This window comes from Podarcis vaucheri, assembly GCF_965113315.1.
Source record: "Podarcis vaucheri genome assembly, chromosome: 14".
NCBI classification, from domain to species: Eukaryota; Metazoa; Chordata; class Lepidosauria; order Squamata; family Lacertidae; genus Podarcis; species Podarcis vaucheri.
Genome location: NC_138752.1, coordinates 839,079 through 1,089,357, shown reverse-complemented (window position 1 = coordinate 1,089,357; position 250,279 = coordinate 839,079). Strand labels below are relative to the sequence as shown.

The 250,279-nt window shown below is 47.6% G+C and overlaps 3 protein-coding genes across 13 annotated transcripts; 1 reads left to right on the top strand and 2 right to left on the bottom strand.

Annotated features, from left to right (window-relative positions):
* Nucleotides 1–36,560: 36,560 nt before the first annotated feature.
* On the bottom strand, nucleotides 36,561–118,768 carry PTPN9 (protein tyrosine phosphatase non-receptor type 9). Of its 2 annotated transcripts, none has more exons than XM_082198070.1 (13): nucleotides 118,642–118,768; nucleotides 97,101–97,244; nucleotides 96,222–96,311; nucleotides 93,663–93,787; nucleotides 92,312–92,417; nucleotides 81,908–82,018; nucleotides 80,370–80,698; nucleotides 79,495–79,588; nucleotides 77,261–77,330; nucleotides 74,028–74,106; nucleotides 71,708–71,858; nucleotides 68,640–68,847; nucleotides 36,561–38,388 (listed from the first exon to the last, which is right to left on the bottom strand). In XM_082198070.1, the coding sequence occupies exons 1-13, from the start codon at nucleotides 118,672–118,674 to the stop codon at nucleotides 38,174–38,176; spliced, it is 1,755 nt and encodes a 584-aa protein (XP_082054196.1). In that variant the 5' UTR covers nucleotides 118,675–118,768; the 3' UTR covers nucleotides 36,561–38,173. The 2 variants fall into 2 exon arrangements, with proteins under 2 accessions (XP_082054196.1, XP_082054197.1); XM_082198071.1 differs by lacking the exon at nucleotides 118,642–118,768 and adding an exon at nucleotides 118,446–118,585.
* Nucleotides 118,769–124,326: 5,558 nt separating this feature from the next.
* On the bottom strand, nucleotides 124,327–164,307 carry SNUPN (snurportin 1). 4 transcript variants are annotated; one of them, XM_082198109.1, is made up of 11 exons: nucleotides 164,114–164,307; nucleotides 162,135–162,297; nucleotides 161,986–162,048; nucleotides 153,243–153,389; nucleotides 148,377–148,481; nucleotides 146,800–146,896; nucleotides 144,965–145,062; nucleotides 143,963–144,040; nucleotides 139,478–139,558; nucleotides 137,958–138,046; nucleotides 124,680–124,875 (listed from the first exon to the last, which is right to left on the bottom strand). In XM_082198109.1, the coding sequence occupies exons 1-11, from the start codon at nucleotides 164,128–164,130 to the stop codon at nucleotides 124,815–124,817; spliced, it is 999 nt and encodes a 332-aa protein (XP_082054235.1). In that variant the 5' UTR covers nucleotides 164,131–164,307; the 3' UTR covers nucleotides 124,680–124,814. The 4 variants fall into 4 exon arrangements, with proteins under 4 accessions (XP_082054232.1, XP_082054233.1, XP_082054234.1 ...); XM_082198106.1 differs by lacking the exon at nucleotides 137,958–138,046 and having other exon boundaries at nucleotides 124,327–124,875; nucleotides 164,114–164,302; XM_082198107.1 differs by lacking the exons at nucleotides 137,958–138,046; nucleotides 161,986–162,048 and having other exon boundaries at nucleotides 124,327–124,875; nucleotides 164,114–164,301.
* Nucleotides 164,308–167,520: 3,213 nt separating this feature from the next.
* On the top strand, nucleotides 167,521–225,331 carry SNX33 (sorting nexin 33). 7 transcript variants are annotated; one of them, XM_082198064.1, is made up of 3 exons: nucleotides 167,521–169,897; nucleotides 206,228–206,324; nucleotides 216,887–217,971. In XM_082198064.1, exons 1-3 carry the CDS (start codon nucleotides 168,469–168,471, stop codon nucleotides 217,128–217,130), a joined length of 1,770 nt encoding a protein of 589 aa, XP_082054190.1. In that variant the 5' UTR covers nucleotides 167,521–168,468; the 3' UTR covers nucleotides 217,131–217,971. The 7 variants fall into 7 exon arrangements, with proteins under 7 accessions (XP_082054190.1, XP_082054194.1, XP_082054192.1 ...); XM_082198068.1 differs by lacking the exon at nucleotides 216,887–217,971 and adding an exon at nucleotides 212,939–216,588 and having other exon boundaries at nucleotides 206,228–206,370; XM_082198066.1 differs by lacking the exons at nucleotides 206,228–206,324; nucleotides 216,887–217,971 and adding exons at nucleotides 176,066–176,123; nucleotides 186,626–186,773.
* The last annotated feature ends 24,948 nt before the right edge of the window (nucleotides 225,332–250,279 follow it).

Below are 250,279 nucleotides of genomic sequence, written 5' to 3'. Positions count from 1 at the left end.
GAATTAGAAAAAGAAGATCTGATCGGCTTTTTGACAACAGAAATATCCAAGTTCTGGGGCCTGGCAGAAGAGAAGGATTTCAAAATTGTCACCGCCTTTAGATTGGGAAGAGTGGCTAAGAAGGACAAACCAAGAGACTGCTTGATCATTTTGAGATCCAAGCAAGAAAAAGATAATATACTTGGCCTACATTTTAAAAACTCATTGGTGATTCAGGGAAAGACAGCAGAAATCTTCAGAGATATACCAAAACAGCTGCTGGATTTAAGAACTACATATAAAGACCTGGCAAGCTTACTGAGAAACAACACAATCCCTTACAGGTGGGAATTTCCTCAAGGACTATCTTTTAATTTGAAAGGGAAGAAGATAAGAATCAGGACAGCAGAGGAGCAAGAAAAGTTCCTAAACGACCACGGGGAGGACCTCCGGAAAGGAATAGCAGGTACTTGGCCACCTCCTACGCCTGGTGCAAAACCAGATCCACTTCCAGGCATAGACGACAAGGGAGACAACCCTATTGGTTAACAAATTGATTCAGGATGTCTCTGCAGCTTTTTAGTTGGAACATTCATGGCGCAAATTCTCCCGAAAAAAGGAAAATGATTTTTCATATATTGAGGAAGGAACAATTGGACGTCATTTGCCTTCAAGAAACACACGTGACTAGGCTCCATAGGAGAGTGTTAATTAACAAGAGACTAGGCCAAGAGTTTATTTCATCAGACAAGGTAAAAAAAAAGAGGAGTAGTGATATATGCAAAGGAGAACCTAGCACCAAAGTTTGTGTTTAAAGATGAACAAGGAAGAATTTTGGCGATTGAAATACAATCACAAGGAGAAAAATTTTTGATAGTAGGAATTTATGCACCAAACGAGGGGAAATCAGAATTTTATAAGAAGCTGCATGAGACAATGCTGGACCATATTGACTACACTAACATCATTCTGATGGGAGATATGAATGGGGTTGTCTCCACATACATGGATAAGTCACAAAATCAAAACTTGACTAAAGATGGCAGACTACCAAAGACTTTCTTTGAACTTACAGACAATATGGATTTGATTGATATTTGGAGGACAAAGAACCCTCTAGGTAAAGAGGGAACATTCTTTTCTGAGGCCCACCTATCATGGACAAGAATTGACCAAATCTGGATGTCTAGAGGACTGGCACCTAAGACTAAAGAAATAGAGATCTGCCCTAAAACCTGCTCCGACCATAACGCTTTGAAAATAGATTTGAGACTTACACCACCTGGATCCTTCAGATGGAGAATGAACGACTCTTTGTTTAGAGATCAGGAGATTGTGAAGAAGGCCCAAAAAACGTTGAAAGATTACTTTGAAATAAACTTGAATACTTCGGTGGAAAAGAAAATAATCTGGGACGCGAGCAAAGCTGTTATGAGAGGGTTCCTGATACAACAGAATACTATTAAGAAAAAACTCTGGAATGGTAAAAAGGACAAGATTTTGGAGAAGATAAGAGACGGAGAGAAAAAGCTGAGAATAAATCCAAAATCAAAAGAAGTTTTAAGAGAAATAAAATTTCACCAAGCACAATATGCGAAATTGATAAATCAAGAAGTTGAATGGAAAATTAAACAGATGAAACAAAGATCATTCGAATCGGCAAATAAATGTGGGAAGCTGCTGGCATGGCAGCTAAAAAAGAGACAAAAATTGAACTTTGTTACCAATCTGGAGGTTGAAGGAGAATGTATTCAGAAACCAGAAGAAATTAGAAAGTGTTTTCAGAGATACTTTAAAAAATTGTTTACTCAAGGACCCCAAGTAGAGACTGAGATAAACAAATTTTTAAAAAGTCATGGCCTGCAAAAACTAACACAAGATAAACAAACAGCCCTGAATTACAAAATAACACAACAGGAAATTGAAAGTGCCATTCAGAATATGCAATTAGGCAAATCTCCAGGCCCAGATGGACTTACCTCCAAATATTATAAGACATTGAAGGAATATTTGGCCCAGCCACTAATGGAGGTATGTAACCAAATTATGGAAGGGAAGGGGGCACCAGAATCGTGGAAAGAGGCATTCATCACCTTGATACCAAAATTGGAATCTGAAAAGACTCAATTTAAGAACTACCGTCCCATCTCACTCCTAAACGTGGATTACACAATTTTTGCTGATATTTTGGCAAATAGACTGAAAAAAGTTTTAAACGAAGTAATTCATAAGGACCAAGCAGGCTTTCTCCCTGGTAGGCATTTGTCTGACAACACCAGGAATATTGTTGATGTTTTGGAGTTACTTCAGACAAATTTGAACACGAAAGCAGTTTTGATCTTTATAGACGCTGAGAAGGCCTTTGATAACATATCCTGGAAATTCATGAAGAAAAACTTGGAAGGGATGGGAGTGGGAAGAGCGTTTCAAAATGGGATTGAAGCAATCTATTCAGATCAAAAAGCTAAATTGATAGTAAACAATGTGGTGACAGAGGAGTTCAAAATTGAAAAAGGGACACGACAGGGGTGCCCCTTATCACCCTTGTTATTCATTTCTGTCCTGGAGGTGTTGCTGAACTTGATTAGGAAGGATCAGCGGGTGGAAGGAATACAGGTCGGAGAAAAACAATACAAACTGAAGGCTTTTGCAGATGATTTGGTTTTGACATTACAGGAGCCAGAACCTAGTACAAAAAGAGCTTTAGAACTAATTTCTGAGTTTGGTCGGGTGGCGGGATTCAAGTTGAACAAACAAAAAACCAAGGTCTTGGCAAAAAACTTGACACCCTCAGAAATAGATGGGTTCCAGAAGGAAACAGAATTAAATGTGGTTACAAAAGTGAAATACCTGGGGGTTAATTTGACTGGGAAAAATTTGAATTTGTTCAAAGATAATTATGAAAAATGTTGGTCTGAAATTAAAAAGGACTTAGAAACTTGGTCAAGATTGAAACTTTCCTTGTTGGGAAGAATTGCAGCAGTCAAGATGAATGTATTGCCAAGAATGTTGTTTCTGTTTCAAACCCTTCAGATCGTGGACAGAGTGGAGTGTTTTGGAAAGTGGCAGAGGGACATTATGAAGTTTGTTTGGCAGGGCAAAAAGCCCCGAATAAAATTTAAAATACTAACAGACATAAAGGAAAGAGGGGGATTTGCCCTGCCGGACTTAAGGTTGTACTATGAAGCTGTATCCCTCTGCTGGATGAAGGATTGGTTTTTGCTAGAAAACACTGATGTCCTAGATCTGGAAGGGTTTAACAATGCTTTTGGGTGGCATGCATATTTGTGGTACGACAAGGTAAAGTCTCATAAATTGTTCAAAAACCATATTGTCAGGAAAGCTTTATTCAGTGTCTGGACTAAATATAAGGACTTACTTGAAAATAAGACCCCGAGGTGGTTATCACCGACGGAGGCTAAGGCCATAAAACTACTTAACATGGAGAGTGGCTGGGTAAAATACTGTGAGATAATAGAAAGAGTTGGCGATACCTGGAGGTTGCAGAGTTTTGAAAAATTGAGAGGAAAGGTGCGAGACTGGTTTCACTATGCCCAAATTCTAGAGATCTTTAAAAAGGATAAAAAAATTGGTTTCCAGGTGGAAAAATCAAAATTAGAGTCAGAACTACTTGAACCTAAGACGAAAGTGCTTTCAAGAATGTATAACTTGTTGCTTAAATGGAACACCCAAGATGAGACAGTTAAATCAGCCATGATAAAATGGGCACAAGACATTGGGCACAACATTATGTTTGAAGACTGGGAAAGGTTATGGACCACCGGTATGAAATTTACGGCATGTAGTGCCTTAAAAGAAAACATTATGAAAATGATGTACAGGTGGTACATGACCCCAGTCAAACTTGCAAAGATATACCATTTGTCTGATAATAAATGTTGGAAATGTAAGGAGGCTGAAGGAACATTCTTTCACCTCTGGTGGACATGCCCGAGGGTGAAGGCCTTTTGGGAAATGATTTATAATGAGTTGAAAAAGGTATTTAAGTATACCTTCCACAAGAAACCAGAGGCCTTCCTCCTGGGCATTGTAGGCCAGAGAGTGTTAAAGAAAGATAGAACTTTCTTTTTATATGCTACTACAGCAGCAAGAATCCTTATAGCCAAATATTAGAAGGCACAGGAGCTACCCACGCTGGAAGAGTGGCATACGCAACTGATGGACTACATGGAACTAGCCGAAATGACTGGCAGAATCCGAGACCTGGGAGAAGAGGTAGTGGAAGAGGATTGGAAAAAATTTAAGGACTATCTACAAAAACATTATAAGTTATATGAATGTTGAGAATTTGCTAAGTTTTGGGAAAAACATGCTTCAGTATTGAGATTTGAAAATGATGGAAATTAAGTTATGATTGTGAAAAGTTTAAATTTTAGACTATATAATTAGATGAAAGTACAAAAACACATGAAACAAGGTATCAATTTGCTGTTTATTTTTATTGTAAAGAAAGCAGGGGATGGAAGATGTGGGGAAGTCCAGTTGATTATGAAAAAAGATTTGGAAAAGTGAATTTTCTTTTATTTAATTTCTTCTTTCTTTTTGTAAAATCGCTTTTGTTGTGTTATTGAAGATGTACTTTGACCTTGGAAAAAAGCAATAAAAAAATATTATTATTTTTTTAAAAAATCCCCCTTTGGTATGGCCAGTTTAGAGTGGAAAATTCCCTGACCAATTGTAGCAATTTCAAAGTTCCTCTAGGGGGACACAATAGCAGTTCCAGTTTGTAACAGTAAAATAACTATTCCAACTTTCGAAATTCCCCCCTTTAGTCAAAAAGAGCAACAGTTTCAAATCAAGTAAGACTTTTCAGAATCAAAGTATCCTTCTTACAGAGCTAGCTGTCAAAAAGTTACATTGTCCTTTAACAGCACGTTTCCCAATTCGGCAGTTTCAATGTCCCTTGACAGTCCGTTCCCAGGCATTAAGTGGTGGTCTTAGTTCCCTTTCTCTCTTCTTTTGTGGGCAAAAGATACCTCCACTTCTCCCTCCCCTCTCCCCGCACCACAGGGAGGGAATTCTCTTTTTGTTGATGTAGGATTTGAGTCTTTTTCAACGCAGTTTTCAGGCTCTTTGCTTTGACAGCCTTTGCTTTGATCTATTTACATAAAAGGAAGGCGGACTTCCTGTTTACACCTTCCTGCTTCGGTGCCGAATTAATCCTTTCCCCCCCCTTAAGTTCCCCGATCTTCAGACTTAACCTACTCACGGGTAGTTGTTTCTTAGCTGAATTGCCACAGGAAAAAGGTCGGCGCTCTCCGGCAACAGCTGCACGGCTTCACTCCATGGAAGCAGTTAACTCTCAGCACCGCGCCAAACTCCCCGCTTTGCTCTGGGACCCTTTCCAGGGTTCCCTCGCTGATTGGGGGGGCGCTAAGGGTGCCTGCCGAGTCCCACAGTCACAGGCTTCACCCGCCTGTGATTTTCAAGGGGGTCCCCACTTCGCCGTAGTGGCAAGACCCGATTTCCGTGGAGCTACTCCCTCAAGACTAGAGGGAATCCGCCATTGCCCATGGCGCCGCCTCCGGAAGGTTTTTATTTTCTCCATAATTTTTGGAATTGTATCTTCTGGTTTTGTAATAAATAAAAGGTTATCATCCGCAAATAATACAATTTTGTAATTATGTTTGTTGTGTTTTACACCCTTGATATGCTCATCCTGAATTATTGCTCTTGTTAATGGTTCCAGGCAGAGATTAAATAGTAATGGGGAAAGAGGACATCCTTGTCTCATTCCTCGATTTAAACTAATTAAATTTGAAATTCTTCCATTTGTCCAGAACATTGGGTTTTTATAAATCATTTTAATCCAATTACAGTATTCTATAGAGAAACCAAATTTATGTAACACAAACCCTATGAATTTATATGAATTTTTGTGAATCAAAAGAAGTGCCATGGTCAGATCACTTCCTGGTGCAACTGGACTTCTCCGCGACCCTTCCCCTATGCAGGGAGGTGGGACCAATTCGGATGGTCCGCCCCCGCCACTTAATGGATCCAAATGGTTTCCAGAGAGTGGCAGGGGATGCTTTATCCCATGTTGATGGCCTTTCAGCTGATTCCCTGGTGGCCCACTGGAATGCGGAGTTAACTATTAACTGTCTGGCTCCGAAGCGCCCTCTCTGATTGCATGGAGCCCAGACAGCCCCATGGTTTTCTTCGGAGCTGAGGGTGATGAAACAATCGCTGAGACGGCTAGAGTGTCGGTGGCAGAAAATTCATTCTGAATCAGACCGGACACAGGTTAGAGCTCAACGTCGAGCCTACCAAGTGGCGATAGCGACGGTGAAGAAGACCTTCTTCACCGCATCTATTGCATCTGCAGAAAATAGTAGCAGGAGACTCTTTCAGGTGGTCCGCAATTTAACTGAACCACCTTTACCACCGAGGCCTTGTAAAGACCCCAAGATCTCCTGCAGATAAAATCACTCATATTCGGAAGGAGCTAGACACCACCGTAGGAGCAGGGCTGGGGTGGGAGAGTGCTAAAGCTCTGTCACTGAAACCTGGTGGGATAAGTAGGCAGTATTTATACTGGTGGGATAAATAGGCATCACTGAAACCTGGTGGGATAAGTCCCACGATTGGAATGTAATAATGGGGGGATACAATCTATTTCAGAGAAACAGACCAGACAAGAAAGGAGGAGGAGTGGCGTTATATGTCAGGAATGTGTATACCTGTGAAGAGATCCAAGATTTAGAACCTCAAAGCCAAAGTGAGAGCATTTGGGTCAAAATTAAGGGAGAGAAGAATAACAGTGACCTCATTGTGGGAGTTTACTATAGATCTCCAAGCCAAACGGAGGACATAGATGATGCCTTCCTGGAACAGATGGCCAAGCATGCAAAAAGAAGGGAGATAGTAGTAATGGGGGACTTCAATTACCCGGATATTTGTTGGATGTCAAACTCAGCCAAGAGCATAAGGTCAAACAGATTCCTCACTGGCCTTGCAGACAACTTCATTGTCCAGAAAGTGGGAGAAGCAACAAGAGGAACAGCCATTTTAGATCTGGTCCTAACCAATGTTGATGACCTGGTTAGTGGGGTAGAAGTGGAAGGATCATTAGGCGCAAGTGATCATGCTCTTCTGAAGTTTACTATACAGCGGAAAGGAGCAGCCAAGCATACTAGGACTCAATTTCTTGACTTTAAGAAAGCCGACTTCATAAAACTTAGGGAAGTGCTGGGTGAGATCCCATGGACAGTAATACTAAAAGGAAAGGGAGTTCATGATGGCTGGGAGTTTGTTAAGAGGGAGATAGTAAAAGCACAACGTCAGGCAATACCAATGAGACGGAAACATGGAAGGTGCCTAAAGAAGCCAGGGTGGCTATCTAAAGAACTTTTAACTGAGTTAAGATTAAAAAAGGATGTGTACAAAAAATGGAAAAGGGGGGAAACCACCAAAGAGGAATTCAAACAAATAGCCAGCACGTGTAGACACAAAGTCAGAAAAGCTAAAGCACAGAATGAACTCAGGCTTGCTAGAGAGGTTAAAAGCAACAAAAAAAGGCTTTTATGGGTATGTTCGTAGCAAAAGGAAGAACAAAGAAACAGTGGGGTCACTCAGAGGAGAAGATGGTGAAATGCAAAGAGGGGACACAGAAAGGGCTGAACTCCTCAATGCCTTCTTTGCCTCAGTCTTCTCCGATAAAGAAAACAATGCCCGACCTGAAGAATTTGGAGCAAATGATTCAGCAAAGGAAACACAGCCCAGAATAACTAAGGAGATAGTACAAGAATACTTGGCTAGTTTAGATGTATTCAAGTCTCCAGGGCCAGATGAACTGCATCCAAGAGTATTAAAAGAACTGGCAGATGTGATCTCAGAACCACTGGCAGTCATCTGAGAATTCCTGGAGAACAGGCGAAGTCCCGGCAGACTGGAGGAGGGCAAATGTTGTCCCTATTTTCAAAAAGGGGAAAAGAGAGGACCCAAATAATTACCGCCCAGTCAGTCTGACATCAATACCAGGGAAGATTCTGGAGCAGATCATTAAGCAAACAGTCTGTGAGCACCTAGAAAGGAATGCTGTGATCACCAATAGTCAGCATGGATTTCTGAAAAATAAGTCATGTCAGACTAACCTGATCTCGTTTTTTGACAGAATTACAAGCCTGGTAGATGAAGGGAACGCAGTGGATGTAGCCTACCTTGATTTCAGCAAGGCATTTGACAAGGTGCCCCATGATATTCTTGTAAAGAAGCTGGTAAAATGCGGTCTTGACTATGCTACCACTCAGTGGATTTGTAACTGGCTGACTGACCGAACCCAAAGGGTGCTCATCAATGGTTCCTCTTCATCCTGGAGAAGAGTGTCTTGGGCCCGGTCTTATTCAACATCTTTATCAACGACTTGGATGATGGACTCAAGGGCATCCTGATCAAATTTGCAGATGACACCAAACTGGGAGGGGTGGCTAACACCCCAGAGGACAGGATCACACTTCAAAACGACCTTGACAGATTAGAGAACTGGGCAAAAACAAACAAGATGCATTTTAACAGGGAGAAATGTAAAGTATTGCACTTGGGCAAAAAAAATGAGAGGCACAAATACAAGATGGGTGACACCTGGCTTGAGAGCAGTACATGTGAAAAGGATCTAGGAGTCTTGGTTGACCACAAACTTGACATGAGCCAACAGTCTGACGCGACAGCTAAAAAAGCCAATGCAATAAAAGGATGTCACATAGAGGAGGGAGAAAGGTTGTTTTCTGCTGCTCCAGAGAAGCAGACACGGAGCAATGGATCCAAACTACAAGAAAGAAGATTCCACCTAAACATTAGGAAGAACTTCCTGACAGTAAGAGCTGTTTGACAGTGGAATTTGCTGCCAAGGAGTGTGGTGGAGTCTCCTACTTTGGAGGTCTTTAAGCAGAGGCTTGACAACCATATGTCAGGAGTGCTCTGATGGTGTTTCCTGCTTGGCAGGGGGTTGGACTCGATGGCCCTTGTGTTCTCTTCCAACTCTATGATTCTATGATTCTATTATTCTGTCTGGTTAAGTTGCATGGAATCAATTTCAATCCATTACCCCTGAGGATGTGGACAGGCTGCTTGGACGCGTGAAACCAACCACCTGTCTCCTTGATCCTTGCCCATCCTGGCTAATAAAAGCAAGCCTGGAAGGGCTGGGTGATGGGCTCTGTGGGGTGGTGAATGCCTCCCTCTGTGAGGGAACATTCCCACATCCGCTGAAAGAGGCGGTCATTAAACTGCTTCTTAAAAAAACATCTTTAGACCCGGCCAGTATGGCCAACTATCACCCAGTCTCAAATCTTCCATTCTTGGGCAAGGTGATTGAGCAGGTGGTTGCTGAACAACTCCAGGCACGCCTGGAGGATGCGGACCATTTGGATCCTTTCCAGTCGGGATTCAGGCCTCATAATGGGACTGAAACTGCCTTGGTCGCACTGGTCGATGATCTCCAGCGAGCTTGGGACAAAGGTGAGAGCTGTTTCCTAGTTCTGCTGGATCTCTCAGCAGCCTTTGATACAATCGACCATAACATCCTTCTGGACCGTCTAGAGGGGCTGGGAGCTGGGGGCACTGTTATACAGTGGTTCCGCTCCTTCCTCCTTGGCCGTGTTCAGAAAGTGGTGGGGGGGGATGAGTGTTCAGACCCCTGGCCTCTCACTTGTGGGGTGCCTCAGGGTTCCGTCCTCTCCCCCATGCTTTTTAACATCTATATGAAGCCGCTGGGAGAGATCATCAGGGGGTTTGGACTGGGTGTCCATCAATATGCAGATGATACCCAGCTCTACCTCTCTTTCAAATCAGAACCAGTGAAGGCGGTGAAGGTCCTGTTTGAGTGCCTGGAGGTGGTTGGAAGATGGATGGCAGCTAATGGATTGAGGTTGAATCCTGACAAGACAGAAGTACTGTTTTTGGGGGACAGGGGGCAGGCAGGTGTGGAGGACTCCCTGGTCCTGAATAGGGTAACTGTGCCCCTGAAGGACCAGGTGCGCAGCCTGGGAGTCATTTTGGACTCACAGCTGTCCATGGAGGCGCAGGTGAAATCTGTGTCCAGGGCAGCTGTTTACCAACTCCACCTGGTACGCAGGCTGAGACCCTACCTGCCCGCGGACTGTCTCGCCCGAGTGGTGCATGCTCTAGTTATCCCCCGCTTGGACTAATGCAATGCGCTCCACGTGGGGCTACCTTTGAAGGTGACCCAGAAACTACAATTAATCCAGAATGCGGCAGCTAGACTGGTGACTGGGGGCGGCCACCAAGACCACATAACACCGGTCTTGAAAGACCTACATTGGCTCCCAGTACGTTTTCAAGCACAATTCAAAGTGTTGGTGTTGACCTTTAAAGCCCTAAACGGCCTCGGCCCAGTATACCTGAAGGAGCTTCTGCACCCCCATCATTCTGCCCAGATGCTGAGGTCCAGCGCCGAGGGCCTTCTGGCGGTTCCCTCACTGTGAGAAGCCAAGTTACAGGGAACCAGACAGAGGGCCTTCTCGGTAGTGGCACCTGTCCTGTGGAACGTCCTCCCATCAGATGTCAAAGCGATAAACAACTACCTGACATTCAGAAGACATCTTAAGGCAGCCCTGTTCAGGGAAATTTTTAATGTGTGACATTTTAGTGTATTTTTGGTCTCTGTGGAAGCCGCCAAGAGTGGCTGGGGAAGCCCAGCCAGATGGGCGGGGTACAAATAAATTATTATTATTATTATTATTATTATTATTATTATTATTATTATTATTTCTTTCAAAAGCCTTTTCTGCATCTAATGACAATATCATAAAATCCTCTTCATCAAATCTTTGTTAATCTGATATTATCTGTAGCTTGTCTTGTTTTTATAAAACCTGATTGATTATTAGGTATCAAGTCTTGAATAACTTTTTGTAATTTTGCCGCCAATATTGCATTCAAAATCTTTGCATCAACATTCATTAGTGATATTGGTCTATAATTTGCACATTTAGTAGGGTCTTTGTTAGGTTTTGGAATAATTATTATTAAAGCTTCATGGAATGTTGTAGCAGATATACCTTTATGAGCTATTTCCTCATAGAAGTCTGGGAACTAGTAGATTTTTGAATATTTTATACCATTCTATAGGAAAACCATCTGGTCCAGGTGATTTCCCATTCCCCATTGTTTTTATTACATTCTCAATATCTGATATATTTAGGGGTGCTGATAGCATATCTTTTTTATATTCTTAAATAGTTGGTATTTTAATATCTTGAAAGAAGTTCTCCACCTCATCCTCTGATATATTTTCTGGCCCTAAATATAATTTGTTTGTAGAATTAAAAAAATTCATTTTTGATATCTATTGATGAGGTCGCTGCAATATTATTTCATTTCTTATTAAGAGTATTATTTGGTTCGCTTTCTTTTATTTTAGACAATTAGCTAGAATTTTTGTCAGTCTTTCTCCCTGTTCCCAATATATTTGTCTTAGACTTAGTAGGCTGAACTCAATCTTTTGAGCTAGTATATTATTCAGTTCTAATGTTAGTTGTTGTATTCTTTCATATGTACCCGTAGATGGGTCATTTACCATGGGGTGCCATAGTGTTTTTAAAGAAATTGTAATATTATTTTCTTTTAATCTTTGCAGCTTGGCATTGTTGGCAGAGAAGGATATTATCTTCCCTCTGATGTAAGCTTCTGATGTACCTCAGGTTACATACTGTCAGAGCTGCTACCAGGTCCCAGCTCACATAGGACCACGCCACACAGCGTCCACTTTAAAAGAGTCTTTATTGAGTTACAGGTTTCATTTCCGAACTGCAGCGTGCAGCTCTACACCTTCTGCCCTAGGTCGGCGAAGACCCATCTGAGTCCCCGCCTCTTGCACACCAGCTTAATACCCTAGCCTTGCTCCACCTCCTTCGCCTCTCCCTACGTCTCTGGGTCCTTCTGCCCCCCTGGGACTCCTCCCTTCTACTCTCCTCTGACGCTGACCCCCCTGATCCTTCCGCTTCCTTTCGGCGGGCTTTGGGACCTGGCTCACTCTCCGGGCTGCTTACTGCTCCAGCTTCCGCTGCATTTGAACTTGGCGCGCGCGCCCAACTCTCTACTTTCCTCTTGACCGTTGCCTCGCTCTCTGAGGAGGGCGTGACCACCCCTGACTCGTGCCCTCCCTCCTGCTGACGGCCTCCGGAACCCGATGCCTGGCTGCCTTCCTCCCTGCTGCTCTCAGTCTTGAGCGTGGGTCCCGACTTCCAGCTGCTGCTCTCTGAATCTCCTCTGTTCCCTTCCTCCTGGGGTGTCCCCCCGGATCCCCCCCTTGCTCTGCTCACTGGGGCTCCCTTTTGGGAGTCCTCTGACTCACTGCTTAGGCTTGGAGATCTCGGTTCGTCATCATCACTCATTCTCCCTTCGGCTTCCTCCCCCTCGCTCTCTGTTTCCACCCTTTTCTGCGTCTCTGCTTCTGAACCCCTGACATCCATCCCCCCCTCGAAGCCCCCCCTTCCCCCCTCCCCGCTGTCAGGTGTGGGTGCTGGGCGCTCCATCATCATGGGAGGGAATGCTGGATACAGGTCGCTCCCCGTGGGTGGCCGCCAACTGAAGACCTCCGAGTCTTCCCCCTCGCGGTCGTCGACGTTGACTTGTTGCTCTTCCATCTCTGTACCGCCGTGCTCGAACCCGAGGTCCTCCCCGAACACGTCCATGTCAGTCTCTGCGTCGGTCGCTCGACCTGGCCTCTCCAGCCACTTCCTGCGCCATTGCTCCTCTGGTCGATCGTCCCACCAATACGAGTTGCCTGATGCCGAACCTGCCGGTGAACCTTCTGGGGAACGGGTGCTCCGTGCGGGTTCCCCTTCTGAGTCGAATCCATGGAACGTGCTGGAAGAAAGTGTGGGTGTGAACAACCAGTCGTCGAAGAAGCTCGCTGGCATGGGTTTGTGTGGGAAGAGGGCATGAAACTCGTCCTTGAGCAGGGGTTCCTCCAAAGCGTAGTCTGGTACCCAGCTATTGGCGCTGGCCCGGGTGCCCTCTCTGGCTAAGAGGTATTCGACTCCCTCTTCCCCCCATCTGGAGTCCAAAATCTCCGTGACCTCGTTGATGTGGTCCTGGTGCTTCACCTCCCGCGTCTCCGTCCGTTCCCGGAGCGGACTTGGCGCCGTCCCTGGCTCTTGGAACCTGTGAGGTGCCTTGTAGGGAGTGAGCACCGACCTGTGGAACACCGGATGCATTCTGGAACCCTCCGGCAGCGCCAGTCGGAAGGCTACCGGGTTGATCTGCGCTTCGACTTGGTACGGACCGATCTGCTTGTGCCCCAACTTCTTCTTGGCAAGTGACCTGGTCGGCACTGCGTGGGCTGCCAACCAGACCCAGTCTCCCACTTGGATCACTTCGCCAACCCGCCTGTGCTTGTCAGCTTGCACCTTGTAGGCGTGCTTAGCTAGCTCCAGCTGCCGTCTGAGTTGATCGTGGACCGCCTGCAGCTCTGACGCGAACGCGTCCGCCGTCTGTGGTTCTCCTTCCCCCGCTCTCTCCAGTCCCGGGAAGGTTCTGGGATTCCTCCCATTGTTGGCAAAGAACGGCGTCACTCCTGTGGACACGTGCTTCGTGTTGTTGTAAGCGAACTCGGCTAGCGGCAGGTAATCCACCCACGTCGCAGGCTGTTGATTGGCATAGCATCTCAGGTACTGCTGCATGATGGCATTGACCCTCTCTGCTTGCCCGTTGGTCTGCGGGTGTCTTGCTGATGCCAGATTGACCTTGACATTTAGAAAACCCATCAGCTTCTGCCAGAAAGACGAGATGAACTGGCGTCCGCGGTCGGACAGGATAGACCGTGGCAGGCCATGCACTTTGAACACGTGATCTATGAACAGTTTGGCGGTTTGTTCCGCCGTGGCCACCTTCGCACACGGAATGAAATGTGCCATCTTGGTGAACAAGTCCACCACCACTAGCACAGCTGTCTTGCCTCTCGAGCTGGGTAAATCCGTCACAAAGTCCAGGGCCACCCTCTCCCACGGTTCAAACGGTGTTTGCAGCGGTTCTAACAGTCCCGCCGGTGGTCTGTGTACCGGCTTGGCCCTCTGGCAGGTGTCGCACCTCGCGACGTAGTCCGCGACCTCTCCTCTCAGCCTGGGCCACCAGAAGTCTCTCGCGACTAATTCCATCGTTTTCTCTGTGCCAAAGTGACCGGCCGTGGGTGCGTCGTGCAACTGTTGCAGTACCTTGGCGCGAAGGTCGTCTCCTGGTACATAGACAGCCCCTTTGCGTAGGAGCAAGCCGTCCCGCACCTGGAACTCGTCCGTGGTAGCCGTGCCTCTGAGCAGTTCCGCCATCTTGTCTTGCGCGAATGAGTCGTCCCGCAATGCACGTCGCACCGCATCCAGGTCTACTGTAGCTGAGGCACACGCCCACGCCGTCGGTGCGAAGATGTGCATGGCCGCCGCTGGCGTCACCTCTTCTAGGTATTGCGGTTTTCGGGACAGTGCATCCGCCATGATGTTGGTGTCGCCTGGGACGTACTCTATTCGGAAATTGAAGTCAGCAAAGAACTCCGCCCAACGTATCTGCCTCTGGTTCAGGAACTGAGCCGTGCGCCAGTGCTCCAGATTCTTGTGGTCCGTGCAGACCTGCACCGTGTGCTTGGCGCCGATTAGGAAGTGCCTCCACGCCTTGAAAGCTGCATGAATGGCCAGCAACTCCCTGTCCCAGATGGTGTAGTTCTGCTCCGACTTGCTGAGCTTCCTGGAGTAGAACGCTCCCGGCCGCCACACCCCCTGCGGGTCTCGCTGCAGCAGGACAGCTCCCACGGCTCTGTCTGACGCGTCTGTCTCTACCCTCAACGGTTTACTGGGGTCGATATGCAGCAGTTGCTTCTCCGATGCGAAGAGATGCTTGAGCGCTTGAAAGGACTGTTCCGCCTGCTCCGTCCAGATGAATTTCTTTTTTTTGGAGCTGAGCGTGTCCGTAATTGCTGCCGTCTGCATCGCGAACCCCTTGATAAACTTGCGATAGAAGTTGGCGAAGCCGACAAACCGCTGGACCTCCTTCCGGTTGCGCGGGCTCTTCCAATCCAATACCGCACGAACCTTGGTGCTGTCCATGGCTATCCCCTTGTCCGACAACTTGTATCCCAGGAAATCCACCTCCGTCGTGTCGAACTGGCACTTCTCCAGCTTGGCGTACAGTCTATGTTGTTGCAACCTGCTGAGCACCTCCCTCACGTCTCGGTCGTGAGCTTGCTGCGAGTCAGAGAAAATCAGGATGTCATCCAGGAAGCAGACGCATGTCTTGTAGAGGAGTCCCTCCAACACGTGATGCATAAAAGCTTGAAAACAGTGAGAGCCATTTTGTAATCCAAAGGGCATAACTCTGTATTCGTAGGTGCCCAGCGGTGTGAACATGGCCGTCTTCCACTCATCGCCCTCCCGCATGCGGATGAGATTGTACGCCCCTCGCAGGTCCAACTTGGTGAACACGCGTCCCTTGCGCACCGTCGCGAGGAGGTCGTCAATCCTGGGCATGGGGTAATCAGACGGTTTGGTCATCTGGTTCAAAAGGCGGTAGTCCACAACTAGTCTTTTTTGGGGCGTGTCTTTCTTTTTCACGAAGAAAACGGGACTGCCCCCCACTGCCTTGGACTCTCTGATGAAGCCACGCTCCAGATTATGCTCGATGAACTGTTTGAGTTCCTGCATTTCATCTTCAGACATGGAGTATAGCCGCCCCTTCGGCAGCGTCGCCCCCGGTAGGAGGTCAATCTTGCAGTCATATGGCCGGTGAGGGGGTAGCTTGTCCGCCTCCTTCTCGCAGAAGACCTCCAAAAAGCTCGCGTATTTGTGGGGGACCGCTTGCAACGTTCCCAACTGCAGTTGTGATTCCTCCTCCTCTCCCTCCCGTCGGGGCAGGATGCAGTGTTCTGCGCAATAAGAGGAGCCGAAGATCAGTTGTCTCTGGTACCAAGCCAGTGTCGGACTGTGCCTGTCCAGCCAACTCATGCCCAACACAATGGGCGTGTCCGACAGTTGGGTGACATTAAAACTGATGACTTCCCTGTGGTTGCCAAGGCGCATCACCATCGGTGGCGTCTGCTTCACCACCTGCCCCCCTAGCAACTCTCTGCCATCCACTGTGACGACTTGCAGGGGCAGAGTGGCAGGCAATAGCTGTATAGCGTGCTGCTCCACAAAGCTCTGCGCTATAAAGTCTGCGTTGCTTCCAGAATCCACAGAAAGCGGCACTTCGATAGTGACGCCGTCGGGTAGCTGGAGAGATGCTGTGAGCTGCACTACTGGTTTGGGTGGGAGGGGATCCGTGGGTTGCAATATCGCTGGGGACTGCTTCACAGATGCGTCTGGCTGGGCCCCAGTGCCTCCGTCTCCAGCCAGACATCGTCGTTTCCCTGCTGTGGTTCTCCTTGCTGCGTTGCTGCAGTCACCATTGCTGAGGCTGCAGTGTGCTTGTGGAGCCTCCGGGGACACTCCTTCGCCAAATGGCCTGGATCCTCGCAGATGTAACACTTCCTGTTCCCTCTAGGAGGCTTCGCTTTCACTGCTGCCGGTGCTAGGGCTCTGGCTGCTGACTGAGCCCTTGCACCTCCAACCTCCCTCGGTTCCCCTCCCCCTCCTGGCGGAGGTGTGGATTGCGCACGCGCTGCTTCCCTCGGAACGAAAGAGAAACTTCTCGCTGCTTCGCGCCCTCCACGTCCTTCATCTCTGCACCATGGACGTTCTTCCAGCCTCACCCCCACAGTCAGCGCCCTTTGGACCACCTCCTGCGTGCTTCGGGGCCTCTCCCCCCTTGCAATTTCATCCTTAACCGCAGAACTTAGACCCTCCCAGAAGAGGTCTCTGACAGGGGGCGAATCCCGATCCCATTCTAAAGCACTGACCAGCGCAAAAAATCGGGCGTGATACTGCCGGACGCTCGCCCTCCCTTGTTTTAGTCCATGAATCTCCCGTCTGGCAAGATCCACATCAATAGTAGACAAAAAACACGCATCCATCGCTTTGATAAAGGCATCTGCATTCTGAAGCGCCGGATCTTTATCCCTCCACAAATTGCGCAGCCAGGCTTTGGCATCCCCATGCAAATGGGACAATATGAACCCCACCTTCTCTTCCTCATCTCTAAAGTCTTTTGCCAGCAGTTGCAGTGCGCACATTACGTCTGCTCTAAAATTAGGGTACTGTTGCAAAGTCCCATCGAAGTGAGCCACAAGCCCTCCTGCTCTCCGTGCCAATCCCACGCCCTCCGGTCTGGGTCCCGGTTGCCCTTGCTTAACAAGCATTTCAAACCTGGCGTGTAGGTCTCTGTAGGCGGCTGTAGTCTCCTCCTCCCGTTTCTTGGAAGCCAATACCTCTGAGGACAACTGGGTCACTGCCTCTTGCAGCGCGGAGATCCTCTGTTCTTCCGTCATCTTGCTAACCTTTGTGAGCTTGCTTACAGACACCCCTCTTCCTCCCCTAGCGGCTTCTGCTCCCGCTGCGAGGTTTCAGGTTTCTGAAGCTTTGATGAGATGGGTCTTACTGTCAGAGCTGCTACCAGGTCCCAGCTCACATAGGACCACGCCACACAGCGTCCACTTTAAAAGAGTCTTTATTGAGTTACAGGTTTCATTTCCGAACTGCAGCGTGCAGCTCTACACCTTCTGCCCTAGGTCGGCGAAGACCCATCTGAGTCCCCGCCTCTTGCACACCAGCTTAATACCCTAGCCTTGCTCCACCTCCTTCGCCTCTCCCTACGTCTCTGGGTCCTTCTGCCCCCCTGGGACTCCTCCCTTCTACTCTCCTCTGACGCTGACCCCCCTGATCCTTCCGCTTCCTTTCGGCGGGCTTTGGGACCTGGCTCACTCTCCGGGCTGCTTACTGCTCCAGCTTCCGCTGCATTTGAACTTGGCGCGCGCGCCCAACTCTCTACTTTCCTCTTGACCGTTGCCTCGCTCTCTGAGGAGGGCGTGACCACCCCTGACTCGTGCCCTCCCTCCTGCTGACGGCCTCCGGAACCCGATGCCTGGCTGCCTTCCTCCCTGCTGCTCTCAGTCTTGAGCGTGGGTCCCGACTTCCAGCTGCTGCTCTCTGAATCTCCTCTGTTCCCTTCCTCCTGGGGTGTCCCCCCGGATCCCCCCCTTGCTCTGCTCACTGGGGCTCCCTTTTGGGAGTCCTCTGACTCACTGCTTAGGCTTGGAGATCTCGGTTCGTCATCATCACTCATTCTCCCTTCGGCTTCCTCCCCCTCGCTCTCTGTTTCCACCCTTCTCTGCGTCTCTGCTTCTGAACCCCTGACACATACGCTTCAGGTTACACACTCCGCTAACCCAGAAATAGTGCTTCAGGTTAAGAACTTTGCTTCAGGATGAGAATAGAAATTGGGCTCCGGAGGCGCGGCAGCAGCGGGAGGCCCCCATTAGCTAAAATGGTGCTTCAGGTTAAGAACAGTTTCAGGTTAAGAACGGACCTCCGGAACGAATTAAGTTCTTAACCTGAGGTACCACTGTATATCCTTCCCATTCCATCAGTCTTGACATTGAAGATTTGGAGTTATTTTTAAAATATATTTGTGTTTCTTGGATTATATTTTGAATGAAGTTCTTTTTCATTTAGTAATGATATATTAAGATACCATATCCTCATACCTTCCTGGGTTTTAGATAAATTATATTCCAATATTACCGCTGAGTGATCAGCTGTCATGGGAATATCAGTGTCACATTGGCTACTAAAGGGATGTAATGATGCTGATGTTAGAAAAAAAAATCAATTCTATGCTGGGTATTATGAATTCTTGCAAAATATGTACGGTATATGATTTTTCCTTAGGATGATGCAGTCTCCATGAATCCACTAAATTCCACTGTATCATATATTTATTAATTGTCGCTCTAACCTTTGTCCTTTTTTTCCTGGCTACTGAGGTGATATCCATCTGTGGATCTAAAAATTCATTAAAGTCTCCACCCATTATCAAGTGCTGATAGGATAGAAGGCTTAATCTCTTAAAGCAGTTGTGAATAAACTTATGGTCATCAGTGTTAAAAATTATGAAATTATGATTACCACAATATGGACTTCAAACTGGTTTTGGACATTAGATTGATATATTGCCCAGCCCTAGTTGTGTCTCCTCTTCCTTGCCTTTTCTCCAAACTAAAAAGGCCTCAAACTTTCTTCACTGGGGGGTTCACCATCCCCTTGGTCATTTCGGTGGCCCTTTTCTTAACCTTTTCCAACTCTATAGTATCCTTTTTGAGGTGAGGTGACCAGAACTGTGCACAGTACTCCAAATGTAGTCATACCATAATTGATATAATGACATTATGATATTATTGGCAGTTGTATTTTCAATTCATTTTCTAATGATTCCTAGCAGGCAATGTGCCTTTTTCACAGCTGCTGCACACTGGATCAGCATCTTCATTGAGATATCCACTGCAACCCCAAGGTCTTGTTCTGGGTCTGTCTACTCCAGTTTAGACCCCATGAGCCCCCCAAAATTAAGATTTTTTTGCTCCAACATGCATCACTTTACACTTGTTTACAATGATTTGCATTTGCCATTTTGCAGCCTCTTCACTCAAGGGTTAGGGAAGATGGGTATCTGGCCTGATGCTTAGATGAGTTCCCTTAATCTTAGTTTACAATGAATGGCAGCAGTTCTCTAGGATTTAATAGACTCATAGACCTGTAGAGTTGGGAGAGACCCAATAGGTCCCCTAGTCCCTCCCCACCTGGAGGTGCAGGCTGTACTTCTGCCTGCACCCAGATGCGTGTGTTGCAGCTCTTTGCAGAGACGGAGACAAACCAACAAAAGACATTGGGATTGCACATGGCACCCCAAGGGCACGTGGAGGTGCGGAGGGCGGCAGAGATGAGCCAGCACAACCAGAAATGGTGCTCCTCGATTGCTTCCCTGCCTTACTTCAGGAGGTTGCGGGTCTGGAGAAGGGCTTTGGGCAAACATCTCCATGCAAGCAGGAGGAAATCTACTTTGTCTGCAGAAGATCCCAGGCTCAGCCCCCTGCATCTCCATGGAAGGCAGAGACCGCCCATGCCTGAAGCCCCGGAGAGCCTCTGCCAGTCCATGTAAACAGTAGTTAAGCTCAATGGAGCAATAGCTTTATTCTGTGTGTGGCACCTTCCAATCGTTATATTTAAACCATCCCTCTATTTAGAACCACAAGAACCAGGATCTTGATTTGTTTTTATGGCAGGAGCCAAAGTTCCCAACGCAGAGGAGGATCCCAGGTTCAGGCCCCTGCCAACTGCAGGTCGGGGGGGGGGAATGGCTCCCACTGGAAACCTGGAGAGTTGCTGTTGGTCATTGTAAGCCAGGAGGGGGAACCTTCGTTGATCTCCATAACAGTTGCTGGAACCTTCAGGAGGGGAGGTTGAATCTTGTGCTTGAATCCTGCTTGCAGGTTTCCCACAGACTGCTGTGGGACCAGAAAGGCCATTGGCCTGATCCAGCAGGCGCTTTTATATCCATCTCCTCTGACTACGCTGTCTGGGGCTGATGTGGAAGGATGTCCAGCAACATCTGGGAGGGCCATAGGTTCCCTATCCCTGGTTCACATTGACTAACAGGTGGAGCAGAGGTCTGATTTAGTAAATTATTATTACATTCCTACAGCACCTTTATCTTCCAAGGATCTCAAGGTGGTGTACATAGTTCCCCTCCTTCCCATTTCATCCTCACCACAACCCAGTGAGATGGGTTAGGCTTCTAGCCTAAGGTCACCCAGTGAGCTCCATGGCTGAGTGGGGATTTCCCTCCCAGGTCCTTGTCCAACACTAGCCATCATGCCACATAGTTTCTCACGTCCACCCATATTCCTGGGTTCTAAGGCATATAGGATTGTAAAGCTAAACACTTGAATTGTGGTTGGAAATGGAAGTGTTTAATTCATTTTTTAGGAAGGTGGAGGGGGAAATCACAGGTACTGAGATCTGGGATTCCATGCCGAGTTATTGATTTCACTTCACAGGCTGGTAAGATGTGGAGGCAACTGGGAAACTCTCTGTGCTGTCAAGAGACAGACGTATTTCATCTTTTGCCATTGCTATTTCACTGCCCCCGACTTGTAGACATGGGCCAAAGAACTCTGTGGGTGTTTTGGTTTCAGTAATTATGACTGTAATTATCACCTCTTGGCAAATAGATGGGGAAGAAATGGAGGCAGTGAGAGATTTTACTTTCTTGGGCTCCATGATCAGTGCAGATGGTGACAGCAGTCACGAAATTAAAAGACGCCTGCTCCTTGGGAGAAAGGCGATGGCAAACCTAGACAACATCTTAAAAAGCAGAGACATCACCTTGCCAACAAAGGTCCGTATAGTAAAAGCCATGGTTTTCCCAGTAGTGATGTATGGAAGTGAGAGCTGGACCATAAAGAAGGCTGATCGCCGAAGAATTGATGCTTTTGAATTATGGTGCTGGAGGAGACTCTTGAGAGTCCCATGGACTGCAAGAAGATCAAACCTCTCCATTCTGAAGGAAATCAGCCCTGAGTGCTCACTGGAAGGACAGATCGTGAAGCTGAGGCTCCAATACTTTGGCCACCTCATGAGAAGAGAGGACTCCCTGGAAAAGACCCTGATGTTGGGAAAGATGGAGGGCACAAGGAGAAGGGGACGACAGAGAATGAGATGGTTGGATGGTGTTCTTGAAGCTACTAGCATGAGTTTGATCAAACTGCGGGAGGCAGTGGAGGACAGAAGTGCCTGGCGTGCTCTGGTCCATGGGGTCACGAAGAGTCGGACACGACTAAACGACTAAACAACAACAAATTATGACTGTGATGTAGAGGGAAAAAAGGGCTCCCTCTTTCCATTTTTTAGTTAGATCCATTTTTTAGACTTAGGGGAGCTAGTCTCAAACGTTTGTTGGGGGAGATCTAGGTGTTTTTTGTGTGTGGGGGAAGTTATTTGTCCTGTCTTCAAGCTTTTTATGATGGAGGACCTCTGTAGCCAACCCCAACGACACGATCTCAAGATGGAAGGGGAGGGAACAGCTGCAGTCGCCTGCGATTCCTGCGCAATGTTTGCCATCTTGCCAAAGGTTGCAGGCAGCTTTACCTGCAGCAATTGCATGTTGATTGCCCTCTTAAAAGACAAAGTCCAGCAACTGGAGGAACGTGTAGCTACGCTCCAAAGAATTAGAGAGCTGGAGCTCTTCTTGGAAGCAACAGAGCACACCGTCCCCACCAAGGAGGAGACAGGGGACTCCCCTGAGAAGGAGGCCAGTTCACCAACACAGGAGCCAGATATATGGAGAAACGTGACTCAAAGAAGTAGGAGGCCCAGGGTTCGATCTGATTGTTTAGAAGTACACAATCGCTTTGAGGTCCTCTCCCCTAGCATGGAAGACGAAGAGCAGACTCCATTTGAGGATCTCTCCCTCATTACAGTCGATCAGGTATATGAAGACGAGCAGCAAAGTCAGTCCTCAGGGAATGTGCAGGCGACCTCGGAACGGACAGCTCACGGAAGAACCCCGACCAAACCCAAGAGGAGGCGTGTAGTGGTGATAGGGGATTCCCTACTGAGGGGAACAGAAGCAGTGATCTGTGGGCCTGACAAGATGTCTCGGGAAGTGTGCTGTCTCCCCGGGGCTAAGATCCAAGATGTAACTGAACGACTGCAAGGAATCATAAAACCCACTGGCAAATGCCCCTTCCTCTTGGTTCATGTGGGAACCAATGACACTGCAAGCAATAGCCTCCAGAAGATCAAAAGAGACTACGAGGCTCTCGGCAGGAAATTGAAGCAACTAAATGCACAAATTGTCATCTCATCTGTCCTCCCAGTTGAACGACGTGGCCCAGGGAGAGAGGGGAAAATAGTGGAAGTGAACAGCTGGCTTCGCAAATGGTGTAAACAGGAACGGTTTGGATTCTTAGATCACGGACTGCAGTTTCTTGAAGATGGACTTCTGGCAAGTGATGGGCTGCACCTCACAACAGTTGGGAGAAATGTTTTTGCCAAAAATCTCAGAAACCTCATCAGGAGGGCTTTAAACTGACTAATGTGGGGGAGGGAGACAGTGCTCCTGAAGGTAGGAGTCTATCAATTAATGAAGATGATCATCCAAATGTCATAGACCAAATGGAGCAAACAGCACGCGGACCTAGTGGTGGGAGGAAAAAATCCTTAAATAAGAGACACGGGGGAATGATTAATGGACTTCAATGTCTGTACACTAATGCGCAAAGCATGGGAAATAAACAAGATGAGCTTGAGCTCTTGGCACAGCAAACTAAATATGACATAATAGGCATCACTGAAACCTGGTGGGATAAGTCCCACGATTGGAATGTAATAATGGGGGGATACAATCTATTTCAGAGAAACAGACCAGACAAGAAAGGAGGAGGAGTGGCATTATATGTCAGGGATGTGTATACCTGTGAAGTGATCCAAGATTCAGAACCTAAAAGCCAAAGTGAGAGCATTTGGGTCAAAATTAAGGGAGAGAAGAATAACAGGGACCTCATTGTGGGAGTTTACTATAGATCCCCAAGCCAAACGGAGGACATAGATGATGCCTTCCTGGAACAGATGGCCAAGCATGCAAAAGGAAGGGAGATAGTAGTAATGGGGGACTTCAATTACCCGGATATTTGTTGGACGTCAAACTCAGCCAAGAGCATAAGGTCAAACAGATTCCTCACTGGCCTTGCAGACAACTTCATTGTCCAGAAAGTGGGAGAAGCAACAAGAGGAACAGCCATTTTAGATCTGGTCCTAACCAATGTTGATGACCTGCTTAGTGGGGTAGAAGTGGAAGGATCATTAGGCGCGAGTGATCATGCTCTTCTGAAGTTTACTATACAGCGGAAAGGAGCAGCCAAGCATACTAGGACTCAATTTCTTGACTTTAAGAAAGCCGACTTCATAAAACTTAGGGAAGTGCTGGGTGAGATCCCATGGACAACAATACTAAAAGGAAAGGGAGTTCATGATGGCTGGGAGTTTGTTAAGAGGGAGATACTAAAAGCACAACGTCAGGCAATACCAATGAGACGGAAACATGGAAGGTGCCTAAAGAAGCCAGGGTGGCTATCTAAAGAACTTTTAACTGAATTAAGTTTAAAAAAGGATGTGTACAAAAAATGGAAAAGGGGGGAAACCACCAAAGAGGAATTCAAACAAATAGCCAGCACGTGTAGACACAAAGTCAGAAAAGCTAAAGCACAGAATGAACTCAGGCTTGCTAGAGAGGTTAAAAGCAACAAAAAAGGCTTTTATGGGTATGTTCGTAGCAAAAGGAAGAACAAAGAAACAATGGGGTCACTCAGAGGAGAAGATGGTGAAATGCAAAGAGGGGACACAGAAAGGGCTGAACTACTCAATGCCTTCTTTGCCTCAGTCTTCTCCGATAAAGAAAACAATGCCCAACCTGAAGAATTTGGAGCAAATGATTCAGCAAAGGAAACACAGCCCAGAATAACTAAGGAGATAGTACAAGAATATTTGGCTAGTTTAGATGTATTCAAGTCTCCAGGGCCAGATGAACTGCATCCAAGAGTATTAAAAGAACTGGCAGATGTGATCTCAGAACCACTGGCAGTCATCTTTGAGAATTCCTGGAGAACAGGCGAAGTCCCGGCAGACTGGAGGAGGGCAAATGTTGTCCCTATTTTCAAAAAGGGGAAAAGAGAGGACCCAAATAATTACCGCCCAGTCAGTCTGACATCAACACCAGGGAAGATTCTGGAGCAGATCATTAAGCAAACAGTCTGTGAGCACCTAGAAAGGAATGCTGTGATCACCAATAGTCAGCATGGATTTCTGAAAAATAAGTCATGTCAGACTAACCTGATCTCATTTTTTTGACAGAATTACAAGCCTGGTAGATGAAGGGAATGCAGTGGATGTAGCCTACCTTGATTTCAGCAAGGCATTTGACAAGGTGCCCCATGATATTCTTGTAAAGAAGCTGGTAAAATGCGGTCTTGACTATTCTACCACTCAGTGGATTTGTAACTGGCTGACTGACCAAACCCAAAGGGTGCTCATCAATGGTTCCTATTCATCCTGGAGAAGAGTGACTAGTGGGGTGCCACAGGGTTCTGTCTTGGGCCCGGTCTTATTCAACATCTTTATCAACGACTTGGATGATGGACTCAAAGGCATCCTGATCAAGTTTGCAGATGATACCTGTCAGAGCTGCTTGAAGATCCTAGCTCACAGAGGATCACGCTAGCCAGCGATCATTAAGTAAAAGTCTTTATTGAATTACAGTTTCCATTCTCACGCTGCTGCGCGCAACTCTACGTCTAGTAGCTAGATCGACGTAGCTCCGTCTGAGTCTCCGCCCCGTGCGTACCAACTTAATATCCTAGCCCTGCTCCACCTTTTCCGCCTGACTGTCCTCCTCTGGGTCCCTCTACCCCCCGGGGCTTCTTCCTTCCGGGATTCTTCTGACGCTGACCCGGACCCTCCTGCCTCCTTGCGCCGGGCTTTAGGACCTGGCTCCCTTTCCGGGCTGCTTACTGCGCCGCCTTCCTCTGCATTTGAACTTGGCGCGCGCGCCCAACCTTCCACTTTCCTCTTAACCGTTTCTTCGCTCCCCGATGGAGGTGTGGCCACTCCTGACTCATGCCCTCCCTCCTGTGATGAGCTGCCAGCGCTTGCCCCCTGGCTCCCTTCCTCTTCCCTGCTCTCTGGCGGTGACGCTGGTCCCGATTTCCAACTGCTCTCCTCTGAGTCCCCTCTGGCTCTATCTTCCTGGGGTGCCCCCCTAGACTCCCCCCTTGCCCTGGCCACTGGTGCTCCTTTCTGTGAATCCTCTGATTCACTGGAAAGACTCGGAGATCTCGGGTCGTCGTCATCACTCATCTTTTCTTCTGCCTCCTCCCCTTCGCTCTCTGTTTCCTCCCTTGCCCTTGCCTCTGCTCCTAAACCCCTGACATCCATCCCCCCCTCGAAGCCCCCCATTCCCCCCTCCCCTCCTTCCGGTGCTGGAGCTGGGGTCTGCTGTTGCAAAGGGACGAACGTCGGATATCGTTCGCTTCCCGTGGCGGGCCTCCATCTGAAGTCTCGCGGGTCTCCCTCCCTGCTCTCGTCGACGACGGTCACCTCCGCTTCCATCTCTGTGCCGCCGTGCTCGAAACCAGGGTCGTCCCCGAAAACGTCCATGTCCGTCTCTCCCTCACTTCCTCCTGGCGGCGTTGCTCGTCCTGGGCCTTCCAGCCACCTTCTGCGGAACTGCTCCTCTGGTCTATCGTCCCACCAATACGAGGGTTCTGATGCAGATCCCGAGGGTGACCCCTCCGGGGAACGGACGTCTTGTGTCGGGTCCTCGTCCGAGTCGAACCCCCGGAAAGTGCTGGCCGAAAGCGTGGGCGTGAAAAGCCAGTCGTCGAAAAAGTCTGCTGGCATAGGTCTATGTGGGAAGAGGGCATGAAACTCGTCTTTGAGTAGAGGTTCGTCCAAGGCGTAGCCCGGCACCCAGCTGTTCGCACTGGCCGGGGTGCCCTCCTTGGTGAGAAAGTATTCTACCCCCTCTTCCCCCCATCTGGAGTCCAAAATCTCCGTGACGTCATTGATGCGCTCCTTCTGTGCCACTCCCGCGTGCCCCGTTCTGTCTCTGACCGGACTCGGCGCCGTTCCGGGTTCCTGGAACCTGTGCGGTGCCTTGTAGGGAGTGATCTGTGGAACACCGGATGCATTCTGGAACCCTCCGGAAGTGCCAGTCTGAAAGCTACCGGGTTGACCTGCTCTTCGACTTGGTAGGGCCCCAGTTGTTTATGCCCTAGTTTCTTCTTGGCCAACGACCTGGCCGGCACTGCGTGGGCTGCTAACCAGACCCAGTCTCCCACGTGGAGCTCTTCGCCAACCCTTCTGTGCCTGTCCGCTTGTACCTTGTATGCGTGTTTGGCCAGCTCCAGGTGGCGCCTCAGCTGATCGTGGACTTCCTGCAGCTCCGACGCGAACGCATCTGCTGTCTGCGGCTCCCCCTCCCCCATTCTTTCCAGTCCCGGGAAGGTTCTGGGGTGCCTCCCGTTGTTGGCGAAGAACGGCGTGACCCCCGTGGACACGTGCTTCGTGTTGTTGTATGCGAACTCGGCAAGCGGCAGGTAATCCACCCACGTCGCAGGCTGTTGATTCGCATAGCATCTCAGGTACTGCTGCATGATGGCATTGACCCGCTCCGCTTGCCCGTTGGTCTGCGGGTGTCTCGCCGACGCCAGGTTGATCTTGACGTTTAGGAAGCCCATCAGCTTCTGCCAGAAATTCGAGATGAACTGCCGCCCGCGGTCGGACAGAATAGACCGTGGCAGACCGTGAACCTTGAACACGTGGTCTATGAACAGTTTGGCGGTTTGCTCCGCCGTGGCCACCTTCGCACACGGAATGAAATGGGCCATCTTGGAAAACAGGTTCACCACCACCAGCACTGCCGTCTTGCCCCTCGAGCTGGGCAGATCTGTGACAAAGTCCAGAGCCACCCTTTCCCAAGGTTCGACCGGAGTTTGCAGCGGTTCCAACAGTCCTGCCGGCGGTCTGTACACTGGTTTGGCCCTCTGGCAGGTGTCACACCTCGCCACGTAGTCTGCGACCTCCCCTCTCATTCCAGGCCACCAGAAATCCCTGGCTACCAATTCCACCGTCTTCTCCTTGCCAAAGTGCCCGGCCGTGGGCGCGTCGTGCAGCTGCTGCAGCACCTTGGCGCGAAGGTCATCTCCCGGTACGTAGATGGCCCCTTTACGGATGAGCAATCCATCTCGTAGCTGGAAACCGTCGGCCTCAGCCTTGCCCCTTTGCACCTCTGCCATCTTTGCTTGCGCGAAGGAGTCATCCTGCAACGCTCGCCGCACCGCCTCCAGGTCCACTGTGGCCGCGGCGCACGCCCATACTGTTGGTGCGAAGATGTGCATGGCGGCCGCTGGCGTTGCGTCCTCCAGATACTGTGGCTTACGGGAGAGGGCGTCCGCCATGATGTTAGTGTCCCCCGGGACATACTCTATGCGGAAGTCGAAGTTCGCAAAAAACTCAGCCCAACGTATCTGCCTCTGGTTTAGGAACTGTGCCGTGCGCCAGTGCTCCAGATTCTTGTGGTCCGTGCAAACCTGCACCGTGTGCTTGGCGCCGATCAGGAAGTGCCTCCACGCTTTGAACGCTGCATGAATGGCCAGCAACTCCCTGTCCCAGATGGTGTAGTTCTGCTCGGACTTGCTGAGCTTCCTGGAGTAAAACGCTCCCGGCCGCCACACCCCCTGCTGGTCCTTTTGCAGCAGGACCGCCCCCACGGCTCTGTCCGAGGCGTCTGTCTCCACCCTCATCGGCCTGCTGGGGTTGACGTGAAGCAGCTGCTCTTCCGACGCGAAGAGACGCTTGAGTGCCTGAAAGGACTGCTCCGCCTCCTCAGTCCAAACGAACTTCTTTTTCTTGGAGCTAAGCGTGTCTGTGATGGCCGCTGTCTGCATAGCGAAGCCCTTGATAAACTTGCGATAGAAGTTCGCAAAGCCGACAAACCTTTGGACCTCTTTCCGGTTGCGTGGACTCTTCCAATCCAATACCGCTCGAACCTTGGCGCTGTCCATGGCGAGCCCCTTGTCAGACAACTTGTAGCCCAGAAAATCCACCTCCGTCACGTCAAATTGGCACTTCTCCAGCTTGGCGTAGAGCCTATGTTGCTTTAGTCTGGTCAGCACTTCCTTGACGTGTCTGTCATGCTCCTGCTGCGATTCCGAAAAGATCAGGATGTCATCTAAGAAACAGACGCACGTCTTGTAGAGAAGTCCCGCCAACACGTGATGCATGAAAGCTTGAAAAACGTGGGAGCCATTTTGCAATCCAAAAGGCATAACTCTGTATTCGTAGGTACCCAGTGGCGTGAACATGGCCGTCTTCCACTCATCTCCCTCCCGCATGCGAATGAGGTTGTACGCCCCTCGCAGGTCTAACTTGGTGAACACTTTTCCCTTCCGCACCTTCGCCAGGAGGTCGTCTATTCGGGGCATGGGGAAGTCCGACGGCTTGGTCCCATTGTTTAAAATGCGATAGTCCACGACCAGTCTTTTTTGGGGCGTGTCTCGCTTTTTAACAAAGAATACAGGACTGCCCCCCGCTGCCTTGGACTCTCGGATGAAACCGCGCTCCAAATTATGATCTATGAACTCTTTGAGTTCCTGCAGCTCGTCCTCTGACATGGAATACAGTTTCCCTTTAGGCAGCGCCGCCCCCGGAAGCAGGTCAATTTTGCAGTCATATGGTCTGTGGGGGGGTAGCTTGTCTGCCTCCTTCTCGCAGAAAACTTCCAAAAATTCTGCATACTTGTGGGGAATCGCTTGCAGCGTGCCTAGCAGCAGCTGTGACTCCTCTTCCTCTCCTTCCTGCCGGGGCACGATGCAGTGTTCAGCACAAAAGGAAGAGCCGAAGATCAGCTGCCTCTGGTACCAAGCCAGCGTTGGGCTGTGCTTGTCCAGCCAACTCATTCCCAATACAATGGGCGTGTCCGATAGTTGAGTGACATTGAAGCTGATGACTTCTTTGTGATTCCCAAGTCGCATCGCCATTGGCGGCGTCTGCTTCACCACTTGCCCCCCTAGCAACTCCCTGCCATCCACCGTGACAACCTGCAGGGGCAGTGTGGCCGGCAGCAACTGTATAGCGTGCTTGTCGACAAACTCCTGCCCTATAAAGTCCGCGTTGCTGCCCGAGTCGATAGTAATTGGCACGTCCTTGGTGATTCCATTGGGCAGCTGGAGAGATGCGGTGAGCCTCACCACTGGTTTGGGCGGGAGGGGGTTCACGGGCTGTAAAATCTCTGGGGACTGCGTCACTAACACGTCTGGCTGGGCCCCAGGGCCTCTTCCTCCAGCCAGACTGCTTCGTTTCCCTGCTGTGGTCCTCCTTGCTGCGTTGCTGCAGTCACCATTGCTGAGGCTGCAGTGAGCTTGTGGAGCCTCTGGGGACACTCTTTCGCCATATGCCCTGGCTCCTCACAGACGTAACACTTCCTGTTCCCTCTAGGAGGCTTCGCTTTCACTGCTGCCGGTGCTAGGGCTCTGGTTGCTGACTGAGCCCTTGCACCTCCAACCTCCATAGGTTCGGCTCCTCCTCCTGGCGGAGGCGTGGATTGCGCCCGCGCTGCTTCTCTGGGAAGGAAGGAGGGGCCCCTGGCTGGTTCGCGCCCTCCACGCCCTTCGTCCCTGCTCCACGGACGTTCTTCCAGCCTCACCCCCACTGCCAGTGCCCTCTGAACGACCTCCTGGGTGGTTCGGGGTCTCTCCCCCCTCGCGATCTCATCTTTAATCGAGCTGTGCAGCCCCTCCCAAAAGAGGTCTCTTACCGGGGCCGAATCTCTGTCCCATTCCAGGGCACTGACCAAGGCGAAAAAGCGGGCATGGTACTGTCTGACGCTGGCCCTCCCTTGTCTTAGTCCATGCACCTCCTTCCGGGCAAGATCCACGTCAATACTTGATAAAAAACACCCATCCATCGCTTTAATAAAGGCATCTGCATTCTGGAGCGCCGGATCCTTATCTCTCCATAAATTGCGTAGCCATGCTTTAGCATCCCCATGCAAATGGGACATGATGAATCCCACTTTCTCTTGCTCATCTCTAAAGTCTTTATGCAGCAGTTGCCGTGCGCACAGTACGTCTGCTCTAAAGTTGGGATACTGTTGCAGGTTCCCATCGAAGTGAGAGACCAGCCCGCCTGTTCGTCTCGCCAACCCAATTCCCTCCTGCCGGGGTGTCTGCTTCGTCAGCACGTCTAACCTGACCTGGAGATCCCTGCAGGCGGCAGCTGCCTCCTCCTCTCTCTTCCTGGATGCGAGAGCCTCGGCATTCAGTTGTGCCACTGCTTTTCTGAGTTCCTCTATCTGCTGCTCAGCCGTCATGTCGTCTGCTGTTCGTGAGCTCACTAGTAGGCACCTGTTTCTCTCCCCTCCTCGGGGCTGTAGATGCCCACAATTTGGAGACGGAGCTTACTGTCAGAGCTGCTTGAAGATCCTAGCTCACAGAGGATCACGCTAGCCAGCGATCATTAAGTAAAAGTCTTTATTGAATTACAGTTTCCATTCTCACGCTGCTGCGCGCAACTCTACGTCTAGTAGCTAGATCGACGTAGCTCCGTCTGAGTCTCCGCCCCGTGCGCACCAACTTAATATCCTAGCCCTGCTCCACCTTTTCCGCCTGACTGTCCTCCTCTGGGTCCCTCTACCCCCCGGGGCTTCTTCCTTCCGGGATTCTTCTGACGCTGACCCGGACCCTCCTGCCTCCTTGCGCCGGGCTTTAGGACCTGGCTCCCTTTCCGGGCTGCTTACTGCGCCGCCTTCCTCTGCATTTGAACTTGGCGCGCGCGCCCAACCTTCCACTTTCCTCTTAACCGTTTCTTCGCTCCCCGATGGAGGTGTGGCCACTCCTGACTCATGCCCTCCCTCCTGTGGTGAGCTGCCAGCGCTTGCCCCCTGGCTCCCTTCCTCTTCCCTGCTCTCTGGCGGTGACGCTGGTCCCGATTTCCAACTGCTCTCCTCTGAGTCCCCTCTGGCTCTATCTTCCTGGGGTGCCCCCCTAGACTCCCCCCTTGCCCTGGCCACTGGTGCTCCTTTCTGTGAATCCTCTGATTCACTGGAAAGACTCGGAGATCTCGGGTCGTCGTCATCACTCATCTTTTCTTCTGCCTCCTCCCCTTCGCTCTCTGTTTCCTCCCTTGCCCTTGCCTCTGCTCCTAAACCCCTGACAATACCAAACTGAGAGGGGTGGCTAACACCCCAGAGGACAGGATACACTTCAAAACGACCTTTACAGATTAGAGAACTGGGCAAAAATAAACAAGATGAATTTTAACAGGGAGAAATGTAAAGTATTGCACTCGGGCAAAAAAAATGAGAGGCACAAATACAAGATGGGTGACACCTGGCTTGAGAGCAGTACATGTGAAAAGGATCTAGGAGTCTTGGTTGACCACAAACTTGACATGAGCCAACAGTGTGACGCGGCAGCTAAAAAAGCCAATGCAATTCTGGGCTGCATCAATAGGAGTATAGCATCTAGATCAAGGGAAGTAATAGTGCCACTGTATTCTGCTCTGGTCAGACCACACCTGGAGTACTGTGTCCAGTTCTGGGCACCACAATTCAAGAAGGACACTGACAAACTGGAACGTGTCCAGAGGAGGGCAACCAAAATGGTCAAAGGCCTGGAAACAATGCCTTATGAGGAACGGCTAAGGGAGCTGGGCATGTTTAGCCTGGAGAAGAGGAGGTTAAGGGGTGATATGATAGCCATGTTCAAATATATAAAAGGATGTCACATAGAGGAGGGAGAAAGGTTGTTTTCTGCTGCTCCGGAGAAGCGGACACGGAGCAATGGATCCAAACTACAAGAAAGAAGATTCCACCTAAACATTAGGAAGAACTTCCTGACAGTAAGAGCTGTTCGACAGTGGAATTTGCTGCCAAGGAGTGTGGTGGAGTCTCCTACTTTGGAGGTCTTTAAGCAGAGGCTTGACAACCATATGTCAGGAGTGCTCTGATGGTGTTTCCTGCTTGGCAGGGGGTTGGACTCGATGGCCCTTGTGGTCTCTTCCAACTCTATGATTCTATGATTCTATGATTCCTTGCAACAAAGGCAGCAACTAAATATTGGACAAATATAACAATCCTTAATGGAGTTCAGTCAAAGGTGCTGCCAAAGACATGTAGGTCACAGGATTTGCACGAAGCAGAAGAGTGAGTCACTTTATTGCCAACAAAATGCCTGCAATTTTGAGCTGAGCTTTAACCACCCAATTACCTTGATTTCTTTCTTTTTCTTAAAAGAAAGAAAATATAATCAAGTAAAGAATAGGAGAAACCAGAATCAATGATCCTCTTTCCACTCCAGGTGGAGACCAAAACAGCAGCAAAGGTGGTATCTAGTAGGTCTCAATAAATGAGATAAATTGCTTATGTTTAAAGGGCTTTTTGTTGTGGTGCGATGGGTGGGGTGAAATGCCAGTTTGTGAAGGACTTAAAGAAAAGAAGCTGAACTGATACTAGCTACTGCCAAGTAACTCTTGCATGAGAGGAATTTATCTGTTATAAATTTTGGAAAGTTGTTTCTGTATTTGCTATACATTTGGACTCCTCTTAGCTTTTGTAACCCAATTTTACCTGCTCCCAAAGAGCAGGTTTTTGTATTTTGCTTGGGTACAATTGGATGCCATTTTAAGAAAGCCGACTTCATAAAACTTAGGGAAGTGCTGGGTGAGATCCCATGGACAGCAATACTAAAAGGAAAGGGAGTTCATGATGACTGGGAGTTTGTTAAGAGGGAGATAGTAAAAGCACAACGTCAGGCAATACCAATGAGACGGAAACATGGAAGGTGCCTAAAGAAGCCAGGGTGGCTATCTAAAGAACTTTTAACTGAGTTAAGATTAAAAAAGGATGTGTACAAAAAATGGAAAAGGGGGGAAACCACCAAAGAGGAATTCAAACAAATAGCCAGCACGTGTAGACACAAAGTCAGAAAAGCTAAAGCACAGAATGAACTCAGGCTTGCTAGAGAGGTTAAAAGCAACAAAAAAGGCTTTTATGGGTATGTCCGTAGCAAAAGGAAGAACAAAGAAACAGTGGGGTCACTCAGAGGAGAAGATGGTGAAATGCAAACAGGGGACACAGAAAGGGCTGAACTCCTCAATGCCTTCTTTGCCTCAGTCTTCTCCGATAAAGAAAACAATGCCCGACCTGAAGAATTTGGAGCAAATGATTCAGCAAAGGAAACACAGCCCAGAATAACTAAGGAGATAGTACAATAATATTTGGCTAGTTTAGCTGTATTCAAGTCTCCAGGGCCAGATGAACTGCATCCAAGAGTATTAAAAGAACTGGCAGATGTGATCTCAGAACCACTGGCAGTCATCTTTGAGAATTCCTGGAGAACAGGCGAAGTCCCGGCAGACTGGAGGAGGGCAAATGTTGTCCCTATTTTCAAAAAGGGGAAAAGAGAGGACCCAAATAATTACCGCCCAGTCAGTCTGACATCAACACCAGGGAAGATTCTGGAGCAGATCATTAAGCAAACAGTCTATGAGCACCTAGAAAGGAATGCTGTGATCATAGAATCATAGAGTTGGAAGAGACCACTAGGGCCATCGAGTCCAACCCCCTGCCAAGCAGGAGACGATAGTCAGCATGGATTTCTGAAAAATAAGTCATGTCAGACTAACCTGATCTCGTTTTTTGACAGAATTACAAGCCTGGTAGATGAAGGGAACGCAGTGGATGTAGCCTACCTTGATTTCAGCAAGGCATTTGACAAGGTGCCCCATGATATTCTTGTAAAGAAGCTGGTAAAATGTGGTCTTGACTATGCTACCACTCAGTGGATTTGTAACTGGCTGACTGACCGAACCCAAAGGGTGCTCATCAATGGTTCCTCTTCATCCTGGAGAAGAGTGTCTTGGGCCCGGTCTTTTTCAACATCTTTATCAACGACTTGGATGATGGACTCAAGGGCATCCTGATCAAATTTGCAGATGACACCAAACTGGGAGGGGTGGCTAACACCCCAGAGGACAGGATCACACTTCAAAACGACCTTGACAGATTAGAGAACTCGGCCAAAACAAACAAGATGAGCTTTAACAGGGAGAAATGCAAAGTATTGCACTTGGGCAAAAAAAATGAGAGGCACAAATACAAGATGGGTGACACCTGGCTTGAGAGCAGTACATGTGAAAAGGATCTAGGAGTCTTGGTTGACCACAAACTTGACATGAGCCAACAGTGTGACGCGGCAGCTAAAAAAGCCAATGCAATTCTGGGCTGCATCAATAGGAGTATAGCATCTAGATCAAGGGAAGTAATAGTGCCACTGTATTCTGCTCTGGTCAGACCACACCTGGAGTACTGTGTCCAGTTCTGGGCACCACAATTCAAGAAGGACACTGACAAACTGGAACGTGTCCAGAGGAGGGCAACCAAAATGGTCAAAGGCCTGGAAACGATGCCTTATGAGGAACGGCTAAGGGAGCTGGGCATGTTTAGCCTGGAGAAGAGGAGGTTAAGGGGTGATATGATAGCCATGTTCAAATATATAAAAGGATGTCACATAGAGGATGGAGAAAGGTTGTTTTCTGCTGCTCCAGAGAAGCGGACGCGGAGCAATGGATCCAAACTACAAGAAAGAAGATTCCACCTAAACATTAGGAAGAACTTCCTGACAGTAAGAGCTGTTCGACAGTGGAATTTGCTGCCAAGGAGTGTGGTGGAGTCTCCTACTTTGGAGGTCTTTAAGCAGAGGCTTGACAACCATATGTCAGGAGTGCTCTGATGGTGTTTCCTGCTTGGCAGGGGGTTGGACTCGATGGCCCTTGTGGTCTCTTCCAACTCTAGGATTCTATGATTCTATGATTTTAATCAATATGGCAGACTGAACTTTCCAAAAGCACGGATTTCAAAAGTGCAATGATTTTGTTTGGCTTCTTAGAAAGCCCAAGCACTGCTGGCAGAGCATTTCCTTTGCATGTAACAGGTTCCAGGTTCAATCTCCAGCAACCGCAGAAAGGGCTGGGAGAGATCCCTTCGGACATCCTAGAAAACTTCTGCCATGGTTTGACTCCTATAAACAGCTTCCCACTTTCCCATCTTCTGTGAGCTGCTTGGAGCACAGTGGGTTTGTAGGAAATGAGGTATGTAAATGATCTGACTGCTTCTTGGCCTTTCAGCTAGGATCATGCAAAAACATTATCTATGCTAATTCATCGGTTCTTACCAGATCCAATACAAATCCAATACAGCCTGGTTTTGAGGACTATATATTAACTGGATTTTTGGAACTCGGAGATGGAATAGGGGCTTCCTCCATCTGCTCCACGCATCAATCCAGTACAGTGGTACCTTGGGTTAAGAACTTAATTCGTTCTGGAGATCCGTTCTTAACCTGAAACTGTCCTCAACCTGAAGCATCACTTTAGCTAATGTGGCCTCCTGCTGCCGCCAAACCGCCGGAGCACGATTTCTGTTCTCATCCTGAAGCAAAGTTCTTAACCCGAGGTACTATTTCTGGGTTATTGGAGTCTGTAACCTGAAGCGTCTGTAACCTGAAGCGTCTGTAACCCGAGGTACCACTGTATTGCAGTACGCCTCCAAGAATGGCTCACCAAAAATAAACAAATCAACTATTTTTGAGAGATGTTCAGTGCAAAACTGAAATTGGGAAAGAAACCACGACAGTTTAAGCTGGTACCAGAAACTGACCCACACCAGGAATCTCCCAGTCATTCACATGCTTTAACTGAGGGCCAAGTAATTTTTTCCAGCTTGAGGAGCACACACTCTCATCAGTTTTTGGAAAGCTGTATGCCAGGCTGGGTGGGGCCAGAGGCAAAGGGGGTGGAGCAAACAGATGCAACTCGGAACTTGCTATGGGAGCCAGGCCAAAGCCCTAGAGGCGTCTCCAACTCTCCGCACCCTGCTTCATACAGGAAAGCAGGAAGCATTATCACAGCTCAAGGGCCTGTTCCTGTCAGGCCAAACCAGCGCCGGAAGTATGAGAATGGAGGGGGCCTGGGGAAGAGTCCTAACAGGCAGACTGTCTGGCCCCTGGGGCTTGACTTTCACCACCTCTGCTTTAAACCAACGCAACAAATGAGACGGCAGTGAAAGTGTGGGTTGTAGGTATATTTATTTGCAAATACAAGAGAGAGAGAGAGAGAGGGAGGGAGGGAGAGAAAGAAATCGCCATACAATAGCAAATAGGAACATTTACAGTTATCTCCAATTCGGACTTGATCAGGTTAATGTTAAATACAAAACTGAGAAAGAGAGGGAGAGAAAGAAAGAAAAAGGGATTGTAAAAAATAAAAAATATGTGCATTCAAAAGAGCTTATTCCAGTATAAAGTTACTGAGGGCAGCTCAGATGCCACCCTCCTCCTCTCCAAGCAGAAATTGGGGTGGAGGGCGGCTGTCAGCCTGCTTTAAGGAAACACGAGCTCCCAGTCTTGTCACTGGCAGGCTGCGCAAGGAGAAAGAACTGGATGTAGAGAGCAAGAATTCCCCCACTTAAACAAAATTGGCTTTCAAGGTTTTGTCGGAAAGGAGGGGCTGTGGAAGAGAACAGATCTGAGGCCCGATATCAAGTCTCCTTCCTCTACCTCCCTTCTCCCAGATGTTTGGGGGTTAAGCCCCACTTATTTGGCCACTCACATCCACACTGTCCCCTGCTGAGTCCTTCGTACCAACAACTGCCTAGCATTCCTGGCTAGCAGCAAAACTGCAAGTGGGTTCCACATGCCCCGCCCCACATCGCAGGAAAAGAGACCCACAGATCTGCACCCCAGCTAATAACCTTTTCTGCAGGCTTAAGATACAATCACAGGCAAGAAAGGTGAAGGCAGGGGAGAAGAATGCCACTGGGATGTGGCACGGAGGATCCTTGCAGGTTAAGGGTGCATCCTGCTGTGGCAACATCACATGGACACACACACACACCAGGCACTGCGGCATTTGTGTGATACGACATCACAACTTGCACGCAACCTGTACGCCTCTGCACAACAGGTGTGCCCTTGCAAGTGTGTGTATGTTGAAGCTACATCAGTGGGTGAACTGGGATGGCACAGTGGGCAAGACCAACCTTGGGCAGACAAGAACCATGAACATAATTCATAAGACTGACGCTGCCACTTAATACAAAGGTCCCTGTAAGATATTAAGACTCTGTATCGTATTTATGCAAAGAGAATACTGGCTACATCTTTGAACGAGGAGTGTGTATTAAGTACATACAGAGAAGGAAACACCTAGATTCAGTGGTGGGCAAGACGGAAATCTTCTTCTATCCTGGCCTTGGATATAACTGGAAAGGGTCCCCTTCTGCATCAGAACCAGGAAAGCAGCACCCCCTCTGTCTCCAGAAGGTGGAGGACACTGACATGGCAAGGAGTTCCATCTTCTCCCTGTTTGCCTCCAGTGGCACGTCAGGACCAGAAGTTTGGTTTGTTCTTTTTTTAATAAGGCACAGTTCAATCAAGGGTGCTAGTCTTGGAGAATGCAAGCCTTCAGAGCCCATGGCTACTAGTTGCGACTTGAGCTAGCCAGCTAGTCAAACAGAAAGTTTCTGATAGCCTCAGCGGCAGAAAAATTGGCTCAAATCAGTGTTCTGGGCAAAGCTGCATCTGAAGATGCTGACAAATCTGGTTTGGTCAAGAGGGAGGAAGGGAGGAAACAGGGTTTGGCCTGGTCCCTGCTGCTCTGTGGCCGCTGGGCCAGGATTCCTATTAGCTCTTCTCCTTCCCTGCCCAGGCGTAGGAGGAAGGGAGCAGGTTCTCTCTCTGCGCATGCTCAATGATGGCCAAGTAGCAGAAGTAGTACTGCTCAGGGGTCTGGATGCTGAAAGCTCGCTGCGTCCTCATCCGCACCACTGTCTGTTGCACGTTCAGCGTGCCCACGTCCTGCAGTTGAGACAGGCAGATGTCCAGAGCGCAGAAGGTACCTGGGGGAAGAAGATCACCGTAAGCCATACCCAAGCCAGGACACCTTGGACACTCCACACCCACCTTCCCCCACATCCTGGGGCCCTTGAGGTGTTGTTGGACTCCAGCTTCCCCCAGCCTCAGTCAGCATGGACCAATGGTCAGGGAGGGTGGGAGGGTAGTCCTGCAACACATAATGGCCCTGCTCTGCCTCCACAGCTGGTGGCTCTGAATACCAGTTGCTGGAAGCTGCAGGAGGAGAAATGGCTCCTTTGCTTGGGTCCTGCTTGCCAGTTTCCCTCGGGCATCTGGTTGGCCACTGCGAGACCAGGATGCTGGACTGGACGGGCCAGTAGCCAGGGACCACATCCAGCACGCTCTTCTTTTTATGTTCTTAACACCGGGAGGGCCACAGGTTCCCCACGTTTTGGTTCCCCACCCATGTTCTCCAAACCCTATGACTGATTTCAGCCAAATGTTCATTCATTCATTGTGGGTTTTATCCAATGAAGTGCTAATTTAAAGTAACAAAGGTATACTTGTTCTGCAGCCGAAACGTTTTGCACCAGCAGAACACTGTGAGGACCCACAAGATAGTATAAAAGAAGCATTACAAAAAATTGAGGAATTTGGAGAGGTGGCAGGCTTTAAGGTAAATAAAAATAAAACAAAAATGCTGGTTAAAAATCTAATTAAGGAAGAAACGAAAGATCTAGAACAAAAAAGTGGAAATTATGGTGGTGAAAAAAGTGAAATATCTGGGAGTGTGGATTACGGCAAAAAACCTAAACTTATATAAAGATAATTATGAAGTTACATGGAGAAAAATAAAGAAAGATCTAGAAATATGGGGGAGGATGAAATTCTCCTTTTTAGGGAGGATAGCAGTGGTTAAAATGAACGTTTTAACGAGGATGTTGTTCTTATTTCAAACCCTTCCAGTGATTAAAGGTTTAAAACAATGCAAAGAATGGCAGAGAACCCTGATGAAATTCATCTGGCAGGGGAAAAGACCAAGGATTAAAATGAAAATATTAACTGATAAAAAGGAAAGAGGAGGTTTTGCTCTCCCAGATTTGAGTTTATATTATGAAGCAGCGTGCCTACTTTGGCTAAAAGATTGGATAAAATTGGAGAATAGAGATCTATTGGATTTAGAAGGTTTTAATAATTGGTACGGGTGGCACGCATATCTCTGGTACGAGAAGGTGAAAGTCCATAGGGCTTTCTTAAATCATATTTTCAGGGGACCAATATATCAGGTCTGGGAAAGAAATAAGAACCTTCTTGAAAGAAAAACACCATGGTGGATCTCACCGGTAGAGGCCTTAACAATAAAAAAAACCAACATGGAAGGGAAGACTTGGTAAGAAAATCAGAACAAGGGCTTAAACTGAAACCTTATGAGGAAATAAAGGATCAATTCACCGGCTGGTTACAATATCATCAGGTGAATGATATGCTAAAGCAAGACAAAAGAAAAATGGGCTTTGAGGATAAGAAATCAAAATTTAATATAGAAATAATAGAAGGTAAAACCAAAACATTGTCTAAATTATGTGACATATTACTGGAATGGCATACAAAAGACGAGGAAGTCAAAGAGGCAATGATTAAATGGGCAACTGACTTCGGCTATAACATCGAGTTTGAAAAGTGGTTGGAATTGTGGAATAGAGATATTAAATTTACGGCCTGTACGAGTCTGAGAGAAAATGTATGGAAAATGCTCTATAGATGGTATCTTACGCCGGCAAAATTGGCTAAAATCTATAGATTAGAAAATAAGACATGCTGGAAATGTGGTGAAGTGGAGGGAGACCTCTACCATATGTGGTGGCTATGCAACAAGGTGAAGGATTTTTGGGAAGCAATTTATAATGAACTTAAAAAAGTTCTTAAATATACTTTTCCCAAAAGACCTGAGGCCTTTTTGCTGGGAATTATGAGTAAGGAAATAAAAAATGAAGATAAAAAAATATTTCTCTACGCCACCACAGCTGCAAGAATTATGCTGGCACAAAATTGGAAAACAGAAACCATACCGAGCGTAAGTGACTGGCAGGTCAAAATGATTAACTATGCCGAGCTAGATAGATTAACAGGCAGATTACGAGACCAAGATGACCAGAAATTTCAGAAAAATTGGAGTAAATTTTGGAAATATATTGGAACGGATATATAGGAGGAACTGGCGGTATTAGAATAACTTTATCAGCTAATAAACATAAACTTTAATAAACTAAATACGCAATTAGGGATATATTTGATACTTACCAAAAGGCTGAAGGGAAGTCAAAGGCTAAGTAGAGCCAAATGTTTATACTGTGTTTTTTTTTGTATGATTTTAGGCTTACCTTGTGTATAGCATGAAAATAGGATGAATAATTTATGTTAAAATGTTTATTTTTGTATTTGTTTGTCTTATTTTTGTATTTGTTTGTCTTATTTTTTTTTTCTTTGACAAATTCTGAATAAAAATTTACTGGCAAAAAAAAAAAAGAACACTGTGATGCAAGAGAAAGATCAAGCAGTTTGCTGCCACGTTTGCCCTGCAACAGAAGCAACAGAAGGAACAGTCTACTGTCCAATGAGCTTCTGCGAATGCAGCTGCTGAACTGGATTCCTCCACTGCGCAAAACTGAAACTCGTCCATCCACTAGTGCAAGAGCCCTTGCGCTCATGGACAGAAAACTCTGGATATAGTCCACTGTCCTGAAAAATATCACACGTATACACAAATAGGAATAAGGAAGCCCTAGCTGCCTCACAAATTTCTTTTTGTCTGATTATTATTATTAATTATTATTATTTATTGAATTTCTATACCCGGAGGACTCAGGGCGGTTCACATAAAAAGATCACAGTATATAAAATAAAAAATAAAAGCAATAACCCAATAAAAACCCTGAAAAAAGCCACTACTGAGAAATCCCCATTCTTGTGTTGCCGCCCTCCAAACCTCTTGAGGGGGCGCACAAAGAAGGGCCTCAGAAGATGACCACGGGGTCCGGGAAGGTTCATATGGAAAGAGGTGGTTCACGAAAATTAGAATATTGTGGAAAAGTTCATTTATTTCAGTAATTCAACTTAAAAGGTGAAACTAATATATGAGATAGACTCATGACATATAAAGCGAGATATGTCAAACCTTTATTTGTTATAATTGTGATGATTATGGGATACAGCTGATAAAAACCCCAAATTAACAATCTCAGAAAATTAGAATATTGTGAAAAGGTGCAGTAGCTATTCAATCCATAACATCTGCAATAGGTTCAGTAGGAAGCACAATCATGGGGAAGGCTGCTGACCTGACAGTTGTGCAGAAAGCCATCATTGAGACCCTCCGTAAGGAAGGAAAGCCTCAAAAGGTGATTGCAGAAGAAGTTGGATGTTTCCAAAGTGTTGTATCAAAGCACATCAATGTAAAGTTATGCAGAAGGGGAAAGTGTGGAAGAAAAAGCTGCACAACAGCAGGGATGACCGCAGCCTGGAGAGGATTGTCAGGAAAAGACCATTCAAATGTGTTGGAGACTTTCGCAAGGAGTGGACTGAGGCTGGAGTTAGTGCATCAAGAGCCACCACACACAGACGTATCCTGGAGATGGGCTTCAAATGTTGTATTCCTCTTGTCAAGCTGCTCCTGAACAAGAAACAACGTCAGAAGAATCTTGCCTAGGCTAAAGAAAGAAAAAAAAGAACTAGTCTGTTGCTCAGTGGTCCCAAGTCCTCTTTTCTGATGAGAGCAACTTTTGCATCTCATTTGGAAACCAAGGACCCAGAGTCTGGAGGAAGAATGGGGAGGCACACAATGCCAGATGCTTGAAGTCCAGTGTGAAGTTTCCAATGCCAAATGCTTGAAGTCCAGTGTGAAGTGTTGATTTGGGGAGACATGCCATCAGCTGGTGTTGGTCCACTGTGCTTCATTAAGTCCAGGGTCAACGCAGCTGTCTACCAGGAGATTTTGGAGCACTTCATGCTTCCTTCCGCAGACGAGCTTTATGGGGATGCTGCTTTCTTTTTCCAGAATAACTTTGTCACCTGCCCACACTGTCAAAAGTACCAAAACCTGGTTCAATGCCCATGGGATTACTGTGCTTGATTGGCCAGCAAACTCACCTGATCTGAACTCCATAGAGAATCTATGGGGCATTGCCAAGAGAAAGATGAGAGACATGAGACCGAGCAATGCAGAAGAGCTGAAGGCTGCTATTGAAGCTTCCTGGTCTTCCATAACACCTCAGCAGTGCCACAGGCTGATAGCATCCATGCCATGCCGCATTGAGGCAGTAATTGATGCAAAAGGGCCCAAACCAAGTACTGAGTACATATGCATGCTTCTACTTTTCAGAAGTCCAATATTGCTCTATTTGCAATCCTTGTTTTGCTGATTTCATTTAATATTCTAATTTTCTGAGATTGTTAATTTGGGGTTTTCATCAGCTGTACACCATGATTATCACAATTATAACAAATAAAGGCTTGACATATCTTCCTTTGCATGTCACGAGTCTATCTCATATATTAGTTTCACCTTTTAAGTTGAATTACTGGAATAAATAAACTTTTCCACGATATTCTAATTTTCTGAGTTTCACCTGTATTGCGGTCCTGAGCCGTTTAAGGCTTTATAGGTCAAAACAAGGACTTCTGGTTGACTGCACAGTTATGGCAGTCGAGACCTCTTTCGGCTGAAAGAGCCCTTGCGCTTTGAAGTTGGGGAGACCGTGAGAGCGTCGCGGTTCCCCGAAAAAAAACCTCAGATCGGGCGTTCTGAGGACCTGGTGTTCCAGCGGGTGCACTTTAGCGACTCCCCTGCTCCCCGGTAAGCTCATTAGAGCCCCAAGAGTGAGCGGGGTGGGAGACACAGCCCAGCAGAAACGAGTGCTTCCTTCAAAGCAGCGAAGCTCTGAGACTGGCTAGCTTGAGTGGCCAATTCCTTCATTAAAAAAGAGACTGAAAGTTGGAACTGTAAGTACTTAAAAACTTGATTTGGAAAATTGGGAAGAAAAGGGAGACTTAAAAACGGGGGTCGGTCCCCTTTGTGGAACAAAGTAAAAATTGGTGCGCTAAGACCAAAGCCTAAAAGGAAAGAAAAACATTTAAAACTCTGCAAGCAATTTAGCCCCACCCCCAGAGGAAAGGGGGCTTTGGATAATTTGTGCTATTTTGGAAATCTATTAATAAGTCTGAGATATCCTCTTTCGGTACCGGACCACCCAGGAGGGAAGTCTAGTCTCCATTGTGACGTCACAATGGAAGTGGAAACATTCAATCCCCATCTCTACTGAGTTGGTTATAAACTTTCCTGCGATGCCTGGCAATATTTTAAAGTGGATAAAAAGTGTCTTCGGATTCCCTCAGAGCAAGGGGAGCCTTGGAAAATTTTCTCTTTGCCATTTTTGTCGTTGGGATTTAATGAGTTTTAAAGATTAAGGAAGCTGCTCCTGATCTGGCTGCAGTGGGATTGGTGGAGGGAACTTGTTTTTCTACCTTATTGTACCAGACTGTGTGACTGACCTTGACATTCTTTAGCTATGAGTTCAGAAAGAGAAAGGCTGAGACATGGTTCTAAAGCAGCACCACAATTTGAGGAGTCGGTGATGTCAATGTTAAATGATATTAAAGAAGGATTAGATCGTAACACAGCTTCTGTAAATAAGTTGGGGAAATAGATTGAACATTTAAGTATCAACATGAAAGATGTGAAAGATGAGATAAACACACATGATGCAAGGTTGACACAGCTGGAGAATGTTAGAGTGCAGGATCTGGAACGCTTGCAGTACGAAAATGCAAATTCAATCGCTTTTCTCCAATTGAGTGCGAAAGAATCACATCTGAGATTGAGAGGGGTCCCTTTTCTGGAAGAAGATAAACTCAGAGAATCTTTGATAGGATTTCTTGTGGATTTCTGGGATCTGAAAAAAGAGGAAGTGGAAGATTGGGTAGAGAAAGCTTACAGATTTGGCCCTAAAAAAGAGACCAAAACAGCTTACGATAGTATTGTGGTCTTTAAGACCAAGGAACAAAGAGAGATCATTTTGGGACATCATTATAAAAAAGGCCTTAAAATTCCTGACAAATCGGTGGTGCTCTTTAAAGAAATTCCACAGCAATTTTTGAACCTGAGATCTCAGTACAGGGACCTGACTGACAGAAAGAACATCTTTTTTAGGTGGGAATTTCCAGAGGGGCTATCTTTAAAATTTGAAGGAAGACAGCAGAAGATAAAGACTCTTGAGGAGGACAGATTTATGCAAAAGCACTTGGTAGAACTTGGATTACAAACCTCACAGCCGCTGGGAGGAGAGGCAGCATCTCCGTAAGTAGACAATATGGCATTGAGAATCTATTCATGGAACGTAAATGGCTTGAACTTACCCCGAAAAAGGGGGGGAAATTACCATATTTTGGAAAAACAAAATTTGGATATAATTTGCTTACAGGAAACCCACATTACAAGACTACATAGAAAAAGTCTAATAAATAAAAGATTGGGCCAAGAATTTATTTCTTCTGACAAAGTTAAAAAAAGAGGAATGGTTTTCTACATTAAGGGAAAATGGAATCCAAAATTTGCTTTTAAAGATGAGGAAGGAAGAAACATAGCAGTTGAAATTACAGCACAAGGCGAGAAATATTTGTTATTAGGAATCTATGCACCTAGTGATGGCAAAGTGGAATTTTTTAAGAACTTGGAAACATAGATTATAAACTTGGAAACATAGATTATAAAATTATATTGATGGGGGACTTGAATGGAGTTGCATCTACTTTGATGGATAGAACTCAGAGATCAAAGGCTACGAATTCTGGCAGACTACCTAAGACTTTTTTTGACCTAACTGAAAAATTTGATTTGTCAGATATATAGAGAATAAAATCCAATGGAAATAGACTTTACTTTTTTCTTTTTCTCCAAAAAGAAATTAAAGCTTTACAGGTTCAATATTCACAGTTAGTAAATCAAGAAATTGAATGGAAGATAAGAAGGATGAGACAAAGAAATTTTGAATCTGCAAATAAATGTGGGAAATTATTAGACTGGCAATTAAAGAAGACACAAAAACAAAGTACTATTACAAACATTGTAACAGAAGGAAAATCTATAGAGAACCCTGCAGACATTAGAAAATGCTTTTATAAATATTATAAACAACTGTATAAAAAGGATAAAGAGGATATGGGAAAAATTGAGCAATTTATAAAGATTAATGGTTTGCAGCAGATTCTGGAGGATAAAAAGAACCTACTAAAAGGTTTAATTACAAATCAGGAAATGGAACAGGCAATAAATTCAATGCAACTTGGCAAGATACCAGGACCTGATGGTCTATCAGCGAAATATTATAAGACACTGAAAGGCTGGCTCATCCAAACTCTGGTAGAAGTATCTAATTCGATTCTGCAAGGGGGCAAAGCACCTGAAACCTGGAAGGAAGCTTATATTACTCTGATTCCTAAACAGGGTCAAGATAGATCCAATGTTAAAAACTACAGACCAATCTCCTTACTCAATGTGGATTACAATTTTTTTGCAAATATATTGGCCAACAGGCTAAAGAAGGTTTCATCTAAGTACATTCACAAAGACCAGGCAAGATTTCTGCCTGGAAGACATATGAAAGATAACATTAGAAATTATGTGGATATTTTGGAAAAGTTAGACGCAAGAAAGAGTTGTAAAGCAATGTTAATGTTTATTGATGCAGAGAAAGCCTTTGACAATGTATCTTGGAGTTTTATGTTACATTATTTAGAGAGTATGGGGATAGGCCATGATTTTTTAAATGGTATTAAAGATACCATTTTTTAAATGGTATCTAGAACAAAGAGCCAAAATTATTGTAAATAATGTGGTTTCAGAGGAAATTAGAATTGAGAAGGGAACCAGGCAAGGGTGCCCACTTTCCCCACTGCTGTTTATTTCAGTCCCGGAGGTCCTGCTAAGTATGATTAGAAAGGATGAACAAGTCAAAGGTATCACAATAGGTTCGAAACAATACAAATTAAAAGCCTTTGCTGATGATCTAGTATTGACATAATAAGATCCAGACTCCAGTGCAGTTAAAGCACTGGAGCTGATGCAAGAGTTTGGTCTGGTAGCAGGATTTAAATTAAACAAGAGCAAAACCAAAGTAATAGAGAAAAATCTGGATAATGAGGAAATAAAATTATTACAAGAAAAAACGGGCCTAGATTTTGTGAAAAAAGTTAAATATTTGGGGGTGAACCTGTCCAGGAAAAATCTGAATTTATACAAAGATAATTATGAGAAATTATGGTATGAAATTAAAAGAGATTTGGCGATATGGTCAAATTTAAAACTGTCATTAATGGGCCGGATTTCTGTGATTAAGATGAATGTGCTGCCAAAGATGCTTTTTTAGTTTCAAGCCCTCCCAATTATAGATAATGTGAAATGTTTTAAAGAATGGCAGAAAGCATTATCTAGATTTATGTGGCAGGGGAAGAAACCCAGAATTAAAGAGACTTCCGGGTTAGCGCCATCGGCAATGGCGGAGTTCCTCTGACCGGGAGGAACCCGCTCTGTGAAAATCGGGTCTTGCCGCCGCGGCGAAGGCGGAGACCCTTTAAAAATCCCAGGCGGAGGAAGCCTGGGAATGTGGGATTCAGTGGACACCAGGAGCGCCTCCCCTACTCGCAGGGAAACCCCTTTTCGGGGATCCGAAGTGACATGGGGTAAGCGGCACGGTGATTTGAATCAACTGCTACTTTTACGGAGTGAAGCCGCACAGCCGTTGCCGGAGAGCGCTGACTTTTTCCTGTGGACAGTTGGACTCTAAACAAGTACCCGTGGGTAAAACGGAAAATTGGATTAAGAAACATTTTAACTTGGCACCAAAGCAGGAAGGTTCTAAACAGGAAGTCCGCCTTCCGCTTTTTGTAAATAGACTGAAGCAAAAATTTGCAAGCTAAAGTCTGGAAAGTCGCATATAAAGAACTAAATTTCCTTCAGTTATAACCATCAAAACCCCTTTTGGAAGCAGGAGAAAAGGGGGGAATTTTGATTGTTCAAGCCTGCAGGAGAGAGAGTAAAGAAAGATAAATTTCCACCGTCTCAAACCTGGGAACGGGGTGCCAGAGACAGAAATTCTTGGGGAAGTTCATTGACTGGAACGTCTTTTGACAGATAGTTAAAAAAAAGAGAGAAACAAACTGATTTCAATGTTGCCTTTTGCAATCAAAAGATACAAAATATATGAAAAATGAAAGTAATTTTCTTTTGTTGGACCTGTTTACAAAAGATGGATACAAATAGAAATTGTCTCCTCTAGAGGGAGCTTGTTAAATTGTTGCTGGAGTCGATCTGGGGATTTTACAGCTGCAAGATTAGGATCGTGAGACCAGACTCTGGCCTTGAAGAAAAATGTGTTTAGAAGAAGTTTGGTGTTTGCTTTTTGCAAGACAAGCGCTTTGTTGGAGCAGATGCATGAGAAGATGGATGGGCGAATACCCATATAGAAACCATCCAGGAACCAACTCAGTAACCTGTTTTGACAGGGCAGGGCAGCAGTTGAAGAAGGGCAGAGCAGTTTGATCCATCTTTTAGATTTAGGGGAGCTAGTCTCAAACGTTTGTTGGGGGAGACCTAGGGTTTTTTTTGTGGGGGGAGTTATTTGTCTCGTCTTCACACTTTTTATGATGGAGGACCGCTGTAGCTACCCCCAACGACACGTTCTCAAGATGGAGGGGGAGGGAACAGCTGCAGTCGCCTGCGGTTCCTGTGCAATGTTTGCCATATTACCAAAGGTTGTAGGCAGCTTTACCTGCAGCAATTGCATGTTGATTGCCCTCTTAAAAGACAAAGTCCAGCAACTGGAGGAACGTGTAGCTACGCTCCAAAGAATTAGAGCGCTGGAGCTCTTCTTGGAAGCAACAGAGCACACCGTCTCCACCAAGGAGACAGGGGACTCCCCTGAGAAGGAGGCTAGTTCACCAACACAGGAGCCAGATATATGGAGAAACGTGACTCAAAGAAGTAGGAGGCCCAGGGTTCGCTCTGATTGTTTAGAAATACACAATCGCTTTGAGGGCCTCTCCCCTAGCATGGAAGACGAAGAGCAGACTCCATTTGAGGATCTCGCCCTCATTACAGTCGATCAGGTATATGAAGATGAGCAGCAAAGTCAGTCCTCAGGGAATGTGCAGGCGACCTTGGAACGGACAGCTCATGGAAGAACCCCGACCAAACCTAAGAGGAGGCGTGTAGTGGTGATAGGGGATTCCCTACTGAGGGGAACAGAAGCAGTGATCTGTGGGCCTGACAAGATGTCTCGGGAAGTGTGCTGTCTCCCCGGGGCTAAGATCCAAGATGTAACTGAACGACTGCAAGGAATCATAAAACCCACTGGCAAATGCCCCTTCCTCTTGGTTCATGTGGGAACCAATGACACTGCAAGCAATAGCCTCCAGAAGATCAAAAGAGGCTACGAGGCTCTCGGCAGGAAATTGAAGCAACTAAATGCACAAATTGTCATCTCATCTGTCCTCCCAGTTGAACAACGTGGCCCAGGGAGCGAGGGGAAAATAGTGGAAGTGAACAGCTGGCTTCGCAAATGGTGTAAACAGGAATGGTTTGGATTCTTAGATCACAGACTGCAGTTTCTTGAAGATGGACTTCGGGCAAGCGATGGGCTGCACCTCACAACGGTTGGGAGAAATGTTTTTGCCAAAAATCTCAGAAACCTCATCAGGATGGCTTTAAACTGACTAATGTGGGGGAGGGAGACAGTGCTCCTGAAGGTATAGAATCATAGAATCATAGAATCATAGAGTTGGAAGAGACCACAAGGGCCATCGAGTCCAACCCCCTGCCAAGCAGGAAACACCATCAGAGCACTCCTGACATATGGTTGTCAAGCCTCTGCTTAAAGACCTCCAAAGTAGGAGACTCCACCACACTCCTTGGCAGCAAATTCCACTGTCGAACAGCTCTTACTGTCAGGAAGTTCTTCCGAATGTTTAGGTGGAATCTTCTTTCTTGTAGTTTGGATCCATTGCTCCGTGTCCGCTTCTCTGGAGCAGCAGAAAACAACCTTTCTCCCTCCTCTATGTGACATCCTTTTATATATTTGAACATGGCTATCATATCACCCCTTAACCTCCTCTTCTCCAGGCTAAACATGCCCAGCTCCCTTAGCCGTTCCTCATAAGGCATCGTTTCCAGGCCTTTGACCATTTTGGTTGCCCTCCTCTGGACACGTTCCAGTTTGTCAGTGTCCTTCTTGAATTGTGGTGCCCAGAACTGGACACAGTACTCCAGGTGTGGTCTGACCAGAGCAGAATACAGTGGCACTATTACTTCCCTTGATCTAGATGCTATACTCCTATTGATGCAGCCCAGAATTGCATTGGTTTTTTTAGCTGCCGCGTCACACTGTTGGCTCATGTCAAGTTTGTGGTCAACCAAGACTCCTAGATCCTTTTCACATGTACTGCTCTCAAGCCAGGTGTCACCCATCTTGTATTTGTGCCTCTCATTTTTTTTGCCCAAGTGCAATACTTTACATTTCTCCCTGTTAAAATTCATCTTGTTTGTTTTGGCCCAGTTCTCTAATCTGTCAAGGTCGTTTTGAAGTGTGATCCTGTCCTCTGGGGTGTTAGCCACCCCTCCCAGTTTGGTGTCATCTGCAAATTTGATCAGGATGCCCTTGAGTCCATCATCCAAGTCGTTGATAAAGATGTTGAATAAGACCGGGCCCAAGACAGAACCCTGTGGCACCCCACTAGTCACTCTTCTCCAGGATGAAGAGGAACCATTGATGAGCACCCTTTGGGTTCGGTCAGTCAGCCAGTTACAAATCCACTGAGTGGTAGCATAGTCAAGACCGCATTTTACCAGCTTCTTTACAAGAATATCATGGGGCACCTTGTCAAATGCCTTGCTGAAATCAAGGTAGGCTACATCCACTGCGTTCCCTTCATCTACCAGGCTTGTAATTCTGTCAAAAAACGAGATCAGGTTAGTCTGACATGACTTATTTTTCAGAAATCCATGCTGACTATTGGTGATCACAGCATTCCTTTCTAGGTGCTCACAGACTGTTTGCTTAATGATCTGTTCCAGAATCTTCCCTGGTATTGATGTCAGACTGACTGGGCGGTAATTATTTGGGTCCTCTCTTTTCCCCTTTTTGAAAATAGGGACAACATTTGCCCTCCTCCAGTCTGCCGGGACTTCGCCTGTTCTCCAGGAATTCTCAAAGATGACTGCCAGTGGTTCTGAGATCACATCTGCCAGTTCTTTTAATACTCTTGGATGCAGTTCATCTGGCCCTGGAGACTTGAATACATCTAAACTAGCCAAATATTCTTGTACTATCTCCTTAGTTATTCTGGGCTGTGTTTCCTTTGCTGAATCATTTGCTCCAAATTCTTCAGGTCGGGCATTGTTTTCTTTATCGGAGAAGACTAAGGCAAAGAAGGCATTGAGGAGTTCAGCCCTTTCTGTGTCCCCTGTTTGCATTTCACCATCTTCTCCTCTGAGTGACCCCACTGTTTCTTTGTTCTTCCTTTTGCTACGAACATACCCATAAAAGCCTTTTTTGTTGCTTTTAACCTCTCTAGCAAGCCTGAGTTCATTCTGTGCTTTAGCTTTTCTGACTTTGTGTCTACACGTGCTGGCTATTTGTTTGAATTCCTCTTTGGTGGTTTCCCCCCTTTTCCATTTTTTGTACACATCCTTTTTTAATCTTAATTCAGTTAAAAGTTCTTTAGATAGCCACCCTGGCTTATTTAGGCACCTTCCACGTTTCCGTCTCATTGGTATTGCCTGACGTTGTGCTTTTACTATCTCCCTCTTAACAAACTCCCAGCCATCATGAACTCCCTTTCCTTTTAGTATTGCTGTCCATGGGATCTCACCCAGCACTTCCCTAAGTTTTATGAAGTCGGCTTTCTTAAAGTCAAGAAATTGAGTCCTAGTATGCTTGGCTGCTCCTTTCCGCTGTATAGTAAACTTCAGAAGAGCATGATCACTCGCGCCTAATGATCCTTCCACATCTACCCCACTAACCAGGTCATCAACATTGGTTAGGACCAGATCTAAAATGGCTGTTCCTCTTGTTGCTTCTCCCACTTTCTGGACAATGAAGTTGTCTGCAAGGCCAGTGAGGAATCTGTTTGACCTTATGCTCTTGGCTGAGTTTGACGTCCAACAAATATCCGGGTAATTGAAGTCCCCCATTACTACTATCTCCCTTCCTTTTGCATGCTTGGCCATCTGTTCCAGGAAGGCATCATCTATGTCCTCCGTTTGGCTTGGGGATCTATAGTAAACTCCCACAATGAGGTCTCTGTTATTCTTCTCTCCCTTAATTTTGACCCAAATGCTCTCACTTTGGCTTTGAGGTTCTAAATCTTGGATCTCTTCACAGGTATACACATCCCTGACATATAACGCCACTCCTCCTCCTTTCTTGTCTGGTCTGTTTCTCTGAAATAGATTGTATCCCCCCATTATTACATTCCAATCGTGGGACTTATCCCACCAGGTTTCAGTGATGCCTATTATGTCATATTTAGTTTGCTGTACCAAGAGCTCAAGCTCATCTTGTTTATTTCCCATGCTTTGCGCATTAGTGTAGAGACATTGAAGTCCATTAATCATTCCCCCGTGTCTCTTATTTAAGGATTTTTTCCTCCCACCACTAGGTCCGCTAGGTAGGAGTCTATCAATTGATGAAGATGATCATCCAAATGTCATAGACCAAATGGAGCAAACATCACGCAGACCTAGCGGTGGGAGGAAAAAATCCTTAAATAAGAGACACGGGGGAATGATTAATGGACTTCAATGTCTGTACACTAATGCGCAAAGCATGGGAAATAAACAAGATGAGCTTGAGCTCTTGGTACAGCAAACTAAATATGACATAATAGGCATCACTGAAACCTGGTGGGATAAGTCCCACGATTGGAATGTAATAATGGAGGGATACAATCTATTTCAGAGAAACAGACCAGACAAGAAAGGAGGAGGAGTGGCGTTATATGTCAGGGATGTGTATACCTGTGATCCAAGATTTAGAACCTCAAAGCCAAAGTGAGAGCATTTGGGTCAAAATTAAGGGAGAGAAGAATAACAGTGACCTCATTGTGGGAGTTTACTATCCCCAAGCCAAACGGAGGACATAGATCATGCCTTCCTGGAACAGATGGCCAAGCATGCAAAAAGAAGGGAGATAGTAGTAATGGGGGACTTCAATTACCCGGATATTTGTTGGATGTCAAACTCAGCCAAGAGCATAAGGTCAAACAGATTCCTCACTGGCCTTGCAGACAACTTCATTGTCCAGAAAGTGGGAGAAGCAACAAGAGGAACAGCCATTTTAGATCTGGTCCTAACCAATGTAGATGACCTGGTTAGTGGGGTAGAAGTGGAAGGATCATTAGGCGCGAGTGATCATGCTCTTCTGAAGTTTACTATACAGCGGAAAGGAGCAGCCAAGCATACTAGGACTCAATTTCTTGACTTTAAGAAAGCCGACTTCATAAAACTTAGGGAAGTGCTGGGTGAGATCCCATGGACAGTAATACTAAAAGGAAAGGGAGTTCATGATGGCTGGGAGTTTGTTAAGAGGGAGATAGTAAAAGCACAACGTCAGGCAATACCAATGAGACGGAAACATGGAAGGTGCCTAAAGAAGCCAGGGTGGCTATCTAAAGAACTTTTAACTAAGATTAAAAAAGGATGTGTACAAAAAATGGAAAAGGGGGGAAACCACCAAAGAGGAATTCAAACAAATAGCCAGCACGTGTAGACACAAAGTCAGAAAAGCTAAAGCACAGAATGAACTCAGGCTTGCTAGAGAGGTTAAAAGCAACAAAAAAGGCTTTTATGGGTATGTTCGTAGCAAAAGGAAGAACAAAGAAACAGTGGGGTCACTCAGAGGAGAAGATGGTGAAATGCAAAGAGGGGACACAGAAAGGGCTGAACTCCTCAATGCCTTCTTTGCCTCAGTCTTCTCCGATAAAGAAAACAATGCCCGACCTGAAGAATTTGGAGCAAATGATTCAGCAAAGGAAACACAGCCCAGAATAACTAAGGAGATAGTACAAGAATACTTGGCTAGTTTAGATGTATTCAAGTCTCCAGGGCCAGATGAACTGCATCCAAGAGTATTAAAAGAACTGGCAGATGTGATCTCAGAACCACTGGCAGTCATCTTTGAGAATTCCTGGAGAACAGGCGAAGTCCCGGCAGACTGGAGGAGGGCAGATGTTGTCCCTATTTTCAAAAAGGGGAAAAGAGAGGACCCAAATAATTACCGCCCAGTCAGTCTGACATCAATACCAGGGAAGATTCTGGAGCAGATCATTAAGCAAACAGTCTGTGAGCACCTAGAAAGGAATGCTGTGATCACCAATAGTCAGCATGGATTTCTGAAAAATAAGTCATGTCAGACTAACCTGATCTCGTTTTTTGACAGAATTACAAGCCTGGTAGATGAAGGGAACGCAGTGGATGTAGCCTACCTTGATTTCAGCAAGGCATTTGACAAGGTGCCCCATGATATTCTTGTAAAGAAGCTGGTAAAATGTGGTCTTGACTATGCTACCACTCAGTGGATTTGTAACTGGCTGACTGACCGAACCCAAAGGGTGCTTATCAATGGTTCCACTTTATCCTGGAGAAGAGTGACTAGTGGGGTGCCACAGGGTTCTGTCTTGGGCCCGGTCTTATTCAACATCTTTATCAACGACTTGGATGATGGACTCAAGGGCATCCTGATCAAATTTGCAGATGACACCAAACTGGGAGGGGTGGCTAACACCCCAGAGGACAGGATCACACTTCAAAACAACCTTGACAGATTAGAGAACTGGGCCAAAACAAACAAGATGCATTTTAACAGGGAGAAATGTAAAGTATTGCACTTGGGCAAAAAAAATGAGAGGCACAAATACAAGATGGGGGACACCTGGCTTGAGAGCAGTACATGTGAAAAGGATCTAGGAGTCTTGGTTGACCACAAACTTGACATGAGCCAACAGTGTGACGCGGCAGCTAAAAAAGCCAATGCAATTCTGGGCTGCATCAATAGGAGTATAGCATCTAGATCAAGGGAAGTAATAGGGCCACTGTATTCTGCTCTGGTCAGACCTCACCTGGAGTACTGTGTCCAGTTCTGGGCACCACAATTCAAGAAGGACACTGACAAACTGGAACGTGTCCAGAGGAGGGCAACCAAAATGGTCAAAGGCCTGGAAACGATGCCTTATGAGGAACGGCTAAGGGAGCTGGGCATGTTTAGCCTGGAGAAGAGGAGGTTAAGGGGTGATATGATAGCCATGTTCAAATATATAAAAGGATGTCACATAGAGGAGGGAGAAAGGTTGTTTTCTGCTGCTCCAGAGAAGCGGACACAGAGCAATGGATCCAAACTACAAGAAAGACGATTCCACCTAAACATTAGGAAGAACCTCCTGACAGTAAGAGCTGTTCGACAGTGGAATTTGCTGCCAAGGAGTGTGGTGGAGTCTCCTACTTTGGAGGTCTTTAAGCAGAGGCTTGGCAGGGGGTTGGACTAAAACCAGGAGTTTTTGGACCTTGCAAAGCTACCACTGGAATTGGATAAACCAGTAGTAGTAGACCAAGAACAAGAATCGGGAGCAGTTGGAGGAGAAGCATAATAACCTTACAATGTCTCTGCAGGTATTAAGTTGGAATATTCAAGGCTTGAACTCCCCCGATAAGAGGAAAAAAATCTTTCACTTATTGAAAAAGGAAAAATTGGACTTGATATGTTTGCAAGAAACCCATGTGATCAGAACACATAGGAAAGTATTAATTAAGAAAAGATTAGGACAAGAATTCATTTCATCAGACAAAGTCAAAAAGAGAGGAGTGGTGATTTACGCAAAAGAAAGTTTATCACCCAAATTTGTTTTTAAGGATGACCAAGGAAGATTTGTGGCTATTGAAATACAATATCAAGGTGAGAAATTCTTGATAGTAGGGATATATGCACCAAATGAGGGGAAATCAGAATTTTATAAGAAACTGCATGAGACACTGTTGGACTTTATGGACTTAATTGACATTTGGAGAACTAAGAACCCCCTAGGTAGAGAGGGGACATTTTATTCTGAGGCCCAAAAGACTTGGACAAGGATTGACCAAATCTGGATAACTAGAGGAATGGCTCCTAAGATTCAAAAAGTGGAAATTTGCCCCAAAACTTGCTCCGACCATAATCCTGTGAAAATGGAAATGAAACCAACATTGACTGGTTCCTTCAGATGGAGGATGAATGACGCCTTGTTTAGAGATCCAGAAATTACCAAGAAGGCCCAAAAAATTATAAAATACTATTTTGAGATAAATTTGAAGACCACAGTGGAAAAAAGAACAATCTGGGACGCAAGCAAAGCCGTGATGAGAGGGTTTTTTATTCAGCAAAATGCAATAAAAAGGAGAACTCAAAATGAGAAAAAAGAGAAGATTTTGGAAAAAATAAGAGAAGGAGAGAAGAAACTTAGAGCTAAACCAAAATCACAAGAGATTTTGAGAGAAATTAATTTATACAAAGTACAATATATGAAAATGATAAATCAGGACATTGAATGGAAAGTTAACCAGATGAGACAAAATACCTTCGAATCAGCTAACAAATGTGGAAAGTTGCTAGCATGGCAGTTGAAGAAGAGACAAAAATTAAATACGGTCACCAATCTTGAAGTGGAAAGAATATTCAGAATCCACAGGAGATCAGGATCTGCTTCCAGAGATATTTTAAACAACTCTACACACAAGGGCCACAGTTCGAGTCGAAAATTGACCAATTTCTGAAGATTAATGGATTACAAAAAATTTCTCAAGAAAATAAAACATTATTGAACTACAAAATAACTGAACAAGAGGTGGAAGGCGCCATTCAGAATATGCAACTGGGCAAATCTCCAGGGCCTGATGGATTGACCTCCAAGTACTACAGAATTTTGAAAGACTATTTAATTCAACCACTAAAGGAGGTTTGTAATGAAATTATGGAGGGGAAAAAGGTGCCAGAGACGTGGAAAGAAGCTTATATCACACTTATACCGAAGACTGAGTCTGAAAAGACACAATTTAAGAATTACCGCCCCATATCCCTACTTAATGTGGATTACAAAATCTTTGCAGATATATTGGCTAGAAGATTGAAAAAAGTTTTGGCAGAGGTGATTCATAAAGATCAGGCTGGCTTTCTCCCTGGAATACATCTATCGGATAATACGAGGAATATAATTAACATTTTGGAAAAGTTGCAGGTGAACATTAACACAAAAGCAGTTTTGATCTTTGTAGATGCGGAGAAGGCCTTTGACAATATTTCCTGGAGTTTTATGAAGAAAAATCTTCAGGGGATGGGGGTGGGACAAAACTTTGAAAATGGTATAGGGGCGATATATTCTGAGCAAAAAGCTAAATTGATAGTAAATAATGTGGTTACAGAAGAGTTTAAAATAGAGAAAGGGACACGACAAATTTGTCCAATTTCCCCATTGCTTTTCATTTCGGTCCTGGAGGTTTTGCTAAATATGATTAGAAGGGACCAATTGATTCAAGGTATTCAGGTCGGAGTTAAACAATACAAACTTAAAGCTTTTGCAGATGATCTCATTTTGACATTACAGGAGCCGATATCTAGTACTAAGAGGGCCTTGGAAGTGATTCAGGATTTTGGTCAAGTGGCAGGTTTTAAACTGAATAAACTGAAAACTAAGGTTTTGGAGAAAAATTTGATGCCGATAGAGAAAGAAAGAGACAGATTTAACATTAGTAAAGAAGGTAAAATACTTGGGGGTTAACATGACATCCAAGAATGTGAACTTATTTAAAGACAACTATGAGAAATGCTGGTCAGAGGTGAAAAAATATCTAGAAATCTTGACGAATTTGAAGCTTTCCTTGCTGGGTCATATTGCTGTTATTAAGATGAATGTATTGCCGAGAATGTTATTTTTATTCCAATCATTGCAAATCATTGATAAGATGGACTGTTTCAAGAGGTGGCAAAGAGATATATCTAGATTTGTTTGGCAGGGCAAAAAGCCCAGAATAAAATTTAAGATTCTTACTGATGCTAAAGACAGAGAGGGGTTTGCCCTGCCAGACTTTAAACTTTATTATGAGTCAGCAGCCTTTTGCTGGCTGAAGGAATGGCTACTTCTTGAGAACACAGACGTTTTGGACCTTGAAGGGTATGATAACATATTTGGGTGGCATGCATATTTATGGTATGGCAAGGTAAAAGCGGGTGACGCGGGTGGCGCTTGTGACGCGGGTGGCGCTGTGGGCTAAAGCCTCAGCGCCTAGGGCTTGCCGATCGAAAGGTCGGCGGTTCGAATCCCCGCGGCGGGGTGCGCTCCCGCTGCTCGGTCCCAGCGCCTGCCAACCTAGCAGTTCGAAAGCACCTCCGGGGGCAAGTAGATAAATAGGTACCGCTTACCAGCGGGAAGGTAAACGGCGTTCCGTGTGCGGCTCTGGCTCGCCAGAGCAGCGTTGTCACGCTGGCCACGTGACCCGGAAGTGTCTCCGGACAGCGCTGGCCCCCGGCCTCTAGATGTGAGATGGGCGCACAAACCCCACAGTCTGTCAAGACTGGCCCGTTCGGGCAGGGGTACCTTTACCTTTAAGGTAAAAGCACATAAGGCATTTAAAAACCATATTGTCAGGAAAGCATTGTTTAATGTCTGGATAAGGTACAAAGACTTTTTGGAGAGTAAAACTCCAAGGTGGCTATCACCTATGGAAGCGAAAGCTTTGAAAAAACTCAACATGCAGGCTAAATGGCCAAAATATTGGGAAATTTTAGAACAGGAAGGTGACAAATTGAAATTGCAGAGTTATGACAAACTTAAAGAGAAAGTGCGAGATTGGTTACACAACTTGGATAAAAAGATTGGTTTTCAGGTGGAAAAATCAAAGTTAGAAACAGAATTGTTAGAACCCAATGCTAAGACACTTTCAAGAATGTACAATTTGCTGTTGAAATGGAATACTGAGGAAGAAACGGTAAAATCTGCAATGATAAAATGGGCACAAGATATAGGACATAACATCATGTTTGCTGACTGGGAGAAGTTATGGACCACTGGGATTAAATTTACGGCATGTAATGCCCTAAGAGAGAATATTATGAAAATGTACAGGTGGTACATGACCCCAGTCAAGCTCTCAAAAATATATCACTTGCTCGATAACAAATGTTGGAAATGTAAAGAAATTGAAGGTTCATTCTTTCACCTTTGGTGGATGTGCCCAAGGATTAAGGCTTTCTGGGAAATGATATATAATGAACTGAAAAAGGTATTTAAATATACTTTCCCAAAGAAACCAGAGGCCTTCCTCCTAGGCATTGTTGGCCAATTGGTGTTAAAGAAGGATAGAACTTTTTTTATGTATGCTACAGCAGCAGCAAGAATTCTCATCGCAAAGCATTGGAAGACACAAGACCTACCCACCTTGGAAGAATGGCAGATGCAACTAATAGACTATATGGAGATGGCGGAAATGACTGGCAGAATCCGAGACCAGGGAGAAGAGTCGATGGAAGAAGATTGGAGGAAATTTAAAATTTATTTGCAGAAACATTGTAAAATTTTTGAATGCTGATGACATTGAAATGAATTGAAGGGGCTCAAGCAACAAGGTAAAAAGTATGAGGGGATTAATAATAGATAAACTAATAGATTATGAATTTGCTGAACCAAATTTAAAAGGGATACAAAAATGGGAGACGTGAGGAAGTCACGAAAATAAGGTAACTAAAGTGGAGAGATTAAGAAAGAGAGAAATTTTGTTTCTCTTTTATATGTTTTTTCTTTTTTCTCTTTTTTGTGTTTAATGTTTGTATTTTTGTATTTTGTATTTTTGTGCTCTTGTATTTTGTATCTGTTTGGCATTTGTTTTTTGTTTTTTTCTAAATTTTTCTATTGATAAAACCTAATAAAATATTATATAAAAAAAGAAAGAAACCATATGACCAAATTGAAACTGAGTTAACGGGATGGCTACAATATCATCAGATTAATAATCTACTAAGTGAGGATAAAAGGAGAAATGGGTTTGAGGATAAAAAGTCGAAATTCCAAGTTTAACTAATAGAGTGTAAAGGAAAATTGTTATCTAGCATGTATGACTTACTGCTTGAATGGTACACAAAAGATGAAGAGGTTAAAGAATCGATGATAAAATGGGCGATGGATATTGGGCACAATATTGAGCTGGAAGCATGTGTAAAATTATGGAATGTTGATTTGAGATTTACAGGATGTATGGCTTTAAAGGAGAATGTATTAAAAATGGTGTATAGATGGCATTTGACGCCAATAATATTAGCTAAAATGTATAGGAAAAGAGACAGAAAATGTTGGAAATCTAGGGAAATAGACGGAGATTACTTTCATATGTGGTGGACTTGTGGCAAGGAGTTCTGGGAGTTAATCTATAATGAACTTAAAAAGATATTTAAGTATACTTTTCCTAAAAGACCAGAGGCATTTTTGCTAGGTCTGGTGGGAAAAGAAATTAAAAGAAAAGATCAGAACTTGTTCATGTATGCCACAGCCGCTGCAAGAACTTTACTGGCCCAAAGATGGAAAATACAAGATTTACCAGCCATCCAGAAGTGGCAGGTGAAGATGATAGATTTTGCGGAACTTGCCAAATTGACAGGGACCAAGAGGACCAGAGATACAATAACAATTGGAATAAATTTACTGAATATATAAAGGAGAACAACGAAAATATTAAGACACTAGCAGGACTGGAATAACACCTCCAATGTAAAACAGTAGAGTTATGACAATATTATAAGCAAAAAGTATGCGATGTATATACCAGCGGTCGGGAGGGAAGTCAGGACTCGGCAGAGTCAAAGGGATTATAATGTGACAATAAGGATTGTTGGAAAAAGAATTACATGTTGAAAAAAAACATAAAAAAAATGAAAAAACACACACCATGTAATTAGGAAATCGCTGTATAATGTTTGGAAAAAAATATAAAGATCTCTTAGAAAGAAAGACTCCCAGATGGCTTTCACTAATGGAGGCAAAGGCCCAGAAAAAACTAAATATGGATACCAAATGGTTGAGATATTATGATTTATTATTGGAAGAAGGAAGTTACAAATTAAGACCATTTGATCAAGTTAAAGATAAGTTAAACTGGTTACATTACACCAGTCTACAACAAATTTGTTGTCTGCGTTTTTTCAGTTGATTTAGGAAAAATCTGATGCGCTGAATCCAAAAATCACATTGGTTTTGCTCAATCAGGTCAAGTTTTTGAGCTATGGCCACATGTCTTTTTTTACGTTTTTGTTCACATGTACGCTTGTGTGGAGCATTTTAGAAGAAGTTGGTGGGGGTAAAATGCCATGTCGAATTATTGTTTTGATTGGAAATGATTATTTTAATGACAAGAAGTATTCAGGTCTGATAGTTCTGGGTGATTATGTCAAAAAGGGATCAGTTTGAAGTCATAAAACCTCGAAATCTTCTGTAAATTGGTGCATAAAGTTGGGGGATCAAAACTAAGTTAATGGGGCAGCCGCCCCACGAAGTATCCTGATCTTCAATCAGCACGTCGTCCTGTAGCTCATTGTGATGAAATTCCAGTGCCTATCTTCGGAGAACTTCCTGACATTAGTGACGAAGATGCCTCCAGTGTTGAAGGACATGAAGAAGAAGAAGTGGTTCTTGAAGATGATGCTCCACATCCATTTTCCCAGAAGGAGTTGGATGATCTAGTCGCGACCTCAGCTTGTCGAAGGACTCTGCCAAACTGTTGGCATCCAGATTGAAGGAAAAAAACCTCCTCTCTGACAGTGCTCGCATCAGCTTCTTCCGCAACAGGCATCAAGAGTACCTCCGTTTTTTCTCGGAAGAGAAGGACTTGGTGTACTGTGCAGATATTGCGCAGCTTCTGCTCAAGCTTGGAGTGCCACAGTACGAACCCAAAGATTGGAGACTGTTCATTGACAGCAGCAAGCGATCACTGAAATGTGTTCTGCTACACAACGGCAACCATTTTGCCTCTATACCCCTGGCTCACTCGACTACACTGAAGGAGAACTATGAAGCGGTGAAGTATGTGCTGGAGAAAATTGGTTATGATCAGCATAAGTGGTTTATTTGTGTTGACCTGAAGATGGTGAACTTTTTGTTGGGACAACAGTCTGGCTTCACCAAGTACCCATGTTTTCTGTGCATGTGGGATAGCAGGGACCGTGCTCAGCCTTACACGAAGAAGGACTGGCCTGTGCGGGAGGAATTGGTGCCTTGCAAAGAAAGGAACGTCATCAACGACCCTCTGGTGGACAGAGACAGAATACTCTTCCCACCGCTGCACATCAAGCTCGGCTTAATCAAGCAGTTCACCAAGGCTCTGGACAAGGATGGTGACTGCTTCACTTACTTGTGCCAGGCTTTTCCAGGATTGACCATGGAGAAGTTGAAAGCTGGCATCTTTGACGGTCCTCAGATCCGTCAGCTCTTCAGAGATCCAGAGTTTGGAAACTCAGTGAACGAACTGGAACTGGAAGCGTGGAAGGCATTTGTTCTGGTAGTGAAGAGCTGACTTCTTGGCAACAATAAGGGCAGAAACTACGCAGAACTTGTCAACAACATGCTGACTGCTTTCAGAAACCTGGGCTACAACATTAGCGTCAAGATGCACTACCTATTTTCACACATGGACCGGTTTCCTGAGAACCTGAGTTCAATGAGTGACGAGCAGGGGGAGAGATTCCATCAGGACATGAAAGAGATGGAGACCAGGTATCAGGGTCGCTGGGACGCAGTCATGACGGCTGACTACTGTTGGACTCTGAAGAGAGACCTCCCTGCCGCTGAGCATTCCAGGAGTTCCAAGAAACGGAAGTTCAAGCCCTGAAGTTTGAAAAATGGTGAAGCAACATGCAATTTACTTGTACTTACCTTTATCAATTCCCACCATTCAGTTTACAGTAAACCTGACATGATGGAGAGAAACGGATGCCATTTCCTGATTCAGCAGTGCAAAAATACCCTAAATCAGTTGTAGAAATCTAGACAACATTCAAAAAGTAAAAAATTGTTGCCCAGTGATCACCAGATTAATGAATTGTATAAATGGGATAAGAAAAAAGGTTTTGCTCCAATCTAAGTTGGAGATGGAGTTGTTGGATACTAAAATTTACTAAAAAAATTATCTAAAATGTATAAGTTATTGTTGGAGTGGCATACAAAAGATGAACAAGTTAAATCTGTGATGATAGATTGGGCAAGAGATGTAGGACATAGCCCTTTTAAAAGGGCTAAGGAAATATTGAAAGAATTCTATGAAATAAATGAAAATCAGGATAAGGATAAAAAAATGATTTGGGAAGCGAGTAAAGCCTATATGCAGGGTATGTAATACAACAAATGGGAAGGATAAGGAGAAATAAAGATACTAATATTATGGAAATAAATAAATAAGAGAGAAAGAAAAAGATTTAGTGAAAACCCCCAAAAATGAAGATATCCTCCAACAAATAAAGAACTTACACGCCCACCTATTGAATTTAATAAATAGAGAAATTGAGAAAAAAATTACATGGACAAAACAAAGATATTTTGAACGGGCAAATAAACTGGGTAGGATGCTGGCATGGTTTATTAAGGAAAGACGGGTAGAAAGAGTAATAAATAGAATTATTTACGAAGAAAAAGAAATTATTGACCCAAAACAAATCAAAGAAAGATTTATAAAATATTTAAAAAATTATATAAAGTAGAATTGAAAGAGGAAAAGAAAATCCAAAAATACCTATTAGAAAACAGATTACCAGATATAGAAGAAGAAGAATATGCAATTTTAAATTCAAATATTGAACTTGAAGAGATTAAAAAAGTGATTAAAAATATGAAGGATGGGAAATCGCCAGGACCAGATGGAATTTCAGTAACATATTATAAAAAATTAGAGGAAATAATAACACCCAAATTACAATTAAATTTTAGACAAAGGAGAAATACCCAGTTCGTGGCAAGAAGCAGTGATAACCCTTATCCCAAAGCAAGGTACGGATTTGAGACTTATAAAAACCTACAGGCCAATATCTTTATTGAATATACACTATAAAATATTTACTAGAGTTCTTGCAAATAGAATGAAAACTCTGCTAAAAAGGATAATTAAAAAAGATCAGGCAGAATTTTTGCCAGCCAGACAAATAAAGGACAACACTAGAATAATTATAGACCTAATAGAATATGCCGAAATGAATCAAAGTAAAGAAATTTCAATGCTTTTGGTAGACGCTGAAAAGGCATTTGACAGTGTCTCTTGGAAATTTATGATTAAAACCTGTGAAAGTTTAAATTTAGGTAAAAGAATTATGAATGGAATTCAAGCAATTTACAAAAAACAAAGAGCCAAATTAATCCTAAACAACGAAATTACAGAAGAATTCGACATCGAGAGAGGGACACGACAGGGATGTCCTTTATCCCCACTCCTATTTATAACAATATTAGAAACCCTATTAATAGCTCTGAGAAAGGATGAAGAAATAAAGGGTATATGTCTTGGTACACAGTGTTACAAAATAAGAGCATTTGCAGAAAATGTGATTATTACAACCGAAACACCAAAAGAAAGTATAAAAAAGCATTAGAAAGAATGAAAGAATTTGGCGAAGTAGCAGGATTCAAATTGAACTAAGATAAATCGAAATTGATAACAAAAAATATAGGCGAGAAAGGGAATAAAGGAATTAGAGGAAACAACAGGACTAAAAATAGAAAATAAAGTGAATTACTTAGGGATATGGATTACAAATAAAAATACAAATTCATTTAAGTATAATTATATCAAAAAATGGAAAGAAATTAAAGGAAGTATGGATAAATGGGGAAAACTAAAATTATCATTAGGAGGAAGAATATCTATGATTAAAATGATGATACTCCCCAAAATTCTATTTTTATTTCAAACGATTCCAGTTGTAATAGGAAGTAAATATTTTATAAGCTGGCAAAGAGATCTTGCAAATTTTATATGGCAGAGGAAAAAGGCAAGGATAAAATTAGAAGTAATGATGGGCCCAAAGGAAAGTGGAGGATTCGCAGTGCCAGATTTAAGAAAGTATTTCGAGGCAGCGTGTTGGTGTTGGATAAAAATATGGATATTATTAAAAGATAATGAAGTCCTAACACTAGAGGGTTGGGACAAAATATACGGCCTGCATGGCTATTTATTTTATGACAAAAAAGAACAACATAAAAAAATTACAAATCACATAGTAAGAAAGGCTCTATTGGATGTCTGGGAAAGAACAAAAGGAAAAATTATTGAGAAAACTCCCCAATGGGTTTCACCAGTGGAGGCAACTACAACATTAAAGAGTAATGCAAAAGAGACTTGGCCAACATATAGGGAAATATTAGAAGATGCAGACAGAAATATTAAATTAAAAACTTATGAACAATTACAAACATTTGGAATAAATTGGTTACAATATTATCAATTAAAAGCAACATATGAAAAAGACATAAAAGGGGGGGATTTGAAAATAAAACCTCAAAATTAGAAAAGGAAATATTGCAAAACGATCAAAAAATACTTGCAAAAATGTATAGATTATTAATGAAAACCACCTCAGAACAAGAGACGAAAGGGGAAAACATATTAAAGTGGGAACACGATTTGGGATATGAGATAGATCTGGAAAGATGGAAAACTTTTTGGGAGAAAAACATAAATTTTACTGCGTGTGATTCATTAAGGGAGAATTTCAGAAAAATTCACCACAGATGGTACCTAACCCCTGACAGATTGCCAAAAATAAATAAAAGGAACAACGACAAATGCTGGAAATGTAACAGAACAAAAGGTACGTTATACCACATGTGGTGGACTTGCCCAAAGATTAAAACCTTTTGGGACATGATCCACGATGAAATAAAAAAATTGATAAGGACATCACACACAAAAAAGGCAGAGGCATATCTACTAGGAATTATAAATAAAGATATCCCAAAAGATTGTTGTTGTTTAGTCATTTAGTCGTGTCCGACTCTTCGTGACCCCATGGACTAGAGCACGCCAGGCACTTCTGTCTTCCACTGTCTCTCGAAGTTTGGTCATACTCATGCTGGTAGCTTCGAGATCATAGGACGAGTGGCAATGATCTTCGTTTTTTTGATGTTGAGCTTCAGACCATATTTTGCACTCTCCTCTTTCACCCTCATTAAAAGGTTCTTTAATTCCTCTTCACTTTCTGCCATCAAGGTTGTGTCATCTGCATATCTGAGGTTGTTGATATTTCTTCCGGCAATCTTAATTCCGGCTTGGGATTCATCCAGCCCAGCCTTTCGCATGATGAATTCTGCATATAAGTTAAATAAGCAGGGAGACAATATACAGCCTTGTCGTACTCCTTTCCCAATTTTGAACCAATCAGTTGTTCCATATCCAGTTCTAACTGTAGCTTCTTGTCCCACATAGAGATTTCGCAGGAGACAGATGAGGTGATCAGGCACTCCCATTTCTTTAAGAACTTGCCATAGTTTGCTGTGGTCAACACAGTCAAAGGCTTTTGCATAGTCAATGAAGCAGAAGTAGATGTCTTTCTGGAACTCTCTAGCTTTCTCCATAATCCAGCGCATGTTTGCAATTTGGTCTCTGGTTCCTCTGCCTCTTCGAAATCCAGCTTGCAATTCTGGGAGTTCTCGGTCCACATACTGCTTGAGCCTTCCTTGTAGAATTTTAAGCATAACCTTGCTAGCGTGTGATAAAACTAACTTATTTCTATACGCGACAACAGCGGCAAGAATTTTGATTGCTAGCTATTGGAAAGAAGACAGCATCCCAACAAAAAGAGAATGGTTGGGGAAACTTTGCGAGTACCTGGAACTAGAAAAACTGACGGATATAATAAGGAGAAAATCCAAAACTATGGTTATGAAGCAATGGGAGTTCTTAAATGATTATTTACAAAACCAGGGCTCGACTACAAAAGTCTGGTTGTGTTTAGAATAATCTTGTGCGTAATATAAAAAAATACAAAGTGAGACATTAAGGAAATCCAAAGGGAAAATATGAGGAACAGAGGATCTGACGAACGGATTATTAAAAACGCGTGAGGCAAACGGTGGAAGTCTCTTTAAAAAAACACTTTATTTAAGGTAGATAAGGACAAGATGAAATTATACAATTGAATATAAATATAGATGGGAAATGGCTATGTATAGTGAATACTTATCTACTTTTAAAAATTTTCACTTATGATTTTTTTTTTCTTTCTTTTTTTCTTTTTTTCTGATATCTTATCTTTCATTTCACTCCTTTATTGTGAATAGCATTTTGTAGAGGTATAAATAACTGTAAATATGAAAAGAGACAAAGTATTCTCTATTTTTTTCCCTTGGTTATATGTATTTTCTTTTTCTTTTGTATTTTCTTTTGTTGGAAATATGTATGTTTTCTAATTTGTACTTAATAAATAAATATATATAAAAAAGAAGAGATGTAGGACATAATACAATGTTTGAGGATTGGGAAAGATTGTGGAAGAAAGGAGTCAAGTTCACTGCATGTACTGTGTTAAAGGAAAATATAATGAAAATGATGTACAGATAGTATTTGACTCTTGTAAAATTAGCAAAGATATATCATAACTGTGATAATCTATGCTGGAAATGTAAAGAAAAGGAAGAAACCTTTTATCATATGTGGTGGACCTGTCCCTTCTGGGAAAAGATTTATAATGAATTGAAAAAAATGTTGAAATATACATTTACTAAGAAACCAGAGGCCTTTCTTATTGGAATAACAGGTTTGGAATTGCCCAAGAAAGATGTTAAATTATTTTTGTATGCTACAGCTGCTGCTCGAATTTTACTAGCCAAAAAGTGGAAAATGCAAGATTTACCAACGGTGGAAGAATGGCAGATGAAGATGATGGATTTTTCAGAGCTAGCTGACCTGACCGGAAGAGTCCACGACCAGAAGGAGGAGGAGTACCAGGAAGATTAAATTAGTTAAATATGTTAAGTTAAATTAACTGGAAACAGCTTGCAGATATTTAATTGGCTTAGGATTCTATTTAAGTGATGAATTAATATGTTTAATTTCACTTTGAATTGGGCCTGGACACTAATCGGTAGCCAGTGCAGTCAGACGAGGATCGGTGTAATATGCTCAAACCGTCTTGCTCCAGTGAGCAACCTGGCTGCTGAATTCTGCCCTAGCTGAAGTTTCTGAACCGTCTTCAGAGGCAGCCCTACGTACAACACACTGCAGTAATTTAACCTTCAGATTACCAGAGTGTAGAGAACAGTAGTTATGCTCTCCCTGTCCAGATAGGGACGTAGATGGGCCACCAGCCAAAGCTGATGGAAGGCACTCTGGGCCACTGAGGCTACCTGAGCCTTGAGCGACAGCAAAGATCCCGGAGGACCCCCAGGCTATGAACCTGCTCCTTCAGAGGAAACATAACCCCATCAAGAGCAGGCGACCTCCCACCCATCTGGTCTAGGGAACCCCCCCACCAACAGAGCCTCAGTCGTATCTGGATTGGGCTTCTGTTTCTTGGCTCTCATCCAGTCCACTACCAAGACTGGGCCAGCACTTCCACATCTAAAAACAGCCACACAGCCTTAAGATTAATCTCCAGGTTGCTGGAGGAACAGTACCCGCTGCCGTCAAATGCCTGGGTGAACAGGAATGCTTTGAAATCCTGGCTGAATGTTAATAAGGAAAAAGCTGGGACACACCGTGCCTGGGAAAGCCTCATTCCACAAATGAGGAGCCACCACTGAAAAGGCCCCATCACTGGTCAACGCCAACCACTCACTAAGGCTGAAGGCAGATGTCTTTCTCCGCCTTTCCATTAAAAAAAGATAAAGCTAAAGGACCCCTGACAAGTCAAGTCCAGTCACAGACGACTCTGGGGTTGTGACACTCATCTCGCTTTATAGGCCAAGGGAGCTGCGTTTGTCCGTAGACAGTTTTTCCAGGTCATGTGGCCAGCATGACTAAGCCACTTCTGGCAAACCAGAGCAGCTCATGGAAACGCCGTTTACCTTCCCGCCGGAGTAGTACCTATTTATCTTCTTGCACTTTGATGTGCTTTCGAACAGTTAGATGGGCAACGGGAGCTCACCCTGTTACAGGGATTCGAATCATCGACCTTCTGATCAGCAAGCCCAAGAGGCTCAGTGGTTTAAACCACAGCGCCACCCGCGTCCACTGAAAGCTTCTTTGTTTTGGCATCCTTACCTGTCCTGCCAATGCCAGCACTGCAATGCACCACAATAGGTGGCCCACCAGGATGGCCTTTGTAGCGTGGTCCCAAGGCACTGACAGCCACCCTCTGCTGATGTTTGACAGCCCCCAGGAAGTCGATGAGAGTTGCTGCTGAGGTCGGGACACCATAGTCAGGCCAGCTCACATACTGGAAGTGGGTCACCAGTCGCCTCTCGCGGCTCTGCAGAGGGAAGAATGGCGGAAAGGGGAGAAAGGAATGGACCCCGCTCTTGCCTGTCCCTTCTCTTATGTCACCCCCTTTACCTGGACATGCCCCCCCCCATTTCTCACCCCTCTTCTCCTCAGCTCAGCAGTGACTGCTTCCTGGAAGGGTCACAGTTACTTCACAGGTTGACATAAGCAACAGGCCCCAACTGTATACCCATAATGGGAACCCCAAGTAAATATATTTGAAAGTGTTTGTTTGTTTGTTTATTATTTATTTTAATGCATTCCTATCCCACCTTTTCCTCCAAGGAGTTCAAGGTGGCATACATGGTTCTCCCTCTCCTCATTTAACCCCCACAAGAACCCTATGGGGCAGGTTAGGCTGAAAGTGAGTGACTGGCCCAAGATCACCCAGTGAGATTAATTGGAGATCGGGGATTTGAACCTGCGTCTTCCAGGTCTTAGAGCAGCACTCTAACTGCTAAGTCACACTGACTCTCTATGGAGACAATGGCTGCTGAGCAATCAGGGCTCTATTAAATGTTCTCTGTGCACTCAGGCAAAGGCTCTTGTGCTGGCTGACTAAGGAGTTGCAATGTTGCACAACGGATTACCGTTTTTTTCGCACCATAGGACGCACTTTTTCCCTCCTAAAAAGCAAGGGAAAATGTGTGTGCGTCCTATGGAGCGAATGCAGGGGGGGACGCAGACGGGAAAAGCCCCCAAGAGCCGCACACAAGCTCCGTGCGCTCTTGCGGGCTTTTCCACAGGAGGGAGAAGGGACTGACTGGCCGCATCAGTCCCTTCTCCCCCCTCCCAGGAAAGCCAGGAGAAGCCGTGCAGCCCTTTTAAAGTGCGCGCGGCTTCTGCCGGTTTTGCGGGAGGTGGGGGAATTCCCCCACCTCCCAGAAAAGCCAGGAAAGCCCTGCGCAGCGTCTCCCGGCAAGGAGACACTGCGCAGGGCTAAAGGGGAAGGCAAAACAGCGAGCGGGATCCATCCCGCTCGCTGCCTTGCCTTCTCCCATAGCTGCGCGCAGCCCCTCCGCAAGGAGACGCTGCGCGGGGCTAAAGGGGAAGGCAGAACAGCGAGCAGGATCCATCCCGCTTGCTGCCTTGCCTTCTCCCATAGCCCCGTGCAGCCTCTCCGCAAGGAGACGCTGCGCGGGGCTAAAGGGGAAGGCAAAACAGCGAGCGGGATCCATCCCGCTTGCTGCCTTGCCTTCTCCCATAGCCCCGTGCAGCCTCTCCTTGCGGAGACGCTGCGCGGGGCTAAAGGGGAAGGCAAAACAGCGAGCGGGATCCATCCCGCTCGCTGCCTTGCCTTCTCCCATAGCTGCGCGCAGCCCCTCCGCAAGGAGACGCTGCGCGGGGCTAAAGGGGAAGGCAGAACAGCGAGCAGGATCCATCCCGCTTGCTGCCTTGCCTTCTCCCATAGCCCCGTGCAGCCTCTCCTTGCGGAGACGCTGCGCGGGGCTAAAGGGGAAGGCAAAACAGCGAGCGGGATCCATCCCGCTCGCTGCCTTGCCTTCTCCCATAGCTGCGCGCAGCCCCTCCGCAAGGAGAGGCTGCACGGGGCTATGGCTTCTTTAGCCCTGCGCAGCGTCTCCCGGCAAGGAGAGGCTGCATGGGGCTAAAGGGGAAGCCAAAACTTGGCTTGCTCCATAGCTGCGCGCAACCCCTCCGGCAGGGAGAGGTTGTGCGCACCCTGTACGCTGCTCTTTGGGGCTGGGGGGGAAAAAGGATTTTTTTCTGGATTCCCCCCCCTAAAAACTGGGTGCGCCCTATGGTCCGGTGCGCCCTATGGTGCGAAAAATACGGTAATCAAATGCAAGAGCTGCACTGGGGAAAACTATTTTGTGCAACAGATTGCACAATCTGTTGTGCCACAAAGTTGTCAGCAAGCCACTTACACATTGTCTTGTGAAACAACGTTCCACTGGCAAGTATGCACTATTGCCACATGAATTTAACTCAACACTAAAGAGGGGATGAGTGCCGCACCCCATAGTCAAATTCGACTGGACTTAACTGTCCAGGGGTCCTTTACCTTAACTTTACATTGGCTACAGCCCAAAGAAACACAAAATGTAACTATCAAGATTTCCAGACACTGGAGACTCAGTTCTGCATAGCTTCTGGTCACTACAGAAAAGGCAGAATCAAAGGTGCAAAATAAGTGAAAGCACCTGACTTTTCAGTATTTATTCAGAATGCAGAAGCTGGCCTTCCTTGCTGCTGAATTCAGGCTAATTTGGCCCAGAATTCTGAGAGGCCTTGCATAAAGTGCGTATGCTGTGCCCTCGGCCTCCCAGTGACACTTGCGAGTAGGCCCAACACTTGACTGTCCACAAGGTGTTTTACTCTGCTTTATCAATAGGAATATTCTCCAGCTGGATACACTGCAGATTCACTGATCAACATATCTAATGTTCACAATGTCCAACATGAATCAGACATTACACACATTGTCCATTTATAGAGTTCCCTGTGTCTGTATTAGGAACACAAACATTCTCAGGATAGTCCGTCCAGGATTCCAGGCAGGGAGGAGTCTCTCCCAACCCTGCCTGGAGTGATCGAACCTGGGAGCTCTGCCACTCAGCTATGGCCCTTCTCACCAGGGGCAAGTTGCTCCCCAGCAGCCCGCCTTGGTGCTAGCACAACCAACCTGCCTTGCCTTGTGGGGCTCTTCCTCAGGACCAGAACACAATACTGCCTTAGGCAGTGTTTCTCAAACTTGGGTCTCCAGCTGTTGTTGTACTACCAGGGATGACCCTGACCACTGGTGCTGCTAGCTAGGGATCATGGGAGTTGTAGTGTAACAATAGCTGAAGACTCAAGTTTGAGAAATACTTAGAGAAATTTGTGGTTACCTCAAAGTTGTAGATCTCCAGAATGGTTTTCTTGTAATGGTTGAGGTTCTCTATTCCCAGATTGGTGACGGTCAGGTTTCCATAGCAAGTCTGGATGTCTTTCTCCAATGGCCAGTATTGGCCACACTTCCGTCTGCCTCCTTCTTCCAGCCTTGAACACAAGAAAGGGAAGTTGAAGAGCTAACCAATTTAATCAGAAGCCCACACTGAAGAAAGACTCCATGTTTCCTGTGAATGACATCTGCATATCTACCAGGCCAAGTTCAAGCAGTTTGCAGAGGGTCCCTTCCAACTTTACAGTTCAAGGATTTGATGGTTCTATGAAATTTGTGTGTGTGCTTTTGAGTAATCCTGGTGTATATTTTGCTCTAGGAGGCTTAGTTTGGTCATAATTGAGTGTACACTTCTAGAGTTAATGCTAAATACATTGCTTCTGGTCAAGGAGCCACCATGAACATTTCTGTCTTGGGCTTTTTAGCCTTGTCTACCCATGTCCTAGGGACGCGGGTGGCGCTGTGGGTTAAAGCCTCAGCGCCTAGGGCTTGCCGATCGAAAGGTCGGCGGTTCGAATCCCCGCGGCGGGGTGCGCTCCCGCTGCTCGGTCCCAGCGCCTGCCAACCTAGCAGTTCGAAAGCACCCCCGGGGGCAAGTAGATAAATAGGTACCGCTTACCAGCGGGAAGGTAAACGGCGTTCCGTGTGCGGCTCTGGCTCGCCAGAGCAGCGTTGTCACGCTGGCCACGTGACCCGGAAGTGTCTTCGGACAGCGCTGGCCCCCGGCCAATAGATGTGAGATGGGCGCACAAACCCCAGAGTCTGTCAAGACTGGCCCGTTCGGGCAGGGGTACCTTTACCTTTACCTTTACCCATATCCTATGGTGCTGTGGGTTAAACCACAGAGCCTAGGACTTGCCGATCAGAAGGTCAGCGGTTCGAATCCCCACGACGGGGTGAGCTCCTGTTGCTCGGTCCCTGCTCCTGCCCACCTAGCAGCTCAAAAGCACGTCAAAGTGCAAGTAGATAAATAGGTACTGCTCCAGCGTTTCTGTGCACTGCTCTGGTTTGCCAGAAGTGGCTTAGTCATGCTGGCCACATGACCCAGAAGCTGTACGCTGGCTCCCTTGGCCAGTAAAGCGAGATGAGCGCCGCAACCCCAGAGTCGGCCACGACTGGACCTAATGGTCAGGGGTCCCCTTTACCTTTACCTACCCATGTCCTATCTGAAGGCAAAGGGGCACATTGGTTGCCAGATGTGAATTTTTTTCAGCTCTCCCACCCATTACTTAGTTTATTGTAGATTTTGATTCCTGAATGTTTTAAAGCATCTGTCAGGGGTTCAGGAGAAGAGGCAAGGGCAAGGGAGGAAACAGAGAGCGAGGGGGAGGAGGCAGAAGAAAGGATGAGTGATGACGACGACCCGAGATCTCCGAGTCTTTCCAGTGAATCAGAAGATTCACAGAAAGGAGCACCAGTGGCCAGGGCAAGGGGGGAGCCTAGGGGAACACCCCAGGAGGAAAGGGCCAGAGGGAGCTCAGAGGGGAGCAGTTGGAAATCAGGACCAGCGTCACCAACAGAGAGCAGGGGAGAGGAAGGGCGTCAGGTATCAAGCGCTGGCAGCTCACAACAGGAGGGAGGGCACGAGTCAGGAGTGGCCACACCTCCATCGGGGAGCGAAGAAACGGTCAGACGGAAAGTGGAAGGTTGGGCGCGCACGCCAAGTTCAAATGCACAGGAAGGTGGCGCAGTAAGCAGCCCGGAAAGGGAGCCAGGTCCTAAAGCCCGGCGCAAGGAGGCAGGAGGGTCCGGGGGGTCAGCGTCAGAAGAGTCCCGGAAGGAAGAGACCCCGGGGGGCAGAGGGACCCAGAGAAGAACAGTCAGGCGGAAAAGGTGGAGTAAGGCTAGGATATTAAGTTGGTGCACAAGGGGCGGAGACTCAGACGGAGCTTCGCCGGTCTAACCCATAAGACGTAGAGTTGCACGCAGCAGCTGGAGAATGGAAACTGTAACTCAATAAAGACTTTTACAAAGTGATTGCTGGCTAGCGTGATCCTCCGTGAGCTAGGATCTGGAAGCAGCTCTGACAGCATCCTTTTTTACTGATGACTTTATTGTTTTTTCTCTTTGTAAACCGCTCTGAGGATTTTCTTTCTTTTTTTTTAACAATCAAGCCATGTATAAACTTCATGAAATAAATAAGTGGGCACCTGAACCTCTGAGCCCACAAATGGCAGGTGGTCAGTTAGTGGGGCACCTGTGCCTCTCCCAGTTCCAAGGCAGAGTGCAGGTGCAGAAAGAAGGTGTGGCTCTGCCTGAACACTCACCTCGTAGTCATGACTATCACCAGCACATTTTGCTCCCACACCATGCGCCAGAAGTCACCATATGTGTTCTCTAACGGCCCTGAAGAGAAGCAGCAGCACACACAGACAGACACAAATTAAGAAGGGAAAGGAACTGAAGGCCTCCTATTTCTCCCCCGAGGAGTTCCAGGGGATGCAGATGTTCTCTCTCCCCTCATTCATCTTCCCAGCAGCCCTGTGAGGTAGACGAGGCTGAGAGAAGATGGCTGACCCAAGGTCTTCTGCCAGGCTCCATGGTTGTGTGGGGATGCAAACCATGGTTTCCCAGGTCCCATCTAAAGCCACTAGACCTCATTTAAAGGTTGAACGTAAGGATTCATTCTCCCTGGCATTTCCCTTTCAAAGGACTCTCAGCTCATGAAGCTTTGCTGACAGCCAGAGAGCCCTGGACTGGGCGGAACAACAGCCTGGCTTGCTAAAACCCAGCTTCAGACAACTCCTCAACCCATGGTTAACTTGCTAAATGCATTCCCACCAAATAAGTACCGTAAAATGTGGTGAGAAAACTGCGCAACAGTCATCGTCTTGGGGGGCTTTTCCAAAGTATTGCAAGAAGCCCATGGGCAAAAGGGTGCCCTGCTGGAATCCTTGAACTCCAGCTCCCATCACCCCCAGTCCACATGACCTATGATGGGATGATGGGCATTGTAGTCCAGCAACATCTGGAGGCCCGCAGCTTTCCCAACCTCTGGTTCAAGCCTATTGGCCAAGAGAGCTAAAACTGAAGCTCTCACCTTGGGAGGTCCTGGATGGTGATGAGAGAGGAGGGACCTGTGGCCCTCCAAAGGTCACTGGACGACAGCTCTCATCATCCCTGACCGCTGGCCATGTTGGTTTGGTGCTAATGGGAGTTGGAAGTGTTGAATGGTTTATTTAAATATTAAGGTTCATTATTGTTTCACAAGATGTGTATCTCTTTAAAGGCCAGAGTAAATATCATGACCTAGTTTTATAGCTGTGAAGAAGTATAGCAGGTGCTGTTAAGTTGTGTTAATTAAGCTGTGTCGGCAGTTGGGTATAGTATATAAAGAGGAGCATGTACCTCTCTCACTACCCTGGTGAATGGGTCATACTTATAGATTTAATGTAAGAGGAGTTTTTGTTTTTGTAATTAAAGCCAAGCAAAATATATTTTTGCGTTTCTTCATTGTTTCCTGAACGTGTGGTCTCCCCAGCACACTTTCTGCAGTGCAATTAATCTGCTAAATATGCAACAGGAAGTTCAACCACATCTGGAGGGCCACATGTTCCCTACCTCTGCACTGAGATGCTGGGGGCACAGCTAGCTCCATTAAGGAGCTGGACAGGGGAGTGGTGGGCTGGGTAGTGCTGCCTGTCCTGGAATACCAGTTCCTGGGGATCCCAAGCACACGAGGAAGTGCTGGATCAGCTCCAGGCCCCATCTATCCCAGCACCCTGTTCTCCCAGAATCCTCTGGGAAACCTGCAAGCAGGATTGGCGCACAAGAGCAGCCCTCTCCCCCTCCTGAGGTTTCCAGCAACTGGATCCAAAAACATTGTTCCCTCTGGCCAGGGCAGCAGAGCAGAGCACCTCTTCCATGAATTTGTCCAACCCCCTTTTGAAGCCAGCTGGCGAGGGGGTCATCACTGCCTTCTGCAGCAGTAAGTTCCCACAGGTTACCTATGCAGCACTGTATGAAGAAGGACTTTCTTTTACCTGTCCTTAATTTTCTAACATGGGGCGCGGGTGGCGCTGTGGGTAAAAGCCTCAGCGCCTAGGGCTTGCCGATCGAAAGGTCGGCGGTTCGAATCCTCGCGGCGGGGTGCGCTCCCGTCGTTCGGTCCCAGCGCCTGCCAACCTAGCAGTTCGAAAGCACCCCCGGGTGCAAGTAGATAAATAGGTACCGCTTACCAGCGGGAAGGTAAACGGCGTTACGTGTGCTGCGCTGGCTCGCCAGATGCAGCTTTGTCACGCTGGCCACGTGACCCGGAAGTGTCTCCGGACAGCGCTGGCCCCCGGCCTATAGATGTGAGATGGGCGCACAAACCCCAGAGTCTGTCAAGACTGGCCCGTTCGGGCAGGGGTACCTTTACCTTTACCTTTAATTTTCTAACATTCAGATTCCTTGGTTGTCTATGAGTGTTACGAGAGAGGAGAGGGGGGAAATTCTCTGTTCACTTTCTCTATGCCATGCCTCATTTTATAAGCTTCTCTCGCAACACCTCTTACTGGCCTTTCTTCTAAACTAAGAAGTCCCAAATGCTGCCAGCTTTCCCCCTGGTGGAGTCACTGCATCTCATGATCCTTTCACTTGCCCTCTTCTGCATGTCTCCAAACTCCACAATATCCATTTTTAGGTGGTGTGACCAGAACAGTACACAGCAAAGCTCTGAACACCTTGGAGTGGGGGGCAGAACTCACTGGAAAGGCACCCTGGGAAGGTGCAGAGAGGCCTCACCTCAGAAGGGATATTGTAGGGGTGGAAAAGGTTCAGCAAAGGGCCACCAAAAAGATCAAGGAGAATGGAGAAATCCCTTTGAGAAGAAAGATTACATCTGGGACATTTTAGTTCAGGAAAAATTCTGAGCAAGGTATACAATGGCAGGTGCATAAGGTTATGCATGAGGAAAGCAGAAAAATAGTTTATTTATCCTAATGTTAGAACTTGGAGGCAGCCAAGGAAGCTGAACGATGGAAGCAGAGTGCCAAACCATGGAATTCCATGAAATGATGTTGGATTATTGTTTATCTCTTCAAAAATCCTATAAATAAAATTAATAATAAAAAGGAATTCGCTCTCACAGGAGGCCGTGATGGCCCCCAACTTGGGTGGTTTTAAAAGGCGATCAGACAGATTCATGGAAGAGAACAGCAATCAGCGGCTCCTGTCTGCAAAGCCTTCTGCTGCCTCCATGGTCAAAAGGAGCAGGCCTCTGCGTGCCGGTTCCTGGGACTCACCAGCCAGGAGAGTGATGTCGCACTCCAGTCCTGCTCCTGAGCTTCCAAGGGGCATCTGGTCGGCCACCATGAGAAGCAGGACTCTGGATTAGGCGGGACTTTCGTCTGATCCAGCCAGGCTCTTCTAATTTGAATCTCAGCTTGTGATGGAAAGTGCCACCACTGCTTCCTCTGCAACACGGTTTCTGCAGGAATGCAGTGGCTGCCCGCCCACCTACCCTGCTCCCCTGGCCAGATCACCACCCCAAACACCGATGTGCCCAGGACCTCCCTACCTTGGGTGCCAATGTATGCATTCCTCTGCTTGTAGCCATCCATGAAACTGGCATTGATGTAATCTGTCAGCTGGAGAGACGCAACAGGAAAGGTCACCCTGACAGACAGGCCAAAGCAGTGACACCCAAGCAGAGACACACCATAACACCATTGGGAGGCGCATGAGAATGTGCAGGGGAGAAAAAGGGGGGGCAACAGCCCATGGCTTTCCTCCTGCACCACTGCATGACAAAGGCTAAATTGGGCCCAATTCTACGCAGGAAGGAGAAATGCTCCAGAGGGAGGGTTGGAGGGAAACCCGCAGCGATTTAGGGGGTACCCAGGGAAAGGAGAGGGAGGACGAGTTTTGTTGCACCATCTAAAATGCTTTTGCTAGTGGAGCTGCTTGGTCAGGGGCAGTCTGTTGTCTATGAATACATGAACTGGATTAAAAAGCTGCCTTCTTTCAGGAAGAACCTGGTTGGCCCTGTAACCAAGGACACTTGACTCAGACTGACAGCGGCTGTTGAGGAAGAGAACATCTTTCGTCTCACCTGATGGTTCTTCTATCTGGAAATGCTGGGGATTGAACCTGGGACCTTTTGCATGCAAAGCAGCTGCTCTACCACTAAGCTCTGAGCCCTTGCCCTAAGCTGTTGTTGGTGTAGCACAATATCATCTCTCTGAATGACAGCCCTTCCCCATTAGTTACTTCCTGACTCTGCATACTGCTTCTGGAGGGTTGCCTGGAAATGTAGAACTCATGTAAATGAACATAAGAGCGGTGAGACCTGGCTGAATTCCCCACTCAGTCACAAAGCTCACAAGGCAATCTTGGGCTCATTGCTGTTCATCTGCTTCACCATCCTGACAAAGTTTAATGGCGGTGGAACCAAACACTAAGTAAGCTGTCCAGAATTCCTTGGACAACACAAATGTGGAAGAGAAATGTCTTTAAAAAACAGGGGTGCCATTTCCACAAATGTCATCTGCTCACATTGATTGCAAGCACAGAATTTGTGGGAGGGTTTTTTGTGGGAGGGTTTTTTGTGGGTGGGAAGCCCACCCACAAATTTCTGGCTTGCATTTACTTTGAATAATGATATGCATTTTTCAAACTTCAGACCTCTCTGCTCTGAGTCAGTGCAGACAATAGCACTCTCCCAAACTTGGTGCCCCCAGATGATCTTTGGTTCCAGCTCCCATCAGCCCTAGCCAGCAGGACCACTTAGGAAGCACGATGGGAGTTGTAGCCCAGCATCCTGTCTTATTGGAATGTGTTCTATGTGGGGCTACCTTTGAAGGTGGCTTGGAAACTGCAATTGGTGCAAAAATTGGGGGCCAGGCTGCTCACTGGAGCACAAAATACAATAATAATAATAATAATAATAATAATAATAATAATAATAATAATAATAAATTTATTATTTATACCCCACACATCTGGCTGGGTTTCTTCAGCCACTCTGGGCAGCTTCCAACAAAATATTAAACTTTTATTAGTAGTCCATCAAACATTAAAAGCTTCCCTAAACAGGGCTACCTTCAGATGTGTTCTAAAAATCTGGTAGTTGTTTATATCTTTGACATCTGATGGGAGGGTGTTCCACAGGGCGGGTGCCACTACCGAGAAGGCCCCCTGCAACTTGGCTTCTCCCAGTGAGGGAACCGCCAGAAGGCCCTCGGCGCTGGACCTCAGTGTCTGGGCAGAACGATGGGGGTGGAGATGCTCCTTCAACCCAAGCCTGACTGCACTGGCTCCCAATTCAGAGTGCTGGTTTTGACCTATGGAGCCTTCTGCTGCTCATGAACCCAATACCTCCAAGACTGATTCTCCCCCTATGAACTGGCCCAGACCCTGGGATCATTATGCAAGGCCCTTCTTCACCCGCCCCCTTGGCGGGAGGCTGGCACCCCAAGAAGAGGCCTTTTCAGTGATGGCTCCCTGCTTGTGGAAGGCTCTCCCTGGGTCAGCTTTTTCTCCAGGTCTTTGGCTCTTTAATAATCTCTGGCCTCCTTTACTTTGTAGGCCATTTGAATTCTATGTTTTAAAATCAGGATTGACCTTCACTATTGTGCGCTTTATTCATTTAGATTTTGTAAGTTAGTTTGAGTTACCCTTGGGGGAAAAGAGTGATCAATAAAAATAGCCAATAAATACCAGAGGGAACCAGATTGTGGAAGGCTGAGCTAGACCGACAGTCCGATTCAATACAAGGCAGCTTTGCAGAGCCAAAACCCTCAGCCAGCTTACCTCTGGATAGCTGAATTGCTTGGACAGCTTCACCCTCGTTTGGTCAAGGCACGGCACATCCCCATATCTGTTCTTCTCCTGGTTGAAGGGAGACCTGTGGCAAGCAAGAGCAGGCACAGTGAGTGCAACACAAGGAGATGGGGAACCTGTGGGGCCTCTGGATTAAAGAAGACACACACACACAAACTCAGGGAAGCTGAGTGCTGGAAGAGTTAGGACGGATAAAAGGGAAGTCCTTCCTCAGGCAAGAGGCAGTGGAGGCCGTCTGTCTAGGCAGCTTTAAAAGAGGATTTGACAAATCCCTGGAGGAGAGGCTATTGGGGGCCACAGTGGCTCTGCCCCACCTCCGCAAGGCTTCTCAATGGCAGTTGCTGAAGACCACAGGAGGGGAGGGCTGCTCTTGGGCTCAAATCCTGCTTGTGGGTTTCCCCCAGAGAGGCATCTGGCTGGACACTGTGAGAACAGGAGGCTGGACGTGATGGGCCGTGGAGCTGAACCGACAGGCTCCTCTTATGTTCTTCAATATGGATCTCTTGGATAGCTTAATTCCTGTGCACATTGCTGCATGGGATAAATTTCCCCACTGTACCTGAAAAATGACAGGCTACACCCTGACACTGTCAAGAGCTGGTTTGATTGTTCTCTGAGCCAACCACCTGGTGCTCTGCAGGCCACAAACAAGGCTACAAGTGAAGACCTAAGAAATGTTGCAGAAATTGGATGAAACTGGACATTGTGTGGGGCGAGGAAAGGGGAGTTTCTCTTCCCAAGACTGCGGACTCCTATGGGTGCTCCCCTGGCAAGGGGCACCAGAAGCAATCACCCTCCCCCTTCTGCCACACCTCTTGCTCCCAGTGCCACACTTGAACCCTTACAAGGAGCAGGCAAATGTTCCTGCCGGGCTCCTGCGCCGGATGCCTTCGTACTCCTCATAGATGCCCCGCTTCTGCTTCTGGGTGACGTGCTCCAGCACCTCCTGCACCGTCATGGCCTTTGGCCCCGGCGTGTGCACCGAGCCGTTGTCCCGGGGGGGTGCCAGTGGCACCAGAATCAGCTCATCAAGGGGGTCCGGGTGGCCGTTCTGCTGTGGGAGGAACCTGCAGTTCCAGCTGAGGGGATCTAGTTTGAGGGATCCGCCCAGGTACTCGGGGAGACACTCTTGGGGCAGGTGCTCCTTCAGCTCAGACATCTTCACCATCTGGACCTACAAGAGAGGGGGCAGGTGGAAAGGGAGGCACAGCAAAACATGAACCCTCCGCTGCACTCTGCGTGGGGCTGCCCTGGAAGGCGAGTTGGACACAACTAAACAACAACAACAAAATGCAGCAGTCAGGTGATGGCATTGCTTGCCAGTTTGTTTCCAGGCCCACTTCAAGGTGCTCAGGTGGGTGTTTAAAGCCATAAATTACTCAGCCCCCCCTGCCCCTCCCCCGCATACCTGAAAACTGCCTCCTCCCCCACAAAACCTCCTACAAGGTGCTGAGATTGACAGAGGGGGCCCTTCTAGCTGTTTCCTCATCCTCACAGGCATGGTGGGAGAGAGCCTTCTCTGAGGTGGCCCCTAAGTTGTGGGAGACCCTTCCCACAGAGGTGCACCTGGCACCTTCATTACATACCGCATTTTTCGCTCCATAAGACAAACTTTTTCCCTCCTAAAAAGTAAGGGGAAATGTGTGTGCGTCTTATGGAGCGAATGCAGGCAGGAGGCTCTGCTCAGTGCTCCCTTTAAAGAGCCGCGTGGAGCGTTTGTTTAAAAGCCCCCAAGATCCACACACACGCTCCGCGTGGCTCTTTAAAGGGAGTGTGGCTCTTGGGGGCTTTTCCCTGAGGAGGGAGAAGGGACTGACAGGCTGCCCTCTGTCCCTTCCCACACCTCCCGGAAAAGCCAGCAAGAGCCGCTGCCAGGCTCTGCTCAGCGCTTCCTTGTAAGGGCTCCCTTTCGTCCCTCATCCCGCTTTGCTGGGAAGCCAGCAGAAGAGGCGCTGCACAGCTATTGCTCTTGCTCTGCTGGCTTCTCAGCGAAGCGGGAGGAGGGACGGAAGGGTTTAAAGGAAGAAAAGCGAGAGCCTCTTACATGCTCTGCGCAGAATATATTTTTTCCTTGCTTTCCCCCTCTAAAAACTAGGTGCGTCTTATGGAGCGAAAAATACGGTAGCTTCCAACAAACACTGAAGATGCACCTCTTTATCTTGGCTTGTGACACTTGAGGTGCATATTTTTGGATCTCACCTTATTTCAGCTATTGCAAGTTGTTTTAAACTGTTTTTAATACTGTGTTTGGATTGTTGCAACTTGCCCTAGGAGCTTAGGGGAAAGGGCGGACAATAACTAATAACAACAGTAATAGTAACAACGGTAGCAGTAGGAAGAAGGAGGAGGAGGAGCAGCAGCACGATGGAGATGGTGAACTCACCCTTTCCCGGAGTTTCTCTTTAAGCAGCAGGCTGATGATGGAGTATGGAACTCGGAACCACATAGGAGCACCCACAATGAATACCTTCTTGAGACGGGCTGGGAAGGCTCCCTGAAAAGAGGCAGGGAAGAACAGTTTGGAGGAGGAAATTTATGTTTCTGAATCGCTGTCAGCATTATCCATGACAGGGAGCCACTTGACGCACACACAAGGTTTCTGGAGAAGCCTATTGATGGCTATGGCCCAACAGCTCTGCCCTGCCTGACCTATAGACAGAGAAAGCGATGCCTGTGAGGACCAGCTGCTGAGCATCGCAAGGGGACAGAATTGTGACCTTGCGCTCCAGCCCTGCTTGCGGACTTCCCCCAGAGAGGCATCTGGCTGGCCACTGGATGGGCCACAGGGACCTGATTCAGCAAGTGCTTCTTATGAGGCAGAGGCCAATTGTTTCTATTTTTTCCAGAGTCAGCCCCAGACATCTGGCTGCCTCAGGCAAAGGACCAAATCAAATCTGCCTGCCATGTGCAGAATCTGAAACTTACCTCAGGTGTATCCTCTAGCACACCTGAGGGGAGCAGGCCGCTTTACCGAGGGGAGGGGGCCAACAAGCCGCACCACCATACGACTTGGTTGTCTTGGTTGACCACAAACTTGACATGAGCCAACAGTGTGACGCAGCAGCTAAAAAAGCCAATGCAATTCTGGGCTGCATCAATAGGAGTATAGCATCTAGATCAAGGGAAGTAATAGTGCCACTGTATTCTGCTCTGGTCAGACCACACCTGGAGTACTGTGTCCAGTTCTGGGCACCACAGTTCAAGAAGGACACTGACAAACTGGAACGTGTCCAGAGGAGGGCAACCAAAATGGTCAAAGGCCTGGAAACGATGCCTTATGAGGAACGGCTAAGGGAGCTGGGCATGTTAAGCCTGGAGAAGAGGAGGTTAAGGGGTGATATGATAGCCATGTTCAAATATATAAAAGGATGTCACATAGAGGAGGGAGAAAGGTTGTTTTCTGCTGCTCCAGAGAAGCGGACACGGAGCAATGGATCCAAATTACAAGAAAGAAGATTCCACCTAAACATTAGGAAGAACTTCCTGACAGTAAGAGCTGTTCGACAGTGGAATTTGCTGCCAAGGAGTGTGGTGGAGTCTCCTGCTTTGGAGGTCTTTAAGCAGAGGCTTGACAACCATATGTCAGGAGTGCTCTGATGGTGTTTCCTGCTTGGCAGGGGGTTGGACTCGATGGCCCTTGTGGTCTCTTCCAACTCTATGATTCTATGACTCTGTCTTCCCAAGGAGATGGATTGCTGGGGGCTCAGCTGCTCCCCTCCAGCAGCTGCTGCCTGAAAGTGTCGAAGGCTCACTCAGCCTTATTGCAGGACTATAACTCACTCTAGTCTGACTTGAGAGTAAGCCCACTGAAATTCATGGGCACAACTTAGTCTCCTTAACTGCAATAGGTCTACCCTGAGAAGAACTTAGTTGGAGACAGCCATATAACATTTCAGCCAACACCTCAAAGTGCTGGTCCAATAGGAAGGATTTCCACAGGTGTCTCGGAAAGTCGGGCAACTGGCTTGAGCGCCAGCAGCCAAACGGGAATCAATCTGGATTGTGAGCAAGACAGCAACACCCTCTTGCCAACCTTTTTGCTTTCTCCTCCTGTGGCCAACAGAGGGAGACCCAAGTATATGCAAAGATGGCAAAGTGAGGTTTCAGGGCTCCACAGAAGATGAAGAGAAACCTGGAAGGCAATTTTGCAGTCCCTTTGCAACTCCTCCCTCCCTGGCAAACCAACAAGAGAATTTTGTTGGGGGGAGGTTGTGGTTATTGTCACTGCTTTACATGCAGAGAAAAGTTCCCTCCCCAACAGCATTTCCAGGTGTGGCTGGGAGAGAGTCCAGTCTGAAACCCTGGAAAGCTACTGTTGGTCAGTGTAGGCAATACTGAGCTAGATGGAACAATGGTTTGACTCAGTAAAAGGCCGTTGCTCTTTGCATTTTTGTTGTGAAACAATGAACTAAATAAAAAGGAGTCCTAACAGGGGGTGGGGAGAGAACACATTTCCGCTGCACGGTCTTCCTATTCGGGCTTAAGGGACAGAGAGAGTTTCCATGACATAGGCTCCGATTTCGAACAAGCACTCCACTGCTCCAGGGTAATTAACTAACTCACTTTTAATTAGATGAACATATTTATGGAACCTCAAATGCTCTTTTTTATTTATATAATTTTAATTTTGTTTTTTAGTTTTTTAAAAAAGGTCAATTAAATAGAGGAAATGGTTGCTTCTGACTTTTCTGGGAAATGGCTTCAAATGCCTTGACTGAACCGCAGGGACTGCTGTCATCCTGTCCAAGGTGATGACCTCTTTGGTTCTGCATTTGTGTTCCATATCTGTGATTTGCCAATTCACCAGCATCTCATCAGCCAGTTGGTGGATTGTGTTCCATGTTAGCCCCACTCAGAGTAGACCCATTTAAAAATGACAGGCATGACTGTTCAATAGGCCTAGTCTGGGTACAGCCTTTATTGGATACATCCCCAGTGCTTTGGGCCTTAGTGGATAAACTTCCGAAGTCCATTCGACTCCCAAAATGGTTTGAAAACCAAGATGATGCTTCCGATTGACTGCAGGAGCTTCCTGCACTCAATCGGAAGCCACAGAAGCCACATTGGACGCTCGGCTTCTGAAAAACGTTCACAAACTGGAGCAGTCACTTCCGGGTTTGCGGTGTTCGGGATCCGATTTGTTTAGGAGCCCAGCTGTTCGACTGCCAAGGTACCATTGCATGTCCCTTTCTCCAGTTTATGAGGGAGCACCCAAAAGGCATGACTGCATATCTTGGTATTCCAGCGCAGGTGAAAACATCCTCTGCACCACACTGAGGTCACTGGGCAAGAGAGGAGAGCTCTCCCACTTCAAAAGTGAAATACCAACAGGATTTATTTTTTTAAAGTAGACACCTTCTAAGAGTAACATGCTTAAGAGTGTAAAGGGGGGGAAATCAACAAGGAAACGTTGCACCATTTGGGACTTTTTAGTCCCAAGAGAAAAGGGAGGTAAGGGAGGCAACATGAGAGAAGTCTATAAAAAGATCAATGACAGGGAGAAAGAGCAGAGAGAAAAGTTTTTCTCCCTCTCCCATAACATTAAAACATGTGGACAGCCAATACATCTTAAGGTTGGAAGATTCAGGGGGCATTTAAAAAGAACTTGGGACAGCTTTAAAAAAGTATTAGACCCATTCCTGGAGGAGCAGGCTCTCAATGGCTACTAGCCGGGAGGCTTCTGCTCCTTCTCCTGGCCAGAGGGAATAATGCTCCTGAATGCTGGTTGCTGGAGACCACAGGCGGGGAGGGGGCTCTTGGGCCGGGGTCCTGCTTGTGCGTTTCTGCAGCCATCTGATGGCTGCTGTGGGAACAAGATGCTAGACGGGATGGGGCCATGGGCCTCATCCAGAAGGCTCTCCTTATGTTCTTAATCATACAGAATCTTTGATACCTTACCTCTTGGCTTAGCTGTCAACCGTCCCTTATTTGGCAGGAAACTCCCTTATCCCAGTGCCGTGTCCCGCTGCTGTCCCTTATTTATGATGTCCCTTCAAGAAGGACACTGACAAACTGGAACGTGTCCAGAGGAGGGCAACCAAAATGGTCAAAGGCCTGGAAACGATGCCTTATGAGGAACGGCTAAGGGAGCTGGGCATGTTTAGCCTGGAGAAGAGGAGGTTAAGGGGTGATATGATAGCCATGTTCAAATATATAAAAGGATGTCACATAGAGGAGGGAGAAAGGTTGTTTTCTGCTGCTCCAGAGAAGCGGACACGGAGCAATGGGTCCAAACTACAAGAAAGAAGATTCCACCTAAACATTAGGAAGAACTTCCTGACAGTAAGAGCTGTTCGACAGTGGAATTTGCTGCCAAGGAGTGTGGTGGAGTCTCCTACTTTGGAGGTCTTTAAGCAGAGGCTTGACAACCATATGTCAGGAGTGCTCTGATGGTGTTTCCTGCTTGGCAGGGGGTTGGACTCGATGGCCCTTGTGGTCTCTTCCAACTCTATGATTCTAAATTTCCCGGGTTTCAAAGGAAGCAGCTCCTCTCCCTCTCTCCCTCCCTGTTGGCCAGGGAGGAAGGAGGCTCCAACTGTGTTGCTTGGCTGCTCGGCTCGCCCCCCTCCATCCTCCTCTCACCAGCCTCGGCCCCCGGGAGCCCCTCCCCACCGGGACTGGCGGGAGCCTCGGGCCCTTCCGCTGCCATCCTCCTCACGGCTGCCAAACTGAGCGTCTCTGCCTGGGGCTTCCCCTCTGCCTGTCGCCGCCACTGCTCCCGCTAGGCCGTACTGCGGCTGCGCCGCCAAAGGACCCGGATGAGATGGGCAGTCTGGCGTGGTCTATGAATTGCTGAGGAGCCTTGAGAGGAGAGCGAGGGCAACCATAGAGAAAGCAGTTCAGAGAGAGGAGGAGGAGGCAGAGGTGGAGGCGCGGGCAGGTGTTCCAAGGGCTAACCATAGAGGGGGAAAGCGGAGGAAGGACCGCAAGCGCTTCTCCCATAGATTTGTAGTGGTAGACTAGCATAGATGGTCTGATCTCCGGGTTTACTTCGGGCGCTATTCCCCCCCCTTCCTCCTGCCCCGCCTGATGGAACTGAGAGCTGCAGATGGAGCACGAGAGAAAAGATACAGCACTGCAGGGAGCTGTATTGAGAGCCAGCAGGGCAGCAGTTGAAGAAGGAGCAAAAAGGGTTTTCTTGTGTGTGTGTGTTTCTTTGTGGCTGATTAGCTGTTCTCCCTGTGCAAAGGTCAGAGGGGGCAGGGTTTCTGTTGAGGCAGAGGATTAGCTGTGGGAGGAGCTTATCAGAGCCAGCAGGGCAGCGGCGCGTGCCTAGCGGCGTGCACAGTTTGACCCATCTTTTAGATTTAGGGGAGCTAGTCTCAAACCTTTGTTGGGGGAGACCTAGGGTTTTTTGTGGGGGGAGTTATTTGTCCTGTCTTCACACTTTTTATGATGGAGGACTGCTGTAGCCACCCCCAACGACACGTTCTCAAGATGGAGGGGGAGGGAACAGCTGCCGTCGCCTGCGGTTCCTGCGCAATGTTTGCCATTTTGCCAAAGGTTGCAGGCAGCTTTACCTGCAGCAATTGCATGTTGATTGCCCTTTTAAAAGACAAAGTCCAGCAACTGGAGGAACGTGTAGCTACGCTCCAAAGAATTAGAGAGCTGGAGCTCTTCTTGGAAGCAACAGAGCACACCGTCTCCACCAAGGAGCAGACAGGGGACTCCCCTGAGAAGGAGGCCAGTTCACCAACACAGGAGCCAGATATATGGAGAAACGTGACTCAAAGAAGTAGGAGGCCCAGGGTTCGATCTGATTGTTTAGAAATACACAATCGCTTTGAGGTCCTCTCCCCTAGCATGGAAGACGAAGAGCAGACTCCATTTGAGGATCTCTCCCTCATTACAGTCGATCAGGTATATGAAGACGAGCAGCAAAGTCAGTCCTCAGGGAATGTGCAGGCGACCTTGGAATGGACTGCTCATGGAAGAACCCCGACCAAACCTAAGAGGAGGCGTGTAGTGGTGATAGGGGATTCCCTACTGAGGGGAACAGAAGCAGTACTCTGTGGGCCTGACAAGATGTCTCGGGAAGTGTGCTGTCTCCCCGGGGCTAAGATCCAAGATGTAACTGAACGACTGCAAGGAATCATAAAACCCACTGACAAATACCCCTTCCTCTTGGTTCATGTGGGAACCAATGACACTGCAAGCAATAGCCTCCAGAAGATCAAAAGAGGCTACGAGGCTCTTGGCAGGAAATTGAAGCAACTAAATGCACAAATTGTCATCTCATCTGTCCTCCCAGTTAAACGACGTGGCCCAGGGAGAGAGGGAAAAATAGTGGAAGTGAACAGCTGGCTTCGCAAATGGTGTAAACAGGAACGGTTTGGATTCTTAGATCACGGACTGCGGTTTCTTGAAGATGGACTTCTGGCAAGCGATGGGCTGCACCTCACAACGGTTGGGAGGAACGTTTTTGCCAAAAATCTCAGAAACCTCATCAGGAGGGCTTTAAACTGACTAATGTGGGGGAGGGAGACAGTGCTCCTGAAGGTAGGAGTCTATCAATTGATGAAGATGATCATCCAAATGTCATAGACCAAATGGAGCAAACATCACGCAGACCTAGTGGTGGGAAGAAAAAATCCTTAAATAAGAGACACGGGGGAATGATTAATGGACTTCAATGTCTGTACACTAATGCGCAAAGCATGGGAAATAAACAAGATGAGCTTGAGCTCTTGGTACAGCAAACTAAATATGGCATAATAGGCATCACTGAAACCTGGTGGGATAAGTCCCACGATTGGAATGTAATAATGGAGGGATACAATCTATTTCAGAGAAACAGACCAGACAAGAAAGGAGGAGGAGTGGTGTTATATGTCAGGGATGTGTATACCTGTGAAGAGATCCAAGATTTAGAACCTCAAAGCCAAAGTGAGAGCATTTGGGTCAAAATTAAGGGAGAGAAGAATAACAGTGACCTCATTGTGGGAGTTTACTATAGATCCCCAAGCCAAACGGAGGACATAGATGATGCCTTCCTGGAACAGATGGCCAAGCATGCAAAAGGAAGGGAGATAGTAGTAATGGGGGACTTCAATTACCCGGATATTTGTTGGATGTCAAACTCAGCCAAGAGCATAAGGTCAAACAGATTCCTCACTGGCATTGCAGACAACTTCATTGTCCAGAAAGTGGGAGAAGCAACAAGAGGAACAGCCATTTTAGATCTGGTCCTAACCAATGTTGATGACCTGGTTAGTGGGGTAGATGTGGATGGATCATTAGGCGCAAGTGATCATGCTCTTCTGAAGTTTACTATACAGCGGAAAGGAGCAGCCAAGCATACTAGGACTCAATTTCTTGACTTTAAGAAAGCCGACTTCATAAAAGTTAGGGAAGTGCTGGGTGAGATCCCATGGACAGCAATACTAAAAGGAAAGGGAGTTCATGATGACTGGGAGTTTGTTAAGAGGGAGATAGTAAAAGCACAACGTCAGGCAATACCAATGAGACGGAAACATGGAAGGTGCCTAAAGAAGCCAGGGTGGCTATCTAAAGAACTTTTAACTGAGTTAAGATTAAAAAAGGATGTGTACAAAAAATGGAAAAGGGGGGAAACCACCAAAGAGGAATTCAAACAAATAGCCAGCACGTGTAGACACAAAGTCAGAAAAGCTAAAGCACAGAATGAACTCAGGCTTGCTAGAGAGGTTAAAAGCAACAAAAAAGGCTTTTATGGGTATGTCCGTAGCAAAAGGAAGAACAAAGAAACAGTGGGGTCACTCAGAGGAGAAGATGGTGAAATGCAAACAGGGGACACAGAAAGGGCTGAACTCCTCAATGCCTTCTTTGCCTCAGTCTTCTCCGATAAAGAAAACAATGCCCGACCTGAAGAATTTGGAGCAAATGATTCAGCAAAGGAAACACAGCCCAGAATAACTAAGGAGATAGTACAATAATATTTGGCTAGTTTAGCTGTATTCAAGTCTCCAGGGCCAGATGAACTGCATCCAAGAGTATTAAAAGAACTGGCAGATGTGATCTCAGAACCACTGGCAGTCATCTTTGAGAATTCCTGGAGAACAGGCGAAGTCCCGGCAGACTGGAGGAGGGCAAATGTTGTCCCTATTTTCAAAAAGGGGAAAAGAGAGGACCCAAATAATTACCGCCCAGTCAGTCTGACATCAACACCAGGGAAGATTCTGGAGCAGATCATTAAGCAAACAGTCTGTGAGCACCTAGAAAGGAATGCTGTGATCATAGAATCATAGAGTTGGAAGAGACCACAAGGGCCATCGAGTCCAACCCCCTGCCAAGCAGGAGACGATAGTCAGCATGGATTTCTGAAAAATAAGTCATGTCAGACTAACCTGATCTCGTTTTTTGACAGAATTACAAGCCTGGTAGATGAAGGGAATGCAGTGGATGTAGCCTACCTTGATTTCAGCAAGGCATTTGACAAGGTGCCCCATGATATTCTTGTAAAGAAGCTGGTAAAATGCGGTCTTGACTATGCTACCACTCAGTGGATTTGTAACTGGCTGACTGACCGAACCCAAAGGGTGCTCATCAATGGTTCCTCTTCATCCTGGAGAAGAGTGTCTTGGGCCCGGTCTTTTTCAACATCTTTATCAACGACTTGGATGATGGACTCAAGGGCATCCTGATCAAATTTGCAGATGACACCAAACTGGGAGGGGTGGCTAACACCCCAGAGGACAGGATCACACTTCAAAACGACCTTGACAGATTAGAGAACTCGGCCAAAACAAACAAGATGAGCTTTAACAGGGAGAAATGCAAAGTATTGCACTTGGGCAAAAAAAATGAGAGGCACAAATACAAGATGGGTGACACCTGGCTTGAGAGCAGTACATGTGAAAAGGATCTAGGAGTCTTGGTTGACCACAAACTTGACATGAGCCAACAGTGTGACGCGGCAGCTAAAAAAGCCAATGCAATTCTGGGCTGCATCAATAGGAGTATAGTATCTAGATCAAGGGAAGTAATAGTGCCACTGTATTCTGCTCTGGTCAGACCTCACCTGGAGTACTGTGTCCAGTTCTGGGCACAATTCAAGAAGGACACTGACAAACTGGAACGTGTCCAGAGGAGGGCAACCAAAATGGTCAAAGGCCTGGAAACGATGCCTTATGAGGAACGGCTAAGGGAGCTGGGCATGTTTAGCCTGGAGAAGAGGAGGTTAAGGGGAGATATGATAGCCATGTTCAAATATATAAAAGGATGTCACATAGAGGAGGGAGAAAGGTTGTTTTCTGCTGCTCCAGAGAAGCGGACACGGAGCAATGGATCCAAACTACAATAAAGAAGATTCCACCTAAACATTAGGAAGAACTTCCTGACAGTAAGAGCTGTTCGACAGTGGAATTTGCTGCCAAGGAGTGTGGTGGAGTCTCCTACTTTGGAGGTCTTTAAGCAGAGGCTTGACAACCATATGTCAGGAGTGCTCTGATGGTGTTTCCTGCTTGGCAGGGGGTTGGACTCAATGGCCCTTGTGGTCTCTTCCAACTCTATGATTCTATGATTCTATGATTCTGCAGCAGCATCTTGGTAGCTTGGACTTTGTTTTGTGCAAAAAGTGGTTGCTGCTTGTAGTTATTTAATTGCAGTGTTTCATCAGCTGGTGTCTTGAGCAGCAACCTCTGGAAATGAAGGGCTAAAAACCGGCTCTGCTCTCCAAAATTATCTTGCCCCTTTTAACTTTGTATTTCAGCTGGTTGACTAAAATCCCTTATTTTGGCTGCTGATCCCTTATTTTTGAGGCTGCTGGTCCCTTATTTTCAAATCTGTAAGTTGACAGCTATGCCTCTTGGCTGCTACTATTATGGCTCTTCCTGCCACCATTATCCACATTTATAGCCCACCTTTACTCTAAAGAACTGATGGTGGCACACCAGGTTCCCTGCCCCTCCCAACAACCCTGTGAGGAGGTTAGGCTGTGAGGCTGCGACTGCCGCAAGGTCACCCAGGGAGCTCTCTGATCGAGCAGGTATTTGAACCCTGGTCTCCCAGGTCTTTATCCAATGGTCTAACCACTAGACATGCTGGCTACTGACAGAAGGACCACCCTACTCCCAGGCCCATCACCCTTTAAGCCTTTAAGAGCAGCATCACAGACTTCCTCCAGCTGCTTCCCCCTCCCAAGGTCACCAAGGGGGAGGCCAGAGACAAGGTCAGTCCGGCCCATCCGGGTGGCCTCCAGTTGCTGTTGGACCACAGCTCCCATCAGCCACATCCAGCATGACCACTGCAAAGGCTGATGGGACTTGTAGTGCAACAACATCTGGAGGGACATCACAGGCTGAGGAAGACACAATCCTTGTGGCTACTTTGCCATCTTTCCGAGCCAAGAGCCACCTTGACGGCTACCCCATTTATTTACTCCGTAAAATGCCCCATTCCTGATGCCTCCCCTCATGCCATAATGTTAGCCAAACCAAGGGGAACCTCCGCAATGAGAGGGAGGACAGAACTCCAAGCGACTCCAGGATCCATCCAGGTCTCTGTAGCCGACAGGCCTTGGCCTCCTTCCCACAGCCCTTGACAAGCAATTGTTTAAGGCTTCTGGGCAGGGAGCCAGCGAGAATGAGAGAGGGGAAAGGGGGGGTGACAGAAAGAGAAGGGGGGCAGGACAGAGAAAGAGAGAAAAGGGGGTCCTGCCTACTGGGGTGAGTGACCCAGTCCACCACTGGTTTCATCCCTGCCCATAGCCAGCACACAGCCGTGGGTATGGATCAACCCCACAGGAGTGCAGCCCTTGGCAGAAACAGAGGTTGCCCCCCCCCCCGACACCAATGGCCCTTCCTTTTACCTTCAGAAGGTTCAGGATTTTCTTGCTGAGATCCAGCTCAAAGTTGGTATAGTGGGAGCCTGCCATGTCATATATAAATACCAGGCCATTTCGCTGAGTTTCGAAGCTGGCAGTGGGTAGAAAAGAGAAAGTGTGCACAAATTAGGACTTTGGTAACAGCCCAACAGCATATCCATTGTATAGGAATGAGGACAGAAATGGAAAAATCAGCAGAACCTGAGATGTTTAGGATGCTGCTTATAGGTTTCTAAAATGACACCTGGTGAATAGGGAGGTGTTCTCCCACTCTCATTCCATGAGAGCTCAGGGTCCTCCCATGTTTGGCAGAGAGAAAAGGAAGTATTTCTGCAAACAGCCCAGGATTAATTGATAGGAATCTTCATTGCCAGAGGTTAAGGTGAGGGCAACCAACTCAGAAGGCTTTAAAAAAGGAGGTAAGACCAATCCATGAAGGAGGAGAGGTCTGTCATTGGCCATTAAGTCATGATTACTACATTGAACCTCCAGGATCAGAGGCAGCAGATGACTGAATACCCTTTGGAGGAAAGTAACAGGGAGAGAATCATGTCCTGCTTGTGGCCTTCGCAAGAAGCATCTTGTTGGCCACCATGAGAGACAGGACAAGATGGGCTTTTGGTCCTTGTGATCCTTGAGATCATAAACCAGTCAATGTTAAGTATTTTAATTTAACAGGAAAAAGGATGTGCTTAACTATTTGACTGAAGTTAACCAGAATTAACATGCACTCTTCTTCATGACAGAAGTTTATAAAATTATGCATTGCAAGGAGAAAGGGATGGAGGAAAGTTTTTCTCTCTCTCTCTTATAACACTGAAATTTGTGGGCTTCCAGCTGAATGTTGGGAGATTCAGGGCAGATAGAAGAAAGTCCTTCTTCACACAGCACAGAGCTTAACTATGGAACTCCCTCCTGAAGGGGGCAGTGATGGCCACCAAGGATTAGACAGCTTCATGGAGGAGAGGACTCTCTGTGGTTACGAGCCCTGAGGGCTCAGCTCTGCCTCCACAACTGAAGGCAATAAGCTCTTCTGAAGACCCCTTGCTGGAAGCCGAAAGAAGGGAGAGGACTCTTGCACTCAGGTCCTCTTTACAGGCTTCCCAGGGGCATCTGTTTGGCCCCTGTGAGAACAGGACGCTGGACTAGATGGGCTACTGGCCAGATCCACAAGGCTTTGCTTGTATTCTTATATGGATCTCATTCTGGGTCAGATGAGAAGGCAACGCTGCAAAAAAGCTGCACACAGGATGCCAAAGGGGAAAACACACACATTATTGAAGTGCGGTCATCTGAAAGAAGCAAACCCCACAGGGATGGAAAGTCTTCTACTCACCTCTCCACAGCTCTGTCCAGCAAGTAGAAGAGCGCTTGAAGGACCACATGTTGGATGCTTTTGTTGGGATGGTGCAACTTGGCAGTGAAGAGGGCAATCGATGCTCCAGTGGGATCTCGTACACTCTGCAAAAATGCCAGAGATAAAAGATCAGCAATGAAGCAGAAGAGGGGCAGATCAGTCTCTGCAGAGGCATAAAAAGTCAAAATCCGTTCCAAGCCACTTTGGAATTCTGGCTGTTGCATGACCAAATCCTAGAATCCTAGAACTATAGAGTGGGAAGGAACCATGAGGGTCATCTAGTCCACCCCCTGCAATGCCCAACAGGGGCAGGAACCCGTGGCTGAGATTAAAGAGTCTCATGCTCTACCAACTGAGCTATCCCAGCAGAAGCCCGTGGCACCTGGTGTTCCCAGGGGGGTCCCATCCAGGTACTAAACAGGCCTGACCTTGCTTAGCTTTCGGATCAGATGAGATTGCGCATGTTTTCTACCTGATGGCATGGAACGTTGAGGCAAAGCAGGGGTTGCCAGCCGACCTCACAGGGTAGCTGCAAGGATAAAAAATGTCGACAGGCAGAAGTGATCTACAGGGCCTGAACCTCCCTGGAGGAAAACAAAGGAGACAAACCTAATAAAACAAACAAGCAGCTCTGAGGGCCAAAGTAATTATGACGCTGTTGATTCACAAATAGGATGCGATGCGGGGAAAGCAGAGTGAAACTCCAGAAAGATAAAAGGAAGTCCTTCTTCACACAATGCAGAGTTCAAGGATGGAACTCCCTCCCTCCAGAAGCAGGGATAGCCACCAGCTAAGATTGGACCAATTCATGGAGGAGGAGGAGGAGGCGGCTATCAAGGGCTACCAGCCAGGATGGCTCTGCTCTGCCTCCACAGTTGGAGACAGCAGCACTTCTGAAGAGCAGTTGTTGGAAACTACAAGAAGGGAGAGGGCTCCTGTGCATGGATCCTGCTTGCGGGCTTCTCATAACTGGCACCCAGGTGGCCACTGTGGGAACAGGATGCTGGACTAGATGGGCTACGGGTGACTCAGCAGGCTCCCAGTGTTTCTCAAACTTGGATCCTCAGCTAGCTAGGAATGATGGGAGTTGTAGTTCAACAACAGCTAAGGACCCAAGTTTAATAAGAAGCACTGTTATAAACAATCTGCCCTCCCACATTTGTGGATGCTGTGATTACTAAAACACAACATGGGTTCCTCAGAAGCAAGTCTTATTTCTTTTTTTGATGGCATTACAAGCTTAGGGGATCAGGGGAATTTGGTGGACATAGTGTAACTTGACTTCAGTAACGTTTTTGACAAAGTCCCCATGGTATTCTTGCAAGGGAGCTGGTAAAATGTGGGTTGAACAAGATAACAGTTAGGTAGATTTGTGACTTGTTGACTGACCAAACCCAAAGAGTAAAAGAGTACTCATTAATGGTTCTTCATCATCCTGGAAAAAAGTGACAAGTGGGGTACCACAGTGTTGTGTCCCAGGCTCATTGTTGTTCAATGTGTTTATAAATGACTTGGACGAAGGAATTGAAGGGATGCTCATCAAATTTGCAGAAGACACCAATCTGGGAAGGGTAGCTGATGCCACAAAAGACAGAATCAGGAATCAAGATGACCTTAACAGATTGGAGAACTGAGCACAAGCTAACAAAATGAATTTCAACAGGGAGAAATGTAAGGTTCTGCACTTAGGCAGGAAGAACCAGATGCACAAGTATAAGATGGGGGGACACCTGGTTTACTAGTAGTACATGTGAAATGCATCTAGGGGTCTTGGTGGACCACAAGCTTAATATAAGTCAACAGTGTGATGCAGCAGCAAACAAGTTAATGCTATTCTGAATCAACAGAAGGAAGTCTAGTGTTCAGATCAAGGGAAGTCAAATTCTTGCTCTATTCTGCCTTACTCAGACCACACTTGGAATACATACTATGTCCATTTCTGGGCACCACAATTTAAGAAGGGTGTTGACAAGCTGGAAGGTGTGCAAAGGAGGGCAACCAAGATGATGAAAGGTCTGGAGACGAAGCCTTATGAGGAGCAGTTGAAGGAGCTGGGTATGTTTAGCCTGGAAAAGAAGAGACTGAGAGGAGATATGATAACCATCTTCAAATATCTTAAGGGCTGTCATGCGGAAGATGGAACAAGCTTGTTTTCTCCTGTTCTGGAGGGTAGGACTCGAACCCATGGCTTCAAGTTACAAGAAAGGAGATTCTGACTCAACATCAGGAAGAACTTTCTGATGGTAAGTGCTGTTCAACAGTAGAATGGACACTCTTGGGAGGTGGTGGACTCTCCTTCCTTGGAGTTTTTCAAGCAGAGGTTGGATGGCCATCTGTCATGGATGCTTCAGCTGTAATTCCTGCATTGCAGAGGGTTGGACTAGATGACCCTTGGAGTCCCTTCCAACTCTACAATTTTATGATTCTATGATCTAAAACCACACTGTGGAGACATGTGTCCCCTGCCTCCGCAAACAGGAAGCCCAACTTCCACAGTTATCCACAGCTCTGTCTGCCCAAGCAAAGCACCGTACTCACCAGGATGGTGAACTTCCCACTAAGCAGCTCTGAGCGGAGAGGTTCCTCATGAGGCTTCAGCTTCACGATCCCTTCCTTCAGCCTGGTTTCCTAGGAGGAAAGAAAACACTCTGTTATTGTCTGCAACCAAGGTGGGGATCCTTCGTCCGCTCAGACCGGTAGCCCTCTGGGTGGGGCTGAGTGGAGCTGGAGTCCAGCAGCAGCTGCTGAAAACATTTTTGTTTAGACAGGCCTCCCCAGATGCTTTGAAATGCTGATAGAAATTTTAATCTTTTTTAGTACAGGCAACTCCCCACATGTTCTGGCACATAAGTGAAAATCACGTAAGTGGAAGCACCCTCTAGATACCCTTTAAATCAGGGGTCAGCAACCTTTTTCAGCAGGGGGCCGGTCCACCATCCCTCAGACCATGTGGGGGGCCAGACTATATTTTTTGGGGGGGTGGATATGAACGAATTCCTATGCCCCACAAATAACCCAGAGATGCATTTTAAATAAAAGGACACATTCTACTCATGTAAAAACACGCTGATTCCTGGACTGTTCGCAGGCCGGATTGAGAAGGCGATTGGGCCACATCTGGCCCACAGGCCTCAGGTTGCCGGCCCCTGCTTTAAATGCACTCTCTCTGCAAGCCAGATTAAAAATATTGTACCCAAAATAACCGCAATTGGAACTGAAGCTCTGGGACGTGAAAAGTGGCAGCTGCCAGGCAACCCTTCACATCAGCTGTTAGGCAGGGAGGCTGAGCAGCCTCCACAAAGCCCTCTCCTCCGCCCTCCCTGAAGTCCCTTTGGGCTCCTGGAAGGGTCTCCTCGTGAGCCATGAGGTCTCTCCAGCTCTCTCCCTCCATTTCTGGGGAGGAATTGATCCCCTTACCCTGTAGGAATGGAAGAGCTCGATCGCTCGCAGGACATCGAATTTCCTGGCCATGAGGAATTTGACTGCCACATTCCAAGAGAGGGGAGACACATTGTATTGGACTGTCCACTTGTTAATCTCTTCAAGGAATTGCTTGGTTGCCTGTTCCGGAGAGAAGAGAAAAGAAAAAGACACCGTTAATTAAAATCATCATCACGGTCCTTCATGCTGAGGTCCCAGGGCAAGCTACAACAATTTTTTTAAAAAATGTGTTGTTAGTTTTAAAAACAAAACAAAACAAAACAAAACAAAACACAATGATCAACAAAACGCAATCCAAAATCAACACACATTGCAAAAAAAGAAAAGACTGAATTCACACATCACAAATTCCGACATGACTTCCAGTCCCCCCCATTGTGGTTCCTAAATTACATTACAACTGCACACTTAACTTTATCTCTCATAGGTTGTTCAGTTGTGTTAATTTTGTAAAATTCTCTTATTTCATGCAGAAGTCAATTCAGGCCTGCGAAATAATTTAGATTATTACACTTATTATTACAGATTTCTTGTAGATATTCTCTGTAAATATTCCACTCTTTATTAAATATTTGATCGGTATGGTCTCGGAATCTTGCTAGCTCTGCATGTTCTAACATTTTATTATGCCAGTCTAATTTTGAGAGAGTAGAATCTCCTTTCCATACCTTAGCAACCAGAATTCTTGCTGCTGCTACTGCAAAAATAATTTTTTTCCTTACCCTTTTTGAAATTTCATTGCTCATTATAGCTAACAGGAAGGCTTCAGGCTTCTTAGGAAAGGAACATTTAAACATTTTTAAAAGTTAGTTATATATAGTTCCCCAAAATTCCTTTCCCCCCCCTGCAGTTCCACCACATGTTGGTCATAGTACCTCCAGCAGATGTTTGACCTAGATTTATACATTTTGGCCAGTTTTACAGGTGTTAAGTACCACCTGTAGAGCATTTTCATGAAATTCTCTTTCTCCCTCCACAACCTTTCCCATGATTCCATTTGGATGTTGTAGCCAAAATCTCTGGTCCATTGTACCTTAACAGATTTTACTTCTTCCTCTTTGACCTCCCAGTCAAGGAGAAATTTGTACATTTTAGAGAGAGACTTTTTTGTGTTTGTATTAGGTCTTTCTCAAGTCTTGAAATTTCTGTGGAGAAGCCTTTCACAAAATATAAAGCAAAGAAAAGCGTGGAAATATAGGCTGTTGGACCTTTTAAAATATGCCCTTGTGAGTTCCTTCCAAAGTTTTCCTCTTCCCCCAGCACATAAAAAGACCACACATGGCAAGTTATGTGTGGAAAAAGTTGCACAGGCAGTAAAACTTACTTAGTTACAGAGCAGTGAAAGTTCCTAAAGTATTGGTATAGGAACTCAAGAGTGGCTTCTGAGAGCCATGTGGTCTGAGCTGAAGCAAGCAGCTGAGCCTCTTCACACAATGAGCTTCTCAGGTAATAATAATAATAATAATAATAATAATAATAATAATAATAATAATTTTTATTTATACCCCGCCCTCCCCAGCCAAGGGTGGGCTCAGGGCGGCTAACAAGCAATAATAAAAACAAGTTGAATGAATGAAGGTAGACTGAAAGGGGAGCAAAGGTTTAATTACCTAGTTCCTCCAGAGGCAAGCTCACTGCCTTGCCCCCATGACTGCCGGGGCCACGCAGTGTCAGTATGCTGTGTGTGCATGCCGCAGGGCATGCTGACATGTTGTGAGAATGCCTCATGGCTAGCGCACGTGATGTGACCACACCTTGTGGCATGTGCACATGGCCACTGGGAAATTTTGAGGGGCCCCGGCTCCCTCCTTGAAAATCGAGGGGGGCCTCAATCCCCCCAGATCATAGAATCATAGAGTTGGAAGAGACCACAAGGGCCATCGAGTCCAACCCCCTGCCAAGCAGGAAACACCATCAGAGCACTCCTGACATATGGTTGTCAAGCCTCTGCTTAAAGACCTCCAAAGTAGGAGACTCCACCACACGCCTTGGCAGCAAATTCCACTGTCGAACAGCTCTTACTGTCAGGAAGTTCTTCCTAATGTTTAGGTGGAATCTTCTTTCTTGTAGTTTGGATCCATTGCTCCGTGTCCGCTTCTCCGGAGCAGCAGAAAACAACCTTTCTCCCTCCTCTATGTGACATCCTTTTATGGTGCACCTGTCCCAAGGCGAGGGAAAGTGGACTTAGCTGAGCTTGGCACGACAGCTTACTCTATGGTATTAACCCCTTCATGCATTAATTAGACTTAAGTATGTTGGTTATATGCTGCGGATTATCCCACTCAATTCGCACCAGGCGTTCCTTGAAAATACTTTGTTTAAAAGCAACCAGCAGCTTAAAAAGCTTAAGGCTTAAAGAAGAAAACCCACAGCTCCCAGAGCTTTCCTGCTATCTGTGCATCCTGCAAACACAGAAACCTTTCATTAAGGTCTTGGCAGGTGAACATGAAGGCTAAATGGAACCTTTCCATTCCAGCTGGTCATTCAAATGCTCTCTCTGTAGCCAGCACTTTAGCTTTCATTTCTCCCCCTGCCCTCCTCGCTCCCCAATCCCATTTCCTTTTGTGTTCTGTCTTGTATACTTTAAGCCTGAAGACAGTAGCCATCTTACCAACACCTATATGCCGCTGCACTGGGGGCCCTTTTTATGGGGGTTGCTGAGAAGAGGGCTTGACTGTTTGACTTGTGTACAAAATGATTTATTTCATTTATTTCCTGCCTTTCCTCCAATGAACATGACAATATACATGGTCCTTCTTCCACAACAGCCCTGCAGTGCAGCTTAGATTGAGAGATGGTGAGCAGCCCAAGGTCACCCCAGTAAACTTCAGGGCTGAGCATGTATCTGAATCTGGATCCCCTCCCAGCCCCAGTTAAGCACAGAACCACTGTTGGGAGAGCCAGTACCAAAAAGTTGTTGCATCCAAAAAAAAGTATGAGCTTCCTGCAGGCAATTGACCGGCCACTGTGGAAAGCAGGAAGGTGGTCAAAGTGGCTGGCATGAAAACACAGGGAACTTCCAACAAAAGATCTTCAGCCAGTCAAAACAGAAGTCTAATGTCTGGATCAAAGGAAGTAACAGTACTGTTCTATTCTGTATTGGTCTGACAATACTGGGAGTCCTGTGTCCAATTCTGGACAATTTAAGAAAGATGTTGACAAATCGGAACATGTGCAGAGGGCAGCCAAGATGATCAGGGGTCTGGAAACCAAGCCTTATGAAGAATGGTTGAGAGAGCTGGAGATGTTTAGTCCGGAAAAGAGGAGACTGAGAGGAGATATGATAGCCATCTTCCAATATCTGAAGGGCTACCACACGAAAGAGGAACAAGCTTGTTTTCTCCTGCTCTGGAGGGTAGGACTCAAACCAATGTCTTCAAGTTACAAGAAAGGAGATTCTGACTAAACATCAGACTAAACATCAGACTAAACAACTTTCTGACAGTAAGAGCTGTTAGGCAGTGGAACACACTCCCTTGGGAGGTGGTGGACTAAGCAGAGGTCGGGTGGCCATCTGTCAGGGATGCTTTAGCTGAGTTTCCTGCATTGCAGGGGCTGGACTAGATGACCCTTGGCAGAGTGGATAAAAATCAATTTTTTTATATATATATATATATATATATATATATATATATATATATATATATATAAAATCACATTTTTAAATTTAAATTGGATTTTTTTAAAAAAATGCTTTTGGAGGGAAAATCTTTCTAAGGATAGTTTTCTATTTAAGTTACATTATAGTCCTCATCAGGAAATAAGGATTTGCTTTAAGTTTTTCATGTGTGCTAAAATTCAGTCTAAGGTGTGTTTTTTTTTAAAAAAATCATTTAACCACATCAGTTAACAAACATTGATACATATGTGTCAGAGCTGCCACCCAGTCCCAGCTCACATAGGACCAAGTCCGCCAGCGTTCACTTTATAAGAGTCTTTATTAAGTTACAGGTTTCATTTCCGAACTGCAGCGTGCAGCTCTACACCTTCTGCCCTAGGTCGGCGAAGACCCGTCTGAGTCCCCGCCTCTTGCACACCAGCTTAATACCCTAGCCTTGCTCCACCTCCTTCGCCTCTCCCTACGTCTCTGGGTCCTTCTGCCCCCCTGGGCCTCCTCCCTTCTACTCTCCTCTGACGCTGACCCCCCTGATCCTTCTGCCTCCTTGCGGCGGGCTTTAGGACCTGGCTCACTCTCCGGGCTGCTTACTGCTCCAGCTTCCGCTGCATTTGAACTTGGCGCGCGCGCCCAACTCTCTACTTTCCTCTTAACCGTTGCCTCGCTCTCTGAGGAGGGCGTGACCACCCCTGACTCGTGCCCTCCCTCCTGCTGACAGCCTCCTGAACCCGATGCCTGGCTACCTTCCTCCCTGCTGCTCTCAGTCTTGAGCGTGGGTCCCGACTTCCAGCTGCTGCCGCCCTCAGTTATGAGCGTGGGTCCCGACTTCCAGCTGCTACTCTCTGAATCTCCTCTGTTCCCTTCCTCCTGGGGTGTCCCCCCGGATCCCCCCCTTGCTCTGCTCACTGGGGCTCCCTTTTGGGAGTCCTCTGACTCACTGCTTAGGCTTGGAGATCTCGGGTCGTCATCATCACTCATTTTCCCTTCGGATTCCTCCCCCTCGCTCTCTGCTTCCTCCCTTCTCTGCGTCTCTGCTCCTGAACCCCTGACATCCATCCCCCCCTCGAAGCCCCCCCTTCCCCCCTCCCCGCTTTCAGGTGTGGGTGCTGGGTGCTCCATCATCACGGGAGGGAATGCCGGATACAGTTCGCTCCCCGTGGTTGGCCGCCAACTGAAGACCTCCGAGTCTTCCTCCTCGCGGTCGCCGACGTTGACCTGTTCCGCTTCCATCTCTGTACCGCCGTGCTCGAACCCAAGGTCCTCCCCGAACACGTCCATGTCAGTCTCTGCGTCGGTCGCTCGACCTGGCATCTCCAGCCACTTCCGGCGCCATTGCTCCTCCGGTCGATCGTCCCACCAATACGAGGTGTCTGACGCCGAACCCGCCGGCGATCCTTCTGGGGAACGTGTGCTCAGTGCGGGTTCCCCGTCCGAGTCGAATCCATGGAACGTGCTGGAAGAAAGTGTGGGCGTGAACAGCCAGTCGTCGAAGAAGCTCGCTGGCATGGGTCTGTGTGGGAAAAGGGCATGAAACTCGTCCTTGAGCAGGGGTTCCTCCAAAGCGTAGTCTGGCACCCAGCTATTGGCGCTGGCCCGGGTGCCCTCTCTGGCTAAGAGGTATTCGACTCCCTCTTCCCCCCATCTGGAGTCCAAAATCTCCGTGACCTCGTTGATGGGGTCTTGCTGCGTCACCCCTCGCGTCTCCGTCCGCTCCCGGAACGGACTCGGTGCCGTCCCTGGCTCCTGGAATCTGTGAGGTGCCTTGTAGGGAGTGAGCACCGACCTGTGGAACACCGGATGCATTCTGGAACCCTCCGGCAGCGCCAGTCGGAAGGCTACCGGGTTGATTTGTGCTTCGACTTGGTACGGACCAATTTGCTTGTGCCCCAACTTCTTCTTGGCCAGTGACCTGGTCGGCACTGCGTGGGCTGCCAACCAGACCCAGTCTCCCACTTGGATCTCTTCGCCAACCCGCCTGTGCTTGTCAGCTTGCACCTTGTAGGCGTGCTTAGCTAGCTCCAGCTGCCGTCTGAGTTGATCGTGTACCGCCTGCAACTCTGACGCGAACGCGTCCGCCGTCTGTGGTTCTCCGCCCCCCACTCTCTCCCGTCCCGGGAAGGTTCTGGGATTCCTCCCATTGTTGGCGAAGAACGGCGTCACCCCTGTGGACACGTGCTTCGTGTTGTTGTAAGCGAACTCGGCGAGCGGCAGGTAATCCACCCAGGTCGCAGGTTGTTGATTGGCATAGCATCTCAGGTACTGCTGCATGATGGCATTGACCCTCTCTGCTTGCCCGTTGGTCTGCGGGTGTCTTGCTGATGCCAGATCGACCTTGACATTTAGAAAACTCATCAGCTTCTGCCAGAAATTCGAGACGAACTGGCGCCCGCGGTCGGACAGGATAGACCGCGGCAGACCATGCACTTTGAACACGTGATCTATGAACAGTTTGGCGGTTTGTTCCGCCGTGGCCACCTTCGCACACGGAATGAAATGTGCCATCTTGGTGAACAAGTCCACCACCACTAGTACAGCTGTCTTGCCTCTCGAGCTGGGTAGATCCGTAACAAAGTCCAGGGCCACTCTCTCCCACGGTTCAAACGGCGTTTGCAGCGGTTCCAGCAGTCCCGCCGGCGGTTTGTGCACCGGCTTGGCCCTCTGGCAGGTGTCGCACCTCGCAACGTAGTCCGCGACTTCCCCTCTCAGTCTGGGCCACCAAAAGTCCCTTGCGACTAATTCCACCGTTTTTTCCGTGCCAAAGTGCCCGGCCGTGGGTGCGTCGTGCAGCTGCTGCAGTACCCTGGCGCGAAGTTCGTCTCCCGGCACGTAGATGGCCCCTTTACGTAAGAGCAAGCCGTCTCGTATCTGGAACTCGTCGCCCTTCGCCGTGCCCTTGTGCACCTCTGCCATCTTCGCCTGCGCGAAGGAGTCGTCCTGCAACGCCCGCCGCACCGCATCCAGGTCTACTGTGGCTGAAGCGCATGCCCACGCTGTTGGCGCGAAGATGTGCATGGCTGCCGCTGGCGTCGCCTCTTCGAGGTATTGCGGTTTGCGGGACAGTGCATCCGCCATGACGTTGGTGTCGCCTGGGACGTACTCTATTCGGAAATTGAAGTCAGCAAAGAACTCTGCCCAACGTATCTGCCTCTGGTTCAGGAACTGAGCCGTACGCCAGTGCTCCAGATTCTTGTGATCCGTGCAGACCTGCACCGTGTGCTTGGCGCCGATCAGGAAGTGCCTCCACGCCTTGAAAGCTGCATGAATGGCCAGCAACTCCCTGTCCCAGATGGTGTAGTTCTGCTCCGACTTGCTGAGCTTTCTGGAGTAGAACGCTCCCGGCCTCCAGACCCCCTGTGGGTCCCTTTGCAGCAGGACAGCTCCCACTGCTCTATCGGACGCGTCTGTCTCTACCCGCATCGGTCTGCTGGGGTCGATATGCAGCAGTTGCTCTTCCGACGCGAAGAGACGCTTGAGTGCCTGAAAGGACTGCTCCGCCTGCTCCGTCCAGATGAATTTCTTTTTCTTGGAGCTTAGCGTGTCCGTAATGGCCGCCGTCTGCATCGCGAACCCCTTGATAAACTTGCGATAGAAGTTGGCGAAGCCGACAAACCGCTGGACCTCCTTCCGATTGCGCGGGCTCTTCCAATCCAACACCGCACGAACCTTGGCGCTGTCCATGGCTAGCCCCTTGTCCGACAACTTGTAACCCAAGAAATCCACCTCCGTCGTGTCGAACTGGCACTTCTCCAGTTTGGCGTACAGTCTATGCTGCTGCAGCCTCTTCAGCACCTCCCGAACATCTTGGTCATGGGCTTGCTGCGAGTCGGAGAATATCAGGATGTCATCCAGAAAGCAGACGCACTTCTTGTAAAGGAGCCCCGCCAACACATGATGCATGAAAGCTTGGAAACAGTGAGAACCGTTTTGCAATCCAAACGGCATCACTCTGTATTCGTAGGTGCCCAGAGGCGTGAACATGGCTGTCTTCCACTCATCGCCCTCCCTCATGCGGATGAGATTGTACGCACCTCGCAGGTCCAACTTGGTGAACACGCGTCCCTTGCGCACCGTCGCTAGTAGGTCGTCAATCCTGGGCATGGGGAAATCAGAAGGCTTGGTCATCTTGTTTAAGAGGCGAAAATCCACCACCAGTCTTTTTTGGGGCGTGTCCTTCTTCTTCACGAAGAAAACAGGACTGCCCCCTACTGCCCTGGACTCCCGGATGAAACCGCGCTGCAAATTGTGATCTATGAACTGTTTGAGTTCCTGTAATTCGTCCTCAGACATGGAATACAGCTTCCCTTTCGGCAGCGTCGCCCCTGGTAGGAGGTCAATCTTGCAGTCATATTGCCTGTGCGGTGGTAGCTTGTCAGCCTCTTTCTCGCAGAAGACCTCCAGAAAGTCTGCGTATTTGTGGGGGACTGCTTGCAACGTTCCCAACTGCAGTTGTGATTCCTCCTCCTCTCCCTCCTGTCTGGGCAGGATGCAGTGTTCTGCGCAATAAGAGGAGCCGAAGATCAGCTGTCTCTGGTACCAAGCCAGTGTCGGACTGTGCCTGTCCAGCCAACTCATGCCCAACACAATGGGCGTGTCCGACAGTTGGGTGACATTAAAACTGATGACTTCCCTGTGGTTGCCAAGGCGCATCACCATCGGTGGCGTTTGCTTCACCACCTGCCCCCCTAGCAACTCTCTGCCATCCACTGTGACGACTTGCAGGGGCAGAGTGGCAGGCAGTAGCTGTATAGCGTGCTGCTCCACAAAATCCTGCGCTATAAAGTCTGCGTTGCTTCCAGAATCCACAGAAAGCGGCACTTCGATAGTGACGCCATCGGGTAGCTGGAGAGATGCTGTGAGCTGCACTACTGGTTTGGGTGGGAGGGGGTCCGTGGGTTGCAAGATCGCTGGGGACTGCTTCACTGATGCGTCTGGCTGGGCCCCAGTGCCTCTGTCTCCAGCCAGACATCGCCGTTTCCCTGCTGTGGTTCTCCTTGCTGCGTTGCTGCAGTCACCATTGCTGAGGCTGCAGTGTGCTTGTGGAGCCTCCGGGGACACTCTTTCGCCAAATGGCCTGGATCCTCGCAGATGTAACACTTCCTGTTCCCTCTAGGAGGCTTCGCTTTCACTGCTGTCGGTGCTTGGGCTCTGGCTGCTGACTGAGCCCTTGCACCTCCAACCTCCATCGGTTCCCCTCCCCCTCCAGGCGGAGGTGTGGATTGCGCACGCGCTGCTTCTCTTGGAACGAAAGAGAAACTTCTCGCTGCTTCACGCCCTCCACGTCCTTCATCTTTGCACCATGGACGTTCTTCCAGCCTCACCCCCACAGTCAGCGCCCTTTGGACCACCTCCTGCGTGCTTCGGGGCCTCTCCCCCCTTGCAATCTCATCCTTGACCGCAGAGCTTAGACCCTCCCAGAACAGGTCTCTGACAGGGGGCGAATCCCGGTCCCACTCTAAGGCACTGACCAGCGCAAAAAAGCGGGCGTGGTACTGCCGGACGCTTGCCCTCCCTTGTTTTAGTCCATGAATCTCCCGTCGGGCAAGATCCACATCAATAGTAGACAAAAAACACGCATCCATCGCTTTGATAAAGGCATCTGCATTCTGAAGCGCCGGATCTTTATCCCTCCACAAATTGCGTAGCCACGCTTTGGCATCCCCATGCAAATGGGATAGTATGAACCCCACTTTCTCTTCCTCATCTCTAAAGTCTTTTGCCAGCAGTTGCAGTGTGCACATTACGTCTGCTCGAAAATTGGGGTACTGTTGTAAATTCCCATCGAAGTGGGCCACAAGCCCTCCTGCTCTCCGTGCCAACCCAACCCCCTCCGGTCTGGGTCCTGGCTGCCCGTGTTTAACCCATGCTTCAAACCTGGCGTGGAGATCTCTGTAGGCGGCTGCCGCATCCTCCTCCCTCTTCTTGGATGCCAGTACCTCCGCGTTCAATTGGGTAACTGCCTGTTGCAGCGCTGCAACTGTCTCTGCTTCCGTCATCTCTGCTAACCGTCGTGAGCTTGCTCCCAAACACCGATCCCCTCCTCCAGCTGCCTCTCTCTCCGCTGCGAGATATCAGGTGTCCGAAGCTTTTATGAGACGGGTCTTACTGTCAGAGCTGCCACCCAGTCCCAGCTCACATAGGACCAAGTCCGCCAGCGTTCACTTTATAAGAGTCTTTATTAAGTTACAGGTTTCATTTCCGAACTGCAGCGTGCAGCTCTACACCTTCTGCCCTAGGTCGGCGAAGACCCGTCTGAGTCCCCGCCTCTTGCACACCAGCTTAATACCCTAGCCTTGCTCCACCTCCTTCGCCTCTCCCTACGTCTCTGGGTCCTTCTGCCCCCCTGGGCCTCCTCCCTTCTACTCTCCTCTGACGCTGACCCCCCTGATCCTTCTGCCTCCTTGCGGCGGGCTTTAGGACCTGGCTCACTCTCCGGGCTGCTTACTGCTCCAGCTTCCGCTGCATTTGAACTTGGCGCGCACGCCCAACTCTCTACTTTCCTCTTAACCGTTGCCTCGCTCTCTGAGGAGGGCGTGACCACCCCTGACTCGTGCCCTCCCTCCTGCTGACAGCCTCCTGAACCCGATGCCTGGCTACCTTCCTCCCTGCTGCTCTCAGTCTTGAGCGTGGGTCCCGACTTCCAGCTGCTGCCGCCCTCAGTTATGAGCGTGGGTCCCGACTTCCAGCTGCTACTCTCTGAATCTCCTCTGTTCCCTTCCTCCTGGGGTGTCCCCCCGGATCCCCCCCTTGCTCTGCTCACTGGGGCTCCCTTTTGGGAGTCCTCTGACTCACTGCTTAGGCTTGGAGATCTCGGGTCGTCATCATCACTCATTTTCCCTTCGGATTCCTCCCCCTCGCTCTCTGCTTCCTCCCTTCTCTGCGTCTCTGCTCCTGAACCCCTGACAATATGCTATAATGTTATTGTTTTATTTAAATAAATTGTTTAAATTGTTATTAAGGAAATTATTGTTTTTCTCCTTCCAATACAGTACAGCAGAAAAGTTGTCCAAATAGAAACAGTTAACTTATTAAACCTCACAATAATTTCATAATTATCTGTCAATGTATTTCTAATAGTGTAACCAAATCAGTAATTTTCGATATAACTGTAAAAACTACTCTGAAAATTTATTATTCCAAAAATTAAACCTTCATCTTTTTGTAAATATTAAGATTATAAAAGCAATTATGTGTCTTTCTGTAAAAAAAATAAAATTAAATCAAGTCTTAGTGACTAGTGATTTAAATCGTTATTATTTTTTTATATTTTTTTAATCGTTATTTAATCATGATTTAAATCGATTTGATTTAAATCAAATCCACCCCTGACCCTTCTAACTCCACAATTCTATGTCTCTATGATTCTACTTTGCTGCCTCCATTGCATCCTCATTATGCCATCTGGCAGAGCTTTTCCAGGCCTTTTCCAGGCTGGCCCAAAGGGGGTGGGAGAACCAAGAGTAGCTCGCTGTGACTCGTTTGCAAGGCATTTTGAAGATAATATCACTTGCATCCACCAAGACCGTGACTCTGCTGTTATAGCAGATGCATCTCACGGGGTGTCCAGAGCACAGTCTAGTCCTGTTGTGTTGGCTGAGTTTCAGTTGTGGCCGAGTTTCAAGGATGTGGCCAAGGTGCTCGGATCAGTCAGGGCGACCACTTGCGCTCTAGACCTTTGTCCCTCCCGGCTGATAAAAACCAGCAGGGAGGGAACAGCTGGCTGGGTCAGGGAGGTGATCAATGCCTCTTTACAAGACGGGGTGGTCCCCACCTGTTTGAAGGAGGCAGTGCTAAAACCACTCCTTAAGAAACCTTCCCTGGATTCAGAAAAACTAACTACTGGCCAGTTGCTAATCTCCCTTTCCTGGGCAAGGTTCTGGAGCGAGTGGTTGCAGACCAGATCCACACACTTTTGGAAGAAACTGATTTTCTGAATCCATTTCAGTCAGGGTTTAGGCCCGGTTTTGGCACAGAAATTGCTTTGGTTGCCCTGTATGATGACCTCTGTCAAGAGAAAGACAAGGGAAACATGTCCCTGTTCATTGTTCTTGACCTCTCAGTGGCTTTTGATACCATCGACCATGGCATCCTTCTGGAGCGACACTCCTAACTAAGGGTGGGCGGCATCGCTTTGCGGTGGTTCCAGTCCTACTTGGATGGTTGTTCCTAGAGGGTGTTACTTGGGGAATGTTTTTCAGCCCCATGGAGTTCCTCAGGGCTCAATCCTATCCCCCACGTTGTTTAACACATCTACATGAAACCACTAGGTGGGGTTATCCGCAGGATCGGAGTACGTTGTCAGCAGTACGCTGATGACACTCAGCTCTATTTCTCCTTGACATCTGCAGGTGAGGCAGTGGAAGTGCTGGACCAGTCTTGGTAGTGGACTGGATGAGAGCCAAGAAACAGAAGCCCAATCCAGATACGACTGAGGCTCTGTTGGTGGGGGGTTCCCTAGACCAGATAGGTGGGAGGTCGCCTGCTCTTGATGGGGTTATGTTTCCTCTGAAGGAGCAGGTTCATAGCCTGGGGGTCCTCCTGGATCCTTTGCTGTCGCTCAAGGCTCAGGTGGCCTCAGTGGCCCAGAGTGCCTTCCATCAGCTTTGGCTGGTGGCCCATCTACGTCCCTATCTGGACAGGGAGAGCATAACTACTGTTCTCTACACTCTGGTAATCTGAAGGTTAAATTACTGCAATGCGTTCTACGTAGGGCTGCCTCTGAAGACGGTTCAGAAACTTCAGCTAGGGCAGAATTCAGCAGCCAGGATGCTCACTGGAGCAAGACGGTTTGAGCATATTACACCGATCCTCGTCTGACTGCACTGGCTACCGATTAGTGTCCAGGCCCAATTCAAAGTGCTTGTTTTGACCTATAAAGCCTCAAACGGCTCAGGACCACAATACTTTGTGAACCACCTCTTTCCATATGAACCTTCCTGGACCCCGTGATCATCTTCTGAGGCCCTTCTTTGTGTGCCTCCTCAAGAGGTTTGGAGGGCGGCAACACAAGAATGGGGATTTCTCAGTAGTGGCTCCCCATCTATGGAATGCTCTCCCCAGGGAAGTTCACCTGGCGCCTTCATTATACACCTTTATTCGCCAGGCAAAAACATTCCTCTTTAACCAGGCCTTTGGCTGATTGACATCCAATGTAATTTTAAAAGTTGTTGGGGATTTTTTTGGGGGGTGTTTATGTTGTTTTCGTTTGCAGGGGGCCTTCTCAGTAGTGGCACCCACCCTATGGAACACCCTTCCATCAGATGTTAAGGAGATGAGTAATTATATAACTCATCTGAAGGCAGCCCTGTATAGGGAAGCTTTTAAAGGTTTTACTATGTTGTTACATATGCTGGAAGCTGCACAGAGTGGCTGCGGCAACCCAGTCATATAGGTGAGGTACAATAAATTATTATTATTATTAATTATTATTATTATGTTTTTGTATTGTGATTTTATGTTGCAACTGCCCTGAGACCTGCGGGTATAAGGCAGTATACTAATTTAATAGCAACAACAACAGCAACCCTGACTGAAAACCTGGAGGGTTGCTGCCAGTCAGTGTAGACAAAACTGGGATAGATGGCCCAGTGGTTTGACTCAAGACAAAGCAGTTTCTTATGCTCCTAAATGTTCTCTTTTGGCACAACAATCCTTCCCTAAAAATGCCTATTTCTGGGTAAACAGGGAAAAGTATGTAAAGATGAATGACCCCTGGGTAAGCCAAGACTTCAGGCTTCTATGTGACCCATCTTTTGCAAAGCCTCAAAACAACTAGGTTAGTGTTGTCACTACAAAAACATCCTTCCTGGGGTGTGATGCTCATATAGTACCAACCTGCTGGGCTTGGGTGCCCTTGTATTGATCACATCTCGATCATGTTCACACCATACACTGAAAGCACCCTAATGCTATGTCAGTGGTCATGGCTCCCCCCCCCCAAAGAATCCCGGGAACTGTAGCTCTGTGAGGGGTCTCCTGACAGCCCATGGGACACTTAACAAACTACAATTCCCATGACTCACTGGGGAAAACCATGACATGAACAATGAACAATGGCGCTATCATCCAGGTTCAAAATCCCACTTCTGGCACAAGCTTGCCTTAGGCAAACCTTGGTCTCAGCCCCCACCTTCAACACAGAGATGCTGATGTCAGCCTACCTTTAAGGTTGCTGTAAGGATTAAAATAATGCACACAAAGCACTCTGAACACTTAAAAGTGCTATACAAATACTAACAAATATCATCAATAAGTTTACTGTACTGGCCAAAAGCTATGAAACATTATCCAGAGAAGTGGGATCGGTAGCAAAATGCCCTTTTGCAACATACTCCATTACATCTGCACCCAAAAAATCCCTCAGCATTCCATGGTCACCAAGCAAGTTCAGTCTTCACTGAACCACTGGGGATGGCGGGGGTGGGTGAGTGGGAGAGACAATGACTTGGCTTCCTTCTTCTAGACTTCTTTCCCCATCTTTCCACAAACTTCACACATTTCCCCCAGACCTGCTGCTCCCTCCCTCCTGTGCGTGAGTGAGGCCATTTTGGTTCCATAAGGAACAGCACTCATGGCCTGAACATCGCAAATAGATGGAATTCTGACTGGAAAGGCATGTGGGAACCAGGGCAAGCGAGGACAGAAGAAGAGGGAAAAGGCAACAGAAAAATGGAATGAAAAACAACATGGATAAATTTGCTGTGCATGCCAAGCAATGCTGAACATGGGGAGGTGTCTTTAACACTTGAAATCATGCAATGAGGCTAGGCGTTTTGGCTCAGCTCTCATTCTACTAAATGATGAAAGACATCTAGAAGGTGGAGAAGAAGAAGGTGCCTCTTGCTGCATCAACCAGAAGGTTTCTTCCTAGGAAGAGCCCTTCAACTCCTTTAAAAAGTGTTTGGGACTTTTTAGTTAGAGAAAAGGTGAGCAAAAGGAGTCATGACAGAAGCAGAAACTCACGATATATAAGTGAGGCACCAAATGGCTCCTTAAACCAGGGTTAGTCACCAAAATGGAGGCCAGATCGCTCGAAAGCCGTATTTTTCAATACAAACTTTTGGTTCCTGAAATTCATTCAGGTTGTGCAGATAAAATATCACAGATACAATTCTACAGGATGTGCTGCTAGTGTGTGAAAGCAGTCCAGATCCAAGGATCCCCAGGGATGCACCTTCAGAGGGAGAAGACGCCAGACACCATCCTAGTGCCCAGGCATCTTCACTTGGTTGCAAGTGGCCAACAGCCAGGCGCAAAATGTGCCTGGAAAATTTTGAAGGCTGGACAGGAGATTATAAAATTTTGCATGGCATGGAGAAAATGAGTAAAGAAAAGTTTTTCTCCCTCTCTCATAATGCTAGAACTTATGAACATCTAATGAGGCTGAAGGCTGGAAGCTTCAAGCAAGTCCTTCTTTGTGCAGCACATAGTCCAACTACGGAGGCAGTGATGCTCCCAAAGCTAGATGGCTTTAAAAGAGGGGTGGACAAATTTATGGAGGAGAGGGAGTGGGAAGGCTCCTACTCAGGAGTTGCTGGCAATAATGCTTCTGGATATCACAGAAGGGCAGGCATGAGCGTCGGAGTCTCACACTGATCAGAGGCTACAAAACCATTCCAGATTTGTTTTGTGGGGAGGGAAATGCAGGGAAGACAAAACAAACACACAAGTAAAACATGGCTTTAATCCTGACAGCAATGATTGAGCGTGGATTTCACTCCCTACACTGACCTTGCCACCAAGCAGACGGAGAAGCATATTGAGAAAACATGCTTTGGGAAAGAGGGAGCCATTTTGCAGCCTGGCACGGCTAGTTTCTCTTGTCAGGGTCAATATAGTCTAGATTCACATCTCCTCCCTCTTAAGCCCCCAAAACACACACTGTAAGAAAAGTGGAAATCAGTGAAAAGATGAAGGGTATGATGTCACTGATTCATGGCAGGAAAAAGGCGCCCCCCCCAAAAAAGCTCAACAACTTTGACCTGCCCCCCGAATGGGTAGATCACTGTCTTTTTTTTCTCAGAGTCTCTTGCAAGTTGGACACCCCTGGAATAGAACAAGGCATCCTTCCATCTTTACTGGGTGACTCATTAGTATTAGTAATAATAATGATTAATAACAATTAATATTAATGATATATGTAACATTTACAGCACTCTGATCATTCAATATGTATCACATAATACAAATATGAAATCACTCCGCTGAGGGCTCTCATCTCAACTATCACACCTGCCTAGTGTCACTTTCCTCCTGCTTCCTTCCTTGTGTCTTCCACTGGGTCCTCTAAACCCCTCCCCTCTCTCCTCCTCCCCAATTATCTCATCTGGTCTCTTTGATTAAACTGCAGGGGGGGAGGGGCGCCTCCAAAACAGGTGCCAAGTGTCACAGTCAAATGCTCTTAACAATGCAGGCACATCCTGTCCGGAGAGTCCAGGGCCCCAGCTGTGTGGCAAAGAGAAGGGAGGAAAGGGGGGCTGCTTTGACATAATTGCACATCATAAATCTTGATTGAGAAAAGGCATCACAACCAAGACCTGTGGAAGTAAGCCCCAGTGCTTCAATGGGGGGGGGCACTTTCTGAGTGTACAGGCCTCAGTGGGAGTCCTTTCATTCATTAATAAGCCTTTGCAATTCTGTTTAACTAAAGACAGAGCACCGTTTTGCCTACAGCAGTTTACTTATGAGGTGGGCTGGCCCACTCATAAGGCAAGGTGAGGTGACCGCCTCAGGCAGCAGGATCCACAGGGGCAGCAAATCTCCTCATTTTTCAGCAGGAGAATGAAGGGAACTGTCAGCAGAAGTCGTCTTGGCCCCCATGGCCAGATCACTGGGTTTCTTTTCCATGAATTGGGAAAGGAGACCTCTCCACACAGAAACCAATTTGAGAAAGGAGGGAAAGGAGAGCTAGCACATGTGTGAGAGAGACAGTGCACACATGTGGGAATCTGTGCATGTGCGAAAGTGTGCATGACAGCATGCATGTGAGTGAGTGTGAGAGTGTATGTGTGCATTTGTGTGTGGCTGGGTGTGTGTGTGTGTGTGTGTGTGAGAGAGAGAGAGAGAGAGAGAGAGAGAATGTGTGTGTTGGGTCAACTCACTTTGCACGTGCAGCCCTAGACCACTTTCCTCCACAAAAATTCACCTTGGGGTTGGGGGTGAATGATTGTCCATCCCTATTCTAAGCTGCTTGGTGCCAACTCTGACATGAACCTGCCCAATTATTAAGATCCCCCCCAACTTGAGGAGAAGTGGATAGAAACCAAAGGCATCTCCTTTCCAAAGGTAGCTCAGTTGTGCAGTTCTCCCCCCACTCCCAAATCTTCACTCCATATCCTTCTAAATGACTTTTAGGTACCAGTTCAAAATGTTGTGTTCACGCAAGTTTTTAATGGAGTTGAGTATTGTTTCAGCATTCTTCTTACTGAGTCCGGATACATTTTAACACTTTCTGCAGTATATATTTTGTTTGCACCTTTGCTGTTCTGTTCTTACCATTGATCTGTTTTTTTGGGGGGAGGGGGAGTTTAGGAGGCATGCGCTTTAAAATTTGTTGCAAGCTACCTTGAAAATTTGTTGCAAGCTACCGGTGGGACACGGGTGGCGCTATGGGTAAAACCTCAGCGCCTAGGACTTGCCGATCGCATGGTCGGCGGTTCGAATCCCCACGGCAGGGTGCGCTCCCGTCGTTTGGTCCCAGCGCCTGCCAACCTAGCAGTTCGAAAGCACCTCCGGGTGCAAGTAGATAAATAGGGACCGCTTACCAGCGGGAAGGTAAACGGCATTCCGTGTGCTGTGCTGGCTCGCCAGATGCAGCTTGTCACGCTGGCCACTTGACCCGGAAGTGACTGCAGACAGCACTGGCTCCCGGCCTATAGAGTGAGATGAGTACACAACCCTAGAGTCTGGCAAGACTGGCCCGTACGGGCAGGGGTACCTTTACCTTTACCTTGAAAACTAAGATGAAGCAGCAGGATATAAATAAATGCTGGGGGGAAATAATTAAAAATATAAAAACCACATCCCAATGGAATGCTTTCCTAGAAATGGAATGCATTTGGGGGCGGGGGCAAGCTGATATCTTTCTCCCACTCCACTTTCCTTTCATATCCTCTTGTCAAGAATGGCAACTTGTGGCACCCAAAGCCAACTGCCAGTCCCTTGGGAGGGAAGGTCACAGGGAGGGGGAGGCAGAGAGAAGGAGCAACAGAGTTTTCAGGAGTAGAAGAGGACAATCAGAAGAAGACAGCAGGGCATGGGAAAGGGACAGACTCCAGGAAGCACAGCTAGGATCTCAAAAGGTCTGAAGAATTCAGAGAAAGATAAATTGCTGGGAGAATTTTGACTAAGGGACCCGGAAGTTATTTATTTATTTATTGTGATGCAGGTGGTGGAATTTTTCCCGAGTGATTCATTTTCCATTGGAATTTTTTCCAGTTTTATGAGTTCTTTAGTAACTATGAATGGATGTCAATTGCAAATACATGTTGCTTGGCTTCAAAAAATTTAGCTTCATTAACAATAATGCAAGTAAATATATGCACACTAAATTAGATCTCTCTTTAGGGTGTCAGAAAAATGTCCTGATGCAACCCCCCCACTCCAATACAAACCACCCTAATTTGCATAGTGTAATTGCACTGGAACTTATCCTAATTTGCATAGAAAAGTTTTTTGGGAAAAACGTCTGGGAATTTTCCAGTGCAAGTTTTTTTTTTTTTTTTGGAAAACCCCAAAACACAATTAACAACATAACACAACACTCTTTCTCAGGTGGTTCTCTGCCTCGTGTTGGTCAGTTGGGGCATCTGTAGCCAGCCCTCCAAAGAGGATCTCAAGGTTTGGGGAATTCAGTGTTTCAGGTAGGCTGATGCCAAACCATTTAGGCCTTAAAGGTTAAAAGCAGCACTTGACGCTGAGCCTGGGAACCAAAGGAAGCCACTTCATCCAACAAAGCCCAGGCCTCCCTCGCGAGGCCCAACCACCCTCTGCTAGTCACTTGCCTTGAATCCCTGCTCTGGAGCAATATGGAATTAGTTTACAAGGCAAAAAAGCAACACATGATTTAATTTGCTAGAAGCAGCCAAGATGCTAACAAGAAAATCCAGCAAACATATTACTGCATTTCTGTATTTGACTAGTTAGTGTTTGGGCTTTGGAGGATATACTGAAATTGACATAAGTAAAAACAACTTTCAGAAGCTAAGAAATATGTGGTGGTTTAAATCTAGGGCATGTATCTGTTCACTTTTCCAGGATGGAGTAATAATATATGTACATATGTAATATATGTACAATGCAAGTGAAACGAAGCACATTGGTCAGGGTCTGGTCAATGCTTAGATAGCGGACACTAGCAAATAACAGACTTCCTAGTCTAGGGGTCTGCAAACTAAGGGCTGCGGGCTGGATCAGGCCCAATTCCCTTCAGGATCCGGCCCACAGACTCTCTGTGGATCATCGGTGTGGGGATTCTGTTCATTCAGGCTGCACCATTTCCCCCCTGCACCATTCCATCCCCCCCCACACCGTGGCAGTGCCTCCTCCCTCCCTCCCTCCCTCCTCCTGGTTTCTCTGCACCCTGCCTAGAGGAGGAAGGGGGCTGAGTGCCATTTTAAGCAGCCCCTCTCTGGAGCCAGCCCTTTCACGCCGCTCATCTTCCCTCTGCCGCTGCCGCCCTGGTGCTCCTGTGGGCCAGGGGGCAGAGCGGACAAGCTCCCTCTGCCTACCCACGAGAAGCAGCGGTGGTGGCGGCAGCCCCTGGGAAGGTAAACACAGCAGCTGGGGCTGGGGAGGAGGACTACTTGCCCCCCTCACCTCTTCTTCCAGCTCCCCCCCCGGTGTCGCTTCTCCAGCCCGCCACAAGGTCTGAGGGACAGTGGACCGGCCCACGGCTAAAAAAAAATGCCGACCCCTGTCCTAGTCCATGCCACCAAGACTAGATGGCGGTCTCCTCGGGGCGGGGACCTGCCCTCTTCTACTCTGCAAAGTACTGTCTGAGCCTTACGATCAGAAGCAGGGATCTTCCTATCTGGTGCATCCTTAGTCAAGACCTTATCAATGGGGACAGGGTGCCAACGTGAATGAAATTTTGGGAGGCCCAGGTAGGCCCCCCACACCACCACTTGAATGGCAAAGCCCACCAACTTTGGGGGTGCCTGGCCCCCTCAAAAATTTTATGGGGGGTTTGAAGAGACCTTGGCCCCTAGGAGAAAATCTGATCTTTTTCTGGATAACATCTGAAAGACATTCTCCATTTGGAAAGCGTTTTCTGACTGCTGCTTTTATTGTTTTTTTGTGGGGGGTGGGCATTTATTGCTGCTCTATGCTTTTTAAAAATATTACATGATTTTACACTGCTGTTGTACATTGCTGGTTTTTAAGATGCTTTGGGAAATTCGCTTGAAAAGCATAGAAGACATTCTTTAAGAAACCTAATCAAAGCCACCTGCAATCGGATGGAGTAATAGCAACAATGTATGCCGCCTTCAGTTCTATCCAAGACAGGTTATAGAAACGCAAGATTAAAAAAACTCTCACAGACCATTTTATTTAAATAAAAGGGTTACATTTATTAGTATAGTATCTTTTTCTCTGCCAGGACGGACAACGTTCACTTTTTCTGCTACAAGTTAGGAGTGTGAAAACTTTAACGGAGAAGAGACGCTCCCCAGCGGGGTTTGTGTCTCCCGGCCTTCGCGGGGGTCGCGGACCCCTTTCTGGGGCGCCTCCCGAAGGGATGAGCAACATCCACCTCGCCGGACTCCAGCGCAGCGCGACAAAGGAGGGCCGGGTCCTTCCCGGGGGAGAAAGTGACAAGGGCCTGAAGCAGAAAACGGCCAAGGGCAAAGGGCGAGGCGGAAGCGAGAAGTCCCTGCGAGCGGGGCGGCGGCGGCGGGGAGAGAAGCCCCGGGCAGAGGCGCAGGCGCGCTCTCGGGAAGAAGGCCGAGCCCCGCCAGGCTCCCGGCAGAAGCCCAGCTCCCCGCCCGCCCGCCCGCCGGCCGCGGATCCTGCGCGCTTGCCGGCCTTTCCCCTCCGCGGCACTTCCGCTCCATGTCGCGCTTCTCTCTCCGGCCTCACAGCTTTTATACAAGGGGTGGGGAATCTAATCCCCCCCCAGAAAAAAAGAAAACATCACACACACAAACACGGGGCGGGGGGGGAGGATTAGAAGAGAAAAACCAGTTAATGAATGAGGCGTCAATTTATGGGGGGGGGGAGCCCCTGAGGCGGCTGGATCCACCCCCCCCTAGACAACTGCGGGGGGAGAATTAGCCTTCCCCCTCCTCAACCGAGAGCGAGTGTGTCCTTGCAGCCCCCACCCAAAGAAGCCAATTCCCTGGCTTGTTTTATCGGAGGATCCTAGCGGGAGGGGAGGGGGCCAGGCTCCTTCTCCGACTAGGCCGCATCGCAGCCCCCCCCCCGCCGCCGCGGTTCTGATCTCCATGGAAACCTCCCCAGGGGGCCCCACTTCCGCCCCTCCCCTTGAGGTGGGGGGTGGCGGGACTTGGAGGGACGCAGCTCCCCCCGCCCCCCAAGAACGGATTTCACCCCCGGGAAGAGGAGGGGAGGGGAAGCACAGACCTCGGCCCGGGAGACGGGAGACGGGGGGGGGGCGCTGCTTCGCTCCCAGGAATGAGACGACCCCAAAACAGATGGGTGCGCAGCATTACTCTAGGCAAAGAAATGCTATTTATGCACCTCCTTACTCTTTCCCCTCGCGATCCGCGTTGTTGCGAAGCCGTTTAAAAGAGCGCAGCCAAGAGGCCCGAGAGGCTCCCATCGCAGCCCGAGACCTGGGAAGGAGCCGAGAGGCGCCTCTCCGGAGAAGCCCCGCCATCCCGGCCGCCCCGCCCTCCTCCCTGGCCGCGGCCCCCCAAGCTCCGGGGCCCGGCGAGCTCCTACCTGCTCCTCCTCGGGGCTCAGCTCCGCCGCCATCCTGCCCTCGGGGCGCTCCCAGGACTCGACGCCGGCCAGAGAGCAAGTTCCCCACAGCTACCAGCCCACAAACATTTCCCAAAGCAGCTCGCCTCCTTTTTCCTCCTCCTCCTCCCACGTTTTCCGGGGGGTCGCTCAGCTCGGGTCGCTCCCAAAGTTGGAGGATCGCATTCTTCGCCGTCGTCGTTGTCTTCCCTCCCTTTTATGATGCGCTTTTGTAGATATATAGATATATGCAAGTATTTTTTGAAAAGGGCGGTGGGAGCACGGAGGGGTGCGCCCGATTATTAGTATTCGGTGGGTGGGTGTTTTTTGCGCCCCTCTCTCCTTTTCACTGTAACAGGGACGGCGACAACGGCAACTTCGACAAAAAAAAGTTCCATTAAAAAGAAAGGTCCTGGAAAACAAAAAACCTCTCCCTTGATAAAATAAGAATGCCAAGTCTGATTCAGCCGCGGTGAATGTCTTCGGGCATTAAACACGCCTACATATGGATCGGAAGGCAAAGGGGCTTAACGGGAAGGGAAGAAGGGACAGAAATGGCAAAACTTCCCAGCCCCCAAAGCTTGAAATCCTCTCCAGATTGTGCCGAGATATTCACCCTGCAAAGATCCCTCCTCCTGCTGCTTTCTGGGAGAAAAAGGAGGGAGGGAGGGAGGGAGGGAGGGAGGAGGAAGAGAGAATCAGTAGGAAGCAACTTCCTTTATATATACTGTATCAGAGGAGGAAGCTTTCACCCCCCCGCACCCATCCTGTGGCCTGGAGGGGGGGGTCGTGGGGTGGGGGGCCTCCTCCCTCCCTCTCCTTTCTGCAGTGCTTGTTCCTCAAAAGCAGCAGGCAGAGCAGAGGGAGGGAGGGAGGAAGTAAGCCCAGCTGACCCGCCCCCCCCGTCGCAGACCAATCCTGCTTCCTTTGCTGCTTCGTTTCGCTGCCAAGCCTCCCTCCCCCTCTCTGCTTGCTCCATTCAGAAATTGAATCTCATTCACAAACAGCAGCAGCGGCAACAGAAAGCCGAGGACGAGCCGGGATGGAGGGCTCCCAAGGGGGCGGGGGGGGGAGCCCTAAAAGGCATCGGCAGCAGACAGACAAGAAACGAATACCCACGCAGCAACCTGCCCTGGCAACTTCTAAAAATCAAGGTGGCAACTCCATGCACAAAGGAGAAAATCCCATTGAAGCCAATAGAAACCTGCTTTTGAGTCAATGTGCTGTAAGAGACACCTTCTTCGCGGTGTGAATCCTACACTGGCTTTGCCTCTTTAGATAAGCTTTTCCTATGGGTCCTGATCTAAACTTCCCAGCGCCCATGAGAATGCTCTGGCATTGGGAAGGTATCTCCCGGTGGCCCCTTTGTAACTAGACCCAGCTACAAATCCAAGACAGGTTCAAGGTGTTGCTATTAGTAAAGGAAGCTCTACCAGATCGCCTTAGCCAATAGATGCCCTCTGGACCACTTCAGTCTGTGGAACTGACCCACATTGCAGGTGCCACATAATACCCCTTCCACATTTGCAAACAACCTACCTTTCAGTGTGGCTCCACCTACACTTGGGGACTCCCTGCCTATCAGGTGAGCATCTTCACTGCATTTTTTCCAGCACCTGCTAAAAACATATTTGTTTAAGTAGCCCTACCGAGACATGTAGAATGTCAATGTTTTTAGTTTGTTGCTGATTTTCTTTTCTTTTTGAATGTTTCCAAGAGTAATTTTAACTGTTTTTACTGATAATTTTATTGTTTTATTCTTTGTAAACCACTTTGAGGGTTTTTTGGCTTTTCTTTTACAATCAAGTGGTGCAAAAAATCACTTGAAATAAATAATGTGAGCATCACATGAATAGCATAAGCGGGACCAGATCCTGAGCTCCCTCTGCACCAAACAACGTGACAGGGCTTGAGCTGTGTCTGCAGAGGAAGACCATCTGCATTACCTGCTTGAACTCATTCTAACTATGCCTTGAAGGCTCCCTGTATCTGGCATCAAACATGGCAAAAGAGGGTGGCGTTTGCCCTAAACAGTCTGGCAAGCAAGCAGGGGGGACAGTGTTGTATAGTGGTTTGAGTGTTGGACTAGGACCTGGGAGAGATGAACCTCACCGGCTGACCTTTGGCCAGTCACCACCTCTGAGCTTAAGCTATCTCACATGGTTGCTAAGGGGGTTAAATGAGGAAGGAGAGAACCATGTACTCCTTGGAGGAAAAGGTGATATGTGTTATAAAATGAATGAAAAGAACGCCTCTGAGGCCTGGCATGCCTAATTAGCCGTGAGGGCTGAAGGTTCCCCACCTCCGTAGTACAGGAGACAGAAGCTGCCATAGACCATGTCAGACTGTTTGTCCATCAAGCCCACTCTGGTCTCAGGGGTCTTTCCCAGCACAGTTGAACCATGGAACTCCCTGCCACAGCACAACCTAAGATGGCTTTAAAAGAGGATTAGACAAATTTGTGGAGGAGGAGAGGGCTGTCGATGGCTCGTAGCCACGATGACTATGTTCTGCTTCTGCCGTTGGGGCAGCAATGCCAGTTGCTGGAAATCATGGGGGAGGCGAGAAGCTCTTGTTTCCCACAGGCTTCTGCTCAGCCGCTGTGAGAAGAGGATGCTGGGCTAGAGGGGGCACTGCCTTGATCTAGAAGGCTCTTCTGTTATGAAACACCTAAGCTGAAGGCACACAATTTTCCATCAGGCCTGCAGCCTGTTCCCTAGAAGGAAGCCTTGCTACGATGCCACGCTGCCTGGCTTTAACTACACGTGTTGCAAATACAGAGCTTGAACAATTCACCAAACGTGCAACATGCCTCCCTTGCAGCATCACAGAGAATTATGGGGTCTGACCACAGCCATTAACTCAATAATGTGTTGAAGCCACCCATCCCAGCAGCGCAGGAGGAGTGCCTGGCTGAAGAAAAGGATCTGGGGTTTTTTTAGCAGATCACCAGCTTAACGTAAACTAACAGTGTGATGCAGCAGCAAAAAAAGCTAATGCACTTGTAGGCTGAATCAACAGAGGTGTAGTGGTCAGATCAAGGGAAGTCATAGCCCCACTCTATTCTGCCTCACAGACCCCACCTGGAGTATTAACAGACCAACTGACCATACATTTGCTAATATATCTTTGCATTCAAAGGCTAGACATTTTTATTTTTAAAAAACACTGGATGCTGAGGTCCTGAGGAAGCTGGGTCCTGCAAGGCAGATTCTGCAATTACAGTCATACCTCATGTTATGTTTGCTTCATGTTACGTTTTTTCAGGTGGTGTCCTGCGGCGACCCGGAAGTACCGGAAAGGGTTACTTCTGGTTTCGCCACTCACGCATGCGCATAAGTGCCAAATCGCGATACGGCACTTCAGGTTGCGGGCTTTACATGTTGCGAATGGGCCTCTGGAATGGATTCCATTCGCAACCAGAGGTACCACTGTATTCTGATCCCACCCACTTTAGTCTACAGACAAAAGCATGCATTTAGTACTTGCTTATCACAGACACATTGACTCTCGCATGTACTCTTCACATCCAATAATTTCCTTTTTGCTGCATGGACAGCTCTGTGTTCTCTCCACACATGTTGACTGATTTGGACCAATTAATTAATAACCCTGTTCTTTCTCAATATTTTTTCCAAAAGTGCTTCTATTACCTGCAATTTTTCCAACGGATTTTCAATTGTTAGCAAGGTGTCATCTGCAAAAAACCTTCTTTTCTCTTTTTCTTTATTGCTTATTCCTTTTATATTTCCATCTTCTCTAATTACATTGGCCAGAGTTTTAATGACCAATACAAATAAAATTGGGGGAAGGGGGCATTTTTGTCTTGTACCTTGGGCTAGTGTTATTTGTTATGTTATACCATCGTTCACTAAGTTATATGCCTTGTTCCTCAAGTATAATTGATATATTAATCCTTTAAATCATTCTCCAAATCATAAACTTTCTATAATCATTTTTTTATGATTATTAAAATGCGTTCTTGACTATGCTACCACTCAGTGGATTTGTAACTGGCTGACTGACCGAACCCAAAGGGTGCTCATCAATGGTTCCTCTTCATCCTGGAGAAGAGTGACTAGTGGGGTGCCACAGGGTTCTGTCTTGGGCCCGGTCTTATTCAACATCTTTATCAACGACTTGGATGATGGACTCAAGGGCATCCTAATCAAATTTGCAGATGACACCAAACTGGGAGGGGTGGCTAACACCCCAGAGGACAGGATCACACTTCAAAACGACCTTGACAGATAAGAGAACTGGGCCAAAACAAACAAGATGAACTTTAACAGGGAGAAATGTAAAGTATTGCAATTGGGCAAAAAAAAAGGAGAGGCACAAATACAAGATGGGGGACACCTGGCTTGAGAGCAGTACATGTGAAAAGGATCTAGGAGTCTTGGTTGACCACAAAGTTGACATGAGCCAACAGTGTGACGCGGCAGCTAAAAAAGCCAATGCAATTCTGGGCTGCATCAATAGGAGTATAGCATCTAGATCAAGGGAAGTAATAGGGCCACTGTATTCTGCTCTGGTCAGACCTCACCTGGAGTACTGTGTCCAGTTCTGGGCACCACAATTCAAGAAGGACACTGACAAACTGGAACGTGTCCAGAGGAGGGCAACAAAAATGGTCAAAGGCCTGGAAACGATGCCTTATGAGGAACGGCTAAGGGAGCTGGGCATGTTTAGCCTGGAGAGGAGGAGGTTAAGGGGTGATATGATAGCCATGTTCAAATATATAAAAGGATGTCACATAGAGGAGGGAGAAAGGTTGTTTTCGGCTGCTCCAGAGAAGCGGACACGGAGCAATGGATCCAAACGACAAGAAAGAAGATTCCACCTAAACATTAGGAAGAACTTCCTGACAGTAAGAGCTGTTTGACAGTGGAATTTGCTGCCAAGGAGTGTGGTGGAGTCTCCTACTTTGGAGGTCTTTAAGCAGAGGCTTGACAACCATATGTCAGGAGTGCTCTGATGGTGTTTCCTGTTTGGCAGGGGGTTGGACTCGATGGCCCTTGTGGTCTCTTCCAACTCTAGGATTCTAATGCCAGCCATTCTACTCAGTCAAAAGCCTTAAAGATATCCAATGCTACTATACCTGTTTTTCAATTTATTTCTTCTTATTATATGTATTTTATTCAACACTCTTCCTATTAAACTAGACATCTGTTTTCCTACTAGAAAGGCTCATTGGTTTTTATTTATATATTTATACATGAAATTGAGGGACGCGGGTGGCGCTGTGGGCTAAAGCCTCAACGCCTAGGGCTTGCCGATCGAAAGGTCGGCGGTTCGAATCCCCGCGGCGGGGTGCGCTCCCGCTGTTCGGTCCCAGCGCCTGCCCACCTAGCAGTTCGAAAGCACCCCCGGGTGCAAGTAGATAAATAGGTACCGCTTACCAGCGGGAAGGTAAACGGCGTTCCGTGTGCGGCTCTGGCTCGCCAGAGCAGCGATGTCACGCTGGCCACGTGACCCGGAAGTGTCCCCGGACAGCGCTGGCCCCCGGCCTATAGATGTGAGATGGGCGCACAAACCCCACAGTCTGTCAAGACTGGCCCGTTCGGGCAGGGGTACCTTTACCTTTACATGAAATTAGTCATCCTTTTCCCCTACTGATCAGAGAACGGAATGAGTTCACCAACAGAAGCCTCTGAACAGGACGGCTCCACATATTGCTCCACAGCTTTAATTCTTTTAAACAAGCCCTGCTGCTAGCAATTAGGATTTACATCTCAGGCCTCAGCTAAATAACTTGCGATGCCTGGAGAATTATTATGGAAGTGGTCATCCTACCCAAAGTACTGTCAAAACAGAGCTGCTCCCATGTTAAGTTTCTTTTGCTCTCCTCCTGAACATGGAAAAGCAGCCACCCCAGGCTACCTATCAATTCTCCATCTTGCTCGCAGAGTCCCTCACAGCCGAGGGAAAGCCTTCTGCTTGTGGTGTGGACAAGTGTTCCAGTTCATAGCGGCCGTCCTGGGGGGCTGTGCTGACACTGGAAGAATCCTCCTTGGCGGCCTGCTGTAGGCTCCTCTTACGCTCCACGATCTGCTGCAGCTGGAGTCCCGCGTAGTCTGGCTTGGCCGTCAGTGGGCAGAGGGGGACAGGTATGCCCAGGATGTCTGGCACCATGTACGGACGGAGCCAGCCCACTAATGGGGTGCTACCAGGGTTGTAATGAGTTTCCTTGTGATAGAAGAGGAGCCCGTCCACCTAGGAAAGAGAACAGAGAGAAACCAGGTGGGCAGCAGCCTTGGGTCTATACAGTCCATGGCCTTACATGAGGCCTTACCTGAGCCCGGTCTTGGCTGGGATATAAATAAAAGTTATTATTATTATTATTATTATTATTATTATTATTATTATTATTACAGGATGGTCCAGGGGTAACCTGCCTTTTGAAAAATGGGAGAAAGTGCTGTGGGCATCCCACCTCACCTCCTGTTCTATTGGTTAGAAGGAAATGCTTCTTCCAAGCTTAAATCCAACAGGAGAAGAGGGGACTCTATGGGTATGCCTTTGGTGACAATTGGGATATTCTGTGGATTCAAAGCACACCCCTTTTGCTGTGGGAATCAGCTATAGCCTCTTTTAAAATAATGGCAATTTTCTTCTTTTAAAAAAAGCCTACACCTTTTTAAAATTTCCACCTTTATTTTATGGAAGTAAATCACACAAACCAACAGAGAGCCAGTGTGGAGTGGTGGTTAAGAGCGGTAGTCTCGTAATCTGGGGAACCGGGTTCGCGTCTCCGCTCCTCCACCTGCAGCTGCTGGGTGACCTTGGGTCAGTCACACTTCTTGGAAGTCTCTCAGCCCCACTCACCTCACAGAGTGTTTGTTGTGGGGGAGGAAGGGAAAGGAGATTGTTAGCCGCTTTGAGACTCCTTAGGGTAGTGATAAAGCAGGATATCAAATCCAAACTCTTCTTCTTCTTCAGAATAAAAATGACAGAAGTACATAAAAACAGTGCGGTATAGCTAGGAGAGACTGCCTATTAGGTTAGTAAAGAACTTAAGACCCTCAGGAAAGGCCAAATTTCACAGTGTACTATGGAGAGGGAGTTCTGTGAGTCTGTCTTTCCTGTATATAAGATAAAATCCTACCAAACGGCACAGAATTTTTCAGGGTCCTCCAAGCCCCTGGCAATATATACTGTAATTTACTAACTGCAGCTCCAATTCTACGGAGGCCGGCTGACTGTGCGGCACCGTTGGAAGGACCAGGTGTGATGATAGGCACCTTGCAGACCTTGACACCTTGAGCTCCTGGGATGGGAAATGATAACAGAATCTGAATCAAGTCCTGCTGAATTCAGTGGGACTTGCCTGTGAGTAGGCATGAATAGAGCTGCACCGGTTGAACTGAAATCCAATGTACATTTACCTGGAAGTCTGTCCCACTGAGCAAATATGTTAAAGGTTGTGCTTGTGGAGCAGAAAACATTCTTTCAAGCCAGGGGTGGGCAACCCGTGTCCTCCCAGATGCTGCTGCGCTACAGCCCCAGTTTCCCCAGTATTGGCTGGGGGCTGATGGGAGCCAGATGTCCAGCAGGAGCTGGAGGACCCCAGGTTCCCTCCCGCCATCCTAAACTGAAAACTGCTTTGAGCACTTTGGCACAGCATGTGTTACCAAATAAATAATATGAAAAATGAGGTGCATTGATAGGGTAGCCAAGTAAAAAGAGGAAGTGGTGGTGGTGGTGGTGGGGAGAATCCCCTCTTCTCTACAACTATTACAGCTGCAGAAGCCCTGTCTTTTTCTTTTAATCACCAGGCCACTGTAAAGTGCAATACAGATTTATAACTCTCTTGCGTACGCCATCACACGAGTGGCTTTTCATCAACTAGCCAAAAGTCTCTCTGTAAAAAGCTCCAACCCCACCCCCACACTTGGGTTATTTTTTAAATAGATACATGATTGGGTTTTGTATTTGCAAATCTAACAGCTTAAGGAGAAGATACCTGGATATCTAGTGCTGCTTAGTAATTAAAGCTGCCTGCATAATCCTGCTGGCATGTCCATCTGGCAAGGTCCCCATTGGTTGGGATGTAATGAGAAAACAAAAAAACATTTGCCTCCTTACTTACTTACTTCACCAAACCTTTATTAGACATTACAAATATAGGCCATCATCAAACATCCATATTTAAAAAATATACAAATAAACAGCCATGTAAAATATGTAACAAGGGTTTTCATTGGAGTTTCTTCCCACTAAATAGTGATATTCACCACTCTGAGATACTATTGACAAAAAACTCAGCCACCTTTGCAGTTACTTCCGGGTTAATGTCAGACAGATTGAATCTGATATTTTCACCATGCCTTGATGTTAAGACTACCCAAAAAGGGGGATAGCACACGTTTGCGTAGCTGATTGTACAATGGGCAGTAGAAAAGAGTATGTTTTACAGCATCTAGCACATTCAAAGAACATCCACAATGTCTATTATTTCTGGGGATGTTTGAATATCTGCCCTTGACAAAAACTGAGGGGAAAACGTTCAGTTGGGTTAACATAAAGGCCCTGTGTTGGACTGGAATTATTAATTGTGAAATATAAGTGACCCTGTTATCTGTTGTATTTAAACCATAGAACTTGGGGGAGCAAATTTTATTTACAGCTGACTTGATGTTTCGTTTTTCAATGACCCTTAACCTGGATTAAGTGATATATTGCTCACTTGAATTATACATGAGTTCCAAGTCAGTGCCAATAGATCTGATTTTGTTATGTAAGAGTTAGAACCATTTGGATTTATAAAAGTCCTCAAGTCAGAGAGCAGACTCGAGGGTTGGCAACGGAAATGGCAACGCAACCAGTGTTTTCCAGTGCTAGCCCACACCCAATATTCCATTGTGTGTATACCTAGTTCTGCACACATCGTCTCATACTTGATTGAACTTGGGAGCCCCAGGATACGTCTCAAGAAACTTGAGTGTATCTTATCTAAATCACTATTATATGCTTGTATCCATATTGGGATCCCAAAAAGTATCTGGGACGACACTTTAGTTTGAAAAATCTGAATATCAGCTGGTATAAATTGGTTATCTTTCTGAAAAGAAAAGCGAACTACTGTTGAGGAGGTAAACTTTGCCTGTTTCATAGCACTTACGTGATGGTTTGACCAACCTGAGTTGCTCTGGAATAAAATTCTGAGATATCTTTGAATCTTTACTTTACTTGGATTTCTTGTCCTCTAATTTTCCATTTCTCTAATTTCCAGGAATTAGAGAAGATCAGAAATTTTGTCTTCTCATAATTTATTGAAAATGTATTGCTTTCATAATAGGAAACCAGGGAAAGTAAAAGATGTTTCAGACCTATCGTCAGTGATAATAAGGCCACATCATCCGCATACAGTAACAATGGGACCGGGTTTTGATTGATTTTGGGGGCATGTGAATTCTACTTTTTCAATGTGCTCTGGAAGATCTGATAAAAATAAATTAAAAAGAAAAGAGGTAAGAATACACCCTTGTTTTACACCTTTCGTATTCGGGATGTTGGAATAAAGCTGACCTTTGGCATTGAGTTTGATTTGGCAAATGTTAAAGGAATATAAATTCTGTATTAAGATCAGCAAATGATGATCAATTCCTAATTCCACAAGCATCTTCCACAATATATTTGCCATTGGGACAGAGTTGCCTGCAAAACAAGATTAGCTATGCTATTGCTTCTGTCCAATATGGAGACACCATTAGACATTTCCCAGGCAATAACGCTTATGTGAGATTTCAAAAGCAAGGTCCTATTAAGACCAATTTTAGTACCCTACTTTGTTGACCATTGGGTCTACAAAGCCTTTGCCGAAGCCCCATCAGTGCAGTCATTGTGGAATGAGAAAACAGCAACATTGAAATTAATTTTTTAATCCATCACTTTGCTTCTATGTTGTTCAAGACAGTTCTTAAATGCAAAGCTAACTTGTGGAATTTCACTGCAATAAGGTCCAATGGTGGCCACTAAGGTTGCGGTTTTTAAAAGGGGATAGGACAATTTTTGTGACATGGGCTGTGGTCTAAACCACTGAGCCTCTTGGGCTTGTCGATCAGAAGGTCCTTGCAATGGGGTGAGCTCCCGTTGCTTGGTCCCAGCTCCTGCCAACCTAGTAGTTTGAAAGCATGCCCCCCGCAAAAGTGCAAGTAGATCAATAGGTACTGCTCTGGTGGGAAGGTGAATGGTGTTTCCGTGTGCTGCTCTTGTTTCGCCAGAAGCGGCTTAGTCATGCTGGCCACATGACCCGGAAAAACTGTCTGCGGACAAACGTCGGCTCCCTTGGCCTGTAAAGCGAGATGAGTGCCACAAACCCAGAGTCGTCTGTGGCTGGACTTGACTATTAGAGGTCCTTTACCTTTTAGGACAATTTTATGGAGCAAGTTACTAGCCATAATGGTTCCATAGAACCTCCTGGTTCAGAGGCAGTATACCTCCAAAGGGAGATGATGTAGAACCTTGTTGGATGCTTGATGGAGGCATCTAGCTTTCTATCGTGGGAAACAGGATGCTGGACTGGATGAGCCTTTCATCTGAACTGGTAAAGCTCTTACATTTAATAAACAATCAACATTTCCACAGCACTTCATATGCAAATCCCCTGCTGTAGCTTCCTCTGGGGGATGTCCCGTTTCTAAAAGTGCATTGTTTCATGAAAATAATACCAGCCAGACTGGTTAGTCTCAAATGTTCTAACTATTATTTTCAGAGGCAGCACCTAGGAAATACTTCTAAATATCTAACAAATGGCATTTGGGGCACACTAAATTAGAACGCAAAAGTTCTGCGATTCTTGTATCCCTTGAAACTGAAACAATGTCAGGGAAGTGCATGCTGCTGAGTGACCAAATCTTCTAATAAAAATGGAAGGGACAAGTCAAGCCTTGCACTGGCTTGAATGCAACCTTAAACATGCATTTAATAATAATTTAAATAATAATAATTTAAATAATTTAAAGTGTGCTTCCTTGGATGCAAATACTTCCATTCCATTGAGATTCCAGGAGGGTGGGGGTGGGAATTGAGATTTGCATCCCAATGAATTTAGAATGTGAAAAATAGTTGCTGGAACTTCCAGCTTCATAAGGGTGGGGAGGGAGGGGAGAGTGGCTGTGTTTTGTATCTCCCTGCTTGCTCAGGCTGAAGAAATCCTTAACATTCCCAGGATCCTCCTCTCCTCTGACAATCAATGTGAATTAAGAGCATCCTGTGCTTTAACAAGCCTTAACTCTTTCCATCATTTCCTCTTGCTGCAATACTGCAGCTGGCGAATACTCCACACCCCTCCTGCTAGTCCCATGTACATACATTCCCCCTTTGGCAGTAAAAAAAGAAAAGAAAAGAAAAGATTTTTTTATTACCCCTCATGTTCAGCTCCCCAAGGGGAACAGAATTTTACAGATAACCTGCTGTGGAGTTTCCTAAGATTTGAGCTTTTGCTACTTTCAGCTAAATTGGCCTGTGCTTTTAAAAGGCAATTTATGTGCAGGGAAGTGATGACTCTGGAAAAAGGAGCAGCAGAAGCTGGGAAGAAGTTGGGGGGAGAGAATGATGACAAAAGACACAAACTCTCTGCAAGCATTTCTGGCCGGTGAGGGGGGCTCCTCATTCCCGCTCCAGCATTGCCTTTCCTTACGAGCTCTGGCTCGAAAGAAGCAGCTTTGATCAATGTCGCCAAAGCCAGCAGCATCAACCTTAGAATCACAGAATCACGGAGTTGGAAGGACACCAAGGATCATCTAATTCCAGCCCTTGCAATGCACACTGTCTCTGGGTGGGCTCCAGCCACCAACCTTCTGGTTAACAGCCAGACCCACTGACCCACTGCGTTGGCAAACCACAGCTTCCCAGGGACCACAGCCAAGACCCTTCCGAGAGAGACGTCATGGGTAATACCTTGGATTTTGTAAAAAGAAAATGCCCTGTTAGATCAACTCAGAAGCCCGTTTACCGGGTATCATGTTTCCCGAAGTGGTCCAACCAGATGCCTCTGGGAAGCCCACAAGCAGAATCTGAGCACAACAACACACTCCCCACTTGCAACTTCCAGCAAGTGGCACTCAGAAGCTTGTTGCCTCCACCAATGGAGGGAGAGCAGAGTCATCAGGGCCAGCAGCCATCCAAGTCAGTGGCCATCACATTCCTTCCTTCATTCCTTCACTCAATACCTCCTGTGGAAGCACATTCCGCAGTTTAACTATGAGCTGGGGGGGATACGTTCCTTTGACTGTCCTGACTCTTTCAACATTCAGCTTCACTGGATGAATGCAAAGCTTGTAGCATCATTACAAAGGTTTGGTGTGCATGCTTTAAAGTATGTGTATTAGAACATACGGCGGGGGTGGGGAGGTGGCACCTGGCGTGACAGCAACATATGAAAAAAAGATCTAAGGCTCTTAGTAGACCACAAGCTAAACATGAGTTCACACAGGGTTGCAGCAGCAAAAAAAAGCTAATGCTATTCTAGGCTGCATCAACAGAAATCTAGTGTCCAGATCAAGGGAAGTCACAGTCCCACTCTCTTCTGCCTTGGTTAGACCACACCTGGAATACTGTGTACAATTCTGGACAACACAATTTAGGAAGGATGTTGACAAGCTGGAACATGTGCAGAGGGCAAGCAAGATGGTCGGGGGTCTGGAAACCAAGCCTTATGAGAAACGGTTGAAGGAGCTGGGCATATTTAGCCTGGAAAAGAGGAGACTGAGAGAAGATACTATCAGAAGGCCTCTTCTTCCTTGGAGGTTTTTAAGCAGAGGTTGGGTGGCCATATGTCGGGGTCACTTCCAACTCTAAGATTCTATGTGCATGTAACACCCAAACATTCACCACAACATCCATCAACCAGGGTTCAGCACCTCACTCCCTCTGTATCCCTGGCACTCAGTTCTCACAGGATTGTCGGGTTCCATTGTACCTTTGCACCTTTTAAATTGGATGCTGAGAGTTTTTCTTGCACAAAACAACCTTCATTTAGTCATTTATTTTAAAAAAGCTCAGAACATGTGACCCAAACAAGGTTAATTGTTTTGGCATCTTATTTCCCATCTGTTTTTGGAGACTTTGGAAAAATACTGCCTTGTATGTACACAATTCAACCAGAGGGGCAAAGGAAGTATTGTCACCCTAACCCCCTCCCAAAAAACACACTGTTTGTGTTTGCTACTTTAAAAACTAAAATACTTACAAGAATTCAGTACCTGCACCCCTTAGGTCAAAACTATACAGCTATGTCTTAAGCCAGCTGTCAGAGCTGCTTCCAGATCCGAGCTCACAGAGGATCACGCTAGCCAGCGTTCACTGTATAAAAGTCTTTATTGATTTACAGTTTCCATTTCCAAGCTGCAGCGCACAACTCTACGTCTTATAAGCTAGACCGGCGAAGCTCCGTCTGAGTCCCCGCCTCCTGTACACCAACTTAATACCCTAGCCTTACTCCACCTTTTCCTCCTGACCGTTCTTCTCTGGGTCCCTCTGCCCCCCGTGGTCTCTTCCTTCCGGGACTCTTCTGACGCTGACCCCCCGGACCCTTCTGTCTCCTTGCGGCGGGCTTTAGGACCTGGCTCCCTTTCCGGGCTGCTTACTGTGCCGCCTTCCTGTGCATTTGAACTTGGCGCGCGCGCCCAACCTCCCACTTTCCGTTTGACCGTTTCTTCTCTCTCCGATGGAGGTGTGGCCACTCCTGACTCATGTCCTCCCCCCTGCGGCGAGCCGCCTGGTCCCGATGCCTGGCGCCCTTCCTCCCCACTGCGCTCTGTTGGGGATGTTGGCCCCGATTTCCAACTGCTGCTCTCTGAACCCCCCTTTGTCCCTTCTTCCTGGGGTGTCCCCCTAAGCTCCCCCCTTGCTCTGGTCACTGGCGCCCCTTTCTGTGAATCTTCCGATTCACTGGAAAGACTCGGAGATCTCGGGTCGTCGTCATCGCTCATCTTTCCTTCGGACTCCTCCCCTTCACTCTCTGTTTCCTCCCTTGCCCTCGCCTCTGCTCCTGAACCCCTGACACCAGCCTTCCCCAGCTGGCGCCCTCCAGCTCTTGGACTCTGATGCCCCCCCCAGCCCATGATGGTTGCAGTCCAAAACTAAAGGGGACACTTGTTTAATGACTGCATGGTTATCCTGCATCCCCCATATGGAACGGAAGATGGTATATACATGAGGTTGTTCATATTGCCAGCCCTTCTCCAGTTCAGACACTGGCCAGACCAAAATCTGCTTGCTTTCAGGATGGGGGCTGGCTGTACCATGCGCTTTTGGACCTTGCCCAACCACAGCCTTCTCCAACCAACATTTCACACTGGACCTCCCAACAGCTGGAGCCAGCTGGCTTGGCTGATGAGAATTACCAGGATGGACACTTTCAACCCTTCTAAGTGCATAAATCAGTTTCATACTATTTATACTGTTTGGGACACAAACAAAGAAAAAAGCTTCCCAAAGTGGGGAATGCCTGCCCTCTCCTAGCTTTTTAAAAAAAGAAGACTGAAGGGTTTCCCACTTGGTCACTCCAAAAGGAAGAGGATCAAACCACACTCTCCCGCCTCAGTGCCCCCCCCAAGATCAAGGCATTTAGGGAAAGTCCCCGGAGAGCAGCAGAATCCGGAGGCTCAAAGGCACTGCCTTTGTTAATAGCCTCTCCACTTTTCAGTAGCCCAGATTATTCCATCCTGTGAAGCTGCTCGTGTTTATTTAATGCACCGTCTGCCTCATTCCCACTGACTCACGGCACTGACGCCAGCTGAATCAGGAAGGATGGATGAAGTTACTGTTTGCCTAAAAGCCTGGGGTCTGACCGGCAAGGAGTAGCATCAGCACTTTGCTCTCTGGACAGCCAGAGGTTCCAGACTCTCTAGACGAGACAGAAGCAGCTGAGCTGCGAACTGTGGCAGCAAAATGGCCATGCGTGAGGCATGCTCAGAGCCAGACATGATGCTGGTCTCAAACCAAGGAACTGTGGGTGGGGGTGCTTTTGTTTTAAAAAGGGGCTCCCCAGAGACACATTTCCATTGCCACAAACCATGCAAGTAGGGATGTGGCAGTGTGTGGAGGGGTGTCCATGGCCCCTTCAGTTGTTGTTGGACTGTAGCTCCCATCCTCCCTGACGGTTGACCATGCTGGCTGAAGCTCATGGGAGTTGGAGTCCAACACGATTTGGAGGGTCCCCTAGGCCTGCCTTACAGACAGAGCAGTGTTGCTCAACAGCACCACCTAGGTTGCAGTACAATATGGGGCTCAGTCAGCTGACACTCTCAGCTGATTCCCAGGGGCCAATCATAGAATCATAGAATCATAGAGTTGGAAGAGACCACAAGGCCATCGAGTCCAACCCCCTGCCAAGCAGGAAACACCATCAGAGCACTCCTGACATATGGTTGTCAAGCCTCTGCTTAAAGACCTCCAAAGTAGGAGACTCCACCACACTCCTTGGCAGCAAATTCCACTGTCGAACAGCTCTTACTGTCAGGAAGTTCTTCTTAATGTTTAGGTGGAATCTTCTTCAATCAGGTTCCGCCAAGCATTATAAAGCCACAGCCTCAGCCCCTGCCTTACTGCCTTTCTGCCAGCGGCTTGCCTTGCTGGCAAGGACTTTGCCTGGCTGAGCAACAGCTCCCTTTGGACCCTGGGCTACACTCTGTGCCTCAGCCCCTCCCTCTGCAAAATGGGGAATACTACTGTATTAATGGGGGCAAAAGAGGATGGGCATGTAGTACTGCTGAGGTGTTCTGGGAAAAGGTTCCAGAATTTTGGATGGCTCAGGGCAACCGACACAGGGCAGTAAACGCTGCAAGAGGACACGAGAAGAGTTCTGCCAGATATGAGGCGAGAGGCCCATCACGTCCACCTTCAGGAAGCCTCCAAACTGGACATGAGGGGGAAAGTCCCTTCCTGCTGTTGCTCACTCAGCCACAGGTATTTCAGTGGTACAATGCCTCTGGATAGGGAGGCTCCATTTTGCCTCCATGTGCAGGGACCTAATTTACTCTGGAAACAGCCTTGTTTCTCTGTGTTTACTTTAGTCTGTTTCTCAGGTTTGTACTAACATTGTTTTTTTCTTTTTGCAGAGAGAAAAATCAAACACATAGTAACACAATCATACACTGAACAATAATCATCCTTGGAAATTAGAAGTTTCCAAAATGATAGAGAAGGGGGGAAAGTAGGATAAATAACCTAATTATCTGTATTATCCTAATTATATGCACTGCACAACTCTTAATAAACTACAGGGCTGAGTATTATCCTGTACCTATTTTTGGTGCATCATGAACATGGAGCATTTCTCTACAAAACTGATGCATTGACTTGTTACATGCAGTACTCTGGAAAAGTCACAGCTTTTCCCCAACCTACAGATTGCTGTGAGATTATAACTCCTAGCAGCTCTGACCACGATGGCCAATGCTCAGGGGATGATGGGGCTTGTAGTCTACAATGCTTGTTTTACTGTCTGTATTTAAAAATATCTGCAAGCTTCAACATTACTGCACATCCCAGATCCCACTCATCCAATTTCTCAGTGATGGCAGGTCCCTCTGTTTCCACTTATGGCCAATCGCCCGCCTGGCTGCCGTTAGTAACAAATCATCATCTGACCATCATCCATGAGTACTTTCTTTCTTACACTGCCAAACAATGCAAACAGCAGGCCGAATGACATGTTATAGCCTGGAATTTCCCAGCTATGACCCCACACCATTTCTTACTAATTACACATTCCCGAAAGAGACGTACCAAGCTTATTTCTCGTTAACAAAGAAGTCAGGGATCTAATTTGTTCTCATGCAAATGGTGCTGAGTTTGTTCAGATGCAGAAGACACCAGGCAGTTCCTATCACAGGAGGGAGGTAGGGCTTGGCTGCGACGGAACGGGCTCTCTCCAGTGGAACATAATCATTCCTAAACTAACTGGAGCTAGACATTACCAGCATTCATACAACATACAAAGCACCTGCTGGATCAGGCCAATGGCTCACCTGTTTCCAGCATCCTGTCTCCAGTGACTAACCAGATGCCTGTGGGAAATCTGCAAGCAGAACCTGAGTGTAAGAGTCCCCCCCCCCCCGTGGTTTCCAGCAACTGGCATTCAGAAGCGTTCCTGCCTGACAGGGGAGGCAGAGCAGAGGCATTATGGCCAGGAGGCATGGATAGTCTTCTCTTCCATGAATTTGCCCAAACCTCTCTGAAAGCCACCCAACTTGCCTCCTGTGGGAGTGAGTGCCATAGCTTAACCATGTTCTGTGTGATCCTTTCTTTTATCTGGCCAGAACTGTCTGTATGTCTTGAACCGTCTGAATCTCCAGCTAGAGCTTAGGACAATGCTAGTCTGAAATTGCTAGTCTGCATGAAGACAATACTTTATCCTGATGTTAAATGGACAAATGGTCTATTCATCAGGATAAAGCAGCTTCTTTCTATGTTCCACTGAGCCAACAAGTGCACATGCTCCAAGGAAAAGGAAGGGGCAGAGCCCACTTGAGCTTGCAGGAAATCCCAGATCACCAAACCATGCTTTGCAGGTTGGGCAGTGCTGTGATATCCAACATCTATAAGTCACCCACACAGCCAAGTGTAGCATTTTTCCACCTTCACCGCATCAAGCAGTTGGTCCCTTACCTTTCCCGCCCTGACCTGGCCACAGTGATCCATGCGATGGTCATCTCCAGGCTTGACTACTGTAATTCGCTCTACGCGGGGCTGCCCTTGAAGCTGTCCCAGAAACTCCAGCGGGTGCAGAACCTCAAGATCCATAAATAGCAACACCCTAGTGGTCCCAGGCCCTAAGGAAATTAGATTGGCTTCAACCAGAGCCAGGGCCTTTTCAGCACTGGCCCCAACTTGGTGGAACGCTCTGCCTCACGAGACCAGGGCCCTGCAGGATCTGATTTCTTTCCGCAGGGCCTGTAAGACAGAGTTGTTCCGCCTGGCCTTTGGCTTGGAGCCAATTTGATTCCCTCCCTCTCTTTCTTTTTTCTTTTCCTTCTCCTCCTGCGATGAAGCTACATTTTAATATTTTAATGTTTCAATATTTTAATGTTGTATTTTTAATGTTGTTTTTAAGTTGTAATCATTTAACTTGTTTTTATTATTGCTTGTAAGCCGCTCTGAGCCCGGCCTTGGCTGGGGAGGGTGGGGTATAAATAATAATAATAATAATAATAATAATAATAATAATAATAATAATAATTATCATCATTATCATCATTATCATCATTATCATTATATTACTGAATCGTCATTAACAAAAAAGGAGCCTTTGCTCCCAAGCTAGGCTTAGCTGCACTAAACTTAAATGAGGAAGAACGGAGTCTCCGTTTGTGTGTGTGGTCAAAATAGGCTTCCGTTGGCCAAGTTCTGCTGGCACAGCTGCATTTCAGTTAGAACATGCAAGGGACTCCTCAGCAGTTTCCTTGGATCCTGGCCAGCAACTCCGGCGCCTCCCTTGGTCCCAGGACAGCTTGGAAAGCGGGGACCTGCCAAATACTGCTCAAATCCAGCTACTGCTACACCAGCCTGGTCAGAATCTGCAATGTTCAATAGCTGGGGCTGGGGGCTGCTCAGAAACAGGAGACTCTCCACTTGGATTTGGAGGATCATTCTGATCTGAGCTCTGCCAGTTGCTGGAGCCATTGAGGGCTTCATTCTACATGGAAGTACATGGAAGCAGCACACAGTTAAACTATGGAACTCCCACAGGAGCAGTGATGGCTACCAAACTGGATGGTTTTAAAAAAGAATGAAGCAGATAGGGGACGATTGATGGTCCAGGTTCTTGAGCTCATTGGCCAGTCAGTGAGTCTCTCTGTGAGTCGGCGTCTGTGCTACGTCTTGAAGCTGGAGCAACAGGGAGACCACAGGAGGGGAGGGGGCTGCTCTTGGGCTCAAATCCCGCTTGCAGGTTCCCTTGGGGGCATCCGGTTGGCCACTGTGAGAACAGGAGGCTGGACCAGCTGGACCCCTTTGGCCGGATCCAGCAGGTGCTCTGCTTTGGTTCTTAAGAGAAGCTCTCCAGAGCTGCATCTCTTATTGCTTCACTTTCTTTCACTAGCAGCAGCAGCAGGAAAATAGGCTTCCTCCTGCTTGCCTCTCCTTGCAAGCAAGAGGGGAGGGAAAGGGTGTTTGATTCCCCGAGACTCGGTCAGAAAGGAAGAATGTGATCTGAAGGGAGGGAGCTGGAGGACAGGCAGACTCGGAACGCCTGGTTCCAACATGTGGCACAAACAAGTTGTTAAGCCCTCTTGCACAACAACAGCATGGAGTCTGTAAGCAAATCCAACACATTCCCAATTCCTAACCTGATGCCTCTGGGAAGCCTGTCAGGGCAACGGCCCTCTTCACCTGAGGTCCCCACAGACTGGTATCCAGAGCCTGCTCCCTCTGAGTGCTGGAAGATTCAGGACAGATAAAAGGAAGTCCATCTGTGCACAGTGCAGAGTTAAACCATGGAACTCACTCCCACAAAATGCTGTGATGACCACCAACTTGCCTGGTTAAAAGAGGACCAGATAAATTCATGGAGAGAGCTGACGAAGGCTCCTAGCCACCATGGCTATGTTCTGCCTCCATGGTCGGACGCAGCCAGGTTTCTGGATGTTTATTTTATTTATATACCACCCTATCCCTGGAGGTCTTAGGGTGGTGAATGCCATTTGGGAGAGATCATACGAGGGGAGGGGACTCACGTGCTTGAATCCCACTTGCAGGTTCCCCACAGACGCCTGGCTGGCCACTGTGGGAACAGGATACTGGCCTAGAGAGGCCCCCATGGGCCGGATCCCGCAGGCTCCTCTTGGTGCTTCTGTTCTCTAAACCTGGACGTGGCACAGAACCATCATGACAGCAGCGACTGATGGCCTTATTTACTCATTTGCTTAGAGAACTGTTTTACTCACTCTTAAGCCCCCCAAAGGCTCTCATGACAGCAGCTAAGTAATCCCCAACAGAAGAGCACCCAACCTCTTTTTAAAAACCTCCAACAAAGAAGAGTTCACCACCTTCTGAAGTAGTCTGTTCCACTGCCAAACAGCTGTTACCATCAGAAAGTTCTTTCTAATGCTTCTTAACAGTTTGGTCCAGTGGAGAGAATGAGTGCTTCTAGAGGGCAACAGCATAAAAACCACCTCCTGAGCTGTAGCCGATGCCTGTGCCAGACCCAGCCATGTTCGCGAGTGACTGACAGCTGCCATCTGCTCCCCATCCACATGGTACTGGCCCTTTCTCTTCCTTCCTGCTAATCTGAATATTTGTGGCACACATGTTCTCTGCTCCCTCAAAAGGACAGGGTCAGATCTTTGGGGCTTAAGTTAAAGGAAGGCAATTTCAGCAGAACATTGGACAAAACTCTGAAACCGTAACAGCAGCAGGACATCAAAGCCGACTCCCCTTGGGGACAGGCTGGCTCTCCCTCGCTTGGACGGTCAAGCACAGGCTGGAAGCCATACTTGGGGGTGCCCAATCACAGCTCTGGGCTGTCTGCATCAAGCAAGGGGTTGAGGGCTTTTTCAGTCCAAGGCCTGCAGTCCCTCCCGGGTAATCTTTTGCATCCTCCTTAAAGCCATCCAAATTGGTGGCCATCACTGCCTTCTGTGGGAGCAAGTTCCATTGCTTAACTATGTGCTGCATGAAGAAATACTTTTTTATTGGTCCTGAAAACTTTATTAATTGGGGGGGGGGCAGTAAGTAGTATTGCTTAGCTGGAACCTGTTGCCCCTGGGGCTCCTACTCTCCAGGTTCTTTTGGGGGGTCTTCTCCACCAGGAATACAAGTCTTGGGGTTGAAAGAGACAGAGCTGTGGTGCCAACAGATGACTGCTTACCTCAAAGGGGAAATCTGTGGACAGAACCTTGCACAGGCTTTCCGGTGTGCAGGAATAACTCTGCAGTCCCACAAATTTAAACTGAAAGGGAAGAAAAAGGGGGAGAAAAGAAAGATCAGAACTACAAGTGCTCACATCTGAGACTCTCCCATTCATCTCTCAATGGCTGAATGGAACCTCCAGATTCAGAGGCAGTGTATCTCTGAATTCCTGTTTCTGAGAAGGCTGCTGCCCACAAGGAAAGGGCTATGCTCCCCTCACTGGAGGAATCCTCTTTGGTGGGTGACCTGGAGCTCCCACAGCAAAGCATCTTAGAGGAGCAGCCTGTGTTGAAGAACCAGGGGGCATGCCCACTGGAGAGCCTTCTGATAACCTGTGGCTGAGCCATGGGCTATGTGGCTGGAGGGCCACAGGTTCCCCACCCAGATGGGCTTGGACTCCCACTCCCACCAGGCCAGCCAGCATTATAATGGTTATTATTGTTGCTGTTGCTATTATTATTAATAATAATTTAATTTATACACTGCTATAAAATAAATAGATGGTGAAGATGGGTGTTAGACACAGAACATACACATGGAGTTGGGGACCCACATTTCTTTCTTCAACAAGCCTTTAAACGGTGTTCAGCTCTCCAAAGTTTCCCAGAGAAGCTGTCAGCTGGCAGTGGAGAGGAAAATCCCAAGAGCCATTTCTGAAATCTTTCCAGACCAGAAGCCCTGTGTGGTTACAAGGGGGAACCCTTTGTGTGTGTAAACCAGAGAAAAGTGGGGGTTGGAGTGTCCAAGAAAGAGCATAGCTGGCAGGAATCCTGAAGAGGAGCACCCTATGCTCCAGCATTTTGTTGCAGCAATTAGTCCAGGGGTCAGCAAACTTTTTCAGAAGGCCAGTCCACTGTCCCTCAGATCTTATGGGGGGCTGGACTATATTTTGGAGGGGGGGGAATGAACGAATTCCTATGCCCCACAAATAACCCAGAGATGCATTTTCAATAAAAGGACACATTCTACTCACGTAAAAACATGCTGATTCCCGGACCATCTGCAGGCCGGATTGAGAAGGCAATTGGGCTGCACCCGGCCCCTGGGCCTTAGTTTGCCTACCCATGAGTTAGTCCTTCAAACATAAGTGTCATCCACCTGAGACTAATGTTCTAAGGGGCTCTTTAGCACACTGTGGGTCAAATCAAGCAGTGTTCGTTTTCTTCATCAAAGCCTTCTACAAACTGAAACCTGGAGAGATGTGCTATTTGCTAAAGTTTCTCTGTACAGAAGGCAGACAGATTCTGCCCCTGCCAGCTTCTCCTGCCCACAGTATAGGCACCAGGAGAACGCCCCCCACACCAAAAGAAGGTAGGTGGTTTCTGTTTACATCTGCCTTTGTAACAGGGAGAATAAAAGCAGGGATGAAGTCAGCTAATACCCAAATAGTAAGGAAGGAGACACACACAATTTAATCTTCCGGAAGGTTTGCCTTATGCCCGGAAGGTGATATTTCACCATTGGGAGATGTTACTGTGTCCAAGATTGGCAAGTCCAGGATAAGCAATTCTTTACTGAACTGATCTGCATCATGTACCCTGGGGTGGGGAACCTCAGGCAGGGGGCCAAATCCTTCCCAGACCTGTAGCCAGAGGAGCTGCTTTATAGATGTTTAATTTCTTCTTTGCAATGAGAAGAGAACAAAATTGTATACCTTGCAACTAGGCTGCTGCATTGCTGGCTGGCAGCTGCTTAGCAACTGGAAATACTACTACTACTAGTAATAAACATTTAGACCTCCTGCCTGGCCCCCGGGAGTCCCCCCAGGCCATTCCCCTCACTGTTTCTGCTTTGTACCCAGAGTGTTTTTTCCTGGCTGCAATGTGTCCTTGAACTCTGATCCCGCCTCTTGCTTGTCTGGATAATAATAATAATAATAATAATAATAATAATAATAATAATAATAATAATAGATTATTTATACCCCGCCCATCTGGCTGGGCTTCCCCAGCCACTCTGGGCGGCTTCCGTTTAGGGCTTTAAAGGGCAGCACCAACACTTTGAATTGTGCTCGGAAACGTACTGGGAGCCAATGTAGGTCTTTCAAGACCAGTGTTATATGGTCTCGACGGCCACTCCCAGTCACCTGTCTAGCTGCCACATTCTGGATTAGTTGTAGTTTCCGGGTCACTTTCAAAGGTAGCCCCACATAGAGCGCATTGCAGTAGTCCAAGCGGGAGATAACCAGAGCATGCACCCCTCTGGCGAGGCAGTCTGTGGCCAGATGGAGCAGGTAAACAGCTGCCCTGTACACTGAATTGACCTGCGCCTCCATCTGTGAGTCCAAAACCTCCAGCTGTGAGTCCAAAACAACTCCGAAGCTGTGCACCTGGTCCTTCAGGGGCACAGTTACCCCATTCAAGACCAGGGAGTCCTCCACACCCGCCCGCCTCCTGTCCCCCCAAAACAGTACTTCTGTCTTGTCAGGATTCAACCTCAATCTGTTAGCTGCCATCCATCCTCCAACTGCCTCCAGACACTCACACAGGACCTTCACCGCCGTCACTGGTTCTGATTTGAAAGAGAGGTAGAGCTGGGTATCATCTGCATACTGATGAACACCCAGCCCAAACCCCCTGATGATCTCTCCCAGTGGCTGCATGTAGATGTTGAAAAGCATGGGGGGAGAGGACAGAACCCTGAGGCACCCCACAAGTGAGAGCCCAGGGGTCTGAACACTCATCCCCTACCACCACTTTCTGAACACGGCCTAGGAGGAAGGAGCGGAACCACTGTATAACAGTGCCCCCAGCTCCCAGCCCCTCTAGACGATCCAGAAGGATGCTATGGTCGATGGTATCAAATGCCGCTGAGAGATCCAGCAGAACTAGGAAACAGCTCTCACTTTTGTCCCTAGCCTGCCTCTGGAGATCATCAACCAGTGCGACCAAGGCAGTTTCAATCCCATGATGAGGCCTGATTCCCAACTGAAAGGGATCCAAATGGTCCACTTCTTCCAGGCATGCCTGGAGTTGTTCAGCACCCACTCGCTCAATCACCTTGCCCAAGAATGGAAGATTTGAGACTGGGCGATAGTTGGCTATATTGGCCGCATCTAAAGATGTTTTTTTAAGAAGGGGTTTAATAACCACCTCTTTCAGCAGATCTGGGAAGGCTCCCTCACAGAGAGAAGCATTCACCACCCCACGAAGCCCGTTGCCCAGCCCTTCCCGGCTAGCTTTTATAAGCCAGGATGGGCAAGGATCAAGGAGACAGGTGGTTGGTTTGACTCGTCCAAGCAGCCTGTCCACATCCTCGGGGGTAACAGATTGGAATTGATCCCACACAACTTGACTAGACAGGACTCTAGCACTCTCCCGCCCCGGCCCTGCTCCCACGGTGGAGTCTACTTCTTCCCGAATCTGAGCGACTTTATCTGCAAAAAACTTTGCAAAATCATTGCAGGAAATCTTGTGGCCCGTACTGGGCCCCAATGTAGGAGGTTGTTCCGCTAAATTGTGAACCACCTGAAAGAGTCTCCTGCTGCTGTTTTTTGCAGATGCAATAGAGGCGGTGAAGAGTCTTCTTCGCCGTCGCTACCGCCACTTGGTAGGCTCGACATTGAGCTCTAACCCGTGTCCGGTCAGCTTCAGAATGAGTTATCCGCCACCAGCACTCTTGCCATCACAGCGATTGTTTCATTTCCCTCAAATCTGTGGAAAACCACAGGGCTGTCTGGGCTCCATGCAATCAGAGAGGGCGCTTTGGAGGCAGACAGTCAATAGCCCCGGTTAACTCCGCATTCTAGCGGGCCACCAGGGAATCAGCTGAAAGGCCATCAACATGGGATAAAGCACCCCCTGCCACTCTCTGGAAACCATTTGGATCCATTAAGTGGCGGGGGCGGACCATCCGAATCGGTCCCACCTCCCCGCAGAGGGGAAGGGTCGCGGATGACAAAGAAGGGTGGATGATCCTGTCTAGAAGCTAGCACATGGTGCAAAAGCGAAGTCTATAGCTTTGTTCTCTGCACACTGTTGCCTCTGGCCCTGCCCACCAGCAGCATGTGGCCCTCAGAAAGCTGCCCAGAAGGGAATGTGGCCCTTGACCTGAGAAAGTTTCCCCTCCGATATATTGCCACAGCAAACTCTATTCTCTATCTGCCTGCCAGCCCTTGCGCATCCAAAACCAACAGCACCCAAGCACAAGGAGAAGGCATCAGCGAGTTTGCGGGTAAACCCAAAGGTATGCAGAAGCACCCACACAAAAAATATTTAGGAAAGAACACCTTGCACTGCAAAAAAAAAAAAAAGCAGATTGAAGGCTGAGCATGCTGGCTGGTGGCAGGGGAGGAGGGAACAGGGCAGAACACCAGGGATGGGGAGGGTAAATGGAATGGAGTATCCTGTAAGGGGGCCCTGAACAGGAAGACTTCACAGCAGATTATTTCCTTGCAGGTCTCACTTGTCTAGAACATCCACACTTCTGGGCAAAAAGGACTTACTGGATTAAGACGGCTTTTCTTTCCCAGGCCATCCTCTTCCTGCATTTTTGAATGCAGCCAATAGAACCTGAAGTCTGTCTGGGGGGAAAAAAGAGAGGAGGAGGAGTTTTGACTTGATATCCCACCTTTCACTCCCCTTAAGGAGTCTCAAAGCAGCTAACAATCTCCCCCACAACAAACACTCTGTGAGGTGAGACTTCAGAGAAGTGTGACTGGCCCAAGGTCAGCCAGCAGCTGCATGTGGAGGAGCGGGGAAGCAAAGCCGGTTCCCCAGATTACGAGTCCACCGCTCTTAACCACTACACCATGATGGCCAGGAGGGTCATGTTAGGGGACTAAATGATAAGCAGCAGCCTCAAGAGCTCTGCCCTGAATATGGGAAATCCATCTGAATTTCTATGAGCTCCGCACGGAACAACCCCAAAAGGAGGCAACACAGAAGCTTTGTAGAAGCAGAGCAACTGCTTCTGCTCTGGATTGTGAAGCAAACTATCATGACTTCAACAGAATCCCTTATCTTGCTAAGCTCTTATGTTGGTTATAGATTAAAAGAAAGTATATGGAGAGGTGGCCAAGACAAACAGGGATCCACTATTTAGGGCTAGTCTTGGTCGCCATGCCAAAAACCGCAGTCAGCTGAAGCCAGTGCAGAATGCTGCAGCATGGTTGCTGACAGGAGCGAGGCCCTGTCAGCGTATTAACACCTCTGCTCAGAGATCTGCACTGGCTGCCAATTTGTTACTGGGCCATGTTCAAGGTGTCACTATTAGTATCTAAGTCCCATAATGGCTTGGGTCTACTTTGCTCCCAGAATTGTTTTACCTCTCATATGCCCCCCATTAAATAAAAAAAATTAAAATTTAACTATGGGGCAACATCTCCAAAAACACCATTACAGGTGAGTTTTAGCAGAATCCAGGAAGTGTCTCAGAAAGGGAACAGAGAGGAGGAAACAGCTGCCAGGGATGCAAGCCAGTGGCAGGACCAGAGGCAAAAAGGTACCTGGCAGTCGTACACAGGGTGTCCCCGCCAACACATCACATCGAGGATGTAGTACATCTGCTGGGCCTCGCTGTAGATGCAGTCCAGGATTGTGTATTCTTCACACAACAAGAGGCAAGAGATTAATCTTGGCCAGTGGTTCCCAAACTTCTTTGGGCCACTGTCCCTTGCTTCCATACACTTATCCCCAGCGCTCCCTACCCTATAACAGGCATTATTTAGAATAGTTGTTTGCACAACCACTAAAGAAGAGCATTACACAATAAATTCAAAATTTTGTTGTTGTTTAGTCGTGTCCGACTCTTCGTGACCCCATGGACCAGAGCACACCAGGCACTTCTGTGGCGAAGTTGCCGTGGCGAAGGGGCTTGAATAACTCAGAGAAGCCATGAACTATGCCGAGCAGGGCACCCAAGATGAACAGGTCATAGTGGAGAGTTTTGACCAAATGTGATCCACCTGGCGGAGGAACCGGCAAGCCACTCCAGTATCCCTGCCAAGAAAACTCCATGGACAAAGACAACAGGCAAAATTCAAAATAGGAACGAATAATTGCACATTTAAAATCCAGTTAAAACTATTTGCTTTAGTTAATTCAGCCAAACTAAGGAAAGTCATCCTGAAGTTGCAAGAAAACAATGTTATAACAATGAACAATACAAATATGAAGAAACTTTGATCAAATTTACTCTAAGCTGTATAAAGCTCAAACAATCTTGGGGGGGGGGCAGGGTCGGATAGATGATTACTTGCAAAAACAACATCCAGCAAAAATCTCAGACTCTCCCAAAAATAGATAAATAAAAATTAATGGCCCTTTAACAATTCAGGTGTTATGTGATGCTATTAAAAAATCCAAGAAAGAAAAGGTACAGCGGCCAGCTGCTAACTATCAATTTTTTGAAGAACTTCTACAACCCTTACAACAAGGACAATGAATAATATACTCATATACCAGATAGCTAAAAAGATTTTTGGGATACAGAAAAAGCTTTTGACATTGTGAACTGGGAATTTCTGTTTAGAGCTTTGCAAGACATGAACTTTGGAGATTTCATTAAATGGGTGAAATTGATTTATTAAGCAGAAGACAGCTCACATAATTGTTAAAGGAGAATTAACAAAACCTTGTGAGATACAGAAGGGAACAAGGCAAGGGTGCCAACTGTCACCATTGCTTTTCATTTTGGTTTTGGAAGTCTTGCTTAGAGATATTAGACAAGATGAGAGAATTAAGGGGATAAAGATTAAAAAGGGAAACTACATTAGGAGTTTTGCAGATGATCTGATGATAGTTCTGGAAAACCCATTACAGGGAGTGGAAACTCTTATGAATAAATTAAAGGAATTTGGCATGCTAGCAAGTTTTAAGGTTAATCATTAGAAAATGAAAATTTTAATAAAGAATATGACTACAGAAGAACAAGACTTTGACAGAGAAAACTGAATTTCAAATTGACAAAAAAGTAAAGTACTTAGGTATTAACCATGAGAAATTTGAATTGTATGTTGTTTCAAAATAATTATGTTAAGACGTGGGTGGAAATTTAAAAAGAGATGTTAAGATGGAATAAATTATAAGTGTCCTTGTTGGGTAGAATTTCTGCGATAAAGATTAATATATTGCCCAGAGTGATGTTCTTGTTCCAAACAATACCTGTTATAGATAATGACCTATCGCTCAAGCAATGGCAGAAAGGAAAGAAAAAACCCATGGAATGGGGGTAATGAATGGTACACGAAAGTTGGTTTTGAGTAAGGACCTGGAGTGTCTCTTTCAAGCAGATCTTTGCCCATTGGGAGATTGCAAAAAGGGAGGGGAATCAAGAAGTTACCTTTCCCTGTTGCTGAAGTACGGCGACTCCCACCTGGCAAGAGAGAAGGGAATCGGTTGACACAGAAACCGCTTTTGGTGTAAGCTGCAGTGGAGCCCTGGAAGGAGGAGGAGGAGGAGGAAGGGATCAAGAACAAACAAGAGTGATCCCCCCCCCACTGTAAAAGGACTTCCTAAATTGTATACTCCAAGTAGAGTGGGGGGGGAGGCCCCCAAACCCCACATATATTTTATTATGTTCATATCCTTCTTTTTCTTCCAGTATTGCATGTGGTAGTAGTAGTAATAATAATAGTAACAACAACAAGAATAATTGTACCCCACCCATCTGACTGGGTTGCTGCAGGCACTATGGGTTGCTTCTAACATATATAAAAACATAACAAAACATTACACATCAAAAGGCTTCCCTATACAGGGCTGCCTTCACATATCTTCTATAAGCCAGATAGTTGTTTATCTCCTTGACATCTGGTGGGAGGGCATTCCACAGGGCAGGCATGACTCCCAAGAAGGCCCTCTGCCTGGTTCCCTGTAGCTTCGCTTCTCGCGCAGTGAGGGAACTGCCAGAAGGCCCTCGGTGCTGGATCTCAGTGTCCAGGCTGAACGATGGGCGTGGAGACGCTCCTTCAGGTTTTCAGACAACCGCCTGTTCAGACCCAGAACTGCTTAGCTTTAGCCTCATGTGCCTTTAGACCAGCTAGCTTCAACCTTTTCACACTCAGGACCCACTTTCAACCCAAATGTGCATTTGGGGACCCATTTCTTAATCTTTTTACCATATATTTGCATGGTGGTAGTACTCCTATTGCGACCCACTTTGGATCAGGCTGTAACCCACTAGTGGGTCCTTCCCCACCAGTTGAAGACCATTACTTGAGACTGTACCTTGGAACTGTATTACTGTTGAAACTCATTGCAGTGATGGCTGCTCTCATTTCTTTTTTTAAAAAAGAAACATATTAAGAGAAAATTATGTGTTTTTTTTAACAGCAGGAGTGGGGACCTCTAGCCCATGGGCCAACTCTGGCCTGCCAGGCCATTCCTGGCAAGCCATGCCAACAGATGCCAAGTGGATGCTGGAGGAAGGATGGAGACATTGGCTTGCTGACTCACCTATATGGAATTCTTTGTCACCTACAGTGATCATGCAAGTTGTTAAAAACAAGGCTGGGATCACAAAAATGTTAAAGGCCACAAACACAATGCACAATTAAACAAACCTATCAACAAAACAGTAGATAAGAAGCAGCAGGGAAAACAAGTTCTTAGAAATCATCAAAATACTTTTTAAAATGGAGTGTGTTTTTTAAAAATTAAAAAAAAAAATGCTCTGTTAAGCCCTGTTAAAATGCAGCTTGTTCAGATAGGGAGAGATGGAACAGATCCATTTCGTAGTCTTGGAGGAGTTTCACATGCAATAAGCCTTTGGACACGGACGCGAGAGTTGCCAGATTTCAAAGGTTCCTCAACCCCAGCTTGCCAAGCTATTAGAATGCGGCAGGAAGACAATTTACAAAGCAGCAAGATAAAAACTCTTCCTTGGTTTGGCTTGTGGTAGAAGCCACGGTCTCTTACCTGAGATGCCACAATAAGAGCCCTCTTCCCCACAGGGCACACCACCAGCAGCCACTCCTGCACCAAATCTGGGGGCACGTCAATCAGCCATTCAGACAGCATCAGCTACAAAGGCAGTAAAGAAAATTGTTCACTTGTAGCACTGGGGGAAACGGCAAATGTCACAGCCTTCCCTGGCCTGGTGCCTGCCAGACGCTGTAGGACTACCACTCCCATCAGCCCCAAGCAGCATGGCCAATGGTCAGGGATGATGGGAGATGCAGCTGGAAAAAAGTGGAGGCACCAGGCTGGGAAAGCGTGGCGCAGAAGGAGAAATGCAACCAGAAACCTTACTGGTTAAAGCCAGGCTATGAGATGGCCATAACCCAGCGGCAGAGCGCTTGCCTAGCACGCAGGCGGCCTCAGGTTCATTCTCCCCTGGAAAGGACTTCCGCCCAAGAGCCTGGCAACCCAGTCAGTACTGAGCCAGCACTGGATTGATGATCTGAGGATACCTTCTCTGTTCCTCTTTATTTTTATTAATCCTGGCCCAAAGAGCCACTAGATGCAGCAAACTCCAGAGCTGCCACAATGAAGCAAACCGCAGAGCTCTAGGCACCCCTTGGGGTTTGAGATGGAGGAAGCTGTTGTGGTCAAGAGTGTTGAAGTTTCAAATTCCAAGAATGAGGGGTGCTAAAAAGTTGCAATGTGGCTCAGGAATTCTAAAGATACTTTGGTAAAACTGATTGATAAGATTGATTGATTGATTGATTGATTGATAAGAGTGACTGCTTGGTAAGTAAAATATGTGTAAAATTGCATAGAAAACAAAAAAATGATTGCCAAGTGCTTGAAGTTTTATTATTCATTATTATTGTTGTTATTATTAATCACTTTTCAGAAGGTAAAAGTCTTTCATTTTCTGAAAGCTGTCTATATGCTTCTTAATCAAAAGTAGACTTACTTAAGCTAAATGTTTTCCAATCACAAAAATAATTGCAAGTGTGAACTCACACCCAAAAACATATTTTTAAGATCCCTCACTGAAGAAATGTACAAAAATTAAGTTTCTCCCCCTAAAATGACAATTCCAGCCTACTGCTGTAGCTCTAAGCCCTCCAGATGTTATTGGCCTACAACTCCCATGATCCCCAGGTAGCAGAACCAGTGGTCTGGGATGATGGGAATTGTAGTCTCTGGTGGGCTGAGTTTGAGGAAGGCTGCTCTAAGCCCCTTCCTTGGCTGGCTGGCAAGAAGGGAGAAAGAGAAAGCTTATCGCTCAGCAAAGGCTGATAAGAAAGGCCTCCTTTTGCAGAGAAAGCCATAGCGAGAGGGCACCTGCTTATGGACAGCATTGAAAGAGAACGCGCTTCCCAAACCAGGGGGAACTTAAAGAACCCTGGCTGCACTTGTCCCTAGAAAACTAAGCAAACACAGTGAGTCGAAGGCCCTCAACAGCCCTCCCAGTAAAGCCAAGCAAGGCTTCCCTTTCGCCTTCACCCCAAGGGCTCACTGAGTAAGTCCTGCACTGGCAACTACGAAGGATTCTTCAAATTTAAAATGCTTTGTTGCTTCAAAGTTGCCATGAAACTTCAGCATTCCAGGAACTCTTCATGTCGCAGGGCTAGAGGGATTTGAGGATGGAACCATCCGTAGGGGGAGACTAGCTTTGTCCTCGTGGTTTGTGGGCTTTTGCTATCATTTTCATATGACTTTTTAAAAATTCCTTTCCTATTTATTACACTGAGTATTATATCATTCCCTTTTTGTGGTTCTTTCTTGCTAAATTACTTCAGAACTCACAGTAGTGATTAGGATAATTTAAAATGCAGGGTTTGATTTTCATTTTAGTTTTAAAAAAGCAAACAACCCTGCATTTTTGTAAGTCATCTGGAGACTATTTTTTATTAGGAGACTCATAAATGAAATAAAATCAATAAATGAGAAATAGTCACATTAATATCACATAAGGGTCATTCCCTCAAGTAGTTTATTCTTTATGTTTATTTTCCCACTTTTCCTAGGTTGACCATTGTACATGAGTAAACTCTTTAATTAAGCATAGAACTGTAGAGTTGAAAGGGTCCTCGGGGTCATCTAGTCCAACCCTTGCAATGCAGAAATCTCAACTGGATCTCAGTTTCAGTTACAACTTTCAAGCTGTATAAACATGATACATTTAAAGATCATCCCCCTTAACTCCAAAAAGAACAATGGGAAATGTAGTTTGCTAAAGGTCCTAGGAGTTCTGTGAGAGGCAAACTACAGTTCCCAGGGTTTTAAATGTATGGTGTGTACATAGCCTGAATCTGTGGCCCTCTGCGGTTCCACTTGCTCTTTCTATAATGCTCCCAGATGACCATAATTCCATTGCTTGTACTCAAAGCCACAAAGGAGAAAAATCAAATAAGGTTGTAGTCAACCAAGTTCTACTCAGAGGAGATCCACTGACATTAGTCATGTCCATTAATTTCAATGGATTTCCTCCAAGTATTATTAGGATTCGATATAACCCAAAATCTATTAACATTGTACCAACTATACAAAAAACAACAACAACCCACTCTCTTAATGGTGGTTATTATTTCTTAGATTTATAATCAGTCAGACAAACTTATTTGCTAAAAAAAGCTTGATCACTACAAAATACCAGATTGAGAAAGTTATAGTCTAGCACAGTGTTTCCCAACCGGTGTTCCGCGGCACACTACTGTGCCGTGAGACATCGGCTGGTGTGCCGTGGGAGGGAGGCGGGCGAGTCGGGCGGCGAGAGGCGGCGGCGGCGAGGATCCGCGTCGAGCCGGGGGCGGCTCCGCGGTGGTGTGGTGCCGAGCGGCGGGGCAGCGCGCGCAAAAGGGAGGAGCGCGAGACAGCGGAGGAGGAGGAGGCCGGCATGTCCGGGCAGCAGCAGCAACAGCAGCAGCAGCAACTCCCGGCGACGGCTCCTCCTCCGCCCGCTATCGCCGCCACCACCACAACAGCCGCCGCCGCCTCAGCTGCCGCCGTCCCTCAGTCCCTCGCTCTGCTGCCTCCTCCCACCCCGGCAAGGGGAAGGGAAAAAACGTTCACTTTTGTGCGTCCCTCCCGGCGTGACGCTGCGCGCTGACGTCACGGGGCGGGGCTTTAATGGTGGTGTGCCGCGAGATTTTTTTCCGGTAAACAGGTGTGCTGTTGCCCAAAAACGTTTGGGAAACACTGGTCTAGCACATGTGACCCCCAATATACTAGAATTTTTTGTCTGATTTTCAGGGTATCTAGAGCAAACAGAGCACAATTTATCCCTAACAATCAATACTTGGCAAATTTCTTTCCAGCAATTCAAAAAGAAAACTGTCCAAAAATCCTATTTACCGTATTTTTCGCCCCATAAGACGCACCTAGTTTTTTGGGGGGGAAATAAAGGAAAATTTTTTTTATTTCCCCCCCAGGTGTGCTGTGCTAATCCCAAAGCTTGGGGTGTGCGGAGCTCAGCGCGCCCCAAGCTTCTGGGTGCCGGTAAGCAGTCCGCTAGCCCTGGGAGAGCCAGGCGCCTCTCCCAGGGCTAGCGGACCGCTGCGCTAATACAGAAGCTTGGGGCGTGCTGAGGTCAGCGCGCCCCAAGCTTCTGGGTGCCGGCAAGCAGTCCGCTAGCCCTGGGAGAGCCGCGGAGCTCTCCCAGGGCTAGCGGACCGCTGCGCTAATCCAGAAGCTTGGGGCGTGCTGAGGTCAGCGCGCCCCAAGCTTCTGGGTGCCGGCAAGCAGTCCGCTAGCCCTGGGAGAGCTGGGTCTCCCACAGATAGCGGAGAGCTTCCTGAAGCCTGGAGAGCGGGAGGGGTCGGTGCGCACCGACCCCCCTCGCTCTCCAGGCTTCAGCGAAAGCCTGCATTCGCCCCATAAGACGCACCCACATTTCCCCTTCATTTTTGGAGGGGAAAAAGTGTGTCTTATAGGGCGAAAAATACGGTAAAACCCTACGTTAGTTATATACAAGGAGCAATATAACAGTATATTAACAGTATATTCCACCTCTGCTTGGTCACAAACACATTAAATGGTGTTGGATTTATAGACATTCATCAATAAACATTTCCTGGAGAGCTTACAACACAATATAGAATAGCATTAAAAACCAATGGCAAATGACATGAAAATATTTCCTTCCCTAAAGAAAGGAAAAATTGTTCACAACCTGGATTTAAAATATAGTGTGAAAGTCTATGGTGACTATATGAATGCACCTAACATATTAATTAGGACCGTATCAGCAAATAATAGAGGAACTGAAACCATGCATTGTCCAAGGGAGGTACAAATTTAGTTCATTCCAACACCAAACTAATTGGTTTGATTGGGATTGTAAAAAGTCTCCTACAGTTGCAAATACGCCAGAAAAGTCAAGACAAATCACTCTCCAAAGATTATCAAGGAATTTATAAATAAGAAACACAGGAAGCAAATTAGGGATAAGAAAAGCGCTTTTCAGAGACACTTTTGGCTTAGCTCCTCTCTCTCTCAATATATATAACTCAGCCTTTTAGGGGGAAATTAATTTATAATTGTTTGAACAGAGATAATTTTTTATTAAGTTCCCAGTTTGTCAGATTAGATTGGGGGAAGTATTTGTACCTCATCTTTTTAATTCTGACCCGCTTCCTCAGGTAGATCAACCATTAGGTTCTGCTCTCAGAACCACAAGTCTACAGCCTCCTGCCTCCTGCCTCCACTCTAAAGAGCCAGAAACTTGAATTCACATTTTGCTAACAAACAAGGCTCTGGGGAAAATTATGTCCCAGGAGGGAAATAATCAGAATGATAATTCATATACACAAAAGCAACAAGGTCTGGCTTCTATTTGGAGCCCAGTTTCCCCCTTGCTCAGTTTTCCTCTCTGCTACCAGTCCCCCTCACCTGGTTGGCGTAGCGTTTTGGTAGCTTCGTCCCGACTTCCATCTCCATGTCTGCACTGTCTGCACCTGCCCCCTCCTCCTCCTTCTCCTCGGTGCCTGTCCAATCATCCTCTGCCAGCCTCCTAGCATGGTTGACATAATCCAATCGCTTACTTGTCAGGAGAAAGAAAAAGAAGGAAAGATTTGAAATTTCCCACCAACTTAGATAGGAAAGAAAATTCTTTATATCCTGCCCAGTAACAATAGCTTTCGGGGTGACATACAAACAAAACATAATATTTTATTTAATATATATATACAAAAATAAAAAAAATCCAATAAAACAAGGGTAAAAGACAAAACAAAACAAAATCAGTAAACAATGCAACTACTGTATTAGAACAAACCACCATTCCAAAGCAGAGATAGTAAGGAAAATGTCATAGAACAATAAATTAAGGAAGAAATGCAATAGCCCTAAAGCGATCAATTCCATAGTTAAAACCATTATACTAAATCCACCGTGCAGCTTTTGTATGGTAGCATCCTGCCTTCATAAGTCTGCCTGCCAGGCTGACACTTTCTGAACTTTTCATTAACACAGGGTTGCCATATTTCAAAAAGTGAAAATTCAGACAGAAAAGTTGATCAGCTTTTTTTTTCTTTCAAAATCTTGAAATTTTATTTATTTATTTATTTTTGCAATCCTAATTAACACTGACTTTGATGTCTTGCTATGGTCTGTTGCTTTCAATCTGAGCTGACCAATTTTATTCCATGCTGTGAATTTAAGATCTTCCCTCCACAATTTTTCCAATTTTGAGAGTTGTATATTATGACCTAGATCTCTTTCCCACTTTACCATGGCTGATTTTACCTCCTCATACTTCACTGACCATTCTAATAAAATTTTATACATTTTGGACAGTGTTTTGTTGTCATTATATAGCATCTATATCTATCATCTATCTATCTATCTATCTATCTATCTATCTATCTATCTATCTATCTATCTATCTATCATCTATCTGTCATCTATCTATCTATCATCTTTTAAATTTTATTCAGTTTATTTACAACACGTATACACACACTTGTCAAACTGAACATAAAAATAATAATACAAGAGAGAAACAAACAACAAGACATAAAACAAAACAAAAAAGTAAACATATGAAAACTTATACAAAACAAATAGTCATACACACACACACACACACAATATGACAGTAAGAGCTGTTCGACAGTGGAATTTGCTGCCAAGGAGTGTGGTGGCATCTCCTACTTTGGAGGTCTTTAAGCAGAGGCTTGACAACCATATGTCAGGAGTGCTCTGATGGTGTTTCCTGCTTGGCAGGGGGTTGGACTCGATGGCCCTTGTGGTCTCTTCCAACTCTATGATTCTATGATTCTATGAAATATTTCAGTTCTTCTTTTCTTCCATTTGATTTAAGCCTCAACATGGTTCTTTTAACGTTTTTGGTAAACTATCTCCTTTTTAGTTCATTATTACTCCTTTTTCTTTGTTTTTAACTTAAGTACCATAAATTATTTTGCAGAAATCAATCAAAATAAGTCCAAGTATTAATTTGAGGGCACTGCTATTAAAAATATTCTCTTTGTTTTACCCATTCTTTTTGGAATTTTTGTTTGGTTTGACCCCTAATTGCCTCTGTCAATGTGGCCAATTTAATATAATAAAATAATCTGTCTTGCCATTATTTTTTTGTCGGGATTATTTCTTTTTTCCAATTTTTGGCAATTAGTGTTCTCGCCACTCCCATGGCGTAAAGGAATATTTTCTTATTTTCTCTGGCAATATATATGTCTAGTATCCCCAATAAAAAATCTTCTGTTTTCTTAACAGTTTTGTTTAAACATTTTCTTTAACTCTTTGTACACTATATCCCAGAAGCCTTTGATTTTATCACATGTCCACCACATATGTATGAATGTCCCCTCTGCTTTGTTACACCTCCAACACAGATTTGATTTTGTTTTATGTATTTTACATATTTTGGTTGGTGTTAAATACCATCTGTAAAACATCTTTATCAAATTTTCCCTTATCACTTCATAAGTCATCATCAAGTCACTTTTGAATCTTGAAGGTTCTTTACTAAAGCCCCTTTTTAACTTGTTTAAATAAGTCACGTATTTGGTGGTATTGTAACCAATTGTTGACTTTACTTCTTATTTCTTCAAAATTTTTGAGTCTTAGTTGGTTGCCTTCTTCACAGATAATTTCTTTATACGTAACCCATTCAACCATCTTGTTAATTTTCTTTACTGTCATGGCTCCCATCGGCAACAACCACCAGGGTTTCTTTCATTCCAGGATACCCTTATTTTTTGTCCAGACTGCATATGGAGATCTTTTTATTACATGAGTCGTAAAATCTATGCGAACTCTCGCCTTAAGGTAGCATAAGTAAGCATGCCAGCCAAACAGTTGTTAAAACCCTCTGTCTAATAAGTTGGGACGCGGGTGGTGCTGTGGGTTAAACCACTAAGCCTCTTGGGCTTGCCGATCAGAAGGTCGGCAGTTCGAATCCCCGCGACAGGGTGAGATCCCATTGCTTGGTCCCAGGTCCTGCCAACCTAGCAGTTCGAAAGCACGTCAAAGTGCAAGTAGATAAATAGGTACCACTCCAGTGGGAAGGTAAACGGCGTTTCTGTGCGCTGCTGTGGTTCACCAGAAGCGGCTTAGTCATGCTGGCCACATGACCCGGAAGCTGTACGCCAGCTCCCAAGGCCAATGAAGTGAGATGAGCGCCGCAACCCAAGTCGTCGTGACTGGACCTAACGGTCAGGGGGCCCTTTACCTTTTTAAGTCTAATAAATGACCTGGTTAGTGACCTGGTTAGTGGGGTAGAAGTGGAAGGATCATTAGGCGCGAGTGATCATGCTCTTCTGAAGTTTACTATACAGCAGAAAGGAGCAGCCAAGCATACTAGGACTCAATTTCTTGACTTTAAGAAAGCTGACTTCATAAAACTTAGGGAAGTGCTGGATGAGATCCCATGGACAGTAATACTAAAAGGAAAGGGAGTTCATGATGGCTGGGAGTTTGTTAAGAGGGAGATAGTAAAAGCACAACTTCAGGCAATACCAATGAGACGGAAACATGGAAGGTGCTTAAAGAAGCCAGGGTGGCTATCTAAAGAACTTTTAACTGAGTTAAGATTAAAAAAGGATGTGTACAAAAAATGGAAAAGGGGGGAAACCACCAAAGAGGAATTCAAACAAATAGCCAGCACATGTAGACACAAAGTCAGAAAAGCTAAAGCACAAAATGAACTCAAGCTTGCTAGAGAGGTTAAAAGCAACAAAAAAGGCTTTTATGGGTATGTCCGTAGCAAAAGGAAGAACAAAGAAACAGTGGGGTCACTCAGAGGAGAAGATGGTGAAATGCAAACAGGGGACACAGAAAGGGCTGAACTCCTCAATGCCTTCTTTGCCTCAGTCTTCTCCGATAAAGAAAACAATCCCCGACCTGAAGAATTTGGAGCAAATGATTCAGCAGAGGAAACACAGCCCAGAATAACTAAGGAGATAGTACAAGAATACTTGGCTAGTTTAGATGTATTCAAGTCTCCAGGGCCAGATGAACTGCATCCAAGAGTATTAAAAGAACTGGAAGAGGTGATCTCAGAACCACTGGCAGTCATCTTTGAGAATTCCTGGAGAACAGGCGAAGTCCCGGCAGACTGGAGGAGGGCAAATGTTGTCCCTATTTTCAAAAAGGGGAAAAGAGAGGACCCAAATAATTACCGCCCAGTCAGTCTGACATCAATACCAGGGAAGATTCTGGAGCAGATCATTAAGCAAACAGTCTGTGAGCACCTAGAAAGGAATGCTGTGATCACCAATAGTCAGCATGGATTTCTGAAAAATAAGTCATGTCAGACTAACCTGATCTCGTTTTTTGACAGAATTACAAGCCTGGTAGATGAAGGGAACGCAGTGGATGTAGCCTACCTTGATTTCAGCAAGGCATTTGACAAGGTGCCCCATGATATTCTTGTAAAGAAGCTGGTAAAATGTGGTCTTGACTATGCTACCACTCAGTGGATTTGTAACTGGCTGACTGACCGAACCCAAAGGGTGCTCATCAATGGTTCCTCTTCATCCTGGAGAAGAGTGACTAGTGGGGTGCCACAGGGTTCTGTCTTGGGCCCGGTCTTATTCAACATCTTTATCAACGACTTGGATGATGGACTCAAGGGCATCCTGATCAAATTTGCAGATGACACCAAACTGGGAGGGGTGGCTAACACCCCAGAGGACAGGATCACACTTCAAAACGACCTTGACAGATTAGAGAACTGGACAAAAACAAACAAGATGAATTTTAACAGGGAGAAATGTAAAGTATTGCACTTGGGCAAAAAAAATGAGAGGCACAAATACAAGATGGGTGACACCTGGCTTGAGAGCAGTACATGTGAAAAGGATCTAGGAGTCTTGGTTGACCACAAACCTGACATGAGCCAACAGTGTGACGCGGCAGCTAAAAAAGCCAATGCAATTCTGGGCTGCATCAATAGGAGTATAGCATCTAGATCAAGGGAAGTAATAGGGCCACTGTATTCTGCTCTGGTCAGACCTCACCTGGAGTACTGTGTCTAGTTCTGGGCACCACAATTCAAGAAGGACACTGACAAACTGGAACGTGTCCAGAGGAGGGCAACAAAAATGGTCAAAGGCCTGGAAACGATGCCTTATGAGGAACGGCTAAGGGAGCTGGGCATGTTTAGCCTGGAGAGGAGGAGGTTAAGGGGTGATATGATAGCCATGTTCAAATATATAAAAGGATGTCACATAGAGGAGGGAGAAAGGTTGTTTTCGACCTAAACATTAGGAAGAACTTCCTGACAGTAAGAGCTGTTCGACAGTGGAATTTGCTGCCAAGGAGTGTGGTGGAGTCTCCTGCTTTGGAGGTCTTTAAGCAGAGGCTTGACAACCATATGTCAGGAGTGCTCTGATGGTGTTTCCTGCTTGGCAGGGGGTTGGACTCGATGGCCCTTGTGGTCTCTTCCAACTCTATGATTCTATGATTCTATAAATGATAGGAGCGGGAGAATTTTTTTATAAAGGTATAAACGCAATATACTTGCAACAAAGAGCTAAACTAGTTATAAATAACAATCTAACAGAAAATTGTAATATAAAGAGGTACAAGCTAGGGGTGTCCTTTATTCACATTGTTATTTAGATTGGTGTTGGAAATTTTGAATACGAACATTAGAAAAGAAAAGAAAAGAAAAGAAAAGAAAGGGTATAATAAGGGGTATAGTTGTTGGAAACAAGACCTTCAAAGTAAAAGCCTTCACCAGTGACCTGACTATAACCACGGAGGACCCAAAAGAAAGTGTGCCAATAGTGATAGAGAAGATTACGGAATTTGGGCTAGTTGCCGGCTTTAAACTTAAGAAAGAAAAAACTAAAATGTTAGTCAAAAATATGAGAAGAGGATAGAAGAGAACTACATCATCTTACAGGTAGAGTCCATTTCAGATACAACAGCTAAAGGCCAGAAATGATAAGCATTTAAGAATTTAAGACACAGCACCTGGCATGTTGCCTGCAGACAATTATATATATATGTCAGGGGTTCAGGAGCAGAGGCGAGGGCAAGGGAGGAAACAGAGAGTGAAGGGGAGGAGTCCGAAGGAAAGATGAGCGATGACGACGACCCGAGATCTCCGAGTCTTTCCAGTGAATCGGAAGATTCACAGAAAGGAGCACCAGTGACCAGAGCAAGGGGGGAGCTTAGGGGGACACCCCAGGAAGAAGGGACAAAAGGGGGTTCAGAGAGCAGCAGTTGGAAATCGGGGCCAACATCCCCAACAGAGCGCAGTGGGGAGGAAGGGCGCCAGGCATCGGGACCAGGCGGCTCGCCGCAGGGGGGAGGACATGAGTCAGGAGTGGCCACACCTCCATCGGAGAGAGAAGAAACGGTCAAACGGAAAGTGGGAGGTTGGGCGTGCGCGCCAAGTTCAAATGCACAGGAAGGCGGCACAGTAAGCAGCCCGGAAAGGGAGCCAGGTCCTAAAGCCCGCCGCAAGGAGACAGAAGGGTCCGGGGGGTCAGCGTCAGAAGAGTCCCGGAAGGAAGAGACCACGGGGGGCAGAGGGACCCAGAGAAGAACGGTCAGGAGGAAAAGGTGGAGTAAGGCTAGGGTATTAAGTTGGTGTACAGGAGGCGGAGACTCAGACGGAGCTTCGCCGGTCTAGCTTATAAGACGTAGAGTTGCGCGCTACAGCTTGAAAATGGAAACTGTAAATCAATAAAGACTTTTATACAGTGAATGCTGGCTAGCGTGATCCTCTGTGAGCTCGGATCTGGAAGCAGCTCTGACAATATATTTAAAATATATTATCTTTCCTGAGCGACATGTGAGTGTGGCAGGTAACTTAATAATAATAATAAATTTTATTTATATCCCGCCCTCCCCAGCCGAAGCCGGGCTCAGGGCGGCTAACAACAATAAAACAGTACAAAAGTACAACATAAACAACATTCTAAAATCATTCATTATAAAAATTAATTAATTCAAGCCACTAGCAACCATTGGGCCAGAGCTCTGCGAAGATTGCCGAGGGAGGGAGTCAGGCTGTGCCCTGGCCAAAGGCCTGGTGGAACAGCTCTGTCTTGCAGGCCCTGCGGAAGGATGTCAAGTCCCGCAGGGCCCTTGTCTCTTGTGACAGAGTGTTCCACCAGATCGGAGCCACAGCCGAAAAAGCCCTGGCTCTAGTTGAGGCCAGCCTAACTTCTCTGTGGCCTGGGACCTTCAAGATGTTTTTATTTGAAGACCGTAGGTTTCTCTGTGGGGCATACCAGGAGAGGCGGTCCCGTAGGTACGAGGGTCCTAGGCCATATAGGGCTTTAAAGGTTAAAACCAGCACCTTAAACCTGATCCTGTACTCCACCGGGAGCCAGTGCAGCTGGTATAGCACCGGGTGAATGTGATCTCGCAGCGAAGACCTCGTAAGAAGTCTCGCTGCAGCATTCTGCACCCGCTGGAGTTTCTGGGTCAGTCTCAAGGGCAGCCCCACGTAGAGCGAGTTACAATAATCCAGTCCGGAGGTGACCGTCGCGTGGATCACAGTGGCTAGGTCAGGGCGAGAGAGGTAAGGAGCCAACTGCTTAGCTTGGCGGAGATGGAAAAATGCCGCCTTTGTTATAGCTGCAATCTGCGCCTCCATGGAAAGGGAGGTGTTGAAGATTACACCCAAACTCTTAACGGACGGTGCTGGCACTAATTGCGCCCCCGCAAGAGATGGGAGTTGCCCCCCCAATCCCATATCGCCCCGTCCCAGCCACAGGACCTCTGTCTTCGAAGAATTTAGCTTCAACCGGCTCCCACGTAACCATCCAGCCACAGCTTCCAAACATCTGGTCAGTGTATCTGGGGCCGAGTCAGGATGGCCATCCATCAACAGATAGAGTTGGGTGTCATCGGCATACTGATGGCAGCCCAGCCCAAAACTCCGAACAAGCTGGGCGAGGGGGCGCATAAAGATGTTGAAAAGCATCGGGGAGAGTATCGCACCCTGAGGTACTCCACACACCAAGGAGTGGCGCGATGACAATTCCCCCCCAAGCGCCACCCTCTGTCCCCGACCAGAGAGAAACGAGCGCAGCCACTGAAGGACTGTGCCCTGGATCCCCACGTCGGCAAGGCGGTGGTCCAGAAGTTCGTGATCGACCATGTCGAAAGCTGCTGATAGATCTAGAAGAATCAGCAGCCCCGACCCGCCTCGATCCAGCTGTCTACGAAGGTCATCTGTTAGGGCGACCAGAGCCGTCTCGGTCCCATGACCAGCGCGGAAGCCGGACTGGAATGGATCCAGAGCCGATGTTTCATCCAGAAACCCACCAAGCTGTTCAGCAACCGCTCTCTCAATCACCTTACCCAGGAACGGAAGATTCGAAACCGGGCGGTAATTGGATAGATCTAAGGGATCTAATGATGTTTTCTTTAAGAGCGGGCGCACCACTGCCTCCTTCAGTTCCCCTGGGAATGTCCCCGTGCCAAGGGACAAATTGATGATATCCCCCAGGAGGGCCCGCACCTCGTCTGGACACGCTCTAATCAGCCAAGACGGGCACGGGTCGAGAGGACAGGTGGTGGGCTTTCCAGCTCGGAGGAGTCTGTCCACATCGGCTGGGGATATCTGGTCGAAGTGGTCCAATACTGGACCCGAGGACAGTCGAGGGGCCTCCAGTTCCTTTATTGTATCCAAATTGGCAGGGAGGTCATGGCGGAGCGACAAGACCTTCTCCGCAAAAAAGCTCGCAAATGTCTGCTTCTTAAATTCCCCACTCCCTGTCTTCAATATGGCAGTAACGGTACTTGTCTGCTTTACAAGGCTGTTGTACAGATGAACAAGAAGACAATGAGATGTAGTCAGTGTGAGCTCAGAGCCAATCCATTGAAATGAATGAACATTATTCATTTAGGTCCATTAATTTCAATGGGTCTACTCCAAGGAGAACTTAGTTGGATACAATCCAATGTTTCATATATAATTTGCTTCCATGGCTCCTTTTTATGCCGCTTTGGGAGATTTATAGTTGCCTAATTATGTGGAATGACTATGATTAGCATTCTTTCGTTTTGAACGTGGAATTTGCATTCCCATGTTATATGGATGGTTTGGTTTACATTGCTTGGTTAGTATTGGACCTGAGAGCCCAGGATTCCAGCCCCACTCATTCATGAAGCTCACCAGTCTCTGTCTCTCAGCCTCCGCTACCTGCCAGGGTTGTTGTGAGAATAAAATGGGAAGAAGAATCACCATGTGTGCCACAGTGGGCTCCTTGGAGGAAAGGCAGGATAGAAATTTAATAAATAAATAATACCTGCAACAACATGGAAATATAGCCATTGAGAGATGCCCCTTACGTTTTCTGAAATGCAAGGAGCTGCCGTCTCCTCTCCGCCTGCTCCAAGGAGCTGTACTTGGATTTGTACTGTGCCAGCCGGGGGTGTGGTGCTGCTGTGCTGTTGAGGTCCTGGGAGACAGCAAAGCTGAAAGCGAGAGCTTGGCTCAGCTCCTCCATTCTTTCTGTAGGCGAGACAGGGGAAAGAGAGCCAGACCAAGACATTTAGGTACAGCAGAATTAATTTGGTTCAGCTCAGAGTAGGTCAAGCCAATGCAAACACAACCAAAGGTCCATCGAGTCCTGCATCCTGTGGGAATGGTCTAGATGATGCTTGGGGTCCTTTCCAACTACAGTGGTACTTCTGGTTAAGAACTTAATTCATTCTGGAGGTCCGTTCTTAACCTGAAACCGTTCTTAACCTGAGGTACCACTTTAGCTAATGGGGTCTCCCGCTGCCACCGCACAATTTCTTTTCTCATCCTGAAGCACTGTTCTTAACCCGAGGTACTACTTCCGGGTTAGCAGAGTCTGTAACCCGAGGTGTTTGTAACCCAAGGTACCACTGTATACGATTCTACGATTCCTACAGTGGCTACCCAGGATACCTCCAGGAAGCCCAAAGGCCAAAGATGAAGCTCACAGCTCTTAAACCGAGAGGAAGACTGCTCTGAGCCAGGAATGTCTCACACCTAGGGGCCAATGTGCCCTTCAGAACTCTTGTCTGGCCCTTGTCACTCTCTCCAGGCCATGCCCCTTACTGGCCCCAGAGTTTTTGCCTGGCTGAAACATGTCCTTGAACTCTGATGATCCCACTTGTTTCTCTGGATGCAGGTCAAAGGTGTGTGTGAAGAAAGCACCCTACTGGACCAAAATTAGATTCACTCTCATTGCTCCAATGGCCTTTTAGTCCATAAACGTTTATACGGCGATGAATCTGTCTGCTTCATCAGGTGCAGAAAGTCTTGTCTTTAACGGACTGAAATCTGCTAACTAGCTTGTCTCTCTTGTCATCACCAAACTCAGCATGAGGATTCCCAAGTTGGGGCAGCCTCTTCACCCACATTTGGATGCCAGGTGCCATTTTGAATCACGATGGGAGACCAAAACATGGCCTGGCATGACTTTGTCCTTTTTTTGGCATAGGTTCATCTGCCTCTCGAGATACCGCTGCTGAACTTGCATGAGACTTGGTGGTCTCTATCAACATTTGGACGCAAGGCACCATATGGAGTCCAGACGGCAGCTGAAACTTTGCCTGGTTTTTTGGCATAGGCTTGCCCACCTCTCAAGGTACCATTTGGCGAGGGTTCGTTCCTAAGACAGGAAACGGGGCCTGTCCACACTTGGGCCCCAAGCTGAATAAAGGCAGGGGACCAAAGCGGGACTTTGGCTTCACATGATGTTGGGGGTGATGGCAAACTCAGGAATTACACTCCCTACTGAAACAGCCCTCTTGGGGGGCTCCTGGAGTTTCCTGGGCAGCGGCGGGTGGGTAGACCTACATGTAGGTAGGGAGCGCCCGGCACTGCAGCACCATCGTTATTCTCTCTCTATATATATACAGTGGTACCTTGGGTTACATACGCTTCAGGTTACAGACTCCGCTAACCCAGAATAGTACCTCGGGTTAAGAACTTTGCTTCAGGATGAGAACAGAAATTGTGCTCCGGTGGCGCGGCAGCAGCAGGAGGCCCCATTAGCTAAAGTGGTGCTTCAGGTTAAGAACGGACCTCCAGAACAAATTAAGTTCTTAACCCGAGGTACCACTGTATGTAGGAAATAAGCCCCGGATCCGAAGTTAACCCCTTCCGACTGTGATAACACGCCCTGGGGGGCTTCCCAGCGTCGCACCCCTCCGAGGAAGCCTGGTCCGTCGCCCGGCCGGGGCTCCGCGGCTGGGCGGGGGCGGCGCTGATGCTTCTTGGCCGCCCGATATCCTCGCCCCCAGGCTGCGCCTCCGCCGCCCGCCAGGCCGCCCAGTCTCCCGCCGGAGCTCACCTTCCCCGCTGGACCATCCAAGGCGGGAGGCGGGGTCTCCCAGGCGCCCTTACCAGGCGCGCCTCGCTGCCTCCCGGCGGGACTCGAACCGGCAGAGTTCGGGGCGCGGAGCGAGCGGCCGACCGTCACGCGCCCACGGCCTCCGTCTCGCCTCGGCCAACCGGCTTCTTCCCCGGAGTTCGCCGCTCGGCGAGGCGGAAGGGCGGGGCCAGAAAAGCCCCTCCCCCGGCCCGCTTCTCCCCCGCCTCGGGGGAACGCATGCGCATTCTCCGCCCCGCCCCTCGGCCGCTTGCTTAAGGTCGTATATCCAAAAGCGCTTTGGTAAAGGCGGAAATGAAGAGAGCGCCTGCCCCAAGGAGACAGCCAGCTTATAAAATGTGTAAGGCACAGAGAAAGCGTCTAAAGAAAAGATTCCCCCCTTTCTAGAACCTGTGGACATCCATTGAGGCTGAATGGGGGAAGATTCAGGACGGATAAATAGAAGTCCTTCTTCACATAGTTAAACTGTGGAACTCCCTTCCACAAGAGGCAGCCGTGGCCACCAACTTGGATGGATTTCATAGAGGATTAGACTAATTCATGGAGGCTATCAGCGGCTACTAGATGTGTGGCATAATGGATAGAGCGCAATGGTATCCTGGCTGCAAGGCCATGCACCATTCATTTGGGAATAAGCCCCATGGGTCACAGACAGACCTCTGGTTGAACATGCATAGGATGGCACTGCCTGGCAGTTGCTCCCCCAGAAGCAGAGCTAATATGAAACGTGCTTTTGCAGGCATCCACATGTGACCTTCCTGACTGGCATTGTGGACCTTATTATTTTTATTGCTTCATTTATACTGCACTATCCATGCATATGGCCCTTGATAAAGTCCCTGGGGGCAGCAGTCTTTCCTGATGGGATTGCAATCTAAAATAGCTATAAATGAGAGTTGCAAATCAATTCTGATAATCATATTTACTGCAACGGACTGCAATGGATGGAGGTGAGTATCAAGTTATTGCCCCTCACAGCAGACTCATTGAAATTAATCTGCACACCCATTAATTTAATTGGGTCTACTCTGAGTAGGACTCTCTTTGGATTTAACCCCTCACCTGGGAGGTTTGGGTTTAAATCCCCATTCTGTCAGAGAGCTTGCCTGGGCCCGTCATTCTCTCTCTCATGGCCTAGACCAGGCTTCCTCAACCTTGGCCCTCAATATGTTTTTGGCCTACAACTCCCATGATCCCTAGCTAGCATGACCAGTGGTCAGGGATGATGGGAATTGTAGTTTCAAAACATCTGGAGGGCTGAGGTTGAGGAAGCCTGGCCTAGACTACCTCCCACAATTGCCTAGCTGTGTTGGTCTGCCGTAGTCAAAACAAAACAAAAAAATTCCTTCCAGTAGCACCTTAGAGACCAACTAAGTTTGTTATTGGTATGGGCTTTCGTGTGCATGCACACTTCTTCAGATACCCACAACTGCCATAAGGGGAAAGGGGCAGCAGGAAGAGCATCAGCTCTTCATCAGCATTACAGGGAGGGATAAAACCTGCAGCACAACGTTGCAGCGCAGAGTGCTCTTGCTCAGGGTGCCAGCTCTGCCTCTTTCCAGGGTGCTCCATTCCACCCCACCAGTCTTCTTTGGGGCCCTCCCATTATTCAGTAAGCAATCCATGCCCACTGAGCATGCTCATTCCTCATGGGGTTGGTTTTTTTATCCCCTCATGCCCTTTCCTTAGACTGCAACCCGTTCTCTGACCTGCACACTAATTTGGGAGCAAGCCACACTGAACACAGTAGGACTTCTTTATGAGAAGACGTACATTGGATTACTCTGGTAGGGTGTTTTTTGTTTTGCATTTTGTAGACCTTGGTGTCTGCCCCCCCCCCCAGCTTGCTGATGCCTCCTTCTTATGTGGGAGGGGTGCCATTTTGTCTACACAAGGAGCCACCCTTGGCACACCAGTTCTTTGCATATAGGATTAGCAAGCACCAAGCCAGTCTGACCTGAATCTCTAAAATGCATTTCCTTGGAAGCAAATTCCACTTAAATAAACAATACTTCAAGTGAGCCTGAAATCCGTATAGGATAGAAGTATTGTTCTAGGTAACATGGTTACCTAGACGTAAGCACAACAGGGCAGTGAGTACCACTAACAAACAGGATCAGGCTGTACAGCTACAATCTGAACACAGTATTCAGTGGAACTTCAAAATAAGTGCAGGATTTTCTGGTGTGCATTGAGAACTGGGGTGCAACGTTCACTCCAGGGGTCTGCCTTTCACTGATGCAATCATTCAGTGTTTGGACTGCAGGTGCACAAGCAAATGAAAGACATGCGTGCCCCTCCATATTTCACTCATTCCCTGTGCATAGAAAACCACAGGGAGCCCAATTTAAATGACTGCTTTCAATTAAATGTTCTCATCCCATGTAATTCCTAAGCAAAGTCTGTGTTAATTGGCTGGAATAACTTAAAAGCAAAACTGAAAAGCTGGAGTCTCCATACCAGCTAAGTCAGTGGTCCGAGAGGGTGCTGGAGGACCACTTTTTCTTAAAGATAGCCGTGGGTCACCTGAACAAAGCTGACAGGCCCCCGCTGGTCTGTAGAGCACAGCTGGCGAAATACAACTCGCAGCTCTCAGCTGGCTGCGGATGATGGGAGTTGTAGCAGCAGGAGAAAAACAAGAGGTTGTGTTTTCGTTTCTCTTGAAGTCCGCTTGACGTGGCCTTGGCGCCTGCCGAGCTTCCCCGGAGAGCGGGCGCGGCTCCGGCAGCGGGCTGCAGAGGGCAGCCGCGGTCCTCGCTGCCTGCCGGGGCGGCTCTGGGTCGCGGCTGGGCGGGAGCGTGCGCGCGTGTTCGCGGCGGCCAGCCGGCGCCCCAAACTTCCGAGGCTGCCCGGCTCCTGGCGCGCGTCGCGGAGCGCGACCGGGCCGCGAGAGCAGCGCTGCGCCCCCGACGAGGGACCTTCGGGGCTTGAGGCAGCCTCGCGGGCGAGGGCCGCCGGGGGGCCGGGCAAGGGCTGCTCCGCCTCCCCGCAGCCCCGGCCTCGTTCCCGGCGGAAGTGGCTCCCGTTGGCCCAGATCCTGCTCTCGGCTCAACCAGCCGGGCTCCGTCGCAGCAACTCCGCGGAAACTTTCGGCGCTCGGCCTCCCCTTGCGCGGCGGGACGGAACCCGCGCTCGCCCGGAGGCTGCCCTTGACACTTGGACTCCGCCGGCGCCTCGCGCGAAGGACTTTCCTGCCCCGCTCGTTCGCAGCGCCCCTTTCTCTCCGCTCAAGAAGCAGGAGACCCCTCGGAGGACGAGGCTGGCGGGATCCGCTCTGAAGGAGTCCCCAGCAAAAGGCACCTGCGGCCTTGAAGGGATTTCACGCTCAGCTGGCGGAGCGAGGAGATCTATTTGGAGAGCTGGTCACGTTGCTGCGTGGGATCCTCCTGCCTTTTCGCCCTCCCAAGGCCTGCAAAGCAGCAAACGACTTCTTCTGGTTTCTACTTCATTTTCTTCCCTCCTGGCAAAAGACATCCACAAGTCCTCTTGAACTCTCTGCCTGCCCTGTTGAAATAGGAGGGGCTGTGCATGTTTGTGTTATTCTGAGGACTAAAGGCGTGACCCATTCAGTTTTGGATGGACTTGCGACTTTGAATTCCCCACCCCCCACCTCTCTGGAGGGTTGTGGATTTCGAATCAGACCCAAAAGGCTTGCAAAGGCTTGCAAAACATTTTCAATCTGTAATAACAACAGTAGGTTTTTTTCAGTTGTTCTTTTTTAATTCTTCTTGAAGGCGTTTTTCCCCCAGCACCATGATCGTGTATTACGCTGGATTTACTTTCAGATGAAATTGAGCAAAATTATTTAATTTTAAAAATATACATACATTTTGAAAGATAAACTTTATTTACAAAAGCCCTATCTTGGATATCACTCACCTAATGGGAGACTGCTAACTTTTATGGATACCTCAGGTTTGGTTCAGGAATAACTTGTTTGCAAGATAAAATCAACACAGGACTGACAGTTTTCTAAATTATTCATGGATCTGACCAAGTCCTGTATAACCTGAAAGGGGGGCAGGGGTTGACAATGCTGTTTCCTTTGCCCTGAGCGGGTCACCCTTGACCAGGGCCTGCCGACTTGTTGGACCTGATAAACCTCAGGACTGATTCTGAAGAAAGAGACAAATTGTTTTGGTCTTTTCCGGGAAAGTCTATGAAACCCCTTTGATTTCGCAAAAGTGTTTCAGATTTTAAGGCACATGGCAAGTGCTGTGCTTAAGTAGGGACTTAAGTATTCAAGGAACAACGGCAGTGCTTGTGGTGGGGAGACCTTTTTGTGTCAGCAGCGGGTTGTGCCACAGTGAGCAGCCATGGCAATGAAAGCCAGAGCTCTCTACAGCTTCCGCAGCGAAAACAAGGAGGAGATCAGCATCGAGGAGAACGAAGAGCTGGTCATCTTCAGTGAGAACTCGTTGGACGGGTGGTTGCAGGGGACCAATAGCCGTGGCGAGACAGGCCTCTTTCCCGCGTCCTACGTGGAGATCCTTCGCTCCAGGACAGCCTCGACTTACTCAGACTATTCCAGCAGCCCAGCCAGGTCCCCTGGAAATGGCTCCTCCTGCTATGGGACCCCGTCCAACACCAGTGTCTCCCACCAGGGCAGCTTCGAAGATGACGATGACGATGACTGGGATGAGTGGGATGACGGCAGCACTGTGGTGGAGGAGCCCAGGAGCAGGCCTGGCACCAACGGGCACCCGTCCCCGCACCTGTCTTACCCTGGGCCGTACAATATGGGCTACCGGCCCAAGCCTTCCTTGGAGAGGCAGGACAGCATTGGGTCTTCCAAGAGGGGCAGCGTGGTGGGGAGGAACCTCAACCGCTTCTCTTGCTTTGTCCGGTCTGGGGTGGAGGCCTTCATCTTGGGCGACGTCCCTATGATGTCTAAGATCTCAGAGACCTACTATATCGACATGGGCCCCAGTGGGCCCCAGTGGAGGCCCAGTCCGCACCCTCTGGTCTGCTCCGTGGAGGATCCCACCAAACAGACCAAGTTCAAAGGCATCAAGAGCTACATCTCCTACCGGCTGACGCCCAGCAGCACCAACTCGCCAGTCTACCGGCGGTACAAACACTTTGACTGGCTGTACAACCGGCTGCTGCACAAGTTCACTGTCGTCTCTGTGCCCCACCTGCCCGAGAAGCAGGCCACGGGGCGCTTTGAGGAGGACTTCATTGAGAAGCGCAAGCGGCGGCTGATCTTGTGGATGGACCACATGACCAGCCACCCGACGCTGTCGCAGTACGAGGGCTTCCAGCACTTCCTCACCTGTGGCGATGACAAGCAGTGGAAGCTGGGGAAGCGCCGGGCAGAGAAGGATGAGATGGTGGGCGCCAGCTTCCTGCTGACCCTGCAGATCCCGACGGAGCACCAGGATTTGCAGGACGTGGAGGACAGAGTGGACACGTTCAAGGCCTTCAGCAAGAAGATGGACGACAGTGTGCTGCAGCTGACCAATGTGGCTTCTGAGCTGGCGCGGAAGCACCTGGGCGGCTTCCGCAAAGAGTTCCAGAAGCTGGGCAACGCCTTTCAGGCTGTGAGCCAGTCCTTCCAGATGGACCCTCCCTACAGCTTCAGTGCGCTCAACGGTGCCCTCTCGCACACGGGCAAGACCTACGAGGCCGTGGGGGAGATGTTTGCTGAGCAGCCCAAGAACGACCTGTTCCTCATGCTGGACACGCTTTCCTTGTACCAGGGGCTCCTCTCCAACTTCCCAGACATCATCCATCTTCAGAAAGGTAAGTGCAGAGCGCGCAGCCATCCAGGAGGGTGCTCCAAGTGCACCTTAGGGGCAAAACACTGCTGGGGAGGAGGAGGCAACCGGTGTGGCTCAGGTGTTGCGTTCAGCAACCGAGTGAGAGGCTGTCTGTAGTGGTGCCTCCTTGTAGCATCTCAGAGTGTGTGAAGCGTTATTGTGTGTTGCTGCTACAGGACCATTGGCTCGCATGGTGCTTTGCAGAGTGGAGGAAGTCGGGTCCCGAGGGGCTTACGATCTACAACCTGCCCCCTCTCCAGAAGCTTGGGACTACAGCTCCTCTTAATGGGGCTGATGGGAACTATAAGCATAAACATCTGGGAGGGCACTAGGTTGGAGAAGGCTGTTCTTAGGAAAGAATCGGGACCCAATGGGGAAGGAACATGTAATTCTTTCACTTATTGTTATTTTATTTTAAAATGCTTGTTGCTGATTCCTTGAAAATGGTGTGCAAAAGATAAAAACATCCAATAGATGATAGAAACAATGAAAAACCCTTCAATAATGCAAAACAGAACCATACAATCTACTCTCCGTGGTGAGCAAGCAGGTTTGCCAATCCATATCGATGGTAGAGCAGAGACAGGGAGGAACATGGACATCTCCAAATGATGCTGGGCTCCAGCTACCCTCCCTTGACCACTGGCCATGTTGATTGGGCCTGATGTGAGTTAGAGTTCAGCATCCTCTGCATCCCTCGGAGTAAGCACGGAGCCTCAGGGTGTTGGTCCAATACCAAGGGTGACATATTTATTCCACTTAACTCTGCACCAGGCTGGGCTTCCTGTGGCCTCCCAGACATTGCAGGTCTCACAACTCCACTCAGCATCAGCCAGCTGGAGGGGGGTGGCAGCTGGAGTCTAGCAACATCCAGCGGGGCATAAGTTTCCTACATAAGATCCCCCCCCCCCCGGTAAATTAGAATTTGAACTTACTAGCTTCCCCCGGAGACAATTCCTGAACCCATCAGTATTTCACAACCAGACTTCTTTCTTTTCTTTTCTTTTTTAAAAAGAATTATTTCTGCCTGAAAAATATTAGAAGCCTTCCCATAGGAAATGGGCCCTGGCTCCTTTGGGATTTAACTGTTGGAACTGATCCCACTTCTAAGTGTAGAAGCCATTTGGGAGTTACAGTGCCATGGCATTTATTGCTTCCCTGAGGCCAGACAATAAGTGAGAGGCTGAGAATCCCAGGAAGCATAAGCAAAGGTTTGTGGGTATTTTTTGGACTCATTCCCTTGAGGAAGGGGGACCATTTTCACAAGGGACACTTCCTTTTATCACACTTACACTAGGTGTGTCTGCTTGGAAGCAAGTCCCAATGAATCCAGTGCTTTTTTCTCACAAGCTCTTTCTTGTGTGTAGGTAGTCTTAAGTCAGGTTTTTTTGCACCACCTGCCTTGGTAAATCTGCTCTGTGTTGGTTTGTTGCTGTGGAGCCTCTGCAACTGATTGCCTAAGTTGGTTTGACAGCATGCCATGGTTGGAAGCCTTGCAGCTGCTCATGCTGCAGTCTGGTTTCTGTGAAGGAAAGGGACATTGCTAGCTTGGCTGGGGTTAACACCCTCATGCAGTCTCAAAAGACAGGGCAGCTTTGCAGAGCAGGACTGGGAGGCTAAGCGGGAAGAAACCCTGTGACAAGGAAGAGGAAGGAAGGGTGCAGAGGATGCATTGGGCTGATGACACTTGTCGGACACTGACCACTACACAACCACCGGCTCACTACTTCAGTGGGTCTGCTCTGAGTAAAGCTGACTCAGTGTAGTTGACTACATAGCAGAGCAAGACGTTGGGCACCATCTTCGCTGCAGGAGTTGCTGAAGGAGGCATCCTTCAGCTCCTAGAATTATTCAGCCCTTAGAATTATTCGTGGCAAAGGCTTTCAAGGATTAGAGCACCCTCCATTGGACGCAGGAATCATTATCTTCAATACACACAGGAAATCATGGTAAATGGTTAAGGCAGGGAGGGGGAACCTGTGGTCCTTCAGGTATTGCTGGACTACAACTCCCAGCTTGCATGACCACTGACCATCTGGCCTCTGGGGCTTTTGGGGGTTGACATCCAGCAGCACCTGCAAGGTCACAGATTTCCAGTCCTTGAAGCAGCGCTGAAAGGTGATGAAACTCCTTTCATCACGGTCTGTGATGTACCGTCTGTGATGTTTCAGTACAAAGTTCAGCTGCAAGATAAGCACCCTGACCTTCACTGTAGCCATCACTGACAATGACACCATCTTCCTTGCTGTGGCATTTTGGCAATTCCACACCTGTAAGTGGGAGAGACCAGCTTAACTCAGACTGAGGCCTAAGCATATAGAAACCAACTGGCAATTTCTTGCTGGGAATATTCCTTGGAAGGTCTTTCATTGACCTTCCTGTCAGCAGCTGAGCATCTGGAGGGTCTGAACTGTTCTCCACCCAATTCCTGAATGCTGAATTTTTTGAACTGCATGCAGTGAGTCCAGCAAAGGAGTCTTGAGATCTCAAAACACACATTTGCTAGAGAACAGGGAAGGGACCCCAGCCCAGCACTAGAAGCTAGGACCCCTGCTTGGCATGCAGAAGGCTTCAGGTTCTGTCCCTGGAAGGTCCAGTTTAAAAATTTGACTTGCAGGTGGGAGGAAGGGCTGCTCCTGGAGCCCCTGAAGAGCTGCTGCCAGAGCTGGCCCAGACATGAGGCCAGTGAGGCTTTAGAAGCCCTCTAGGTGACATTCCTGGGGGTGCCCCGCCTGCCCTGCCCCTCCGCCATCAGCACTGATTTTAGACAAGATCACAGCCATGTTGGGCAAGATCTCACCCAAAATTGGAGCGAACGTGCCCAATATGGGCAGAGGTGGCGATGTTGCTTCTTTGCCAGCAGTGGAGGGGGCAAGGCACATGGCGGTGGCAGAGCAGGTGGTCGCAGGAGCCTCAAGCGGCAAAATGGGACGTGCTGCTCCGGCTGTTGCCAGTCAGAGTAGGCAATACTGAGAAGTACCTGGCCTGGTCTGAGCGGTGGTGCCTGGGGCCTGCTGGGGAAAGCAAAGAGCCCAGCAGCAGGTGGCACCAGAGCCAGTGGCAGGTGGAGCCTCCCCACCCTAATTTTGTCTCCATCATTGTTGTGTTTCCACAAAGTTGGCTCTGGGACCAAGGATGAGGAAGGTGACTGGCAGGGCCATCCCTCAGACCAGATGCAATCAGAAGGCAGAGAGCTGGGGGTCTGCTGGGGGCAGAGCCTCACTTGGGGCCAGGAAATTCCCAGGGAGAACACTGAGCATAACAAGGTCAGGAACTGAGTGTGGTGCTGGGGAAGAGCATCTCTGGGAAAAGGGCCTGGCCATCTGACTGCTGCACACGTTTCTTGGCGGGCTCACAAGGTGACCTGTGGGGCCTCTGTAGTGATGGCAAGTAGCACACCAGCCCTGCCGTGTCTCCCTTTTTGAGGCAGAAGCCAGGAAGGATGGGAATGTTAGACATAGCTGTGTTTCCACCCAGGTAAAGGCTGCAGGATCAGGCCTGTGGGGTGGCTATATTGAGATGGTGGTTGTGTGATGCAGGGATAATTTTTACACCTGGAGTTTCTTTTCCTATGCTGTGCAGATTGTGACCAAGATCTCTACATCTCTAGCCGGAATGTACCATTTCAGGACTGGCGCAGGATGGAGTGCTTTTCTCGGGCCCCTTTCGCTGCCCCAAATCCCTTCCATGCAGAAAAAGAGTCTGTCAGGGAGGAGGGACTGCAGCTCAGCCTTCATCTTGATCTGCTAGTTTTCTGTGACTGAACTCCTAGGCATACCCTCAGCAGGCCTTGCTCCAGGGGGAGGGTGGCCCACCTGTCCTGGGACTCCCAGCTCCTCTCAGCCCCAGCCAACATGCCCAGTGGTCAGGGATGATGGGAGTTGTAGTCCAGTCACACCTGGAGGGCAGCAATTGTCCCACCCTGCATGTGTATATAGTGGTGAATAATCTGAATCAAGTGGGTCCTGCAAGCCTGGCAGTGCCACTCGCTAGTGTGTCATGGGCCTCCTGGGCTACACAAGGAATGCCACTGGACTTTGGAAATAGGAGGCAGGGATGCTGTTCCCATGTTATACAACAACTACCGCCCTGTGATTTTGTGCTCAAGGACTCTTTCTCTAGTCACATGCCCTAATTGCCCTCTGATTCAAAAAAAGCATGGCATGGGCTGAAGTGCAGTAAAAGCAGATCACTTGGATGAAAAGTGGGACATGTATGCTAACCTCCCCTGTATCTGATAGATAGGGAGCCTCCCTGTTCCCTGCCCCCATAATGTTCTCCTGGAGGCTCAGCTGTGCCTGTTGTCTACATTTGCTGTGTCAGCCCTGCTTTATTTCCCTCTTCCCTGAGGCCATAAAAGAAACACAAAAAATAAATCAAAATAAACAGTGCATGAAATGGCTGGTGACAAAACCTACAGGCTGCCAGGACAGGCAGGAGATGGGTCACCCGGTGTTAGTTGCCTCTGCGGGAGCAGCAATAGCAGCGCACAGAACAAGGTTCGGATAACTCTGAGCAGCCTTCCCCAACCTGGTGCCCTCCAGTGGTCAAGGTTGGTGGGGATTGTGCTCCAACAAGGCCTGGAGGATGCCCAGCAGATGGAGCACAAGATGCTGGCGTGAGCAGCCCTCCTTTGCTAGCTGACGGGCTTTTGAAGATCTTTGTTTTTTCCTTGGAGAGAGGCCAGAGCAAGGGAGCTAAGGTGGCACTTGCAGAGGAGGCCAGACTGCAACTCCCATGACCCCTGACCCTCAGCCATGCTGTCTGGGGCTGATGGGAGTTGGAGTCTCGCAGCTTCTGGAGGGCACCACGTTGGCCCTCTCTGTGCTGGAGAAACACAACTGTCCTCTGCTATGGGCTGCTGAGCCTGGCCAGTATTGGAAGTGGCAGGTGGTGGATTTAATGTGACCATTTAGAGACAAAATGCATCCTTCCCCAAGATCTTACGCAGAGTTTTGCAGTGCATGCCTACTCAGAGGTAAAGCACATTGCACCGCAGGGACTGGGTATTGCATGTATTCTTGTTTATTAAATTTGTATATTGCCCTCCATCCACAGACCTCAGGGTGGTTTGCAACATGCAAGATTATGACCTTAACTTCTGGCAGGGCTGGGACAGGGCTGTGAAATGGGAAGAGCAGCAAGCCTAGGCATTGGCCTGAATGATAATTTAAACAAGGCAACTTGAAATGAGGAATAAGATGGGGACTTTTCAGGTGGTTGTTGTTGTTTTGTCGTTTAGTCATGTCCGCCTCTTCGTGACCCCCTGGACCAGAGCACGCCAGGCACTCCTGTCTTCCACTGCCTCCCACAGTTTGGTCAAACTCATGCTGGTAGCTTCGAGAACACTGTCCAACCATCTCGTCCTCTGTCGTCCCCTTCTCCTTGTGCCCCCCATCTTTCCCAACATCAGGGTCTTTTCCAGGGAGTCTTCTCTTCTCATGAGGTGGCCAAAGTCTTGGAGCCTCAGCTTCACGATCTGTCCTTCCAGTGAGCACTCAGGGCTGATTTCCTTCAGAATGGATAGGTTTGATCTTCTTGCAGTCCATGGGACTCTTAAGAGTCTCCTCCAGCACCATAATTCAAAAGCAGCAATTCTTCGGCGATCAGCCTTCTTTATGGTCCAGCTCTCACTTCCATACATCACTACTGGGAAAACCATAGCTTTTACTATACGCACCTTTGTTGGCAAGGTGATATCTCTACTTTTTAAGATGCTGTCTAGGTTTGCCATTGCTTTTCTCCCAAGAAGCAGGCGTCTTTTAATTTCTTGGCTACTGTCACCATCTGCAGTGATCATGGAGCCCAAGAAAGTAAAATCTCTCACTGCCTCCATTTCTTCCCCTTCTATTTGCCAGGAGGTGATGGGACCAGTGGCCATGATCTTCGGTTTTTTGATGTTGAGCTTCAAACCATATTTTGTGCTCTCCTCTTTCACCCTCAATAAAAGGTTCTTTAATTCCTCCTCACTTTCTGTCATCAAGGTTGTGTCATCTGCATATCTTAATTCCGGCTTGGGATTCATCCAGCCCAGCCTTTCGCATGATGAATTCTGCATATAAGTTAAATAAGCAGGGAGACAATATACAGCCTTGTCGTACTCCTTTCCCAATTTTGAACCAATCAGTTGTTCCATATCCATATTTTTCAGGTGGAGGGATCAGCAAACAGGAAGTTCTGGATAAACAGGAGCTGTTGGAGCATATGGAGTTAGTATTTCCTATGCCTTGCAGCAGATGACTTCTTTTCCACAGTGGGAATTCTTTTTATATATATAATTTTTTATTGGTTTTACATAATTTTATACATTTTAACTTTAACCATTTCAAAACATTAAAATAAAAGTTCTTGCCATCTCTGTATACTCCATCAATTTAGTCTGTCATTCTTCTCTGGTTGGCCCTTCTCCCTCCTTCCATCTCTGGGCTAGAAGTATTCTTGCTGCCGTCATTGCGTACATGAAAAGCTTTTTGTCTTCTTTTGGTATCTCTTCACCTATTATACCTAACTAAAAAGCTTCTGGTTTTTTAACAAAAGTTTTCTTAAACATTTTCTTTAACTCATTACTGTATATATCATTACCCAGAAACCTTTTACCACTCAACAGACCACAACATATGGTAGAAGGTACACTCTTTCCCTTTACATTTCCAACACAGATTTGAACTAGTTCTAGACATTTTCGCAATTTTACTCAGTGTTAGATACTAACAGTACATCATTTTCATATAGTTGTGCTTCAACGAACAGCATGCAGTAAATCCTAAATCCTCTTTCCATAACTTTTCCCATAATGAAAATTGGATATTGTTTCCAAAGTCTCTTGCCCAGTGAATCATCACTGTCTTAACTTCTTCTTCTTTTGTACAGTGGAACCTTGAGTTGCAAACATAATCCGTCCCGGAGGCACGTCTGCAACTCGAAGCGTTCTCATCCTGAGGTGCTTTGTCTGCGCACACGCGGCGCGATTTAGCGCTTCTGCACGAGCGGCGAGACTCGGAAGTAACCGTTCCAGTACTTCTGGGTTGCTGTGGGACTCAACTTGAAAAAAAGTAACCTGAAGCAGATGCAACATGAGGCATGACTGTATACAATTCTAAAAGTAATTTGTACATTTTTTAAAGTACTGTATTTTTCGCCCCATAGGGCGCACTGCCCCATAGGACGCACCTAGTTTTTTGGGGGGGGAATGAAGAAAAAAAATTATTTCCCCCCCCCAGGCGCGGGGCTGGCGCGCCTGGGGGGGAAACAGCCTGCAGTAAGTCGCGCCGGTCTCCCCAGGCTTCGGAATGCAGGCAGCTCTGCGCAGCCATCGGGAGGTGGGCGCGAAGTGCCGCTGGTCTCCCGAGGGTTGCACAGAGCTTCCTGAAGCCTGGAGAGTGAGAGGGGTCGCTGACCGAACCCAAAGGGTGCTCATCAATGGTTCCTCTTCATCCTGGAGAAGAGTGACTAGTGGGGTGCCACAGGGTTCTGTCTTGGGCCCGGTCTTATTCAACATCTTTATCAACGACTTGGATGATGGACTCAAGGGCATCCTGATCAAATTTGCAGATGACACCAAACTGGGAGGGGTGGCTAACACCCCAGAGGACAGGATCACACTTCAAAACGACCTTGACAGATTAGAGAACTGGGCAAAAACAAACAAGATGAATTTTAACAGGGAGAAATGTAAAGTATTGCACTTGGGCAAAAAAATTGAGAGGCACAAATACAAGATGGGTGACACCTGGCTTGAGAGCAGTACATGTGAAAAGGATCTAGGAGTCTTGGTTGACCACAAACTTGACATGAGCCAACAGTGTGACGCGGCAGCTAAAAAAGCCAATGCAATTCTGGGCTGCATCAATAGGAGTATAGCATCTAGATCAAGGGAAGTAATAGTGCCACTGTATTCTGCTCTGGTCAGACCTCACCTGGAGTACTGTGTCCAGTTCTGGGCACCACAATTCAAGAAGGACACTGACAAACTGGAACGTGTCCAGAGGAGGGCAACCAAATGGTCAAAGGCCTGGAAATGATGCCTTATGAGGAACGGCTAAGGGAGCTGGGCATGTTTAGCCTGGAGAAGAGGAGGTTAAGGGGTGATATGATAGCCATGTTCAAATATATAAAAGGATGTCATATAGAGGAGGGAGAAAGGTTGTTTTCTGCTGCTCCAGAGAAGCGGACACGGAGCAATGGATACAAACTACAAGAAAGAAGACTCCACCTAAACATTAGGAAAAACTTCCTGAGAGCAAGAGCTGTTTGACAGTGGAAGTTGCTGCCAAGGAGTGTGGTGGAGTCTCCTACTTTGGAGGTCTTTAAGCAGAGGCTTGACAACCATATGTCAGGAGTGCTCTGATGGTGTTTCCTGCTTGGCAGGGGGTTGGACTCGATGGCCTTTGTGGTCTCTTCCAACTCTATGATTCTATGGTGCGCACCGACCCCTCTCGCTCTCCAGGCTTCAGTGAAAGCCTGCATTCGCCCCATAGGACGCACACACATTTCCCCTTCCCCAAACTGCTGAATCTTTTCTAGCGCCTTTGTTGCACTAGTCAAAGGTTCTTCAACTGTTATTACAAGATTGTCCGCAAAGGCTTTCAATTTATATTCTTTGCTCCCCACCGAAATTCCTTTCACTCCTGCTCTTACATTTCTTGCAGGACTTCTAGGACTAAAATACCAGTAAATAATAATGTCTAGTTCCTTTAGTAATGTCACATTTTTCAGTCAGTACATTGTTAACAATCAGTATGGTTTCTGCTCAGAGTATATAGTGCCAATTCCTTTGAGAAATGATTCTCCAAATTCCATCCTTTCCATAGTCCATGAAATATTGTCAAAGGCCTTCTCCGCATCAAGAAACATCAAAGCTGCTTTCTTATCATTCTTGGCCTCCAGATAGTCTATTACAGTGATGCCTCGGTTTAAGTCTGCTCTGTCGGTCGTCCATTCCGTGGAACATCCGTGGCAAACCTGGAAGTACCGCAATGGGTTAATTCCGGGTTTTCCACTCACTCACACACAGAAGCGCTAAATCGCACTTCACGCATATGCTGAAGTGCAAAACCGCTCCACACGCGTGTGCAGAGTGACGCTCTGTCAAGCGTCCGGGGCTCCAGAACGGATCCCGGACTCAAAACGAGGTACCACTATATGTCTATTATATTATGTTGTCTTTCAACTGTCGGCTAGGAAGAAAGCCCACTTGATCTTGATGAATAATATCTTTTAATACAGTATTTAATCTATTTGCTAAGATGTTGGCATAGTTTCTAATCATTATTTAGCAGCGAGATTGACCTATAGTTTTTAACTTAAAGTACAGTGGTGCCTTGGGTTATAGATGCTTCAGGTTACAGACGCTTCAGTTACAGACTCCGCTAACCCAGAAATAGTACCTCAGGTTAAGAACTTTGCTTCAGGATGAGAACAGAAATCGTGCTCTGGCGGCGCGGCGGCAGTGGGAGGCCCCATTAGCTAAAGTGGTGCTTCAGGTTAAGAACAGTTTCAGGTTAAGAACAGACCTCTGGAATGAATTAAATTCTTAACCCAAGGTACCACTGTAAATCCGAATCCTGTTTAGGAATTAATGTAATATAGGCCTCCTTCCAAGTATCTGGTAATTTATTGTATTTTTCGCTCTATAGGACGCACTTTTTCCCCTCCAAAAATTAAGGGGAAATGTGTGTGTGTGTTATGGAGTGAATGCAGGCTGTGCGGCTAAGCCCAAAGCCAGAACAGGGAGACGGAGCGCTCCGCAACGCTCAAAGCCTCCACATGGCAGCGGGGTGAAGGCACCCTGCTGCTCTGCGGAGGTTTCAAAGGCTGCGCACCGGGGGCTTCAGGTAGCTATCCGCAAGCCTTCGGAGCGCAGCAGGAGTTCCCGCTGTGCTCCGAAGGCTTGCGGATAGCCGCTTGAAGCGTGGAGAGTGAGAGGGGTCGGTGCACACCGATCCCTCTTGCTCTCCAGGCTTCGCTTTGCTGGAGAGGCGCTGCACAGTTTTCCCTCCCTGCGCAGCGCCCCTTCAGCGAAGCGGGAGGAGAAATGGAAGGGGCTCCGTTTCTCCTACCCCTTCACTGAAGGGGCGCTGCGCAGAGAGGAAGAGCTGTGCAGCGCCCCTTCAGTGAAGCGGGAGGAGAAATGGAAGGGGCTGAGCAGAGAGGGGGAGAATTTTTTCCCCTGTTCTCCCCCTCCTATGGTCCGGTGTGTCCTATAGAGCAAAAAATACGGTGCCTCTACTCATTCTTATTCATCATATCTTTGAGTGGAAAATTAGTTGATCTTGTATTTTTTTATTATATTTAGCTGAGAGTCCATCTGGTCCTGGCAATTTTCCTGATTTGGCTTGTCCCATTGCTTGTTGTAATTCCATCATGTAATAGGTGCATTTAGCTGGTATATCTTTTCTTTTGGAATCTTTGGTAATTTATTCTGCTTCAAATAGTCCTAGATTTTAACTATATCTTCTTTTCCAGCCCAATATAGTTCCATATAAAATCTTACAAATTGTTTCCTAATCTCTTTTGGATTCTCTATTATTTTGTCTTTTCTTTCAATTTATTAATTGTATTTATACCTTTCTGACGCACAGCGTAAATTAATAATGCAGAGTCTTCTTCAGTAAAAGAATAAAAGCTTTACTGAGTTAAAATAAACTTGTTTGCAAATAACAGCGTAGTGAACAGAAGATTAAACTAGCTTCAGAGCATACACAGAGTTTCCACTGAGCACAGGCTTCACAGGCTCCACCACACACATAGATTGAGACACTGCAGACACTGACTGAGTCACTGAGTCTGCCTACAAGCAGATACAATACTTATACAGGGAATGAGTCATCCTCAAGATGAGTCACAGTGATTCAGCATGCTAAATGATTCTGAAGCTTTTTAGCATTTCACATTTCTAGACTCCTTTACTGCTTCTGCTCTCAAATACCTTTGTCACATGACACCTTCTTCCTTAATTGCCACACTAAAAGTTTCCCTGGTTTATTAAGAAATTCAAAATTTTTATGTTTCATCAATTTTTCACCCACTCAACTTCCTGATTTATTAGCATCGAAAATTGGGTTTGTAACATCTTAATACACTGTTTTATCAGTTTGTTTCCGGGTTTCTTAATTAATTGCTTTTCATAATCAACTCATCTAATAACTCTTTTTCTTCTCCCTTGCCTTTTTCTGCAAGGTGTTTTGTTGTGTAAAGAAACCTCTCATCACTGCCTTACTTGTGTCCCAAACCACATTTAAGTCCGTACCATGATTCAAATTCAATTCAAAATAATCTCTCAGGGTTTTTTGAGCTTTCTGCAAGGTCATTTGATTATCTAATAGTCCTTCATTTAGCCTCCACCTAAATGGTGAGTTTTCTTCTCTTCTTAATTCCAATAAAATTGCATTACAGTGGTGCCCCACAAGACAAATGACTCGCAAGACGGAAAACTCGCTAGACGAAAGAGTTTTCCGTTTTGGAGGTGCTTCGCAAAACGAATTTCCTATGGGCTTGCTTTGCAAGACGACAATGTCTTGCGAGTTCCTGCTGGTTTTTTTTCCCCTTTCCCCCCTTTTTCTAAGCCGCTAAGCCGCTTATCAGCTGATCCGATCAGCAGATAAACCGCTAAAAGCCGCTAATAGCGCTAATCCGCTAATCCGTCAATGGGCTTGCTTCGCAAGACGAAAAAACCACTAGACGAAGAGAATCGTAGAACGGATTTTCGTCTTGCGAGGCACCACTGTATGATCCTAAAGTGTCCTTGGTTGTATTTCCACCTTTCTCGTTCTTAATGTTAGTCACTGGAAATCCATATTGAGGCTATTCTTCTAGCAAATTGATTTGGTTCTGCGAAAAAAGTATATTCCCTTTCCAAAGGGTGTTTGAATCTCCAAATGTCCATCACTGTAAGATTTTCCACCAGATTAAAAAAAGGTGGCAAGTAGTCTCCCTTCTTTCGAATCCGTCTTGCTTATTGTTCTATCTATATCCAGGGACACTACCCCATTAGTGTCACCAGTAAATATTATTTTCTAATCTGTAAATTCAAATAATTTTTCCTCTAACAGTTTATAAAGTTCTGATTTTCTTTCATTCGGTGCGTATATTCTATTACATTTTTTTTTGCCTTGTGATGTTATCTGTTTGGCTATAATTCTTCCCTCCTCATCTTTAAAAATTTGCTGCGGGTCATATCTGTCTATACATAAATTACTACTCTTTTTTGTCTTATCTGATGTTATGAATTCTTTTCCTAATCTTTTATTTGTTAAGACTTTTCTCTGTTTCCTCGCTATGTGTATAGCAGTCTTGTATCTATACTTCCCATTGGAAAGATCGTACTTCCAGAGTTCAAGTAAGTCTTTATTTCCAAATTATAGCTCCCCCTTTATGTACAGGGATGGGAGTTAGTCCTTCTTTATTTTCCAACCCTGTAAATCATTCAGTGAAAGTTATTTGGCAGCAAAAGAAAAACAAAATGCAATCCGCTACTCTAGCACTTGTAGAAAGTCCCCATGCAGAGTAGAGCTCATCACAGCCAGGAAAGACCTCCCTTTTTCATCCCATCTTTTTTGCCAATTATAATCCAGATTTTTTTGCCAATTAATTAATCCTTTTGGCTTTTAGCTTTAATTTATCGGAGAGCTTGCAGCTTTTTTGCTTGGAGCCTGAGGCTTCTCACCACGGGGTAGCGAATGGATCCTAGCACTCGCAGCTCAATCTCCCCCTTCTTCCCTGCTCTTTATAGGGCGGATCGGGGGCAAGAGAGCTTGCTAAGTGCGCAGCCATATCCCCAGCGCCCAAAACATCCTTTCAGGCTTCTTCCAAAGGTACACAGCGCCTTTGTGTTTCCCCTAAATCCCTTGCGGCGATCGAGTCTGTCCCAGAGAACTAGTATCACACTCCAATGCGATCCGCAGCAAACTGGAAATCCACAGTGGGAATTCTGTGTCCATGTCTCAAAGCAGTTTCCGTGTGGCTTAACCTGCAGTGTCCTCACAATCCCCAATGAGGATGGAACAAGGATGGCCAAGTTGGGAGGGTGAGAAACTGGCTGTTTCACAGGAACATTTCTGGGGAATTAAAGGACCTGAGGCCCTGTTCCCCCCAGCATAAAAATTTGCATATGCAAATTATCTGTAGAGATGCCTCTGGCAGATGAAAGTGAAGGGGAGCAGGGACTGTACTTTGCCCAGCTGTAAAATAAGTAAAACAAAACAAAACAAAGTTTTTAAAAGGGAGGAAAGAGGCAGCAAATCTGAGACCTTAGCACAGAAGTTCTGGAGCTGCCCCTGTTTGCTAGCTTGTTGAACCAAGCCACTCTCTCTGGAAGCCTAGAATCCTAGAATCCTAGAAGAGTTGGAAGAGACCACAAGGGCCATCGAGTCCAACCCCCTGCCAAGCTTATTAATGCTCTGATCCTTGTTGCATGCATTTCGCTCAGCTTTCCCTATGGGAATTTTATTTATTTATAACATAATTAATTTTATTCATATCCTGGGTTCCCCCTCCCTTCCAGCTGTTAATGCATGCAGATGCAGAATAGCTCACAAACTAAGTTAATGGAAGACTAGAATTTAAAATATAGTACAATAAAGAAGTACAATCCCAGGTTACTTTCAGGATTGCCTTACCCCAGACATGCCCTTTTGATCATGTCAGTCTGCAGAACTGGTTACAGGTCCACATCATGCTTGCTCCGCACTCGTAAGAAGTCAGTCTTGTAGTGGAATAACACCTACACTTTGGAACTCCTTGCCTGTTGACATTAGGCAGGCATCCTCACTGCAACCTTTCAGCACCTGCTTAAAATAGGTTTGAGAATTTTACTTTTTTGATAATTTGTAAGCAGCTTAGAGGTTTTCTGTAATCAAGCAGCATATAAATTTGGTTATATAGGTAAAATAAATAAATAAATGTAACAGGCATGAAAGCAGAATTGAAACAAGGGATCGGAAAGGATTCCATGACACCCACTGCCTTGCCTTTTGCTTTCATTACAAAGAGCCGCTGCCTCTGTGTGTGAGAGAAACAGAGACAGAGGCTGGCTGAGACCTATCTCCCTGGAACTGTGCCCAGGCATTGAGAAGAAAGGCAGACAGTTACACAGAGATCAGGGGCTCACAGGGGCACATGGGCAGGTTACACAGAGAGCTTGTCACCGCACAGGCAGCATTGTGGTGGCTCTTGGTGCCAAGACCTGGCGAGGCTGCCACGCTCTGCGGGGGGGGGGGGGCAGAAGGAGGGCCTTGCCAGGGGCCTTTCCAGTTCAGCTCTGCTTCCCTCAGATTGGGGGGGCTCTTGTCCCAGGCGTAAGAAGAGCCGGCTGGATCCAGCCCATGGCCCATCTTGGCCAGCATCCTGTTCTCACCGGGGCCAAGAGCCCTCTTCCCTCCCTTCCAGCAACTGGTTTTCAGAAGAATCCCAGAGCCGAGCCATCGATAGGCCTCTCCTCCACGTAGGAGATCGACAGTATACAGTCCTAGGCATGTCTGCTCAGAAGAAAGTCTTCATGAGGTCAAAGGGCTTATTCACAGGAAAGAGGGATCCTTTTATGGGAAGATGCCAAGAATTTGTTGAACCCTCTTTGAAAGCCATCCCAGTTGGTGGCCCTTCCTGCCTCCTGTGGGAGGGAGCCTCACAGATCAACTGTGTGCTGTGGAAAGAAGGGCTTTCTACCATCTGTCCCGAATCTCCCAACATGCAGCTTCCTTCTGGTGTTGAGGGAGAAACACTTCTCTTTCTCCACTCCTGGCAGACTTCTCACATGTCCCCTTTTTAGTAACAAAAAAACCCCAAACACTGCAGCTTTTCTTCATAGTTGCTCCATCCCCTTGACCATTTGGGTTGTGCTTTCAGAATTCCAGCAATGAGTTTTATATCCATAGCGTCAAGGTGGCAATGTTTAATCCACAAATCAGTTAGACATTTGCATGTTTACTTGGGAGTAAGAATGCCAATTTATGTGCGTTTAATTGATAAAGGCTGCATGCTTACATAGAAGTAAATCTCACTGAAATCAGTACGACTTAATGCCTAAATAAATCTGCATGTGATTGTGATTGTACAATTTCCTTGAGTTGTCCATTGGGTTGTATTGAACAAGACATGCTTAAAGCAGACCCACTGAACTTAATGGACCTAAACTAGGAATGGGCATTAATTTTAGTGGGTCTACTTTGAGTACGACTAAGCTGGATACGAAATATATCAAATGCATTCTCCTTTTTTGTAATCTTTAAAACAACCATAAGGTAAAGGTAAAGGTAAAGGTACCCCTGCCCGAACGGGCCAGTCTTGACAGACTCTGGGGTTTGTGCGCCCATCTCACATCTATTGGCCGGGGGCCAGCGCTGTCCGGAGACACTTCCGGGTCACGTGGCCAGCGTGACAAAGCTGCATCTGGCGAGCCAGAGCCGCACACGGAACGCCGTTTACCTTCCCGCTGGTAAGCGGTACCTATTTATCTACTTGCACCCGGGGGTGCTTTCGAACTGCTAGGTGGGCAGGCGCTGGGACCGAGCAGCGGGAGCGCACCCCGCCGCGGGGATTCGAACCGCCGACCTTTCGATCGGCAAGCCCTAGGCGCTGAGGCTTTAGCCCACAGCGCCACCCGCGTCCCAACCATAAGGTAGACCAGTATTATTGTTGCAGGTGGGGCAACTGAGATGTAAGGCCCTCTAGTGAGTACATGGCAGGTTCAAGATTTTTTAAAAAAGAAAAAAGGACTCCCAGAGACCCCATTTCAGACTAGTTTGCAGGGTTGTAGTCCCCACTGAAAAACTATTCCACACCCACTTGCTTGGGATTAAGCCCCATTGAAATTAACATGATTATCATCTTAATGCACATTTGGGGTTGTGCTGTTACACCGCAATCCAAAATGCATCTACTTGGAAGTAAATACCGCTGAGTTCAAGGGGGCTTACTCCCAGGTAAGTGGGGGCCCTTTTTGGTTAATAGGAATTTCAGAAAAGTGCCACTGCAGCCCTCCATATAGATGGACTATGCAGAGGCGGAGCTGCTCCGGCACCCAGAGCGGCACACATGCTGTGCCCCTGGGAGCGGGGTGAGCTGCCCAGGGGGCGGGGCGGTGATGTCACACCCCCCAGGATAACAGCTGGGGCAGACCGCACCCACCGCACCCCTTTCCTCCACCAGTGGGACTACGGCTCCCATCAGACACAGCCCTCTGTGCTGATGGTTGGGGATGATGGGAGTTGGAGTCTCAAATCTCTGGAAGGCCCGAGCTTGGGGAAGGCGGACTTCTTGGACCGGACCCAAGCCATTCCAGTCAGGAAGCTTGCCAGCAGGGCATAAAACAAGCAGCCATGAAAGGTAGACTGCTTTGGAAACTGGAGGTTCCATTTGGACTTCTGGGGAAGAAAGATGGCAGACTAAGTTATCAGCTACTGGTGATCCCATTGGCAGAGATAATTATGCGGTGGTCAGAGGTAATCAAGGCATAATTCCCTTTTGAGATAAGAGAGGAAACCTCAGTGTCTTGGAAGAAGACGACAGCACACTGGAGACAAGGACGTTTTAGGGTTTTTTATTTTTCAAAAAATCTTTATTAAACATATTTCACGAAATTATACAACAATGTAATATATTACAATTTATACCCCATCCCATACAACAAAAAAATAAAAAAGAATGCAAAAAGACCTAAAGTAGACTTCTGAATGTTCTCAAAAAAACTGAATTACACTTGTTATATTTTACACAGTTTCATACTATTCTCGAAAGTGGCACCGGCCCTGTGGAATGTCCTCCCACCAGATGTCAAAGAGAAAAATAACTACCAAACTTTTAGAAGACATCTGAAGGCAGCCCTGTTTAGGGAAGCTTTTAATGTTTAATAGGTTATTGTATTTTAGTGTTTTGTTGGAAGCCGCCCAGAGTGGCTGAGGAAACCCAGCTAGATAGGCGGGGTATAAATATATTATTATTATTATTATTATTATTATTTTCATAAATCTTTTTGATAAAGAAAAAGAAAAATTAAATAGAAACAATAAATTTACTTATATTATCTGTACATTGCAAGACTCATTCAAGATCTGCCAGGAGGTTTTTGCTGTCACAGTAATTTTTAAGATATTCCTCGAATATAATCCATTCTTGATTTACTTTTTGCTTCTAATACCCTCTTACCCTCCCTGTCATTTTTGCCATTTGCAGATATTCTAATAGTTTAACTTGCCATTCTGATTTTGTAGGTGTAATTTCATTTTCCCAATACGTTGCAATTAAAATTCTGGCTGCGGATGTTGCATACATAAAGAGAGGTCTTACTTCTTTTTTTATTTCAGTTGGCATTATCCCTAATAAGGAGGCTTGTGGTCATTTTGAGAATGGGATTTTTAACATCTTTTTTAGTTCGTTATTTATAACGTCCCAAAACTTCCTAATTTTTCCACATTCCCTCCACATATGCATAAATGACCCTCTCCCCTCTTTACATCTCCAACAATTTTCCAATCTACTCTTATATATTTTGGCCAGTCTGGCTGTAGTGAGGTGTCACCAATATAAAATTTTCATAATATTTTCTCTTAAATTATAGCACGCTGTGAACCTGACATCTTCTTTCTATAGTCTCTCCCATTGGTTCATATAGATATTATGGCCAAGGTCTTGTGCCCAACTTACCATTCCACTTTTCACTTCTTCTTCTTTAGTTTCCCACTCGAGTAGAAGATTATACTTTGGAGATTATATTTTGGAGATATGCTTACTTTTGGCTTGTACTAATTCTTTTTCTAGTCTTGATGTTTCTTTTTCAAATCCTGTTTGTCTATCAATGATCCACCTCTTGTTTATTTGAAAGTATTGTAGCCAATCCGTCACATACCTTCTAATTTCATCAATTTTTTCAGGTTAAAATTGTTATTTTCCTCTACAGTGGTACCCCGCAAGACAAATGCCTCGCAAGACGGAAAACCCGCAAGACGAAAGGGTTTTCTGTTTTGGAGGCGCTTCGCAAGACGAATTTCCCTATGGGCTTGCATCGCAAGACGAAAGCCCATAGGGAAATGCTGGCGGTCGGGAGCAAAGACTTTCGCCCACAGCCGGCCTTCAGAAGAGGACCTCTTCTGAAGGCCGGCGGGGGGCAAAAGTCTTTGCTCAGCCCGCCTGCCTTCCCCCCCCCGCCTGCCCCGGGCGATCTTAAAATGCTGGCGGGCGGGAGCGAAGCGTTAGCTGCCGACCCCCAGCATTTTAAAATCTCCCCCTGTCCCGGGGAGGTTTTAAAATGCTGGGGGTCGGGAGCGAAGCGCTGCCGACCCCCAGCATTTTAAAATCTCCCCGTGTCCCGGGGAGGTTTTAAAATGCTGGGGGTCGGGAGCGAAGCGCTTCCGAACCCCAGCATTTTAAAACGCTGTTCCGAAGGGGGGGCGGGGACACCTGCCCCAGCCGCCCCACTTCGGAAAGCTGTTCCGAAGTGGGGAGGGGGGGCGGGGACACCTTCTGAAGGCGGGCAGGGGGCGAAAGTCTTTGTCCCTCCTGCCTGCCTTCCCAGGGGCTTTTAAATCACCCCGGACAGCGGAGAAGTCCTCCGCTGTCCGGGGCGATTTTAAAATGCCGCCCGCCAGCATTTTAAGATCGCCCCGGACAGCGGAGAAGTCCTCCGCTGTCCCAGGGTTTTTTAAAATGCTGGGGGTGGGAAGAAAAGCCCTTGTCCCCCCCCCCCAGCCTTCAGAAGAGGTCCGGGGACAGACTGTCCCCGGACCTGGTCTGAAGGCGGTTTCCCTAGGAACGCATTTCTTGATACAAGTCTATGCATTTAGCTGAGAACCAAACTCCTAGGTATTTTACTTTATTCTTAATCTCTAGACGTGTGCTTTCTTGTAAATCTTTCTCCTCCTCTAAGCTCATGTTCTTAACCAATGAATTAGTATTTTATAGTTTAACCTAAATCCTGCTTGTTTTTGGAAGCCACCCACAGTGGCTGGGGAAGCCCAGCCATATTGGCGGGGTATAAATAAATTATTATTATTATTATTAGAGGCAGCCTAGTCTTGTGCTTTTTCTAATCTCTATATTTTCTGTGGTAATGCCATTAATAATCAATCTTGCTTTTTGATTTGTATAGATGGCCTCAATTCCTCTCTCAAATCTCTCTCCCAGACCCATTAATTTTATCTGTTGTTTTTTTATAAAACACCAAGAAATGTTATCAAAGGCCTTTTCAGCGTCTATTAGCATTAAGGCCATTTGTTTATCATTTCTAAATTCCAGATATTCTAAAATATCAATTATATTTCTGGTGTTCTGTTGGAATTGCTTCCCTGAGGCAAGGAAGTTTCCAGGGGGTGGGTGAACGTCTTGAGCAAGGAACTTTCCATGGGGCCCACCCTTTCAGGGCACCAGGTCAGCAAACCTTCTTTTAACAATTTTTAAGACTGGAAGCAAATAAGAATGGGATTTTCTGTCTGCCAGTTAATTGCTACTCAGAAAAGAAATGGGCTGCTGGGAGATGATAAAGCACTTATTAACAGGCATGAGAATGAACCAAAACGCTTAAAGTCTGAACCTGCTTTAAATCTTCAACATATATTGTCTATAGCTCTCCATTGCGAGCATGCTTGTTTGCTATGAAAAGCAAAACTGTGTTTGATTCCTGTGTGAAAGGAATGTGTAAGCAGACACAAGTTCTTGGAAGCAGAAACTCCCAAAGGGTGTGTGACTAAACAGAATTTGGTAAAAATAATGTTGTGTGGATTTTTTTTACAATGGCTACTAGATGAACAGCTGTCAGAATTAAGAGTCTAGATACGTGGAATTCTGAGAGAGATCAAACTGGAGATACTTCAGATGGCAGAAAGCACGGGATCTGCCTGAGGAGATTTGGATCAATTCTGCCTGCACGTGAGGCAGCAGCGGGTGATAGTGTGGACTGCCTGGAGGACTGGAAAGACAAAGGAAGCTGTTGAGATGCCTGAAGAGAGAAATAATAATAATAATAATAATAATTTTTATTTATACCCCGCCCTCCCCAGCCAAGGCCAGGCTCAGGGCAGCTAACAAGCAAAATGCATACAAACTTAAAAACAAGATTAAAATACATTAAAATATTGAAAATGCAGCCTCATCACAGGAGGAGAAAGGAAAAAGAAAGAGGGGGAGGGAATCAAACTGATTCTAAGCCAAAGGCCACCGGGAGCCAGTGCAGCTGGAAAAGCACTGGGTGAATCTGCTCCCATGGCAGAGACCCCGTGAGGAGCCTTCTGCACCCTCTGGAGTTTCTGGGTCAGCTTCAAGGGCAGCCCCGCGTAGAGCGAATTACAGTAGTCAAGCCTGGAGATGACCGTCGCCTGGATCACTGTGGCCAGGGTGGGGTGGGAAAGGTAAGGGACCAACTGCTTGATGCGGCAAAGGTGGAAAAATGTCGCCTTGGCTGTTGCTGTAACCTGCGCCTCCATGGAAAGGGAGGCGTCAAGGATTACACCCAAACTCTTAACGGAAGGCAATGGCACTAATTGGGCCCCCGCAAGAGAAGGGAGTTGGTCTCTCATCCCCATGCCATCCCGACCTAGCCATAGGACCTCTGTCTTTGAAGGATTTAGTTTCAATCGGCTCCCACAAAACCATCCAGCCACAGCTTCCAAGCATCTGGTCAGTGTATCTGGGGCCGAGTCAGTGTGGCCATCCATCAGCAGATAGAGCTGAGTGTCATCAGCATATTGGTGACAGCCCAGCCCAAAGCTCTGGACAGTCTGGGCAAGGGGGCCATTAAGATGTTAAAAAGCATTGGGGAGAGGATTGCACCCTGCGGCACTTGCCACACCAAGGAGTGGTGCAACGACATCTCCCTCCCTAGCGCCACCCTCTGTCCCCGACCAGAGATAAAAGAGCACAGCCATTTACGGGCTTTGCCCTGTATCCCCATGTTGGTGAGGCGGTGGTCCAGAAGATCATGACTGACCATGTCAAAGGCTGCTGACAAATCTAAAAGAATCAGCCTTCCTGACCCACCTCGATCCAGTTGTCTACGGAGATCATCTGTTAGGGCAACCAGAGCCGTCCTGGTCCTGAAACCAGGACGGAACCCGGACTGAAATGGATCTAAAGCCGATGTTTCCTCCAGAAACCTACCAAGCTGTTCAGCAACTGCTCTCTCACTTACCTTACCCAGATATGGAAGATTTGAAACTGGGCGGTAATTGGATAGGTCTAAAGGATCTAGTGAAGTTTTCTTTAAGAGCGGAAACACCACTGCTTCCTTCAGTTCCCCTGGGAATGTCCCCGTGCCAAGGGACAAATTGATAATTTCAACCAGGGGGGTCCGTGCGACATCTGGACACGCCCTAATCAGCCAAGACGGGCACGGATCGAGAAGGCAGGTGGTGGGCCTATCAGCTTGGAGGAATCTATCCACATCAGCAGGGAGTATCTGATTGAAATGGTCCAACACTGGACCCAAAGACAGTTGAGGGGCCTCCAGTTCAGTCACTGTATCTAAATTGGCAGGGAGGTCACGGCAGAGTAACAGGACTTTCTCCACAAAAAGGCTCGCAAATGCCTCACAACTGTGGGTCGAATTTGTGCTTAAATTTGCTTGTCCTCCTAAGGACGTTATAAATGGATTGATGACCAGAAAAGCCAAGAGACAAGCAGAGATGGACTTGAAGAAAGGCTCCAGGGCACAAGTGGAAGTGAGCACAGGACGAAAAGCCTCGAAGGTTGTGGTGGTTGCTGTGGGAAAAGATGGGAAGAAATGGAAGACACACCCCTTTCCCTTTTTTAAACAGGATAAAGCAGGATTATCTTGGAGTGTATACCTTGAATAAAGGTAAAGGGACCCCTGACCATTAGGTCCAGTCATGGCCGACTCTGGGGTTGCGGCGCTCATCTCGCTTTATTGGCCCAGGGAGCTGGTGTACAGCTTCCAGGCCATGTGGCCAGCATGACTAAGCCGCTTCTGCTGAACCAGAGCAGTGCATGGAAACGCCATTTACCTTCCCGCCAGAGCGGTACCTATTTATCTACTTGCACTTTGACATGCTTTCAAACTCCTAGGTTGGCAGGAGCAGGAACCGAGCAACGGGAGCTTACCCCATTGCGGGGATTCAAACCGCCGACCTTCAGATCGGCAAGCCCTAGGCTCTGTGGTTTAACCCACAGTGCCACCCACGTCCCTTATACAGTGGTGCCCCGCAAGACGAATGCCTCGCAAGACGGAAAACTCGCTAGACGAAAGAGTTTTCCGTTTTGGAGGTGCTTTGCAAAACGAATCTCCTATGGGCTTGCTTCGCAAGACGAAAATGTCTTGCGAGTTCCTGCGGGGGGTTTTTTCCCTCCCGCCCCTTTTTCTAAGCCGCTAAGCCGCTTATCAGCTGATCCGATAAGCCGATAAGCTGCTAATAGCGCTAAAAGCCGCTAATAGCGCTAATCCGCTAATCCATCAATGGGCTTGCTTCGCAAGACGAAAAAACCGCTAGACGAAGAGAATCACAGAACGGATTCTTTTCGTCTTGCGAGGCACCACTGTACCTTGAATACTTTAAATAATTGTTATAGATACAATTGGCAGACAGATAACCTGAGTGCACTCTTTTCATTTTTGTTTTTTCTTGCTTTTTTCCTCTTGCCTTTCTGTGGTCTTTAATCTTTGCTTGGTCTATGTTAATTATATATATATATATATTTATGCTTTGCTTTTTGGCATTTTCTTTCTTGGACTAATGAAGAGACACCCCAGAAGGTGGTGGGTGGAAGATGAGGGGCCTTGCATGACAGGAAGTGTGCAGAGGATCTCCCAGGCGGGAGGCTGGCGGAAGGGGGGGGAGAGCTCCCTCTTGTGTGTGTGGAATGAGGGTCAAGATACCATTATGGCAGAGGACCTTGAGCTTCTTTCTTCTCCTCTTCTTTTTCTGTTACTTTATTCTTCTCTCTTGCTTCTCTTCTATTTATTTTCTTGGCTCAGAGTTCTCTTTATTGTACTCTGTGTGGAAAACTCTCAATAAAGCTGACTTTAAAAGTCCAGGAAACGAGGCTCCCTTTGGAGAGCATTGCCAAAATGCCGGCAGCTGTCACTGCACCTTGTGGCAGCAGATTCCATCTCTTCCTTATGGCTGGTGGGAGCAGAGAAGGAGAGAATTGCAGACAATGTGGGCGTCTCTCCTGTTTGCATGCCTCACTAAGGTGACACACACATGGAATCTAAACCACACCTGTGGATTGAAGGTGGGGTTTGGAGTAGGCTGACACTCCCGTGAATCAGGGCAGGGGAAAAGGAGAAGTCATGTTTGAGCTCAGAGGCAAGAGCTGCCTTGTTTCCCACTGAAAAGCGAGGTGGGTGGTGATCCGTGCCAGATGGGTTTGAAAAGGTGGCCTAGGATCATAACCACAGCCCATTTATTGGTGCGCTGCATTTCCCACAAATCCATTTTGCTCACAGCAGTTCAAATCCAGTTTGGCAGTTTTGAACTTCTGAGCTTTGCTTATGGGTGACAAAATAAACATGCTGAATTTAGATCACTCTAGGGCACTGGAAAAATTCCCTATGCAAATCTCCCTAGTTTGCATAGGATTCTCTTCTGGAAAGTTTAAAGTCAAAATGTTCTGGGAAATCTACATCACATCACGGAACCTACTTTATTGTGAGAGTTATCTAACACAGTCCGTATATTTCATGTTCCAAAGTTCAATTGTCTTTTACAACCACTGCTGACCCCACTGGGTGCGGTAATCCAGTCAGGGAAAAAGGGAGGCAGACTATGTTTAGGGCACCTTTTCTAGCTCCTCCCCCTTTTCAGAGTGAGCAGAGTGGATCCTCAATAGGGCTGCTCAGTCATGGATACAGCTGCCGAGCTGTATTATATACAGCTGCCACTCCAATTGGAGAACAGCCTTCACCAAAAGTGTCATGGACTTTGAAGACATGCAAACTCGGGATGAAAGGGAGAAACGTGCTAAGAGCATGGCAAACCCTCACCGTGATCAACTCCTGCCCAGAAACCTGCGTCCCCACTGTGAAAGGTAGCCAAGGGGTCATCCAGACCAAACCCCAGCAGTTTTAGAAATCCCCCCCGCCCCGCCATGGCCATCAGTGAAACCTTTGCGGCTGTGTGAGTGCAGGGGGAGGGAGCAGAGGGCCCCTCCAAGTGTCGGTGTGCTACAACTCCCATGAACTCAGGTCAGCATGGCCAACTGTCAGGGATGATGGGAGTTGTGGTGCAGCAGCATCTCGAGGTCTCTGGAGCTTGACCCAAACTCTGCTTTCTGTTCTGTAAGATGTTCTTTTTCTTCTGAAGAAAGGCAGGAATCGTAAGCAGGGTGGGGGTGGGGGGTGTCATGAGGCCAGCTCCATAACTGCTTCCTGGGCTGCCACAATGGATTATATAACCTCCGGTCAGCAGTGAGGGAGGACATGAACTCCTAGGGAAGCAAGATCCTGTTTACTTGCACGCAAGTGCCAGGAGGAAAGGGAAAGGACAGCAGGAAAGCAGTGAGTCCCAGCAGCTTCTCAGCACATGGTTTAAAAGCGGGGGGGGGGGGGCAGTAGACAGAGAGGCCCCTTCCCACCCTCTGGTGTCTTATGTGGGCATATGCCTGGCCTGCCTTCCCAAAAGGCAAATGCTCTTGCTGTCTTCCTTGGGAGGAAATGAATGGCAGATGGTGAATAAGGTCAGCATTACAGTGCATCCCATCTGTAGTAATGCTGGGCCACACCCACCTTCCCCACCTGTCCTACAATCCAGCGGGACCCAGCTAGGAGAGGGGAGGTGGTGCCACAGCATTTACTTTTTCAGGACAAAACACAACAGAAGGGGTAGTTGCTGCCACCTCTTCCTTGTTACCGGCTGCCCCCACCCTGCATTGCTTTTCCACAAATCACAGGCAGAAATTCAACAGGTTCAGTAGGAGGCTAAGTGGTCAGACTTTGGATTCAAACTTTCCCCAGAAAGGCACACAGAACAAAATAGGAAAATCCTTTTTTAAAAGTTATTTAAAAAACAAGATTAAACATACTTAAAAGTAGGCACATCTCTTATGTGGTTCAGACAAGAAAATAACAACATTGTAAAGCATCGCTAGCTAAACGTACCGTATTTTTCGCTCTATAGGACGCACTTTTTCCCCTTCAAAAATGAAGGGGAAATGTGTGCATCCTATGGAGCGAAAGCAGGCTCCCTGGCTTCAGCGATAGCAACGCGAAGCCTCCAAAGCCTGTGCTCCGGAGGCTTCGCGTTGCTTTTGCTGAAGCCAGGAGAGTCTGGTCTTTGAGGCTGGCGGTGGGGGAAAGCAGCGCTCCCCCCCACCGCCAGCCCCACAGGCTCGGGGGCAGCGGGAAGGCGTGCGACGCCTTGCCGCTGCTCTCCAACCCGGGTTTGAGGCTGGCGGTGGGGAAAGCAGTGCTCGGTCAAAAAGCCCACAGGAGCCACGCGCTCTTTAAAGGGTGCGTGGCTCCTGTGGGCTTTTGCGGGAGATGGGGGAATTCCCCCACTTCCCGCAAAAGCGAGCAGAAGCCACACGCTCTTTAAAGGCTGTGCGGCTTCTGTGGGCTTTTCTACGAGGGGGGGGTATTTCCCCCACCTCTCAGAAAAGCCCGCAGGAGCCGTGCAGCCTTTAAAGAGCGCGCCGCTCTTGGGGGCTTTTCCCCAAGGAGGGAGAAGGGACTGACTGGCCGAGTCAGTCCCTTCTCCTTCCTGTGGGCTTTTGCGGGAGATGCGGGAATTCCCCCACCTCCCGCAATAGCAGGGAGAAGGTCTGGGAGAAGTGCACAAGCTGCGTGCAGCCTGTCCACTGCTCCCAGAGCTGGGGGGGGGGCGGAATCATATTTCCCCCCTTGATTTCCCCCTCTGAAAACTAGGTGTGCCCTATGGTCAGGTGCACCCTATAGAGCGAAAAATACGGTACTTACAAAACGAGAACACAAGAAAAGTTAAGACAGTTCGTAAAGTTCTCGGCTGAATCCGCATCTCAAGAAGACAACAGGATTTCTTCATCACAAAGAACACGCATATGAATGACGGCTGCCAACAAGGTGGTGAATCTGGCAGAAGGGCGGATGGATATTGCCCACTTGCCTGCTCCTTTCCTAAGGTTTTTATCCTTAAAACCCCACGTGTAATCAGACCCCCAAGGACCAATCAGAATTTCTAATTAATTCAAAATTTACCAATGGTCACCGAGTTGGATAATAACTCAGCTTGTGACAGCTGAAGCTTGTTTGTACTCAAAACCTTGGCATCAAAGCGTTCCTCCCAAACTTCTCAGAAACACAGCAGATCCTCCTTTCTCCTGTAATGAGGCTTGATAGCCCTTATTCACACAGGGACAGCTCTTAGTAACCAGGTGTTAAATCACCACTAATCAACTGGAAGTTTTCCTTCCTGCAGATGCATGAGATAAGTATTCACACTCCCAGAGACAGATAGTCTACAGTTTTAAAGCAACAGACGTATATTTCCCATAAATCATTTGGCCTTTGGTTTTCCCACAGTGCTTTTCTTCAGCTTGACCAAAGTTTGCCTACTGAAAGTTCCTAACTTCACTACACCATATTTTATTATAATTACAGTATTCACTTATCACCTGCCCTTCACCCTACTGCCCAGGGTCTGCTGCAGCATTAAAATACAATATTAAAAACAGGAACACCATTTCAGATAAAATCACAGTGTACTTTGCTACCAAACTCTGCCATTTTGTCCTCACCCACAACCACTTCAAATTTGGAGATGACCTGTTCCTCCAGATCAGCGGCACAGCAATGGGCACCCGCATGGCCCCCCAGTATGCCAACATCTTCATGGCAGATTTGGAACAACGCTTCCTAAACTCCTACCCACTCAAACCTCTCTTGTACCTATGATACATTGACAATTTTTTTATTATCTTTTTTTTATATAAATATTTATTAAAGTTTTCACAGTATTACATAATGAAAAAGAAAAAAAGAAAAAATAAGAAATAAAAAACAGTTAAAAATAATTCCATCTTTACATCACTTATCTTTCATTTACTTTCCTGGACCTCCTCATACCTCCCTTTTTTGTATTCCAGTTCAATTTATTAGTTCAGCAATTCCTTTCCCTCCTTATTATCCTGATCTTTAATCTTAATATATTATAACATTAAATTTTTACTATTAAAAATCCAATTTTTCCATATTCTTTTAAACCATTACAGCTAGTAACCACTTAACTTCAATCCAACATCATTCTAACATTCCTTAATTTTGCAATATTTCTGTAAATAGTCTTTAAATTTCCTCCAATCTTCTTCCACCGACTCTTCTCCCTGGTCTCGGATTCTGCCAGTCATTTCCGCCAATTCCATGTAGTCCATCACTTTCATCTGCCATTCTGCCAAAGTGGGTAAGTCTTGTGTCTTCCAATACTTTGCAATAAGTATTCTTGCTGCTGTTGTAGCATACATAAAGAAAGTTCTGTCCTTCTTTAACACTGATTGGCCGACTATGCCCAGGAGAAAGGCCTCTGGTTTCTTCAAGAAGGTATATTTAAATACCTTTTTCAATTCATTATATATCATCTCCCAGAAAGCCTTAATCCTTGGGCACGTCCACCAAAGGTGAAAGAATGTACCTTCAGTTTCTTTACATTTCCAACATTTGTTATTGGGCAAATGGTAGATTTTTGCAAGCTTGACTGGGGTTATGTACCACCTGTATATCATTTTCATAATATTCTCTCTTAGGGCATTACATGCCGTAAACTTCATACCTGTGGTCCATAACTGTTCCCAGTCAGCCATCATTATGTTATGTCCAACATCTTGTGCCCATTTAATCATAGCAGATTTCACCGTTTCATCCTGTGTATTCCATTTCAACAGCAAGTTATACATCTTTGACAAAGTCTTAGTTTTGGGTTCTAACAATTCTGTTTCTAATTTTGATTTTTCCACCTGGAAGCCAATTTTCTTGTCCAATTTATATGCCTCCATTATCTGATAATAATGAAGCCAATCACGCACTTTGTTTTTTAGTTTTTCAAAACTCTGCAATTTCAATCTCCATCTTGTTCCAATATTTCCCAATATTTCGGCCATTTGACCTCCATATTGAGCTTTTTCAGGGCTTTCGCTTCGATCGGTGACAGCCACCTTGGGGTTTTATTTTCCAATAAGTCCTTGTATCTTATCCAAACATTAAACAATGCTTTCCTGACAATATGGTTTTTAAGTGTTTTATGCGCTTTGACCTTATCATACCACAAATATGCATGCCATCCAAATACGTTGTTAAAACCTTCTAAGTCCAAAATGTCTGCATTTTCAAGAAGCAGCCATTCTTTCAACCAGCAAAAAGCTGCTGATTCATAGTAAAGTTTCAAGTCTGGCAGGGCAAATCCACCTCTTTCCTTTGCATCTGTTAGTATTATAAATTTTATTCTGGGCTTCTTGCCCTGCCAGACAAATCTAGAAATATCTCTCTGCCACTTCTTGAAACAGTCCATTTTGTCCACAATTTGCAATGTTTGAAACAAAAACAACATTCTAGGCAATACATTCATTTTTATCGCAGCAATACGGCCTAGCAGTGAAAGCTTCAAATTTGACCAAATTTCCAAATCTTTTTTCACATCAACCCAGCATTTTTCATAGTTGTCTTTAAATAAATTCCCATTTTTTGCTGTCATGTTAATCCCCAAGTATTTGACATTCTTAACCACTGTTAAACCTGTCTCATTCTGAAACCTCTCTCTCTCAATTGGTGTTAAATTTTTCTCTAAAACCTTGGTTTTTGACTTATTCAGTTTAAACCCTGCAACCGGACCAAATTCTTGAATCAGTTCTAAAACTCTTTTAGTACTGGATTCTGGCTCCTGTAACGTCAATACTAAGTCATCTGCAAATGCTCTCAATTTGTAGTGTTTAGCTCCGACTTGTATACCTTTAATCAACTGGTCCCTTCTTATCATATTCAGCAAAACCTCCAGGACCGATATAAAAAGCAATGGGGAGATTGGGCAACCTTGTCGTGTCCCTTTTTCTATCTTAACTTCCTCCGTCACCACATTATTTACAATCAATTTAGCCTTTTGTTCAGAATATATTGCACTTATACCATTTTCAAAGCCTTGGCCTACCCCCATACCCTGTAAATTTTTTTTCATAAAAATCCAAGAAATGTTGTCAAAGGCTTTCTCCGCGTCCACAAAAATTAAAACTGCCTTAGTGTTTATATTCACTTGTAATTTTTCTAAAATATTAATTATGTTTCTTACATTATCAGATAGATTTCTTCCTGGGAGAAAGCCTGCTTGGACCTTATGTATCTCTTCCACTAAGACTCTTTTTAATCTTTTAGCTAAAATATCTGCAAAAAATTTGTAATCCACATTAAGCAATGATATGGGGCGATAGTTCTTAAGCTGCGTCTTTTCAGTCTCTATTTTCGGTACAAGTGTGATATATGCTTCTTTCCACGACTCTGGTGCCCTTTTCCCCTCCATTATTTCATTACAGACCTCTTTCAAAGGTTGTACTAGCCATTCTTTTAAAGATCTGTAATATCTAGAAGTCAGTCCATCCGGTCCTGGAGATTTACCCAATTGCATATTCTGAATGGCACCTTCAGTTATTTTGTAATTCAACATTAATTTATTTTCTTGAGAGATTTTTTGTAATCCATTTATTTCCAAAAATCGATCTACGTCAGTTTCTTTCTGTGGCCCTTGTGTATATAATTGTTTAAAATACCTCTGGAAACAATTTCTAATCTCAGCTGGGTTCTGTATATTCTTTCCTTCCACTTCTAAATTTGTAACTGTATTTAATTTTTGTCTTTTTTTCATTTGCCAAGCCAGCAATTTCCCACATTTATTAGCCGACTCGAATGTCTTTTGTCTCATTTGTTTAATTTTCCATTCTATCTCCTGATTCATCATTTTCATATATTGCACTTGATATAGCTTTATTTCTCTCAAAATCTCTTGAGACTTTGGTTTTGCTCTCCATTTTTTTTTCACTTTCCTTTATTTTCTCCAAAATTTTATCCTTCTTCTCATTTTGGATTCTCTTCTTTAATGCATTCTGTTGTATCAGAAACCCTCTCATAACCGCTTTACTTGCGTCCCAGATTACTCTTTTTTCCACATTGGTGTTCATATTTATCTCAAAATAGTCTTTCAAGGTTTTTTGGGCCTTCTTAAGCACTTCTTCATCTCTAAATAAGGTGTCATTCATCCTCCATCTAAAGGAGCCAGTTGGTATTAGTTTCATTTCCATCTTAACAGCATTATGGTCGGAGCATGTTTTTGGGCAGATTTCCACTTTTCTTGTCTTTGGTGCCATTCCTCTAGTTACCCATATTTGGTCAATTCTTGTCCATGTCATATTGGCTTCAGAGAAGAAGGTTCCTTCTTTAGCCATGGGGTTCTTTGTTCTCCAAATATCAACTAAGTCCAAGTTGTCTGTCATCTCAAAGAAGGTTTTCGGTAGTCTACCATCCTTAGTGACTACCTGTCTTTGTGCCTTGTCCATATGTGTAGATACCACTCCATTCATGTCTCCCATCAAAATCACATTATAATCCAGATAGTCCATCAAAGTCTCATGCAGCTTTTTAAAGAAATCAGATTTCCCCTCATTTGGTGCATAAATTCCTACTATCAAAATTTTTTCTCCTTGTATTTGAATTTCAATTGCCACAAATCTTCCTTGGTCATCTTTAAAAATAAATTTCGGTAATAATCTGTCCTTTGCATATATCACAACCCCTCTTTTTTTAACCTTGTCCGATGAAATAAACTCCTGACCAAGTCTTTTATTAATCAGTAGTTTCCTGTGTAACCTTGTTATATGTGTTTCTTGTAAACAAATCAAGTCCAATTGTTCCTTTTTTAATAAATGAAACACAGATCTCCTTTTCTGAGGGAGTTCAAACCATTACAATTCCAACTTAATAGTTGCAGAGCCATGATGTAGTTACTTTACTTCTCCTCCAACTGCACCCAGTGCCTGTTCCTGTTCTGTTGGTGGTATCACCTTCTTCAGGCGGTCTTTTAGTTCCGGAGGTAAATCTGGTATGTCTAGTTTCACTTACAAGTGCTCTTAGCTCTCCTGTAGCTTTCTTCTGCAGGTCTTCTCCGTGGTCTCTCCAAAATTTATCTTTGTCGTCTTCTGATCTTATTTTTATCTTCTTCCCTTTATAACTGAAGGATAGACATTTTTTTTTATTATCTGGACACATGGTCAGCAGACCCTGGACACCTTCCACCAGACATTCAGTGACCTGGTCTATGCAAGAAATATATTTTCTGGACACTACTATAAAAATACAGGATGGGTGCATAGACACCACCTTATACTGAAAACCAACTGACCGACAAACATATCTACATGCTTCCAGCTACCATCCCAAACATACCTGTTAGGGTTACTTCCAGATCCTAGCTCACAGAGGATCACGCTAGCCAGCGATCGTTAAATAAAAGTCTTTATTGAGTTACAGTCTCCATTCTCAAGCTGCTGCGTGCAACCCTACGTCTTATGCTTAGATCGGCGAAGCTCCGTCTGAGTCTCCGCCCCTTGCGCACCAACTTAATATCCTAGCCCTGCTCCACCTTTTCCGCCTGACAGTTCTCCTCTGGGTCCCTCTGCCCCCCTGGGTCTCTTCCTTCCGGGATTCTTCTGACGCTGACCCCCCTGACTCTCCTGTCTCCTTGCGCCGGGCTTTAGGACCTGGCTCCCTTTCCGGGCTGCCTACTGCGCCACCTTCCTGTGCATTTGAACTTGGCGCGCGCGCCCAACCTTCCACTTTCCGTCTAACCGTCACTTCGCTCCCCGATGAAGGTGTGGCCACTCCTGACTCGTGCCCTCCCTCCTGTTGCGAGCTGCCAGCGCTTGATCCCTGGCGCTCTTCCTCTTTCCTACTCTCTGGCGGTGACGCTGGTCCCGATTTCCAACTGCTCCCCTCTGAGTCCCCTCTGGCTCTATCTTCCTGGGGTGTCCCTCTAGTCTCCCCCCTTGCCCTGGCCACTGGTGCTCCTTTTTGTGAATCTTCTGATTCACTGGAAAGACTCGGAGATCTCGGGTCGTCGTCATCACTCATCCTTTCTTCTGCCTCCTCCCCCTCGCTCTCTGTTTCCTCCCTTGCCCTCGCCTCTGCTCCTGAACCCCTGACAATACCAAACAATCAATTGTATATAGCCAGGCTCTATGATACAGCTGCATCTGTTCCAACTCTACAGACACGGATTCTCACCTAAGAGATCTACAGCAAGCCTTTTTGGAACTAAAATACCCGCTTGATGAAGTTGAACAGGTTTGTTGAACAGATAAAAAAAAGCCAGACTGAAAGCTAGAGAGAACTCGCTGCAAGACAGACCCAAAAGAGAAAATAACAGAACACCACTAGTTATCACATACAGCTCCCAGGTTAAAACAGTTCAACACAACATCAGAGATCTACAACCTCTCCTAGACAATGACAGTTCTCTTTCTCAAGCTCTGGGAGGAAAGACCTTTCATTGCCTACAGACAGCCACCCAATCTTAAACAACTCCTCACCCACAATAATACAGCAACCAGGCTTAACATGGACACTGGTACCAGAGCCTGCAATAAACCTAGATGCCAACTTTGTTGCCACATAAACCCAGACAACACCATTACTGGACCCAACAACATCAAACATACCATCTCAGGACTATTTACTTGCTCATCTTCCAACATTGTGTATGCCACCAAATGCCAGCACGCCCTACAGCTCTCTATATTGGACAAACAGGCCAAACCCACGCCAAATCTGACATCAGGAATCACAAGACAGAGAAGCCAGTAGGAGAACACTTCAACCTCCCAGGACATTCAATACAGGAACTCAAAGCAGCTGTCTTATTATAAAATAATTTCAGAAATAGACTTGAAAGAGAAGTTACTGAATTACAACTTATTACTAAACATGGACAATAAAGAAGGCTGATCGCCAAAGAATTGATGCTTTTGAATTATGGTGCTGGAGGAGACTCTTGAGAGTCCCATGGACTGCAAGAAGATCAAACATATCCATTCTTCAGGAAATCAGCCCTGAGTGCTCACTGGAAGGACAGATCATGAAGCTGAGGCTCCAAGACTTTGGCCACCTCATGAAAAGAGAAGACTCCCTGGAAAAGACCCTGATGTTGGGAAAGATTGAGGGCACAAGGAGAAGGGGACGACAGAGGACGAGATGGTTGGACGGTGTTCTTGAAGCTACAAACATGAGTCTGACCAAACTGCGGGAGGCAGTGGAAGACAGGAGTGCCTGGCGTGCTCTGGTCCATGGGGTCACGAAGAGTCGGACACGACTAAACGACTAAACAACAACAACTAGTAGTAATGGGGGACTTCAATTACCCGGATATTTGTTGGACGTCAAACTCAGCCAAGAGCATAAGGTCAAACAGATTCCTCACTGGCCTTGCAGACAACTTCATTGTCCAGAAAGTGGGAGAAGCAACAAGAGGAACAGCCATTTTAGATCTGGTCCTAACCAATGTTGATGACCTGGTTAGTGGGGTAGATGTGGAAGGATCATTAGGCACGAGTGATCATGCTCTTCTGAAGTTTACTATACAGCGGAAAGGAGCAGCCAAGCATACTAGGACTCAATTTCTTGACTTTAAGAAAGCCGACTTCATAAAACTTAGGGAAGTGCTGGGTGAGATCCCATGGACAGCAATACTTAAAGGAAAGGGAGTTCATGATGGCTGGGAGTTTGTTAAGAGGGAGATAGTAAAAGCACAACGACAGGCAATACCAATGAGACGGAAACATGGAAGGTGCCTAAAGAAGCCAGGGTGGCTATCTAAAGAACTTTTAACTGAATTAAGATTAAAAAAGGATGTGTACAAAAAATGGAAAAGGGGGGAAACCACCAAAGAGGAATTCAAACAAATAGCCAGCACGTGTAGACACAAAGTCAGAAAAGCTAAAGCACAGAATGAACTCAGGCTTGCTAGAGAGGTTAAAAGCAACAAAAAAGGCTTTTATGGGTATGTTCGTAGCAAAAGGAAGAACAAAGAAACCGTGGGGTCACTCAGAGGAGAAGATGGTGAAATGCAAACAGGGGACACAGAAAGGGCTGAACTACTCAATGCCTTCTTTGCCTCAGTCTTCTCCGATAAAGAAAACAATGCCCGACCTGAAGAATTTGGAGCAAATGATTCAGCAAAGGAAACACAGCCCAGAATAACTAAGGAGATAGTACAAGAATATTTGGCTAGTTTAGATGTATTCAAGTCTCCAGGGCCAGATGAACTGCATCCAAGAGTATTAAAAGAACTGGCAGATGTGATCTCAGAACCACTGGCAGTCATCTTTGAGAATTCCTGGAGAACAGGCGAAGTCCCGGCAGACTGGAGGAGGGCAAATGTTGTCCCTATTTTCAAAAAGGGGAAAAGAGAGGACCCAAATAATTACCGCCCAGTCAGTCTGACATCAATAGCAGGGAAGATTCTGGAGCAGATCATTAAGCAAACAGTCTGTGAGCACCTAGAAAGGAATGCTGTGATCACCAATAGTCAGCATGGATTTCTGAAAAATAAGTCATGTCAGACTAACCTGATCTCGTTTTTTGACAGAATTACAAGCCTGGTAGATGAAGGGAACGCAGTGGATGTAGCCTACCTTGATTTCAGCAAGGCATTTGACAAGGTGCCCCATGATATTCTTGTAAAGAAGCTGGTAAAATGCGGTCTTGACTATGCTACCACTCAGTGGATTTGTAACTGGCTGACTGACCGAACCCAAAGGGTGCTCATCAATGGTTCCTCTTCATCCTGGAGAAGAGTGACTAGTGGGGTGCCACAGGGTTCTGTCTTGGGCCCGGTCTTATTCAACATCTTTATCAACGACTTGGATGATGGACTCAAGGGCATCCTGATCAAATTTGCAGATGACACCAAACTGGGAGGGGTGGCTAACACCCCAGAGGACAGGATCACACTTCAAAACGACCTTGACAGATTAGAGAACTGGAACGTGTCCAGAGGAGGGCAACCAAAATGGTCAAAGGCCTGGAAACGATGCCTTATGAGGAACGGCTAAGGGAGCTGGGCATGTTTAGCCTGCAGAAGAGGAGGTTAAGGGGTGATATGATAGCCATGTTCAAATATATAAAAGGATGTCACATAGAGGAGGGAGAAAGGTTGTTTTCTGCTGCTCCAGAGAAGCGGACACGGAGCAATGGATCCAAACTACAAGAAAGAAGATTCCACCTAAACATTAGGAAGAACTTCCTGACAGTAAGAGCTGTTCGACAGTGGAATTTGCTGCCAAGGAGTGTGGTGGAGTCTCCTACTTTGGAGGTCTTTAAGCAGAGGCTTGACAACCACATGTCAGGAGTGCTCTGATGGTGTTTCCTGCTTGGCAGGGGGTTGGACTCGATGGCCCTTGTGGTCTCTTCCAACTCTATGATTCTATGATTCTATGATTCTAACTAAACAGGGGTGGCACTGTGGTCTAAACCACAGAGCCTAGGGCATGCTGATCAGAAGGTCAGCAGTTCGAATCCCCGTGATGGAGTGAGCTCCTGTTGTTTGGTCCCAGCTCCTAGCAGTTCGAAAGCACGTCAAAGTACAAGTAGATAAATAGGTACTGCTCCGGTGGGAAGGTAAACGGCATTTCCATACGCTGTCTGGTGACTTCTGTTTCAGTGTATCTCAAGAAGTGTGCATGCACACGAAAGCTTTTACCCAGAACAAACTTAGTTGGTCTCTAAGGTACTGCTGGACAATTTTTTAATTTATTATTATTAAAACAGTTTAAAAGAACAACTTGAAGCCATAAAAGTAAGGCCTGTCCTCAGGTGCCCAAGGCCAGGGTGAGAAGCCGTCTGCAGCATCCTCCAGAATCTGTCGCTGTGAAGGCACCAGACTCACTTCTGTGGGTCCCACAGTTCAGGGGCCACCACAGAGAAGGCCCTTTCCCAGCCCGCTCCCACTCCCTGGAGCCAGTGAGGGTGGGAGAATTCACCACCCCTGGGAGAGCAAGCCTATGTGTTCAGTGGGCTTTTGGGGTATTGCAGGATTCTATTTCAGACCTCTTCTATATCCTCTTCTCTGCCATTCTTCTCCTAGGACAGGGCTGGGGAACCTCTGGCCTTCCAGATGGTTCTGGCCTCCCATCAGCCCAAGCCAGCATGCTTAGTGGGCAGGGAGGATGGGAATTCTGGTCCAGCAACATCTGAAGCAATTCCCCACCCATCTGAGGTTGACAGTTTGTAAAGAAGGGCAGGACGTGGGTATTTCCAACCACATTTTCTCTTGGCATCTTGCTAATGTAAACAGTGACAGGCTGGTGATTTAATAGAATTAATAGAGGTAGAGGGTATCCTAGTGGCCATCCAGTCTGGCCCCTTTCTTCAATGCAGGAATCCTGCAACTGCAGCATCCCAGACAGGAGGCCATCCAGCCAAGGAGAGGCTCCCCAACCCTGACTGTTAGGAGCTGGATCGGTCTTACTCCCAGGTAAGGGTTAGGGGTAGGATCATTGCTTTTACAATGGTGCAATTGGGTAATGTCAGGGTTGCTTCCAGATCCTAGCTCACAGAGGATCACGCTAGCCAGCGATCATTAAATAAAAGTCTTTATTGAGTTACAGTCTGCATCCTCAAGCTGCTGCGTGCAACGCTACGTCTTATGCTTAGATCGGCGAAGCTCCGTCTGAGTCTCCGCCCCTTGTGCACCAACTTAATATCCTAGCCCTGCTCCACCTTTTCCGCCTGACAGTTCTCCTCTGGGTCCCTCTGCTCCCCGGGGTCTCTTCCTTCCGGGATTCTTCTGACGCTGACCCCCCGGACCCTTCTGTCTCCTTGCGCCGGGCTTTAGGACCTGGCTCCCTTTCCGGGCTGCCTACTGCGCCACCTTCCTGTGCATTTGAACTTGGCGCGCGCGCCCAACCTTCCACTTTCCGTCTAACCGTCTCTTCGCTCCCCGATGGAGGTGTGGCCACTCCTGACTCGTGCCCTCCCTCCTGTTGTGAGCTGCCAGCGCTTGATCCCTGGCGCCCTTCCTCATCCCTGCTCTCTGGCGGTGACGCTGGTCCCGATTTCCAACTGCTCCCCTCTGAGTCCCCTCTGACTCTATCTTCCTGGGGTGTCCCCCTAGTCTCCCCCCTTGCCCTGGCCACTGGTGCTCCTTTTTGTGAATCTTCTGATTCACTGGAAAGACTCGGAGATCTCGGGTCGTCGTCATCACTCATCTTTTCTTCTGCCTCCTCCCCCTCGCTCTCTGTTTCCTCCCTTGCCCTCGCCTCTGCTCCTGAACCCCTGACATCCATCCCCCCCTCGAAGCCCCCTCTTCCCCCCTCCCCGCCTTCCGGTGCGGGAGCTGGGTGCTGCCGTGTCAAGGGGACGAATGTCGGGTACAGTTCGCTTCCCGTGGCGGGCCTCCATCTGAAGTCTTCCGGTTCTTCCTCCCTGCTCTCGTCGACGACGGTCACCTCTGCTTCCATCTCTGTGCCGCCGTGCTCGAAACCCTGGTCGTCCCCGAAAACGTCCATGTCCGTCTCTCCCTCGCTTCCTTCTGGAGGCGTTGCTCGTCCTGGACCCTCCAGCCACTTTCTGCGCCACTGCTCCTCTGGTCGATCATCCCACCAATACGAGGATTCTGAAGCAGATCCCGAGGGCGACCCCTCCGGGGAACTGGCGTCTCGTGTCGGTTCCTCATCCGAGTCGAACCCCCGGAACGTGCTGGCTGAAAGCGTGGGCGTGAAAAGCCAGTCGTCGAAAAAGTCCGCTGGCATTGGCCTATGTGGGAAGAGGGCATGAAACTCTTCCTTGAGCAGAGGTTCGTCTAAAGCGTAGCCCGGCACCCAGCTGTTGGCACTGGCCGGGGTGCCCTCCTTAGCGAGAAGGTATTCTACCCTCTCTTCCCCCCATCTGGAGTCCAAAATCTCCGTGACTTCGTTGATGCGCACCTCCTGTGCCACTCCCCGTTGCCCGGTTCCCTCTCGGAGCGGACTCGGCGCCGTTCCTGGTTCCTGAAACCTGTGCGGTGCCTTGTAGGGAGTGAGCACCGATCTGTGGAACACCGGATGCATCCTGGAACCCTCCGGAAGCGCCAGCCTGAAAGCCACCGGGTTGACCTGCTCTTCGACTTGGTAGGGCCCCAGTTGCTTATGCCCTAGTTTCTTCTTGGCCAACGACCTGGCCGGCACTGCGTGGGCTGCTAACCAGACCCAGTCTCCCACATGGATCTCTTCGCCAACCCATCTGTGTTTGTCTGCCTGCACCTTGTATGCGTGTTTGGCCAGCTCCAGGTGCCGCCGCAGCTGATCGTGGACCTCCTGCAACTCCGACGCGAACGCATCTGCTGTCTGCGGCTCCCCCTCCACCATTCTTTCCAGTCCCGGGAAGGTTCTGGGGTGCCTCCCGTTGTTGGCGAAGAACGGCGTGACCCCCGTGGACACGTGCTTCGTGTTGTTGTAGGCGAACTCGGCGAGCGGCAGGTAATCCACCCACGTCGCAGGCTGTTGATTCGCATAGCATCTCAGGTATTGCTGCATGATGGCATTGACCTGCTCCGCTTGCCCGTTGGTCTGCGGGTGTCTCGCCGACGCCAGCTTGATCTTGACGTTTAGGAAGCCCATCAGCTTCTGCCAGAAATTCGAGATGAACTGCCGCCCGCGGTCGGACAGAATAGACCGTGGCAGACCGTGAACCTTAAACACGTGGTCTATGAACAGTTTGGCGGTTTGTTCCGCCGTGGCCACCTTCGCACACGGGATGAAATGTGCCATCTTGGAGAACAAGTCCACCACCACCAGCACGGCCGTCTTGCCCCTCGAGCTGGGCAGATCCGTGACGAAGTCCAGGGCGACTCTCTCCCATGGTTCGACCGGAGTTTGCAGCGGTTCCAACAGTCCGGCCGGCGGTCTGTGCACTGGTTTGGCCCTCTGGCAGGTGTCTCACCTCGCCACGTAGTCCGCGACCTCCCCTCTCATTCCGGGCCACCAGAAATCCCTGGCGACTAATTCCACCGTCTTCTCCTTGCCAAAGTGCCCGGCAGTGGGCGCGTCGTGCAGCTGATGCAGTACCTTGGCGCGAAGTTCGTCTCCCGGCACGTAGATGGCCCCTTTACGGATGAGCAATCCATCTCTCAGCTGGAACCCGTCGGTCGCTGCCGTGCCCCTTTGCATCTCTGCCATCTTTGCTTGCGCGAAGGAGTCATTCTGCAACGCTCGTCGCACCGCCTCCAGGTCCACTGTCGCCGCAGCGCACGCCCACACTGTTGGTGCGAAGATGTGCATGGCGGCCGCTGGCGTGGCGTCCTCCAGATACTGTGGCTTACGGGAGAGCGCGGCCGCCATGATGTTGGTGTCCCCCGGGACATACTCTATTCGGAAGTCGAAGTTCGCAAAGAACTCAGCCCAACGTATCTGCCTCTGGTTCAGGAACTGTGCCGTGCGCCAGTGCTCCAGATTCTTGTGGTCCGTGCAGACCTGCACCGTGTGCTTGGCGCCGATCAGGAAGTGCCTCCACGCTTTGAATGCTGCATGAATGGCCAGCAACTCCCTGTCCCAGATGGTGTAGTTCTGTTCGGACTTGCTGAGCTTCCTGGAGTAAAACGCCCCCGGCCGCCAAACCCCCTGCGGGTCTCTCTGCAGCAGGACTGCTCCCACGGCCCTGTCCGAGGCGTCTGTCTCGACCCTCATCGGCCTGCTGGGGTCGACATGCAGCAGCTGCTCTTCCGACGCGAAGAGACGTTTGAGTGCCTGAAAGGACCGCTCCGCCTGCTCCGTCCAGATGAACTTCTTTTTCTTGGAGCTAAGCGTGTCTGTGATGGCCGCTGTCTGCATAGCGAAGCCTTTGATGAACTTGCGATAGAAATTCGCGAAGCCGACAAATCTTTGGACCTCCTTCCGGTTGCGCGGGCTTTTCCAATCCAACACCGCTCGAACCTTGGCGCTGTCCATGGCGAGCCCCTTGTCAGACAACTTGTAGCCCAGAAAATCCACCTCCATCACGTCGAACTGGCACTTCTCCAGCTTGGCGTAGAGCCTATGCTGCTGCAGCCTGGTCAGCACTTCCTTGACGTGTCTGTCATGCTCCTGCTGCGATTCCGAAAAGATCAGGATGTCATCTAAGAAACAGACGCACGTCTTGTAGAGTAGCCCCGCCAACACGTGATGCATGAACGCTTGAAAAACGTGGGAGCCATTTTGCAATCCAAAAGGCATAACTCTATACTCGTAGGTGCCCAGTGGCGTGAACATGGCTGTCTTCCACTCATCTCCCTCCCGCATGCGAATGAGGTTGTACGCCCCCCGCAGGTCTAACTTGGTGAACACTCTGCCCTTCCGTACCTTTGCGAGGAGGTCGTCGATTCGGGGCATGGGGAAGTCCGATGGCTTGGTCACACTGTTTAAGATGCGATAGTCCACGACCAGCCTTTTTTGGGGCGTGTCCCGCTTCTTCACAAAGAATACAGGACTGCCCCCCGCTGCCTTGGACTCCCGGATGAAACCGCGCTCCAAATTATGATCTATGAACTCTTTGAGTTCCTGCAGTTCGTCCTCAGACATGGAATACAGCTTCCCTTTAGGCAGCGCCGCCCCCGGCAGCAGGTCAATTTTGCAGTCATATGGTCTGTGGGGGGGTAGCCTGTCTGCCTCCTTCTCGCAGAAAACCTCCAAAAATTCTGCGTACTTGTGGGGAATCGCTTGGAGCGTGCCTAGCAGCAGCTGTGACTCCTCTTGCTCCCCTTCCTGCCGGGGCATGATGCAGTGTTCAGCACAAAAGGAAGAGCCGAAGGTCAGCTGCCTCTGGTACCAAGCCAGCGTCGGGCTGTGCTTGTCCAGCCAACTCATGCCCAATACAATAGGCGTGTCCGACAGTTGAGTGACGTTGAAGCTGATGATTTCCTTGTGATTTCCAAGCCGCAGCACCATAGGTGGCGTCTGCTTCACCACTCGCCCCCCTAGCAGCTCCCTGCCATCCACCGTGACAACCTGCAGGGGCAGCGTGGCAGGCAGCAACTGTATATCGTGCCTGTCGACAAAGTCCTGCCCTATGAAGTCTGCATTGCTTCCCGAGTCGACGGTGATTGGCACGTCCATGGTGATTCCATTGGGTAGCTGGAGCGATGCGGTGAGCCTCACTACCGGCTTGGGCGGGAGGGGGTCCATGGGCGGTAAATTCCCTGGGGATTGCTTCACTGACACGTCTGGCTGGGCCCCAGTGCCTCTTCCTCCAGCCAGACATCGTCGTTTCCCTGCTGTGGTTCTCCTTGCTGCGTTGCTGCACTCACCATTGCCGAAGCTGCAGTGTGCTTGTGGAGCCTCCGGGGACACTCTTTCGCCATATGCCCTGGATCCTCGCAGATATAACACTTCCTGTTCCCTCTAGGAGGCTTCGCTTTCACTGCTGCCGGTGCTAGGGCTCTGGCTGCTGACTGAGCCCTTGCACTCCCAACCTCCATCGGTTCCACCCCTCCCCCTGTTGGAGGCGTGGATTGCGCACGCGCTGCTTCTCTGGGAAGGAAGGAGGAGCCCCTGGCTGGTTCGCGCCCGCTGCGCCCTTCTTCCCTGCTCCACGGACGTTCTTCCAGCCGCACCCCCACCGCCAGCGCCCTCTGAACGATCTCCTGCGTGGTCCGGGGTCTCTCTCCCCTCGCAATCTCATCTTTAACCGAGCTGTGCAAGCCCTCCCAGAAAAGGTCTCTGACAGGAGTCGAATCTCTGTCCCATTCCAGGGCACTGACCAAAGCGAAAAAGCGGGCATGGTACTGCCTTACGCTGGCCCTCCCTTGCCTTAGTCCATGCACCTCCTTCCGGGCAAGATCCACGTCAATGCTTGATAAAAAACACCCATCCATCGCTTTAATAAAGGCGTCCGCATTTTGGAGCGCAGGATCCTTATCTCTCCACAAATTGCGCAGCCATGCTTTTGCGTCTCCATGCAAATGGGACATGATGAACCCCACTTTCTCTTGTTCATCTCTAAAGTCTTTGTGCAGTAGTTGCAGTGCACACATTACGTCTGCTCTAAAGTTAGGGTACTGTTGCAAATTCCCATCGAAGTGAGAGACCAGACCGCCTGTGCGTCTCCCCAGCCCAATCCCCTCTGGTTTGGGTGTCTGTTGCCCTTGCTTCGTAAGCACGTCCAACCTGACCTGGAGATCCCTGTAGGCGGCAGCTGCGTCCTCCTCTCTCTTCCGGGATGCCAGCGCCTCGGCATTCAGTCGTGACACTGCTTCTCTGAGTTCCGCTATTTGCTGTTCAGCCGTCATATTGTCTGCCGTTCGTGAGCTCGCTTGTAGGCACCCGCTTTCTCTCCTCTCCGCGAGGCCGTGGATGCCCACAATTTTAAGAGACTGAGCTTACTGTCAGGGTTGCTTCCAGATCCTAGCTCACAGAGGATCACGCTAGCCAGCGATCATTAAATAAAAGTCTTTATTGAGTTACAGTCTGCATCCTCAAGCTGCTGCGTGCAACGCTACGTCTTATGCTTAGATCGGCGAAGCTCCGTCTGAGTCTCCGCCCCTTGTGCACCAACTTAATATCCTAGCCCTGCTCCACCTTTTCCGCCTGACAGTTCTCCTCTGGGTCCCTCTGCCCCCCGGGGTCTCTTCCTTCCGGGATTCTTCTGACGCTGACCCCCCGGACCCTTCTGTCTCCTTGCGCCGGGCTTTAGGACCTGGCTCCCTTTCCGGGCTGCCTACTGCGCCACCTTCCTGTGCATTTGAACTTGGCGCGCGCGCCCAACCTTCCACTTTCCGTCTAACCGTCACTTCGCTCCCCGATGAAGGTGTGGCCACTCCTGACTCGTGCCCTCCCTCCTGTTGCGAGCTGCCAGCGCTTGATCCCTGGCGCTCTTCCTCTTTCCTACTCTCTGGCGGTGACGCTGGTCCCGATTTCCAACTGCTCCCCTCTGAGTCCCCTCTGGCTCTATCTTCCTGGGGTGTCCCCCTAGTCTCCCCCCTTGCCCTGGCCACTGGTGCTCCTTTTTGTGAATCTTCTGATTCACTGGAAAGACTCGGAGATCTCGGGTCGTCGTCATCACTCATCTTTTCTTCTGCCTCCTCCCCCTCGCTCTCTGTTTCCTCCTTTGCCCTCGCCTCTGCTCCTGAACCCCTGACAGGTAAGCTTAAGCTCTGGGTTTGATGGGGTGTATCCAAATACCTTAGATCATGATACCCATTTATGCCAATAGGCCTATTCTAAGTACAACTAGCACTGGATGCAGCCCAATGAACTTAGATGGTGGCTTTTCAACTGTGATCTGTATTATGTCCCAGCCCTGCTGCCTTTGTGGGGGCTTTTCTACCCCTGCTGCCACCTGGGGCAGGGGCCTGCCCCAAAGTCCTATACTCTGGAAAGACCAGGAGGCAGGAAAAGTCATGGTTTCCTGAAGTGAGGCAACATTCTGCTGGCACATGGGAAGCGTCGAGAGTATGCAAAATCTTGCTGAATCTTTTTGTCTAGACACTTATTTTTGACATTTAGCTGCTTATTTTTGGAATAGTTTCATTTTGTTCTCCTTCAGACTGGCAGAGGAAGGATTTGAGGAGCAAATTAAGCTTGTCTACGTAGGGATTTGGGGGCTGGATTAATTTGGAATTGTTCTGATTATCTGCTTTCTGTTCACTGAAAAAACCCCAAGTCCCTGTGAAGATAACAAGAGTTGGAATAAAGACAGGCAAGATTCAATCCAGAGAAGATTTGGCTGAAGAAAGTAGCTGGAGAGGAGAGCCTAATGCCCAAGAATTTTTAACCAGGTCAGGAAGGGTGTTGCCCCAAATGAGACTGAAGGGCAGCCAAGATTGGGCAGAACATCCTCCACGGAAGAAAATAAGGACGTCCTCCTGGCACTCCTGTTCCCACACCAAGGATCACTCTGCAAGCCCCATTCTCTTCACAGTTAAACCTAATTGAAGGCTTGGTGGCTTTGCTGTGCCTCCACAATGGAAGGCAGACAGGCTTCTGAACCCCAGGTGCTGGAAGCCGCAGGAGGGGAGAGTTGCTCTGGTGCTCAGATCCCGCTTGTGGGTTTCCTTTGGAGGCATCTGGCTGGCCCCTGGGAGAACAGGCGAGTGGACCAGGTGGGGCTTGTCCACAAGACTGCATCATAAGGTGGCAATCTTTTCTTATTTGTGAGTTAAGTACTTGGGAATAAGTACCATCAAACTCAGAGGATCGTGCTGCACAGTTACCTGGTTTGCAGTCTTCAAAATCTAACTACCTAATACCAATAATTTCGAGACAGAATAAATTTGCTGGTGCAAATGCAGATGCCATGGCAATAGTGGCACAAGTTTTGCAAGCAGATGTGAACGGGTGCATGCAGTGAGAAAGTACAAAACCCAATCAATTATAGATGGGGAGTATGTTGCAAATGACAGCAGGTGGCCTGGTTTCTGCACTCTTCAAATGCTATCCCTTCTTTTTGTGCCCAGAAGATGCGGTTTTATGCCTGAGTAAGTCCGAAGGGTGGCCACTGTGCAGCAGCGAGAGCAGAAGGCAGTCCGCTGTGCCTGCCTCGTGTATTAGGCAGTCCATCTGAATTATTTATTGCCAAAAACTGGGTTATTTCTTCATTTGCATTAGCGTGAGGTGGCAGCTGGATAGTGAGGACTCTTGGCTTCATTCTTTATAGATTCAGAATCTTGCGAACACGAGGAGAGTCCTGCTGAAGGGATTCCTCTTGCTTGCTTGGGGGCTGGCCCAAGACATTTTGTTGCCTGAAGCAAAGGATAAGATGGTGCCTCCCTCTCCTTCTGCATGCATCTTCTTACGAGACCAGCAGTTAAATTTTATTTGTGATTATGGGGCAACATCTTCCACTGTACCTGAGGGTTGCAGACTTGCTTGGGGGCCCCAGAGCAAGCTACTTGAGGAGACCCTGGGAAAATGGAGATGGCTACGGCCCCCAGATTCTCATTCTGTCTAATGGTAGGGCCAGCCTTGTTCTTGGCCTTGTCTTAGACCAATAGTCCTTTTCACTCGGGTGGCATTGATGTTAGCTAGCCTTCCAGGCTTGGTGGTTGAGTCTCCCCCCAGTTATAAGTCATGGTAATCTGAGAAAATAAAGAACCATCTCCCTATCTCATGCTGGAACTGCTTCTTTAATATACCCCAAAAGAGAGCATGAGAGATGTTTCCTGTAAGAGCTTCATCCATTTCCATATATCTGGTGATATTTCTGGGCTGTGTGTGCTTAAAGAAATACTAGAAAATATATTGGCATGCTCACCCCACTTCTCCTAGCTAGCTAGCAGATTAATTAAATAATTAACTGCTTGATTGTGAAAAAACAAAAAAAGCAGTTTACAGAAAAGATATGTTTGAGCAGACCACATATAGGATTCCACTGTTAGTAAACTTTAGATCAACCACATTTTTCTAGTTTAGATGCAACAGGAAACTATAGTTAACTGTAGCTTCCTGGCTTTTTTGCTTGCGTGGGCAAAAGCACAAAGCTTGTTTATATCAAAGGTTATTGATATGACAATCCAAATGTGGCCCCTCTCTGGCTTTCCCAGTCTGTCTTGCTTGAGGTCAAACTGCACTTTTAATTATTTATTTCCACACTTAAGAACTAGATTGCATCATGCTTAGCTTGGAGAAGAGGGACCGTGATTTTAAGGAAGATATAAGGAAGTCAAGAAGTCAAAGCAAGATCAGAACACAGAGCAGTCTTTTTGCAACCTTCTGGTTCCAAAATTAACTTAAGCCAACAAGAAACCCTGACCTGTTAAGGCCATGGTAAATATTGTGGTAATCATTACTACCTTGGAATGTGAGACAGTTTATTTGAGATGGTTAGGTAGAACTGAAATGGTTTGCATTAGCGTAAAATAAGAATCAGGACAACTGAGAGCAGGTTTAGGCACCAGTAAAAAATAAAATAAAAAATGGGCCCCTCAGCAAGGGCGGAATGGCTAATTTTTATTTTTTTTACAAGGCTATAGAATAAATGTGCAATTTTATTTTTATGTTAAGAATAGATATGATAATATTTGTACTTGTTGAGAATATTAAGAGCCTAATGACTAATATCAATAATATCAACACCCCCATGATTGTAGTCAAACAAACCTTATACTTTAAATGTTAAACTTGTACATGTAACACAACACAATGTGCACTATACAAGTTTGTTGCATTTGCACAGTGTTCACTTAGAAAAACATACAAATGCAACTGTGCATAGTAAGATGTGTCTGGGCTGTCACACTGTCAAAGTGCAGAATCAGATATCTGTATAGAGTTGAAAATGCTTGGTTCACAGCACAAGTTTACAAGAATGTTACTCAGGATTGTGCATGCATTGGACATTAACTGTATATTCTGTTGAGAATGACATAAAACATGCCAGTTAGGCACCAGAAAATTGTACCAGCTCCCCACACCCCGCTCTCATTGGCCCTGGTAAAAATGTGCCAGGTATCCACTTGCAATGTTTCTCAACCTTGGGTCCCCAGCTGTTGCTGGACTACAACTCCCATCATCCCTAGCTAGCAGGACCAGTGGGAGGAGATGATGAGAGTTGTCGTCCAACAACAGTTGGGGACCCAAATTTGAGAAACGCTGATAGAGGGATTAATACCCAGTTTATTCTGCAGCCACTGAGCGTGCTCAGTCCTCATTGGACTCTTTTCAGACTGTGTTCTCATTTCTGCTTCTGTAAACCTCAGGTTTCCCTTGGGCCTGGGTGTTCATCAGTTTTGTTGAATTAATTAAACTAAATAGCTTTAATTGGATTTTGAATAAATGTGCAATTAATTGTTACTGGTCTGAATTTTACTGTGTTAATATCTTCCTTAGTGGGTCATGCAAACTGCTATTCTGAATGATGCTTTTGTAGGGTTTGATAGGGGGCACTGGGGATGAACCAAAGGGGTGGGGTTGGGGTCGCCGAAAATGAAGTTGGAACCACTGGTTTAAAACAACTGTGCATTCATAAAATCACATCCAACGCAAACGGTGCCTTTTAAAAGGGGAGACCGAGGATTATGAGTGGGGTACCCTCCATCTAATGGTGTTGCCTTTGCCTGCTGTCTCTCTCTGCCCCGCTCCCCCCGGGCAGGTGCCTTTGCCAAGGTGAAGGAGAGCCAGAGGATGAGCGACGAGGGGAAGATGGACCAGGAGGAGGCAGACGGGATCCGCAAGCGCTGCCGCGTGGTGGGCTTTGCCTTGCAGGCGGAGATGAACCATTTCCACGAGAGGCGCATCTTGGACTTCAAGAGGATGATGCAGTCATACCTCAAGCAACAGATCATCTTCTACCAGAGAGTCAGTCAGCAGCTGGAGAAGACCTTGCGGATGTATGACAGCCTCTAGTACCTCCTGGCTCTCATTTGCCTGGCAGGAGGATGAGCTGGGCTTGCATTTTCCTCTGTGCCTGGACAAGAGTACATCTGGGCATGAGAAGTGTCCCTTCCTACCATACAGCCAGGCTTGTACTTTTAAGGGGGTTTAGGAATGGGAGGGTGAGGTGGAGGCCTCATTGCCAGGTGGACTTGGGTGCCTTCAAGGCCCCTCAGTATGCACACAATCAAAAAGGGAAGCTTGCAGCACCAGCAACCCAACTCCATGTTGTAGCTTCTCTCTTCGTCCGAACTGAATGGAGAGGCAAAACGGCATTCCAGCGAACACACCATCCTGTTGTCCTCTGCTCAGGGTTTGCTGGCTTCCCAGTCTGCATTGTTTACAGAGGAAGTGAGAAAATATGTTTTGTAGACGAATTGGAAACAGAACTTTTGTCATCTTGGAGTTTATTATTTGTTTTCTGCTGCTTCTCAGGCTTGATCTTCTAGAGTTTTCTCATCCTAATTGTGCCCAGTTCCCCACTGAATTGGTGAATGAGATCAGGGTTGTTTGCTGCTTATCACAACAGTACTTTCTAGATAGGTTGTGATGAGCTTAAATAAGTGTTTTTTTTAAAGGCAGAGGGATTGGAATGTAAATTTTGGTGCAACAGAATGGATCTTTTTGGGAAATCACACAAACACACAAGGTATCAGCACCTTTGTATTTTTTTCTAAACTGTTCACAGAGATAACTACAGGATTATTATTTTTTGTATTCTAAAATCAAAACAATACTTGGGAACCACATTTTTATGTTCTGCTTGGTTTGTTACTTAAAGTGTATTTTGGGGCAAAATTCAAAGGGTCCGTTGTATCGTCATTAATTAGTTTTTTAAAATGGGTGCAGGAGCTTTTGTTTATGGTGAACTGGGGCAAAGGGTGGTCTGAAAAAGGTTCAGACATGTTGACATGCTGCGTTGCCTTGGCAGAGGGAGGCTGCACAGGGGGGAACCCCATTTGACTCTTTGTACTCAGGCTAGTGATATGAAAGGGTGGGTGGCCCCTATTTCTATCCTGCTCTTCCCCCTCACTTCCCAGGAACTGCCAGCCTGTGGCTGAGGAGCCTTTGCTCATAGCCTGGGGACGAGGCTCGCTCTTGACATCTTGAAGATCATAATGCACTCCCTGAACTCGGGATGTTGAGCCCATTCTGGACAAGCTCCCGAGGGCCACATTTCAGGGGTGGGCGGAGCCAAAGGCAACAGTGGGCAGAGGAAACATGAGGCTGGTTTCTACACACTCCTCTTTTATCCTCCACCCAAAGAAGTAAGAGGCAACATGGGAGTTCCAGGATGCAATACATGCAGGAAGGCGGGGGGGGGGGCTAAGAGAAGGGGGCGGGGCTGGGGAGAATCCCATGTGTCAGATAAGTTCCCCACCCACATCAAAGCATGCACATTGATGCACAGGGATTACATGACCCTTTGATTCCCTTCCAACTCTGTATAATTCTATGATTCTGTGAACTTTTTCAGGGTTCCTGAGAGCATGAAATGAGCTGGAGACACACAGTCTGATCTGAGCTTCAGCCGAACACCATGCATGCCTCTCCCTGCCCCCATGTCATCAATGCACATTCTACAGCTTCTAAGAGACACTTGGACATACAGAAATGCCTTGTAATGAGAAAGGCTTTTGGTCCCTGTGGCCCAGTATTGTGGACTCTGATTGGTAGGGTCTCCATAAGGGCAGTAGCTCCATGGTGGAGTGTCTGCCTTGCCTGTCCAAGGTGCCAGGTTCAATCTCCAGCATCTCCAGGTTGGACCAAGGATGCCTCCTGTCAGAAACCCTGGAGAGCTGCTGCCAATCAGTGTTGACAGTATTGAGCTAGATAGACCAGTGGCCTGATTTGGTATAAGGCCATTTCGTATATTCTCATTAAAGAGTGGTCATTTCCAGCTGTCCCACTTGAGAGCCATCTAACTCAGAGAGCCTTTGGCCTTGACAGTGCCTGGGGCTGATGGATTTGAGAGTCACAGGTTCGCTATCCAGATGTGCTTGGACTCAAATCCATCAGTCCCAGCCAGCATGACCAGGGATGACAGTTGTAATTCAGCAGTTACTGGAAGGCTGCAGATTAGCCACCCCTGTTCTAACTGAAAATGATTGAACCTGGGGCTCTGCATGCAGAGCATGTGCTTTATTGCCAGGCGAGATGGTACTCCTGTAACCACCTTTTGCATTTCCTGTGGCTCACCAAGCATAGTCATGCATATTCAAGTGTGTGTTTTCTCACCCTTGCAGAAGCTGTTGCAGCATCTGAATCCTCCCCAAATGTGGATTATGAGCAGGTGTGGTCAGTAAGAAAGTGGGAGGGGCAGAGAGGGGTGGGGGGAAAGAGGACATATTTGCAAATCCTTTGGAAAGGGGAAACAGAGGCAGAGAGGTATGTCTGTGTCAACCTTGATTAGCAAGCCTGGACTTGACATGAAGAGATTTCAGAACGGAAAGGATTTGGCAGCAGTGATGGGAGGCCTCCGGCCAGATAGGGGTGCCCTGCAGTCACACCCAGCCGATGAACCAGAGATTCACCTTCCTCGCTGCAGTGGATTGGGAAGCAGGTCCTTGCTGCAGGAACAATGATGTCGAAGTTTAAGGAGTGTCCCTGTTTTCATTTGCAAAAAGTTGAAAGTCCGAGTCACATGGGCAGGTGAGGTGGGAATGGGCGAATGCAGGAAAGGGAGCAACGACAGGAGCAAAGAGCTACGGGTGGAGCGTGACCTCTTGTTATTCAAAGCTACTTCACAATTGTGCCTACAAGACAGGATTCTGAGAAGAGGGGTGGATGTCCATGTCCGTAGGTATAAATTGCTTCCAGGCAGGCGCCTTTCCTTGGCTGATTGGGAGGAGGTCAAAGTTAGTGGAGTTAGTTACTGTCAGCACTTGCTGGCTGATAGAGTGGCCGGGTGCGTGGGCTTTGTTTTCTCAGGGAAATGTTGAGAACAGGAAGCAAACCAGGCCTGGCGTGGACTTACTCCAGAGTTTCTCGCGGTACCAGAATGTTGTTTTAAGCCTTGAGTCAGTAACTCCTGCTGCTGAAAAATGCAGAGAAGCAACAAGTAATTTGCTTACCGATGTTCTTATGTCAGCATTGTGATTTCCATGTCATTTTCATAAACCAGGCAGACCCAATGTGCACCAGTTCTGCAACATGAATTTCCTGTCCCAGTCAAAATACCACACAGCCCTGGCACAGTGCTTATGCCTAGACCTCTGACGCATGCGGCCTCTGGAACAACAAGCTTCCTTCTACTTGTGCTCCTGTTTCAGATCATTTAGCCCGTTCCGAAAGAAGAGTTTCAAACTTCTGTAATCATGAGAACTAGACACTTAAGCCAGCAAACAAACCTCAGATCGTCTTGCACACTTTGATTGCACACTTTGGGTTCTAAGACAGTGATGGGCAGCCTCTGGCAGAGGCAGATTTAGGTTCAGTTGCACTGGGCACAGAATCTGATGGGGCCACAATTATGATGTAGAATGGAAGACTAGAGGCCGGGGTGCCAAATTTTGGCATCGCACACATGGCACCACTGAAATTTGAGGTCTGCCACTGCCCATGGCTCTTTGGATGTTGCTGCAATGCAACACCCATCATCCCTCACAAATGTTCCTGGGTTGCTCTGCTACTTTTGCCTGGCATGTGGCCCCTGGAAAGTTGTCCAGAAGGCAGTGTGACCCTCAATCTGAACCCCCACCCCATCCCTGGTATAGGATGATGTTGGTCTCCAGGATCCTCAAGTCTGAGCCAGCATGGGCAATGGTCAGGAATGATGGGAGTCCAACAACACGATGGGTATACAGGGTATTCTGTGTTTTTGTTTCATATGTTTATGTTGTGAACCACCCTGTGGTCTTCGGATGAAGGGCGGTATACAAATTTAATAAATAATGATGATGACGTTAATGATAATATCTGGAGGGCCAGAGTTCTACTGCCCTGATCCAACCAGTCTTCCAATATAGCGTCCCTTACAGAAGTGTGTGTTTCCAGGGGGGATGGATTTCTCAGTGGATTTTTGCTAGCAGCAGCAGGGCAGGACCCTGGCAACGTCCCCTTCACCTGCTGCGTAACTAAGTAGCTATGAGGAACTTGACAGCTCTACCTCATATTTTAACCCTGCCAGCTGGAAGGTGGGCAGCCATCTCTGATTATGTTCCCTTCCCTGTCCTCCATATCATCAGACCCAGTTTCTGACACGATGGCTGGGATTTTGAGCTGGGATTCACTAAGCTTCATTCACAGAGGTGGAACTTGCGGCCCTCTGGTGTTGTTGAGCTACAACTTCCAACAGCCCCAGCAAGTGTGACCAGTGACCGGGGCCAATGGGAGCAACACCCAGCAACATCGGGGGGGGGGGCATGCAAGTTGCCCCATATATTCCAGCTCTGCTAACCCTGGAAAGAGAGAGAGAGATGCAGAGCACTGAAGCATCACCTACCCCTGACTACAACACGACAACCACTGCTGCGATTTCACCAAGCAACACCTGCTCCAGGTTGGGGTTTGCAGAGGACAAGCTTTGATGGAGTCCAGGGTAGTTTGCAGGAGAACAGGACCATGGTTAGCTCCCTGCAGAGGTGGCATCTAAGAGCAGAAGAGCAGGTGTTGCTCTGGCAATAGACTACAGGCAACTTCCCACTTACGACTGACAGTAAGAGCTGTTCGACTGGAATTTGCTGCCAAGGAGTGTGGTGGAGTCTCCTTCTTTGGAGGTCTTTAAGCAGAGGCTTGACAACCATATGTCGGGAGTGCTCTGATGGTGTTTCCTGCTTGGCAGGGGATTGGACTCGATGGCCCTTGTGGTCTCTTCCAACTCTGTGAGTCTATGATTCTATGATTCTATTCTGTGGGGGTTACTTTTCTGGCCCCCTGTGCAAAAGTGAAAGCATGTAAAGTGGGGAGCATTCTCTAAACATTCTTTAAAAGTCCTCTGCTACTCTCGTTTCAATCCATATAAAAAAATACTATATCCAAAAATATCCACAACTCAGATTGAAGCTATAGGGCTGGCCAGAGGCCGGAGGATGTGAGGGACAGTGGCTGCTTCACTAGAGGTGCCAACTTGTGAGGGTAATTGGGGGGGGGGCAATCTCTAGAATCCCAACCATGGGAACTTAGCAACTTCATTTAAGGAAAGATTAGAAAAATTCATGTAGGTGCTATTATAGGCACCTTCAAATATCTGAACAGCTGTCATATGGATGATGGAGCATGCTTGTTTTCTGCTGCTCCGAAGAGTAGGATGGCTTCCTGACCAAACATCAGGAAGAACTCTCCTTCACTAGAGGTTTTTAAGGAGAGGTTGGATGGTCATCTGCCAAGAATTCTTTAGCTGAGATTCTTGCACTACAGGGGATTGGACTAGATGAGCCTTGGAAGTCCCTTCCAACTCCAAAGTCTGTGATTTGTTCTCCATCCTCCTTCTGTGATGTGTTTTTTTCTTGTGTGTGTGTGTGTGTGTTTAAAATTAAGCCTGAGGGTAAGGACCATTAATAATAAAGCAATGTGTAAGTTGCTGTGGGAGCATTTTGGGGCTTAAGAGTGGGATTAATAGTTGATACAATTAATACAGAGTACAAATAAGTAAATAATAAGGCTATCAGTGGCCTTATTATTTAGTCATTGTGGCTAAATGCTACCTCCAGATTTAAATAACATGAGCACCTAGTAATGTAAGAGGAACCTGCTGGATCAGGCCAGTTGGACCCTTCTAGTCCAGCATCCTGTTCCCACAGTGGCCAACCAGATAGAATTGGAAGGGAAGCCGAGAGTCATTTTGTTCAACCCCAACTCAGAAATCTCCATGAATTTGTCTAATCCTCTACTGCATTTTGTGGGAGTGAGTTCCATGGTTTAACTCTGCACTGTGCACAGATGGACTTCCTTTTATCTGTCCTGAATCTTCCAGCACTCAGAGGGAGCAGGCTCTGGATACCAGTCTGTGGGGACCTCAGGTGAAGAGGGCCGTTGCCCTGACAGGCTTCCCAGAGGCATCAGGTTAGGAAGTGGGAATGTGTTGGATTTGCTTACAGACTCCATGCTGTTGTTGTGCAAGAGGGCTTAACAACTTGTTTGTGCCACATGTTGGAACCAGGCGTTCCGAGTCTGCCTGTCCTCCAGCTCCCTCCCTTCAGATCACATTCTTCCTTTCTGACCGAGTCTCGGGGAATCAAACACCCTTTCCCTCCCCTCTTGCTTGCAAGGAGAGGCAAGCAGGAGGAAGCCTATTTTCCTGCTGCTGCTGCTAGTGAAAGAAAGTGAAGCAATAAGAGATGCAGCTCTGGAGAGCTTCTCTTAAGAACCAAAGCAGAGCACCTGCTGGATCCGGCCAAAGGGGTCCAGCTGGTCCAGCCTCCTGTTCTCACAGTGGCCAACCGGATGCCCCCAAGGGAACCTGCAAGCGGGATTTGAGCCCAAGAGCAGCCCCCTCCCCTCCTGTGGTCTCCCTGTTGCTCCAGCTTCAAGACGTAGCGCAGACGCCGACTCACAGAGAGACTCACTGACTGGCCAATGAGCTCAAGAGCCCAGACTGCTGAGCTGATATCCCTTAATCATCTATAGAGGGCACTGGGCTGTTGCCATAGCAACTGACTTAGTTAACATTGCACCTGCTGGCTTATCTGAGACTGGGGTGATTCGTGTCCATGAAAAAATAGCCCTATCCTCTATGTCCAGCTGCTCCTACATCTCTCTGAGATGTCTGGGATTGAATTTGTGGCCTTTGCACAAAGCAGATGCTCTGCCACTGGGCCATGGGCCTTCCCCCAAGTCTTCCTGGGAAAGGGTCACCAGTGTCCCTGCAGTTTGCGATGGTCTTCCAGTGTCATGCAGGTCACAAAGAGATTTTCCTATTGGCATTAAAAAAAAAAAAAGACCCATGAACAATGGAGTTCCACCAGCTGCTCTGCTGCCTGACCGTATTCCTCCTGGTCTCTTCCTTATCAGGTCTGCTTCCCTCCACCTTATCTGTGATGGCCTGGGAATCTGATTCAGAATCTGAACCGGAGGAATCCCAGCCTGCACAGGAGTCCCCGCCTCCAGGGCTGGCTGAGCTGGGGCAGGGCCTTGATCCTGAAGCGCCTGCACCTGTGCCGGATCCTCAGGAGCAGGCACCAGGTGAATCAACTCTGGCTCCGGAGGCGATTGAGGACGCATTGCCTACAGGTGCGCCTCTCCCAGCCCTGTCAGGGGAAAGTGAGTCTTCCCCTGGGTCCAGTAAGCCACCGGCCTCTCCTGAGCTGCAGAGGCTCAGGGCAGAGAGGCGGAGGGAACTGGTTTCTCCCAGGAGGAGTGCTCGCCTTAAGGCCAGGAGAGGCGGGTCACCTGGGGGCCGGGACCGCCCCTGGCCTCAGAGATGATAAAGGCCAGTAAGCCCGGTCCCAGGTTGCGGGAGCAACGTCGTTGAAGAGCTGTTTCGGCCAGCACCCAGTCCTGTTCCCCCAGTGTTTCTGTCCTTGCCCGGCTCCTCGTTGTGGACCCCGCTTCGCCCGTGGAGGACTGTCTGCCGACCCTCGACTCAGGTCCTGGACCTTGCCCCACGGTAACCTCCCCCCTGGACCAGCACATTATCATCAATATTGCTTTTCTACTGCCGGAGGCTGTCGCTTTGCTGCAAGACAAGTCCCAAGCAGAGCTGGGCTTTTCCATGGAGGTTCCTGTGGAGTCATAGAGTGGGGAATGTGGAGCCCTCTGGACATTGTTGGACTACAACAAGGGAGGAGGGAGAAATTAAATTACGTTCACTTTTGAAAGTGAACCTGCCAAAATTGTGTTTTCCAAAACAATACGTGAACCAAAACACAACCACCCTGAGAAAGTTTCCAAATTTTGCAGTGCAGTTTTCCAGCCGAGTTCTGTGGAGCCTGTTCCCATTTCAGGTCCTGAAACTGAGTGGATTGGGTAGTTGGGTCTTACTTAACACTGGCAGTGAGACAGAATCCTCCATCCACCTGAGGGCAGAAGGCAGTTAATCTGGTCCTGGTAGGTATTGGGTCGGTTGGGGGGGTTTCATGTCTGTTAGATGTTCTTGGACCCAGCTAGCACCAGCCCCAGCCAATGGCAGAACCAGCCCAAGACATTTTGGCACCTGAGGCGAACCACAAAATGCCCCCCCCCCCGGGAAGAAGGAGTGAGGGCAGATCAGAAACAAGGGGAAAGTAAACCTCTGCATCAGGATCAGCTACCCATGTGGATCCTGTCACCTGAGGAAGAAGAAGAAGAAGAAGAAGAAGAGGAGGAGGAAGAGGAGTTTGGATTTGATATCCCGCCTTTCACTCCCTTTAAGGAGTCTCAAAGCGGCTAACATTCTCCTTTCCCTTCCTCCCCCATAACAAACACTCTGTGAGGTGAGTGGGGCTGAGAGACTTCAAAGAAGTGTGACTGGCCCAAGGTCACCCAGCAGCTGCATGTGGAGGAGCGGAGACGCGAACCCGGTTCCCCAGATTACATGACTACCGCTCTTAACCACTACACCACAGCTTGCCTCATGAGGAGTCACCACAGCTTGCCTCATGGGTGGCTGGTCCTAGCCAGTGGGCAGGAATGATGGGAGTTGGACTGTTAGTTCCCTCACTTTCTCATTTTGCAATCTTAAATTCAGTTCTCCACATATTTGCAGCAATGTGCAATTTTTTAAAAATACCCCTTGTGAGTGAGACATGGTCTGAATGCACAAGTGTAGCCATATGTCTGTGGAGCTGTATGTGGCTTTCCTCTTATGTAGGATGGCTGCCCAGAAATGGCATTTTAAGAGGGAATTCCTGGCAAGGTTTAACTTCGGGGTGTGGGTGGGTGTTTTTGTTTTGGTCTCTGTAATGGGGAGGAAAAGGGAACTACCTTCTTGAACCTGAGAGCAGAAGAATAGCCTGCTAGATCCAGCCAAAGGGGCCCATCTAGTCCAGTCTCCTCTTTTCTCAGTGGCCAGCCAGATGCTTGTGGGAAACCTGCAAGCAAGATGCGAGCACAAGAGCAGCGCTCTCTCCTCCTGTGGTTTCCAGCAGCTAGTATTGTGCAGGTCTGAAATATAAATTCTTCACAAACTGATATTGTGTCAGCCTGTGGTAGAAAAATAGCCTATCTGTTCCCTCACCTTCCTGTTTTTGGTTTTGTTTTTTACATTTCAACCCTGAACCCGCTTCACTCCCCCCTCTCAGCCTAGCAGGGCTTTCAAGGAGTGGCTGGCACAGCAATGAGATTGCTCAGATGGCTCCTGATGCCATCAGGCGGCTGGAGTAAAACCTGCCTCTGAGGACTCCGTGCTTTCCCTGCCAGCTACAACAGTTGCCAGCCGCTGCCGCCATATTCCATGCCTTAACACTGGAGGAAAGAAGAGAAGAAGAAGAAGCGTTTGGATTTGATATCCCGCTTTATCGCTACCCGAAGGAGTCTCAAAGCGGCTGACATTCTCCTTTCCCTTCCTCCCCCACAACAAACACTCTGTGGGGTGAGTGGGGCTGAGAGACTTCAAAGAAGTGCGACTGGCCCAAGGTCACCCAGCAGCTGCAGGTGGAGGAGCGGAGACACGAACCCGGTTCCCCAGATTACGAGACCACCGCTCTTAACCACTACACCACACTGGCTCTCCCATGCTGCCAAAATCCAGCTGAAAGCCAGCTCAGGCCCAAGATCCCAAATGGAATGCCACCCAGACATCGCCAGGAATGGGACACCTGCTGCCAACAGACACTGTATTTTTTGTAAGGGGAGGGGAGGGGGTAATAAACGCAGAGCGCTGAGCAAGCCTGCTTCCATTTAACATTGTTCTTTGTGGCCTGGCTTTGAAGTATGTGTTTGATTCCCCCCCCCCCCAATAAGTTCATGCTGTGCTGCAATGACTAAGCAATGCAGGAAAGGAAGGAAGGAAGGAAGGAAGGAAGGAAGGAAGGAAGGAAGGAAGGAAGGTAGGTAGGTGGTTGCATCTTACGGCATTTTTCAGCAATTGTGCTTTATGGAAAAATGGGTTATACCTACATGGCTGGGTTCAAGAGCTTTGCAGTCCTTGGATTCCACACTGCATTTGGGAAGGAGTTAGTTATTTCTTGCATCATGATCTCCAGGTCCCAGAAGTGAGCTAAACTGAAAGGCAAACTAAAGGCTATTTTTGTTTGCACCACTCTAATTTTTAACCCTGGAACTTTCTCTCCCCCCCCCCTTCCTTTTCCGGTAACAGACGTAATGGGTCTGTTAATAATTCAATAAAGCTGACATAGCAGGAGAGAGCTGAAAAGTCCCCATGGCTTTGTGGGAATGTTCAGAGAGGCAAGAGAGGATATATTGTTTAATGATATCCTTCCTAACTTGTATTAGCTAGTTCTATATCTTAGCAGAGTTTAAACATTCCCCCTTTTTAAATTTGCACAGCAGTTAGCTTGTTGCAGGCTCGTCTGAGCCTCTCTAAATAAGATTCCTTGTAAGATCCCTTCTTGTCCCTCTTAAAAAGAATAGACACGACAATCTTATTAAAGTCAATATAAAAGTAGTTTACTCACATTCATTCAGTTCACAGTTGGATCCCAGAAGGCAGACTTAGGTTACAAAACTATATACACATGTGGAACTAACCCATAAGGGAGTTAATTCCTAAGTGACTGCAAACAGGCAGTCACTTCTGCTCACATATAGAGAGAAACAAAACTGAGAAGAAGAGAGCAAGAGAAGAACGTGTGCTCCTTCTTGCCCAGATTAGGCCACACCTACTCTCTGGTCACATGCAGAGGAAGTTTGTCCCAGCTCAGGAGAAAACAAGAAGTTTTCTTCTGGCTGGTACAAAGCATCTCCTAGCATGTCCATTCTAGGAATGTTGTACTTGACTGCTATGTGTTTCACATCCCACAGGCTTGCGAAGAGACCCTCCACAGAGCCTGAAGAGGATGTCAATGAGCCCAAAGTCCAGAAATAAAGTTTTTAAAAGCTGTAAAAAAGAAAAGATTTCAAGGGCTCCAAAATGGGAGTTCTCGCTGCTGCTCCGCTACCCCCCACAACAACAGCTGTTGGGTGGGAAGCTGTATCACAGGGGGCTCCCCACTTATGTGCATTTCGCTTATGCTTGCGGGGCCCCAGAACGCAACCCCCGCATAAGTGGGGAGTCAACTGTATTTCAATAACTGTTGAACCTGCTCTATCGAAGGATTATTGCTTCCTTGAACAAACAAGGGTTTTTAAAAGTGACTCCTTGGGTCAGCATATAAGGGGCAATATAACAAATAAAGAAAAATATCTTCCACCTGCAATTGTGCACATATGCATAATCTATCTGCATTTGGTATCCTGTTTGGCATTGCTTGACATCACAACTCAATAAAGGCAGAACTTATTGCTACTGACATTTAAATTGCAAACAATATTGTGCAGCTTGAAACAACTGAATGCATAAAACTGACTTTTTGGAAGGAAACATTGTCTGAACCCATTAGCTATTATGCAAAATTTTACTTGCAGAATTTTCTTCAAAACAGAACAAAAACATCAAATATGCATCCACATAATTCCATAATACATGTGCTTATCTTAGAAATAACTTTAAAAAGGACTGTGATCAAAATTCGGTCTCTCTCCGATTCCAGCCTCCATTGCAGCCTAAGGCTGTGTGATCCTGAAGAGCTTCATTATACTGTATCTCTGCTTCCACAGAGCCTGGGAAAAAAGACTCCAGCTACGACCCTTCCAAGATGGTGATTTGCAATTCAGCAACCTCTCATTCATCTAAAGTTAAACACCTCATCAGAAAACAATAACAGTTAGTGATGAATTCAGCAAGCTCTTTTGCTCTTCTTTAGCTTTAATGGAGTCTTCTAGTTAAATACACACAGGCATTCTCCATTTCAGTGTGAATTAAACAATTATACTTAACCATTGAGACAAGTAGCTGACTCTAAAATGCTCTGTTTTCAGTACAGTGGTACCTCGGGTTAAGTACTTAATTCGTTCCGGAGGTCTGTTCTTATCCTGAAACTGTTCTTAACCTGAAGCACCACTTTAGCTAATGGGGCTTCCTGCTGCCACTGCACCGCGGCTGCACAATTTCTGTTCTCATCCTGAAGCAAAGTTCTTAACCCGAGGTACTGTTTCTCACCCTTGAGATGCAGCCATCATCTCCACAGACCAAAAGGTTTGAAGCTTTGTGTATTCTAATGGTTTCCTTTTTGAGGAGGTGGGGGAATGTTGCCTCAAATGCATCTTACAGCTCTGCATCCAGCCTTGCTTGTGGGTTTCCTATTGGCGCATCTGGTTGTCCACTGTGAGCCAGATGAGCCCTTGAGCAGATCCTGAAGATCTCTTTTTAGGTTTTTAAGTCCATATATCAAGTCAGCTGGTTTATAGAACTGTAGTCCAGTGTTTCCCAACCTTTTTTGGGCAAAGGCACACTTGTTTCATGAAAAAAATCTCGAGGCACACCACCATTACAGCCCCGTGACGTCAGCGCGCAGCGTCACGCCGGGAGGGACATGAATTGCTAGCAAATTACATAATCACCTCCTTGAGGGCTGGCTCATCTTCTCCGAAGGCAGAACCCCATTAATTAACAGGACAGACTCACACCATAGCCAAGACGAGGGGGGAAAACCTCAGTCATGCACAGTCATGCACATGTGGGGGCTAAATGAGGACGAAGACCGGGCAGAGAGCAGGGTTCAAATGACCCCACCTGGCCAGGACAATCCCTGGGTGCTCCCTTGGGCCACTCGCCTGACCCACCTCGCAGGGCTGTTGTTGCGAGGATAACACGGGGAGAACCACGCGCGCCCCCGGGAGCTCCTTGGAGGAGAAAGCGGGCGATGAATGCAAGCACGAAATATATGAGAGGCGACCAGGTTTTGCAGGTGAGGGGCCCCCGCCAGCCTCTGCTTCCAACACCCGGTGCAACGACGCCGAAGTTTCCCCCCGGGCTTGGCTCGGGGAGCAGCGCTGCTCCCCCCCCGGCTCCCCTTCGCCCTCCCGGCTCTCTCTGCCGCCCACTGGGGACCCCCCTCACCTGCCAAGTCCGGAGCGCCGGTGGAAGTTGCATGCATGCATGCAGGGCGCCCCGTTGCCATTGCATTGCACTGCACTCCATGCAACACCTGCACGCCTGCATTGCCTTGCACGCCCGCCAAGGGGTCTCCCCGCGCTCCGATGCGTCCCCTCTGGCGCGGATGCAGCATTGCAAAAATAACACCCCCCCCTGATGCAGCCCTACCTGGGGGGCAGCCTCCGCCTCCGCCGCTCCGCCTCCGCGGGGATCCCCGGGCTCCATCCTGCCGCCTGATCTCCGCGGGGGTGCAGGCAGACTGCGCGGGGTCTGCGCGGAAGAGCCCCTGCCTGCCCGGCCGCCGCCGCCGCGCTCATTCCATGGCCGGGAGAAGAGCGCTTCAAACAAAACGCCCGGCCCGCCAGGCCACGCTGGGAAACGTAGTTCGCGCACCCCGCACGGGCGCGGAGCCCAAGGCCGAGGGGACTACGGATCCCGGCAGCCCCCGCGCCGGGGACGGAGGGGGAGAGGCCGGGTGCAGGGATGGAGGGACGGGTGGGCGAGCGAGTGAGTGAGTGGCAGCCGCCAATCCTTGGCCGAGAGCCAGGAAGGGCCTCCCCGGAGGAGGAGGAGGAGGAGGGAGGCGCAGAGCGGGAGGGAGGGAGGGAACCCCAGGGGTCATCTAGTGACGGCGCCCCAATAGAAAATTTGACTTTTTAAAAAAAAATCTTTCGAATTTTTTAATTTTTCCCGCGGCACACCAGGCAACATCTCGCGGCACACTAGTGTGCCATGGAACAGTGGTTGGGAAACACTGCTGTAGTCTCACCCCTTGACCCCATCAAGCCCTATTTATCTCTTCTAGACAAGGGATCTGTAAACGGTGTTTCCGTGCACTCTGGCACTCATCACGGCCCTCCCCGTGCTAGTAGTGGTTTAGTCATTCTGGCCACATGGCCTGGAAAGCTGTCTGTGGACAAACGATGGCTCCCTCGGCCTGAAAGCAAGATGAACTCCATACCCCATAGTCACCTTTGACTGGACTTAACCGTTCAGGGGTCCTTTACATTTACCTTTACCTGTGACAAAAGTGCAAAACATGTTCCTCAGAGACAGGCTAAGACATTGCTGTATTTTAGATGGCTATTGTTATTTTTATTGTGATTGATTCATTGATTGATTGATTAAATTTATTAGTCACTTTTTACCGCTGGAACTCAAAATGACTTACAATATTTTAAGAAAGAAAACAAACACATACATTAAGACTAGCCAACAACAGCAACAACCACTAAATTAAAACACCCCCCCATGCAAAAATGCCATCAATAGTTAAAAGCCAAAAGGCCTGATTAAAATGGAATCCTTTTGCCTGGTGCCTAGAGCAGTGTTTCCCAACCACTGTTCCATGGCACACTAGTGTGCCGCGAGATGTTGCCTGGTGTGCCGCGGGAAAAATTAAAAAATTCGAAAGATTTTTTTTTTAAAAGTCAAATTTTCTATTGGGGCGCCGTCACTAGATGACCCCTGGGGTTCCCTCCCTCCCTCCCGCTCTGCGCCTCCCTCCTCCTCCTCCTCCTCCTCCGGGGAGGCCCTTCCTGGCTCTCGGCCAAGGATTGGCGGCTGCCACTCACTCACTCACTCGCCCACCCGTCCCTCCATCCCTGCACCCGGCCTCTCCCCCTCCGTCCCCGGCGCGGGGGCTGCCGGGATCCGTAGTCCCCTCGGCCTTGGGCTCCGCGCCCGCGCGGGGTGCGCGAACTACGTTTCCCAGCGTGGCCTGGCGGGCCGGGCGTTTTGTTTGAAGCGCTCTTCTCCCGGCCATGGAATGAGCGCGGCGGCGGCAGCCGGGCAGGCAGGGGCTCTTCCGCGCAGACCCCGCGCAGCCTGCCTGCACCCCCGCGGAGATCAGGCGGCAGGATGGAGCCCGGGGATCCCCGCGGAGGCGGAGCGGCGGAGGCGGAGGCTGCCCCCCAGGTAGGGCTGCATCGGGTGTGTGTGTTATTTTTGCAATGCTGCATCCGCGCCAGAGGGGACGCATCGGAGCGCGGGGAGACCCCTTGGCGGGCGTGCAAGGCAATGCAGGCGTGCAGGTGTTGCATGGAGTGCAGTGCAATGCAATGGCAACGGGGCGCCCTGCATGCATGCATGCAACTTCCACCGGCGCTCCGGACTTGGCAGGTGAGGGGGGTCCCCAGTGGGCGGCAGAGAGAGCCGGGAGGGCGAAGGGGAGCCGGGGGGGAGCAGCGCTGCTCCCCGAGCCAAGCCCGGGGGGAAATTTCGGCGTCGTTGCACCGCGTGTTGGAAGCAGAGGCTGGCGGGGGCCCCTCACCTGCAAAACCTGGTCGCCTCTCATATATTTCGTGCTTGCATTCATCGCCCGCTTTCTCCTCCAAGGAGCTCCCGGGGGCGCGCGTGGTTCTCCCCGTGTTATCCTCGCAACAACAGCCCTGCGAGGTGGGTCAGGCGAGTGGCCCAAGGGAGCACCCAGGGATTGTCCTGGCCAGGTGGGGTGATTTGAACCCTGCTCTCTGCCCGGTCTTCGTCCTCATTTAGCCCCCACATGTGCATGACTGTGCATGACTGAGGTTTTCCCCCCTCGTCTTGGCTATGGTGTGAGTCTGTCCTGTTAATTAATGGGGTTCTGCCTTCGGAGAAGATGAGCCAGCCCTCAAGGAGGTGATTATGTAATTTGCTAGCAATTCATGTCCCTCCCAGCGTGACGCTGCGCGCTGACGTCACGGGGCTGTAATGGTGGTGTGCCTCGAGATTTTTTTCATGAAACAAGTGTGCCTTTGCCCAAAAAAGGTTGGGAAACACTGGCCTAGAGATATGTAAGGATGGTGCCAAGTGAGATTGCTCAGGGAGAGCGTTCCACAAGTGGGAAGCCACCCACTCTTCTTGTGTTGCTACCATCCAGACCTCCCAAGGAGGGGACACACAAAGAAGGTGCTCAGATAATGATGGCAGCTGCAGGTTGTTACATATGGGGAGAGGCGGTCCTTGAGCTATGGGGGTCTTGAGCTGCATAAGATTTTATAGCTCAAAACCTGCACTCTGAATTGGGTCCAGAACCTAACTGGTAGCCAGTGCAGTGATGTAACCTGCTCTGGGACCTTAGTGTCCAGAGTCTTGGGTCTTTTAAAATTATTATTTTGTAAATAAGTGGGAATTCAAGTGAGCGTCCATAGAAAGCTGTCTAACCAAGACAGACCATTGGTCCATCAAACTCCTCCTTGCCTGCAATGACTGGTCGGGCCTCTCCAGGGTTTCCTACTGGAATCACAGAGACCTTGGAGATCATCCAGTGTAACCCTCTTCTCACTGCAGGATCTGCAATACAGGATGCAACTTACAGCATCCCTGACAGGTGGCTGTCCAGCCCCTGCTTAAATAGGTCTCTAACAATGGAAATCCCAACACCTCTTGAGGCATTTGCTGTGTTTTTTAATAGCTCCCACCATTTGGAAGCTCCTCTGAATACTGAGCTGAAATCTCCACCTCTGAAATTCCCATCAATTGGCTCTTCCCTTCACCTCTGGAGCAACAGGGAACAAGCCTGCTCCATCATTTGCAGGGAAAACCTTCCACATGTTCCCACCATCTTTACCCACTGATGGTGGAAATCGACTCTCACTGTCTGCATGCAAAGTATTGCATTGAGGTGCAGGACAGGTAGAAAATCCAACAGGGAAGTGGATCCAAATGTATAGTGAGGATGGACAAGCCATGCTCCCCCAACAGCTTCCGTTGCCCAAATCCAGCACATGCTCTTGCCCTGTAGAACCCAGACTACGTTTGCCCCAATACTTTAGACCTATTTCAACCTCTTTTGCATCTTGTTCTAACTATAGGGGAAATGTGCAAGAATTTGTGTGTGCTCCCAGGAGTCCAAGGAGGAAGCCAGCAAAACTCTGGGGAAATGGCACCTAGACAAAACCAGGGGCACCAGGGGACAAAAAACAGTCTGCTCTCTTCCCATGCCTTTATCAGCAGAAATCAGCTGGTGGAATTTTTCACCATGGAGAGATGAAGTTTATTGCAGGGAGGGGAACCTGTGGTCCTGCGGATGCTGCTGGATTCTGTCAGCTCCAGTTCCTGGTCAAGGATTATGGGAGTTGTAATCCAGCAATATCTGGAGGGCCTCACCTTCCTCCACACTGTTCTATCATTTTGTCGGCTGGCCAATTTCTCCCTAGAAACAGAAGAGCAGAAAAGACCCAAAGGCTGTGAGGCAGGTTAGGCTGAGAGACGCCAGACACACTTTGGTTACCCCATGAGCTTCAAGGCTGAGCGAGAACTTGGACCTGGGTCAATCCAGTCCTGGACTGATGCTGCAGCCACTACTCCAAGACATGGGTGAGGAAGTACTACTAGAACCTAAATACCATTTTAAAAAATCATCACAACACCCTGTGAGGTGTAGGCTAGGCTGAGCGAGAGAGGGACCTCATTGGTCTCTGAGCTTTGGGACCGAATGGGGTTTTGTAATCCCATAATACACAAACTTCTAAGAGGCTGCCTATGGTTCCCTGAGCCAAACTGGCTCCTTCCTTGTGATGATGAAGAGAGGCCCCTGACTCGTAGCAACACCTCAATCTTGCACTGCCTCCTATTTAAAAATAGTCTTTTTACATTCCAAATTTAGGACCTGGAGAAAGAGTCTGGTCAATTGGCTGAGCCTCCAAAGAGCCAGCAGTTGGCCAGCAACTAAGTGGGGCAGTGATGGGGCAGAGAGGCAGACAAAAAGGAAAAAGCAAAGACCTCCTATGTGTGTGTCCCCCCCCCCAGTAGAGCTTTTGCGGCTTGGGGTGGGGTGGGAGACAGAACAATTCCTCCTGCACAGATGGTTGCTGCAACCCTGCTCACACGCTGCCCTGTGTGCAACTCCCCGCCTGCCCCCCTGCACTGGATGATCTTGGCATCTCATCACATTCCTTCAGGAGCCGAGATCCACTGGTCCAAAGCCTCTGGGAGTCAAGACAGCAAGTTTTCTCTGGCATTTAGCAGCTGCATTTATTAAACCCTGCGGCTGCTCTTGGAGAAAGTGAGAGAATATCCCTCAGAAATATCCCCCTCCTCATCAGGCCTGGACAACCTCTGCTCCAGTAAAAATGGGTAAAAGCCCAACATGTCTGGCTTGATAAATTTCTCTTTTAAACAGTCGTGGCTCCATCCCAAAGAATTCCAAGAGCTGTAGTTTGCCAAGGGTGCTGAATCCCACCCCCTGCCCAGAGCTACAATGCTCAGAGTTCCAAGGTAAGAGGGATTGGCTGTTATGTGACACTTCATTTTATGTGACACTTCAGTGTGTACCCAGAACGGAATCTCTAAGACCGCTGGTTTTCAACCTGTTTGCCATGGCACCCTGAGGTCAGTTGAGGAATGTTCAGGGAAGCCCCGGGGGACTGTCCTCTCCTTACCTTGCAGCCCATTAGTTTCCCAGAATAAAACAGGAGCAAAAAAAAGTGGGGAAACACTTTTGCACGACTGCTTATCTTCTTAAAATCTCTTCCCCCCCCCAACAAAAATCCTTCCCAGCTTCAGTAACTAACACTTCCCTAGTTTTACATAAAGGGCTTGACAAATGCAAGAAAAAAAGCAAAGTAGCTTGATGGTGCATGGGCCTGGATATGTGTGTGTTCTATAGAGAGGGATTTAAAAATAACCCTGAAAGTGGGGAGTGTCTGCTGTGTTTCTCTCTCCTTCTACCCTCAACATCCTCCCCCCTCTTCCTGTCTCCCTCTACCCCCAGGCAACCCCCTCCTTTTTGACAGCCACCCAGCTTTTTGAGGACAGGGAGAATGTTGCAGGAAAGGACCATGTCTTCATGTGTGTCCTGTGCTGTGTGTTTCTCGCTTTCCTTCCCCGCAATGACAAAATATTTCTGCTTTTAATCGTAATCTTGTTTTGCCCTCTCCTCATTCATTTCAGGAAAGGCAGTCTGGGGCTGCCAGCTGGAGTGCGTCAGCTCGGCCCTGCAGAGCAGTGGCATTGCTTGGGCTCCCATAGGAATGTGTGCTCCCACTTGCACGTGCACCAAAACTGCACCAAAGGGGGGGGGGGCGCAGAACGGGCAAATCCCCACTTATGCATGTCTTGTAACGGAACCTCAGCGAAAGTGGCTTTCACAGGGGAGCCACCGCAGAAAGAATGTGGTTGGAGCTATGGACTCATAAAGGTTGAAAACCACTGCCTAAGACAGTAGGATGGTGTCTTGTATGCCTCATTCTGGCAACTCCTGCAGCCAAGCTGATGCCAAATGCCTTTTTCCCTGTGGACCACTTCAGTGAGGCTGACAGGAGGATCTTTTTGTCTGGGCAGCCCACAACCCCCAGACACATTGCCCAGGCTCATGTCCCAAGGAGGTCACTTTGGGACTGCAAACACAACAAAACAATGCAGGAGGCAGCATGCGAGTTATAAGCTCCATGTGATTGGCCTAAGGTATGAGCACTACAGGTTGCCTCCGTTGGTGGGAGAGATTATTGTGTCTCACTGGCCTGCCTTAAACTGGGCAGCCCCCAGCCAGTGAAGTGCCAGCCCACCATGGTCTGCCTGCTTCGGTGTGTGTGCCAATTTTGTTCTCAGCCCAAAGAACGCACATGGCAGATATTGTCACAGGGTTAGAATGGGACCTTGGAGGTCCTGAAGGCCTCTCTTAGCAGGTGGTTGTGCAGACTTTGCTGAAAGCGCTCCGGTGACTTGCCATGTCTGAAGCAAGTGCATAATAGAATAATAGAACTGAAGAGTTGGAAGGGGGGAGCCAAAGTGTCATCTAGACCAACCTACTGCAATGCAGGAATCACAACCACCTCCAGCACATTTCCTTCTGAAGAAGGCCTCTTAAATATCTCACTTGGATGAGATATAGTGGCTCAGGGGTTGGACACGGCATGCAGAAGGTGCCAGGGTAGCCCTCGGTAGCCCCAGAGAGCTGCTGCCAGGCAGTGTAGACAATACTGAGCCGGATGGGCCAGTCATTTGACTCAGTAAAGCATCCTCCTATGTATGAGCAGGATAGTGACTCTCAGGCATCAGCTTTATCTGCACCCAGGTGCCTGGAAGAAACACATTATTCTGCTTTTTCCAGAAAAGGAGCAAAGCACAGCAAGCTTGGCACAGGAAACCGGGGTGGTGCTGGCCCATGATGCCAAGTTGCACAAAGGATGTGCAGAGTGCCTTGGGCAGGGCTGGACCAAGACATTTTGGAAGCTGCAGCGAACCACAAAATGGCACCCCCCTTCCCCACCAGGGAAGAAGAAGAGAGTAAAGACCTATATCAGAAAGGAGCAACATAATATCTACATCAGGACCTGCTGCCCCTGTGGATCCTGCTGCCGGCCCTGGCCTTTGGGCAAACGAAGGTGGCGGGTGGCTGGGATCTCATGGGCATTGCAGTGCACTCTGCTGCCCTGAACACATAAGACCCCCACCTACCCTAAGTTTGGAAAACACCCCTACAGAAGATTCTTCAGTTTCCTTTCGTGTGCAAATCAGAGAGGATTACTGGTATCTAGAGCCGCTGGATGGGCCCTAAGGAACTGCTGATATCCTGCTGTTGCCTCCAGGATTCATTTATCCTCAAGAGATAGCTCAGTCAGTAGAGCAAGAGACTCTTAATGTCAGGGTCATGGGTTTGAGCCCCACATTGGGAGAAAGATTCCTGCATTTCAGGGGGTTGGACTTAGATGACCCTTGTGGTCCTTTCCAACTTTACAGTTCTATGATTCTAAGGGAGTCATGCCTCAGGGGTGGTGGTGAGGCTTAGTGGGGGGAGCCTCAGTGCTCAGAGATTGTTTTATAGAGAAATCTGGGGGCCCAACATTGCTATCATGTGAGGAATTTTAAGATCCTGGATAATTTAGTGTTTTGTCAGTGAAGTGTGTGAGAAGGAGTATAGCATCTAGATCAAGGGAAGTAATAGTGCCACTGTATTCTGCTCCGGTCAGACCTCACCTGGAGTACTGTGTCCAGTTCTGGGCACCACAGTTCAAGAAGGACACTGACAAACTGGAACGTGTCCAGACGAGGGCAACCAAAATGGTCAAAGGCCTGGAAATGATGCCTTATGAGGAACGGCTAAGGGAGCTGGGCATGTTTAGCCTGGAGAAGAGGAGGTTAGGGGGTGATATGATAGCAGAATATAAAAGGATGTCACATAGAGGAGGAAGAAAGGTTGTTTTCTGCTGCTCCAGAGAAGCGGACACGGAGCAATGGATCCAAACTACAAGAAAGAAGATTCCACCTAAACATTAGGAAGAACGTCCTGACAGTAAGAGCTGTTCGACAGTGGAATTTGCTGCCAAGGAGTGTGGTGGAGTCTCCTCCTTTGGAGGGCTTTAAGCAGAGGCTTGACAACCATATGTCAGGAGTGCTCTGATGGTGTTTCCTGCTTGGCAGGGGGTTGGACTCGATGGCCCTTGTGGTCTATTCCAACTCTATGATTCTAAGACACCTTTGGGGCTGCAGGGGAATTAATGATCCTTTAGCCATTCTTTTGCCTCAGATCCTGCAAAAGCAGTTTGTTATGAAGGCAAATTAACCTGTTTGGATGCATCAACGAGCATCGGCTCTTTGTCAGACATGCAAAACCAATCACTCTGCACAGGTTGCTGAATGACCTTGGTGGATAGTGACTGTAAAGGGTTAAATATTAATTTTCATAAAAAGTTGTTGTCAGGGGTTCAGGAGCAGAGACGCAGAGAAGGGAGGAGACAGAGAGCGAGGGGGAGGAATACGAAGGAAGGATGAGTGGGGATGACGACCCGAGATCACCGAGCCTGTCCAGTGAGTCCGAGGATTCCCAGAAGGGAGCGCCAGTGGTCAGAGCAAGGGGGGAAAGCAGGGGGACACCCCAGGAAGAAGGGTCCAGAGAGGGATCAGAGAGCAGCAGTTGGAGATCGGGACCCACGTGCCCAGCCGGGAGCAGCGGGGAGAAAGGGGACCAGACATTGGGTTCCGGAGGCTTTCAGCAGGAGGGAGGGCATGAGTCAGGAGTAGTCACGCCCACCTCGGGGAGCGACGAAACGATCAAGAGGAAGGTAGAGAGTTGGGCGCGCGCGCCAAGTTCAAATGCAGCGGAAGCTGGCGCAGTAAGCAGCCCGGAGAGTGAGCCAGGTTCCAAAGCCCGCCGCAAGGAGGCGGAAGAGTCAGGGGGGTCCGCGTCAGAAGAGAGTAGGAGAGAAGAGACCACGGGGGGCAGAAGGACCCAGAGACGGAAGGAAAGGCGCAGGAGGTGGAGCAAGGCTAGGGTATTAAGCTGGTGCGCTAGAGGCAGAGACTCAGACGGGTCTTCGCCGGTCTGACATAGAAGACGTGGGGCTGCACATTGCAGTTTGGAAATGGAACCTGTAACCCAATAAAGACTCTTTTAACGTGAACGCTGGCTAACGTGGTCCTATGTGAGCTGGGACTGGGTAGCAGCCCTGACAGTAAGACCCGTCTCTGTATAGCTTCGGACACCTGAAACCTCGCAGCGGAGGCAGAAGCAGCGAGAGGAGGAAATTGGTGTTTGGGAGCAAGCTCACAAAGGTTGGCAGAGATGACGGAAGCAGAAAAAATTTCAGCGCTGCAACAGGCAGTGACCCAATTGAACGCAGAGGTACTGGCATCCAAGAAAAGGGAGCAGGATGCTGCGGCCGCCTACAGAGATCTCCACGCCAGGTTTGAAGCGTTGGTTAAGCAAGGGCAACCGGGACCCAGACCGGAGGGGGTTGGGTTGGCACGGAGAGCAGGAGGGCTTGTGGCTCACTTCGATGGGAATTTGCAACAGTACCCCAATTTTCGAGCAGACGTAATGTGCGCACTGCAACTGCTGGCAAAAGACTTTAGAGATGAGGAAGAGAAAGTGGGGTTTATACTATCCTATTTGCATGGGGATGCTAAAGCGTGGCTGCGCAATTTGTGGAGGGATAAAGATCCAGCGCTTCAGAGTGCAGATGCCTTTATCAAAGCGATGGATGCGTGCTTTTTATCTACCATTGACGTGGATCTTGCTCGACGGGAGATACATGGACTGAGACAAGGGAGGGCGAGCGTACGGCAGTATCACGCCCGCTTTTTTGCGCTGGTCAGTGCCTTGGAATGGGACCGGGATTCACCTCCAGTCAGAGACCTGTTCTGGGAGGGTCTGAGCAGTGCTGTTAAAGACGAAATTGCGAGGGGGGAGAGGCCCCGGAGCACGCAGGAGGTGGTCCAAAGGGCGCTGACTGTGGGGGTGAGGCTGGAAGAACGTCCATGGTGCAGAGACGAAGGACGTGGAGGGCGCGAAGCAGCGAGAAGTTTCTCTTTCGTTCCCAGGGAAGCAGCGCGGGCGCAATCCACACCTCCGCCAGGAGGGGGAGTGGAACCTATGGAGGTGGGAGGCGCCAGGGCTCAGTCGGCTACCAGAGCCCCAGCACCGGGAGCAGTCAAGACTAAGCCTCCTAGAGGGACCCGGAAGTGTTACATATGCGACAGCCCTCAACACATGGCGAGAGAGTGTCCCCAGAGGAACTCCAAGCACACTGCAGCCTCCGCAACGGTGATAGCAGCCACGCAGCACAGCGAACCCCAGCAGGGAAATGACGATGTCTGGCTGGAGGCAGAGGCACTGGGGCCCAGCCAGACGAATCAGTGAAGCAGTCCCCAGCGATCTTGCAACCCACAGACCCCCTCCCACCCAAACCAGTAGTGCAGCTCACCGCATCTCTCCAGCTACCCAATGGCATCACTATAGACGTGCCACTTTCTGTGGACTCTGGAAGCAATGCAGACTTTATAGCGCAGGATTTTGTGGAGCAGCACGCTATACAGCTACTGCCTGCCACTCTGCCCCTGCAAGTCGTCACAGTGGATGGCAGAGAGTTGCTGGGGGGGCAGGTGGTGAAGCAGACGCCGCCAATGGTGATGCGACTTGGTAATCACAGGGAAGTCATCAGTTTTAATGTCACCCGACTGTCGGACACGCCCATTGTGTTGGGCATGAGTTGGCTGGACAGGCACAGTCTGACACTGGCTTGGTACCAGCGACAGCTGATCTTCGGCTCTTCTTATTGTGCCGAGCACTGCATCCTGCCCAGACAGGAGGGAGAGGAGGAGGAATCACAGCTGCAGTTGGGAACGTTGCAAGCAGTCCCCCACAAATACGCGGACTTTCTGGAGGTCTTCTGCGAGAAGGAGGCGGACAAGCTACCCCCTCACAGGCAGTATGACTGCAAGATTGACCTCCTACCAGGGGCGACGCTGCCGAAAGGGAAGCTATATTCCATGTCTGAGGACGAACTACAGGAACTCAAACAGTTCATAGATCACAATTTGGAGCGCGGTTTCATCCGGGAGTCCAAGGCAGTGGGGGGCAGTCCTGTTTTCTTCGTGAAGAAGAAAGACACGCCCCAAAAAAGACTTGTAGTTGATTTTCGCCTCTTGAACAAGATGACCAAGCCCTCTGATTTCCCCATGCCCAGGATTGACGACCTCCTAGCGACGGTGCGCAAGGGACGCGTGTTCACCAAGTTGGACCTGCGAGGGGCGTACAATCTCATCCGCATGAGGGAAGGCGATGAGTGGAAGACAGCCATGTTCACGCCTCTGGGTACCTACGAATACAGGGTGATGCCGTTTGGGTTGCAAAACGGTTCTCACTGTTTTCAAGCTTTCATGCATCATGTGTTGGCGGGACTCCTCTACAAGAAGTGCGTCTGCTTCCTGGATGACATCCTGATATTCTCCGAATCGCAGCAAGCACATGACCAAGACGTTCGGGAGGTGCTGAAGAGGCTGCAGCAGCATAGACTGTACGCCAAACTGGAGAAGTGCCAGTTCGACACGACGGAGGTGGATTTCTTGGGCTACAAATTGTCGGACAAGGGGCTAGCCATGGACAGCGCCAAGGTTGGCGCGGTGTTGGATTGGAAGAGCCCGCGCAACCGGAAGGAGGTCCAGCGGTTTGTGGGCTTCGCCAACTTCTATCGCAAATTTATCAAGGGGTTCGCGATGCAGATGGCGGCTATTACGGACACGCTAAGCTCCAAGAAAAAGAAATTCATCTGGACGGAGCAGGCGGAGCAGTCCTTTCAAGCACTCAAGCGTCTCTTCGCGTCGGAAGAGCAACTGCTGCATATCGACCCCAGCAGGCCGATGCGGGTAGAGACAGACGCGTCCGATAGAGCCGTGGGAGCTGTCCTGCTGCAGAGAGACCCGCAGGGGGTCTGGAGGCCGGGAGCGTTCTACTCCAGAAAGCTCAGCAAGTCGGAGCAGAACTACACCATCTGGGACAGGGAGTTGCTGGCCATTCATGCAGCGTTCAAAGCGTGGAGGCATTTCCTGATCGGAGCCAAGCACACAGTGCAAGTCTGCACGGACCACAAGAATCTGGAGCACTGGCGCACGGCGCAGTTCCTGAACCAGAGGCAGATACGTTGGGCAGAGTTCTTTGCTGACTTCGATTTCCGAATAGAGTACGTCCCAGGCGACACCAACATCATGGCGGATGCACTGTCCCGAAAACCGCAATACCTCGAAGAGGCGACGCCAGCGGCAGCCATGCACATCTTCGCGCCAACAGCGTGGGCGTGCGCTTCAGCCACAGTAGACCTGGATGCGGTGCGGCGGGCGTTGCAGGACAACTCATTCGCGCAGGCGAAGATGGCCGAGGTGCACAAGGGCACGGCGAAGAGCGACGAGTTCCAGATACGAGACGGCTTGCTCTTACGTAAAGGGGCCATCTACGTGCCGGGAGACGAACTTCGCGCCAAGGTACTGCAACAGTTGCACGACGCACCCACGGCCGGACACTTTGGCACAGAAAAAACGGTGGAATTAGTCGCAAGGGACTTTTGGTGGCCCAGACTGAGAGGGGAGGTCGCGGACTACGTCGCGAGGTGCGACACCTGCCAGAGGGCCAAGCCGGTGCACAAACCACCGGCGGGACTGCTGGAACCGCTGCAAACGCCGTTTGAACCGTGGGAGAGGGTGGCCCTGGACTTTGTCACGGATCTACCCAGCTCGAGAGGCAAGACAGCTGTACTAGTGGTGGTGGACTTGTTCACCAAGATGGCACATTTCATACCGTGTGCGAAGGTGGCCACGGCGGAACAAACAGCCAAACTGTTCATAGATCACGTGTTCAAAGTGCACGGTCTGCCGCGGTCTATACTGTCCGACCGCGGACGCCAGTTCATCTCGAATTTCTGGCAGAAGCTGATGGGCTTCCTGAACGTCAAGATCAACCTGACATCAGCGAGACACCCGCAGACCAACGGGCAAGCGGAGAGGGTCAATGCCATCATGCAGCAGTACCTGAGATGCTATGCCAATCAACAGCCTGCGACGTGGGTGGATTACCTGCCGCTCGCCGAGTTCGCCTACAACAACACGAAGCACGTGTCCACAGGGGTGACGCCGTTCTTCGCCAACAATGGGAGGAATCCCAGAACCTTCCCGGGACTGGAGAGAGTGGGGGAAGGGGAACCGCAGACGGCGGACGCTTTCGCGTCTGAGTTGCAGGAGGTCCACGATCAACTCTGACGGCAGCTGGAGCTAGCGAAGCACGCATACAAGGTGCAAGCTGACAAGCACAGGCGGGTTGGCGAAGAGATCCGAGTGGGAGACTGGGTCTGGTTGGCAGCCCACGCAGTGCCGACCAGATCGTTAGCCAAGAAGAAGTTGGGGCACAAGCAACTCGGTCCATACCAAGTCGAAGCACAGATCAACCCAGTAGCTTTCCGGCTGGTGCTGCCGGAGGGTTCCAGGATGCATCCGGTGTTCCACAGGTCGGTGCTCACTCCCTACAAGGCACCTCACAGATTCCAGGAACCAGGAACAGCACCGGGTCCGTCTCAGGAGCGGACGGAGGCGGGGAGATTGCCACAGCAGGACCCCATCAACGAAGTCACGGAGATTTTGGACTCCAGATGGGGGGAAGAGGGAGTAGAATACCTCCTAGCCAGAGAGGGCACCCGGGCCAGTGCTAATAGCTGGGTGCCAGACTACGCTTTGGAGGAACCCCTGCTCAAGGACGAGTTTCATGCCCTTTTCCCACACAGACCCATGCCAGCAGGCTTCTTCGACGACTGGTTGTTCACGCCCACACTTTCCTCCAGCACGTTCCATGGATTCGACTCGGACGGGGAGCCCGCACCGGGCACCCGTTCCCCAGAGGGGTCACCGGAGGGTTCGGCGTCAGACTCCTCGTATTGGTGGGACGATCGACCAGAGGAGCAGTGGCGCCGGAGGTGGCTGGAGATGCCAGGTCGAGCGACCGACGCAGAGACTGACATGGACGTGTTCGGGGAGGATCTTGGGTTCGAGCACGGCGGCACTGAAATGGAGGCGGAGCAGATCAACGTTGACGAACGCGAGGAGGAAGACTCGGAGGTCTTCAGTTGGCGGCCAGCGACGGGGAGCGAACTGTATCCGGCATTCACTCCCGTGATGATGGAGCACCCAGCACCCACACCTGAAAGCGGGGAGGGGGGAAGGGGGGGCTTCGAGGGGGGGATGGATGTCAGGGGTTCAGGAGCAGAGACGCAGAGAAGGGAGGAGACAGAGAGCGAGGGGGAGGAATACGAAGGAAGGATGAGTGGGGATGACGACCCGAGATCACCGAGCCTGTCCAGTGAGTCCGAGGATTCCCAGAAGGGAGCGCCAGCGGTCAGAGCAAGGGGGGAAAGCAGGGGGACACCCCAGGAAGAAGGGTCCAAAGAGGGATCAGAGAGCAGCAGTTGGAGATCGGGACCCACGTGCCCAGCCGGGAGCAGCGGGGAGAAAGGGGACCAGACATCGGGTTCCGGAGGCTTTCAGCAGGAGGGAGGGCATGAGTCAGGAGTAGTCACGCCCACCTCGGGGAGCGACGAAATGATCAAGAGGAAGGTAGAGAGTTGGGCGCGCGCGCCAAGTTCAAATGCAGCGGAAGCTGGCGCAGTAAGCAGCCCGGAGAGTGAGCCAGGTCCCAAAGCCCGCCGCAAGGAGGCGGAAGGGTCAGGGGGGTCCGCGTCAGAAGAGAGTAGGAGAGAAGAGACCACGGGGGGCAGAAGGACCCAGAGACGGAAGGAAAGGCGCAGGAGGTGGAGCAAGGCTAGGGTATTAAGCTGGTGTGCTAGAGGCGGAGACTCAGACGGGTCTTCGCCGGTCTGACATAGAAGACGTGGGGCTGCACATTGCAGTTTGGAAATGGAACCTGTAACCCAATAAAGACTCTTTTAACGTGAACGCTGGCTAACGTGGTCCTATGTGAGCTGGGACTGGGTAGCAGCCCTGACAGTTGTGTTTGTGTGCATTGTGCCTGAAACTTAGTGGAGGTTTGCATTTGCAGAATGTCTTGTTTTGCAAGTGCAAAAGGGTACAAAAAGCTGCAAAAAGAGGACTGATTCTTTTGTTTCAATGGTCATGTTAATTGTATTGGTGCAGGAGAAATATAAATATATATAAAAGGATAATTCTTGGATGCCAAGATCCAAGTTTGGGGTAAGTACTCTAGGGAGAGAATCCCAGCAGAGATTTAAAATCACAAAACATGCAGCAAAGTAAAGCACTGGAATATAGACTGCTAGACCTTTAAAATATGCCCTTGTTCTTGTTCTTGCCTGCTAAATATTATAAAATTTTAGAGGATCAATTAACTCTGGTGTTATGTGAGATCATGAACAGCATTTTGCGAGGAAGGGAAGATACCACGTACCTGGAAAGAGGCTCATATTACGATGATACCTAAACCCGACACTGACAGTTTGAACATAAAAAATTACAGACCTATATCATTACTAAACAACGACTACAAAATTTTTGCAGAAGTATTGGCAAATAGACTTAAAAAATGCTTAACAAATTTTATACATAAAGATCAAGCAGGATTCCTCCCGAACAGACAACTTAAGGATAACGTAAGACACATTATAAATATTATTGAGTATTTGGAATATAAGAATGAAATACCAGCGGCGCTAATCTTTATCGATGCTGAAAAAGCATTCGATAATGTATCATGGCAGTTCCTATTAAAATGCATGGAGAAGGCGGGGCTAGAAGGTGCAATCATGGAGGGAATAAGAGCGATCTACTCGAACCAAACGGCCAAATTAATTATTAATAATAGCCTAACGGATTCATTCAAAATTGAGAAGGGAACAAGACAGGGATGCCCTCTATCTCCTCTTTTATTCATAATGGTGTTGGAAGTAATTGCGAACAAAATAAGAGCAACATCAGAAATACGAGGAATTAAAGTTGGTGTTAAGGAATACAAACTAAAAGCGTACGCAGATGATTTGGTGTTATCATTAGAAGAACCGAATTGAATTGAACCAAACTGAATTACAGACTGGGATCAAAGCAACTAAAAAAGTAAAATACCTCAGAATTTGGCTAACGATGAAGAATATAAATTTAATGGAAGACAACTACACAAACACATGGAAAGAAATAAGGAAGGACCTGGATACCTGGAACAGAATAAAACTCTCTTGGTCGGGAAGAATGGCGGCAATTAAGATGAGCTTATTACCGAAATTGCTGTTCTTATTTCAAAATATACCGATAATCAGGGGAACCTCAATATTTAAAGATTGGCAGAAAGTACTCTCTAAATTGATTTGGCAAGGAAAAAGGCCAAGAATTAGATTCAAATTACTCACGGATCAAAGAGATAGGGGAGGATTTGCAGTTCCAAATTTGAAGCTGTATTATGAAGCCTTGTGCCTTTGCTGGGTTAAAGATTGAATTGTCATCAAAAACACAGATCTGTTAGATTTAGAAGGATTCAATATAAGATTCGGTTGGCACGCTTATTTGTGGCGTAATAAGGAAAAGGTCCACAAAGGATTTTCTAATCATATTATTAGAGGGCCACTGTTAGAAGTATGGGAGAGAAACAAAAAATTATTGGAAAGAAATACCCCTTGGTGGTTATCACCAATCGACATCTTAACAATAAAAAAAATAAATATTGAAGGAGAAAGATGGACTTATGAAGATTTGCTAGTAAAAACAGAAAATGGATGGAAGATTAGGCCATATGAAGAGATAAAAAATAAACTGACAGGTTGGATCCAATTTCATCAAATCAATGCTATGTGGACTGAAGATAAAAAGAATGGGATGAATGAAAAAAAATCCAGATTCCAGGTAGAAATATTAGAAAACAAATCAAAACTCCTATCAAAAATGTACAGCCAGTTGCTTGAATGGAACACCAAAGATGAAGAAATAAAAGAAGTAATGGTGAAATGGGCGATAGACTTTGGATACAACATAGAGTTTGATAAGTGGAAGAAACTTTGGAATAAAGGTAGGAAATTCTCGGCATGTACAACACTTAGAGAGAACATGGATAAAATGATGTACAGGTGGTACATCACGCCTGTAAAATTAGAAAAAATGTACAAAACCGGAGACAAATCATGCTGGAAATGTAAGATTAAAGAAGGCAATTTTTACCACATGTGGTGGTCTTGTGATGTAATTAGAAAGTTTTGGGAATCTATTTACAATGAACTAAAAAAAATATTTAAATATACCTTCACAAAAAAACCTGAGGCCTTCCTTCTGGGGATAATTGGAGAAGAAATTAAAAAGGAAGACCAAACACTTTTCCAATATGCAACAGTGGCTGCTAGAACACTAATAGCACAAAACTGGAAGACATCAAAAATCCCAACTATAAATGAGTGGCAATCTAAATTATTTGATTATATAGAATTGGCAAAAATGACACAGAAAATAAGAAACCAAAAAGGTACAAAGTTTCATAATGAATGGAATAAATTTATAACATGTATTGAAACAGATGTAAAAAATCTAAAAATCACAGTAGGCTCGATATAATGCCTGCGACGCAAAGAGTTTTAAGAAAACGAAACTGCAGATAGAAAAGCTTTTTGTAACATATTCCAAAACCGAGTTGAAGGGATGTCAATTATTGTTGTGTGATTTAGTTATTTAGTTACTGTAAGTTTAATTTGTTGGTGTTTTATGTTATGTAATGTTTTTCTTTTTTGTTGTTTTTTGTGTTTTGTTTGTCTTTTTTGTTACTTTAATGTTTGGTGTTGTATAATGAATTGAAACTAATAAAAATTAAATAAAAAAAAAGAAGAACCGCAAAAAAGTGTTAGTAAAGCCCTGGAACTACTAGAGGAATTCGGTAAATTATCTGGTTTTAAGTTAAACAAAATAAAGACCAAAATGATGATTAAACATCTGGAAAAAAATATAAGAGAACAATTAGAGTTACAAAATGGAATTAAAGTGGTAAAAAAAATAAAATACTTGGGAATTTGGTTAACTATGAAAAATATAAATTTAATTGGTGATAACTACAACACAACTTGGAAAGAGATCAAAAAGGATCTAGATACGTGGAATAGAGTAAAACCTTCGTGGTCGGGAAGAATGGCAGCAATAAAGATGAATATACTCCTGAAAATGTTATTCTTGTTCCAAAACATTCCAGTGATTAGAGGATCTTCAATATTTAAGGATTGGCAAAAAAACTCTTTCAAAATTTATTTGTTAGGGGAAAAGGCCAAGAATCAAATTTAAATTACTTGCGGACCGGAGGGAGAAAGGGGGATTTTCTGTCCTGAATTTAAAATTATACTTTGAAGCCTCTTGTCTTTGTTGGATTAAGGAGTGGATTACTTTTAAAAATACGACTTCCAGGTTAGCGCCATCGGCAATGGCGGAGTTCCTCTGACTGAGAGGAACCCGCTCCATGAGAATCGGGTCTTGCCGCCGCGGCGAAGGCGGGGACCCCTTAAAAATCCCAGGCGGAGGAAGCTTGGGAACGTGGGATTCGGCGGGCACCAAGAGTGCCTCCCCTACTCGCTGGGAAACCCATTTTGGGGCTCCGGAGCGAAGTGGGGTGAGCGGTGCGATGCTTCGAACTGCTTGCTACTTTCACGGAGTGAAGCCGCACAGCTGTTGCCGGAGAGCGCTGACTTTTTCCTGTGGACAATTGGATTTAAAAGTAACTACCCATGAGTAAAGTGAAGAATTGGAGTTTTAAAAGTTGAATTAATTTGGCACTGAAGCAGGAAGGTCTAAACAGGAAGTCCGCCTTCCGCTTTTGTAAATAGATTGAAGCAAAGACATTGCAAGCTAAAGTCTGGAAAGTCATTTGTAAAGGACTAAATTTCCATCAGCTAAAAACACCAAACCCCCCTTGGAAGCAGGAGAAGAGGGGGGAAATCTTAGATTGTTTAAACCTGCAGGAGAGAGAGTAAAGAAAGATAAATTTCCACCGTCTTGAACCTGGGAACGGGGTGTCAGAGACAGATGCTTTGGGGAAGTTCATTGACTGTGAATAAAACGTTTTTTGACAGATAGTTAAAAAAGAGAAACATATTTTGGCTTCCGGAGGCGGCGCGAAACGGCAATGGCGGTCCTCTTCAGCTGCTGAAGAGGGGCTCCGCAGAAAAGGATCGTGCGCTACGGCACAGCGACGATCCACGAAGATAAACCACGAGCAGAGTGAGCTCGTGGCCGTGGGACCCGGCGGGCACCTGAAGCGACCCCCAAAACGAAGAAGGGACCCCGTAAGGGGTTCCGGAAGCGCGGAGGGGAAGCGGTGCTGTGGGTTCATCGCTCTTTCTGCTGGAGTGAAGCCGCGCGGCTGCTGCCGATGAGCGCCGACCTTTCTTCCTTTGAATTGGACTCCAAATCATCTACTCGTGAGTAAGGATTATTCTTTCTTTGGATTACAAATTTTTGAATTCGGCTGAAAGCGAGAGACGAAAAAAAGGAAGTCCGTCTCTCCGCATTGCTTAAAGATCAAAGACAAAGAACTGACAGCGGGAAGCGCTTTAAAGGGATTTAAAAACTGAAACCATCGTGCGCAAACGGAACTGCTAACAAAAAGGCAAGTCTTTCATCTTTTAATTTCCATGGTATTGAACAAACTGGGAACTCTCTCCTCCTTAGTGGATTACAAATTTTGAGGCACTTAGTATCGGGCTGGCAGAGCGAAGGGAATCTATGGCTGCGGAAATTGTATCTAAAGTGGAACTTGATACTTTGGGCGCTTTGGAGGATAATTTTTAAAGACTGTAGCAGGCACCTTGTGGACTTGGTGACGATTTGTGGATACTCTGTAACCTCTAGAGAAGTGGGTAAAGACTTATTTCTCCCTTTCTCTTCCTCAAAAAAAGATTTGTTTAAACTTTGTGGAACTGCAGGGACTTTAAA

Excerpts from the sequence above, each read along its gene's own strand:
- PTPN9 (XM_082198070.1), bottom strand. The coding sequence starts at position 118,674 with ATGGCGGCGGAGCTGAGCCCCGAGGAGGAGCAG. Across the intron at positions 97,245-118,641 it reads TGAGCCCCGAGGAGGAGCAG|GCAACCAAGCAATTCCTTGA; the intron begins GTAGGAGCTCGC and ends TCTCCGGAACAG. Across the intron at positions 92,418-93,662 it reads CTGGACAGAGCTGTGGAGAG|CTTCGAAACTCAGCGAAATG; the intron begins GTGAGTAGAAGA and ends ACCCACTGCCAG.
- SNUPN (XM_082198106.1), bottom strand. Across the intron at positions 146,897-148,376 it reads CTCTTATTGTGGCATCTCAG|GGCTCCACTGCAGCTTACAC; the intron begins GTAAGAGACCGT and ends TCCTCCTTCCAG. Across the intron at positions 124,876-139,477 it reads CCACAGATTTCCCCTTTGAG|GTGGACGGGCTCCTCTTCTA; the intron begins GTAAGCAGTCAT and ends TCTCTTTCCTAG.
- SNX33 (XM_082198063.1), top strand. The coding sequence starts at position 168,469 with ATGGCAATGAAAGCCAGAGCTCTCTACAGCTTCCGCAGCGAAAACAAG. Across the intron at positions 169,898-224,118 it reads CATCATCCATCTTCAGAAAG|GTCTGCTTCCCTCCACCTTA; the intron begins GTAAGTGCAGAG and ends CTTCCTTATCAG.